At 42.1% G+C, this 288,358-nt stretch overlaps 4 protein-coding genes across 8 annotated transcripts; 2 read left to right on the plus strand and 2 right to left on the minus strand.

The window, feature by feature from the left end:
- The first annotated feature begins 44,589 nt into the window (after window positions 1-44,589).
- POR (cytochrome p450 oxidoreductase) lies at window positions 44,590-100,439 on the plus strand. Of its 3 annotated transcripts, none has more exons than XM_081346772.1 (16): window positions 44,590-44,666; window positions 64,986-65,187; window positions 71,155-71,203; window positions 77,140-77,268; window positions 80,020-80,169; window positions 82,854-82,978; window positions 85,037-85,126; window positions 86,094-86,192; window positions 89,335-89,451; window positions 90,361-90,479; window positions 91,825-92,006; window positions 93,450-93,599; window positions 94,841-95,108; window positions 97,779-97,924; window positions 98,318-98,403; window positions 99,262-100,439. In XM_081346772.1, the coding sequence occupies exons 2-16, from the start codon at window positions 64,997-64,999 to the stop codon at window positions 99,404-99,406; spliced, it is 2,046 nt and encodes a 681-aa protein (XP_081202898.1). In that variant the 5' UTR covers window positions 44,590-44,666; window positions 64,986-64,996; the 3' UTR covers window positions 99,407-100,439. The 3 variants fall into 3 exon arrangements, with proteins under 3 accessions (XP_081202898.1, XP_081202900.1, XP_081202899.1); XM_081346774.1 differs by having other exon boundaries at window positions 44,623-44,670; XM_081346773.1 differs by lacking the exon at window positions 44,590-44,666 and adding an exon at window positions 46,234-46,287.
- Window positions 100,440-101,365: 926 nt separating this feature from the next.
- TMEM120A (transmembrane protein 120A) lies at window positions 101,366-137,719 on the minus strand. The gene is made up of 12 exons (XM_081314110.1): window positions 137,598-137,719; window positions 125,145-125,263; window positions 117,248-117,367; window positions 115,981-116,040; window positions 114,364-114,459; window positions 111,011-111,100; window positions 110,454-110,519; window positions 110,189-110,250; window positions 109,567-109,659; window positions 108,543-108,607; window positions 107,203-107,271; window positions 101,366-105,162 (listed from the first exon to the last, which is right to left on the minus strand). The coding sequence occupies exons 1-12, from the start codon at window positions 137,670-137,672 to the stop codon at window positions 105,058-105,060; spliced, it is 1,020 nt and encodes a 339-aa protein (XP_081170236.1). The 5' UTR covers window positions 137,673-137,719; the 3' UTR covers window positions 101,366-105,057.
- A 2,756-nt stretch (window positions 137,720-140,475) lies between these two features.
- STYXL1 (serine/threonine/tyrosine interacting like 1) lies at window positions 140,476-167,631 on the minus strand. Of its 3 annotated transcripts, none has more exons than XM_081314933.1 (10): window positions 167,398-167,631; window positions 165,077-165,183; window positions 163,923-163,984; window positions 160,704-160,848; window positions 160,276-160,332; window positions 159,408-159,553; window positions 156,747-156,892; window positions 152,204-152,301; window positions 150,601-150,710; window positions 140,476-140,697 (listed from the first exon to the last, which is right to left on the minus strand). In XM_081314933.1, the coding sequence occupies exons 2-10, from the start codon at window positions 165,177-165,179 to the stop codon at window positions 140,566-140,568; spliced, it is 999 nt and encodes a 332-aa protein (XP_081171059.1). In that variant the 5' UTR covers window positions 165,180-165,183; window positions 167,398-167,631; the 3' UTR covers window positions 140,476-140,565. The 3 variants fall into 3 exon arrangements, with proteins under 3 accessions (XP_081171059.1, XP_081171058.1, XP_081171060.1); XM_081314932.1 differs by having other exon boundaries at window positions 165,077-165,323; XM_081314934.1 differs by lacking the exon at window positions 165,077-165,183.
- A 794-nt stretch (window positions 167,632-168,425) lies between these two features.
- MDH2 (malate dehydrogenase 2) lies at window positions 168,426-189,170 on the plus strand. The gene is made up of 9 exons (XM_081314820.1): window positions 168,426-168,631; window positions 177,315-177,483; window positions 178,570-178,653; window positions 182,093-182,202; window positions 182,884-183,009; window positions 185,186-185,263; window positions 186,296-186,395; window positions 187,273-187,424; window positions 188,846-189,170. The coding sequence occupies exons 1-9, from the start codon at window positions 168,566-168,568 to the stop codon at window positions 188,975-188,977; spliced, it is 1,017 nt and encodes a 338-aa protein (XP_081170946.1). The 5' UTR covers window positions 168,426-168,565; the 3' UTR covers window positions 188,978-189,170.
- Window positions 189,171-288,358: the final 99,188 nt, after the last annotated feature.

Consider the following 288,358-nt stretch of genomic DNA (forward strand, 5'->3'; position numbering starts at 1 on the left):
GACCCTCAAATCTGTCTGCGATGAATTCGCAGACGTATTTGATGGATCTTTAGGGAAATATAAGGGGGCCCCAATTAACTTTAACTTAGACCCGTCAGTTAAGCCCATCAGGCTTAAGGCCCGACGGGTGCCTTTCGCCCTGAAGCAAAAAATCGAGGCCGAGCTCGATAAGCTTGTAGGCCAAGGCGTTTTAGAACCGGTCGAGGGTGGCTTGTGGGAAACACCAATCGTCACACCCCTAAAACCTAATGGGGATGTGAGGATTTGTGCTGATTACAAAGCCACCCTGAACCTCGGAATGAAAAAGCATGCTTACCCGGTCCCGACGGTGAAACAGGTCCTCGCCACGATCCAGGACGGCGCCATATTTGCCAAGCTCGACTTGGCGCAGGCGTATTTGCAACTTACTGTTTCCAGGGAAGCTGCTGAAGCTCAAACTATTGTCACCCACAAGGGGGCGTTCCGAGTCCACAGACTGCAATTTGGTATTGCAGCAGCTCCAGGCATCTTCCAGGAGGTGATGGAGAGGACTTTAAAGGGCATACCTGGTGTATGCCCTTACTTTGATGATGTCCTAATAGCTGGAAGAAATGAAGAAATTTTAGCTGAACGTCTGGAACAGGTACTGGGAAGATTCAGGGAGGCTGGACTTAAATTAAAAAGGGAAAAATGCTGTATTGGAGTTAAATCCACTGAATTTTTAGGATTTAGAATAGATGAAAAAGGAATCCACCCTACAGCTGAAAAAATTAAAGCAATTAAATTGGCTCCTGAACCTAAAAATAAGGCTGAATTACAAGCCTTTTTAGGATTAGTCAATTTCTATCACACATTCTTGCCACATAAAGCTGCCATCGCGGAACCATTACACAGACTATTAGATAGAAAAACCCCATGGCAGTGGCAAGAAAAACATAGAGTCAGTTTCCAAACCTTAAAAGATATTCTATCTAGCCAGTCCACAGTTACTCATTTTATTGAGAACAAACCAATCTATTTAGCTTGTGATGCTTCGCCTTATGGTGTGGGGGCTGTCATCAGCCACATGGATTGTCAGGGTATTCAAAAGCCAATTGCATACTATTCCAGGACGCTTACCAAAGCTGAACGGAATTATGCACAAATTGATAGAGAAGCATTAGCTATTGTGGCAGGAGTAAAAATGTTCCATGATTACCTTTATGGTAGGAATTTTACCATACTCACTGACCACAAACCGTTACTGGGACTGTTTACCACTGATAAACAGACACCCCAAATAATGTCTCCCAGGATGCTGAGGTGGTCAATTTTTCTCTCAGCATATTCATTTTCGTTGCAACATAGACCTGGTAAGGAAATGGGCCATGCGGATGCCCTTAGCAGACTGCCTCTAAGTAACACCGAGGAAGACCCTGCCCCGGTAGGACAAATTATGTCGCTACAGGACATTCCTGAATGCCCCTTAACAGCTAGAGAAATAGCTGTGGCCACTAAAAAAGACCATATTCTCAATAGGATTATGACCTGGGTACTAGGGGGTTGGCCAAGTAGTAACCCTGACTCCAAGTACACTCCATATTTTAGGAGAAAAGATGAACTATCATCCCATTTGGGGTGTATATTGTGGGGTAACCGTGTTGTTATTCCTGAACTTCACAGGAATACAATTTTAACTGAACTACATGAAGGTCACCCTGGGATTGTCCGAATGAAGGCATTAGCCAGAAGTCATTTGTGGTGGCCGGGGTTAGACAAGTCTATAGAAGAATGTGTTTCAGGGTGTTATCTGTGTCAGCGATCGAGGCCTGAGCAGGCACACGCACACACGCATAAGTGGGAATTGGCCAGGAATCCTTAGTCTAGGATTCACATTGATTTTGCAGGGCCATTTCAAGGCCTAACCTTCCTAGTTGTGGTGGACAGCTTCTCTCGGTGGCTGGAGGTTGTGCCTGTTACTTCAATGTCATCTGGTAGAACAATACAGGTTTTAAGGGGCCTCTTTGCCACTCACGGGTTACCTGATGTGATTGTATCTGATAATGGGCCCCAATTCACCTCTGCTGAATTTCAGGGTTTCCTCAAGGCCAACTCGATTAGACATGCAACATCAGCACCCTTCCACCCGTCCACCAATGGCTTGGCTGAACGCAACGTGAGAACCACCAAAGACGCCTTGAAGCGAATCATCCGAGGCGACTGGCACCAAAGACTTGCAGACTTTTTGCTGACTCAACACACAACCCCTTGCACGGCTACCGGGAAAAGCCCTGCAGAAATGAGGTGGGGCAGACGGCTAACAACTAAACTGGACCGGTTACACCCTGACAGACTACCCTCTAATGCTGAACCGGACATTCCTAACAGGTCCTTCAAGATTGGAGACTTAGTTTGGGCCAGGAACTACGGACCGGGGGACAAATGGGTTCCTGGGATAGTCACTGACATAATGGGGCCGTTGTCTTACACCATTGAGGGGGAAGGGAATAGAGTAGGTAAAAGACATATTGATCAACTAAGGAAGAGGGTTCCCGAAAGTGTGTCAGTCAATGGGGGTCAAATTGAACACAGGGGTAATACTGCATCTTGGCATAATCAGAATGACCTTCCAGATAGTGGTGGAGATGTGGAAACTCAACCCAGTAAAGCTGTAGCAACCCCACAGCATTGTCAAATTGATTGGGAGCTGTTTCCTTTGGACAGGCCAGCAGTACCTGAACAACAACAACAACAACAACAGCCACAACAGCAATTACAATCAGTTAGTAGGGAATCATCATGCAGCATCCCCTCCGCCCTGTGCGTTCCCACAGAGAGGGCCTCCTCAGGGTGCCTCCGGTCAGAGAATGCCGGCTGGTGGCCCCCAGGGGGAGGGCCTTCTCTGTGGGCGCCCCGGCTCTGTGGAATCAACTGCCGGTTGAGCTCCGGATGGCACCGGATCTCCGCTCCTTCCGGCGCGGGTTAAAGACCCACTTATTCGAACAAGCTGGCCTGGCCTGATGGGGAGTTAATTTAGGGTTTTAAATATTTGTATATTTTATTGTTTTATTTTGGGCATTAATTTAATTCTATTTTAACTTTTGTATTTTTGTATTTTTATTATATGCCCTGTTCACCGCCCTGAGTCCTTCGGGAGAAGGGCGGTATAAAAATTTAATAAAACTAAACTAAAACTAAACTAATCGTCAGAGCCAGTAACCCAAAATTCAAGACCCATAACAATCAGCCAGTCAGTTAACAATGACGTAAGTGGCAAGTCCAACAGATACCCATCTAGGGTCCATAAGCCACCCAAATACTTGAGGGATTACGTCGACAAATAACATCAACTGGGGGGGAAGGGGTGTTATGTCAGTAGCTTTAGTGCAAAGAAGGTTCCTTTGAAGCGGGAAGCCTGGGTGCAATTATTGGCTAACGTTGTAACGGCGGGAAAGCCCGGGCTAGGGATTGGATACAGTTCAAACGGCTCGAGTATATAAGCCAGAGTTATTGTGACAGTTAGTCAGTTGACCTATGTGTATTAATAAACCTTATTGCTCTTAAACCTCACTGAGTCATTCGTCTGTCTGAACCTAACATCCTTAGTTCTAGGTTGCTTCTCGTTTAATTTCCATCCATTCCTTCTCCTGCCTTCAGGTGCTTTGGAGAATAGCTTGACTCCCTCTTCTTTGTGGCAACCCCTGAGATATTGGAACACTGCTATCATGTCCCCCCTCACCCTTCTCTTCATTAAACTAGATATACTCAATTACAGCAACCATTCCTTGTAAGCGTTAGCCTCCAGTCCCCTGATCATCTTTGTTGTTCTTCTCTATACTCTTTCTAGAGTCTCAACATGTTTTTTACATCGTGGTGACATAGTACTAAATTATTAATATGCCTTGTTGGTTAGCATGGTGCTAAAACAAGCCACTGTAAATCTGATGTGTGAGCCCAGCCACTGTGGCTTATGCAACAAACCATGGCTAAACACAAGCTTGATGTTATTGTGAATGCAAAGACTGCTTTTCTGAAAAGGTGAAGATGGCTTGATGAAGCTCCAAGCCATGCCTGTTTATTTCAACTCCTGCAGTAGCTATTCTCTGAGTTTTTGATGGCACAGATCCTTACCAGGAGATGCTAAGAAACTTCCTGCAGAGAAACCATACAGTAGACTCAGTGATCATCTGGTTCTCCTTTTACATATGAAGTTGCTCTCTATATGAAGTTACATATGAAGTTGCTCTCTATATGTAGATTTCACTATTCAGAATTCTCAGCAATAGTCATGTTTGTTGGAGAGTGGTGGGAATTGAAGTCCACATACATCTGGAAGTTGTCAAGTTACTAATGAGATTTGGCATCTTTGTGTAACAATAAGTCTCTCTTATGCTACCAAATCTCTTTAGTAAATGGTTAGGGTAGAATCGGGGATCGTCTGTTGAAAAAACAGATGTTTACCCACTGAATTATTCCCTCCCTCCAAAAAATAATTAGGAACAAGAGCCTAGAAATAAAATGACATATTATTTTCTTACTATTCTTACATCCCTTTCCATTCATAATGGAAAGAAAACATCTTTTGTTAGCTTTTATGTAACGTACCACACCTGTATGGCATTTCATAGCAAGGCATGATATGATCCAGCTTAGTTACATGAGCTGCTCACATTCAGAGAAAGGCTGTGCTTTGGGAGCTATGGATTAAGCAGCAGGAGTTGCTCTAAATGCAGTCTCTGCTGTGAAGATTAAATGCCGGTTCCTTCCTCATTCCTAGGTAGAATCATTCTGCATTATAGATTCCATTCATGTGTTTTTTGTTCAGAATCTGTGGCTTGCCTTTCTGATTCCTTTGTGCAGTATTATTAATGAGAATGTGAATCTGGTGAAAATCCCTCCAACTCAACGTCCAATTTTCAAACAAGAGCTACCAGATGATTCTTTGCAGTCAAAGGCAATAGGATGTACATTTCCAGTATTGTTTCTGAACTTAGAGATTTTCATTGAGCCATTTTGGCCAATATGTGACCAACATTAATTCTAGCTATTATAATGTCTTTCCCCATTCTGGACCTAAGCTTGGTAGCTTTTTCTTACAATTGCAAGGATTCTAACTGGATGGCTGTAAAACACAGGCAGTCCTCGACTTATAACCATTTGTTTAGTACTGTTTGATGTTACAACAGCACTGAAAAAAATGACTTATGACTGCTTTTTACACTTACGACTGTTGCAGCATTCCCATGATCACATGATCAACATTTGAATGCTTGCAACTGGCATGTATTTATGATGATTGCAGTATCTTGGAGTCATGGAATCACTTTTTGTGACCTTATCTCAGCTGAAGAAGTTTCTTGGATAAGAAGTGAAACATCTTCAAAGAAAAACAAGAAAGTCCAGGTGGCTCGTGAAAAACCACCTTTCGGATAACTATGACCTGGATGACCAAGAATCTCCATAGACCTTTTGTGACCTTTTGACAAGCAAAGTCAACGGGGAATTCAAATTCACTTAAGAAAGGTCATAAGGTGGAACAAACCTCGCTTAACAAATGTCTTGCTTAGCAACAGAAATTTTGGGCTGAATGGTGGTTATAAGTTGAGGACTACCTGTTACTACATTTCTGTGGCTTGTGGGTCAGGCCCATTTGGTAATTTTTGACTTCTTTTGAATGACCAGATCTAAGGAAACGAGAAGCAAATTTTAGGATTTGCATCCCTTAGGGGCTTCTGTTGTATTAGGCTCTGACGTTAACAGTAACATTCTCAATGGAAAGTCAGTCCTGAGGCCACAAGAGCTGAAAAGCAGGTAGAGTAATGATAATGGTTGGGAATTGATGTAATTTCAATCAGTAAAATATTTTTCGGCAGAACCACTGGTTACCCTGCTTTTACCTCCAGATTGTTCTGAAATTTATGACATTGTACTTAATGTAAATATAATATAAATTGTACTTAATATAACATTAGTCATAAATCTTAATCATACATCTTAAATTCCCACTAGCTGTAGCAAAACTAGGTACCTGAGAGTTCAGAAATCAAATAATTTTGGGATTATACACAGAATCCTCGATTTACAACAGTTCATTTAATGACCATTTGAAATTACAACGGCAAAGAAAAAAGTGACTTATGACTGTTTTTCACACATACGACCATTGCAGCATCCCCATAGTCATGTGGTCAAAATTGCTTGGCAACTGATTCATATTTATGGCCATTGTAATGTCCCAGGGTCATGTAATCACCCTTTGCAACCTTCTGATTCACTTAATAACCATGTTACTAATTTAACAACTGCAGTGATTCACTTAACAACTGTGGCAAGAAACTTCGTAAAATGGGGAAAACTCACTTAACAACTGTCTCACTTAACAGAAATTTTGAGCTCAGTTGTGGTCGTAAGTCAAGGACTACCTGTACCAACTCTGGCTCTGGGTAAAATGCTTCCTCAGAAAGCCTTGGCTTCTGGGGGAAGATGACTGATTGGAGACAGCTCCATGGAAAAGAGGGGGCAATTTAAAGCTTAAAATTTAAGAAGGAAATAAAAATGACAATCCCAAATAATAGTTGAAACTATTTTTTTTTATTACATTTATATCCCGCCCTTCTCCGAAGACTCAGGGCGGCTTACAAGCTTAGCAGTAGCCTTCATTCTATGTATATGCCTGCTTGTTAGGGCTTTCACACACACCCTAAGCGGCATTATTACAAAGTCAGCTTATTGCCCCCAACAATCTGGGTCCTCATTTTACCTACCTCGGAAGGATGGAAGGCTGAGTCAACCTTGAGCCTGGTGGGACTCGAACCTGCACTAATTGCAGGCAGCTGGTGTTACTTAAGGAGGCATCAGCCCACTGCTCCACCAAGGCTGTTAAACTTTGCTTTTGTAGGCTTCACAAAAGAGACTGTTTAAAGCACTGAAGATTTTTGTAACAAGAATCAATAATCATCCGAGTGGATTACAGAGGAAGAGTACAGTACTCTGTAGAGCAGGGGTGTCAAACTTACAACGTCGCGTGCCATGTCGCGACGTATCGTGACTTTTGCCCATTGCCGGAGTTGGGGTGGGAGGAGTTTCAGCATGACGCACCCGGCCTATGGGCCGGCAGTTTGACACCCCTGCTGTAGAGAGTGTTTTGTACACTAAAGAAAAAAAAAGGAATACAAAGTCAGCTTATTTGATTAGCGATAAAAGGGGATATGCTCTTTTTGGAAAAATGTGGTACACTGGATTTGCTTATATTCAAGAACTTGGTAAAATACTTTCTGATAGTTGCTTTATCTACCCTTATAGTATTTAAACTGGGTATATTTAGCTGTTTATGAAATTCTTACTCTCTGAGGTTGGTTGGTTGCTTACCGACCTTTCATTGCCTGTCTTAGTAACAACATCAATGATTGTGGAGTTTATTGGTTTATTGTTCGTGTACAATAGCTTGTTCTACCAATGTTATTGTGGGAATGGTTTTCTCCTTGGCAATCCCTTAAGTAGGGAACTGCTTTTTGTTTGATTGTCTGATGTTAATCCGGGCTTACCTTGGCTGCAGGAGAGGATGTGCGCTGATCTTTTTGTTTCCTTCTTAACTTTTTTATTGACTCTTTTAAATGGTGTGTAAATGTAGTTTATCTTGGTAAATAAAAAATGAAAGCTATGTAGCAAACGTATAGTAAGAGTAATGTAAATTTATACCCATACAGTATCTGCTGTAAAGGAAAGTTGGAAGCCATTTCTTTGTATTTCTTTTTCTTTCTGCATTTCAAAAAGAAATCAAACTGTTTTTCAATTTCTTTTACTTTGCTTTTCAAATCTATGTTAATATAATGATCATCAAAAATATAAAAAATAATTAACAACATTGTGCTCTTGCTTGAAGCTTCCAAACTGGCCAGTAACAAAACATACCTGTTCACGTCCAAAATGAAATGGAATGAAATAACCTGCTAGGCTGCTCCCCATTAGAATTCTAATGTTTGCCATTTATTTTATGGGTAATAAAGCTGCCAAATGAGGAACATTTCCCACTTGCAAAGACATTAGCTCCATCAATATGAGGTCTTGGTGCCAAATTCCCAGAAAGAAAAGTATGGTTGCAATTATGTTATGGTAAGCACCTTTAAGCCCCTTTTTGAAAAGCTTGGATTGTATTTTGCTAAACCAGTGATGTAGGAAATAAAGTCAGTCCCAAACTGTTCACACCAGGGCATTGGAAATGCTCACGGCTGCTGAAGAGGCTCCAATTCATCCTTAAGTAATTTAAAGCTAGGATTTCATTCAGTGGAAAACAAGCCACTTTCATTAGGAGCAAAGCTATGGCTGTTGACTTGGATTGTTGCACTGCTAGCAATGGAGCCAAATGCGAAGTTAAGGATACATTTTCTTCCTTTGTGGAAATGATAGAATGGATGGGTATACACATTGCTTCACATTTGGGATGGCTGTTGGTATTGTGAGAATAAATAGTTGGTATGCTCAGCTGGTAGATTTATGCAACTGTAGGAAAGTGCCAGAGGTTTACACAATCATGAGGACTGACAGCATTCCAGAAGTCAACAACATTAAGACTCTTTTGCAGCAATGATACAGCTTACCACACATTAAACCATTAAGCAAAATCTGCTGAACTAATTTTGATTCTTGTAATTGCGTCTCATCCTAATCTACAAGTGTTGTATTGACCTCACAGTATAAATATGCAAAAGTAATGCAAGGCTACCTATGTGATTGCTTTCATGCTGCACCCCACATTTTCTCACACTCCTTTGAGAATATGTGAAGAGCAAATCTTTGCAGGGAAATGAACAGGTGTTGATGAAATGAGCAGGCCTTAATGACTGCAGTCTGAAGAGGCTTGAGACCAAATGAATGTTGGAAGGAAATCTAAACAAAGCTTTGATGAGCCAGGAATACAATATTTGGTTTGATAAAGTGATTTAAATGCCTAGATTCAAGAACTACAAATTCAAAAATAACATTTCTGCATACATGCTAAATTCATATCATTGCTGCAAATTTTGGATTAAATCATAGTCCATGGCTCAAGACAAACTGGGGCTGGGGCCTCTAGAATGGCTAGGCCCTAGTCCCAACTTCCCCAATCTGAGGCAGTCTCAGTACTTTCAGATTTCAACTACAAAATTTGGAAGCAATATTGCTAATGTTTTGGGAAAATTAAGCAAAAGACTTCTTTTCTCTTTACAGATCATCCTTGACTCACAACCATTTAGTGACTGTTGGAACCAGGGCTTTTTTGTCATAGAAAGCTCAGAACGGAGTTCTGGCACCTTTTTTGGATAGAATCTTATAGGGTAGGCAAGGCGGGTTGTATGACGTGTGAGTTCTGGTACCTTTTTCTTTTACAAAAAAAAGCACTGGTTGGAACTAACAACAGCACTGCAAAAAGTGATTTATGACCGTTTTTTACACTTACAACTATACATCCCCATGTCATGTGATCAAAGTTCCAACACTTGGCAGCTGGCATGAAAGAAAATGCTTTCAGAATTCCGGTTTGCTGTCGCGGCCACCGCAGCCGCTGGAAGGCAAGCTCCGTCTTCCACGTCCAATTTCGCACTGCTGGGGGAACCTGGAAAGGGACAACAAGCAAGGAGGGGACCCCCACTTGATCACGGGAGGGCAGTAGCCCTTCTGCTTGATCCGGGGGAGCCCTCCAAACCAGCAGAAGAAAGACCGACCATAGAAATATGGCCCGTCTCTAGGCTGCAAACAGCCAAAGTCAAACTTACCACCAAGCACCTATAAAGCAGCATGGATGAGACTGGGTGAGATCTGAACCTCTCTTCAATCCTACTTTTTCTACCTGCATAAGCTGCCCAAAGTATTTTTCCCCCCCTGTGGAGAGAGGGAAGGGAATTTTTATCCCACCCTCTAAAAACAGCAGTGACTGACTATCCAGAGGAGTTTAACATGCTGAAAGAATAACCTCATTTTAACTGGATTTCTATCTTTTTAAAATTTGAGGACTAAAAGATCTTTTATTCTTATTGAAAATTTGGGTTTTTACTTACAAAAGAAGTAAAATTGGAAAAAGGATTATAAAAATTTTGCACTTAAAAATATATATTAAATGGTATGGGTGACATCTTGTGGCTAAACCTGATATTACAACTTATTATTGTCTAAAAGAGACTTGGCTTGAAGCCCAGACTATAGACAAGACTTTTGCAACCTTGGCAGATATCAGCTGTGAGAAGCTCAGCTGTGTTCTATACTCAGTGACAAAATTATTTTTATTCTCTGACTGTAAAGCTTTTAATTTAACACACCACTAAGAGAATATGGATGAAGATCAGGAAATTGAAAGCAATTTATGAAACTATTCTTACAGCTTCTGATGAAATAAGATGCTACAGAAAAGAACAAAATGTCAGCCTAGATATACAGTATGAACCCAAACTTTGATTACAACCAAAGAATCAACTACACAGAATATAATAGAAGAAGTGGAACAATCAAATACTGTGATAGAAGATTCAATTGATCAACAAACACACTTAACGGAAAACCCAGAAAAGGGACTGGCAACACTGAAAATGGAAAAGACTTTATATATAAATCAGAAGAAGCCTGGGGATCAAGAAGAAGAACAGACCAAAGGGAAGATAAACATTTCAGGACAACTACATTGAGATGGAATAATAGAGAGACAATTTGTTAGCCCTCCCAAAAAAATGGTGACTGGATGGCCTGTTTTATCTTACATAATATATACAATAACAGAGGGAGATCTATTTGATGACTTAAAAGCACGGATATAGAAGACGAGTTGGCAAAGAAAGAAAGCTAGAATAAGGCTGAAGAAAATTAGGGTTTTGACTTATTAGTGAGGATTAAAATAGAATATACTCAAATAGATAAGATGTGTACTTTGAATACCAGATTTTGTTATGAATTGAAATAAAGAAAACTTTGGTCATTTAAAACTTGGAAGTATAAATATTAAAAGTTAAATTTAAATATTTATTTGTTTATAAAGGTTGAATGTAAAAGTAATTAAGACATATATAACCTAAAAAACTATTGATAAATGTAATAAACATGTTTTTACTTAGCTGATATAAGAACTGTACTAGCTTAAATATGAGATAGTAAACATTAAGAGAAAAAGAGAGGAAGTATTCGATGTTGAAACAAGGGAAATTTTGGTTAGTAAATTTAAGACATTTGGAAATTAGTAGAAAATAAGAATGTTATTGTCAGAATCCATTTATATCACATTCATAAATGTATGTTTAAAACATTATCCCCCCCCTATGGATTCTGCCATCTCCTGAGGAAGGAGGAGCATATGTGGATTCAGCCTGTCTTAGGTTATTTCAAAGGCCAAGGGAACCTTTTGAACTGGGGGGGAACAAAAGGGATGGTTAGAGAAGAAGGCATCTGGCTTGTGTCTTCTTTTAATTCTGGAGAGGAAGAAGGCAATAACCATAAAGATTCGAAGTTCCTTTTTCCCCCCCCCCCACGAAAGGGATGACACGAAGTAGAAGGATGGGGGCCGACCAAATGGGGTTGAGGGAAGGGGGGTTGAACCGGGTACCCTTTATAAAATTTCAATTTGTAAAACAATACTAAGTCCTGTCTTGTATTTCTACAACCAAGCATGTCCTAGTAAAGATTCCTTTTGGACTAGAACTGACTCCAAGAGTTTTTGTTTTCCTAAGACGTCGATTGGGGTAGGTCCTGACAGTTATACTGTATTATTAATTAGATGATGTAAGATGATAAGAAATAGATTATATTCAAATAGATAAAATGTGTATCCTGAATATTAGACTTTGTGATGAATTGTGATAAAGTGAACTTTGGCTACTTAAAACTTGGAAATTATAAATATTAAATGTTAAATTTCAATATTAATGGGAAACTAAAAATTGGGAAAAACTAATTAGGACATTGATTGTCTATAAAGACTGAATGCTAAAATAGTCAGGATATGTATAAGCTAAAAATTACGGATGCATGTACTGTAAGAATGTTATTTTTATTTAATTGATATAAAAAGAATTGTATTAGTTTAAACATAAGACAGTAAATACTAAGGAGAGGAAATATTTAATATGGTAGTATGAGACTCGTATTAAACATACTTGTATGTCATTGAATTATCGAGTTACTCAGCCACCATGCTGCTTTTTAAATACTTAAATGTAAAATTAGAAAACTCAATAAAACATTAAAAAAAGAAAAGAAAATACTTTCAGCTGCATTTCATGGTTGGAAGAAAAACATGCTTTTTCATGTGCCAAAATGAATAGGGAGAGGTTGTTTGTTTATTTTTTTCCTGTGCAGGCATAATTGCAAGCATGAAAGAACCTGAATTGCTCACTCCTTTGATTTCAAATGGATGAAACTGTTATGAAAAGGCTGCTTATTCAAGCAGAAAGGCACGTGTGCAGGTAATACATAATTATATCAATTGGATAATCTCGCTCCAAAACCTGAAAAGGTGGTCTGGGAAAACAAGAGATATTAATATCTATTAGGAGTGCTTGTGTTCAACCATGAAGACAATCCAGCGATGTGATCAAATTCACCTTAATTGTAGGAGACTCTAACAATTGATTTCCTAATCACAGTCTTTTGATCTCAATCTTTGCTGTGCTTATGCTGGATATTATGTAATTTGAAACTTTTAAAAAGTGATAACTGGGCAGTCTGATATTTCACAGGTGGAAAAAAGTACAAATAAAGGTTTCTCTGTCCAGTCATTTCCAACTCTACGGGGTGGTGCTCATCTCCATTTCTTAACTGAGGGGGCCAGTGTTGTTCAAAGACATTTCCATGATCATGTGACCAGCATGACTATATGCCGAGGCCCACATAATGCTGTTACCTACCCACTGAAGTGGTACCTATTTATCTACTTACATTTGCATGCTTTTGAACTGCTGGGTGGGCAAGAGCTAGGACAAATAATGGGAGCTCACCCTGTTGTACGGTGCTTGGGTCTCGAACATGGGCTGTCAGCTTTCCTGCTGACAAGCTCAGTGCCTTTAACTACTGAGCCACTGTGCCCCTTTACAGGTGGAAAATAAGGACATTATTGTCTTTTTAATAGTGCCCAACACGTATACTATAAATTCAATAATCATGCTGACCTAAAATAGAAATTGTGCATTATGATATATCCATGCTAACCATTTCTTACATTTTAACTAGAGTAAAACTTAACTCTCCTTTCTGGCCATTCTTATTTATTTGGGTACTGCTACAGTGCTACTCAAGTGCAAAAGTCCTTTTTAATCAACATCGTCAAATAGGTTAGGGACAATAGCATACCATGCAAACACTATTCCTAAGATACCTAAATTGAAAGTGGCAAATTTCATCTTGTTGTTGTTGTTAGCTGCGAAGTCGTGTCCGACCCATCGCGACCCTATGGACAACGTTCCTCCAGGCCTTCCTGTCCTCTACCATCTTCTGGAGTCCATTTAAGCTCACGCCTACTGCTTCAGTGACTCCATCCAGCCACCTCATTCTCTGTCGTCCCCTTCTTCTATTGCCCTCAATCTTTCCCAGCATTAGGCTCTTCTCCAGTGAGTCCTTCCTTCTCATCAGGTGGCCAAAGTATTTGAGTTTCAATTTCAGGATCTGGCCTTCTAAAGAGCAGTCAGGATTGATCTCCTCTAGGACTGACCGGTTTGATCGCCTTGCAGTCCAAGGGACTCGCAGGAGTCTTCTCCAGCACCATAGTTCAAAGGCCTCAATTCTTTGGCGCTCAGCCTTTCTTATGGTCCAACTTTCACTGCCATACATTGCAACTGGGAAGACCATAGCCTTGACTATACGCACTTTTGTTGACAGGGTGATGTCTCTGCTTTTTAGTGTGCTGTCTAGAATTGCCATGGCTTTCCTCCCCAGGAGCAAGCGTCTTTTAATTTCTTGGCTACAGTCCCCATCTGCAGTGATCTTGGAGCCCAGGAAAATAAAATCTGTCACTACCTCCATTTCTTCCCCATCTATTTGCCAGGAATTGAGAGGGCCGGATGCCATGATCTTGGTTTTCTTAATGTTAAGTTTCAACCCAAGTTTTGCACTCTCCTTCTTCACCCGCAACAAGAGGCTCTTTAGTTCTTCTTCACTTTCTGCCATTAGAGTGGTATCATCTGCGTATCTTAGGTTGTTGATATTTCTTCCGGCAATCTTAATTCCAACTTTTGATTCATCTAACCCTGCCTTTCTCATGATGTGCTCTGCATATAAGTTAAATAGGCAGGGCGACAGTATACAGCCTTGCCGGACTCCTTTCCCAATTTTGAACCAATCAGTGGTTCCGTGTCCAGTTCTCACTGTTGCTTCTTGGCCCGCATATAGGTTTCTCAAGAGACAAATAAGATGGTCTGGTACTCCCATCTCTTTAAGAACTTGCCACAGTTTGTTATGATCCACACAATCAAAGGCTTTAGCATAGTCAATGAAGCAGAAGTAGATGTTTTTCTGGAACTCCCTAGCTTTCTCCATGATCCAGCGTATGTTGGCAATTTGATCTCTAGTTCCTCTGCCTCTTCAAAATCCGGCCTGTACTTCTGGTAGTTCTCGATTCACATACTGCTGAAGTCTAGCTTGTAGGATTTTAAGCATGACTTTACTAGCATGAGAAATGAGTGCAATGGTGCGATAGTTTGAACATTCTTTGGCACTGCCTTTCTTTGGAATTGGAATGTAAACTGATCTTTTCCAATCCTGTGGCCACTGTTGAGTTTTCCAAATTTGCTGGCAAATTGAGTGTAGCACTTTTACTGCATTGTCTTTTAAGATTTTGAATAGCTCAGCTGGAATACTGTCACCTCCACTAGCTTTGTTGTTGCTCAGCTTTTCTAAGGCCCACTTCACTTCACATTCTAGGATGTCTGGCTCGAGGTCAGTGACCACCTCATTGTGATTATCAGGGACATTAAGCTCATTCTTGTATAGTTCTTCTGTGTAATTTTGCCACCTCTTCTTAATCTCTTCTGCCTCTGTTAGGTCCCTGCCATTTTGGTCCTTTATCATGCCCATTTTTGCATTAAACGTTCCCTTCATCTCTCCAATTTTTTTGAAAAGATCTCTGGTGCTCCCTATTCTATTGTTTTCTTCTATTTCTTTGCACTGTTCATTTAAGAAGGCATTCTTATCTCTTCTAGCTATTCTCTGGAATTCTGCATTCAATTGGGCGTATCTTTCTTTTTCTCCCTTGCCTTTCGCTTCCCTCCTTTTCTCAGCTATTTGCAAAGCTTCCTCAGACAGCCATTTTGCTTTCTTGCATTTCTTTTTCTTTGGGATGGTTTTGGTTGCTACCTGTTGTACAATGTCACGAACCTCTGTCCATAGTTCTTCAGGCACTCTGTCTATCAGATCCAATTCCTTAAATCTATTTGTCACCTCTACTGTATATTCAACAGGGATATGATTTAATTCATACCTCAGTGGCCTAGTGCTTTTCCCTACTTTCTTCAGTTTAAGCCTAAACTTTGCAAGGAGAAGCTCATGGTCTGAGCCACAGTCAGCTCCTGGTCTTGTTTTTATTGACTGTATAGAGCTTCTCCATCTTTGGCTGCAGAGCATATAGTCAATCTGATTTCTGTGTTGACCGTCTGGTGATGTCCATGTGTAGAGCCGTCTCTTGGGTTGTTGGAAAAGAGTGTTTGCTATGACCATTGTATTCTCTTGACAGAATTCTATCAGCCTGTGCCCTGCTTCATTTTGCATTCCAAGGCCAAACTTGCCTGTTATTCCGGTTATCTTTTGGCTTCCTACTTTAGCATTCCAATCCCCCATGATGATAAGAACATCATTTTTTGGTGTTAGTTCTATAAGGTGCTGTAGAGCTTCATAGAACTGGTCAATTTCATCCTCTTCAGCACTGGTGGTTGGGGCATAGACTTGGACTACTGTGATATTGAATGGTTTGCCTTGGATTCGAACTGAGATCATTCTGTCATTTTGAGGATTGTATCCCAGTATTGCTTTTCCTACTCTTTTATTGACTATGAAGGCTACTCCATTTCTTCTGAGGGATTCTTGCCCGCAGTAGTATACCTGATGGTCATCTGAATTAAATTCACCCATTCCTGTCCATTTTAGTTCGCTGATACCTAAGATGTCGATGTTCAGTCTTGTCATCTCTTGTTTGACCACGTCCAGCTTTCCTTGATTCATGGATCTTACATTCCAGGTTCCTATGGAGAAAAAATCTTTACAGCATCGGACTTTCCTTTCACCACCAGACACATTCACAGCTGAGCGTCCTTTCGGCTTTGGCCCAGTCGCTTCATTCTTTCTGGCGCTACTAGTACTAGCCCTCTGCTCTTCCCCAGTAGCATATTGGACGCCTTCCGACCTGAGGGGCTCATCTTCCAGCGTCATATCGTTTTGCCTTTTGGTACTGTCCATAGGGTTTTCATGGCAAAGATACTGGAGTGGGTTGCCATTTCCTTCTCCAGTGGATCACGTTTTGTCAGAACTCTCGGCTATGACCTGTCCATCTTGGGTGGCCCTGCACGGCATAGCTCATAGCTTCATTGAATTACGCAAGCCCCTTCGCCACGACAAGGCAGTAATCCATGAAGGGGAATTTCATCTTAAATAGGTCTAAAGTAATTCATTGTTGAGTAACAACAACAACAATAATAGTAATAGTAATAATAACAATAATAACAGAGTTGGAAGGGACCTTGGAGGTCTTCTAGTTCAACCCCCTGTTCAGGCAGGAAACCCTATACCATTTCAGACAAATGGTTGTCCAGTCTCTTCTTAAAAACTTCCAGAGCTGGAGCATTCGCAACTCCTGGAGGCAGGTTGTTTCACTTAGATCTAGGTTGCTTCTCTCCTTTGTTTAGTTTCCATCCTTGGAACACTGCTATCATGTCACCCTAGTCTTTCTCTTCATTAAACTAGAGTCTAGACATACCCAATTCTAGCAACCATTCTTTATATGTTTTAGCCTCCAGTCCCCTGATTATCTTTGTTGCTGTTCTCTGTACTCTTTCTAGAGTACAGTGTCGAAAACTGGATACAGTATTCCAAGTGTGGCCTTATCAAGGCATTGTAAAGTGGTATTAACACTTCAGGTGATCTTGATTCTATCCCTCTGTTAATGCATTCTAGCACTGTGTTGGCTTTTTTGGCAGCTGCAGCATACTGCTGACTTATATTTAAGTGATTGTCCACTAGGAATCCGAGATCTCTCTCACAGTTACTACTACTGATCAAGGTACTGTACCACCTATACCATACCTATGCACTTGGTTTTTCTTGCTTAAATTTAGAACCTTACTTTTTTCACCATTAAATTTCATTTTGTTAGATAGCACCCAATGTTCAGGTCTGTCAAGATCCTGTGTCTTAAGCCTATGTTCTGGAGTGTTGGCTATTCCTGTCAGCTTGGTGTCATCTGCAAATTTGTTGAATTCCCCATCTATCCCCTCATTCAAATCATTGATGAAGATATTGAAGAGCATTGGGCCCAAAACAGAGCCCTGGGGCACATTTCCCTCCATGTAGATGCAGTTCAGCCAGCTACGAATCCATCTGAGATTTGTAGTGGAAATAGATTACCAAGACAGGGACAAATGCCCCATCTTCCTTCTGACAAAATATCCTAAGGAGTTCCTAAAATAATTATTTTCAACATCTATATCTCTGCCCTACTTAATTTTCAGCATGCATACCCCCTCCGTGAGGTAGAACTAGAAAGGAGTGGGTGGAGTCTTGGTTTATAGTAGAAATCCTGCTTGAGCTACCATAATACAGATAGTCCTTGACTTATCACCATTAATTTAGTGACCAAAGTGACAATGGCACTGAAAAAATGGGATTTACAACTGGTCCTTACACTTACAACTTTCGCAGCATCCCCACACTCATGTGATCAGAATTTGGGGCTTGGCGATATATTTAGGATAGTTGCAGCATCTTAGGGCCATGTGATTGTCATTTTCAACCTTCGCAGCTGGCTTCCAACAAGCAAAGTCAATGGGGAAAATCAGATTCATTTAACATCCACGTGATTCTCTTAACAACTGTAGTGTTTCACTTAACAACTGTGTGTGTGGGGGGGAAAGGTCGTAAAATCAAGCATAATTCCTTAACAACTGACTTGCTTAGCCATGGAAATTTTGATCCCAATAGCAATAACACTTAGACTTATATATCACTTCATAGTGGTTTATAGCCCTCTCCAAGCAGTTTACAGAGTCAGCATATTGCCCTCAATCTGGGTCCTCATTTTACCAACTGTGGAATGATGAGAGGCTGAGTCAGTGGGAATCGAACTGCCAAACTGCTGGCAGTCAGCAGTCAGCAGAATCAGCCTGCAGTATTGCATTCTAACTACTGCGCCAGCACCGCTCTTTTATGGTTGTAAGTCAAGGACTATCTGTAGTTTGGGGTTTGTTTGGTTTGTTTGTTTGTGTGTTTGCTCTGGCAAGAGATTATGCAGTTGTGGTAGCTTTCCACACTCCTTTGCAGTGGTTGAGTTTAGAAACCAGTTGCCTTCCAACTCACTGAGTCACATGAGATTATGTGCTGCCAAGGTTTGTAGACAAGTTCATTAACTGGGGCAGAGTCTAACTGGGCCAGCCAGGTTTGGCAAACACACCCACAGAGATAGCATTGTAGGAAATATATTTCTTTGAGACCTCTGAAGCAAAAAAGACTCAAAAGATGAGATTCCAGACATAGTCTGATTTAATTCAGATTCTCTTGGTGATATATTCCTAGATTGCCTGAGTTTGGAAAAAGTAAATGAGCTTTTCAAGGAAATTGTGTGAGTTGAGTGTATGTACTTACTCAACTTGCCAACTCAAGATGTTATCAGTTAAAACCAGAGCTTTTTTTAAAAAAAAAAATAGGACTTATGGGTAGTCAACTAGAAAAAGCTCTTGGATGATTGATATTAAATATGGTAACTGCAACTAAGGTAAAGGTAAAGGTTCCCCCGCACATGCGTGCTAGTCGTTTCCGACTCTAGGGGCCGGTGCTCATCTCCGTTTCAAAGCCGAAGAGCCAGCGCTTGTCCGAGGACGTCTCCGTGGTCATGTGGCCGGCATGACTAGACGCCAAAGGCGCACGGAACGCTGTTACCTTCCCACCGTAGTGGTCCCTATTTTTCTACTTGCATTTTTACGTGCTTTCGAACTGCTAGGTGGGCAGAAGCTGGGACGAGTAACAGGCGCTCACTCTGTTACGCGGCACTCGGGATTTGATCCACCAAACTGCTGACCTTCTGATCGACAAGCTCAGTGTCCTAACCCACTGAGCCACCGCGTCCCAACTGCAACTAGGGCTAGGCTATTATATGCACAAAGATGGAAAAGTACAAAAATATCCGCAATGGAAGAGTCGATTGTGAAGATGGCAGCGGATGTTGAAATCACTAAATTGATCTATCTGATTGGGAAGAAACAACAACTCTCGTACTACAAAAGACTGGAAACCCTTCATGGAATTTGCTGAAAATTGACAAAAATAAAGCGATGATCTTAGGTGTCAGTGGCAAAACGCCTGGCCAGTGGTCAGAAAAGCATTGGATGAAACCAGGGAGGCCTATAAAGCTCAAGCTGACAAACAAAGGGTGGAGCAGAAACCATATAAAGTCGGAGACCGGGTGTTCCTTTCCACAAAGTATTTACAATCATTGCAACCTTCAAAGAAAGTGGGACCGAAATTTATAGGACCTTTCCCAGTTAAATGCATCATCAATCCTGTGACAGTTGAGTTAGACCTGCCAAAGAATCTATGGAAAATCCACCCTGCAGCTTCCTCAAACCAGAATTCTCCAATATCAGGCCACTTGCACTCCAGTGCCCACGCCTATCATGGTTGAGGGAGAACTACATTTTGAAATTAAAGACATTTTAGACTCTCGAACACGCGGTACCTAGTAGCTTGGAAGAATCTCCCTGCTGCCCAGAATGAGTGGGTGTACAAGAGACATGTTAAAGCCCCTAAACTTCTACAATTTTCCATTCTAAATATCCTGATAAACCTAATTGATTTGTCTGTGTTGTTGTTCCCTTTCCTTTTTTTAAAATTTTCCAGGTGGATTTCCCATTCTTCTAGGAGGGCCGTATGTCAGGTCCCCAAATTCCTCATTGTTTCCCCTGCATAGTTATTCTACTTTTGGGGCCTGCCAGTCTACTGTGTGTGTGGGGAAGAGCATCTTTCACTTGGGATAACTTTCGTTCTCTACTTTCCCTCTCCTGCCTCTATCATCTTGAGAAAAGGATGCATCTCCTGGTTACAGAGAAACGAAAGCGGGAGAAGACCTTGAGATGGGCGCCAACTGTACCAACTGGCCAGACTTCGTGCCACCTGTGCATTGGCTGGATTTCAAATGGAAATTATGACTTTGGTGGGAGGAGGAATATTGCTAGCTTAACTATACCGTTTGTGCGGGTTTTCCCCCAGATCTCACCCTGATTTCCCTGCTGTCACTGACCCCTAATAAAAATATCCTTTTGGGACAATGCCTGTTTCAAGAGTTCTGCTTTCTTGGGTGGTTAGTTGAAGAGGGTCCTTACATTAGGATTTGCTAATTAAAAAGGGTTCTTTATGAGGAGAAGTGAAGCATGGGAGAGCAGAAAGGATAATAATTTTGTTTATAACTGTTACAAAAGAGATTGAAAACCACTTTAGCTATTTTTTTAACTGATACTGTTTCTCACTTTTTCATATCTTTTTCTTTTATTCTTTTCTTTACACTTTGGTAGTTTTTAATCTAGTGTAGAACTCTTTTTCAGTAAAAATATATGTATTAAAAACACTATCATGTTGAGGAAGGCTCAGCTTAATACAGTCACCTACATAGAAGTGATCGAAAATTAATGTTTTCAAGATGATTAAATATCCTTTTTTCATAATTTGCTCTAGAATTATCCCAAGTGTGTATGTGTGATTGATTGGAGTCTAGTTTGCTTTATTTTCTCCCCCCTGCCCTTGAAAATAGGGGCAAAATGTGCTCTTTTCCACATATTAGAAAATCTTTTCATCCCTCATGGTTCTGCAAGCAGACTCCTATTATCTCCTCCGTTTCTGATTACTTCTGATTATGGGGAGCTCTGCAAGGCAGCAGCAGCTTGGATGGCCTTTAAACCGGCTTTGGACTATTTGGCGCCTGATACCAGCTGGCAGGTGCCGCTTCTCAGCTGCGCAGAGCCCTCGGTCTCTGGGATGTTATTCTCGGCCTTCTGGCCTGCAAAATGGCCATGGATCACCCAGTGCCGGAATCAGCTGGTGGGCGCCATTAGTAACATTTTTAACGTGCTTGGCTGTGGGGAGGCTTCCTTTCCTCCTGGAAGACGACAGAGACCTGGCAGCATAATTGCTGTTACTGCTCATGGGGTTGGTGGCCCGAAGATCGGCCGCGATTGCATTTAGATTACATCTGATGTTGGCTGGAGACTGATGCAGGGTTTAAATGGCTTGATATTTCCCTGCTCTCGTGACTTCCTTTTTGATACTCCGGAACAAACCCGGGACTGGTCCGTAGTGAGAGGGCGGCCCTGGACTGGTCATCAACCTCTCCGCTGGTGTGAGAGGCTAGTTGGGGAGGTTCTACCCAGCAATGGTGTTTTCCCACCCCAGACTGGATCTCATAGCTGTGGTGAGAGGACAGTTGTGAGTTCATTGTCTGGACCGGCTCCGGTGAGAGCAGAGCCGGATTGGTGGATGAAGATGTGTTCCGGACTTAACATCTTATAATATTTTATAACAACTGACTTTCCATTTGTGAAGAATGGTTTATATAGATTTGCACTTTATGGCTCGTTTACAATATTCAAGATCAGACTTATATGCCCTCAGGGGGGTTTCTCCCTCCTGGACACGACCAGCCTCTCTGTCTACCATCTCCCTTGATGACGGGTCTGATTGCTGGGACCCCGAGAGGTGGTTGGGCTTACCTAGGGGCCTCTGGTGGAGACGCACTAAGAGGCCCATGATATGTTTTTAGCTGGTTATTTTAAAGGGCTAGGGAGAGGGAGGAATAGTAGGGAGGGGAGGGAATTACTAACCGGCATTCAGTCTGGGCCCGTTATGGGTTCCGGTGGGATGGGGTTGGGGGTGGAGGTGGCTGGCTCTGCATGTGCTGGGGTGGGGTGTCAAATCCCCATGACAATAGGGAATGGCAGCAGGTGGTTGCACGGAGGGCCACATCAACATCTGGGATTGCGCCCTCGCTATCTTTGAGCGGTGGCGTGCTCCGACCCTCCGGTTAGCACCCTTTTGCCCAGGGATGAGGGTGATCAGGTCCCTGAGCTTAGGCTGGTGTATTTTAATGCCAGATCCGTTGTTAATAAGGCTCCCCTCGTGGAGGAATCTTGAGCATGTTATCTGGACTGAGTTCGATCCTGTTTCCCCTGATGATGTGGACAGGATTATGGGGAGGCTGAGCTCCTCCACCTGTTTGTTGGACCCGTGCCCCTCCTGGCTGGTTTATGCGGCCCAGGAGGAGACACGAGGCTGGTTCCAGGCAGTAATAACTGCTTCTTTGAAGGAGGGTATCTTCCCCTCCGCCTTGAAGGAGGCGGTGGTGAGACCCCTCCTCAAGAAGCCTGCCCTGGACCCGGCTGTTTTAAATAACTATCGTCCGGTCTCCAACCTTCGCTTTTTGGCGAAGGTTGTTGAGAGTGTGGTGGTGCATCAGCTTCCTCTGTTCCTGGAGGAAACTTTGAAAGCTCCTCTATGTGTCACTATTGTTTGGGCCACTGCTGTGGCCTCGTCTACTGGCAGTTGTTGATGCACCTGTGCTAAATCGAGCTTAGCGAAAATGGCGCCCCCTTGCAAAGAGGCTAAAATATGGCTGAATATCGGAACCGGGTAGGCATGCTGGTTTAAAGCTTTGTTTAGGGTACATTTGTAGTCTGTGCAAATGCGAACCTCTCCGTTTGGTTTAAGTGGAGTGACAATAGGGGTCTCCCACTCTCCCCCTTCAACAGGCTGTAATACCCCTTGTTCTACTAATTTATCAATTTCTGAATCGATTTTATGTTTTAATGCAAAAGGAACTCTGTGCAGTTTGACTCTGATCGGTATTACATTGGGGTCTAATTTAAACGAAATAGGTGGACCAGTATACGTTCCTAATTTAGAATCGAACACATCTGCGTATTCTTCACAGACAGCTCTGAGGTCAGTACTCTGCGTTCGGTTGATGCCTGTTATCTGAATTCCTAAAGCCTCAAACCATTCAAGTCCTATAAGACTTGTTCTTTGACCCTCTACTACTACGACATCCAGGTGCCCCGAAAATGCTTTAAATTTTACTGATAGGGTGGCCTCCCCCTTAATTTTAACTTGGGCGTTCTGAAAGTCAGTTAAGATAATGCTCGAGGGCTTCAATTTAACCCAGTGATTGCTGCATTTACAGACATATTTGAATGTCTCATGCGAAATGATTGAGACTGCTGAACCGGAGTCCAATTCCATTTTGCATGGAATGCCTTGCAGTTCAATGGAGAGCTTAAGTTTAGATTTAAGGGGACAACGAACCCCTGTGCGGCAAATACTTCTCCGGCTTTTGAAAAAAACCACACTGGTTGGACCCTGGGCCCCGGTACCTCTCCTTGTCAGTTCCCCTGACTGATGCTTGGCTTGTCCGTCTCTCTGGCGAGCCCGGCATATGACCGTGATGTGTCCGGTGCTACCACAGGCCCTGCACATGGCCATACGGAATCTGCAGTTTGTGCAGAAATGGTTGCCTCCGCACCCCATACATCTAGAGAAGAGAACAGCCTTGTAAGTGTTTTCTTTTGGTTGATTTCTGCGTTCTTGTGCGCCCGGCTGTTTCTGTAGCTTGTCTATCTCCGTCTCTTCTTCCACTGCTGGTTCACTGCCAAATTTAGCGACCTCGTGGTGAACAGTTTCTTTGACCTTGAGAGGTTTGGCGGTTTGCACTATTTACACGGCTCCTCCAGCTGCTTCGTTGGCCATTATTTCGTCTTGTGCCTCCAAGAATGTTAAATTGGGTCTGGCGAATAGTCTCTGTTGGAGGGCTTTGTCTCTGAGGCCGCAAATGAGCTGATCTCTCAGGTGTTCTTGAAGATTTGAGAATTTGCAAATACCGATGTATTCTGACGCAGATTCTCCTGGACGTTGCACCCTCTGGTCAAACTTGAATCTCCACACCATTTCTGACATTTTTGGCTTAAAATGTCCATTAAGTTTTTGTTTGAGATTGGCAAATGATACTGCTTCGATTGGCATGGGGGCAAACAGGTTTTCTGCAAGGTCGAACGTTGCTGGCCCACAGACGCATAGCAGCGTTGCAGCTTTGAGCCTATCTTCAGTGATCTGATTTGCCCTTAAGTAATTCTCGACTTGAGAGAGATACGACAGCCATTCTTCGGGGTGGCGAATGTCGAACTCCCTTAATTTGGCATCTTGACTAATTCCTCTCCGTCGCTCCGGGTTAACAAGGGTACCACCAGCCTACCTAAACGACTACGAATGGGCAGGCAACAAGCTACAACAGAGGGGTGGGGCAGACACCTGTTCAGGGGAAGGGTAAGGGGTGTTATGTATTAATGTTAAATTGTTAAAGTTAGGAATTCATGTTAACCACATTGTGTGTGAGGTAAATAACCATGACAGGAATACACGCGGCAGCTTTTGACAGCTGTCAAAAGCTGCCGCCGGTGAATGCGCAGGAGCGGCAGCTGACAGCTCTCAGCTGTCAGCACGGCCGCCTACCACGTAAGCGCAGCCACCACAAGGATTCCAAGCTGTCAAACCCAGACGCAGCCGATTGGACTGGCTTTTCAGGCGGGAGAAGGACGACTGGCTGATTGGTCCAGCCAGCCACCGGCTGGCTATAAAAGAAGCCCTGCCAGGTGATTGCCGGGTACCTCAATAAAGATTCAACTTAAGCCTGCTGTCTCCGCGTGATCCTTACACTCGAGTCACTTCAAGATACGACAGCCATTCTTCGGGGTGGCGAATGTCGAACTCCCTTAATTTGGCATCTTGACTAATTCCTGTGTTTCTGATCCTGCTTCTCGAGCTCAGATGGGTGATTCTGAGCAAATGGCCACTAGCGTAGTTTTGCTAGCCAGCCGAGGAAGAGGGGGGGAAAGATGCCTCTTTCCACCAGCACGTAAAGCCAATCCCTCGCGAGTTCAGCTCTTTAAGGTGAAGCAGGATCCCACCTTCGTCGCCACTGTTGTGTTGTGGGTTCTGAAGAGCAGAAAAGACGCCAGGCAGATGAGTACAGAAGAATCATAGCTTTATTGTAACTGAACCTGTACTGGGGCTTTGGGGTAACGTTGCACAATATATATAGTCCACATGCTCTGAACAACCAATCAGATTGAACCCATTATTCCCGCCATGTGAGAACTACTAAGGTGAGAACTACCTATACAAGTTGTGCAAGTTCTGAAGCCATTGTAATTTTTAATTGTTGAACAAACGATCATAAGTTGAAGATTATTTATATTAGTTATATTTGTTGTCTTGAGTTATTTAAAAATAATAAAAATAGGATAGCAGGTAGATGTAGGAATTCACTCTCCCAAATCTAGGTTGGCATAATTAGGAAGTTCACTCCTGGGGAGTTTTATGTATAGTTGTATAAATAATTTTTTGTTCTTGGACACATCAAACATTTTCTCTTTATAGGTCCGAGTTTTTGAAAACCATTTGGCATTTTAAAAATATCTGGTTTTCTGGCAGGTCTTAATCCAATGGCAAAATAACAGCAAACAGCCATTTAGTAGGGCTGACTGCTAGTAGTGTCTAAAACAAATCACAAAGATAAAAAGATGATAGAACATGCGATGTCATGATATAACCTAAGGCCTTTTGTAATTGCATCCAGATGTCTGATGCAAGGACATTGTTGATGTGAGCAGTGCTGCAATATTGCAATGCCTGTTTCATCTTTCGTCTCGGCCTCTCCAAGCACTCATCAAGGCTCTGTGTTACGTCTGCCAGTATAGTGGAGAGGTTGGGCTGTCTGTAGCCAAAGTACAGCAGCCTGCCGACATATCCACCATTCAAGGAAATCAGCCAGGAATCACTTCCTGTCACAAATAGACTAGACTAGACTAGAATAATAACTCTATTGTCACTTTAAATGTACACTAATCAGCATACATTAAAATGAAATTTTATTGCATTCAGCTCTCAAAGGGTAACTACCTCCATTAGACACTAGATAAACATGAAAGGATTATGCATATACACACATACACACATATATGTGACACAGAGAAACAACACAGTCTAGTTCGGATATATACATATAAAGCAAAAAGAATCCTGTGAATTTACAAGACGGATGGCATAAGGAACAAAGCTGTGTGAGAATCTAGTAGTCCTGCTAGAAATACTTGGAAGCCTCCTCCGAGAGGGGAGCAACAGAAACAGACTGTGAAGTGGGTGTGTGGGGTTTCTAACAATGCTTCGAGCTCTAAGCACATAGCGCTTGTATGCAGTATCCTGACTACCAGGAAGTGAGCTTCCTATGATCTTCTTGACTGTCCTTACCACTCTCTGTATGAACCTTCTATCTGAAATTCTGCTACCACCAAACCAAACAGTGAACAAATGTGTCTCTGAAAAGGTGGCCAGGACAGGAGAAAAATGTGGTCTCCTCATCAGATGCAGGAAATGCAGACACTGGTTTGCACACTTCACTATAGGTGACATATGATGAGACCAAGTCAGTTTGTTAGTTATCTGCACCCCCAGATATTTAATAGTTGACCACCTCCACACCTGCAGCCTTGATACAAAGTGGAGTATGACTACGGTATGCTGGCTCTTTCTAAAATCAACAATGAACTCCTTCATTTTATTAGCATTCAGAACCAGGTTATTTTTATTGCACCAGTCCACCAGAGCCTTCACCTCCTCCCTATAAGCATCCATCGTCCCAGGTAAGACCCACCGCTGCCATATCATCCGCATACTTCACAATATCATTCGTAGCAGACTTTACACAGCAGTCATGGGTCACCAAAGTGAACAGTAATGGACTCAAAACACAGCCCTGTGGGAAACCCAGGAGATGGAATTGGAAACCTTTCCTCCAACCCGCAGAAACTGGGTCCTATCAATAAGGAAATCAATTATCCAGTTACATTCTCCCCTGCTCAGGATGGTCAGACAATAAAAGAGCAGTGGCGGGCAGAGTGTCGTTGAATTGAAGTCTCTGAGTTGTGGCTGAGAATAAATACCTCTGTCTTCCACACAGTGCTGTTGCCTGACATTTTCAGTTTAAAATAGCATTAGAGCCAGCCTCCTCCTGCCTTTGTCTTACCTCAGGCTTCGTTGTCCAGATAGATATGAATTTGGTATGGCAGATTGCCACAGTGAAACCAACTGATCATGGTTTTGATTTCAATATCTTATTTTGCTGGATGTATAACTGAATGGCTTGAGAAGCAGGAAGTGTCTTAGGAAAAGGAGGGGAAGGGGGGGAGAGAGGTCATTTGTGACTTTTTTTATAATATACAGGTAGTCCTTGAACTACAACAATTCGTTTAGTTACTGCTGAAGTTATAATAGCATCGAAAAAAGTGATTTATGACCATTTTTCACATGACTATTGGAGCATTCTCATGATCATGTGATCAAACTTCAGCGGCTTGGCAACTGACTCACATTTATGATGGTTGCAGTGTCCCGGGGTCATGGAATCACCTCTTGTGATCATCTAAAAAGCAAAGTCAATGGGAAGCCAGATTCACTTAACAACTGTGTTACTAACAACTGCAGTGATTCACCTAACAACTGTGGTAAGAAAGGTCGTACAATGGGGCAAAACTCAGTCAACAATTGTCTTGCAATAGAAATTCTGGTGATCATAAGTCGAGGACTGTCTGTATAGTGCTTCATAGTACCACTCAGCCATCCCCAAAATGATGTAAAGCATGCCACATTTATATTGCTTGGGTATAATAGTGGTTGGAGGACTCTAGCAGATGCTACAATTTGCTTGTAAGGGAATGGCCAAAGAGAGAAACATACAAGGGTACTTATGTGGGATAAAGCAACTCCCTTCCTAAAGTGTTCTCTTTTTAGAAAAGTCAGACATGATAATCTGATTTTCTAGGATCGTTGGGATTTTAAAAACAGCAACAAACCAAAAGTAGCTTACAACAATTATAAAACCATCTATAAAGCAAAATTAATATAATTAAAATGAAAGCTAACATTTAAAGTTTAAAGTCTTTGAAATGACAATGAGTTAAAAGTTTGACCAAAGAGTTATGCTTTACCATCATTCCAAGTCCTGGGAAAGCTGCATTAGTTCCCAGGAGGCTTTCAAGTGCAATTGAAGGACTTGATCTTCACTTATAACAAGTGTTTCTCAACACTGGCAACTTAAGATCTGCAGACGTCAATTCTCAGTCTTCCCCATCCATGCTAAGGTTGAGTATCACTCCTTCATGGCACAGGGTAGTCCTGCTCTGATCTTTTCCATAGAAGTGTCATCTGGCAGGACCAGGAGACATATCTTACCTTCTGTTGTGTTCCTGTCTTGGGCACAGTGCTTTTTTTGTATAAGAAAAAGGTGCCGGAACTCACACGTCATACAACCTGCCTTGCCTATCCTACAAGGTTCCATCCAAAAAAGGTGCCGGAACTCCGTTCTGAGCGTTCTATGAGAAAAAAAGCCCTGCTTGGGCAACAGCATAATTCCTAAAGACTGAGAGAGCCCCAACACTGTTGGCCTTCCACAAAGCCTTGGAATCCTGATTTTTCCCCCCTGAGCACTGGGCCAGGGTGCAAAAACAACTTGCCTGTAACAGTTGGAAACGGAATTGTTGTGACTGGCTTCAGCTCTATTATGTTTTAAAGGCTGGCTTCTTTTTCATGCTGTCAGGTTTTGTTTTGTTTTTAATTTTGTATCCTAGGGCAGAGGTCCCTAATCTTTTGGGCACCAGGGACTGGTTACGTGGAGAGAGTTTTTCTGCAGACCGGAGGGGGAGTGGTTTTGTTTTCCTGTGGATGAGGCTTTCCTTGTTTGTGCTGACCAGTTACTGGCATGCCGCAGCCTGGTACTGGTCTACAGACCAGGAGTTGGGGACCGCTGTCCTAGGGTCTCCTTGATGAGCGCAGCTAAGCAAATTGATTAAAATAAATAATACATCTTTCCTCCTTTCTCAGACTGCCAATTCTGGAAGAGTGAGGTTTACAAGTCTTATTAATGGGATTGATATCAGTCAGATCCAAAGGTGAAGGCAAACTTGTTTTCCAGTGCATCACAAACTTTCCCCACACATATTGGATAAGGTAAATGAGGCATATCATCTTTAGCATACATCCTCTAAAGATTACAGCTTAGTTTGCTTGCTTGAATACATTATCTGAAGGCGCTTGTTTCAAGGTCACACTAGAATGTAGAATGCAGTGACTGATTATACGTGCTTCTCCCATCAGCAAGTTAATTTTAAAAAGTCTGTATCTGAGATTTCAGACATCTGAAATTTTCTTCTGTGACTCAAACATGCATGAGCAGCACAAAAGAGTCTTTTTGATCCTCTCCTCCCATATGTGAACAGATAAGTGAGAAAAAGCCTGCTAATTATGTAACTGCATCTTTCATTTGTTGTTAAACAGGTATGGATTGATATTATCTCTATGCATGGAATGAAAACATCATGTTTTCATTCAGAATTAAGAGAATATGACTTGGTTTGCACAATATGAGAAATCAAAGTATGGTTTGTTTTGATTTTGTATAATGTATAACTCTAGCTATTATTGAGAGCCAGTTTGGTTTAGTGGTTTAAGACACCAGGCTAGAAAGCAGGAGACTGTGAGACAAAGTCCCACATTAGCCATGAAAGCCAGCTGGGTGATTTGGGGCCAGTCATTCTCTTTCAGCCCAACTCACCTCATAAAGTTGTTGTTGTAGGGAACATAGGAGGAGATAGGTGGGTCAAATGCAATTGCTGCCTTGAATTATTTATAAAAATAATGAAGGTGGGATACAAATTAAACAAACAAAATAAATGTCCGGTGAACTAATTCTCCTGGCTTAGGGTTTTGTTTAAAGAAAAGTTTTTGTGTAATCCAGCCTATTGTAGGACTAATACTTGTTGTTGTTGTTAGTTGCAAAGTCATGTCCGACCCATTGTGACCCCATGGACAACGTTCTTCCAGGCCTTCCTGTCCTCCACTATCTTCTGGAGTCCATTTAAGCTCACGCCTACTGCTTCAGTGACTCCATCCAGCCACCTCATCCTCTGTCATCCCATTCTTCTATTGCCCTCAATCTTTCCCGGCATTAGGCTCTTCTCCAGTGAGTTCTTCCTTCTCATTAGGTGGCCAAAGTATTTGAGTTTCAACTTCAGGATCTGGCCTTCTAAAGAGCAGTCAGGGTTGATCTCCTCTCGGACTGACCGGTTTGAACGCCTTGCAGTCCAAGGGACTCGCAGGAGTCTTCTCCATCACCATAGTTCAAAAGCCTCAATTCTTTGGTGCTCAGCCTTTCTTATGGTCCAACTTTCACATCCATACATTGCAACTGGGAAGACCATAGCCTTGACTATACGCACTTTTGTTGACAGGGTGATGTCTGCTTTTTAGTGTGCTGTCTAGATTTGCCATAGCTTTCCTCCTCAGGAGCAAGCATCTTTTAATTTCTTGGCTGCAGTCCCCATCTGCGGTGATCTTGGAGCCCAGGAAAATAAAATCTGTCACTACCTCCATTTCTTCCCCATCTATTTGTCAGGAATTGAGAGGGCTGGATGCCATGATCTTGGTTTTCTTAATGTTGAGTTTCAAGCCCACTTTTGCACTCTCCTTCTTCACCCGCAACAAGAGGTTCTTTAGTTCCTCTTCATTTTCTGCCATTAGAGTGGTATCATCTGCATATCTTAGGTTGTTGATATTTCTCCCGGCAATCTTAATTCCAACTTTTGATTCATCTAGCCCTGTCTTTCTCATGATGTGCTCTGCATATAAGTTAAATAGGCAGGGCAACAGTATACAGCCTTGCCGGACTCCTTTCCCAATTTTGAACCAATCAGTAGTTCCGTGTCAAATAAGACAAATAAGATGGTCTGGTACTCCCATCTCTTTAAGAACTTGCCACAATTGTTGTGATCCACACAATCAAATGCTTTAGCATAGTCAATGAAGCAGAAGTAGATGTTTTTCTGGAACTCCCTAACTTTCTCCATGATCCAGCGTATGTTGGTAATATCCTTGAAAAGGCATTTGAAAGTGTATTGATACAAATTCTGCTCCTTGCATACTTCTATGTAAGATTATGACACAAGTTAAAAAGGATAAAAATTGTGTCATGGTGCCATACTGCACGTTTTATTATTGTACCATCACTGTGGCTAGCAGTGGACACCTGTGATGGTTTCCTACTTTAACAGATTTCATACATTGCACTCTCCTAATACAGTTGGTTTATAGAGGCTTCAATATTGAATGAATACATGATTTGTATAGGACCCATGGTGGAGCAATGGTTAGAATGCAGTATTGCAGGTTAACTCTGCCTATTGCCAGGTGTTCGATTCTGACCAGCTCAGGGTTGACTCAGCCTTCTGTCCTTGGGAGGTTGGTACCAAGGTTGGTAAAATGAGGACTCAGATTGTTGGGGGCAATATGTTGTTGTTGTTGTTAGCTGCGAAGTCGTGTCTGACCCATCGCGACCCTATGGACAACATTCCTCCAGGCCTTCCTGTCCTCTACCATCTTCTGGAGTCCATTTAAGTTCACGCCTACTGCTTCAGTGACTCCATCCAGCCACCTCATTCTCTGTCGTCCCCTTCTTCTATTGCCCTCGATCTTTCCCAGCATTAGGCTCTTCTCCAGTGAGTCCTTCCTTCTCATTAGGTGGCCAAAGTATTTGAGTTTTAGCTTCAGGATCTGGCCTTCTAAAGAGCAGTCAGGATTGATCTCCTCTAGGACTGACCGGTTTGTTCGCCTTGCAGTCCAAGGGACTCGCAGGAGTCTTCTCCAGCACCATAGTTCAAAGGCCTCAATTTTTTGGCACTCAGCCTTTCTTATGGTCCAACTTTCACTGCCATACATTGCAACTGGGAAGACCATAGCCTTGACTATACGCACTTTTGTTGACAGGGTGATGTCTCTGCTTTTTAGTGTGCTGTCTAGATTTGCCATGGCTTTCCTCCCCAGGAGCAAGCGTCTTTTAATTTCTTGGCTACAGTCCCCATCTGCAGTGATCTTGGAGCCCAGGAAAATAAAATCTGTCACTACTTCCATTTCTTCCCCATCTATTTGCCAGGAATTGAGAGGGCCAGATGCCATGATCTTGGTTTTCTTAATGTTAAGTTTCAACCCAAGTTTTGCACTCTCCTTCTTCACCCGCAACAAGAGGCTCTTTAGTTCTTCTTCACTTTCTGCCATTAGAGTGGTATCATCTGCGTATCTTAGGTTGTTGATATTTCTTCCGGCAATCTTAATTCCAACTTTTGATTCATCTAGCCCTGCCTTTCTCATGATGTGCTCTGCATATAAGTTAAATAGGCAGGGCGACAGTATACAGCCTTGCCGGACTCCTTTCCCAATTTTGAACCAATCAGTGGTTCCGTGTCCAGTTCTCACTGTTGCTTCTTGACCCGCATATAGGTTTCTCAAGAGACAAATAAGATGGTCTGGTACTCCCATCTCTTTAAGAACTTGCCACAGTTTGTTATGATCCACACAATCAAAGGCTTTAGCATAGTCAATGAAGCAGAAGTAGATGTTTTTCTGGAACTCCCTAGCTTTCTCCATGATCCAGCGTATGTTGGCAATTTGATCTCTAGTTCCTCTGCCTGTTCGAAATCCTGCCTGTACTTCTGGTAGTTCTCGATCCACATACTGCTGAAGTCTAGCTTGTAGGATTTTAAGCATGACTTTACTAGCATGAGAAATGAGTGCAATGGTGCGATAGTTTGAACATTCTTTGGCACTGCCTTTCTTTGGAATTGGAATGTAAACTGATCTTTTCCAATCCTGTGGCCACTGTTGAGTTTTCCAAATTTGCTGGCAAATTGAGTGTAGCACTTTTACTGCACTGTCTTTTAAGATTTTGAATAGCTCAGCTGGAATACTGTCACCTCCACTAGCTTTGTTGTTGCTCAGCTTTTCTAAGGCCCACTTCACTTCACATTCTAGGATGTCTGGCTCGAGGTCAGTGACCACCTCATTGTGATTATCAGGGACGTTAAGCTCATTCTTGTATAGTTCTTCTGTGTAATTTTGCCACCTCTTCTTAATCTCTTCTGCCTCTGTTAGGTCCCTGCCATTTTGGTCCTTTATCATGCCCATTTTTGCATTAAACGTTCCCTTCATCTCTCCAATTTTCTTGAAAAGATCTCTGGTCCTCCCTATTCTATTGTTTTCTTCTATTTCTTTGCACTGTTCATTTAAGAAGGCATTCTTATCTCTTCTAGCTATTCTCTGGAATTCTGCATTCAATTGGGCGTATCTATGTTTTTCTCCCTTGCCTTTCGCTTCCCTCCTTTCCTCAGCTATTTGCAAAGCTTCCTCAGACAGCCATTTTGCTTTCTTGCATTTCTTTTTCTTTGGGATGGTTTTAGTTGCTACCTCTTGTACAGTGTTGCGAACCTCTGTCCATAGTTCTTCAGGCAGTCTGTCTATCAGATCTAATTCCTTAAATCTATTTGTCACCTCTACTGTATATTCAACAGGGATATGATTTAATTCATACCTGAGTGGCCTAGGGCAATATGCTGACCCTGTAAACCACTTAGAGAGGGCTATAAAGCACTGTGAAGCAGTATATTAATCTAAGTGCTATTGCTATTTGTATATCTTGGTTTATGATCTCATATGAACTCAACCACATTGCTTTGTTCAAACAATCATGGTTAAATATAACATGAACATAATGATATTGGAAAGAGGGAATTAAATAGTCCTTTTTCTGTCACTGTGAAAGAAAAGGTGAAAGACAGAGATAGCAAAAACCTGGGAAGAGGCAAAGATCGCAGATGTGCATCCAAACCGAGTGTCATGCTCACTTTTAATTGAGTGCTTAGGACTCAATAAGGTAGTGAGTGGAGCCAATACGTCAATAGTATGAATCATCTTTAATCAATAATGGTATTGACCTACAAAGCCCTACATGGCATGGGTCCGGAATACCTTGGGGAGCACCTGCGGCCGGCATCAACTTCCCTCCGCCCAGTACGCTCCCACAGAGAGGGCCTCCTCAGGGTGCCACCGGTCAAAGAATGCCGACTGGTGGCCCCCAGGGGGAGGGCGTTCTCTGTGGGCGCGCCGGATTTATGGAACCATCTTCCGGTTGAGCTCCGGATGGCACCTGACCTTCGCTCCTTCCGGCGTGATCTAAAGACGTATCTCTTCGAACAAGCTGGCCTGGCCTGATGGGATGGGTTGGGGTTTTTTATTACTTTTAATGTGTTTTAACCTATTGTAAGAGCTGTGGGCATTTGTTCAATCTCTTTTAATTTTTGTATTTTTGTCTTTTAATATGTATTGCCCTGTTCACCGCCCTGAGTCCTTCGGGAGAAGGGCGGTATATAAATAAATAAAATAAATAAAATAAATAAAATAAATAAAATAAATAAAATAAATAAAATAAATAAAATAAATAAAATAAATAAAATAAATAAAATAAATAAATAAATAAATAGTTATTTGCCAGTCATATCTTTAAGAATTTTTCCCCCTTCAATTCTATTAAAATTGGCTCAGCCAATCTCAATGTATACATGGTTGTACTTCAACAATAAAGGTTCAATCATTCAAAAATCACAATTAGATAACTTCTTTTAGAGGTCCATAGGATAACGCTTTAGGGGCAGCTTAAGTTACAGGAAGACATCAAGAAGACATTTGCTTCCCCACTGAATATCCTGGAGAGCCTTTCCCTTCGGAATCTCTGTAGGTGTCAGGCCTGTCCCGGCTTGGGCATTCAGGAAAGAAAGACTCTCGATTCCATTTGTAGCAAAAGGTATACTTTAAGCTAAGTGGTTACAGAGTAAGCAAATACAGATCTGAATGTTCCATTCGTAAACCCAATGATTTTCCCTTCTCCCAGGCCCTCCCACCATGGTCATCTTGTTAATGTCCAATGATATTCAAACTAGGTGATTTGGTAACAGTTCTGAAGTTTGGTGGCTCTTTGGTGGGAGTTTGCGTTCCGTTCCATTCTCATGCTTGTATCCTTGGATTTTTCAACCATTGTCTCTGGTTGGCACTTCTGTTTCCTGTTATCCCCCCTCCCTATATTCCCCCTTCCCTCCTTTTTTGTGGCAGAATGCCCTCAAAGTGAAGCAGGGCTGAAGCGGTGTGAGGGCAGATCTGACAGTAGGACTCTTCCCTTGCCCCCAAATTTGATGTTAAGTGTATCTCCACTAAGGAATATTAATGGCTAAGATTGTGGGGTGTTTGCTCCCCCTCCAACCATTTTTCTTGGTTGGAAAGAAAAATCAAAAGGTATTGATACTTCAGCTCATTTTTTTAAAAAACAGTATCAAATGACTTTATTAACTTAGTGTTGTTTCACTCATCCAATTAAATAATCCTCCATATTTTATAAATTCCTTCATTTCTCATCATTGGATGATATTCTGCTAGCTAGGGTAATCTGCTCCCCATCAGTATAAGTGGAATTAGTTTCTTCCATGGATAGAATGTTTCCCCTTCTCCAAAAACTAGAACCAGAGGTCCCAAAGAAATTGAATCCTGGAAAAATTGAAATAGACAAAAATATACAAAACACATAATAATGCTATGGAATTCATTACCATTTGATGTTGTGATGGCTACCACCTTGGTTGGCTTCCAAAAAGAGCTGGACCAATTCACGAAGGTCATAGGGATCAAGGGCTATTAACTTTGGTGTCAGTGTCAGCTACCTCTGAAGCCCATATGCCAGGAGACTGGTGGGCTTCCTTGTGCCCTTGGTTGGCTACTGCAACCTTTTGAGATCAACCATAATAGCCTAAAATGAAGGTCTGACCCACAGAAAATGATAAGGCTGAAGTTCCATTGCGTAGCCACAAGCTACTCAATTCCATTGGAACTAATTGAACACAACTGTGATAGTAGAGAAAGAAGTTACACTTATGGAGCAGTGAAACTGGTTTAACTACAATCCAAATCTCTCTCCTGGTAAGCTCCAAATACCAAATCTCTCTATTTTTGGAAGGGTCAATTTGAAGAAGGAATTGTTCACTTACCATTGAATACATACATAGGCTAGTATCTATAACAACTCTTCTGACCATATATCTTTTTTGCTAGCAATATTTTGAGTGTTTATGTTTTCCAGTTATAGACAGCAAGGAAGGGTGGACAAATAAGTTTATATATGTCACTTCGGTTAAAGTAGCCCAACCAATGTGGGTGTCTAATTAATTGATACAATATATAATTATAATGCAAACTCAAAACCCAGGTTGGCACAAGGGGCAAATAACTTGAGCTCTTGTCATTCATTAATATGGCAAGGTAATGAATGAGTACTGAAGGATGGTATCTTAGGAACAATCTATCTTATTATGTCTATACACATGTGAGCTCTTTAAAGATGTTAGAATTAATTAGAAATCATCCTTCCTGTTTCTCATAGAGGTTAATGAGGTGCTTCTGAGTGTGTCTTTGGGAAGCTGACAACAGTTAAAAACAGAATATTGGAACAATATTACGATAATACATATTGGTAGTCAAAACTGAAAAACTCCCACAATCGTCAGCACAACCACCCCATAAGTAATAAATATGTGACGGAATCTGCTCTGCTTTTGGTTTTGAACGGTAAAAGGGTGTGGAGGTGGGCCAAGTCTAAGGTTCAATATAACTTATCTGATTCTGTCTCAGAATGAGGCAAGAACCTTGTCATTACAATTAGCAAATTTCAGTTAACAGCTTAATATTATGTAAGATCCAGGCTATAATAGTTTGATCAACTAAGCATGTTGAGTGTGAATTTTGAACCCAACCAACTTATTATCATCCTATTATATTGTTAGGATTTAGGTTAGCAGATGGATTTGCCACATAAATTGAATTAACGAATGAATAAAGGCTAGATGGCTTGAAATCCTGTTACACTGCAGATTTGCTCCTGAAGAGTTCACATAGCAATTCCTAGCTTAAATTTATTCTCTACTTACTCTGTCTAAACCACTTTTTGAGTTATCTAAATTAATGGCTGTCACATTCTATGATAATGAATTCATACCAATCAAAAATATGGTATGGAATTCATGGTCATAAACAAATAACAAAAAATACATTAGTGATAGCATTTATTGATATTCCAAGGGACGTGGTGGCTCAGTGGGTTAGGATGCTGAGCTTGTCGATCAGAAGGTCGGCAGTTTGGTGGGTCGAATGCCGAGTGCCGCGTAACAGAGTGAGCGCCTGTTACTCGTCCCAGCTTCTGCCAACCTAGCAGTTCGAAAGTACATAAAAATGCAAGTAGAAAAATAGGGACCACTACGGTGGGAAGGCAACAGCGTTGTGTGCGCCTTTGGCGTCTAGTCATGCCAGCCACATGACCACGGAGACGTGTTCGGACAAGCGCTGGCTCTTCGGCTTTGAAACGGAGATGAGCACCGGCCCCTAGAGTTGGAAACGACTAGCACGCATGTGCGGGGGAACCTTTACCTTTATTGATATTCCACCTTTATTAGTTTGGGGGTAAATAACACAAGATGGTAAACATATCTAATGTTCCTTCCTCTTCCTATTTACCCCATAACAACCATCCTGTAAGATGCACTAGGCTGAGAGAGTGACTGGCCCAAAGTCACCCAGCTGGCTTTCATGTCTAAAGTGGGACTAGGGGTCATGGGGTAGGAATTAACTCCTAGTGACATCATGAACAAATGTTTGCTCTCTTGATTTCTTTCCAGTAATACCTCAGAGCCCTTACAAGGACAGTCCTCCAGGTTTTTTGATCCTGTCCATTCACTTTATTTGATCTCCTCCCTTTCTTCTTTTCTCTAACTTGCAACACATAGTTTTTCCTTGTCCATCATCCATTTGTATAACGGCCCCTCTGTAAGGTAAGTAACTGTCAAAGCATGACAATAATGCCACAAATGACTCTTTGTGTCACGTCTCTATATGAAGCTTTGCATAAGGTTTCCCCTTTGCTTTATTACTGGAAATCTTCCACCTTTTGTTCTGAAGTAATTCATAAAATCATTTTTTAAAAACCCTCACTTCTGAAACAGTGAAGTCAAAAAGTTAATTAAACTTTTTTTTTAAAGGCACGTTGCCATAGCTGATTGCACAAGGTACATTGCCCAAAGAAGAGGTCAGCTTAGTTTACGGCTGTGATAGTCTTTGTGAAACTCTTTGTCATCTTTGTAATTATGGAGAGCTCTTGGTACGATTCTAGAAGTTCTGCCCTCTCCTCCTTTATTTCTCCACCCCTTTGCACAACTGACATGTGGCACAAGTGAACTCAACAGGCTTAAGGAATAAATAGGAAACTCAAGGGTGAAGTTGTGATTCAACTGGATTTTCACTGAGCGATCCTTGTTTGTGGAGTGGGGACTAGTGCCTGAAAAATATATTCATCCAGTGTTGCTTTCACTGTAAATTTTGCCATCTTGCATCACTCAAGACTGCAAAAGAAAGAGCAATTAGTCGGGATTGACTGAAATAATTTTTACGGTTAAAACCTCTGAGCAGGTTAGTAGTATAACAGCTATCTCTATTCGAATCCTATAGCTTCGCTTCTCTTGCCTAAGCAGAGTAATTTGAATATAACTGTTCTAGATTTCTGGGGGTCTTTTTTTTCTTGGGGCCATGAGGATGTATTTGTATTATCACGCAAAGACTTGGCAACACAGTTCCAACGTAACATATAGAATATCCAATTAAATGGGGGCTATAAATGGAAGAGATCCACATTCTCCAGATAACTCCATGACAAAAAGCCATCTAGTGATACAAAACTAGTTCATTTTTTATAAAGATCTGAAACCATTGAATTTGCAATACACCAATTTCTACCCTGCATTTCTTATATGTTATCCACATTTGTTTCTGTAATGCTTTTATTATTTTGGTAATGCTGAACTGCTGATTTTAGCCTCTGTAAAAACTTCATTCAATGGTTTAAAACTTGAGAGTTTCAAAGACTGCTAAAGCTCAAGGCAGAATGTGGAGCATAACAAATGCTTTGCTAGCCTATGCCCCACCTAGATAATAATAATAATAATAATAATAATAATAATAATAATAATAATAATAATAATAATAATAATAATGATGATGATGATGATGATGATGTTGGAAGGGACCTTGGAGGTCATCTAGTCCAACCCCCTGCTCAGGCAGGAAACCCTATACCATTTGAGACAAATGGCTGGCCAGTCTCTTCTTAAAAACTTCCAGTGTTGGAGCATTCACCACTTCTGGAGGCAGGTTGTTCCACTGGTTAACTGTTCTAACTGTCAGGAAGTTGCTTCAGGCCTGGTGGTCCATGAAGAAGACCTCTTAAATATGGGTAGATGTGTTAGAATACTTTTTGCCCATCACCAACCCCTCCCTTCTGGAGAAGTAGAGAGAACAAAAGTGGAAAGAGGCAGAGGCTGTAACACTAGAGATAAATGTAAAGATGAATAAAGTCAACCCCCTTCAAAAAAAAGTGAAAAAAGAAAGAATCGATTGAATGATTGCAGTTTAATGAAGGGAAAGGTGAATAGTGAAATTATAGTGTTCGGAACCAGAAAGAGAAGAGCTCCAGGACTGCAATTTTCAGGAAACTTTACTGAACATTTTTAATACAAAACATAATAGAGAGCCAGCTTGGTGCAATGGTTAAGGCATTAGGCTAGAAAGCTGTGAGTTCTAGTCTTATATTAGGCACAAAGCCAGATGGGTGACTTTAGGCCAATCACTCTCAGTTCTAGGAAGTAGAGAGCAAAGCATGTCTGAAACCTTTCCAAGAAAACTGCAGGGACTTGTCCATGCAGTCACCAGGAATCAACAAAGATGCAAAGATACAAATAATAGTGTGATTTTTTTCCCCACACTGTTGGGAACATTTTTGTTGATGACTTGAGTAAAGCTTGCCCCTGAGTAATGTATGGTGTTTTGTAGTGCTGGAGTTCATATATCTCTGAATAGCATTTAATGAAAAGCAGAGAACGTTTTCTCAAAGGTATATATGGCTGGCCAATATTAGATTTAAAATCTTGGATTATACACCATTTTCAATTAAATTTCATGGATCTCATAAACTTGTATAAGCTCTTGATCAAGGAGGTTTTTTTTTGCTCCCAGGATTTAGAGCCAATAATCCTGATGATAACAGGCATGAAACACTTGTTCTCTCCTTTTTATTTCCTGTTTACAAGGTTGAGGAATTCAGTGATATTTTTAATAGTAGCAAGAGGGAAAAAAACCCTAAACATGTATGCATCATAATATTATGCCCCAGAGCACAGTAATCATTAATTATGAAATAAGGAAATCAAATATGTATAAAATGTGCTCTGCAAATACTCTCCAAGTGAGTTTTCACACCTTTTAAACAAACAAAAAAGGAATCCTTATGTAACTGGGTAGGTCCAGCATTTCTTAAAGTATCCTTACCTCTCTTATGATCTGCTTTTCTGCAACCTGGGGAAGATTCTGGAAAAGATAATCAAGCAACGAATCAGTGAACACCTAGAGGCAAACAAAGTCACCACTATAAGCCAATAAGGGTTTGTCAAAACTAGATCATGCCAGACAAATCTTATTGCATTCTTTGTCTATACCAGGGGTGTCAAACTGCCGGCCCACAGGCTGGATGTGTCACGCAGAAGCCATGCCCACCCCATTGCAGGCAATGGCAAAACCGTCCCAATACGTTGTGCGATGTCACGTGACGTCACAAGTTTGACGTGTCTGGTCTATACCATTTGTCTGAAATGGTATAGGGTTTCCTGCCTGTGCAGGCGATTGGACTAGAAGACTTCAAAGGCCCCTTCCAACTCTATTATTGTTATTGTTATTAACCTTCAAGTTTTTATTATTAAATCATCAAACTCTTAAAGCCCAAGCAGTCTTCTATGGAATAATAAATCCGTCTCATCAAGGATCAACTAAGCCTTGGGCTAGATAAGCAATAAGACATAAACCAGGAGTTATAAATCACTTTGACTAGATTAGTCCATCATTAAAATGAAAATAAATACATCACACTGCATTTTAGTACAATTGGTGGCATTAAAGCTACCGTATTTGCCTGCAAAATTCCAGCAAGGAAACACATAATGCCCTAACCATTTGTTGTCATTTAATAGTCCTCAGATTTTGGCCGCTTGTACAGGAAGTCCTTGACTTACAACAGTTCATTTAGTGACTGTTCAAAGTTTCAATGGCACTGAAAAAAGTGACTTTGACAATTTTCACGCTTAGAACCACTGCAGAATCCCCATGGTCACATGATCAAAATTCTGATGCTTGGCAACAGACTCAGATTTATGACAGTTGCATAAACTGGGGCCATGTGATCATCTTTTGCGACCTTCTGACAAGCATGTAGTGGGGTGCCCAGGGCTCTGTTCTAGGCCCATTGCTCTTCAATATCTTCATCAACGATTTGTAGGAGGGGGATAGATGGGGAACTCATCAAATTTGCAGACAACACCAAGCTGGCAGGAATAGCCAACACTCCAGAAGATAGGCTTAAGATACAGGAGGATCTGGACAGATTTGAACACTGGGCACTATCTAACTAAATGAAATTCAATGGTAAAAAAAGTAAGGTTCTACATTTAGGCAAGAAAAACCAAATGTACAGGTATAGTATAGGTGATTCCTTGCTCAATAGTAGTAACTGTGAGAGGGATCTCGGAGTCCTAGTGGACAATCACTTAAATATGAGCCAAGCAGTGTAGAGAAGAGCAACTAAGATGATTAGGGGACTGGAGGCTAAAATATATAAGGAACAGTTCCTGGAATTGGGTATGTCTAGCTTAATGAAAAGAAGGACTAGGGGTGACATGATAGCAGGGTTCCAAAATCGAAGTGGCTGCCACAAAGAAGAGTGGGGTCAGCCTATTCTCCAAAGCACCTGAAGGCAGGACAAGAAGCAATGGATGGAAACTAATCAAGGAGAGAAGCAACCTAGAACTAAGGAGAAACTTCCTGACAGTTAGAACAATTAACCAGTGGAACAACCTGCCTCCAGAAGCTGTGAATGCTCCAACACTGGAAGTTTTTTAAGAAGAGACTGGACAGCCATTTGTCTGTAATGGTATAGGTTCTTCTGCTTGAGCAGGGGGGTGGACTAGATAACCTCCAAGGTCCCTTCCAACTTTATTATTATTAAGCAAAGTCAATGGGGAAGCCAGGTTCACTTAACAGTCATTTCACTAACTTAACTGAATTGATTCACTTAACAACTGTGGCAGGAAATGTTGTAAAATGGGGCAAAATTCACTTAACTGTCTCAGTAACAAAAATTTTGGGCTCAATTGTGGTTGTAAATGAGGACTACCTGTAGGTGGTGGTTTTAGGGAAGCACTTTCACTGGAATGGCTATTAATCCCAGGTGGTCCAAATCTTTTCAATTGGACCTTTTAAAATGTAATTTTTATTAAAAAAAATTCTAGTAAAGTAAAAATCATAAAAACAAAGAAAAATAGTAAATAGTGAAAAAATAGCAAAAAAGGGAAAAAAGATAAAGGATAAGGAAACTGCTTCCAATCCTTTTAACAGCAGTTATTACATGTGCTTATATTTTACCCTCTCTAATGCCCTTTCCATAAATTATCCTTTCTAATCTTCCAATCCATCCATCATAAGTTCATTTTTGTACCCTTTTCAGCAAAAAATCAGTAAGTGGTTTCCAGTAACTGCTAAATGTAGTTGTTGATTTTTCTCTAATCACACAAATTAATTTTGCTATCTCTGCTAGTTCTGTCATTTTCATCAACCATTCCTCTACTGTTGGTATTTTAGAGTCTTCCCATTTTTAGACATATAATAATCTCCCAGCAGTAATCATATAAAAATCATCATCCAAGGTTATCCATTAATCTCAGCAAAAAAAAAAGTTCTGGTTTCAACTGAACAGTTGATCTTTAAAGTCATTCAGCCCCCCATACAGCTGTCATATTGCAGTTTTGCAACAATTAGCAAACTGTGGGGAAATCCACAGCTTTCTCATCCCAGCCTGAAGACATCTTAATTTACCATTTCCCAACCCTGCACGCCTCCATCTGTATTTTGGCGTCCTCTCACAGCTGATCAACTCTGGGGCCGCTGAAGTAGACTCTAGAGAAGTGTTTTACCTTTGTACTTGGCAAGCATTGTACTAAGGTCACAGTCCCCAGAATCTTGTGGCATCTTAAAGACTAAAAAATGTAAAGATTTTGGGACCATTTTTATTTAACGATTAAACAAATCTCAGGATTCTGTTACCAAAACACATGTTAACTAAGTTCATTAATGCAAGAACGATTGCTTTATTATTTCTTTTATCACTTCTTCTCCCAGCCCTTCTTTCAATAACAGCTGTATTAAATACTTTCTCAAGACTAAATCCATCTCATGGATTTAATTACATACTGTAATCTAGGATGCCTATATTAATATTAATATATTTAATATTAGGTTTCATAAAGGATATCCAGTCAGATTTGATTCCACGTGATTGCACACTGAACAATAAACTAACCCGAGTTCATACACCCGGTATTACAAACTAGAAAAAAAACCAGGCTTAACTTCTAAAAAGCTTACTGTGAGAATGCAGCTAAGCCTTTTCCTGATTAAGCATCTTGTTAATTATGAAGATGAACAAACATATGAAGAACGGTTGCAAGATTTGGGTTTGACTAGTCTAGAGAAAAGAAGGACTAGGGGGGACATGATAGCAGTATTCCAAAGCACCAGAGGGCAGGACAAGAAACAATGGATGGAAACCAATCAAGGAGAGAAGCAACCTGGAATTAAGGAGAAACTTCCTAACAGTGAGACCAATTAACCAGTGGAACAAGTTGCCTTCAGAAGTTGTGGGTGCTTCATCAGTGGAGGTTTTTAAGAAGAGACTGGAGAGTCACTTGTCTGAAATAGTATAGGGCAGGGGTAGGCAACCTCGTGGACATAGCTGGCTCAGGAATTCTGGGAGTTGAAGTCCACGAGTCATAAAAGAACCAAGGTTGCCTACCCGTGGTATAGGGTCTCCTGTTTGAGCGGGGGTTTGGTCTACATTAGAATCTAGACATAAGACCTTCCAGTTCTATTCTAATTCTGAGAAAACAGTCTGTTCTGGCCCACTGAACAGAGGCTTGCTTTCAGAAAGACATGTAACAACTCAACTGAATAGAACACCTAGTCTAGTTCAGGGTTTAAAGTTTCCAAAGTTGAGCAATCGTTCTCTAACCCTAACCTAACCCTTAATCTCAATCATGTGTTGGACCTTTTAATATACGCGTCTTCCATTCAGCTTGGAGCCGAGAAGGCCGTACCATTTCCTCACATGCGTGGGGAAGGAGACTGGAACGGCAGTGAAAAAAAATTTCCCTTTCCCGGGAACAGAGACAAGTGGAAGCGCCGGGATGGATCTGGCGCAGGATATATAAAACGTCAACATTTGGAGAGGGAGGAGTTTGCCCGGGGCACGTTCTTGGTCCTTCCTCCCCTTCCCCGTCGCTCAGTGGTAGAGTCCATTCTCCACCCCTTCTTTCTCTCTGGGCTTTGGAGAGGAGAGGCGCCGTTGCTCCTGTTGTTGCCGCTGCAATTGGCCATCGTTTTCTTTCCACTTGGGAGCGTTGGTGGGTGAGTTTGGGGCGATGGAGCTCAGGCTGGGGACCCCGAAATGTCGAGGGGAAGAAACTGGGGCTTGGGTCTTCTCCTGGGTTCCTCTGGCTTGCTTTAAACGGAGGGCAGTATAGAGGCCAGATTCCTGGTGCTTGCTTTAGAGGAGGAAGGGACCCGTCTGGGAGTAAGAAGCAGGGAAAAGTTGGGAGCCTGGGATCTCTACGATAACGAGAGGTTGCAAAAAAGCAAAAGTGGCCTCGTGTGGCATCCCGGGTTGTGGGCCTAGGGAATACTGAGGTTTCCTATTTGAAAAAGGTTCAGTTCAAGCAGTTCAGCCAGGCGCTTTGGTTGTCAGCCTAGGCTGGATGGATTCTTTAAAAAGTAAAATTATACCATTTTAATTGTGCTAGGTGGCTATAAAAACAGAGCATCCTACTTCATTGGTAAAGAGTGGATGGGGTCAGTATTGGTTCCTTGGCATGATAGGTAAAGAAAATGAAATCAAAGTCCTTAATCCATAATATTGGCATAAACATCTCTTTTGACACTTTAGTTTTTCTTCAGAAAGTTTTGTGTTTCAGAATGAACTCCACGTGGAGGAGACCTTTACATGTTTTGGGTGGAATTAGGGCTGTCTTTCAAGCGGAATGTACTCAGCTGAGAAACACTGAATTGTGAGATGGTGTCAGGAATTTTGGGGCCTTGTAAATCGGCTTATGTTGAACTCTGGAGCTTTTAAATGCAGCAGAATCATGCTTAGTTTTGAGAAGATGCTCTTCTGTTAACTTGCAAATGGAGACTGGCACGAAATCTTATGTTTTGTTTAGCAAGTGAAGGAATTAGACCTAGGATACTGGAGGTCGCCTTGCATATACATTGATAGTTGAATTGTCATAGGTTCTGGACTTCTGATGCCTTTTGAGGAAGCCTGAAATACGTGAGCCAAGGATGCCTTACAGTGGCAATTTTAACAGATTAACCTCTTAGAAATTAATATGTAGCGAGTGCTCTGTTTTAATTGTCAGATACCTGAAAGGGATAAATTTTTCAGAAATTAGATGAAGCCTGTTATATATTAGGGATATGCATTAAGCTGAATTCCATGGCATATTTGGAAAAATGAATATAGCTCCTGTTGGGATGTTCTTAAATGTATCTTAAAAGAGTTTTATATAAAAGTGTTTTCCAAGATTCATTTTTGTCTTCAAATCTTGATCTTTGCACATCTTTAAAATGTATAGCTGGTCTGAGTGTGGATGGACTGCTAGTTGACATTTGTAGACACATATACTGTATATCTTTTTTCCATGTTCTGATCCTCCTTGTCCTTTTAAGAATAATTTATTTTTTTATATTTACCTTCAAAGAGATTTTGGGTTTCCCTTGGGTGGGAATAGTCTTCATGTGTAATTTAGAATCTCTTTCCATTTGTTTTTCCTCCCCCCCCAATACACCTGGTCTCCAGTTTGGCAAATCTGGTTCTCTCACTCATGCAATGTTAAGAAATTTGATATATAATATTTATTTATTTTATTTAGTTATATTTATATACCGCCCTTTCCCTGATTGTCAGCCCTAGGAGATAGATCTGATCAAGAAACTGATTCCTCAGGAAGACTAGAAATAAACTTGGAGGTAAGCTATAGTAACCGAATCCTACTTCTGCTCTTGTTTCTGTAACAGCTACTGAATATTCTCTTTGAGCCCTTCTCCATGGTTTTCTTCAACTATAAACTCATTTTTCTGGATTCATGTCTCCCAATAAATAATGCTTCTTGCAAAATAGTTTTAGTCTTATTCTCTTTCTCCAAAGTATGTCTTTGGGCTTCAATATATCCCAGTCTTTGATTGTGACAGGTGGAAAATTATAATGACCTTTCATGATACTTGGCAGCAGTTTTCCTTGTTATGTAATACATGACTTTAAAAGGCTTTTAAGTGCACTACAGAACAAAAAACAGCCTCCAGTATATACTTTGGGACTGGTTCCTTGTTGTGATATTAGTATTATTTAGATGCTGTAGTGCCTCCTACTGGCTTTGGGGCATTATTGGTTGTGTTAAACTAGAAACCACTCCCTTATAATATTTTCTCTTGTCATGATGGCAAAGCTGGCCAGCTCATTTAGACCAGAGAAGGCAAAAAGGTACCGTAATTCAGAAACTTGATGGAGATTTGAAATTTATAGCAATAATTCAGAGGGGCTGGCTAGATGAACTTTAAGGCATCTTCTAACTGCTGTGGATGTCAGTGCTGTGACAATGGATGTTGTCGCTCTGACAACTGAGAATCAGCAGCCATTTTTACTTTTGCTTCTAACGTGCCTTTTCTATTCTTTTAGAGTTCAGATGTAGAAGGGGGGATGGGGTAAATGCTTGAGGGTTTAGCTAGCCATGTAGAAGTGTGGGAACTCAAAGACATGGTATGATAAGGTTTTGGTCGGCTGAGGAGTCGGTGAGAAAAGCCCGCGTCTTGCGTTAATTGGGGAATGTGATTTATGATGGCGTTTGTGGGGTGGGAATTGCAACTTGTTACTTTGTATCTGGGGGGAGGGAATCTCAGTTATGGGTTCAACTATGTAAGTGCCGATACTTTGTTTCCTAATAAAATGTTCTTTAAGGGAGAATTCTTACCTTGAAGTTCTTTTAATGGTTTCATCTATCGGAACCATGACATTAACCCAAAACTGAGACCAGGGGCAATTTCTGTTGTGTAGTGGTTATCACGTTCGCCTCACACGCAAAAGGTCCCCGGTTCGAAACCGGGCAGAAACACCATGTGAACAGTCGGTAGGTGGTAGAACTGCAATGAAATACAGGGTGAATCTTCCCTAAAAGTCGTGGGAGTTTCAACTCCACCGCAACTGGATTTATGATTCTGACAATAGGGAAGGGACCTAGGTATTTCGGTCCCAACTTCTTACTAGGCAACTTAAGTTGTACATATTTTGTGGATAAATAAACCTTTTCTCCAATATGGAAAGATCTCTGGGGAGATTACTTTTTATCAGCTTGTTTTTATATGTTTCTGAGGCTTTTTTCAGCACTGTTTTTGTTTTGTCCCAAACCTTTCCCCATTTTGACATTCATTGGTCAAGAGTCTGGGAGGTAGAGGGTCCTCGAGGATACTCAAGTATTGGGTTGAATTCTTTTCCTGTGGCAATCTTAAAAGGAGTGAAACCAGTGCTGCTATGAACGGTATTGTTGTAAGTCACCTCAGCAAAAGGGAGGAGATCAGTCCAGTTTGTTTGTTGGTAGTCCACATAACACCCAAGGTACTGCTCCACCATTGAGTTCGCTTTTTCATCGTAGACGGATGAAAAGCTGACAATCCTTGTGACAAGCCAATTATTTTCAGGAAACCCCTCCAAAACTTGTTTGTGAATTGCACTCCTCTGTCAGAGATTATCCATTTTGGTGATTATCCATGCAGCCTGTAAACATGCTTAAGGAACATTTTGGCTAGTTTCTGGGCTGACGGGAGTCCCTTGCAGGCGACAAAATGAGCCTGCTTCAAAAAAAGATCAATCACAGTCCATATTACCCGTATTTCCTCTGCTTTCGGGTAACTCAACTATAAAATCCATAGCGATCTCTTCCCATGGCTGGGAAGGGTCCGCGACTGGCTGTAATAGTTCAGGAGGCTTCCCCGGAATTCTTTTCATGGTGGCACACACTGCACAGCTTTTGACATAGTTTTCCATGTCCTTCAAACATGGCCACCAAAACTGCCGGCGAATTAAATGACCAAAAGAGACCAACATAGGTTAATCATGACAATAAAATGTCCCACATTGCTAAAATGAATAAATATTTATTTCTCTTTCTCTTTGAGATTTCTGTGTAGAATACTTATGATTTCCTTTAGTTCAGATACATAAATTCTTGACCTTACATTAAAAAATATCCCTATTTTTTGCCCAAGAGTGGTCCCTCTTAGGACTTTTCCTAAAGAGTGGATCCCACATATTTGAACTGTGACCACTCTTGAATCAAATAGACTTCTGTTGATATGGGCTGTGAGCAGTACTGTATCTTTTCTAGGCCAAATAGTACCTCCTCTCTGTTTGCAATCAAAATTGGCTTCTCTCCCAGAATTTGATGAATTTGTCCCTGGAATGAGGAGTTGAATCTCTGACATCTGGTTGACTAGGTGTCTTTTTTTAAAAAAAGAAGAAACATTGTTTGCTTTCTAAAATCGAATAACACATTATGTTCTCTCTCTTTCTCCCCTCACTACCTCCTCTTTTTGGGACAGAAGTTCATCTTATGACCCGTTGAAGCGAAATCCTGCCACAAGTGCAAAGTGGCAGGATTTCATTAGATTCCTTTTAGGAAGAGCTTGGAGAGATCCAGAGATGATAATGAGGGAGGGAGAGAGAATCCTGTTATGCTAATTCAGACCTTTTCTAGTAGGCCAAGAAGAAACCCTAAAGTAGGAAGGGGAACTCCTGCTTGTGGCAGGGATTCAAATTAAAGCATTCCAGATTGACCGTTGTCTAGCGTCTGCTTGAAATTTGAAGACTTGGCTGAGGAATTCTGGGATTTGAAGTTCAGCTATTTTAAAAGGAGTTTGTTTTTTTAAAAAAAGTTAATTTATTCAGAATTATAATGGCAGTAATAAAGGTTGAGCTCTGGATGGCTCCCGACCTTCGCTCCTTTCGCTGTGACCTGAAAACCTGGTTATTCGAGCTTGTCGGCCTGGACTGAGGGATTGCAATTTTAAATTTTAGAATTTGATTTACTTGGTTTGGGGCTAAATTTAATTAATTTTTAACTTTGTATGCCATGTTTCAATTGCCCTGTACACCGCCCCGAGTCCTTTGGGAGAAGGGCAGTATATAAATCTAATAAAATAAATAAATAAATAAAATAAAAGAATAAAAAAGTGTAGAAATAGAAAAGAAAGAAAAAAAATAAGAATATAGTAAAGAATATAAAGAAATATATAAAGTGACTTATCACCCTCACCCAAATATAAGCAATTTCAGTAACCATCCTTTCTTTTAAAATAGAACAAATGATCTCTTCTTCACATATCCTATCTCTTACCTATATACAATTCCATAAAGCCTGGTCATTTCAGTGCTGATGTCAGCAAAAGTCCATTAAGGGTTTCCAAAGATAACATACAGTATCTATTTTAACCTTGATCAAGTAAGCCAACATTATATTCTTTCTGAGGTTGAGATACACTGCTCCAGAGAATTGGTTCCATTGTCAGATTACCCTTACTGTTAGACATTCAGAATTCTCTTGTAACTTAAATCCATCTTGCACTCTTGAAGAAAAGTCAATACATTTTAATCTTTTCCTTTCTGGCATTCTTTCAGTATTTGAAGAAGAGTGCTGTCATTTCTCTCCTTGTATGGCTTTTCTCAAGGCCCACCTCTCTTCTTAAAGCTTGCTTACTAGTGCCTTGATCATTTTTGCTCTGATCTCTGTACCTGCTATGGTTTTTCTGAATTCTTCCTCAAGCATGCCCAGAATTGGACCCAGTACTTGACCAAACCAGAATTGAGTTTTTTTTAAAAAGTAAATTGATATGATATGCTGCCTCATACTTAGCAACTCTGGGTAATTGGAAATTTACCTCTCTTTTGATATGTCTTATAGTTATGTTTGTCTTCTTTTAAGTCACATCATTTTTCTGACTCATACTCTTTTTTTTTTGCAAGAACTATCAGCAAGGCAGGTATCTCCCATTGTATACATGAGTATTTTCTTGTGTTTCCTATATTAACAACTTTGCATTTGTTTTTGTTTCACTTTATTTGATTACTTTCAGCCCATTTGTCTAGTGAGTTAAGAGTACTTTGAATTTTGCCTCTCTGAGGTGTTAGCTGACCCACCAATTTTGTATCATTTACAAATTTGAGAAACATTCTCTCCCATAATTCAGTGTTTAAGAAAGTAGTGAAGAATGGAAGACTGAGGACTGATTCTTGTGACATTCCACTTAATACCTTCTTCAATCTGATGAAAATATATTGGTATGGCAGGCACCAAGTATTTTTGAGCCAATTTTTTGTCCACTTTATGTCATGCTATCCTGTCCACCATTACCGTAACTCAGACATGTCAAACACAAGGCCCGGGGGCCAGATCTGGCCCGTGAAGTGGTTTCATGTGGCCCGCGAAGCCATCCTGGAAACAGTGAGGGAACGGCCCCCACTGCCTTGGCCCTGGCCCAGAGACCCTCCTTCTGCCAGAGACCCTCAGATCTGTCCCACTTCTGCCCAGGCCCCCATAGGCACCCTTGATGCGAATGATGTAGAGCTGGCCACGCCCACCCAGTAGGCCATATGCACTCTAGCCACACCCACCCAGTAGGCCACGCCCACCCAGGCCACACCCACCCAGCCCCCTGAGGGCAACCGCAATGCTGATGCGGCCCTCAATGAAATTGAGTTTGACACCCCTGCCGTAACTAGTTTCAGAGGGAGAGACATTGCAGCTTTTTTTGTAAGTTCTTTAGCAAAACAACTTATAAAATAATAAACTTTGACCATCTCAGAGAGGGGAATGAATATTCTATCAATTCCCCATTACATTCCCTCCAAAGATCTAAAAATAGAAGATGAAATTATGGTTTAATTTGATGCCACAGCAGCCTTTATATTCATAGATTCAGAAATAGCCATGGCGGCAGCATTACACAACTGACTTAGCCAAATACAGGTAGTCTTACCTGTCTTACAATCACATTGAGCCCAACATTTCTATTGTTAAATGAGATATTTCTTTTTACGACCTTTTACGGTGGATCACTGCAGTTGATAAGTTAGTAACCCAGTTGTCAAGTGAATTTGGCTTCCCCATTGACTTTGTCAGAAGGTCGGAATAGGATCACATGACCCCAGGATGCTGCAGCCATCATAAATATGAACCAGTTGCCAAGCGTCTGAACTTTGATCATGTGACTACGGGGATGCTGCAAAGAGGTCATAACTCTGAAAAATGGTCATCACATTTTTCAGTGCTGCTGTAACTTTGAATGGTCACTTAATGAACTGTTGTAAGTCAAGGATTACCTGTAGCCAAAGATTGAAATACACAGAATCATGAGCCTCCTGGACCCTGCCTCAGTATTTATTTTCAGTCTACCAGCAAATCAGAAGAACACCTATGGGATCACCACTCTTGGGATTCACAGCAGAGATTTAATGCAGCATCTAGAAATTATAGCATCACCACACATACAACCACAAAATATAGATCTAGTACACGGGTGTCAAACTCATCACATGATGTGTCAGAATGTATCACAACTTTTTTTGCATTGCCGGAGCTGGGGTGCGCGCGCCCATGGACCGGCAGTTTGACACCCTTGATCTAGTATGTAGATGACACCATCATAATAATAAACAACTAGGGAAGACACAGGAAATGACCAACATCTTCAAAAGAATAAAATTCACAAGTAAAGAAGAAAATAACATATTACCCTTCCTGGATATCCTCATCAGCAGAGGAAAGTATATATAAACAGAGAGCAAACCCCACACTCATTCTTATTGATGATATTAGTTAATTGGATAATGAAGTAACTGACCAGCTCGGAGCACAAAGGATTCCACTTGATAGAGTCCCTCTTCTAGTGATCTGTGATCGATGACAGTGGCAGAATGTTCCTGGCAAATAAATTTGCCCATTTTTCTCTTTAGATATGGACAATATTCATTTGCATGTGCCAGTGAACTGAAAATATTAGGTAGGTATCAGGGCTTTTAGTTGGCTTAAGTTATTTTATTAAGACTGATGTAATCAGCATTGATCCCCGTGGGACAAACTTTCAGAAAAATGTCCCAGGAATTGCTGAAGCTTAGTTTAAATTAGCATGTGAGCAATTGCATTGCATATGATGCAACAAACCAGCAAAATCTTCTGCCACCTGTGTTGCTGACTTCAAATATCCCAGTCACCTTTAGAATAGCTTGCCTTTGTGTTTAACTGTAAAGCAACTCAAATGTAGGATGGTGACCTTAATTGGAGCCACCAGGCAGGGTAATGGAGAGTTTTATCTTCCCTGCCTCCGTCCCTTTTGGAGGTGAAAAAATGAAGAATGAGTGAACAGTGTATCTAATTTGGATAGTGTACCAGGTTATGTCTACACTAGACAATTCTAGACCAATAGAGAAGCTAAGCTCTATAGCTTGGGGTTGAACTATGGAGTTCTTGGCATTCCCCAAGCTTGGTTGTTCTTAGCCATTTAAATTTGAGATGTGAACTGTGTCTTTGGCAATTGATATAGTATACCATAACATTAGATTTGATTTAGTGTATCATATGAACCTAATGCACAGTTAGGTATCTTACAAAACTAGCCACCATTTTAAATAATCTGACAGTTTGGATTTCCCCGTTCAAGATAATTCCAAATTTTTGGCCTTGTCTTTCTGCCATATTAAGTCATTATTTTTCTCAGGTTTATGGTTAGTTTCTCAGGGTATCATTTTTACAAAAGTGTTGCCTTTTGGAAAAGCTTTGTTTCATGTCTGGGCTGTAATAGATATGTTTACATAAACTTATTTTCTTCCTTCTATCCCATTCTGGCCCCAAGAATGAGTTTCCAGCTGATCTAAATTGAAGCTGATTTTTGAGGGCCCTTGTCCCTCAAATTGTCAGATTACTTTTAAGAAGCTGTACTTGATTGTGGCTTTGGTGGAATAATAAAGAACCCGCTGTATTCACTCTTTTGCCCCAGATGATATTCGCTTGTGCCCTGCTTAGTCAGCAACGTGAATATATGTGAATGCGATTTGCAATGACCCTATTGAACCCTTCTCTTGGCTGTGCTTGAACCCTTGGGAGCATATGCATTGGAATTGCTTCCTAGAGGAAGTCTGGGAAGACTTCGGTGCTTTATTATTTTGCTTATTAAATACTCTAGGTCTCTGGATGGTTAGGCTCATGGAGATAATTGGCCTCTTTAGGTCATAATCTTAAACCCAGGTTTTGTTAACAAAACACGTAATTTATTAATATAATAGACCCTATTGTGACTTAACTGGATAGGTTCCATAGCTTGGATGTATCACAAGCTATCCGACACAGTTTTGGCCTACTCTGGTTCCTTGTGCAGACCAGAAAGTGAGTGGTTAAGGTCATTCAATATTTTGTTTCAAACTTTATACTAATGAGAGTTGGTTTGGGGATATTGTGTTGAACTCAAATAATTGTGGCTGGTTTGCTGTTTGATTGAGAATTCTGCCTTACCTAACTACCCTGATACTTATGTCTTTGTAGGCTGTAGGTGTACTTCTGTACGTAGCTGTTGGTAGTGTAGTTCTGTACATAGAGAAGGCACCTGGTTGGAAAAAGCCAGCACTAATGCAGAATAAAGGATTAGGGAGCAGCTATTTTATATTCCCATTTCTATAGGAAAATGAGAGTTTAAGCAAGATGAGAGCTGCCCTTTATAAAGAATGAAACCCATGGCTGCACCTTGTTCTTCATGGCTCCTTTTCTGATCTAAGAGTTCTGAAGTAATGTTTACAGGTAGTGCTTGACTTATGACTTAAAACAGTTGGTTAGTATTACAGCAGACACCCCTGCCTATATATATATTTACAACCCTGTTCCAAAGTTACAATGGCTGTCCCCCCCTCCCCAGTCTTGTGTCTGCATTTCAAGTGCTGGGGTACCAGCCCACATTTATGGCTGTTCGTAGTGTCCCGTAATCATGTATGCATGATTTATGATAGTTTTGCCAAAAACATCCTAGCAAACAGTGGGCTTGCTTAATAACTGCAAATTCACTTAATGAGCCTCATGATTTGCTTAATGACTATTGCAATAAAGGTAGTTAAAATCAGGTCAGTTACAACAGGGGTCTCCAATCCCAGGTCCGTGGCATGCCAGCAACTAGGCCACTTCAAAAAATGAAGCCCCATTTGCAGGATGCAGGCAGCACACAAAACCACGCTCCCTCCGGTCCACGGAAAAACCTTTCTGTTGGGGACCACTGAGCTACACGATGATCCATTTTGAAACTGTCACAACTTGTAGTGGGGTGGACTCTGTTATAGTTGTAAGTTGAGGACTACTTGTACTGCTTGCATTAGGTCTAAATAAGTAAATGTCAAGTTTATTTCTGAGTGACAGTAAGTGGTTTGTAAAATATGCTTAAATTGGTTGAATAAAGGTCTGGTGTCTGAGTTTTGTGCAATGTTGCCAAGCTTGGGTTAGTGGGAATTTTGGTTTTATATTTGTTTTTGTAGCTATGTATCTATGTGTTTATTTATTTGCCGTCCACTGAGCCACCATGCCTTCAGTAAAAGCAATGAAACAAAAAAAACAGTGAAAGTATAGTGATTTGTATTAAAAGATAGTGGAGAGGGAACAGGATATGCAGGGGTGGGGGTCTGCTATTAGTCTAATTGCCACTTTCAGTGTGGTTTATTAAGTAATCTCAGGTTGGCTGGCTAATTTTTGTTTCTTTGCAAACACCTCCAAAAGTGTTCTCGGTAATTAAATTAGGGGTGTGGTGCAAATGAAGATCTTAGTATAATCACATGTCCAGTAATCCTACAGTAGCATGCTGGACCTTATCTAACTATTATATCATTTTCATTTCACTAATGAAAATCATTAAAGACAAATAGGCTCTTCAGTTAATTAAAATAAACCCTCCAACACTTCCTGGTGAAGAGTTTCCCACACTTGCACTAAGAAAATAATTGCAGAGATCAGTAGTACTCATTTAAATCGGGTTCCTTTAGCTTGTGTTCTCCCTCTTTTCTTTCTTTTTTTTTTACTACTGCTTGCAAAGAAGCTAAGGAAAGTCTACAAACATGATTATCCAGGAAGACTAGAGCAAAGGTCTTCTCGATGGCAGTGTGTTAAATGTCACTTGAATTAGACTCACTGTGAGCACCCCTTCCTGTCAAGTCAGCTTGCTGGAGACCATTGCACCATCTTTTCCTCATTGCTCATCGTTTTTTAAAACCAAAAATTACTTCCCCCACCTTTTGCTATGCAAACAGGGAAAAGAGCCAGCTTTTTTAATCCAGTTGTGTAAGACACTTGGCACTGAAGGCCATTTGAAGTGGGATCTAAGATTAATCTTCAAACAAAAGTTGATGTTGTATGAGGGAGGGTTTCTTGCGAACTGTATTTAAAAACTGTGCTTCTCCAAACAACAGTATGGGAAGGATTTCCTTGTTGAAGCACCCAGTCTTGCAATGTGACTAGCACAGGATATTGTGACTTCTGGTGATGAGCTGGTTGGCAATATTGGTTCCTTCAGATGTATTGGATCATGGCACCTAGCTTGGAGAAAATAGCTGAACAAAGAAACCAGGTTCACACAATTTGCTAAAACTGTAAATCGATTTTGGCTTCCTTATTTATATCCTGTCTACCATCACATATCACAAGTACCTGGCAGTGTATAATTTGAATAAGTACAACATAACATCAATAAATTAACATGCGGTACAAAAAATAATAGCCAAGTAAATCAAACTTCAGCCCAACTGTTAAAAATTTGTGAAAAGGCATTCCACAACTACCAATTGCCCTTCTGAATAGCTCTATTTTCAAGGCTTTCCTAAAAATCACAAACTAAGACCGTCTCTGAACCTGCAGAGAGGTTGTTACAAAGGATGGAAAATGTCAGTGAGAAACATTGACTTCTTTACCAAAATCTCCACTTGGGAAAGGGATCATCCACTTACTGATAAATGATAGGTAGAAACCACTTGATACAGGTCGTCTTAAGGTACCCACTGCCATGCCATGTAGTGCTTTATAGGTCAAAATTATTTTATACTATTGTTAGCCATCTATTTATTTGTTTCTTATTTACTAAATTTATTTTCTACCCATCTTGCTTCAAGGTGACTCTAGATGGATGGCCATGTAAGTCTTTTAAATAAATAAGTAAAATCAACATTTTTGAATTTTATCCAGAACATTATTTATGTATTCTGTAGACTGATATGTCTACCTATCTTAATCAAATAACTCTTGAGTGGTTAATAAAGGCATAAAAGCAAAAACATAGATGTAAAAAGGACAGTAAAAGATTCCTGGTTAAAAACATTCCTGAATCAGTCAGTGCAAGACAAAATACTCAAACTGAGCTCTACTGACATCCTGGCCTGAAAGCCTGAGGAAAGATCCAAGTATTTTAAGGCAGAGGTCCCCAACCTTGGCCACTTTATGACTTGTGGACTTCAACTCCCAGAATTCCTTAGTCAGCTATGCTGGCTGAGGAATTCTGGGAGTTGAAGTCCACAAGTCATAAAATGGCCAAGGTTGGGGACCACTGTTTTAAGGTACAGGTAGTCCTTGACTTATGACCAGTTGCCTAGCAGCCAATCAAAATTACAACCGACCTGAAAAGGGGACTTACAGTCTGAATCCAAAGTTCTGATGGTCTCTCTACACCCCCCCCCCAAATGGTCACATTACTGTGCAACATGGCTGCATTTACAGCTGTTTGCATTATCCTGTGGTCACATGACCGCATTTTACAATGGTTTTGCCAAAGAATTGCACTTCTTTTTTTCAGCAAGATGTGCCATAGTGAACAATGGGCTCACTAGATCCCTGCAGTGATTTGCTTAATTACCACTGCAAAAAAAAGTCATAAAATTGTGTCAGTCATATGACTGACCAATCTTGTGACTATTAGGACTTATATCTGTAATGGGCAGACTCCATTAATGTTGTAACTCAAGGACTACTTGTACAAGACCAACACAGTTGAGGCCATCTGAACTTAATGGGTGGACTATTCCACAAAACAAGGTCTGCTACGGTACAAAGAAGTGAGCCTTTTAGATCTAGTAGCATGATATTATTCCACAGAAGGGAAGTGTAGCACACTCCGACTGCTAGTTCTGGTGAGGTAGGCTGAAGCCAGTGGAGACAGGTGATCTCACATGTATCCTGGCTCCCTTCTTTAGAGGTGTGCAGAAGAATGAACTCCCCATCTTGAGTGAGTAGGCAGTTTTTCTTCCTAGAGTTTTGATGTTACAGCCCCACTCTCTTCTTAATTGAAGAGTTTGCTTTATAAAAAGGGAACTGAAAGCAAGCATGTGTGTGGGTGTTTTGAGGAAGAGTGAAGCCCAAAAGACAGCAGAGAGGTGGGAAAGAGACGCTCCAACCCAAAAGCAAGCACTTTAGCAGTAGCCTTCAGACACCGAGAAGAACTCTTGGAGCTGGAACATCACTGAAAGGCAGACCTGAGAGATGGAGGGAAAGATAGACTGACCAGAGTCTGCAATTTTTAGCAGGTTTGCAAGCCAAACTAAGTCCACTACATCAGGTTGTCCCCAACCCCCAGTCCATGGACTGGTACCGGGCTGCGGCATGCCAGCAACCGGTCTGCACAAACAAGCAAAGCCCCATGTGTGGGATGCTGCCAGCACACAAAACCACACACTCTCCGGTCCATGGAAAAACCTTTCTCCATGGAACTGGTCCCTGGTGCCCAAAATGTTGGGGACCATTGCACTACATGGAGCAGCCCCAGTGCAGAACTCCACAAACCAGCTCTATGAGTGTGAGTGGATGGGGGAAGCCTATTTACAAGTCTATAAAGAGTCGCGTTGTGGTGAAATGAACACTTTATTATTAATAACAAAGGGGTTTCCCATGCAAATGGATTGAGATTGGCTAGAAGAATTGAAGACCTGGGAGAAAAGGAAAGATTTAAAGAACAAATAAATAAAACATAGTGCTAACGTAGGAGTAGAAACATAGAAATAGAGAAAAAAGCCCCATAGATTAGATTAGAAATAGAATAGTGAGCTTAAAGGAGTTTACTTTTGTACAATAGATGATTACAGCTTATGTGTCTGTTCTGTACCATATTAAGAAAAACCCTAACAAGATGATAACCAGCATCTTAAACTGTACATGGAGACCTACTAGAAAATAATGTATAGATTAGCACCTGGTACAGTGCCCCCAACTCAGATGTTATGTATGTGTAATGGTGCAGAGAGTAAGGAGGAGGATTTGATGGACATGTGTAGGGAGGAGGCAAAATGGGCTGAAGCATTTTTTAAGTCTCAAACTGCAATATAACATTTGGAGGCAGCAATAATTGAAGCTTCTGAGTAATCTTGAAAGGCAGCTCCATATAGGCTATGTACGGAAGATAACTCACCCTCCACTGACAGATGACCAATGAAGAGAGACAAGAACTTTGCAGTACCCACACAGAAGTAGCTGAGAAGTTACAAGGCAAGATGATGCCCCAGTCATCAGTAAAGACTCCATCCACATTACAGTGAATCTCAGTACTTTACCAACAAAATGTTGTGTAAACTGAACAAAACAGCTGGGTGGGACTTTACAGGATTGTTTCCTTTCCAACAGGGCTATTGGACAGCAGATGTCTCATGCAGTAAGTACACTTTGCCTCCCTTATTGTCACATGTAGGCTAAATATGGGCAACTACATTTGCTCAGTCAGATTTGCTACTAGACTTCCTCCACTGGTGTTCCATGTGTTGTTTCTGGCATTTATTTATTTTATTTATTTATTTAGTTATATTTATATACCGCCCTATTCCCTGAGGACTCAGGGCGGTTTATTTCACCTCCTGAAGGGCTTTCCTAAACATGGTGCCATCTGAGATGGAGTCCCAGTAGGCCTGGCTCGCTTCCTGCTACCAACTGCTTATTGGCTGCTGAACAGAACTGCCTGTCAGAGAGCTGGGAAGATCCCACATACCTTCTGAAAATCCATTAGGATTGAGAGAGACTGCCTGAATTGTTTCCATTGCCTTACAGAGGTTCTGGGAGGCCACCATCATAAATCAGACTAGGATATGATCTGACTGTGGCAAAGGACCAGGAAAATTTCTCCATCTCGAGATCATTCAATAACTGCTCAGACTGTTGTGATTCAGGGTCAGCCTGTGGGTTCGGCAGTTGGGTCGGATGACTCAGAGGAGGAGGAGGGGGGTGTTGAAGACCTTGCTGAGGGGGTTGAAGATCTTGCTGATGAGAGCCCTCAGCCAGGCCCCTCCCACTTGGTCACCACGGAGACCCAGCTGTGTGAGCCTGACAGCGTGGATGAAGATGACCCACAGCTGGCCCTGTTCAAGGACGCCCGATGCAGGAGGCAGTCAATTAGGAGTAAACAGAGGAAGGCAATGGGGCTTCTCGGAAGGAGGCAGAGAGAAGCCACGCCCTGAACTCTATATAAGGGGAATGTGTGGGTAGGGCTGGTTTGCTGAAGGCAACCGCTTGGATAGTTCGTGTTTCTTAAAGCTCCTGTTTCTTGGTTCGTGTCTTGTTTGTTTTTGTAGCTATAAATTTGGCAGGCGTAATTCCAGCCTCTTGCCGTTTGTAAAGGGGTTGTCCCTGCCTTTTCTGCAGGGCCGGTAGCAGGCTGGTACAGAACACAGACAAAAATGAGAGTATGAATGCCTGTGCACATTGGAACTGAGATAATCTAAGGCAAGCCATTGTCATCATAGAGGACATGTATTCCCAAGGTTTACCCAAGCCTCTGGAGGCTTGTAAATTGAAGTTCCCCAAGGAGTGTGGGTGGTCCACTACTAAAAGCGATATGTATCAGTCACTGTGGTTACATCTTACAAGTTTTGTATTTGTGAATTTGTAATTATAGTTCTGCGCCATATCCTGGCAAAGTGTATAATAAATAAGATATTAATAAAATTGTTTAGTAGTGTTTATGCATTCAGCTTAACCTGATTACTGTATAAATGCTTGTTGTACGTTTGCATAACTAACTATATGGTTTCAGTTTACACTAAGAGTTAAGCTGGGGCCAGGAGGAGAAAGGCTCCCAGGTTAAAACAAGGCTAACTCAGCATGGTTTCAAATGGGCTTGTTGGGTCTTTGATTGATGTGATTGAAAGTATTGCTTTTGTGAAAGAGCATATGGTTAATTTGATTCAGATATTAAAATCACCCTGGCAATCAAATGCCTTAGTGAAGTAGGTCAGGATTTGAACTGGTAAAGCTACTTGTGTCGTTGAACTAGATAAAACAGTATTGCGCTCTCCTCAAGACTTGATGAATACCTCCCCCCGCCCTAATATTATCTGGAGATTCCTTGAGTATAAGAAGCTAGCTATAGACATTTTTTGATAAACATCTAGCGGAAGGTTGGGTGACATTTTTGATCAAGAGCTATGCTTTTTAATATGATTGGAGTCAATCAAAAGGTTTCTTTCTTTACAAAATGGATTTGCCACCAAGAATTGCACTGCCAGTATTCTTTGCTTTACTGCCAGATTTTGTCACAATGAACTTGAGGAGTTTCAAGACAGAGAATGCTATTTGCTCATCTGTGATCTAGCCCAGTACAGTATTCTTTGTCCCAGGATGAACTGGCCCTCCAGAATTGCTGGGTCACCCTCGCCAGCTGGCCAGTAACAAGAGACCCAGGAATTGTAGTTCATCAGTTACTGGGAAATGTTTGCTGTCCCTGCTTGGTCTTCACTGGGTTTCCTCCAGTATCTCAGAAAGATCTTTTGTTTAATTTTCAAGGACCTTTGGCTGGAAATGCCAGATTCATCCTTGAATCGCCTGCTGAAAAAGCAAGTGGATTTTTTTTTTTGCCCAATCATTTTCTTTCCCTTCAAAAGCTTGATGAACAATAACTTGTTGGTTACCAATCAGGGATCAGAATTGTTTGTTTTCATTTATTGTATATTTGTTACTTATTCCTAATGTATTTTCACCATTCATCTTAGTGAAGGGTAATTGATCCTCGAGCTACCTTGCCCAAAGGTTGCATAATAAGGTATGTGCAACAGCCAGGAATTTAAAGGAAGCAATTCTTTACAGAGAGCAAAGTATGGAATTTGTTGTTATCAGATATGATCATGGTTTCCTATGAAGATTCTTATTTTATTGCAAGCTCAAGGCTGTGGAAGAGAAGGAAGGCCATAGATGTATGTCAACAGGTGGTTTACTGTCGTGGTGTATGGTTGGTACTATAGGAAGCAAAATCCAAGGATAGATTAGAGTAGGAGAGGTGTAGTAAGTATAGTAGGAGAGGCTGTGACAGATGGTTAAAAAAGCTGGGATGATTTCCCGCTTCAAGGTAGTGTTAATGATTTGGTGTTGGAAAGCAATCTGGTAGCTTAGTTCCCTGGCTTCAAAAGCCAGACTGGGTTTCTCTCTCATTTTATCCTCCTCTAAAGGAAAAATATACTGCAGCTTCTTACTATCGGAGGTGATTTGCTAGATTTAAATTCAAGGTTGTCATGGTGACCCTGGTGACTATTGTCAAGCATGTGTTGTTATGGTTACCAGTGTTGGTGTGCTTCACTGTAGGATTTGGAGATCATGCTGGAAAAATACAACACAAACCTGGGCTGTATAAACGGAGGCATAGAATCAAGATCACGAGAAGTTTTAGGACCACTTTATAAAACAATAGTGAGACCACACCCGGAACACTGCAACCAATTTTGATCACCATACTACAAAAAAGATGTTGAGACTTTGGAAAAAGTTCAGAGAAGAACAACTAAGATGATCAAAGGCCTGGAGACTAAAACATATGAAGAACGGCTGCAGGACTTGGGTTTGGCTAGTCTAAAGAAAAGAAGAAATAGGGGTGACATGATAGCAGTATTCCAGTAATTGAGGGGCTGGGACAAAGAAGAGGGGGTCAAATTATTCTCCAAAGCACCAGAGGGCAGGACAAGAAGCAATGGTTGGAAACTGATCAAAGGGAGAACAAACCTGGAATTAAGGAGAAACTTTTTAACAGTGAGGACAATTAACCAGTGGAACAGCTTGCTTTCAGAAATCATGGGCACTTGTTTGAGGTTCTCCTGCTTGAGTGGGGGCTGGAGTAGAAGACCTTCAAGGTCCCTTACAGCTTCTAATTAATTCTAATTCTAATTCTAATTCTAATAATTCTAATAATTCTAATAATTCTAATTCCAATTCCAATTCCTATTCTATTCTATTCTATTCTATTCTATTCTATTCTATTCTATTCTATTCTATTCTATTCTATTCTATTCTATTCTATTCTATTCTATTCTATTCTATTCTATTCTATTCTATATATAATGTTCTATTCCATTATTTCCTTGACTTGATCACTGTTACTGTTGACCAAGTAAACTGTGGTCAGCAAAAGAGTGAAGTCATGGAGATATTTTTTGCAGAGGAAGTTGAAATGGCTGAAGATTAAGTTGTGCTTTGGCTTAATATTTGTTTGTATTGTCTATGTGGTCTGAAAACGCCCTCCTGTGTTATAAATGTGATATTTAGCATCCCTGGAAATACATCATGTTGCATTATCAATATGGCTGTGTTCCAAGACAGAGATGGTGCTCCTCAGGTTGACCTGTCTGCTAAAATTTCTCATCTCCCATCTTTTGCATCTCGTACAACTTGAGTTCTGTCATTCATCTGTCCATTTTTCCTGGGCCTATACATGGTTGGAGTATATAATGCACCACACAAAGTCAGGTGTTGTTTTGGGCCCTTCAATCATAAATTGATGCAATAGTGGAGAATGTGCTGTACGTACATAAAGGCTGAACCATTGGTTGCTTGATTTTCTTCTTCCTATTAACCAGAATTCAAAACATCAAGAACCCAATAAATTAATGCATGGTAAGAATTAAGCTGATATGACTCAGATAACTTGCAACTTAAAATGTTTGTTCCCTGGCATGCTATCACTTTCATCATGTATTTGATGAGCTGAATTTCAGCTCTTAGGGAAACCAAAGTGACTTATGAGTACAGGTATGAAGCCTGTTCAAGCCTCAACACATCCACCTCTCAAAAAAACCCAGCTGGTTAAGTCACCCTGTTATTGTCAGAGCCTTTGACACCATTAATGGCCATTTATTCTTTCTTTTTTAAAATGTGGCTTCTCAATACAAGAAGAGTGTTGTTTCTTTTTTGCAGTTTGAATAAGATGAAATGAATATTTGGAAAAGTTAAAAATGTGGCCAGATAGACAGAGAACCAGGTTTCTTAGCTACATCTGGCTAGATCCAGGTAGCATGCAAAGGCATTAATCATGGTTTATTAATCACTGTGACTGAGTTCACACAACATGCAAAGCTATAAACCAATCACATTTTGCTTTGCTGCAATTGGTATTGGCCAATAACTAGTTAGGAGTCACATGTCTTAAAGACAAATACCTTGGTTTTCTGTGTATCTGATCACAACTCTTACGTTTTCCAAACATTCATTTCACTCATTCAAACTGCAAAAAGAAACAACATTGTTCTGGTATTCAGAAGCCACATTTTTTAAAAAAAAAGTTTTGGTATCTTCTTACATTGCATGATATAAAACTCTTACATTTATATTATGTGGTATAAGAAGATGGCAAAACCTGGCCAATTTCCTTTGATCTTGAAAGCTAAGAAGGGATGGGCCTGGACATGACAGCAGTCTCAACTCACAAATAAGATCTGGAAGAGCAATGCTTTCCAAAAAATAGGTTTATAGGTGTGTGCTTGCCAGGATCTCTCTCACCTTAAGGATACTTCAAACATTCAGTAAGAGGTTGAAAATGTCTGTATTTAACATGAAATAGTAGCTTTTTATTTGTTGGAACTTATTATTCATTGGATTTAGGTCTCACCTTTACTTCAGAGACTCAAGTGGTGTACATGTTACTTGTCCTTCCAGATTTTCTTTGCAGTAAAAACCCTGGGAGGCAGGTTTTGCTCAGAGAAAACAACAGGTCCCAAATCTCCCCTGATCATCCATAATTGCAGGTGGCCTGAATTGAACGTTGGCCTGAACTGATGCATATATATTGGTTTTCCATCTTTTGCAACACCATTGGCATGCTTAGTCCTTCCAAAAAGAACTAAGAAGAACATAAGCTTTTGTTTTAAGGAGGTGGCAAGGTGTAAAAGTATGCTATATCTCTGTATTTAATTAGTTGCATGCCTGGACTGGTCTATAAGGAAGGCAGGTGAAAAATAATTTAATAGGACTTTTCTTTCGGTAGTGCTAGAAAGAGAGAGGGATACAAGTATGCAGTATTGATCTTCCTTCTCGGGTAGAGATCATTTTGCTCCTTTTACATGAACATTATGAAACTTATGGGAGTGATCAGGCTGATGGTTCCTATCAAATTTCAAGCCAGGTCTTCTGGGTGCAAAATGAAACATATTTTTGTAGGTTTTGTGGTATCTGGCTAAGGTTGCTTTCTTCAAAAAAATTGTCTCTGTTGAGTGCTAATCTGGTTTATTCTACTTAATCTGGGATGGTCTCCTGCTACTCCTAGATTGAAGCCCTCCTTCTTTTGCCCTGGTTTTTGGCTCCAGAAGATTCCAGATTGCTGATATTCAAAGCTGTAGCAGTGTATGTGACACATTCTTTTTTATTCCCATTCAGTTTTCATCTCCATGGGGACAGCAACATCTAAAGAAGAACCCTCCTCTGTAAAGAGTCCAGAGGCTTCAGTTGCTTTCAGCATGATGGACGTCTTCCTCTTCTCCATTGTCATTGGTCTCCTGACCTACTGGTTTTTCTTCCGTAAGAAGAAAGAGGAGATCCCAGAGTTTTCAAAAATCCAGACACCAACAGGAGGAGAAACGTAAGTGGTTGGACAGTCAGGAGCACTTAAAGAGACCTGGCTTTCTGGGGTGGTGGATGCAGTATGATTCTCTCACATCAGTTTAGCTTCTAAGAATTGAGTGCTGGATTCGAGCAGCTTGAATTCATTAAGGATTTAGCCTGCACTGGAAATATGGTCTCCTTGGAGTATTTTTTTGCAATATCTTAGTGTATTATTTTATGGTGTTTGTATGCTGCAGTTACGTATTGCCCATCCCTGTCCTAGAAAAATGATCTGATTGGCTAGAATAGGGCTTTTCAACCAATGGTATGGGTACCACCTGTGGTACATTGGCATCTAGTAGGTGGTATGTGACCATCCTAGAAAAGTGGTAGCGGGGGAGGGGAATGAGCTGAACCGGTGGCAGCACCACACAAGCTTGAGCGAGAGATGGCTGGAGCTGCAGGGCTGTCAGGGCTCAGTGGAAGTGCCAGGATCAGCACCAGGCTCCAGCTGGAGCTCAGTGCTGATCCTGGCACTTCTGCTGAGCCCAGAGAAAGCGCCAATCAGCTGGAATGTCTTGTGATTTGCTTGGCAACTGATTCCTATTTATGACAGTCACAGTGTCCCAGGGTCATGTGAAGTGACCAAAACCTGCTGCAACTACCCAGCAGACAGAGGGAATAAAAACCAAACCCCCCACGCACCCCCGCTGCCAATCCTCAACAGAAATGCTCACATAATGAAAACCTCGGACATGAGGAAGTGTGCTGCCGGGCGGCAGGCAGGTGTCTTGCTCGGCTGTGGCTTGGGGGGCACTTTTTTCAGTGCCATTGTAATTTCAGACAGTCACTAAGCGAATTGTTATAAGTCGAAGACTACCTGTACTTCACTTTTTTCCTTTTTTCCTTTTTTTTGTCATCAAGTTTTTGACACCTTGCTAGGTGACTGGTGGTACTCGGATGTTGCCATATCCTAAAAGTGGTACAAAGGTTGAAAAGCCCTGGGCTAGAAAGTATATTGTCTAGGTCATCTTTCGGCCTCCCTAGGTAGGAGAAGACTGCCGTAGTTCTGTTTGAATTACCTCTTGCATATTGGTGTCATTGTGATTAGAAACAAATGCCTATGCTGATGAGGCTATTTCCATTTTATCCATTTATGCATTTCCATTTTATCCACAATGAACAAAAGTTTTAAAAATAGATGGGGAAAAATGTTGGGTATCTGATTTCCCCAAATCTGAGTCCTTCTGTAGGACATTAGATTAGTACTCCCTGCATTGTTTTAATGTGCAAGTAATTACTCCGAAGTTGGAATCAACAAGAGACTGGAACCTTTTGAGGAAAAAAGTTAATTTCATCTAATAAACATGTACCCTATTTGGTTGGATCAGCTTTCCCTACTTTGTGTGTTACTGTATTGAAAAAAACTAATTAAAAAAGCATATTCTTAATAACATAAACTTAACTATGTTAATTGTATGTGTGTGTGGGGGGGAATGGAGAGAGCGAGCTTGTTTAAAGGTACAGAGAGGACCAGAATCTTGGCAGCAGAAGCTTTGGTGTTAAAATAGTAATGTTTTTCTTGATCAGTTATAGGAGAGCTTGTTATAACTTTTTTAAAAAAAGAACATTTCTTTCTATTTCCTATCTTTTACTATAATTTTAATAAAGATCTTCTTCCACCTGAATTGGGTTAAAACAGCCAGCATGATTAGTAGCCATACTTCCAAAATATTGTGCATTGTTTGGAATCATTCCTAAATATTGTTTCCAGTTTGAGACACCACATTCTGATGATTCCAACTAGGACAGTTAAGGCCTCAAGGATTGTGTGTCAACTGGGTACAATTCCTAGGAGGAAAAAACGAGGGGACTGTGAATGTTTAGCCTTAAAAAAGTATGACTGAGGGAAGATATTATATAACAATAGAGTTGGAAGGGACCTTAGAGACCTTTAGGTCAACCTCCTCTTCCATGCACATCTGCTGAAGCCCTTCTCAGAGTTGATTGACTGGCCTCCTTATCAAGAGCCTTGGTGAAGCAGTGGGCTAATGCCTCCTTAAGTAACACCAGCTGCCTGCAATTAGTGCAGGTTCGGGTCCCACCAGGCTCAAGGTTGACTCAGCCTTCCATCCTTCCGAGGTAAGGTAAAATGAGGACCCAGATTGTTGGGGGCAATAAGCTGACTTTGTAATAATGCCGCTTGGGGGGGGCGAAAGCCCTAATAAGCAGGCATATACATAGAATGAAGGCTATTGCTAAGCACATTGATTTGTGCTTAGATTGTAAGCTGCCCTGAGTCTTCAGAGAAGGGCGGGATATAAATGGGATTAAAAAAAAAAGACCTCGATCAACACTTGACTTCATGTATAGCCTGCTCCACAGGTTGACAACTCATGCAATCTGGACATTTCTCTTGATGTCTAGTCTAAATTGACTTCCTTGTATTTGTAACTTGTTGCCTGGGGCAATAGGGAATAAATTTTGTCCCTCTTCTATGACAACCCTTCAGATACTTGAAGACTAGATTCTGTCTCCACTTGTTTCTTCTGTAGACCCTAACACCCTCAGATCCTTTAATTCAGCAGCTCCCAAACTTTTCTATACCCCACACCCCTAGAATGCTTCTGATATATTCTCGCACCCCTTACAAAAGTTCAAAATAACAGCAACAAATTATGCATATACACTATAATTTTGAAAAGCCAAGTTTTCCCACCCCCTGGAATATCCTCTCACACCCCCGGGTTGGGAACCCCTGCTTTAACTGCTCCTAATAGAGCTTAGTTTCCAGATTCTTCACCATTGTAAAATCTGTTCTCTGAACTTGCTTCAAATTGACATTGTCAAACTATGTCAAATTGAAAGCTGCCCAGAGTTGGGTACAGGATTTCAGTGGGGTCTGACCAAGGGAGGATGGGACTGGAACTATTACTTTTTATTATCTCTGTTCTGTTTTCCTGTTAATAAATCCCAAGTTAGCCTTTGGTTTTTAAGCACCTGCATGACACTGAAGCATTGCGTCACACATAGAATCACATTCTTCAAATATTTGAAGCTGTGTCTCAAGGAGGAAGGCTAGATAAACTGTTATTGTCCCCAAGCAAAAGATACAGACCAGTAGTTTTTAGGAAGCCATTTTTTCTTGCTGAATATTAGAAATAATTTCCTCATGGTCACGATGCTTTACTAATGGAATCTGTTATTAAGCTGATAGATGGGGCTCAGTGGTCTAAATGTCACGTCCAGTGTTCTGATCTAGGCATTGGGCTAAAGATACTATTATTCCCAGTCATCTCTGAGATTGTAGTGTTAAATTTACAGCCTTGAATGGGTCTTTCCACTTTTGTGAGTCTGCGAATGCTGGGACATTGTTGGTGGTGCTCTAGGGAATGAGTTGGCTTTGAGAACCTGGGAAAGTGCTTTGAGATTAAATGTCCCTGAATCCTTGCACTATTTTCTTGGCCCAGTGACTGAGAAGAAGAGCTTTGGGTCCTGAAGACCTGAGTTCCTAAGTGCCCCCAAATGAGTTGATCCTATAAATCTCCTGTATTGCCATCCAACAAATCTGGAGGGCACAAGTCTGGGAAACAATGGGAGCTTTCTTCCAACACATCTGGAGGGCATCAAGCTTCCTGTAAGCAAAAAAAAGAAGAAGACAATGCTAATGGGTGGTACAGAACTCTCATTCCTCCTTTCAATGAGTTGTGTTTCTTTCCAGAATGAGGGGCCTGTGGGAAACAAGAGGCAGTGGGAAGGCTGCTTAAGGAGACCTTGAATTCAATAGATAAGCATTTAGACTCGATTATGCTGACCTTTCTTCTTGCCCACTCCTAATGGAAACAATTTTGACAGAGTCTCTCTTATGTATCTTGTTTTTGGAACTTCCGTCTAGCCTTCCGAAGAGGTTCTGCAGCGAAGGGCACTTCTCAAAAACGACAAAAGGAAAAAGGTCGTCTATTTATTTTTGAAAGACCTCTGATGTAAAACAGTTGCTAAGGCAATGGAGGTCTCTCACTGAGAAGCTCCCCCTGCTCACTCCTGAAGGGTAAAAGTAGGGAGGGTTAGGGTCCTTGGGAATTTTCATTCTTAAAAAGTCCTTTTTCCTTCTCATTCCTTTTTGCTGCTGCCAGATGTTGACATTCTTGGGTTTGTGCCGGGCCCTCTGGGTAATTCTGAAAGCAGCCGGCATGAATCCCAGAGGATCAGGCTGCTGGTGCCGTGTCTGACTGGAGGGGTTGGTATGCAAAGTTTGCCAGGCTATAACAAAAGGAGGCCGGCCACTCACTTGAAGATCCAAGAGGGGTACTGAGAGGAAGGCTGGAGAGGCTTTGCTTCAGAGGGAGGTTTAGCTGTCTGTAGCCAGTATGAAATTGCAGGGTTGTGAAATACTGTCTCTCTCTGCTGTTTCCAATTCACTATGGGTTGCGCCTATTCGGCAGGAGAGGAGACTTTTCCTGAGAGGTAAGTTAACCTAGGAAGTTTGGAAGCCTTGGGAATTGGTGGCCTTGGGAATTGGGATCTGCTTGAGTAAGGGCAGGGTCTTTCCAGTGCAAAAACTGGTTTGGCAGCAGCTTTGATTCAGGAAAAGTGCTCTGACACGAGCATGGACGTTGCCATGAGAGGCCACTATTTGGGGCTGATGCTGGGAAGTTTCTCTTACTCTCCTCCACCCTCCGCACTAGCTTAGGTAAAACTGAGCTCTTGCTACTGGAGAAAATGAAATAAGGCAGAATTTTTTATTTGCCAGGGAAAGTTATTTTTCAACTGAAAGCAACTTTTTTAAGATACTTGCCTTGTGCAGGATACCAAAGGAAGAGATGATAGCTCAGAAATAGAGCACGTTAAGAACAGAAGAGCTGTGCTACATCAAACTGAAAACCCATTTTTGTCATCCCATGACATCTGTGAGCCCCATAAGCAAGAGATAGACACATAGTACCCTCTTGCTGTATTTCCCAAGTAATTCAGACTGAGAGGAATACTTGTTTGGTAGTAGAGTTAACACATAAGTGTAATTGACTAGACAACTCTTCTCTAGTCGTTATCTGGTTACCTCCAAAGTGAATAGCTGCATTGTGCTTAACTTGGGGTTACCGCTTGGAAAAGCGTTCACAATCTTCTGGCTAGATACTGATGTGTGTGTGTGTGTGTGTGTGTGTGTGTGTGTGTGTGTGTGTGTAGGAGAGCCTTATTAGTCTATAGTGGCAAAAACCCAGTCTTGTAGTAACTAACTACTAACCTGCTGAACATTTTATTAAACTCTTAGAAGTTTATGCCTTTTAATAAAACACGCTAGTTGGAAAAGATGGACTTTGAAAAACAGAATATTCTTTAAGGTGTTTCAGGCTACTCTTGAAGGTCTTGTTTGTTAATCCTTGACAGCTCAGTAATGTTTTTCCCAAGCTGCAAATGGGAATGAATGTCTGAAGAAGTGAGATCCCTCTTCCTATCCCTGTCACTTAGCCATTCTCCATGGCAAGCAGTGCTAGAAAAAGGATGAACTTTGGGGTATAGTTTATGTTCTGCTGATAATTGGGGTGCATGAAACAGAGAGAATCTTGCATGTGGATTGTGAAAAGGAACCTATGCTCCAGGCCGATGTTCCTCAGCCTTATGGTTGAGAATTCTGGGAGTTCAAGTCCAAATATCTTAAGGTTGCTAAGGTTGAGAAAATCCCACTCAAGTCTTCTGACTTCAGAAAATATTGGTTATGATGCAGTTGATAGAGACTATTGATCTTGGTCTGGTGGTAAAATAACACCACTGATCGTTATGCAGCTGCCAGCTCAGCCTTGCCAAACTTAGTGCCTGCTAACTATGATGGCTTATCATCATAGCCCCCAAATAATATTATTTATGCCACTGAAATGATAGGAGCGTTAATTTTGACAGAAGTTGATAAGTAGCAGATTGGAAAACCTGCTGAGCCAATGTGATAGTTTGGTACATAGCTGGAACTGTGGACGTTTCAAAACCAACCCTTTCGTTCTCTCTTTTATAGTGGGCAGTCAGCAAATGAAAACAGTTTTATTGAAAAAATGAAAAAAACGGTAAGCTTCATTTCATTATTTTAATGTTAATACTTACTGAAACAGGCTTGTTATCCGGGTTTTTCCAGCCATTTCAGCCTCTCTTCTGTATTTGAGGGCCAGCTGGCAGCAGAATGTAGATTTTTTTGGGGAAAATATTTTTCAGTATTGGATTCCCAGATGTAGTTGGAGTACAGTGTCTACTATTCTTAATCATGAGGCTGGGAATAATGAATATTAGAGAAAGCCTCCTCTGGAGAATATCTTCATGTCATGCTGGGAGAAGTCACGTTTGTGTAAAATATATATTTAGCATAAAATATTGCTAAGAAATTAATTATTTGTACATTAACTTTTTGGATTGCTTGGAATCTACAAAATCTACTTTCTTGGGTGGCATACAAATCCAGTGGTAATACTACAGCTAGTCCTCGACTTACAACAGTTTATTTGGTGACTGTTCAAAGTTCCAACGACTCTGAAAAAAGTGACTTATAACCATTTTTGTACTTAACAACCATTGCAGCATCCCCACAGTCACATGATCAAAATTCAGAGGCTTGTCAACTGACTCATAATTCTGATGGTCGCAGTGTCCCAGTGTCATCTGATCCCCTTTTGTGACTTTCTGACAAGCAAAGTCAGTGGGGAAGCCAGATTCACTTAACAACTGCAGTGATTCACTTAACAACTGTGGCAAGAAAGGTCTCAAAATTCACTTAACAGTGTTGCTTAGCAACAGAAAATTGAGCTCATTTGCCATCATAAGTCGAGGACTATCTGTACTACTAATAATAATCTATTAAAAAGAAGCTAAAGTGCTCTGGGAGTTAGAATTCAAACAGACCGGCACTTGTCATATAACAACACCTCAGACTAAACAATTGTTGATAAGAAAGACGAATAAGTTGAATAGTGGACGTGGCGGTAGCTAAAGACAGCAGAACAGAAGAGAAAGAACTGGAGGAAAATCACAAAATACAGGTAGTCCTTGACTTATGACCACAACTGAGCCCAAAATTTCTGTTAAGTGAGACATTTCTTAAGTGAGTTTGCCCCATTTTACGATCTTTCTTGCCATGGTTGTTAAATGAATCACTACAGTTGATAAGTTAATAACCCAGTTGTTAAGTGAACCTGGTTTCCCTATTGACTTACTTGTCAGAAGGTTGCAAAAGGTTTCACATGACCTTGGGACGTAGCAGTGGTCATAAATATGAACCAGTTGCCAAACATCTGAATTTTGATCATGTGATCATGGGGATGCTGCAAAGGTCGTGACTGTGAAAAACAGTCATAAGTCACATTTTTCAGTGCTGTTGTAACTTTGGTCCGGCAAATAAAAGTGGAATATCTTTGGCAAAAGAAAGCAAAGATAGTACCAGTAGTAATAGGTGCTTTTAGTGCAGTCCTAAAACATCTAGAACAGATATGTCAAACCCGCAACGTATCGGGACGGTTTTGCCATTGCCGGCAATGGGGTGGGCACGGCTTCCGGGTGACACATCCAGCCTGTGGGCTGGCAGTTTGACACCCCTGATCCAGAACAGGGGTCCCCAACCACTGGGCCACAGCCCACTACTGGCCCATGGCCTATTTGCAACTGGGCTGGCTGGTGCGAGTGCACAGGCCTACTCATGCAAGCATTGCGGGTCTCATGGCCCCACTTGCGTGAGTGTCGTGGTCCTTCAGAGCCTCACTCGCGCAAGCATCACGGGCGCTGTCGGCCCCACTTGCGCAAGCAATGGATGCTTATGCGCACGCACATACTCCTATCCTTGTCACAAAACCATCCCCTCTCCCCCCCCTGGGTTGCCAACCTGGAATGGTTGGAGAATTCTGATCTAGAATGCTGTTTGAAGTCCATCGTCATTCACAGAATCACCATTGGGTAGTTGCAAAAGGCAGCTTTGCTTGGAACAGTTTATATCTTGAAATGATACCTTTAACCTGATCAAACAAGAACATCTGCTTATGCCAGGACCTTGAGAAAGGCTCAATAGGGGGCTAAAAATGCCAGATCTAGTCTAAACATCAGATTGACTTTGAGATGGACCATAATAATAATAATAAATGCTAAACCCAGTCTAAACATGCTGGCTGCAACAAGTCATAATAATAATAATAATGTCTATCTTTCTGTTTCTTTTCTCTCTTGGATTATTTTGTAATTTAAATAAAATCCTACAAGAGAAAATACAAATAATGATAGCACTTAGACTTACATTCAGTAAAGGTAAAGGTAAAGGTTCCCCCGCACATGCGTGCTAGTCGTTTCCGACTCTAGGGGCCGGTGCTCATCTCCGTTTCAAAGCCCAAGAGCCAGCGCTTGTCCGAGGACGTCTCCATGGTCATGTGGCCGGCATGACTAGATGCCAAAGGCGCACGGAACGCTGTTGTTACCTTCCCACCATAGTGGTCCCTATTTTTCTACTTACATTTTTATGTGCTTTCGAACTGCTAGGTTGGCAGAAGCTGGGACGAGTTAACAGGCGCTCACTCTGTCACGTGGCACTCGGGATTCGACCCGCCAAACTGCCAACCTTCTGATCGACAAGTTCAGCGTCCTAACCCACTGGGCTCTTCGGCTTTAAAAAGGAGATGAGCACCGGCCCCTAGAGTTGGAAACGACTAGCATGCATGTGGGGGGGGGGGAACCTTTACCTTTACATTCAGTGGTGGGATTCAAATATGTGAACAACCGGTTCTCTGTTTGGATGCCGCTTCCGGAAGTCCATTCTGGGCTTGGGCAACAAAAAATTAGCTATCGGTTCTGCCAAAGTGGTGCGAACTGGCTGAATCCCACCACTACTTATATTTCCTAACCCTCTCTGAGCAATTTACAGAGTCAGCATCTTGCCCCCAACAATCTGGCTCCTCAGTTTACTGACCTCGAAAGAATGGAAGTCTGAGTCAACCTTGAGCCGGTGAGAATTGAACTGCCAAACTGCAAGCAGTTGGGATTCAGCAGAATTAGCCTGCTATGCTGCATTCTAACCCCTGCCCCACCAGGGCTCTTGAATAACAAATACCAAGAACAATACAAACCATACAAAATGAATGCATAAAATCACAGTAAAACTAGTAGCAAAACAATATCCAAGAATTTACTTAATTTTTAAAAACTTTCTGGTAACAAAGATCAAAAAGTAGGTATTATGCAAGTTGTGGTAGGAAAGATATTTAAAAAAATGGGGTGCTGCTAATGAAAATCCTTTTTTTCTTGCCTGCCTTGTAGAAGGATCTTGGGTTGACTGGATTCTAAGCCACTAGAAAACTCACATTTTATATTGGGCTTAGAAGCAAAATAACAGTCAGGGCAGAAGGCAAGTCATTAGCTTAATAGGATTGTCTTAGCCTCTCCCAATTAGCAGCACTTTGGTTTCACTGATTTGAAAATGTTCCCATGTTCCCATGCTAAGTGAGATATTTCTTAAGGGAGTTTTGCCCCATTTTATGACCTTTCTTGCCACGCTTGTTAAGTGACTCACTGCAGTTTGTTAAATTGGTAACACCGCTGTTAAACGAATCTGGCTCCCCCATTGACTTTGCTTGTCAGAAGGTCACCAAAGGAGATCACATGACCCCAGGACCCTGCAATTGTCATAAATATGAGTCAGTTGGGGATGCTGCAATGGTTGTAAGTATGAAAAACGGTCATAAGTCGCTTTTCTCAGTTCCGTTGTAACTTTGAACGGTCATTGAACTGAAGCATTGTAAGTCAAGGACTACCTGTATAAGCAAACCAAAATAAGCTCAGGGTGGCTTACAGCATAAGCAGGCTGGGAGAAGCTTTATGGACAAGAAGTATTCCCGGGAGAAGAAATTTGCTGAATATTCACTCTCCCACACCCTTGGCCAAGGAACGCTGTCCCAAGAAGCCTCAAGGTGATTCTGTGCCACTCCTTTTCTAATCCAGGAGTGAAGTAGATACAGAGACCTGCTCTGTAGCTATCAAACCAGCCACTGTCTAGTACAGGCGTACTACTCTTTTATGACTCATGGACTTCAACTCCCAGAATTCCTGAGTCAGTTGAAGTCCATGAGTCATAAAAGAGCCGAGGTTGCCTACCCCTGGTCTAGTAGAACAAAGATATATGCTGCTATATATATTTGTAAAACAGGAAGAGAATTAATTTCTCTTTTCTTTCAGCACTCAGCCAGGGTGGATCCTACATGTTAAATGTTAAATTTAATTGACCACTTTTTCCTCCTTTTTTTGTACACTTATTTTTTTTAGGGCTGAACGTATGTTTTTGTTTTGTTTCTTTTTTTGTTTTGTTTCGTTTTACTGATCTGTATTTCATTCTCTCTGATAAAACAATACATTTAAATTTTTTTAAAAAGAAGCGTACCCCAGGCTCTTTGCCTGATCCTTTAACGTAGGGTTAAGCAGCTTGTCTCCTGCAATCTCTTCACGTAGGTTTTGTGCAACTCCCCAGTGTGATTTTGGCCCTTTTAAACTCCGCCCTTGTTTTCCTTCTGTTTACTGACTCTGAATTTGCCTATATCAGCGGGAACAGACTTGCCCTAAAACCATGCACCCCATCCTAACCAGAGTGCCCATCTAGGATGCAATTTGCTGTGGCAAAGAAGCTGCTTAAAAAGTCCAAGAAAATCTTCGAGCTGATATTTCACATAATGTATCTCTATCCCTTTTCGGATCATCCAATAGAAAGACAAGATCTTTTCTGCTCTCAGTTTGGATTTCTGTGGATCTAGAGCAGGGGTAGTCAACCTCGGATCTTTTATGACTCTTGGACTTCAGCTATGCTGGCTCAGGAATTCTGGGAGTTGAAGTCCATGAGTCATAAAAGAGCCGAGGTTGCCTACCCCTGATCTAGAGAATAGGCCTGGAGTTGATCATAATTATTTTCATCCTCCATATGCAGGATAGATTTCTTTAGGAGTGACCAGATCAGTTTGTTTATTAGATGCCGGGACTTCCCACTTGCTCAAGGAGGAGTTTGTAAGCTGTTGGATAAGTCAGTAGTATACATTTCCTTTAATTTGTTTACAATTTAAGACCAAGAAGGCGCAAGGAACAGTTAACACAATAATTTTAGCATTCCCCAAAGAATTGCAAAAGGGTTTTTGAATACGCATTTGCTTTTTTCTGGAAAAACCACATGTAAAATGTTAGCTGCAACTTGGATTGTTCAGTCTATTCTCTATGCGTTTTGTTATTAATTAGCTTTACGAAACATTTCATACTTAAGCTTTTTGTAGAGTTGCCTGCAACTGAATATAGGTATTGCCACATACTTACACTGCAAAGTGGTTGATGGATAAGCGCATGTTGCAGATGGTTATAGTTGGGCCGATATGCACACATCCCAAATTCTAACTATGTGTTGTGCAGAGTTGCATGTTCTTCCTGTTCTGTGCTTTGATGTTTGTTCCCTAGCCAGAATGTTACATTTGCATAAGTGTAAATGGGACACCTATACAACCGTCCCAAACAGCAGAGGCAAATGTTCCCTGATGTTTAGTGTCAGAGAAATCTGCTTGAACCTTTACAATTGGAAACGTTTCCTCAGGAAACTTCGTAACAACAAATGGAATACAATTCCACTTACATAATTTAAGGGGAAAATAAAAACTCACCCATCTCATATAATACCTAGTTGTGTCCCAAGAGAGGGCAAGTGATACCATGTGCATTCTGATGTTATTATACAGATTGATCCAAATTACACATGTGATTGAAGTCATGGAGCAGGTGATTATCATGTCTTCCAGAGATGCTTAATTTTTGGCTTGCCTGAAAGGTGTGCCAAAAGTAAATATGTTTCCCTCTGATAGACTTTGGAAGAATAAATTAATTTCTGTTTTGATTTCGGACCTGGTTGGTGATAGTAGTAGAAATTATGATCTGGAATAAGTAGCTTTATTGATGCTGAGCAGTTCCAAAGTCATTGCTAAACTTACTTTCTCACATTTTGTTTTCCTTTCAGGGAAAAAACATTGTGGTATTCTATGGATCTCAAACAGGGACTGCAGAAGAATTTGCCAACCGCCTTTCAAAAGATGCTCAGCGTTACGGGATGCGGGGCATGTCTGCTGATCCAGAAGAATATGACTTGGTATGTTCTCAGCAGTCTTTCCACCCTTTTCAATCCTTGTTGGTGTCACCTGAGTTTGAGGTTACATTGTCCTACCAGCTCTGCTGAGATTGGAATTTACTAATACCAGAAGGTTGCAGTCAAGGAAGTGCTCAGATGTGCATCAGGAGGTGAAACTCTTAACGTGCATAAGTAATAATTCAGTCTTTCCCGACCTGATGCTATCCCTATGTTTTAGGACTCCAGCTTGCTGAATTCTCCAGCCAGTGTGGTTTGACAAAATAGGAATTTATATAAATTTTAGTTCCCTCCACATTACAACGCCAACTGAATTGGGGAAGATTGCATAAGAAGAGCAATAGCACTTAGACGTATATACTGCTTCATAGTGCTTTACATTCCTCTGTAAGTGGTTTACAGAGTCATCATGTTGGCCCCTACAATCTGGGTCCTCATTTTATCGACCTCTGAAGGATGGAAGGCTGAGTCAACCTTGAGTCAGTCAGGACTGAACTGCTGGCAATCAGCAGTGTTTAGCCTGCAATACTGCATTCTAATCCCTGCTCTCTACTAGCTAGAGTCTACTATTTTTTTCTTCCTGATGCCTCTCCAATTTCTCCAGCAGAAGGGAAGCAGCAATGTAGCTGCACTAGGTTGCCAGGATCTAAAGAACAATGATAGGTTTTAATTTTCCTTTTTCTTTAGGCAGCAGGGGTTGGGTATGTAACTTCATGCCTCCCAAGAGTTCTACTGTTACAGTGAGACCAAAAAATATTTAGTCAGCCACCAATTGTGCAAGTTCTCCCACTTAAAAAGATGAGAGAGGCCTGTAATTTTCATCATAGGTATACCTCAACTATGAGAGACAAAATGGGGGGAAAGAATCCAGGAAATCACATTGTAGGATTTCTAACAAATTTATTTGAAAATTATGGTGGAAAATAAATATTTGGTCAATAACAAAAGTTCATCTCAATACTTTGTTATATACCCTTTGTTGGCAAGGACAGAAGTCAAACGTTTTCTGTAAGTCTTCACAAGGTTTGCACACACTGTTGCTGGTATTTTGGCCCATTCCTCCATGCAGATCTCCTCTAGAGCAGTGATGTTTTGGGGCTGTCGCTGGGCAACACGGACTTTCAACTCCCTCCAAAGGTTTTCTATGGGGTTGAGATCTGGAGACTGGCTAGGCCACTCCAGGACCTTGAAATACTTCTTACGAAGCCACTCCTTTGTTGCCCGGGTGGTGTGTTTGGGGTCATTGTCATGCTGAAAGACCCAGCCACGTTTCATCTTCAATGCCCTTGCTGATGGAAGGTGGTTTTCACTCAAAATCTCACGATACATGGCCCCATTCATTCTTTCCTTTACACGGATCAGTCGTCCTGGTCCCTTTGCAGAAAAACAGCCCCAAAGCATGATGTTTCCACCCCCATGCTTCACAGTAGGTATGGTGTTCTTTGGATGCAACTCGGCATTCTTTCTCCTCCAAACACGAGGAGTTGAGTTTTTACCAAAAAGTTCTACTTTGGTTTCATCTGACCATATGACATTCTCCCAATCCTGTTCTGGATCATCCAAATGCTCTCTAGCAAACTTCAGATGGGCCCGGACATGTCCTGGCTTAAGCAGGGGGACACGTCTGGCACTGCAGGATTTGAGTCCCTGGCGGCATAGTGTGTTACTGATGGTAGCCTTTGTTACTTTGGTCCCAGCTCTCTGCAGGTCCCCCCGTGTGGTTCTGGGATTTTTGCTCACCGTTCTTGTGATCATTTTGACCCCACGGGGTGAGATCTTGCGTGGAGCCCCAGAACGAGGGAGATTATCAGTGGTCTTGTATGTCTTCCATTTTCTAATAATTGCTCCCACAGTTAATTTCTTCACACCAAGCTGCTTGCCTATTGCAAATTCAGTCTTCCCAGCATGGTGCAGGTCTACAATTTTGTTTCTGGTGTCCTTCGACAGCTCTTTGGTCTTGGCCATAGTGGAGTTTGGAGTGTGACTGTTTGAGGTTGTGGACTGGTGTCTTTTATACTGATAACAAGTTCAACTAGGTGCCATTCATACAGGTAACGAGTGGAGGACAGAGGAGCCTCTTAAAGAAGAAGTTACAGGTCTGTGAGAGCCAGAAATCTTGCTTGTTTGTAGGTGACCAAATACTTATTTTACCGAGGAATGTACGAATTAATTTATTAGAAATCCTACAATGTGATTTCCTGGATTCTTCCCCCCCATTTTGTCTCTCATAGTTGAGGTATACCTATGATGAAAATTACAGGCCCCTCTCATCTTTTTAAGTGGGAGAACTTGCACAATTGGTGGCTGACTAAATACTTTTTTGTCCCACTGTATCTTCAACCTGCAGGGAAAATTGCAATCAGCACATTTGGATAGCTTCAGGTTGGGGAAAACTGCATTCAGTTATAATTTAGTGTAATTATCACTTGCTCTTTTAGTAAAGCATGCCTTGTACGCTGAATGCCTTGTCATCTCTGAAAAGGCTCTGACAAACCCTCAGAATTAAGATTGTAATAATGACAACCAAAATAAAAGAATGGCTGGAATTGTGTGACATTTAGATGATTTTTGTGAGAAGAAAAGGAATCAAGTGAAGTATTATCAAGTCTTGCTCAGGACCTGAAAATCTAAGTGAATCTTGTAGAATCTCCAGTGTTTTTTCTTGTTAGCATTGTGGACATGGATTTCTCCTGGATAGGAAGGAAAGCTGGTGCTTCTGAGTTCCTTATTTTGTATACCCTCTCTCTCATATAGTCGGACCTGACTCATTTATCGGAAATTGAAAAGTCTCTGGCAATCTTCTGCATGGCCACCTACGGAGAAGGGGATCCCACCGATAATGCCCAAGATTTCTATGACTGGTTGCAAGACACAGATGCCAAACTGTCTGGTATAAAATATGCGGTGAGCTTTGATTATTATCTCTTTGCTGCTAGTCTTGTGGCAGGAGACAGTGGACATGATCCTTGAGAAACTAAAGGGTGCTGCCTAGAGGTTGAGACCATTTCATTGCAATGGGGATATGAATTCTGAATATACAAAACCCATCAGGATGCAACCCTTATGCACTTCATGAAAGCTAGGGGGTAGTCCCAGAAAATCATTATGATCAAGTGTTATGGTTATTTTTTTAAAAAATTATTTTAATTCCATTTATATCCCGCCCTTCTCCGAAGACTCAGGGCGGCTTACAAGCTTAGCAGTAGCCTTCATTCTATGTATATGCCTGCTTATTAGGGCTTTCACACACACCCCAGCGGCATTATTACAAAGTCAGCTTAATTGCCCCCAACAATCTGGGCCCTCATTTTACCTACCTCGGAAGGATGGAAGGCTGAGTCAACCTTGAGCCTGGTGGGATGCGAACCTGCACTAATTGCAGGCAGCTGGTATTACTTAAGGAGGCATTAGCCCACTGCTCCACCAAGGCTCTTTTATCTTCAATTCCTGACATGAATGCTCATTTTGCAAATTCTAATCTGAGAGGAATCAGAGTCATATTAGAGAGGGAAGTCCAAAGGGTAAAGGGCAAAGGTTATTACTTGCACAAGTGCATGCATGCAGAGTTGGAAGATATTTTAGACCTCACCTAGCTTGACTCCCTCCTTAGCAACTAGAGCAATTCTGATATCCTTGTTTGTTCAGTCCTTGTTTGAAGATCATCAGTAAGGTCTCCCTTCTTTCCCATTCTCCTCCTGTTCTGTTGAACGTTCAAAATTTCCAATTCCTTTCTACTCTTATTTTTACAGCAATTGTGTTTCCTGGGAGTTACTAGGTATAGGTAGGATGGTGTTCACAACCACACTCCCTTCTCCCAAGCACTCAGTCGGTTATGTCCGTAGCTTTCTTCCATGACCTCTGCCTATCCTCTCTAGCATAAGATGCTTGGCATACACACTGTGCCTTTTTATCTTATCTCAAATGGAGCTTTGGGACTATAAAGTCTGCCCTGCTGCCAGTTTTCTTATGTGTTCCACGGAACTTGTTTTGAGAGCTGTACAATGGAAGCACAGTTCTCCGATTTTGCCTTTGTTCTACCCAGCTATGCTGCAGTTAAACATGTCCCCAACTAGTTAGGTGGAAGGAACAATATTTTTCAAGCTGTCAAGCACAGTGGCATCCCTTAAGTTAGTCTGAATCAAGACAAGGAGAGAAGAAAGTTGTGAATGTTACATTCTAGACTTGGAGCTGATGAACACAGTTCCTGCTGTGGGCCAAGTTAGCTTCTATGCCCTCTGTTGCCACGCCTGAGAGTCGAGGAAGCAAATCAAGCCACAAATATAATTCCTCTGAGATTTGTTCTTGAATTTTGGAGCACTTTGTGGATGATTGAGCTCTAGGGATCAGACTGTCTCTTGTTACTCTCTTTTCAGTATATTCAAATGCATCATGAGCTCTTTGTTTTTTTTAGCCATCTCTGTGCATTAGAGTTGCTGCTGCATGCCAAAAGAGAGGCAGTGAGGGAGAGATTCAATGCTGACAATTTTTCCTTGGCAACTGAAAAGCTAACAAAGAGATCTTTAAAACTATCATTAATTTACCTTTTTATCTACTCCAGCTTTATTTTCCTATGGCTGCCTCCATGACAGTAGGCATTTTTCTCTCTCCTTTCCAGCCATAAATAGTGTTTTTTTAAGTCCTGTCCTTCTGTGCCTGCCATTTGAGAAGCTCTTGTCCGCCTCCATCCTTGAAAATCCAGCTCTCCCAAATTAGTTGCTTTTTCTAGCGCTTCCATCTAATGGTCATCGATAACAAATAACTATACCATATTCCTGGTCTGAACAATTAATGACCTAAGCCAGGTAATATCCAGATGTGCATGGCATGAATCACTGCTCAGTTTCCATGGCTACAGTCCTTTTTCCTTCCCTATTCTAATAAGAGAACTGAAAATAAAGTCATTAACTCTGAATTAGACCTAGCTTTCCCCCCCCCTTTGCTTTGACCATTGCTGCTGCTTTTTTATGGCTTCCCTTTCAAAATACATCTTGTGCTTCTTTGACAATAGGATACCTTAAATCTCTACATGGTAGACCTTTCTGCTTTGGATGCAACACAAAGTTTTATTCTTGCTCTCCTCCTCAGTCCTAATACACCTTCTCTCCTTTCCCCATGGACTTGGATTCTCCAGTTATATTATCATCTTTGATTTGAAAGATCATCTAATCTCTCTTCAAGGATTCTGTCATTTCACTCTGGTTGCCTGTAGTGCTAGATAAAGCCTGTTCCTTTCAGACCCTTCTCCCTTTTCTTGCTGAAGTCTTTGAGTCAACCATCTCCAACCTATAGTAGCCAAGTTTAAGGAGGGAAGGAGGGAGGGAGGGGGGGAGAGAGAGATAGAGAGATAGAGAGAGAGAGAGGGAGGGAGGGAGGGAGGGAGGGAGGGAGAGGGAGAGGGAGAGGGAGAGATAACAAAAATGTATTCCATGCCCAATGGACAAGGAGGAAGAAAACCTCAGGTTGTTTGACAGACATTTAGGACAGAACCCTCCTCCTCTAAACAAGAGGAACACTTTGATTTCCAAGGAGATATTCCTTGGACTCTTCTGATTGCCTCTGAGCTGAACCAGTCTTCTGCTGCTTTCCAGGTGTTTGGGCTTGGGAACAAAACCTACGAGCATTTCAACGCCATGGGGAAATTTGTAGACAAGAGGATGGAGGAACTCGGAGCTCAACGGATATTTGAACTTGGCCTGGGAGATGATGATGGGAAGTGAGTGGCTGCTGGAATCTCTGCTCCAAGTGGTTGATTGGCTAGGATAGAAGACAGCAGGCTGGTCTTCGGGCACGGCTAGTCCTAAGTGGAGTTGGAGGCCTGCTTTCTCTGGGACAGGGCTAAATAATGTGAGCCTTCTGAGTCACATGGAGCCCTAAAATAGCTTGGAGCTCTTCTGAAGTTATCGTTCAATTATAATTTTTAATATGACAAAAAGGGAAAAAAATGGTTCCATTTATGATATTAACATAACACTATAAACAACGGCTGTTTGCTCAACCATAATATTTTATTATACATACACATTATAATATAATATGTATCATACCTACCATACATTAAATTATGCATATATTATGCATAGTTGCTTGTATATTTTATTATATAAGTAACCCAAAGAAAGCTTGGATGTTTTCCCTGCAGAGCCCTCCTAAAATTACCACGCAGTTATAATTTTTAATATAAAGAGGGGGAAAAATGGTTGCATTTATGATTTCAACATTATTATTTCTACTATTATTGTCACTATATCTGTATGCCACCCGACTCCCAGCAGCTCTGGGAGCATGAAAAGCACAACAATAAAAACAGCAAGAAACCAAAAAGGGTAGAGCTGGTAGAATAACAAACTGGGTGAAAACAAAAGAGAACAATCTAGGTCAGGGGTGTCAAACTTGCAATGTCACATGATGTGTCGCGACGTATCGCAACTTTTTTGCCATCGTCAGCAATGGGGTGGGTGCGGTTTCGTTATGATGCATCCGGCCCACGGGCTGGCAGTTTGACCCCCCTGATCTAGGTGAAAAGGAGACTTCAGTCAGCCTCACCAAAGGCCTGAATAAAGAGCCAGGCCTGCAGACTCCTTTTTAACCCCAGTAGGGTGGGGGGCTGTTCAGATCTTGGGGAGAGCCTCATTCTAGAAGGCAGACATTACTACAGAAAAGGCATATTTCTGGGGTCTCAATAAATGCCATTGCTTAATTGAAGGAACCTATAGCACACCAACCTAAAAGGACGTGGTGGCTCAGTGGGTTAGGATGCTGAGATTGCCGATCAGATGGTTGGCAGTTTGGCGGGTCGAATCCCGCGTGCTCTGTAACAGAGTGAGCGCCTGTTACTCGTCCCAGCTTCTGCCAACCTAGCAGTTCGAAAACAGGTAAAAATGCAAGTAGAAAAATAGGGACCACTACAGTGGGAAGGTAACAGCGTTCCGTGCGCCTTTGGCGTCTAGTCATGCCGGCCACATGACCATGGAGACGTCCTCGGACAAGCGCTGGCTGTTCGGCTTTGAAATGGAGATGAGCACCGGCCCCTAGAGTTGGAAACGACTAGCACGCATGTGCGGGGGAACCTTTACCTTTACCTATAGCACACCAACCCTCCCAGATTGAATCAGCTGGTCGATACTATGGGCGATAGATGAACCCTGAAATAACCAAACTCTATGCATTTAATTAACTTCACTTCATAAGACACATTTTTAATTGCATTAAAATGAACTCAAATATAATTTTAGCCCTGCTTACCTCTTTGCACTGCATTTATTATTTCGCTGTCCAAAAGGTCAGGAACTGCCTACAAGCTGAAAAATTAGCACCTCTTCCAAACCCTTCTGCAAAGCTTGTTTGTTGTGTAAAATACCAGATCCAGCTCAACAAGTAAAGCAATGCATTTACGCAAGAGTAGTACCAGTCGAACTTCCTCCTGACTGCCGTTTTTAAAACTACAGGACTGTCTTTTGGATTAGGCCTTTGACCTCCCATATAAAATGCCAATACAACTGATGTTGCCATTTCTGCATCTGATCAGAGGGCTACATGATGATTGAATCAGCTCTTCCTTACAAAGTCAGAAGGGATGATAAGGTGAAGGATCTGGATCAGGGTTGCTCAGCCCTAGTTCCTTTAAAATGTGTGGACTTCAACTCCCAGAATTCCACAGCTAATGGAAGTTGGAATCTTAAAGTTGCTGAGGTTGAGAATCTTCAATCTGTATATGGATATTGAATATGATGCCTTTGGTTTTCCTCATCTCCCCCTTCACTGTTTCCAACAGCTTGGAAGAAGATTTCATCACTTGGCGTGAACAGTTTTGGCCAGCAGTGTGTGAACATTTTGGCGTGGAAGCCACAGGAGATGAATCCAGGTCAGTGTGGAATAGCAACTAGTAAGAGAAGAGAGCTTGGGAACCACTGATACACCTTCTGCAAAGAGTAGGTTGGGGCACAGGTGATTCTCAGCTTCACTTCCAAAGTAGTCTTCAAGTAAGCAGTTCTGAGCTCTAGCAAGAGCAGTTTTGCCTGGTGGCAGCAGAGAGAGAAGATGGTGGCCCTATCCACACCCATCATGTAACCTATGATAAACTGCTCTTGGAAAAATAAGGCAAGTAGGAGGAGGACGGAGAAACCTCCAGCCTTGTGGCTCTGCTCTGATCGTGGGGAAGTCCCTTAATGACTGCCTCCAGGTTCACCATGTGGCAATCTGAGCTCCCTCCCATTCTGGCTCCTGAAATTGAAAGCCCAGCATCTATTTATTTATTTGTACCCTGCCTTTTTTATTTTCACAAATAATTCAAGACAACGAACATATCCAACCTACCTTTCTCCTCCTATTTTCCCCACGACAACCAACAACCCTGTGAGGTGGGTTGGACTGAGACAGAGTGACTGGCCCACATTCACTCAGCTGGCTTTAATGGCTAAAGTGGGACTTGAACCCATGGTCTCGTACTTTCTAGCCTAGACCCTTAACCACTAGAGTCTAGTGGTCAGCAACCTGAAACAGTGAAAGAGCCACTCGGAACCGGATCCCTCACAAAAGGAAAAACTGGGAGCCGCAAAAAATGTGTGCGCATGTGCATACATGCGCGCATGCCCAGAACAGGGTTTGATTGAAGAGTGGAGCCAAGGCGAGATATGCACCTACCCTGCATATTTGAATTGATTGGTTGAACTTTTTTTTTTTTGAACTGCACATGGCAGAGGACTGGGAGCCGCAGGAGACGTCTGAAAGAGCCGCATGCGGCTCCGGAGCCGCGGGTTGCAGACCTGTGCGTGACTAGACCAAGCTGACTTTCTGCACAAACTTTCATTTCCTTTCTTTTTTTTCTCTAGCATTCGGCAGTACGAGCTGGTGGTTCACAAAGACATCGCCCCAGGCAAAGTTTACACGGGTGAAATGGGACGCCTCAAGAGCTATGAGAACCAGAAACCGTAAGTTACCAAAAGGGAGAGTGAAAGAGACAAACAAGGCATGAAGGTCAAAACCCTCCAAGCATTAGCTAGTGGCACTCCCCCCCCACCCATCCCCAACCAGGAAAGACACGTGGCATTTGCTTTATTGTACCTCCTCTATAGACAGAGGTCCTGCCAAACCAATGCAACAGTTTGGATCATCATAGATGTACTATGAGAATTGCTCGGAAGGAGCCTTCTTAATTTTTTCTCTTGGCCAAGCTATTTAAGCCTTGCTGCCTCTTTGCCCTCTGGAAGGCAGCCCCTTCCTTTTGGGAATCCAGACTACATTCCACACCACAGGTAGAGGCTGAATTGCTTATAAGCATTTCTCAAACTGCAACAATAAAATCTAGACTGTTTTGAAATATTTGAATTTCCCTTGCAAGGAAACCTGAAAATTCATCTTCGTTATCACAGTAATAGTGGTAACAGTAATAGTTTTTCTTCTCTTGTAGTTCCTTCTTCTCTTCCTGCTTCCTTTTAAAACTATTACTGTTTCTTCCTCCTCCCCCCTTTATTAGTGTTATTAGAACTGCTGCTGCTGCTTCTCCTCCTCCTCCATCTTCTACTTAATTATTATTATTACTTTCCCTTCTTACTCCTAAAGGGACAAAGAATGATATATGAAGTCAGCAGGGCACACAGACAATAAAAACAATACAATTCAAGAAGCAGGCTCTTCTCTTTAAAATCCCATTTAAAGAAATCCCCATGAAAAGGAATGTAGTAAGGGGGGAAGCCCTCATCCAGTTGTGAATAAGAATGTCCATTTGTGAACAGCTGTATATTAAAGAGGTATTACTAAATTGCACCCAGTCTTGGTGGACTGAGTTGTGGCAAGCTGCTGGGTGGCTGCCATACAGTCTTTGAGAACTGCTTCCTGTAACCAGGGCAGGTGAAAAATGAGACCACGAGACGCTCACAGTTTTCTGAAATTTTCCTTTAAGAAAGAACAAAGGGAGCCTCCATGGAAAAGAGCTAATCTGGAAGACAACTAATTGTGGCCTAACTGTAGGAGTCCTACGTTGCTCCTACCTTAGTTTGTGACTTCCTCATCAGATGTGCTATCAGAGCAGTGGGTGTAATGGGCGGATGGGAAACTTCAGCAATTTGTTTTTCACTCGAAAGCAAACGAGTGTTCATGAAGACACCAGAATCGCATGATATTTTCGCTGTTGGTTTCATTTTTTTAAAATTCTGAAGGATGCTTGATGCTATGTAGAGCTATGTGGAAGCAAACTTGGTATAGTTGCTCAAGCAGCTCTTGGTGATTTACAAAATAGAAAAACAAAGATGGTATCAAAAGGTGTTGCATTAATTGCTCTATACAAATCCACTAGAGAGAGTGCCTGGCATACCGGGGCGGGGGTAATAATAAATAATATGCAAGAAGATCGCACAGACTGACTACAAGCAGCGGCATGACAAAGTAGCAACAATGGCGCACTGGAAGATCTGCAAGAAATATCATTTGCCTGTAAGCAAGAACTGGTGGGATCATAAAATAGAGAAAGTCATGGAAAATGATAAAGTTAAACTGCTCTGGGACTTCAGAATTCAAACAGACAAGCACCTACAACATAACACCCCAGACTTAACAATTGTCGATAAGAAAGACAAAAAAGTCTGGATAGTGGATGTGGCAGAGCCTGGAGACAGCAGAATAGACGAGAAAGAACTGGAGAAGATAACAAAATACAAAGACCTACAAATAGAAATAGAAAGACTGTGGCAAAGGCAAGCAAGGGTAGCACCAATAGTAATAGGCGCCTTGGGTGCAATCCCAAAACAACTGGAGCACCACTTGAACACCATTGGCATTGACAGATTCTCCATTAGTCAATTGCAAAAGGCAGCCTTACTAGGAACTGCTTCCATCCTGCGACGAGATCTGTAATGCCATCAAACATCCACATCTGCCTATCCCAGGTCCTTGGTAAGGACTCGATAGGTAGACAAAAATGTCAAATCCAGTCTGAACATCTGGCTGACTGTGTGATGATCAATAACAACAAGAACAACAACAACAACGTTAGAAGGTACCTTGGAGGTCATCTAGTCTAACCCCTGGACTGTCCAGTCTCTTCTTAAAAACTTCCAGTGTTGGAGAATTCGCCGCTTCTGGAGCAGGTTGTTCCACTGGTTAATTGTTCTAACTGTCAGGAAGTTTGTCCTTAGTTCTAGGTTGCTTCTCTCCTTAATTAGTTTCCATCCGTTGCTTCTTGTCCTGCCTTCGGGCACTTTGGAGAATAGCTTGAGTCCCTCTTCTTTGTGGCAGCCCCTGAGATATTGGAACACTGCTATCATGTCCCCCCTCGTCCTTCTCTTCATTAAACTAGACATACCCAATTCCAGCAGCCGTTCCTTATATGTTTTAGCCTCCAGTCCCCTAATCATCTTTGTTCCTCTTCTCTGTACTCATTTCTAGAGTCTCAACATCTTTTTTACATCGAGGTGACCAAAATTGGATGCAGTATTCCAAGTGTGGCCTTACCAAGGCATTATAAAGTGGCATTAACACTTCACGCGATCTTGATTCTATCCCTGTTAGTGCAGCCTAGCACTGTGTTGGCTTTTTTTGGCAGCTGCAGCACACTGCTGGCTCAGGGGTGGGCAGAGGGCTTCATAGCATGGATGTCATTGCAGACCGTTGCTTTTGGGGCCCTGTCTTGTCAAGACCTCCTTCAGTATGTGTTCAGAAGATCCAATTGCAGTGCAGTAAACCATTCAAAAGGGACGCGGTGGCTCAGTGGGTTAGGATGCTGAGCGGCCAGCAGTTTGGCGGGTCAAATCCCGAGTGCTGCATAACAGAGTGAGCGTCTGTTACTCGTCCCAGCTTCTGCCAACCTAGCAGTTCGAAAGCACGTAAAAATGCAAGTAGAAAAATAGGGACCACTATGGTGGGAAGGTAACAGCGTTCCGTGCGCCTTTGGCGTCTAGTCATGCCAGCCACATGACCACGGAGACGTCCTTGGACAAGCGCTGGCTCTTCGGCTTTGAAACGGAGATCAGCACCGGCCCCTAGAGTCGGAAACGACTAGCACGCATGTGCGGGGGAACCTTTACCTTTAAACCATTCAAATCATTAACCAGATATGTCTCCTGGGGTTCCTTCTAGACCATTTGATGCCAAGAATCCCTATTTGGCCCCAGTTTCTTTGAACCGGAAGCTCAATCAAGGTGGAGAGAGGCACCTAATGCATCATGAACTGGACATCACTGGGTCTAAAATCAGGTAAACGGGAATTTTGGAGATTGTGGAATCAACAAAGCTACAGGGCACTGGAATGAAGAAACTTGCTTTAAACACAGGCTTGATGGTTGTGTTGACAAAACACATAGTTAACCAGGTCAGTTAAAGAGTTAGAGGCTGTGTTTGTACAACATGCTAAACTTGGTTATGGATAACCTAAATTACTTCTCTGTATCTGGATTAGCATATTGTATTAAGTAACATAACTGATTAATTAATAGTTCATTGTATTTCACAAACTCTGAATACAAGTAGACCTTGGTTAATGATTACCCTATTTAGCAACCATTCAAAGTTACAACAGCACTGAAAAAGTAACTTAACAACCAGTCCTTGCATTTATGACTGTTGTAGTGTCTCTGTGATCACATGATAAGCATTTGGGCATTTCTCAACTGGCAGGTATTTGTGTGCTTCACAGCCAGCTTCCAACAAACAGTTGATGGAGAAACTGGCAGTAAAATCACAAGTTGCAGTCAAGTTGCTTAATAACCATGTCACTTGGTGAAGGAGTTGCTGGCCCCAGTTGTGGTCATTAAGCGAGGACTATCTTTATGGATAAATTCAATAACCAACGGAAACACATTGTGTGAATGCAGCCTTAAGTCTGTGTCAAAGGATTTGCCTCCTTGTGCTTTAAAAGGTCTGACTTCATTATAATAGAGATGAAATGCTAATACCCCTAACTTTAAAAGTATTGGATTAATACTCTTAAAGAATTCCCAGGCTTTGTGGGGACCTTTAACAAGGATTGTGAATCCAAAGATGTACTTCGGTGACCTGGTTCAGACTAAACTATCCGACTGTGGTTCACTAAACCATAATATGCTTTTGTTTTGGCTCAGCGTGTTGTATAGACGCAGACAGCAGTGATCTTGTTTTCTTTCCCAGGTATGAAGCTGGAGACCATATTGCTGTATATCCAGCCAATGATACTTCACTGGTGAATCAACTGGGTGAAATACTTAGTGCTGATTTGGATGCAGTGATCTCTTTAAACAATTTAGATGGTGAGTATATAAAGATGCCCTCTTTGTTTATGTGCTTTTTTGTTTTGAAAACTGACGGTGCAGAACGTTTCTCCCTATCTTTTGAGCAACCATTCCCATTCTTCTTTACCGTACAAACTGTGGCTGATGGAATGTGCTGTTCCTAACAACTGTAAAGCATTAGATGCCTTCCTGTCACGTTTACCCAAAGAGGCCCTGGCGGAGATGCACATAGATAGCTAGGCGTGTACTTTGTTTTTCACAGACAGTTCTCATTTTTTGACAGTTGCTGCAGCAAAAAGTTCCATGCTGGCATCATTTCCAATCTGTGCCATAGCCACTATTTGAAGATGGAATTCATTTCTGGCAGAACTAGTTTCCACACCTGATTTCAAGGGTGTTTACATCCCGTTGCCCAATCAGGTTGCCTGATTAAGATACTCTGCCGTCTTATTCTGCCGTCTTTATGAATCTGAGGCTGCAACATTTGAAGTGGGGAGACCTGCCAAACTTGCTAAGCCTGTTGAGAATATGTATTAGCTTGATGGGGGCAGACATGCTTCACTTGCATTTTGGGGGTTACTGAATGAGTCTTCCAGCTGAATAGATTCTAGGCTCAGCAGTTGGCAGCTTTTAGCGCTGCCGCCTAAGCTCTTCACAGAGCCATTGCTATTGTGTCTTTGTTACAGTGTGGATGGCAAGGGAGGAGGTGGTAAACACTGAACTGAGGACTCCTTCTTTGTTTCTTATTTCAGCTTAGTGAACTGTTTGTTCTCTTGCATTGTGTGCCCTTATGTGATTATTTCTTCAGATTTCAAGTGTGCTGGTTGCTTTCATCACATGAGATCTTTGCAAGGTGACCTTATCTCATATGAACACTTTGGAAATGGGATGCTTTAATGAATTTTTTTTTGTCCTGCTTTTGCCCACCTGTCAGCCTGCATTGTGCACTGGGGCACATGGATCTGGTCTCCATAACTACCAAAGCAGTAGAACAACATTGGTGCAACAGAATTGTCCAGCTGACAGCAGAGTTAAGAACTGAGTAGATTACCTTCCTTGTATGAATGCCATCCAGGTGTATGAACTTCAACTCCTATAGTTCTTAGCTGGGTCAATGCTAGTTTGGAGAAGGTTAGAATATAACTTTAGGTACCTGTTAGAAAGCTGATTTTTTTTGTCTTTGCATCACTGTGGTGGAAGCTCAGTTTGTTAGTCATTGGTTATTATGACTATGAAAGCTGTGGTTGATCTTAACCTTTCGGTCTCAGTTAGAATTGTCAGGATTGTTGCTCGGGCTCTTTATGCAAGATTTGGAGGTTTATATTTGAATTTCTGAACTCTTCCTCTCTTCTCTTCTGTACAGAGGAATCCAACAAGAAGCACCCATTCCCTTGCCCAACTTCATACCGCACAGCCCTGACCTACTATTTGGATATCACTCATCCACCACGCACTAATGTTCTCTATGAGTTGGCACAATATGCCACAAATGCCAATGAACAGGAGCAACTGCGCAAGATGGCCTCCTCCTCTGCTGAAGGCAAGGTGGGTACTGATCTGCATTCACTGCTCTCCTTAATGTTACCAAAATGTCATCTGTGGTTAGTGCCATCAAATTTGGGTTGCAGCAAACCAGACCACCAGTAGATGGTGGCAAAGATAGAGGCAAAAACTCAGCATACTGCCCTCTGGTGGTCCTCTGTATTTTTGCAGCCCTGATCTGCAAAATCCTACATTGAGCCTTTGAAGGAGAACTTGTTGGAATTGGTAGACATAGGGGATTACCAATTTTCTTTGAATTAGACAAGCAAAATGTGGAGAGAGTTTCCTCCTTTAAATTTCTGGGAGTCTACCTCTGTGAAGATCTTACCTGGAAAGTTAATACAACCCAGGTGGCCAGAAAGGCCCAACAGAGACTTCACTTCCTCAGGGTCTTGCGGAAGAACAGGGTAGAACAACGGCTTATGACCCTCTTTTACCGGTCTACTATAGAGAGCATCCTCTCACATTGTATTGTGGTTTGGTATGCTGGTCTGACAGCCGCGGATAGGAAAGTATTACAGAGGGTGGTGAGCACAGCACAAGACATTGTGGACTGTCCCCTGACACCACTGGATGACATTGCCAGGGCTCGCTGCCTTGGAAGAGTGAGGAAAATGCTCAGGGATGACTCACACCCTGGACGGTATATCTTTACTCTCCTACCATCGGGTAAGAGATATAGGAGTATAGCCAGCCGTACCAACAGGCTGAAGAACAGCTTTTATCCATGGGCTGTTAGGCTTTTGAACAGGAAATTATTTTATAAACTTTATGTATGATTGACTTGCGAGGTCTGTGTGTTGTGCATTTAGCTCACATGGTGTAATAAGATGGAGGGTTTGTTGTCACTGTGAGTTGGGGGTGGAGGCACAAAGGGAGGCTTGTACTTTGACAATAAAGATTCATTCAAAATAGTACAGAAGCTGTTTTCAAGGGTGAAATGCTAAGTGAGAAGACAGACATGCTTGATCCATGTCTCACTTAGATTTTCCTAGTCTGTTCTTCTGGTAAGGCAGAAATGGAATAGGGATGGACAGTGTCTGGGTTATCAGGATTGCTGTTTTAGCCCATGGAAAATCCCATTCTGAACGACGACTCAAAACTTAAAAAGCAGGACTGGGAATCTCTACATAGTGGTGCTTACACATCAGATTTGGTAGGATAGGAAGTAACCAGTCGTCTTCTGCTAAGCCAGCCCTTGCAGTCTTTCTTCCTCAATTCACTTAGAGCACTCTTCCATTATTCCCCATCCTCCCGATACACTGGATGTAACTGTCATGCTATGCAATCTAGAGTGGATGGAAGTTACAGCCCAAAGCCCTTCCTGAGTACATCACGTAAAGAGAGACCTTAAGCCCAGGGTTGATTTGTCTAGAACTGACCTTTTTTGAAAATAAATCCACATGGATCGCCTTCTCCCCTAACATAAATGTTTGCTTGATCCAGGCTTTGTATCTCAGCTGGGTTGTTGAGTCCCGGAGGAATATCCTGGCTATCCTGCAGGACACACCTTCTCTGCGGCCACCTATTGACCACCTTTGTGAACTGCTTCCCCGTCTTCAAGCTCGCTATTACTCCATCGCTTCTACATCCAAGGTGAGCACACTGGCAAGGCATGCCAAGAGCTCTCCTGTTTGACAACCCAATGTATTTTTTTCCGTTACGTTTTTTAAAACTACAATATGTGTACTTTAGTTCTTCTACCCGCCCATACCCAGTCCTTAGGTTTTTGCCTTAGTCGAAAATGACCTTTCACTTTTCCTAGGCTAGCTGGACTGACGGTTGATATTTTGTGTGTCTTCCCCCGCCCCCTCACTTTGAGCAACAATGAATCTCCCTACTGCAGTGTTGCAGCCTGAACAGTCATTGATGAGAAGTTTTAAAGATGTCAGGAGTTGGGTTACAGCTCTTACAAATTAGAAAGAAATGATTTGTAAAAGGAGGGGGTGAAATTAATGATTTCACTAATTCCAAGGAATGATGGAAAAGGCACGAAAATGCTGATGGCACTGCCTCCTTTGTGATCTTTTTCAGCAAATCCCTAATGTGAAGATGATTTTTCTCATCCTATGTTAATTCCACCAAAGGAAGTAATGGTCTTGTTTTATTTAAGTCTGTGACAAACTGGGTTCATATGAAAGCAACAAATGGTCCTGGGTATGGGGAGCAGATGGAGAGAGAGGAAAAGATCAGGAAAATGCTCCTCAAAACCCAGAGAGTTGCCATGTGTAAGAAGGCAACTATTTGTCAAGAATTGAAACCAACCTGATGGCTCATAATAAAGCAATCAGTGTGAAAACTTGAGGACTCCATACTACCTCACTAGAGAGAGGCCATCAAGCAAAGACAGGACAGCTCCCTGGATGTGTTGTAATTCTGGATTTCCTGCATCAAGCAAAGGTTTGGACTGGATGGTCTACAAGGTTGCCTATCTCCCTTACTCGTTTTTTTTTCCTGATGTCTGAAAATCCACTGATACATTGCCTAAATACAGAGCATGGTCATATTTTATGGTCATATTTCACTAGAAACTTGTATTTGAACCTTACTATCTTTCAGTATTGAAGTTGGAATCTAGTCCTCAGTTCTGGGTTTCTCTGCCTCCTTGTATTCCAAGGAAACCCAAGTCACAGTTCTTGTCTGTATATTTTTAAGAAGAGATTGGACAACAATTTGTCTGAAATGGTATAGGTTTGTTTATGATTCAGTCTGAACCCTGGACAGAGATTAATTCTGTCACTAAGCAAAGTGTGTGATGTAAATGCAATCTAGGACTTTAGAGCTGTTGTCTCTAAAAGCTCCTGATGGCTCTTTCTTGCATTTTACCACCTCTCCAGGTACACCCAAACTCCATCCATATCTGTTCTGTTGTCGTGGAGTACACTACCAAAACAAACCGAGTAAACAAAGGGGTGGCTACTAACTGGCTGAAGAACAAGCAACCCAATGAGAATGGGCACAAATCCACCGTGCCCTTGTATGTCCGGAAATCCCAGTTCCGGCTACCCTTCAAACCTAACACTCCTGTCCTCATGATTGGGCCAGGCACAGGGATCGCTCCCTTCATCGGTTTTATCCAGGAGCGGGGCTGGCTCAAACAACAAGGTGAGTGCTCAGCTCAATTGGCCCCCTGAGCAACAGTGGGATCCCAGGTTAAATTGCTTGGAAAGCAAGACAGCGAAATCCACAGATTATTTGCCATGGTAATGAAATAAAGCATTCACTGCAGAGGCTACTAAACAGTAGTAGGCTGGTTATCTTAGTTGTTGCATTTCTTTCCCGACAACCTATATGAGTTACCTTGTCTCATTATCATCCAAACAATCACTCTGTGAAGCAACTTGGGCTGACAGAGTGACTGGTTCAGAGCCATGCTTGGTGAGCTGTATGGTTGAGTGGGGGCTTGAATTAAAGTCTCCCTGCATTGAATCAAACATCTTGACCACTTCATTACTCTGGCCTTAATTGTGTGTGCCCAATGGCTTTTGTGTCTTGCTTCAAGGCCTCCCTAAAACAGTTGTCTGATAGCTGGCTAATTGGGGTGAGAACTTGGATCCTCAGCTAGGTAAAACTTCCGTCCATTCTTGCTGGTATCACCTTGTATAATTGCTGTAAATCATCATTGTTCCCCTGCTCCTCCTCCTCCACCTCCTAATCACCACCACCACCACCACCACCACCACCACCACCATCATCTGGTTATGGCCACACACTCCAGCAGACTTTGGGCAGCTTGCAAAATCCATCTTTGATTTGTCTGTGAATGACTTTTTTGCAAACCAGTTCACGTTTATCTCTTCTGTAAACAAAAACATGTTATAAACTATTGCAGTTGCCAATGGGTCAAAATGGAGCTGCAGTTTCTTTTGGCTGATTCTCCTTTTAATAGATTAACTCAATCAGAGTCAATCCATACTTTATGGAAAAGCACTCAGTGAGGCAGAAAAATAACTTTTCAAAGGACAGAATCCTAACTGTGCAGACGATGCAACCCCAAATAATCTTTCACTCATAGCCAAATTGGAGTGAAAATCTTCTGCATTGCCCTGGCTTTGGCACGCCTACATTCAGGTGTATTGGTTTAAGCAGGAGCCTGAATAAGTGAACATCTCCATCTAAATACAGGTAGTCCTTGACTTGCAACCATTTGTTTAGCAACTCCTCAGAGGTACAGCAGCACTGAAAAAAGTCTCACGACCAGTCCTCGCACTTGCGACCATTACAGCATCCCCAGGGTTATGTGAGGAGCCCTGGTGGCCCAGTGGTTAGAATGCAGTATTGCAGGCTGATTCTGCCCACAGTCTAGAGTTCGGTCCTGATTGGATTCCATTCTTCTATTCTTCTGAGGATGGTAAAATGAGGACCCAGATTGTAGGGGGCAATATGCTGGCATTGTAGACGGCTCAGGGCAGGCAGTAAAGCACTATGGAGCGCTATAGAAGTCTAAGCGCTCACTTTGATCACATTGCTATGTGATCAACATTTGGGTGCTTGATAAACAGTGTGTATTTACATGAATGCTGTTTGCGGCCTTCCTAGGTAGCTTCTGACAACCAAAGTCAATAGGCGAAGCTGGATTTGCTTAACATGGTTCACTAAACAACTGCAGTGATTTGCTTAAAAATCATGGCAAAAAAAAGGTCATGAAATCAGATGCGATCACTTAGCAACCACCTTGCTTATCAGTGAGTTTAGTGGAAATTGTCATAGGCTGAGGACTACTGTAATGCTGTAGTACAGGGCTTTTCAACCTTTTCACCCATTGTACCACTTTTAGGATATGGCAACATCCGAGTACCACCAGTCGTTTAGCAAGGTGTCAAAAACCTGATGATCCAAAAAAAAAAAAAGGAAAAAAGTGATGAAGTACAGGTAGTCCTCGACTTGAAACAGTTCGCTTAGTGACTGTTCGAAGCTACAATGGCACTGAAACAAGTGCCCCCCAAGCCACAGCCGAGCAAGACGCCTGCCTGCCTGCCCGGCGGCGCTCTTCCTCCTGTCCGAGGTTTTCATTATTGTGAGCATTTCTGTTGAGGATTGGCAGTGGGGGTGGGGGTGGTGGGTGTTTGGTTTTTATTCACCCCCGTCTGCTGGGTGGTTGCAGCAGGTTTTGGTCACTTCACATGACCCTGGGACTCTGTGACCGTCATAAATACGAATCAGTTGCCAAGCATCTGAATGTAAATCACAAGACCCTGGAGATGCTGCAGCATTCCAGTGGATCGGTGCTTCTTCTGGGCTCAGCAGAAGCACCAGGATCAGTACTGAGCTCCAGCTGGAGCCTGGCGCTGATCCTGGCGCTTCCGCTGAGCCCTGACAGCCCTGCAGCTCCAGTCGTCTCTCGCTCAGGCTTGTGCAGTGCTACCAACGGTTCACCTCACTCCCCTCCCCCACTACCACTTTTCTAGGATAGCCGCGTACCCACCTGCCAGGTGCCAATGTACCACAGGTGGTACCCATACCACTGGTTGAAAAGCCCTGCTGTAGTAAATCTTTTCACATTTCACTTTGTGGAAGATATGAGGTTCCTAGCTCCCTCCCTCCCCACCCAGTATGCTTTTCTTCTCCATCAGAGCAATTACTGGCAAATAGCTTTCATATTTTTATCTTCAGTGATTTCTGTTTTGTGATTTCCCAAACTGCTTTGTCAGTAACAGATATATCGTCTGAACTAGGGCTCAGATTTGGAGAGGCACATTCAGGCTGCTATTTGTTGCAAGGATGCACAAGGTCACTCAGCAACTCTGAACTGAGGAATATGCCTTTGTGTTCTAGGCAAGGAGGTTGGGGAGACTGTGCTGTATTTTGGCTGCCGACACGAGAAGGAGGATTACATCTACAAAGAAGAACTTGCCAAATTTCTCAAAGAAGGAGCCCTTACTCAGCTCAATGTGGCTTTCTCGAGGGACCAGCCAGAAAAGGTAAGCCTGTTCTATCTAAACGTTCCACCATCAGTGGGCATTTGCATTCACTTGTCCCGTTGGGCTTGTTCTGTTTGAAAAATGGGCTATTTGTATATTTGGTGCTTGGATAATCATCTTCTGTTGAGGAAAAAAAAATATGCCTGTCTTTTCCGTAATTCTAGAAAACGTTGGTAAAGACATTTTCTATTTCCTAAGTCATTCCCTGCTGTCGGTCCGGTTCAGCCGATTTTTGGACTAGGCATTTTTATTTTTTCAAAAGCGCTTTTGTAGTCCTCATATCTACCTTTTTTAAAAAAAAAAGTAGATGCCAGTCTTTATGGCGAAGAAGACACAGAGGATATACGCAGCTCTTAAGGCCCCCGTTGACACCCAGTTTTTGTCTCTCTTCAGATTTATGTGCAGCACCTGCTAAAAAAGAACAAGGAGCATGTCTGGAAGTTGATCAGTGAAGGAAACGGTCACATCTACGTGTGCGGGTAAGGATGGCAAGGCTCTTCTTGTTCACAGGTTTCCTTGCAGCAGTGAGCAGTCAGAAATTGACTTGAAAACAAGTAATTAGTAATTTTGTCCCTGGGGCAGAAGAGTTAGGAAGAAAACAGCAGTGCCGTGCTGGCTGGAAATTCTGGTATTAATATCTGAGGGTACCAGGAAGGGTTGCAAAGTACGTAAATTATCGGTATGAATTTGCAGAAGAATTTGTCGAAGGTGCAAAAATGTTCAAAATAATTCAAGTTAGGGAAGTGGTTGAACTTCCCTGGCTATCGTGACTGAATGTCGGTCAGTCTCATAATATATGGCCTCCATCTGACTTCCCACAAACTTCAGTCTTTAACCTCATCAAGAGAACCTTTGATTTTGTTTCAAGAAATAGCCAGCTATATGTCTAAGAAGCTTTCTTATGCCATTCCAACCCGGCAGCTGACCTAGCAACTATCCATGGAGACTACAGGTCCTATCAAACTGGCTTAGTTGAAGGAATTCTGTTTCCATGCCCCAATCAGTAGATAAATGGTTCAATTTTGGGAGGAGGGGAATTCAGGTGGGAGCATTTCCTAGCTCTGCCTGGAAATAAACGGGACTGAAATGGGACCTTCCGAGGGCAATTAGACGTTTAGTATGCTTTTGTCACTTAGATCTACAAAATACCATAGTCCTCTCTTTGCACCTGCCCATCTTTAGATTCTCTTTTCCTCCACAGGGTTGAAAGGCAGAATTTGTCTGCAGCCAAGATGCCATTTCTCCAAGCCTGCTTTTTGAATTTTATCTACCTTGAGTTCTAGCCACTGCTCTTCACTGACTTACCCTTTACTCTCTATTTTTTTTCCTCCTTCTAGTGATGCACGGAACATGGCCCGGGATGTGCAGAATACCTTTTACGAGATTGTAGCTGAATATGGCAAGATGAACCAGCAGGCGGCTGTGGACTATGTCAAGAAATTGATGACCAAGGGCCGATACTCTTTGGATGTTTGGAGTTAGGGGGCACTTACTGCAGAAAGGAGGGGTGTCTCAGGTGGCTGGTGGAAGAGCGGGGCAAGGACTCATCATTCTGCCTCCAGGGAAGCATCTGTGCATACCTTGACTTTCTCCAGCTCCTACCCCTTCCCTGTTAAGACAGGATGAATTTAGTGGGCTTTGGTTTTCTATGGTAAGATCTAATTGCATTGAGCTAGACTCTCAGAGCAGTGGAGAAATACCAGCATGTCTGTCTGTCTGTCTTTCTTTCTTTGGTAGCTGCTACAGGACATATCTGAGGGTGGGTTTCCTGCCCGTTCTTTGCCCAACAAAAGGAACACCCTTCTTGTCTCACAGGTATCACTGCTTGGGTGGAAATGGTGCTTAGATGACCTTGGCCCTTCAACAGTCTCATTTAGCCTGATCAACAGGCTGGGGTCTTTCTTGGGTTGCACTGAAGAATACATTTTGGCAACGATTTTCATTTTGGTCAGCAGCTGGTTGTTGGGATTCATGTGGGATGGGTGCCAGGGAAATGTCTGAAGAGGAGGCAGAAGGCATCGTTTGGAAGGCAAGGGGTAGCAGCAGTGGTTTACAAGAAGCATCAGTAAAATGAAACTCATCTTCCTGTGTGTTAGCAGGCATGTGTGGAGGGTGATGGTGGATCTAGATGCTATGCCTCAGCATGGAGCAGAGAAGAACCTGCTTAGGATATGTCACTTTGTTCTTTCCCTCTTGGGGGAAACTTTATTTTACATGAGTGTGAGCGCTCTCCAAACCACCCCTTCTATTTCTCCCTTGCTTTGTTCCTAACTGGATGAGATCCTGGACTGAGGCTGTTCCCAGCTCTGATGCCTGCAGTCCCATGCTGCTCTTCTGAACACAAATTTGCCTCCCGTCACTTGACTCCCTGATGAAGCAGTGGTACCGTGCCTAATAATGTGTTTGGAAACTGGCCAAGCAGTCTGTCTACCGATTGTACATAACTTTAGGAAGACTTGTTCTTGAAATAAAAAAAAAACCCGATTGTTTTGTTCTGCCTCTTCTGCCTCTGTGTGGACTTTTGCAGGGAAGGGAGACTGGAGGTTTTGCCAGCTACAAAGCCATAGCTGTAACTGTTAAAACAGAAGGTGAGGGAGCTTTGTTTCATAAGAACCAAGCTTATTTATGTATACTTTGATTATAATTTAACTCTATAGGGCCATGCATGACAAAATGTGTACCTTTTTCCCCAGTAGTATATTTAGTTTTGCAATTTGCTTACTATCGACAGTCAAAACTTGGATGGGAAGTGGGAGGAAAGGAAAGGAAGTGAAAAGTTCCATTATTGTAGTAGAGTTTGGCTGGGACTTTTTAATGGGTATATTTCACCAGAATGCAAATATCTGCTGGTTAGAAGGTAGTGCTTCTAGCCTGAATCACAACAATCTGGTATTTGGAGAAATGATCACCCTCCACTGGGTGATTATGTTTTACTCATTCTGTGGGTTGTCTGTCTTTGCCATGCTGCCTTCCTGTTAAAAAAGACGTCTAAAGTCATAACAGATTCTATAGATGCCCTGTACTTCATAGTGCTATTTCAGGACTCAACATGCTAGGTCTAAACCTCTGTGCCCTGTCACATTTAAACATGCAAATATATTTTCTCTTCAGTACTCTTTTGCCTTTCTTGCTATTTTAAGGTATTTATAAACTAACCAGTCTCAGATGATTCAGCAACTAAGAAGCTATACCATCGCCAACAACCTAACCATAAATAAGTTACTTCAAAGGAGTATCACTCACAAACATGAACCACAAAGAGAAGCAAAGGTGGGCACCCTCAGTTGGGACTGAAAGTACAACGAAATCAAGTTTTAACTCATGAATCGAAAGGATTAAGTATTCTACAAGGTGCAGGTCTTAAAACTTTCAGGAGCTCTCTTGACGGCTGGAGCTAGATAATTCCAACAAAATGACATTAGATGCAGCCTAGTATTTTTTTTAAAAAAAGTTTATTTATATCCTGCCTTTACTATTTGTTTACAAATAAGGTGGCAAACATAATCCAGCACACCTTCCTCCTCCTATTTCCCCCATAACAACCAGCCTTTGAAGCGAGTTGGGCTGAGGGAGTGACATGCCCAAGGTCACCCAGCCAGCTTTCATGCCTACATTGGGACTCCAGAATTCGTGGACTCCAGCTTTCTAGCCTGATGCCTTAACCATTAGACCAAACCAGCTCTCTAGGGCAGGGGTAGGCAACCTCGGCTCTTTTATGACTCATGGACTTCAACTCCCAGAATTCCTGAGTCAGCTGACTCAGGAATTCTGGGAGTTGAAGTCCATGAGTCATAAAAGAGCCAAGGTTGCCTACCCCTGCTCTAGGGCTTTAAACAGGGCTCCTTACAATCACTTGTAGTCTCCCCCACCCACCCAATATCATGTGTCATTATCTGGAAATGTGATGTTGATCAGTGACTAAAATGCTTAAAAGAATGTGGAAAGGGAGTTCTGTATTTATCTTCCCTGTAGTATTCTTAAAACATCAAAACAAATTTCTCCATTGCATGCAGCTAGCATCCTCCCATTCATGCTGTATCATTCATTGCAGTGCAACTTCTACGTAGGCTTTACCTACCTACCTACCTGTCTCTGCATGATATAGGCTAAAGTGCCAGTCATCTTTAGCCTAAATGCCCAATGATCTTGTTCAGTGATGACAGCTGTAACCCAGCACATCTGGAAATCAACCTATGAGAAAGACTGCAATAGCAGTCTTCCCTGTGCCTTCTCTGTCATGGCACTCACCTTATGGAACAGTTTCACCCCAGAAGTATGGCTGGCCCCAATTCTGGTGGCCATCAGAAAGCAGTGAAGACCCTGGCTTTTCTCTCAGCAATAGGGCTAGGATGTTGATGGTATGGTTGAGGGATGCAAGTATAATCAGGGCCTCAATGTTGCTTCAAATGTTTTAATTATATTGTGGTTTTGATTCCTGTCTGCTGCCCATAGTTCCTTCTGGTAGATGGACAGCCATATAAGCTTAATAAGACTACCTCAAGGACAATCTGTGTGTATTAGCTTATTTTGTCTTGTACCACATTTCTCTACACATTAGACAAGAGAGGGACCAACCAGCAAACCAGGGGATATGGGATTTGCAACATCTGTTTTTAAGGGACAGGAGAAAATCAAAACATTGCCTAAAAATATCCAAATAAAACTGCTGATAGAAATTCCAGTGCTTTGAACAATATTTGCACTGTTAGGTTGGTGATACACAGCTCTTCCCAAGAATCTCAGGAAAGGTCATAACTCCTATATACCACTGCAGCCCTAAAAAAAAAAGACTTAGCTATTTCTTTTTGCTGTGTTAGTTCCAAACTAGACTGGTATAAACTGGCTTTGCAAATTCTTCTGAATGACCAGTCTTGAGTGAGGTTAATATGCCTTCTTGGATAATGACCTACCACTATTTAGGGTAGCTGGGGAAAATGCTGCCCCCCCAACTATGATAGGACTACAATTCCCAAGATCCCAAACCTTTGGGAAAATGCTCTCCCACACATTTCCAGAATATCAAACTGGGGAAGACCATTTTGGAACATGTAGAAGAATGACTACCTGTATGATGAATGAGTCCCCCTATCCCTTAAAATGTGCTTTACCGCTATGAGGAAGCGTCTGGTAACAGAATTTCTCCATATGCTACAGAAAGCAAGGGTTATAAAGATTCCATTATGCAAGTTTCAAATACAAAATTGTTGGGGTTAAAAAAATAAGATATTTGTACCACCACTTGAATACTGCCTACTGCAACAAATACACCTGCAACAGCAATGTCCTTGATCATGAAAGATATGGCATCCATTTTCACAAAGAGTAAGACTTTCCTTAGTCCTCCTTCTTCTAAAATTGGGGTAGGAACTGTCTTGGGCTCTAGTGGCTGTTGACCTTCCCCTCTCAGGCGTGCAGGCAGCACTAACCAAGGCTAAGTAAGGGATGATGGGAATTTTAATCCAAAACACACAGACAGCTCTGCACTGCTTAGCCCAGGGATAGGCAACCTTGGCTCTTTTATGACTCGTGGACTTCAACTCCCATAGCTGGCTCAGGAATTCTGGGAGTTGAAGTCCACGAGTCATAAAAGAGCCAAGGTTGCCCACCCCTGGCTTAGCCTGAGCCTTAGCCAGCTAAGCATCTTAGGCAGAGGAAAGCTTTTCCGTCTCCCTCTTCGGCAAGAGAAAAAATTGGGAGAGAAAAAATTCCAAAACGCCAGTGAAGAAAAACTGCTACCAATCAGGGCAGGCGTGCTTTGGATTCACACCATTTTCAGATGTGTTTTCAGTGCAATGGGTTTCACCGAGGCTATAAAGTTCCCTTGAAAATGGTGTGAATCTTCTTAATCACATTTGCCGAGGTCCAAAATTGGCCTGCTTGTGAGATCTGGTTGCTCATTCCAGGAGCAGTGATTCAGCAGCATTCCTAAAACATGGGATTGGAGTCTGAGACACATGATGGTGTACGGTGCCCTCCTAATAGGACCCTGAGCTTTATGAAGTGTCTTATGCGCTGTATTTAAGAATCAGCAGGTACATTCTTGGGATTTCAGATTTTTATATCCTTAACTTGGTACTATTTCCCTTGCCTAGAAGTGCCAGGGACCCAGGCTTCTCTACGTGCTTTTATTTTCCAGCTCCACCCCCCCCCCTTAATGTGACAAGAATACATATTTAAAGACAACAATGCATGTTTGGATGTAGGCCAGCTTTTCCCAGTTTTAGAACCACTATACACTTAAGGCAGACAAATGACGATATGGACTGAGATTGGAGGAAGCCCGGTGCCAACGATGCTGCTGCTTGCTCGGCCAACTATGATCAAATAAAGGTTATTTTTCAGCTTCTCTGGCAGGATGCCTCCTAGGTGCTTGTGAATCCATGTTCCAAAGAGCACGGGGGGGGTGGTGGTGGCAGAAGCGCTGGGTCTTTGGCCCCTCAAGGGCTGAGAAGGCAACTCCAGGAGGAGAATTGCGAGGAGGCGGCTGAAAGTAATCACATCAGGTTTGTCATAAAATATACACAGAGGAGGGAAATCAGGCTCTGTATTGAAGGTGTAGCTGAGAAACTGTCCCCTCCGCTCATAGTAAGGAAGAAATCTTAAGATAGGGGAACATTTCTGGAGATGGGGAGGGAAGAAATCAACCCAGCAGAAATAGTGAGAACACTCTTTGCCCATATAATCTGCTTCCAATAATACAGTTAATGTCCTCAGTAATAAACATTAGATGGCCTAGGTTGAACCTGCTCCCTTCCTTTTCCTGTGACTCAAGTTTGGGCAGACAGCCCCCTGCTTCGGAGGAAGGGTACAGAAACCATACAGGTGTCAGCTGGGAGTTGTAATCTGAGAGTCACTTGAGTTCCTCATACAGTACTTTACCCTAATCCTTGAATCTGACACCTGATTAAGTCCAGAGTTCCTTTTGGCAGCAGGAAGGCCTCAAGGCCCCATGCTAGTGGTAGAAGCACTACTCAAGACGTGGTTTCATTGACATCTGTATGCAAGAGAATCACAGGGAGGCAGAAGGAGGAGGAGGAGGAGAACACCCAGCGTGCTCTGGATCCTTCGGTCAGCAGAGTAGTAGCGCTCCCTCCAACAGTGATAACGAGGAAGGGGGAGAGGCACTTGAAGACTCATTCCTTCTTGGTCTTATTCTGGAATTTCTGGTGAACAACTCGTAATGTGGTGAAGAAGTTGCCAGTAAAGAGGGTGAGGAAGGGAAAGGCGCACATCAGGACCTGCCAGTGCAATTAAAACAGTCAGTGATTAATGCTTTAAGAGGAAAAGAGAGAGAGAGAGAGAGAGAGAGAGAGAGAGACTTGGCAGTTCTCAAAAGGACTGGACTGCTAAAGAGAGAGATCAATTTAGCAAAACTGTCAGGAATTCTAGAGTAGAACAGGAAGAGCAGCACAAAGTATCAGAAAGGTATTTTACTATGAGTTTTAGTTCAAAGTGTTAAAGCAGCTATGTCTTTTGAGGCTTGTATATTTATAAGGCTGTCCTTAGCTGTCTTTATGTGTAGATGTACAGCCACTTTAATCAGAATTTAATCAGAACAGAATAGAGATGGAAGGGACCTTGGAGGTCCTCAAGTCCAACCCCCTGCTCAAGCAGGAAACCCTATACCATTTCACTTTGATGATGTTTTTAGAGAAAGTGTTGTTTTTATCCACACAATTGATTGGGAACAGCCTTGGAAGCAGCTGAACAAAAGGAGATAGCTGCTTTTAATGCTTCAAAGATGGGAGCTTTGCCCATACCAATATTCTTTGTGAAATGTCTCTTTTGAATGCTTTGCACGAGCCCAATCTGGCTTTTTACAAGTTTCCACTTTCAAATCCCTTCACTTGTTAAGGGCGAGTCACAAATGAAAGCCAACTGAATAGCCATGCTTTGGAAAGAACTGTGAATCCGAATGCAGATGGTCCTTGTTTTATAGTGTCTAAATCTGCTGGGGATGTAAGTAATAATTGGAGGATCACAAGTTCCTCATCCCAGCATATAGCATCATCTGAAGGCAGGCAGTAGCCCAATGACATTTGCTTACATGTTGTTTTTGTACCTTCCTTTACTTATTCACACCCCAAAGAGGCAGAACAACGGATTCACTAGCACTTCTTTTTTAGCAGACAGACTGAATGGACAACACTGGATCCTCTTTACAGGACACCTTGCTGGCACTGTTTCATGTTACATGGCATTGCCTGTTCTTGAAATCCAGTATGTGTTTATTTGCTTTGTTAATCTTGCGAAAGTTCCTCCTCCTGCCTTGCCCTACATTTCAGTCTTGATTTTCGATTAAGATCAATTCGCACATGTCAATAAAGATTCTCCATTATCCAGCAGAGTTGTCTGGAAGCTGAATCATGACAACCGGATTTCTTTTCTTTTTGGTTTGAAATGTCTCACTGCTTGTCCCAAGTGGCTTCTTCAGAGCAAAACCGAAGAAGATTCAGACTGAAGAAGCAAAATATTTCAAATCAAAAAGAAAAGAACTCCAGGTGCCATGACTCAACTTCCAGATCAGTTCATACATGTTGGCAGAGCCAACATTTCATCCCTACAGAACAACCCAACTAACCTTAAATAAGAAACAGCTTTACAATCAAGCCCTTGGAACATACACACACTTCCACTCTGTGCAGATACAGGGATTTCCCAACCATGCTGCCCTTTGCGCAATATTTTAATTTATTTATGTGATTTATCACCTCTTTAGTCTGGAAGGATTCTATGAATGAAAAAGCTCATGCTCTACCATTGAGCCACGATGTTCATCATTTGCAGAAGGAGTTCCCAAACTCTACATGACTTAAAACAACATTCATTTTGAGGAAACCTACTTTCATTTTCCCAAATCAGAAACATAAGAAAGGGGTTTTCTTGCCTGAAATCAATATCTTTTAAAATGCTATAAGCGTGCAAAATACTAGCAGGCTGTAAGCTGACTGGCACACTCTCCTAGCCAGCCATGCTGAAATAACAATCAATCCCTCTGAATATTCTGACAATCTTCCATCCCCTGCCTGTAAGCCTGTTAAAGATTGTTATTCACACTATGAGATAAGCGGATATAATGGGCAAAGGGGTTTGGGAGGATTACTGAGAGGGTTTCATATACTTTACCATGAGTATCACACTGGCAGAATTTAGAACACATTTGGATATTTCTGAAAGTAATGACAAAGCTTGCAATTGATGCAACCGGGCCATGATTTTGAAAGTGTGGGAAAAGAACAGAGCATTTCCTCTTCCTGTGCCTGCAAATTCACTCTTACCTGCCATTCTTTGCATTCTGGATGGCTGGCTAGTTGGAAGAGTGTGACAGCATTGAACAGTTGCCAAAACTAGAGAGAGAAGATAATTGTTTTATTTGCAATATCTCAGATTTTCACCCTCAAATGTATCACTGTGAGATCACTTGCATCACTGTGAAACCAGTGGTTTTTGGCAGTAGAATTTTTAGGATTTTTAGTCAAAACACACTCTTTCAAAACTACCTGAGAATTCTCTGCTCAGATGAGCATCCCTGCCGTCCCCTGTCCCCTCCCCCCTGGAATTTCAACATAAAAGCACAGGCTTTTTTAGCAGTTTAATTATCACAATAAAGCCTGAGAGTTTACTTGGGACAAAATGCATCTCAAAGCCAGACTATTCACATGAGTTAATCAGTAGGTGCATCTAGGAGAAAAAAGACACACGGAACACTAGTCATACATCAAATTATTGTTTCAATTACTCTTCACCTCAATCTTTTTTTTTTGACACCACCACCCCTCCAGCCCTGTACCAAGCACAGTGAAAAAATCAGGCAGTTTCCCCCTCTAAAAGCTGGCAATGAGATGGGGGAAAATACGGTGTCTCTTTAAGGAGTGCAATAGGTTTAAAACACAAAAACATAACAAGGAATCAGATGAATTTTCTCAAACCACAAAGTATGGCAGAATCCCCTGTACCTGCCAGTTTCGATGGCGACTTGGCAACACTGCCCTGCCCACGCTGGTCATAAGAATATTACCATCCCTTGTAACAAACTCTCACTTTGTAAATAGGTTTGGAGGGGAAGGAAGCTTGTTCCTTTAAGCATCTCTTCACGTAACATTATTATTATGAAGTAAAAGTTCAATTCTCTAATTTACTTTATATATTTATAAAATGAAACAAAATATATGATTATGAAATAAATGTTTCATTGTCTCTCATTTAGTCAGTTGTTTATAAACAGAGCGTACATCTACCCTGAAAAAGAGCTAATAAGAGGAAAGACAAAATATACAAGAACTCTACATTAGTCTAGTCTAGTCTAGTGGTGAAGGCACCAGTCTAGAACCTGAGAGACTGTCTAGTCCCGCCTTACACATGAGTGATTTGTGGCCAACCATTCACCCTCAGCCCAACCCACCTCACAGGGCTGTTGTTGTGAGGAAAACAGGAGGCAGGAGGAGTATTAAGTATGTTTGCCACATTGAGTTATTTCTAAAAAAATAATAAAAGGCAGAATATAAATAGCTAATTAAACAAGGTACACTGAAGAAACTATTCCCCTGTCAGATCAAATAAACCTGGTTTTGTCTTGCCTAGAGTAACGATAATCCCCAAAGAAGTGAAACACACTTACTTGGCCGAAGAAGAGGAACGGAAGCAGGAAAGTGAGGCCTCTCCACATCCAGGACTGGAAACCTTCTGCAAGGAAAAATGCACAGCCAAAGAATCAGGCCACGGTCCAGCAGTCCCAATGGCCTCTTCAGACTGACTGGAGCTGGCGATCTTTGGAAGACTTGACAGTTAACACAGACCTCTTACCTCTGCTAGGCTAGCATTGCCAGAAAAGGAAATAGAGAAGCTTAGAGACAGGCAAAACATTGTTAAGAGCCTGCCTCCACAAGAATAAAAGGCTCAACTCTTTGAGAAGAGAAGGGTAAAAGCTGGTTTGAAAAGCAGACCTACTTCCCAGTCAGATTCAGAATTTTGTTTTTTTTAAAAAAATATGTAACATGGCTATTAGCAATTCTCTGTTTTTTTAAAAAACTATACCTAGATGAGGACTCTAAAAACGTTAATATCTCTAAGCCAGAATGAAACATGATTAAAAAAAGTCCCTTCATATCAAGCTCATCAGGTGAATTCAGAGACACTCCTAAGTAATTTTCTTGGCTACGGCATGAAATAGCCATGACCTTATTTTGGGGTGTTTTTTTCTATTTGCTAATATAGGTTACAGCCCTGGGTGGGATTCCCTTGAGATCTCCCATCCAAATATGAACCAGACCTGATCTAAATTGATGACACAAGCCTAAGATCTACTTCCAGTATCCAAGGGTAGGGAAAAACTGCAATTTGGAGGGATTATGGATCACACAAGCATCCTTGCAGGATGAGAACTGACGAAGCAAGCCTAGAGACAGAAGCTTTTGCTGTCCGTATGGCATTGGCCTGTTGTGGTTTCCCATCCCTAGTATTTCACAATGATCCCACCTTTATGGCCACTAAGAGCCCCCTCTTCCTCCTTTCAAAAGCCAGTGACCAGAAGAGCATCTTCTGTAGGGATGACTTGAGAACCATTAGTGAAGGAAGATCCCCATCCCTCACACAGGAGAGTTTGCCTCAGCAAAGGAAAAAGAGAAAGCAGAAATGCTACCTACCCACAGTGAGATCCATGGTGTGTCGTTCACCCAGAGCTCTTAGCCGGTACAAGCAACCACTCTGGTAATAATACTGAAGAAACTGGACAAAGCCTATCAAAATTTCAGCAAGGGAGATCAAAATTCAGGGCAGCAGCATATACACTAAGATACTGAAATTATCCATCCCTCATTGTTACTCTAAAGCGTCCCTTAAAAGCAAAGCTCTAGTTTTAAACCTTTTCGTCCATTACCTTTGGTGGTAGCGTGGTTTTTCCTTTCTTAAAAATAAAAACATCTAGTGTTCACGGTACTGGGGGGCGGGGGGGAAAGCTCAAATACATTTGAGCTGCTTCAGCTACAGCAATTTGCCCTTTGCCTCACTGCCATCTCCTATGCCACTACCCTTTCATCTCAATTCCATCCCATGAGGAAACCCTTACATAGAATTGTTTGACTGCCCCTTATTCTTATTCAAACAGAAGCCTTCGCTAGAAAACGGCATTCTGTGTTCCATGTTGCAGAATTCTGGCAATGCAGCTATGAAAATAAAGGCTGGAATTTATCGTTTTACTGACAACCTGACACTTGTGGGTCTTCAACCGCTTCCCTCCTCCCTCTTCTTTAATGAAGTCCCACTTACTCTGATACATGGAGAATGTGAGGAACTGATTTCTGAACTTCTGGTACATCAGGCCATCTGGCCTGCAAAGATAAGAGGGAATGCAGAAACATACATGTAATCAGAATTCACTGACATGTGATGGACACTGGCTATTCTCCTAAAAGGCTCCAGAAAGGAATTAAGTAAACTCTCGAGCTATTAGTTAAAACCACTGAAATCACAAGCATTATGCTCATATTTTTTTCTCCTTGAAATTACCAAGACAACTGAGATGAAGACTCACCAAGTCAGCATGACCCCTGAGAGGAAGGTGGAAATGTAGTGATGAAGCACCCACCAGCCTTTAATCCTGGAAGAGCAAGCGTTAAACCAGTTTCATTAATATTTTTCTTTTAAACACGGCAGCCCAATATACCGAGACAATGTCGGGAGCTCCATTTGGAAGGTGCCAGGGCAGTAGCAGCTGGAATATCTTGCGCTGAATGCCAAACACCGTGTCAATGACCATACGTTTAAGGAAAACATCTGAATTGCCTCTTGAGGAGACATGCTCCCCATTCTACTCTTAAGATTGCAAAGAACTTCCAGGAATGATTTTTTCCACAGAAATGCTGAAAAAGCTCTGCTGTCAGAACAGGAAGCGCCGTGCTAGATGGACCTGCCCCCTGACTGCGTACGTAAGCCAGGGTTTTTAAGGGGATGCTTCCAAATTCAATTCCCAGAATTTTAAAGCAGGACTAGGAAAGATTTTACAGAAAAGATACAGGGAGTACTGGCTAAATATATATGTGACCTCCTTAGCTTAAGGAAGGAGAAACGCTGAACAGAAGCACTACTTACTTAGAACCATTGTTGATCAAGATGCTCTCTCGAATTGTCAGTGTGCAGTAATACCAGACCAGGAGAAAATTGAAGACAGCATCAGTTACCCTTGTCATAAAAAGTGAGAAAGTGATGGGTCAATTGTAGTAATATAATTGCCTGGTGAAGTGAGTGGCTGCTTGCCGGTTTCTATCTCTGGGCTAGAGAACACAGAACGTAGAATGGGATCAGAAGGGACCTTGGAGGTCTTTTAGTCCAGGGCTTTTCAACCAGTGGTACGGGTACCACCTGTGGTACATTGGCACCTGGCAGGTGGTACGCGGCCATCCTAGAAAAGTGGTAGCGGGGGAGGGGAGTGAGCTGAACCAGTGGCAGCACCGCACAAGCCTGAGCGAGAGACGGCTGGAGCTGCAGGGCTGTCAGGGCTCAACGGAAGAGCCAGGACCAGCGCTTCTTCGGGGCTGTCAGGACTCAGCGGAAGCGCCAGGATCAGCGCCAGGCTCCAGCTCAGCACTGATCCCGGTGCTTTTGAGCCCAGAGGAAGCGCCGATCAGCTGGAATGTTGCAGCATCTCCAGGGTCTTGCGATTTACATTCAGATGCTTGGCAACTGATTCCTATTTATGACGGTCACAGAGTCCCAGGGTCTTGTGAAGTGACCAAAACCTGCTGCAACCACCCAGCAGATGGGGGTGAATAAAAACCAAACACCCACCCCCCACCCCTGCTGCCAATCCTCGACAGATGCTCACAACAATGAAAACCTCGGAAAGGAGGAAGAGCACCGCCGGGTGGGCAGGCAGGTGTCTTGCTGGGCACTTTTTTCAGTGCCATTGTAGCTTCGAACAGTCACTAAGTGAACTGTTTCAAGTCGAGGACTACCTGTACTTCATCACTTTTTTCCTTTTTTGGGGGGGTCATCATTTTTGACAGCTTTCTAGGTGACTGGTGGTACTTGGATGTTGCCATATCCTAAAAGTGGTACAATGGGTGAAAAGGTTGAAAAGCCCTGTTTTAGTCCAAACCCTTGGCCCTGCCAAGAGCTCCTATAATGTTCCAGAAAAATGGCTGTCCAATCTCTTCTTAACAACCTCCCGTACTGAAACACCCACAACTTCTGGAGACAACCTGTTTCACTGATTAATTGTTCTCACTGACAGGAATTTTTTCCCCTTAATTCTAGGTTGGACCTCTCTTTAAAGATCAGCCAAGATCAGCTAAATGCAGGTAGTCCTCGACTTACTATCAAAATCTGGGCGCTTGGCAACCAGCATGTATTTACAAAGGTTGCAGCATCCCAGGGCTCTTTCGCGACCTTCGCAGGAGGCTTCCAACAAGCAAAATTAATGAGGGAAGCTACGTGATTCACTTAACAACCATGACAAAAATAAGGTCGTAAATTCAGGCACGACTCAGTTAACCACTTTGCTTAGCCACAGAAATCCTGCTTCCCAACTATGGTTGTAAGTCAAGGACTACCTGTGTTTTGTATGGACAAGGATCAGCGAGGCCTGGATTCTAATCCATGCTCACCCAGAGAAACTCACCGGGGGAACTTTGGGCCAAGCAATCCAACCTGACACATAATGGCGTTGTGGGATGCGCACGTGCCTAAGTTGTAAAGTTACAAAGGGTGGGGTACATAGAACAACCATTTATAGCAGTGCTTTTCAACCTTTTCACCTATTGTACCACTTTTAGGATATGGCAACATCCAAGTACCACCAGTCACCTAGAAAGCTGTCAAAAACTTGACCAAAAAAAAGGGAAAAAAGTGATGAAGTACAGGTAGTTCTCGATTTAAAACAGTTTGCTTAGTGACTATTTGAAACTACAATGGCACTGAAAAAAGTGCCCCCCAAGCCACAGCCGAGCAAGACACCTGCCTGCCTGCCCGGTGGTGTTCTTCCTCCTGTCTGAGGTTTTCATTATTGTGAGCATTTCTGTTGAGGATTGGCAGTGGTGGTGGTGGTGGTGGGTGTTTGGTTTTTATTCCCCCCATCTGCTGGGTGGTTACAGCAGGTTTTGGTCACTTCACATGACCCTGGGACACTGTGACCATCATAAATATGAATCAGTTGCCAAGCATCTGAATGTAAATCACAAAACCCTGGAGATGCTGCAACATTCCAGCTGATCAGCGCTTCTTCTAGGCTCAGCAGAAGCGCTGGGATCAGTGCCGAGCTCCAGCTGGAGCCTGGCACTGATCCTGGCACTTCCACTGAGCCCTGACAGCCCCCCCCAAAGTGCTGATCCTGGCGCGTTTGCTGAGCCCTGACAGCTCTGCAGCTCCAGCCATCTCTCGCTCAGGCTTGTGTGGTGCCACCAGCAGTTCAGCTCATTCCCCTCCCCTGCTATCACTTTTCTAGGATGGTCACGTACCACCTGCCAGGTGCCAATGTACCACAGGTGGTACCCGTACCACTGGTTGAAAAGCCCTGATTTATAGTGTACACAGGATTACCAAGTGCCTTTTGCGGCAACACTATGAAGGGTTAACATTTTATTCCCTATGATTATTACTTCTTTATTAAAGAAACTTATATAGCTGTCCAAAGTAACTATGGGCAGTGAAGAAAATTAAAACATAGAACACTAAAAACAAAACGACCATTTGAAACAATAACCAATGTAAACATAAAATGCACAATCATCAATTAACCATCTCATGCCAGCTCCATCAGCAACATTTCTTCCATTGCCTAAGGGAAAAACAACTTCACTACTTTGCTAAACTGTTAGTCATTTTAGTTATGGTATTTCATCAATGGTGTAACAATCCCAATTTTAAGAGGTCCCTCACCACACACATAAAAAAGAAAGCGTGAGAAAAACTCCTCTCCCTCCATTACTGTATTCATGGTGAATCTAAGTTATCTTTCACATCCCAGAATAAGGGACAGTTACTATATGCTTCCTTCCCTCCAAGGAAATGGCACCAGTCTGTTCACCTCTGCTCCAGTGATGGGAAGATTCTGCCATTTAAATAATCCTCCCTTTTTAATAACAGTGGAAGTTTTGTGGGCTTTCCAAAATCTTTCTCATCTGCACAGAAGACAGCCACGCAGAGCTGGGTGTAAGCCCAGGTGGCAAAGAACGGGAGGGAGGTGTCACTGCTTCTACCTCTTATCACTATCAACAACTAAAGTTGGCAGCTTACAATTTTTAGCATGTTTACATTTACTGGATGTCCAGTAAAATTAATCTCACTGTACTGAAGGGCTGCTGCCTTCAACACCTGATTGCCTTTCCAAGAAAGCAAGCCATCTCTGCCATGCCACTTCCCAAAGTCCTCTGTGGATTGGAGGTAGCAACTTCAGCTGGCTGAAAGGCAGGGGAGAGGTTGTGCCTCTTTCAGGACTGTGCACTCACCTGGAGTTAAGGAGGAAGCGGCAGGTGAAGGAGATGATAAGCAAAATGATGGTGAGGTAAAGCTTGAACTTCTCGTACTCATCCTTATATGCAAACCTACATGGGGCGGCAGAGGGGGAGGGGGAATAAACCAGTTCCAAGAGCCATTTGTAATCCTGGCTCCAAACCAGCTATCTTCCCAGTACCTTGTGACTGTAACTCCCCAAATCCCCAATCCTAAGAGATGGAGTTCCAGCATAATCTGAAGGATGTTAGATGGAGAAGAACTTTTCAAGCTCTTTATCTACAGGGTGTCTTCAACGTATGTCTGCAACTGAATCCAGAATTACAGACACATGTCACTGCGGTTGTAAGTCGAGGCACTCATGTGACTGGAAGTAATTTTCTGGCCTTGTTTTGCAGTGGCTAAGTGAGTGCTGCAGTCAAGCACATGCCATGGTTGTCAAGCAAACCCATCCATTTAAATGGGTGGGTTTTTGCTGGAAACCAGCAAAAACATCATGAATCGCAGTTGTGTGATAGCAGAAGGGCTGGAGACTGCTTTATGGGCCGCAGAGAACCTATTCCATGGCTATCATAACTTTGAACAGTTGTGAAACAATTGGTCATTGAGTGAGGACTACCCTGTATGGCAATGAACTATATGTCTCTGACTATAATAAATACTGATTTGATTTGAAAGCTCTCTGGAGCTTGGGACTCTGATGTCTTAAGGAACACTTTATTCTCATAAGAGCCTGCCTAGCAATGAGCATCCAAACAGTAAAAAGAGTTGATGGAATGAAATACCCTCCCTGCAGGCATTAATTAAATCAATTAAATTTTACTTAGGGGAGTATAGTTCTTTTTTAAAGAATACACCTGTGTTTCACCATGCATCGTTTTGTGCTTGTTTATGATTAATATGATTCTATACAGGATCTTGGGTTACGACCATTAGGTTCAGTAACTATTCAAAGTTACAGTGGTGTTGAACAAATGTTATTTACAATGGGTCCTCATAATTCTGACTGTTGCAGCATCCTCATAGTTGAACGACTGTCTTACAGCGTTCCCTGTACTGGGAGAGCTGGCAGGAAGTCAGTGTCACATGAAGGCCTTGCTTAATGACCTTCATGGCCCTCACTTATTGACAGCAAGAAGGGGATGCTGATCATCACTAAGCAATAGGGTCATGTGATATTCTTCTTTGCAACTGCATCACTTAGTGATAGTAGTCCCAGTCCCAACTGCTGACATAAGCCAAGTCAAAAACAATATACATATATAACATACAACACCCAGCATCTTGGCTTATTTGATTGGTTTTGTGCCTTAGCATTTCTGGCTCCATGGACTGGTAGCAGCGCTGGCAGCGGCTAGCGGGAGGAGGGGATGGTTTAGCATGTGCAGCCTAATCCTGTGCATGCACAAATAAAGCTTTATGCGCTCGCCCACTGCTTAAATGGCCCAGTTCCCAATCAGCCACAGACCAGTACCAGTCTGTGGCCCGGGTGTTGGGGACCCCTGGCTTAGCACACTGAGAAACTTCATTTGCATATTCTGAAATTTAAAAGGGGGCTCCTAATCTGTAAAACATCTCAACAAGGAGATAAACTATAATTAATTAGCACCTACTTGGCTTGTTTGCTCAGCAGAGTGACGTTCACATTTCCCAGCACCAGATTCAGGTACAACCTGGAACACAACAGAAAGACGGAAAAAGTACACCTCCATAACAACAACCTGAGTCATACTAGTTTCACATTCTGGGCATACTCAGCATCTCAAATTAATCTGCAAGGAGTCATAATAAGATATATTGATCAGCAGCCTGTTTCTTTTTGGCAGCAGCTGTGAAAACAGGGTATAACATGTGATTTTGCTATAATTAACTATAATTAGCATGCAACTGACATCTGTTCTCAAAGTTACCAAGAGCTAGTGGCAGCAAACTAACTAGAAACACCTTTGGCTATAGAATTCATACTGGAATTCTGTCAAGATGAAATATCTGCCTATGTTTCCACAGCCACTGGCTATAAGTAGCTAGATGCAACATCTTCCTTATATTTTATTTATTAAATTTATTCGCTGCTCATCTCACTATGATGTGGCTCTGTGAGACTTACTGTTAGATACGATTATAGTATAAAAAATAAAACCAGTCAATAAATACATTAAAATTAAACAAATAGCTTAGATACGGGGTTGGTAGGAGGTATACAATAGAGTGAAAGTGGAATCTTCCACAGATAGTCCATGACTTAGTGAACTGCCCCCACCCTCTTGGCTTTTCTAAAGGCCTTAAAACATGGTCTGACAGATGACCTGGAACCCAGATATGGGTATGTTATCCTGGAGGTGGAATCATTAACTAAATACAGGTAGTCCTCAACTTACAACCACAATTGAGCCGAACATTTATGTTGCTAAGTGAGAAAATTGTTAAGTGAGTTTTGCCCCATTTTATGACTTTTCTTGCCACATTTGTTAAGTGAATCACTGCAGTTGTTAAGTTAGTAACACAGTTGTTAAGTGAATCTGTCATCCCTATTGACTTTGCTGATCAGAAGGTCGACATTGCAACCATCATAAATGTGAGTCAGTTGTCAAGCATCGGAATGTAAATCCCGTGACCACGGGGATGCTGCAATGGTCATTAAGTGTGAAAAATGGTCATGAAGTCACTTTTTTTCAGTGCCGCTGTAACTTTAAATGGCCACTAAGCAAACTTTTGTAAGTCAAGGACTATCTATGTCTTATCTTATTGTAAGCTGTTTAGAGTCACGTATGAAACCTAGGTGGCTCTATAAATCACATAAATAACCAAGCAAACTATTAAGAGCAGAATCACTCTTATTTCCCTGTTAAATTTGGGGAATTCTGAGTTCAATTGCCTTACCCATTCTTCTTTGGCAAGTATGCTTCCATTTCAAAAAAGACATCCTGTCTCTCTTTGATCATGTTTTGCAGTTCTTCCAGAGCATCCTCATCCTGATCCTTGTCAGGAAGAGACTTGTACCTGTATAGGACCAGGAAAAAGAAGCCACATTTCAAAGAAGAGAGCAAGTATTGAAGCCCCACTTCCAAATCCAGCATCCTAAGCTTTCAGATCCTGTTTCATAGCCTCCGAGCCTCAGCCTTGAGATTCTGCCCCCAGAATTTCACACAGGGATTTTTCTTCCAGCTGCATGTGGAGGAGATGAAAACAGGTGAGGATCATGGTTGGAGTCCCAAAGGTGCTTTTTTCAAAAGGCAACTGAACTCGGTTTTTCCTTAAGGTTACAGATACTTTCAGAAGAAAGCCAGAAAGTATCTCCAACCATGATGTCTATGGAGATTCTCAGTCTTCCCGGTCATGGTTGTCCCAAAGGGGCTTTTTCAAAAGGCAATTGCTAGCCTCCTGCTCCCATTTTAAGTGAACCACTGGGGTATGTCACAAAGGAACCTGCCTTATCCAAGCAGTAATGAAAAGCCTTTCCCAATACACATTTCTGAGCATCGGTACACTAATCTCAAAACTAATATTTGGCAATAGAAGGGTGTTATGAACGTACATTCAGGATATAAAATCTGCTTCTTCCTCTTGAAAGGCAAGAAATACATGCAGAAGGAGAGCTATCGGAGTCTACAATGAACATTTCCTCTGAAAGTCTTTTGTAACATCAAATTGCCAAACAAATTAGATAAAAAAGCTTCTAACACTCAAACTGACAACCTAATTATTACAATTCATGCAAGATTTATTTGCAAACCAGCATGGTTTTAGTAAATAAGCAAATATAATGTTGCAGAAACAAATATCTAAAGAGCACTATAGCTTACTTCAATTATCATAAATTTAATTTTAATAATAGTGAACTCTGCTGCCTCAACAATCAGTCATTTTATCTGTCTTTTTCCTGGTTCCCATAAGATTAACTCTTCTACCTCAAAGGCAAAGGCTCAACCTTTTATAATCTTGCTCCATTTAAAATCTTTCTGCCAGCTGATGTGTGCATTTATTCAGAAGAAACACCCCAAATTTCTGGCTTAAACACAGACTGACAGCACTGCACAACATATTGTAAACCAGGAGTCTCCAAACTTGGCAACTTTAAGACTTGTGGACTTCAACTCCCAGAATTCCCCAGACAGCTAATTGAAGTCCACAAGTCTTAAAGTTGCTAAGTTTGGAGTCCCCTGATGTAAACCATACAATATTCAATGGTCACAAGCTTATTTAAATTAGCTCTGAAAGAAAACCAAACTTAGCTCGGTTTCCCCATAACTGTCAGTAAAAGGAATGTGTTTAGACATGCCTAAAAAAAGGTAAAGGTAAAGGTTCCCCTGCACATGAGTGCTAGTCGTTTCCGACTCTAGGGGCCGGTGCTCATTCAGTTTTCAGTTTCAGTTTTATTAAATTTTTATACCGCCCTTCTCCCGAGGGACTCAGGGCGGTGAACAGGGCATATGATAAAAATACAAAACTACAAAAGTTAAAATAGAATTAAATTAATGCCCAAGATAAAACAATAAAATATACAAATATTTAAAACCCAAATTAACTCCCCATCAGGCCAGGCCAGCTTGTTCAAACAGGTGGGTCTTTAACCCGCGCCGGAAGGAGCGGAGATCCGGTGCCATCCGGAGCTCCACCGGCAGTTGATTCCACAAAGCCGGGGCGCCCACAGAGAAGGCCCTCCCCCTGGGGGCCACCAGCCGGCATTCTCTGACTGGAGGCACCCTGAGGAGGCCCTCTCTGTGGGAACGCACAGGGCGGAGGGGAGTTGACGCCGGCAGCAGGTGGTCCCCGAGGTATTCCGGACCCATGCCATGTAGGGACTTAAAAACCATCACTAAGACCTTGAACCTCACCCGGAAGACAACTGGTAACCAATGTAGCTCGCGGAGCAAAGGTGTAACATGGGAGTACCGGGAAACTCCCAAGACAACTCTCGCGGCCGCATTCTGTACCAGTTGGAGCCTCCAAGTGGTCTTCAAGGGAAGCCCCATGTAGAGAGCATTACAGTAGTCAAGGCGAGAGGTCACGAGCGCATGAGTGACCGTACACAGGGCATCCCGGTCCAGATAGGGCCGCAACTGGCGCACCAGGCGAACCTGGGCGAAAGCCCCCCTAGTCACAGCTGCTACATGATCTTCCAAGGTAAGTCGTGAATCTAGGAGGACTCCCAAGTTGCGAGCCCTATCCACGGGGGGTAACAGCTCACCCCCCATAGAAAGGGATGGAACATTTTGAATGTCCCGGGATGCCGGAATGTACAGCCACTCAGTCTTGTCCGGGTTGAGTTGAAGTCTGTTCCTCCCCATCCAGACCCGAACCGCCTCCAGGCAACGGGACATCACAGCGAGGGCATCACTGGGGTGGTTTGGGGTAGAAATAAAAAGTTGGGTATCATCAGCATATTGATGATACCCAACTCCAAAACCACGAATGATCTCACCCAGCGGTTTCATGTAGATGTTGAACAGGAGAGGCGAGACAACCGACCCCTGAGGAACTCCACAAACGAGAGACCTAGGGGCCGATCTCTGCCCCCCTGCCAACACCGACTGCGAACGTCCCAGGAGATAGGAGGAGAACCACCGAAGAACTGTGCCTCCCACTCCCAATCCCCTGAGACGCCGCAGCAGGATACCATGGTCGATGGTATCGAAAGCCGCTGAGAGGTCTAATAGGACTAGGACAGAGGAACATCCCCTATCCCGAGCCCTCCAGAGATCATTCACCAGAGCGACCAATGCCGTCTCCGTGCTGTACCCGGGCCTGAAACCCGATTGGTACGGATCCAGATAATCCGCTTCATCCAGGACCAGAGGGAGCTGATGCGCCACCACACTCTCAACAACCTTCGCAAGAAAGCGAAGGTTGGAGACTGGACGAAAGTTGTTCAACACAGCTGGGTCCAAGGCAGGCTTCTTGAGGAGGGGTCTCACCACCGCCTCCTTCAAGACGGTGGGGAAATTACCCTCACTCAAAGAAGCAGATATCACCGCCTGGAACCAGCCTCGTGTCCTCTCCCTAGCTGCATAAACCAGCCAGGAAGGGCACGGGTCCAATAAACATGTGGTGGAGCTCAGCCTCCCCATAATCCTGTCCACTTCATCAGGGGTCACAGAATCAAACTCCTCCCAGATAACATTGACAAGACCGCCCGTGTCCTGATCGTCAGACTCTGCCCAGCTGGAGTCCAAACCGGTCCGAATCCGAGCGATTTTATCCGACAGATGCTGACCAAACTCCTCGGCACGACCCTGTAAGGGATCCCCCCTCACCTCCTGATTAAGAAGTGAGCGAGTCACCCTAAACAGGGCGGCCGGGCGATTATCTGCGGACGCGATGAGGGTGGAGAAGTAATTACACCTCGCCACCCTCATCGCAGCGAGATAAGACCTAATATAGGTTCTTAACCGCAATCGGTCGGATTCGGATCGGCTGGACCTCCAGCAGCTCTCTAGGCCCCGTTTCCGACGCTTCATCTCCCGGAGCTCCGCGGAGAACCATGGAGCTCGTTGGGATCTGCGCCGGGTCAGGGGCCGCAAGGGTACAACTCGGTCCAGTGCCTCAGTGGCTGCCCTTTCCCAGGCTTCCACTAAGGCATCCGCCGAGTTGTGAGCGACGGAGGCAGGTGGGGATCCCAGCGCTGCCTGGAACCCATCGGGGTCCATTAAGCGCCTGGGGCGGTACCATCTAATTGGTTCCGTATCCCCACGGCGGGGGGTGGTAAAACGGAAGACCAGCCGCAGGAGGTGATGATCCGTCCATGACAGGGGCATGATAAATGGAGAGCCCCCACCAAGATCATCCAACCATCGTCCAGATAAAAAAACTAGGTCCAGGGTGTGGCCTCCCTCATGAGTTGGTTCAGAAATTACCTGCGTCAGGTCCATGGCCGTCATGGAAGCCATGAACTCCCGAGCCAACTCAGATGACCCTCCCAGGGATGGTAGATTGAAGTCACCCAAAACTAAAAGTTTGGGGAACTCAATCACCAAACCGGAGAGGACATCGAGTAGCTCAGGCAGGGCTGCCGCTGTGTGACTAGGCGAAACGTACACCAGCAGCAAGCCCAACTGCGCCCCCGAACCAAACCTCAAAAAGAGAGACTCACACCCGACTATCTGAGGGACGGTGGTCTCCCGCGGACATAAGGTCTCCCTGATAACTACCGCCACTCCCCCGCCCCTACCTTGAGCCCGGGGCCGGTGTAACGCTCGGAAACCTGGTGGGCAAAGATCAACCAAAGGGACCCCACCCTCTGGGCCCAACCAGGTTTCGGTAATACAAGCCAGGTCCGCATGCTCACCCTCCACCAGATCCCGCACAAGGGGAGCCTTATTAACCACGGACCTGGCATTCAGGTACACCAGCCGGAGCTCAGGAGGCTGCGCATCCTCGCTCCCGGCACCTCGGGGAAGAAACAGAGGGTCGGAGCGCCTCACCGCTTGTAAACAGCGGGGACGGCCCTCCCGGTAACGATACGGCCCTCTGTCCATACGCCTGCTGCCATACCCCAGTGTCGTGGGAATCGGTAATCCCACGACCCGCTCCTGGGCCCCAGATGTAACCACACCCCGCTCCCCCCGAACGCAGTCAGACCCAGGCCTGGCCTGCACCATGGTTGTATGGCCACCCCCCATAGTCAAACAACCATTACCCCCCGCCCCTCTCCCTAACCCCCTAAAAAATTTAACTAAAAAAGTAACCAGGGGCCTCCTATTAAATTTGGATCGAGAGCCCCTGACCTTACCCGGCCATCTCTCAGGGTCCCAATAATTGGGCCCTTCATTGAGACTGGGAGAGGCAAAAAAGGCGGGACGCACCCAGGAGAGGGGGGCACCCCTGAGGGCGAGCAAGTCCGTGCTGGAGTATCTATACATAAGTCCAACAAGTCCAGATAAGGCAGTCCCATAATGGAAAAGTCCAGTAGGAGGTTCTAAAGGAAGGAAGTGAAACATTCGGGCCATCGACCAACCTACTGCCACCCGGTTGGATGCTCCCTGGGGCAGACCCCAACCCGTCCTCCCACGACAGGTCGAGAGTCTGAACCAGGGGGATGGTCCAGAATGTACACCCTGGGTGGGGCATAACCCATAGAGCTCCCACCTCTATGGGAGTGCCGATGTGAAAACAGGCCGCTCTCCCACTGCGGCTTGCACCCAGGTCCATCCCAGTCCAAAGGGGAAAAGGGAGGCAGATGGAGAGTTAATAATTGGCAGTCCACCGGAGCTGCTACGGCCATCGCAGACCAGATGGAAAAGCACCGACCACCGCCATATCGCTGCCGATGGAACGGGCCAGCAAGCCCCGAAAACGCCGTCGTCGCCATCACCGTCGAAGGCCGGAACAAGGCAAACGAAGCAGCAGCACCGCCGCCGTCGCCGCGGTCGTCCTCTCCACTGCCCAAGGCAGCCCGAGGACGCCGTCACCGTCGCCACCTCCGCCGCCGGCAGCGGCGCGAAAAACAGTACCAGGGACATCCCTGCCACCAAGCTGACCAGCGGTCGTCCCCTCCGCCGTCGAAACGGCCCGAAGACGCCGCAGCCGCCGAAAGCGGCCCGAGGCAGGTCCAACAGAGAGATCCCCGCCGCCGCCGCCGCTGACATCGCCGCCAACACAGAAGCGCCAAAATAGAGGCGCCGATCAGCTGGAGCTCCGAGGCCACCGCCGATCAGCTGGAACTCCGAGGCCGCCGCTGACATCGCCGCCAACACGGAAGCGCCAAAATGGAGGCGCCGATCAGCTGGAACTCCGAGGCCGCCGCCGATCAGCTGGAACCTCAGAGACGCCGCCGAAAACCGCCGAGAGCCGGCCAGAAGCAACAGCGCTGCTGCCCAAAACAGCAGAGAACGCCGTCACCACCAGCTACAACCCGTCAGGAACAGCCCGAGGCAGCCCGGAGACGTCAAGGCGAAGCAGCCCAGAGACGCCGAGGCTGTAGAAACCGGCAGGCCGAGACCAAACACAGCAAACACAGCGGCAGCACGAACGAAGCAGATGGAAACAGCGGGCGAAGCAGCAGACGGAGCAGATGGAAACAGCCACTCACAGACGGGAGAAAACGAACAGCAAGCTACCTCTTTCTTTGCCTCTAAAATTAATAGTCCAAATCCCCTACCCAGGGGCTCAAAAGGACCCCTGGGGGGCTCCCAAGGGACGCCCAACAACTGGAGCTCGCGGAGCTCAGCCCAACACGTCCGCCATCTTGAAAAGTTGACTTCCGTTCATCTCCGTTTCAAAGCCGAAGAGCCAGCGCTTGTCCGAGGACGTCTCCGTGGTCATGTGGCCGGCATGACTAGACACCAAAGGCGCACGGAGCGCTGTTACCTTCCCACCGTAGTGGTCCCTATTTTTCTACTTGCATTTTTACGTGCTTTCGAACTGCTAGGTTGGCAGAAGCTGGGACGAGTAACAGACGCTCACTCTGCTACGCGGCACTCGGGATTCGACCCGCCAAACTGCCGACCTTCTGATCAACAGGCTCAGCGTCCTAACCCACTGAGCCACCTGTTTAGACATGCCTAAAGATTCATTAAATAGCATTTATCTAAACAAAGTTTAAAATCATATTATCAGTAAACATCAGCATGTAATAAGTGGGTTAATCATGCCCAATTCTTACTAAATTCAAGCAAAGAAGTAAAATGAAAGATTTCTCAATCAAGCTGGGGTGTTTTTTTTCCACAGTGGGAGATACGCTACAGTACTAGCACATGGAACAGACGAGAAGAAGCTTGAAAAATTTAACCCAGAAGCCAGCAATATAGTATCCCCAACCACTGCATTAAATTGTTGTTTAAAATTGAAATAGTCAAACTCTTAAGCTTTCAATGTTCTCACATGAACTCTTATATAACGCGAGGCAAAAATGCTAAAATCCCACCTTTTGTTGTTGTTGTTCAATCGCTAAGTTGTGTCCGACTCTTTGCAACCCCATCGACCATAGCATGCCAGGCCTCCCTGTCCTCCGCTATTTCCCAGAGTTTGCCCAAATTCATGTGTATTGTGTCAATTACCGCTATCTAACCATCTCATCCTCCACCGTCCCCTTCTCCTTTGCCTTCCATCCTTTTCAACATCGGGGTCTTTTCCAATGAGTCCTCTCTTCTCATTTGGTGGCCAAAGTATTTCAGGTTCGGGTTCAGTAGCTAAAATCTCATCTAATATTACTTAATTTTCAGCATCCCACCTGTCACTTGAATAGGTCGACAGCTCCTGCCTTAATTTCCATTCCTACCACCTTCTCCTAACATTTATTTATTTATTTATTTATTTATTTATTTATTTATTTATTTATTTATTTATTTATTTATTTATTTAATTTAATTTAATTTAATTTAATTTAATTTAATTTAATTTAATTTAATTTGTATACCGCCCTTCTCCCGAAGGACTCAGGGCGGTGAACAGGGCCATAAATACCAAAATAACCAAAATACAAAATTAAAAACAAATTATGCTGAGATAGAAAGTACCCAGATAGAAGCAAAGTGTGCAAGACTTTTCAATAGAATGATTTTTCACTTTTAAGATGGACTAACAGAGGAAGAGAAGAATATAAGCTATTAAACACTTTTCAAGTTTAGTTGCTCTGTGGTCTTCTTTAAATAAGGGAAGAAAGAAAGGGAGTAGATGAAGGAGCTGATGCACTTGAAGAAGAGAGAGTCAACTCAATCTCATGGTTCACAATTCAAATTTTGGCATTTAGATATAATACCCAAGTTATCTGCTTGCTCAGGAGTTAATACATATGACTTGTCCAAAAGCAAACAATATGGAATAATGACTATAAACATACTTCTTAAGAGCCAGAGAGAGCTCCTTCAGTTGCTTTTTCTGTCGTGAAATGGAGCTGGAGATGTTGCCTTGGAGCTTTGTCAGCTCTTCCAGCTTCTGTTTGTATTGCTTTTGAGTTTCCTAATAAAAACAAGAACAGAGTATCACAGCTTAGGACAGAAACTTGACATTTTCCTACAATGCAGGTTAGTACATGCCTGGTAAATAAAAAGCTGGAGAGCTTCATCATTAGTAACAGACATGGGTGGGAAGGTAGCTAGTACATTCACTTATTTCAAGCAGTTCCCAGAGTTCTTTCAAAAATCACCTCAAACAATGATTGGTTGGGCAAGCCATAGTCATGAAGTTATCCAAAATGTTAAGTTATACACCAGCTTTTCCAAACTTGGGCACTTGCCAGATATGTGCACTTCGACTTCCAAAGTTCTCAAGTATAGAGTTCTGGGTTCTTGTTCACACATTTAGCAGGCCTCCAAACTGGGAAAGCTGTCATAAACCCATCTATTTATAAAGACAATGAATGAGTTAAGACATATTAAACAATAATTTATTATATAAACCACAATACCTGGAGCCACATATTGTTTTAAGACAATCGCATCCTTCTAAAACCACAGAAAGTTTAGAAAGTTTCATTGTCCACTGGTATATTACAACTTGGACTTCGAAGTTCTAGTAATGACATTTTAAACTTTGAATGGCTTGAGAGTGTGGTACTTGAAGAACCTCTTCCAATATACACCTACCTGATCCTAAAAGTCTATAATGTAGAAGAGGCCTCCTTCCTATCCCACAGCTGGAAGAGATGTGCTATTTTGTGATGCAGAAGAAAGCCTTCACTATTATGGCATCCTGGCCTTAGAATACCCTTTCCTGGATCCTGGCTAGCACTGATGTTATCCATTTGAGGCAGACAAAGACCTGACTTTTTACTCTCAAATTTGGACCTTAATAACCATCAGGTCACCATGCCTTTAAAGCAGGGCTTTTCAACCTTTTCACAGATTGTACCACTTTTAGCACATGACAATATTTGAGTACCACCAGTGCTTATAGCAAGGTGTCAAAAACTTGATGACAGAAAAAAGGGGGGGATTTGGGGTTTTACTGATTAGATTCATTTGTTGTTATAGAAATGGCTAGTAAAATGGAAAAGTAAAAAGTTGAGGTTCAATGTTAATGCTTCCTTCTACTGCAACAAAGGAAGTCTGTTCTTTTTCCCTTCTCCCCTTCACTTCGCTTTTCCCTCCCCACTGTATCCTACTATTTGCTTTTGTATTTTTGTATTTTATTCTATAATCTAATAAAATGTTACAAACTGTAGAAAAAAGTAAAAAAGTAGCGGTTTTAATTTCTTTAGTGGCTGTTCCTTTGCTGAATCACTTTCCCTTTGCACTGACAAATGGATGATGAATTTATCCATGTTTATTAATATGCACCACTACCAGCTAGCTCAGGGGTCTTCAAACCTGGCACTTTTAAGACTTGTAGACTTCAACTCCCAGAATTCCTCAGCCATCATGGTTAGTTGAGGAATTCTGGGAGTTGAAGTCCACAGGTCTTAAAGTTGCTAAGTTTGTAGACCCCTGAGTTCCCGAAGGCGAGCTCTGTCTTCCACATCTGATTTCACATTGCTGGGGGACCCTGGAAAGGGTCAAAAGTTGCCCTGTAGGGGTGACCAGCAAGGAGGCGATCCCTGCTTGATCACGGGAGGGTGGTAGTCCTTCTGCTCGATCCAGCACAGCCCTCCAAACTGGCGGACGAAAGACCAGCCATAAAAATATGGCTCGTCACCCGGCTGCAGACAGCTGAAGTCAAACTTACCACCAGGCACCTACAAAGCAGCGTGGATGAGACTGGGTGAGATCTGAATCTCTCTTCAATCCTATTTTTTCCACCCGTATAAGCTGCCCAAAGTATTTTCCCCCCTGTGACGAAAGGGAAGGGAAATTCTATCCCACCCTCTAATAACAGCGGCGACTGACTATCCAGGGGCGTTTAAAACATTGAAACAATAACCTGATTTTAACTGGATTTTTATCATTCCAAAACTTGAGGACTAAAAGACTTCCTATTTTTATTGAAGATTTGGGTTTTTACTTACAAAAAAAGAAGTAAAATTGAAAAAAGACCATAAAAATCTTGGTTTTAAAAAAAATCCTAAATGATATGGGCAACATCTTGTGGCTAAACCTAATATTACAACTTGTGTCTGAGATTGGCTTAAAGCCCAGACTATAGATAAGACTTTTGTAACCTTGGTAATCAGCTGTGAGAAGCCCAGTTGTGTTCTATACTCAGTGATAAAATTATTTTCATTCTCTGACTGTAAAGCTTTTAATTCTCACCACTAGGAAAACATTGATGAAGATCAGGAACAGATTTTATTTATGTTGAAAGCAATTCATGAAACTATTCTTAAAGCCACTAATGAAATAAGAGGCTACAGAAAAGAACAAGACGTAAGCCTAGATATGCAAACCCAAGCTTTGATTACAACCAAAGAATTAACTACACAGAATATAATAGAAGAAATGGAGCAATCAAATACTATGATAGAAGATTCAACTGATCAACAAACACAGTTAATGGAAAACTCAGAAAAGGGATTGACAACTCTGAAAATGGAAAAGACTTTCTATATAAACCAGAAGAAACCTGAGGATCAAGAAGAAGAACAGACCGAAGGGAAGATAAACATTTCAGGACAACTACGCCGAGAGACAAAAATAGACAATTTGTTAGTCCCTTCAAAAAATGGTGACTGGATGGCCTTTCTTATTTCAAACAATACATATAATAACAGAGGGAGATCTATCTGATGATTTAAAAACACGGATATGGAAGGCGAGTTGGCAAAGAAAGAAAGCTAGAATAAGGCTGAAGAAAATCGGGGCTTTGATTTATTAATAAGGATTAAAATAGAATATACTTGATTTGACAAGATACATACTTTGAACACTAGATTTTGTTATGAACTGAGATAAAGAAAACTGGTTATTTTAAAATCTGGAAGTATAAATATTAAAAATTAAATGTGAATATTGATTTGTTTATAAAGGTTGAATGTAAAGCTAATATATATATATATATATATATATATATATATATATATATATATATATATATATATATATATATATATATATATATATATATATATATATATATATATATATATATGTTAGGCTGAAACAGGAAATAAGATTTGTCCCATGTGTATATACATATACATAAGGTAAAGGTAAAGGTTCCCCCGCACATGCGTGCTAGTCGTTTCTGACTCTAGGGGCCGGTGCTCATCTCCGTTTCAAAGCCGAAGAGCCAGCGCTTGTCCGAGGACGTCTCCGTGGTCATGTGGCCGGCATGACTAGACGCCAAAGGCGCACGGAACGCTGTTACCTTCCCACCGTAGTGGTCCCTATTTTTCTACTTGCATTTTTACGTGCTTTCGAACTGCTAGGTTGGCAGAAGCTGGGACGAGTAACAGGCGCTCACTCTGTTACACGGCACTCGGGATTCGACCCACCAAACTGCCGACCTTCTGATCGACAAGCTCAGCGTCCTAACCCACTGAGCCACCGCATCCCTTCTTACATATACATATATATATAAAAGCTAAAATATATTGATAAATGTAATAAACATGTTTTTTACTTAGCTGATATAATAAAAACTGTATTAGCTTAAATATGAGATCAGACATTAAGAGAAAAAGAGAGGAAGTATTTGATGCTGAAACAAGAGAAAATTTGGTTACTAAATTTAAGATGTTTGGAAATTAATAGAAAATAAGAATGAATCGTATTATTAATTAGTTGATGTAAGATGATGAGAAATAGAATATATTCAAATAGATGTGTATTCTAATATTAGACTTTGTGATGTATTGTGATAATGGGAACTTTAGTTACTTAAAACGTGGAAACTATAATATTAAATGTTAAGTTAAATATTAACGGAAAATTAAAAATTGGGAAAACTAATTAGGACACAGATTGTCTATAAAGGTATAAGCAGGGCTTTTTTTCCCATAGAATGCTCAGAATGGTGTTCCGGCACCTTTTTTTGCACACACACACACACAAAAGCTTTTGCACAAGCTGTGCTACTCCCTCCCTCCCTCAGTTTAAACAAACAGGTTCCAGCAGTTGCAAAAAGTGATAACCTTAAATTAAGCCTGTTTGTTGTTATGTGTTGTTAGTTGCGAAGTCGTGTCCGACCCATCGCGACCCTATGGACAATGTTCCTCCAGGCTTTCCTGTCCTCTACCATCTTCTGGAGTCCATTTAAGCTCACGCCTACTGCTTCAGTGACTCCATCCAGCCACCTCATTCTCTGTCGTCCCCTTCTTCTATTGCCCTCAATCTTTCCCAGCATTAGGCTCTTCTCCAGTGAGTCCTTCCTCCTCATTAGGTGGCCAAAGTATTTGAGTTTTAGCTTCAGGATCTGGCCTTCTAAAGAGCAGTCAGGGTTGATCTCCTCTAGGACTGACCGGTTTGATCGCCTTGCAGTCCAAGGGACTCGCAGGAGTCTTCTCCAGCACCAGAGTTCAAAGGCCTCAATTCTTTTGCGCTCAGCCTTTCTTATGGTCCAACTTTCACTGCCATACATTGCAACTGGGAAGACCATAGCCTTGACTATACGCACTTTTGTTGACAGGGTGATGTCTCTGCTTTTTAGTGTGCTGTCTAGATTTGCCATGGCTTTCCTCCCGAGGAGCAAGCGTCTTTTAATTTCTTGACTACAGTCCCCATCTGCAGTGATCTTGGAGCCCAGGAAAACCACTGTTTTAAGCCTGTTTTAAGCCTGTTTACCTACAAAGAAAACTTGCTAAAAGCCATAGACAGACTCAAGATAAGGGGGTAAAACTAATTACATTTGTTTAAAGAGATTAAACCTATGAAGCCAACACTTTGGACTCATTTCTAGCCTTTGTGAAACAGAGTAAAATATTCCAATAACCAAACCACACAAACCAAACCGCTGAACTACAAAACGCTGTAAAAACTGTATAAAAATCCTTATGGTAATCCATTCAAGCTGCCAGTTGACCAGGAACCCACTAGCTTCTGAAATAAATCCACCTCCTTTCCAACATGCTCATCTGCCGGCTTTTCATTTCATCAGCGTTGATTGCATTCTCCTGGCTGGAGAAAATGAACCAGGGGACCTTATCTTCTAGCAACAGCTGCTTCTTCCCTGTCTCTTTTAACTCCCTCCCTGACTGCTGAGCTCTCCTTCCACAGCTTCTTCTCCATTCTCTTCTCTTTCCTTGTCTTTTTTCCCCCTTTCCCACCAAAGCCACCGCCTTTTATATCCTCTCTTCCCCCTCTTTTTCTTCAGTTCACCTCCAGCTCTATGCTGTTTCCAAAAGCACCAATCAGCTGGAGCCCTGGCTGTGTTCCTGGGGCTTCTGCCGAGCCCTGACAGTCCTGCAACTCCAGCTGCCTCTCCCTCAGGCTTGGGTCGCTTCAGCTCATTCCCCTCCCCTGCTACACTTCTCTAGGACGGTCGTGTACCACCTGCCACGTGCCAAAGTACCACAGGTGGTATGTGTACCACTGGTTGAAAAACCCTGCTTTAAAAAACCTCTTTGCTGTGTTTTAATAATCTAGCTTTGTTATATATTGGTTTTCTAATCTAATCATAATTCACCAAAAGGTTATTTGAATGGCAAACAAACTGAAAATATTTAAAAATAAATAAGTTACAAAATGTTAAGCCAGACCGATTTATAAACTACAGTGGGTAAATTCACACAATGTACAGGTAGTCCTCAAATTACGATCACAATTGAGTCCAAAATTTCTGTTGCTAAGCAAGACAGTTAAGTGAGTTTTGCCCCATTTAACGAACTTTCTTGCCAGTGAATAAATGCAGTTATTAAGTCAGTAACATACTTGTTAGGTGAATCTCGCTTCCCCATTGACTTCGCTTGTCAGAAGGTCACAAAAGGTGATCACATGATCTCGGAACACTGTAAACCGTCATAAATAGGAGTCAGTTGCCAGGCAGCTAAATTTTGATCACATTACTATGGGGATGCTGCAATAGTCATAAGTGTGAAAAACATTCATAAGTCTCTTTTTTCATGGCTGTTGTAACTTTGAACAGTCACTAAATGAACTATTGTAAGTCAAGGACTACCTATACTAAACAAACAACCCCATAATGGCTTTACAAGGTGCTTGAATCCAGGAGGTATCAAATAGCTTATGAGCCAAAAATGGTTGACCAGAAGCTTCTAATGTTTCTCTGCTTGTGGAAAAGTAGGGAAAGAGAGAAGACGGAATTCAGGAACTGCACTTTTCTGATAGTACACTGATGATGTAATATCACTAAGCAAGACTGTACTTTGGTCTCAATGTAGAGATGTCTGCGCTTGCTTGGCAGAGCTGCAAGTACAGCCCTGTTGCTCAATCTATTGTACTTCACAAGGCTAAGGAACAACTTTTCAACCAGGATAAAATACAAGTCAGAATGTGAACTCCCTCATTATTCAAGTTTCAGTGCCACCTGAAAAGGTATGTCACAACTATTACAGAGTAACACAGGACAATTATTTGTGCTTTGCATGCAAATGTAGAAGATATTTAGACACAAAGGTCAGTAGATGTTCTGAAGTCTAGGTGCAGCGATACAATGTCAGATATTCCCTTACATCCAACTGTTGTCCTTTAGTTCCTAAGTATCCATCGAATTGCAGTCTGGTACATTAAAACTGGTTGAAAAGGACAGGGACCCAAAAGTCCAGAGAATTCCCTCCATTCTTGTTATTCCGCTCTGTTATTCTGTTATTCCCATCCTTGGGAATAAGAATATTCTTTTTGATAAGCTGCATTATCAACAGGAAGAAAAAACCACCCATCCATTCAGACATCATTGCAAAATTCCTCCCTGTATCTTTACTATTTCCATGTGCACAGACCTCTTTTTCTTTAATTAAGGTGTTCTTGAATTACGGTAAGACTCCTTCAAGTCAAGCTTGACTTCAAACTCTTGGCAATAATACAGAAGTGGTTTGTCACTGCTTTTTCTAGGATTTTTTTTCTACTTTCCAGTCTAGTCCACAGTCTTGGTGGTCTCTCATCCAAGTGCTAATCAACTCTGAACCTGCCTAATATTTTTAAGAGCAGCCAAGGTCAGCTAAAGGCTGATACCTGTTTTGACATCTGGACTAGGATCAGGGAGATCCTATTTCAAGCCCACCCTTAATCCATTGTAATTCACTGGGTAATTGGGATCAATCATTTTTTCCCCAGCCCAACCAATTTCATAGGGTTAAAATTCATGTACAAACTGCTTTGGGCTCCTGATGAAAGCTGGGATGTATATGGAGTAAATAAATCAATCTACCCAGAAGCTAGGTTTGTACAACCAGATCTATTAAATGTCCACCAAAGCATTATCTACCAAGCCTGGTTTGTGTTTTTCTGTATGCCATTCTTGATCAGTTTCATTCCTGATCAGTGTCCTTCTGTGTACAGCACTTTGTTTAGTGACCGTTCAAAGTTACAATGGCAATGGAAAATGTGACTTATGACCATTTTTCATAGTTACGACCTTTGCAGCATCCCTGTGGTCATGTGATCAAAATTTTCATACATGGTGGACCTGTAAAAAGACACAAGGGTTTTGGCAAATGATACAGACATGGCTAGAGGAAATAATAGGAGGGAGAATAGATTATAGGCCAGAATTTTTCCTGCTTGGTATAACAAAAGAGAAATATAGTAAAGAAGAGATATACTTAATGATACATATTATTACAGCAGCGAGAATGACGTTCGCCCAGAAATGGAAGGATAGCGAAGTACCTGATGAGAGTGAGGTGATAAACAAAATATGGGCATGCGCAGAAATGGATGTTAATTTTGGAATTAAAAATAAAGAACAGTCAGAATATTATAAAATTTGGAATAAATTTCACCTATGGTGGGAACAGAAAGGAAGGTCTTAATAGAAGTATACAAGATTATGAACTTAAGTAATATTAGAATAAGGTGGATGATAAGATTGAAGAAAATTATTGGCATAAATGTATGAATATGTTTAATGTGTACAACTGTATATAAATGATATGCATATAAAATGTATATAACACACAAAAAATGATGTAAGACAAGAAGGTATGTTAGACCGATAACACCATGTCCAAAGTTTTTAAATATTTTAAATAATAAAATTTGTCATTAAAAAAAAACAATTTAGATGCTTAGCAACTGTTTCATTTTTATGACAGCTGCGGTGTCCCAGGGTCACACCTTTTGCAATCATCTGACAAGCAAAGTCAATGGCGAAGCCAGATTCACTTAACCAGGTTACTAACTGATCAACTGCAGTGATTCACTTAACAACTGTGGGAAGAAAAATCATAAAATAGGGCAAAACTCACTTAACAAATATCTCACAACCACAGAAATTTTGGGGCATAATTGTGGTTGTAAGTCGAGGATTACCTGTATTGCACAAACTCGGACTCCTTGGTAATAGCAATATTTTATTTATCAATCAAATTCATACGACCACCCATCTCATGAAAAGTGACTCTGGTGTATAGCAATCAGATAAACACATAAATACAACAATCATATAAAAATATAAGAATCAGTATTAAAATTTAAATATTATAAAAGCAAAATATACAAAGGCAATGGAAATATCCATCTCAATAGTGGAGCCATCTAGACCTATCTACAGATCGCTGGGACCTCCAGGCCTGGTGACATAATCAGGTCTTGATGGACTTCAATAGGGACAGAACTAATCTGATTTCAGCCAGAAGAATATTCCATAAGGCAGGTGCCACAGCAGAGAAGATCTGCTGCCTGGGTTCCACCAAATGCATGTTCCTAACAGATGGTAGGGACGCGGTGGCTCAGTGGGTTAGGACACTGAGCTTGTTGATCAGAAGGTTGGCAGTTTGGCGGGTCGAATCCTGAGTGCTGCGTAATAGAGTGAGCGCCTGTTACTCGTCCCAGCTTCTGCCAACCTAGCAGTTCGAAAGCACGTAAAAATGCAAGTAGAAAAATAGGGACCGCTACGGTGGGAAGGTAACAGCGTTCCGTGTGCCTTTGGCGTCTAGTCATGCCGGCCACATGACCACGGAGACGTCCTCGGACAAGTGCTGGCTATTCGGCTTTGAAACGGAGATGAGCACCGGCCCCTAGAGTTGGAAACGACTAGCACGCATGTGCAGGGGAACCTTTACCTTTTAACAGATGGTACCTGAATGTGCCAGGTCTAATGGGGTGGGCTGATGTAATTGGGGAGAGCCGGTCCCTCATATAACCCAGTCCCATATCATGAAAGGCGTGAAAGGTTAAAATCAGCACCTTGAATTGGACCTAGAAACAAACTGGTAGCCAATGCAACTTGCACGGCAAAAGTGCAGCAGCACACGCTGTTCTAGGAGCACACGTAACTGTCTGGGTTGCGGCATTCTGTACCAGCTGAAGCTTCCAGATACTCTTCAAGGGCAGCCCCAAAGTGCATTACAATAGTCTAAACCGAAGGTAACTAGGGCATAAGCAGGGCTTGCCTATCTGGGAAGAGGGGCAACTGAAACACATGATGCTGTGCAAAGGCCCCCATAGGCATGACAGCCATCTGCTCATTAAGCAGGGGTTGTGAGTCTAGGAGGAGCCCTGGATTACACACTGGGTATGTCTGGGGCAGTGCATCCCCATCCAGCACCAAAGATGGCATAATACTGGAATCAGTGGGCCCCAAAATCAGAATCACTCAGTCTTGTGAGGGTTCATCTGAAGCCTGTTATTCCCCATCCAGATCCCCACAGTTGACAGGTATAAATAGTATTGTATAATAGTATAAAAAATTCATGATATTGCTTAATTTGTTAGAGGCAGAGATACATACTTGGGTATCATCAGCATGCTACAGGTAATCCTCTATAAACATTTTATTTAGTGACTGTTCAAAGTTGCAACAGCGCTGAAAAAAGTGACATGGTTTTTTTAGACTTATGACCATTGCAGCATCCCCACGGTCATGTGATCAAAATTCAGATGCTTGGCAATTGACTCATATTTATGACAGTTGTAGCGCCTTGGGGGCCATGTGATCAGCTTCTGCAACTTCTGACAAGCAAAGCCAATAGGGATGACAGATTCACTTAACAACTGTGTTACTAACTTAACTGCAGTGATTCACTTAACAGCTCTGGCAAGAAAGGTTGTAAAATGGGGCAAAACTCACTTAAGAAATGTCTCACTTAGCAACAGAAATCTGGGGCTCAGTTGTGGCTGTTAAGTCGAAGACTACCTGTAATACAACCGCAACCCATTGCAATAAATGTGTTCCCCCAATGCCCTCGTGTAGATGTTAAAGAGGAGAAAGGACCAAATCGTGAGGCACCTCAAACAGTAAGGCAGGACTCTCCCTCCCCAATCATCACCAACTGGAATTGAGACTGAAGAAAGGAGGTGAACTGGCACAACACTGTGCCACCCCCACCCCCCAATACTCTGAGCTGATTGATAAAGACACTATAGTCAATTGTTGTATTTTAGACAGTCGTACAATATATAAACTGAATAAAATACAGCTGATGTTCTAGCTACCTTTACTCCAGAATAAACTCCAGGTGCATAAAACATCTAGAATAGATGCTGCTCTCAATCAGGCTAGAGTCACTTTATTTAACATCTTTCCCCAAATTCTTTACCTTTCTCCTCAGTAACTCCAGTTATCAATAGATCAACAATTCAGGCTTCTCAGAAACCAACTGGAGAATCAAGGGAGACCGCTTTCCCATATTCGTGCCACACCTTTCATACCCCATAATCAAAACAAGCCTACTTCATCCACACCTGCACAGTATTAGGATTTTTCCATAGCACCTGGAGCTCATGCACAAACACTTTCACTTTTCTCCTCACTAATAATACAGTATATTGAAAAAAGAAGGACTGGAAGTCAATCTGGTTGAAAAAACAGAAGATCCAGTTAATCTGGATACCTAAAAATTCAGCATCCTATTTTCAAGGGGACAGCTAGATACCTCCAGGAAACTTAAAAGCTAAATTCCTCAAAAGGAGATTTTAACTATCAAGATCTGCTTAAGATCACCACGTATTTAACCAAGTTTTTCAAACTGTTTTGCAGAACCGTAAGCACCACAAGGATTTGATGGGGTTCTGTGAGAGAGTAAGGGGGAAAAAAAGTTGTCTTGAACATAACTTTGTTTCTTGATCAGGATTTCAGATAGCTAATCACATTCCACAACCTGAAAAGTTTGAAACTAAACCATAGTTTGTTGAATAAACACAACTGACTGAGTCTGCATACACACAATGCCATAAATCAGCAACCTGCAATGATTTAGTATAATGTTCCGTGAATCTGGCCAAGCTTGTAAGCCGCCCTGAGTCTTCGGAGAAGGGCGGGATATAAATGGAATTAAAAATAAAAATAAAATAAAAATATATATCTTCTAAATAGTAGAAAAGACTGCCAAGAAAAATGGTCATTTTTTTCAACAGAACTGTCAAATAGGCTAGATTACAAATTGGCAGATAAACTGTAGTAAGGTGTTTTTTTTTAAAAAAACCACCTATCTAGCAGGTAGTTTAGATTATTTTAGATATCCTTTGACTTGGTAATTTACAGTAGAGCAAAAGCCATCTAATAATCGCTATTATGCAACTGGTACCAGAGGTACAGTGCCCTTGATACTGATAATGTATAACCCTTTGGACTAGTAGTAACTAATGATCGCCATGTCTTCTGTATACAGTATCTACTGCTGGATAGAAGGCTGCTCCAGCCAAACGTGGCTATTTTGCAGAAGGCAGACTTATCATTTCCACTTAAGAAATAAAGCCAGATCATTTGGTCTGCAAATGCCCCCTTCAGATACCGAAAGAGATATGCAGCACGCTCAGAAAACCTTCCACCTTCACATCTGCTGAAAGCACAAGGGGAAGGCATTCTTCATATGCTCAGCAATGCTTTCCATGCACGCACGAGAAGATATAAAAACACTGTTCTGCTTTAACACGGAGGTTGTTGGGCTTCTACCTGCCGGCTAAAGAAACCCGAGTTTGTGCCCGCACGGCTCATGCCCCCCCCGCCCCCGCCTTTCGGGCCCAGGCAATCTGCACATGCTTGAAATACTCTTTTCTTCACCCAAGCGAGAAGGAGAAAACGGCTCGCTGGCCCAATCCGAGAGGTTTTGGGTTTGTTTTTTTTGTTTTGTTTTAAGGCGCTTTCCAACTCCGGGCTGGGAATGGAGCAGCAGCCCCATTTCTCCAGGTGATGCCCGGTTGAGGAACGCCGCCTGCCACCCCGCGAAGAGGCGGCCGCGGGGCTGAGCCCGGCTTCCCCGCTCGCCAACAGCCCCTTCCTCCCGGCTCCGGTGGTCTCCGCTCGACAACGCCTCTCCCCGTGACGAGGCGTTTCCCGCCCCCCACCCCGCTCCGAAGAGCACCTGCACGAGCTGGAAGCCGTCCTGCAGCTCCTCCCAGTCCCGGAGGCAATCGGCGAGCGAAGACCGGCGGTCCATGGCGACGGTGTGAGCGACCGACGGCAACCCTTCCGACGCGCCCTCCCGCACAGCGGGGGCGGAGTGGAGAAAGAGGCGGGAGCGACGTTTCGGAAGGACGCTTCAGCCAATCCGCCAAGGCTGTTCGGGGACCCGCCCGCTGAGGGCCCGACCAATGGGCGCCGATTCGAAGCCAGCGGGCGGGCAGGGAAGGACGACCGCGGGCAGGAGGACGAGAGGTCGGGGGGAGAGAGCAGTGGCTGTGCTGTTCTCTCCCCCCCTCCCCCCGAGAACACAGGATAATCATAGAGCAGGAAGGGACCTTGAAGGTCTTCTAGAATTTAGTTCAGGGGTCTTCAAACTTGGCCCTTTTATGACTTGTGGACTTCGACTCCCAGAATTCCTCAGCCAGTCTGCCTGGCTGAGGAATTCTGGGAGTTGAAGTCCACAAGTCATAAAAAGGCCAAGTTTGAAGACCCCTGATCTAGTTCAACCCCTATACTATTTCAGATCAATGGTTGTCCAGTCTCTTCTTGAAAGCCGCCGGGGATGGAGCACCCACAATTTAGGAAGGCAAGCTATTCCAATGGTTCTTTGCTCTTGCCGTTAGGAAATTTCTCCTTAGTTCTTAGGTTCCTTCTCTCCTTGGTTACTTTCCAACCATTGTTTCTTGTCTTGCCTTTTGGTGCTTTGGAAAATAATTTGGCCCCCTCGTCTTTGTAGGAACCCCTCAAATATTGGAACACTGCTATCATGTCTCTCCCCGCCCCCTCAATCCTTCTTTTCATTAGACTAGAGCAGGGGTAGGCAACCTTGGCTCTTCTATGACTCATGGACTTCAACTCCCAGAATTCCTGAGACAGCTATGCTGACACAGGAATTCTGGGAGTTGAAGTCCATGAGTCATAAAAGAGCCCCTGGACTAGAGACATACCCAATTCCTGTAGGCGGTCTTCGTATGTTTTGGCCTCCAGCCCCCTAATCATTTTTGTTGCTTCTGAGATGGTGGGTCAAACAGTAGGATGTCAGTTATGGGTGAAGTCGGACCAACTTGGTGGCCTAACTATGCTGCTAAGCCAAGGTTTGTTTAGCTGTGATCTGTCACATAAGCACATATCGGTTGGGTCCATACAAAAGATAGACTTACTAGAACTAACTCAACTACAGGAGAGTTCATGGACTGTCTACTTGAGGTTTGCTCTTTCCAGATGCTTTTTTGACCTCCCAGCCTGGCTCTCAGTCCTGTGATTTTATCCTGATCTCTCATTCAATAGTAACCTGATCTGACCCTTTCCAGATCAGGTGAGTGGCAAACCAAGTGTTCAAAGTCACAGAAGTGTTTTACGTTACTGGGCGAAACTATGGAAAGAACTCTTTGCAAACAACTTCCTCTTATGCTTTAAAGTCATGACCATTTTTAAATGATCCATGCCAATTTGCTTCTTGCCACAGCCGTTTTTGGTGCAACATTTGTTATTGCTTCTCTTTAATTCCCTTTGGATGTAAACAACCAGTTTCCATCATAACAGGGTGAGAGTCATTGGAGCAGGTGGTATAATTGTGAGAGGCGTTTTGAGTTTTGTGTAATTTGCTGCCTAGTTACATGTGTGTGTGTGTGTGTGTGAAGATTCTAATGGCCGCAAACAAGCTTGAGAGCCACATGCCATCAGCAGACTAAGTATTGCTTAGGAAATTGTCAGCCTAGCCAAGTTCTTCCAACCTTCATAATAAAAACTGTCATGCGGCACATGATTATGTCCTTGATGTGGTATTAGAACCATGTGGATCATTTCCCCTGCTGCCAGCTGACTGGCAAGCTTCACAGGCATCACGCTATTGGTTGATAGTTCCATACACACATTTTGCTTTTTCTGAACTCTAATGCTGATTGTTGTTGAGCAGAGACCATGACGTTGCTACTTGGATTAGTTCTTTGGTGCTAAAAGTTAGAAGCTAAGGAAGCCTTTCTACTAACGTCCCAATGCATAGATAGGAGTATCAAGATGTTACCAGTGTGTAAGGCAAAGGAAAATATAACTTGCTTGCTTGGAGGTTGGGTCACATGGATTATCAGAGATTATTCGAGTAGTTTCCTTATGCAGGATTCCCCTTCAGTTCTAATATACCTGTGTGAGATTTCTGGTTTCTCTCCTGAGGCAATCATATTCTACAGGAATACTCTATTAAGGCTCCTAATGGAACCCAAATAATCCTAGTAGAGCTCAGTGAATATTTAACTGGAACTGGAATGGTACTGTGTAGAACCTTTATAAAGTTGGAGTAACCATCAACTCCTTGTATTACTCCCTCTTTTGCCTATGGTGTAATAGCTGAGAAACCAAACTTCAAAAAGATGGCTGGAGCTTTTACTCCTTGTTCCCTCTGGTAAGGCATAATGCACATTGCCTGTTTCCTAATTCTATGTGCTGATGGTGTGCTTGCAACTTTTATTTATTTATTTATTAAATTTTTATGCCACCCATCTCCCCTGAAAGGTGACTTTGGGCAGCTTACAAATAGAAAAATAGAAACAAATAGAAAAATAATTAAAATATAACATTAAAACTTCCTAGATTCAGAAACCAGGACTAAGAGATGGAATGGGGATGAGGACTTCTCATCAACCACCTTCAGCTGTGAGCGCCTCCCTGGGGGGGGGGAGGGGGAGGCTCCAGGCCAAGTTTTAATATCCTTCTGGAAGGCCAAAAGGGTGGGAGCAGTTCTCATCTCCGGTGATAGTGTTCCATAGGGATGGGCCATAACTTTCCTTGATCTGCAGCTGGAAACAGATTTTTAGTGGGAGTGTCGTGTTTGGGGAACAGCATTTTGGATGTCTGAAAGTTTATTCTATAAAATATGTTTCTGACCTTGACAAGCAAGCTCATGAAAAATAAAAACATAATGAAGCTGCCGATCAGTAATTTGGTTCTGAAATGTCAGTGATGGCAGTTAAATAGATCCGTTCTTCCCAATCTGATAGTTGTTTCACAAATGCACGATTGGGCCGCATGTTATTTTTACATTTCTGGACGTAATTCCAAGCGTTCTGTGAAGAAAGGTATAAAAGGCAAAGATCAGAAACGGAAAATATTTGAGGAAAGCCCCAAACATCTTGGGGAAATAGAAAACTTGCATTGTAATATGTGTTCATAGAGTCACAGTCATCTAAACCCATAATCAGGGGAAGGTTCTCTGTAACTTTATGATGGAATATATGCTTCATCTGCCAAAACCCTAGGTTCAGTTCTTGATACATCAGTTGAAACTTCACCACTTTTTATAGTTTATAATATTTTGTAAAAACGACTTCCGGTTTGCCGCCGTGGCCACCACAGATGTTTGGAAGGTGAGCTCCATCTTCCACGTCCAATTTCCCTTCACTGGGGGACCCTGGAAAGGGTCAAAAGTCACCCTGTAGGGGCAACAGGTAAGGAGGGGACCCCCGCTTGATTGCAGGAGGGCGGCAGCCCTTCCGCTTGATCCAGGGCAGCCCTCCAAACTAGTGGAGGAAAGACCGGCCATAGCAATATGGCCCATCATTAGGATGCAGACAGCCGAAGTCAAACTCACTATCAAGCACTTCAAAAGCAGCGCGGATAAAACTGGGTGAGATCTGATCTTGTCTTTACCCTACCTTCTCTTCCTGTAAAAGCTGCTCAAAATATCTATCCCCCTGTGAGGAGAGAGGGAAGGGAATTTCTATCCCACCCTCTAAGAATAGGTGTCTGACTACCCAGGGGAATTAAAGCATTAAAAGAACAATTTTAATCTAATTGGATTTATATGTTCCTGAAACATAGGGACCAAAATTTTTCCTATTTTTACTGGAGACTCTTTTTTTATCTACAAAAAAGAAATAAAATTGGAAAAAGGATTAGAAAAATTTAGGACTTAAAAAACCTTAAATGGCATTGGTGACATCTTGTGGCAAAGTTTGGTATTACAATTTGTTATTTCCTAAAAGAGCCGTGGCTTGAAGCCCAGACCTTAGATAAGACTTTTCTGACCTTGACACCACCTGTGAGAGACTTAGCTGTAAGAGAACAGCTGGGTAGCATAACTAGCCTACTTGAACTATGAATGTAAACCTTTACTGACTTTCAGAGTTATATGTGGGAAATTGCTTTTCTATCTCTTTACTTGAGGAATATATGAGATGTTGAAATACCTTGGACTATAAAATCTTGCTTTAGAAACAACTTTTACTAGAAAGACTATTTATAAACACGTGAAAGAGATGGATGACGATCAGGAAAAGATTCTTTCCATGTTGAAAGCAATACGTGAAACCATTCTTTCAGCTTGTGATAAAATAAGACCTAACATAAAGGATCAAGATGCCAGCTTAGATACACAAATCCAAACTTTGACTACAACCAAAGAACCAACAATGCAGAAGATAACAGAAGAAGTGGAACAATCAAATATTAAGACAGAGGACTCAAATGATCAACAAACACACCTGATGGAAAATCCAGAAAAGGAAGTGACAACACTGAAAATGGAAATGGCCTTCTATACAAATCAGAAGAAATTTGAGAAAGAAGAACAGATTGAATGGAAGATGAATATATCAGAGCAAGCATGGGGAACTGGAATAACAGGGAGACAATTTAACGAATACAAATGGGCTAGTCCTTCCAGAAAACTGGCAACTAAATGATCTCCTTTATTTCAAATAACATATATAATAGAGGGAGATTAATTTGACGATCTAAAAGCACTGATATGGAAGCCTAGTTGGCAAAGGATGAAAGCCAGAATAAGGTTGAAGAAAATTGGGGTTTTAACTTATTAGAGGGGATTTCATATTATTATTTTTTTATTGAAAAGTTTTAACATACAGTTTATCTTTAACAATCCCCCCCTCCCCCTCCCCTCTCCCTCCCTCCCTACCCCTCCCCCCCCCGACTTCCCAGAGCTAAATACAAGGTATAGAAAAGAAAAACAATCATAAACAAGCATATGCTAACAACCATAAACTCTAAAATCCATCACTCTCTAGCTTATACAGGATAATACAAATCTTAATAATATTAAATATATATAGAAAAGGAAAAAGAAAGGGAAAAAAAAGGAAATAAAGAAAGAGAGCGAAGGAAGACTTATTCAAATGCTACATGAAACTTCTTAACCCTATATTTGTTCTGGATGTACTCAACCCATTTTCGCCATTCCATAATATAACGTTCTTGCGAGTGATCTTTCAGATAAGCCGAGATCTTTGCCATCTCTGCCAGGTCGGAAACCTTTAAAGTCCATTCTTCTATAGTCGGCAGTTCCTCTTTCTTCCAATACTGACCTATTAAAAGTCTTGCTGCCGTGATTAAATTCAGCATCAACTTAGTGTCCACAACCGTAGCATCCGTAATTATTCCCAGCAAGAAGAGTTGCGGACAGAACTTTATCCTTTGCTTGAAAATCTTCTGCATATTCCACCAAATTTTTATCCAAAAGGCCTTAACCTTTTTACAAGTCCACCATACATGAAAATATGTTGCATCTTCATCACCACACCTCCAACATTTTGGTTGATAGTTCGGATACATACTTGCAAGCTTTTTAGGATCTAAATGCCATCTATAAAACATTTTATAAAAGTTCTCTCTTAGATTTTGAGCTTGTGTAAATTTTACATTCCTCACCCAAATCTTTTCCCACGTGTCTATTGTAATAACTTCTTGAATATTTTGGGCCCATTTTATCATACAGTCCTTAACAAGCTCTGTTTCTGAATCAATCTCTATCAATGCAAGATATATCCGTTTAATATGTGCTGGACCCTGATTTCTGATTTGCTTTATCAGATTTTCATCAGTCATTGTAAAACCATTTTTCTGATCTTCTTTCCACCTGGCCCGTAGCTGAGTATATTGAAACCAATTCTGAACAATCTTCTCATCTCGCAAGACACTATATGGTTTCAAACACCAGATATTTCTTTCCAAGTTTAGAATCTCCTTGTACGTAGTCACATCATGTTTGAAACCAGCATGTATATTTTCTATTGCGTGTTTTGGAATTGCCCACAATGGTATCTTGCAGTCTAGTTTATGTCTGTACTTCTTCCAAACTCTCAGCAATGCCTGTCTTAAAATATGCACTCTAAACACATTATCTACCTTCTTATCATACAACAAATATGCATGCCAACCAAACAACAAGTCATGGCCCTCAAGATTTAATAATCTCTCTTGTGTCAAATTGATCCAATCACTTATACCTACTAACGCAGCAGCTTCATAATATAATTTAAAATTAGGCATTTTAAGACCACCTCTTTCACGAGTATCCTGCATAATCTTAAGTTTGACTCGTGGTCTTTTCCCTGCCCAAACAAATTTATTGATACCTCTCTGCCATTCCTCCAAATTAGAATCTTTCTTAAGAATCGGTATCATTTGAAATAGAAACAAGAATTTAGGCAGGACATTCATTTTCACTGCTGCAATTCTTCCCAGTAAAGACAATTGCAATTTTTCCCAACTCTCCATTTCTTTTTGGATTTTTCCCCATAATTTTTCATAATTATTTTTATATAATTTTGTATTAGAGGGCGACAAAAGCACCCCCAAATATTTGACCCTTTTGACAATCTCAAATCCAGTTAACCCTTCTAGAAGGGCCTTTTGCGATACTGTCATGTTTTTGGCCAAAATTTTAGTTTTTTGTACATTAACTTTAAATCCGGAAACCTTCCCATATTGCATTATTATCTCCATCAGGTCCACAACAGAGCTCTCAGGCTGGGTCACTGTAACAACCAGATCATCTGCAAACGCTCTCAATCTATAATCCTGATCTCTAATCCGTATACCCTTAATTCTTTCCGAATTTCGTATTTTTACCAATAATATCTCCAATGTTAACACAAATAACAAAGGCGATAGCGGGCACCCTTGCCTTGTACCCTTCTCAATACTACAAGCTTCAGTCAAGCTATTGTTAACTATTATTCGGGCAGTTTGTTTTTGATATAATGCCCTAATTGGTTGCAAAAATTTATCCCCAAAATTCATTTTATCTAAAACTTTCATCAAAAATTGCCAATTCAATTGATCAAAGGCTTTTTCAGCATCTAAAAAAATTAGCGCCGCAGGGATCTGGTTGTTCCTTTCCAAAAATTCCAACACATCAACTATATGCCTCACGTTATTTTTCATTTGCCTACCACTAATAAACCCAGTTTGATCCCCATGAATCACCCGTTGCAGAACCCTCATCAATCTATTAGCCAACACCTTAGCAAATATCTTATAGTCTGTATTTAGTAGTGATATCGGTCTATAGTTTTTTACTTGAGTAGCATCTTGGTCTTCCTTCGGAATCAAAGAGATAAAAGCAGTTCTCCAAGATGGAGGCACCTTTCCCCCTCTCTGGATTGTCTGGAACAATTCCTTTAACGGTTTAACCATCTCTAATTGTAAATTTTTGTAGTAGGCCGCAGTCAGACCATCTGTACCTGGCGCTTTGTCAACCTTCAACTCCTTAATTGCTGTAAATATTTCTTCTTCTGTAATCAATTGATTAATCTCTTTTTGTACTTGCGTGAGAACCGGGATGCTAGCATTCTCCAAATACTCATCAATATCTTTTTCATTAATCTTCTCCTTAGCATATAATTTAGAATAAAAATCCACAAAGGCTTCCTTAATAAAGTCCTGTTGAAACACTACCTTCCCCTTATGTTCAATTTTGTCTATGTTAGAAGCCCTCTGCTTTTTCCTTAGTCTATAAGCTAGCCATCTACCTGGCTTATTAGCATTGCAAAAAGTATTATGCCTGGCAAACCTCAAGTTGGTTGCCACTTGATCAGCCATTAATTTATCAAATTGCCCTCTTAATAGCTTGATAGCCTCCTTAGTCTTCACATCCACTGGATTCAAAGTCAAGGCCTTCTCTTTTTCCTTAATTTCATTCTCCAATTCTTTCCTTCTAGCTTCCAAAGTACGTCTGCATTTATTATTCATATATATCAGCACCCCTCTCATATATGCCTTGCTAGCATCCCAAACCATGTCCATAGACGTATCCTTATTCATATTAATTTCAAAAAAATCCTTCATCCGTTGTTTACATTCTTCCACATTTTTCTGGTTTCTAAACAAGTTCTCATTTACGCGCCACGAGCGCCTATCTCTATTGTCCTTATTGATCTCTAACCATACTGGACTATGGTCAGAAATAGCTCTTGCACAGATCTTTACCTTCTTAATCCTAGAAAAAAAATCATTAGTCAGCAAAATGAAGTCAATCCTAGAAAAAGATTGATGTCTATCAGAAAAAAAGGTATAATCCTTTTCATGCGGGTGTGTGTCACGCCAAATGTCTCGCAGTTCCAAATCATCCTTCATTTCAAAAAAAGACTTAGGCAGTCTGGCATGGCACGGAATACGATTAAAAAAACCAGCTTTATCCATCTGTACGTCCAAAACGCCATTCCAATCCCCCATAAAAATAAACGATTTGTAATCCAACTGGGTAAGCTTTGTATGAAGTGAGCTAAAAAAATCAGCCTGTTGTTGTTGTTGATTAGGAGCATACAATCCAACTAAAAGCGTTTTTTTACCTTCTAACAACAAATCTATCATTACGTATCTTCCATACTTATCTGCTTCAATTAAGTCCGCTGTTATAGCACTTTTAACATAAACAACCACTCCGTTTTTCTTGTTCATTGCAGAGGCAACAAATTGCGTACCCAATCTTGAATTCAGTAAAAACTTTTGGTCCATAGCCCTAATATGCGTTTCTTGCAAACATATAACATCAGTCTTAAATTGTTTTAAATATTGAAAGACTTTCTTCCTCTTCTGAGGCGAATTTAGTCCATTAACATTCCAAGTTAAGAATTTAGTCGCCATTCTTGTCCCACCGAAGCTTCTGGAGCACCCCTCCAATGGCCCTATCTTCTTTGGGCCGCGCTCCTCCCACTGCCTCGCTGTAAGTACGCTTTGAAAGTTCCATAAACTTCTGGTGGTCTTGTTCTTTTATTTGTTTTGCTCTTTTTAAAGCAGCACGCGTCACCCTTAGCTCTCCAGCATCAGCCAACAAAGTTGTAGTTTGATCCCTTCCAGCACCATCCTCCTCTGTCAGACCATCTTCAGCCTCATGAGGTTTTTCTTCACCAGATCCCTTTGCCGCTTCCAAAAGTGATAGTGGGGTTGCTTTTAAGACATTATTGTAGAAATCACGCGCCTCTGCCACAGTAGCCAGACGGTATCTTTTACCTTCATACATCGCCACCAGCCCAACTGGAATCTCCCATCTGAACCTTATATCACGTTGCTTAAGTTCCTGCACGAGAAATGCAAAGTCCTTTCTTCTCCTTAAAATCTTTGGAGGAATTTCCTTTAAGACCAAAACTTCTTGGTCAGCAACCACCACTTTAGTATCGTAGGCAGCTTGGATAACTTCATCTCTGATTTCTCTCTTTGTAAAGTAAACCACGACATCTCTAGGTAACTTCCTCTGTCTGGCAATCCATGAGTTAACACGAAAAGCTTTATCCATACATCCCTTTATTTCAGATGCTGGCTGACCCAATACTGCTTCCAGGGCTTCAGAAATCAGCTGCTTTAAATCTTCTTTAATATTTCCTTTTAAGCCTCTGATTCTAACAGCATACTGCATCTGATGAAACTGAACAAGGCTTAACTCTCTGTCCATTTTGTCTCTTAAGTCTTCATTCTCCAATACCTTTATTTCTAGTACAGCATTTTTTTGAGTCAAATCTTCCACCTTTTCTTCCAAACTTTGCACACATTCAGCCACACTTTCCACTGTAGACAAAATGTCTACCCTCATCGCACTAAATTTCTCTTCCATCCTCTCTTCTATTCTCTCCTCCATTTTTGCCAGTTTATCACCCAATGTTACTAAAATTACCTGGGCATGTTTTTCAAGGGCATCTTCTAAATCCTTCGATGTCAATGCAGCAGGAGGAAGCAAGGCTTGCAACGGTGTCTGTTGCACCGGAGAAGTTCCAGCACTCCGAAGGGTTTTTGAGGGAGGTTTAGCCGCCATCTTTTACTTTCACTTGTGACGCAGTTTCACTTTAAGTTTAAAAAGTCCATTAAGCTCGAGAGTAAAAATAAAGATCCTCTTCTCCTTTTTCTCTTGTACCGCTCTGCCTGCTCCTTTTATTCCAGGGTCTTTCCTTCTGGCAGGGGTGGTCGTAAACGCCTGGCTCTGCTCCAAGAAATCCGGAGCAGAGACGCTGACCAGCTGGGAGCAACCCAGGCTACGGGGGAGTTCGATCCTTCAGCCGCCCAAGTTTTGAACTCAGGCAGCCCCGGAGAACTCGACCCCTACCTGGGGCCTCACCCCCTCCTCTTCTCCCGAGGAGGGGGCTTCAAATTCACCCGAACAGCTGATCGGCGCTGTTTCGGGTGAAATCTACACAGCTGAGCCGCGGGCAGCCCGAAAAGGCTGTCTCCGGCGCTCCGCCGCCACCGGAAGTCCCGGGATTTCATATTATTAATTAGAGGGTTAAAGAGAGGTGTTGAGATCGAGGGAAATTTTGTTATTAGATTTAAAATACTTGGAAATCAGTTGAAAATATTTAATATTTAATATTTTTAATATTTTTATTAAATGTTTAATATTTAAAAATTAGACCTAAAAGGGAAAAGAAAATCATTATGAATATGTTTGATTTATTGATTAACCCAGGTAATATAATGTTTTTGATTTATTAAAAGGGATATTGTATTATTAAGTAGATTTAATATGGTGGGAAATAGATAACTTTTAGGAAATACAACATTACATTCAAATAGATAAAATGTGTATTGTGGATATTATATTTTGTTATGAATTGAGATAAAGGAAATCTTGGTTACCCAAACCCTGAAAATCATAAATTTCAAAGGTTAAATAGGAATATTCATGAGAAACTAAAAATTGGGTAAAAATTAATAATAGGCTATGGATTGTTTATGAAGATTGAATGTAATTAAGATATGTATAAGCTAAAATTTATTGATAAATGTAATGATGTTTTTATTGAGTTGATATAATTAGAACTGTACTAACTTGAATACGAGACAGTAAATGTTAGGGAAAAAGAAGAAATAGCTGATGTTGTAACCTGAGATTTGCACTAAAGATTTTGTTGTCGAACTATTGATTAACCCAGTCACCACATTACTTTTTAAATACCTAAAGGTCCTAATTAACAACAATTTGTTTTACAGACTGCTTAAACCTTTTTTTTCTACTCTTTTTATTAACTGCGAGACATTTGGCGTGATACATGCAAGAATTATTTCTGATCATGGTTTAGTTTGGTTGGAGATTATTAAGGTTAATAGAGATAGGCGCTTTTGGCGCGTAACTGAGAATTTGTTTAAATTAGAGAAAGGTTGGAGAATGTAAATAGTAGGTGAAAGGTTTTCCTTTTTTTTTTCTTTTTTTCTTTTTTTCTTTTTGAAATTAATATGAATAAGGACTGGGATTAAGAAAATCTATTCTGAGTAAAGCTCTTTTTCTGTTTTCCTCTTTTTCTTTTTTACTTTATTTGTAATATTAATATTGTTTGTATTCATTTTACATGAGCTAGAGGGAGATAGAATTAATAGTTTATTGCTGATAACATAGGGGTGCTTATGTTTGTTTTTTGATTTTATACCCTGTATTTAGCTCTGGGAAGTCCGGGGGGGGGGAGGAGGGAATGGGGGAGAGGGATAGGGAGGGTTGGGTGGGGGTGGGGGAGGGGGGGATTAAAGTCAAAATGTATTGTAAAACTTTTTAAATAAAAAAAAAAGATTTTGTTGTCGAACTATTGATTAACCCAGTCACCACATTACTTTTTAAATACCTAAATGTGAAATTGGAAAATTAATAAAATAGTACTATATAATATTTTGTAAAAAGTATAATATTTTGTAAAAGTAAAAAGTTGAGGTTTGAAGTTGATACTCTATTGCACCAAAGGAAGTCGGAAGTCAATGCCTTTTTTTCTTTTCTTTTCTCCCTTACCTCACAACTCTACTCCCCTTTTCCCTCCCCATCTTTTCCGCTATTTGCTTTTGTATTTGCATTATAAACTAATAAAACTTTCTAAATAGCAAGAAACTTCACCACTTTTTATGTATATACAGTACACAATAAAAGGTACAGGGCTTCAGCCATACACACCATGTTGTGTTTGTTGACTGCCTCTAAAGACTCCTTTGGAGCTATAAGTAGGTAACACAACCACACTTTAACTTGCCATATTTTTCATTCTCAGTTTCTAGCTAAGAGTCAGGTAGCAAATGATGGGAAGATCTGCTTGCTTGACCCTTTGGGGAGCCACTGGCAATCACAGTACACCAGTATTAGTCAAAATGGACCAAAAAGACACTCAGTATGAGACACTAATAATGTGAGGCACTTTAAAGTAAACATGGTTCATGTTCTAATTTGAGCATAAAGCAGTGGTGGGATTCAAATATGTGAACAACCGGTTCTCTGTGTGGATGGTGCTTCCGGAAGTCCATTCTGGGCCTGGGCAACAAAAAATTAGCTATCGGTTCTGAAGTGATGCGAACCAGCTGAATCCCACCACTGGCATAAAGGCCACTATATCATCTTTGGTTTTGCATTGTTTTTAGAACTGACTAAATTGGTTACCATCAAACTCAGTTTGACAGTAGAAAATTTACAATGTAGGTTTCTGTTCCAAGATCTTACAGTTGAAAACTGACACACACACACACACACACACAAACAACAACGATAGAGAATGGAAGAGAAATTTGGACAAAAAGATATCTGAGAATAGCATGCAACCTTATGAATGCTCAGCATAATGGCAAAACATGTTAGGGGTGGGAAGAGCTAACATTAGTGTATGATAGCCTCTCCCTACTTGTGTCCTCCAGGTGTTTAGGAGGTCACAATCCTAGTGTATCTAGTGAGTACCTAATAGGAAAGGTTGTCACAAGTTATCAACTATACTCACCTTCAAGTAAAACTTGCAAGAATGGATAAGGTAAGCCATCACTGCTGTGCTACACCTGCTTATTCCAAAAGTGGAGAAGACCAAGACTGCTCCTTTATGGATGTGAGCATCTAAACAAATAATTTTGCATTTTTTCATTAAGAGTTTGAAGGCAATAAATTCTACAGAAGAACAGTTAATTTTTCTTTTTACAGTTTTAATCTTGATGCAAATTTATGCGGGAAAATTATGAGAGACGGTTGGGCCAAATGTGAATTCTTCAAGTTTAAGCTCATTCATTTAAGTCCAGTAGGAGGTCCCACTGATGTCAATGAGTTATTTTCTGTGTCAAGGTATATAACAGCTATGGGAAGGCATGAAATTATGGCCCCAGGGGACTTTAGGACCTACTTGCCAATGTGCAGATTACATATTCCAATTGGAAATGAAGTCTATTATCTAGGGAACTAAAAGATTTGAACTGACATCATGAGTTCTCTAAACAAAAGGAATTTTAAAAAACACTATTGTATAAAAATAGTTGGAAAACCAGTTTGGTGTACTGTAGTGGTTAAAACACCAGGCTAGAAACCACGAAACTGAGTTCTAATCCTGCCTTTGGCATTGAGTCAGCTCAGTGACCTTGGGCTAGTCTCTCCCAGGCCAAGGAAGGAGGCAGTGGCAAACAACTTCTGGAAAACTTTACCAAGAAACAGTAGCACACAATACAATGATGATTTCTATATATGTTCTCTAAATGGACATATCTGGATATTTATGTCTGGATATTTCAATAAAAATGCATAAATTACACTGCAAATCAATAAGCAAAAGGATCAAATTTACACTGATCTGCACGTATCTATTCAGAAGCCATCTTGCCTCAGCAAGTGATCCATATTCATATTTTCCTCTGTTCTCCTTAGAGATGGTAAGTCAAGTGGCTGCTCTTTTCCTGACGCTGGAAAAAGATGCAGCTGCTTTAAGGAGTTGCAGACAGGTGCTAATTATGTGCTGTAGCATCTTTTTGCTTTTTTGTTCACATTACCCCTCAGCCTGCTCTATTTCACAATTTTAGATGAACCCTAAATTTATTTATTTATTATTGGGACCTATATGCCGCCCTATCTCCCGAAGGACTCAGGGCGGCTAACAACAATGTTCAGCGGGCACCAGAAATCTGGGGTTTCTCTATTATAGGGTTGTGATTGTGACATGATCAACAGCAGTCTGAACCAGCTAAACCACAAATTCTTTTTTACTGTTCTGACTTCATGACAATTTGGAATTTAGGATCAGGAATTTTGGACTATATTGATCATCATTAACCCATGCCATTCCACGATCTTTTCTTTTAGTCCAAATCAGTATTTCTCAACCTCAGCAATTTTGAGTAGACTTCAGTTCCCAGAATTCCCTAGTCAGTATGGCTGGCTGGGGAATTGGTAGTTGAAGTCCACTTATGAACTTCCCTCAAGAAATTCAATCTGAAGGCTTTTAACAGGGATGAGATGAGGTGAAATGATGAAGATTGAATATACAGAATAAATGAGTAAAAAAGAGTTTGTGGCTATATACTTGCCCTCTGGACTAGGGGAGGAGAATACCACTACAGTCTACTTACCAATAAAGTGACAAATGTTGCTGAACTGAGAAAATAAATCTGCCTCCAGAGAATCAGGAATAGGAATATGAAGGAGATTTTCTCTGTCTTCAAGGAAGCTGGGGAAAAGATATGATCTGCTTAGAACATGCAAAATTGAATCAGTCCAGAATCATCGCCACATTATAATTGTTTAGCACTAGAGTAATTCAAATTTGTTTAGGTATAATACTCATAGGATGGTCTTCATTCAATCATTCTCAAACTGGCCTAATTCATGGAGTTGTTTGAAAAGATAATGTGATGATGGTGGTGGAAACTATATATACTGTAAGCTATTAAGGATGTGTAATTTTAAAAAATACAACAGAGTTTGAAAAATGGGCAAGGAATCATAAGTAATCCAAGTCTATATTTTGTAGATCTATTCTCATTGTGCAGGGGATACAAATTGTCTAGAGTCTTTAAAAGGGATGTATGCCTTCTTAAGACTTAAGTATGGAATCAAAGGATGCTTCAAGCTGAGGGGATTTCCAATCGCCTACCCACTTCTATCAGATATTGAGGTAGACAATCTTTGGGTGATAAGAAATCCATATTTTTAAGGTGACTGAAGGCCACTAAGCTGATTTTCTCTCTTCCAGGTATGTTTTGGGTGGAAATAGAGGAAGGTATTTTTAAAAACAATATTAAGCCTACTCTAGGTCTTTCATTCCCTTGCCTTGTCATGGTGAAGGGGCTTGCATAATTCAATGAAGCTATGAGCTATGCCGTGTAGGCCCACCCAAGACGGACAGGTCATAGCAGAGAGTTCTGACAAAACGTGATCCACTGGAGAAGGAAATGGCAACCCACTCTAGTATCTTTGCCATGGACAGTACCAAAAGGAAAAAAGATATGACGCTGGAAAATGAGCCCCTCAGGTCAGAAGGCGTCCAATATGCTACTGGGGAAGAGCAGAGGGCTAGTCCTAGTAGCGCCAGAAAGAATGAAGCGACTGGGCCAAAGCCGAAAGGACGCTCAGCTGTGGATGTGTCTGGTGGTGAAAGGAAAGTCCGATGCTGTAAAGATTTTTTCTCCATAGGAACCTGGAACGTAAGATCCATGAATCAAGGCAAGCTGGACGTGGTGAAACAAGAGATGACAAGAATGAACATCGACATCTTAGGAATCAGTGAACTAAAATGGACAGGAATGGGTGAATTTAATTCAGATGACCATCAGGTATACTACTGTGGGCAAGAATCCCTTAGAAGAAATGGAGTAGACTTCATAGTGAATAAAAGAGTAGGAAAAGCAATACTGGGATAGGTAAAGGTAAAGGTTACCCCGCACATGTGTGCTAGTCGTTTCCAACTCTAGGGGCCGGTGCTCATCTCCATTTCAAAGCCAAAGAGCCAGCGCTTGTCCGAGGACAGCGCTTGTCCGTGGTCATCTGGCCGGCATGACTAGATGCCAAAGGCACACGGAACGCTGTTACCTTCCCACCGTAGTGGTCCCTATTTTTCTACTTGCATTTTTACGTGCTTTCGAACTGTTAGGTTGGCAGAAGTTGGGACGAGTAACAGGCGCTCACTCTGTTACGCGGCACTCGCCAAACTGCCGACCTTCTAATCGGCTCAGTGTCCTAAGCCGCTGAGCCACCGCATCCCTTTTAATAGTGGGATACAACTCCCAAAATGACAGAATGATCTCAGTTCGAATCCAAGGCAAACCATTCAATATCACAGTAGTCCAAGTCTATGCCCCAACCACCAGTGCTGAAGAGGATGAAATTGACCATTTCTATGAAGCCCTATAGCACCTTATAGAACTAACAACAAAAAATGATGTCCTTATCATCATGGGGGATTGGAATGCTAAAGTAGGAAGCCAAAAGATAACCGGAATAACAGGCAAGTTTGGCCCTGGAGTACAAAATGAAGCAGGACACAGGCTGACAGAATTTTGTCAAGAGAATTCGATGGTCACAGCAAACACTCTTTTCCAACAACCCAAGAGACGGCTCTACACATGGACATCACCAGATAGTCAACACAGAAATCAGATTGACTATGTGCTCTGCAGCCAAAGATGGAGAAGCTCTATACAGTCAGTAAAAACAAGACCAGGAGCTGACTGTGGCTCAGACCATGAGCTTCTTGTTGCAAAATTTAGGCTTAAACTGAAGAAAGTAGGGAAAAGTACTACGCCACTCAGGTATGAACTAAATCATATCCCTGATGAATATACAGTAGAGGTGACAAATAGATTTAAGGAATTAGATCTGATAGAGTGCCTGAGGAATTATGGAGGGAGGTTCGCAACATTGTACAAAAGGTGGCAACTAAAACCATCCCAAAGAAAAAGAAATGCAAGAAAGCAAAATGGCTGTGTGAGGAAGCTTTACAAATAGCTGAGGAAAGGAGGGAAGTGAAAGGCAAGGGAGAAAAAGAAAGATACACCCAAATGAATGCAGAATTCCAGAGAATAGCTAGAAGAGATAAGAATGCCTTCTTAAATGAACAGTGCAAAGAAATAGAAGAAAACAATAGAATAGGGAGGATCAGAGATCTCTTCCAAGAAAATTGGAGAGATGAAGGGAACGTTTCATGTAAAAATGGTCATGATAAAGGACCAAAATGGCAGGGACCTAACAGAGGCAGAAGAGATCAAAAAGAGGTGGCAAAATTACACAGAAGAACTATACAAGAATGAAGTTAACGTTCCTGATAACCACGATGAGGTGGTCACCGACCTCGAGCCAGACATCCTAGAATGTGTAGTAGGCCTTAGAAAAACTGAGCAACAACAAAGCTATTGGAGGTAACAGTATTCCAGGTGAGCTATTCAAAATCTTACAAGACGATGCAATAAAAGTGCTACACTCAATTTGCCAGCAAATTTGGAAAACTCTGCAGTGGCCGCAGGATTGGAAAAGATCAGTTTATATTCCAATTCCAAAGAAAGGCAGTGCCAATGAATGTTCAGACTATCGCAGCATTGCACTCATTTCACATGCTAGTAAAGTTATGCTTAAAATCCTACAAGCTAGACTCCAGCAGTACGTGGATCGAGAACTACCAGAAGTACAGGCAGGATTTCGAAGAGGCAGAGGAACTAGAGATCAAATTGCCAACATACGCTGGATCATGGAGAAAGCTAGAGTTCCAGAAAAACATCTACTTCTGCTTCATTGACTATGCGAAAGCCTTTGATTGTGTGGATAACAACAAACTGTGGGAAGTTTTTAAAGAGATGGGTGTACCAGATCATCTTATTTGTCTCTTGAGAAACCTATATGTAGGCCAAGAAGCAACAGTGAGAACTGGACACGGAACCACTGAATGGTTCAAAATTGGGAAAGGAGTCCGGCAAGGCTGTATACTGTCGCCCTGCCTATTTAACTTATAAATGCAGAGTACATCATGAGAAAGGCAGGGCTAGATGTATCAAAAGTTGGAATTAAGATTGCTGGAAGAAATATCAACAACCTAAGATATGCAGATGATACCACTCTAATGGCAGAAAGTGAAGAGGAACTAAAGAGTCTCTTGTTGCAGGTGAAGAAGGAGAGTGCAAAAGTTGGGATGAAACTTAACATTAAGAAAACCAGGATCATGGCATCCAGCCCTCTATTTCTGGCAAATAAATGGGAAAGAAATGGAGATAGTGACAGATTTTATTTTCCTGGGCTCCAAGATCACTGCAGATAGGGACTGCAGCCAAGAAATTAAAAAAGTCTTGCTCCTGGGGAGGAAAGCAATGGCAAATCTAGACAGCAGACTAAAAAACAGAGACATCACCCTGCCAACAAAAGTGCGTATAGTCAAGGCTATGGTCTCTTTGGCTTTGAAACGGAGATGAGCATTGCCCCCTAGAGTTGGAAACGACTAGCACACATGTGCGGGGGAACCTTTACCTTTACCTATGGTCTTCCCAGTTGCAATGTATGGCTATGAAAGTTGGACCATAAAAAAGGCTGAGCGCCAAAGAACTGAGGCCTTTGAACTATGGTGCTGGAGAAGACTCTTCTGAGTCCCTTGGACTGCAAGGCAATCAAACCTGTCAGTCCTAGAGGAGATCAACCCTGACTGCTCTTTAGAAGGCCAGATCCTGAACTCAAATACTTTGGCTTCCTAATGAGAAGGAAGGACTCTCTGGAGAAGAGCCTAATGCTGGGAAAGGTTGAGGGCAATAGAAGAAGGGGATGACAGAGAATGAGGTGGCTGGATGGAGTCACTGAAGCAGTAGGCGTGAGCTTAAATGGACTCCAGAAGATGGTAGAGGACAGGAAGGCCTGGAGGAACATTGTCCATGGGGTCGCGATGGATCGGACATGACTTCGTAACTAACAACAACAACAAGGTCTTTCATTTATAGATTCCGCATGTCTGCCACTGCACATTGATAAGAAATTGCACCTTAAAAAAAAACAAACAAGTGGCATGACTGGAAATGGCCTTACAAAATCCAGGACTAAAATAATGCACAGGAAGGTAACTATTGTTATTTCTCTTAAAAGACTGGAAAAGTGGGGAGTGAACTGTCTCTAGTATACTATTACTGTGGGCTGCATACTCACAATGTGCCAGCTTCCTCACAGACATTAATGTGAGCCTTGATTTTCAGATCCTTCTGAATCTGGCTGTCACAGGCTTGCACATAGTTTCCCATGTACAGCTTAGCCGGCAAGATTTCTACTGGATAGGGCTTAAAGGCTTCCAATTCCTGTGGGGGAGGGGATAGATTACCCAATGAAAATATAGTACTTACGGTATTCAAAGTCACTGTTGAATCAAATTCAGGCTCAGGGAGCTGCAATCAATATGGCCATTTTTAAGATCCTCTTGACTGCAAGGGGTGTGTGTGTCACTGAATGATTAAACTTCACATCTCAAATCCAATGAAGTTTAGAACCTTACAGGCTGTGGACCAATGAAAATGAGTCTCCTTGAACTCAGTGATGCCTACTTCTCATAGACAAATGGAAAGCAGGCAGTGTGAGTTTAGCTAGAAGAGAACTCTCAAGTATATAAAGATTTAACATTCACAAGAGAATATTACAGGGATAGTTCTTAAATAAAATGCAAGGTTCCTTTAAAATATCCAACAGGAATAAACTGATGTCATAAACTTTCTAAAGAGGGACTCGGTTGTCTGCATCAAATGCCTACTGGATCTGGATCTGTATACTAATCTCCCATCTATACCTACTTTTCTTGACATTAACATCTTTTGCATGTTTGTAATGTACACATTTGGTATATTTATTTATTTTTTATTTTAATTCCATTTATATCCCACCCTTCTCCGAAGACTCAGGGCGGCTTACAAGCTTAGCAGTAGCCTTCATTCTATGTATATGCCTGCTTATTAGGGCTTTCACACACACACACACACATATGCCTTTCCCTAATAGTTACATCCTGATATACATTTGGATTGTAAGATGCATCATAAAGTTCTGAAAATATGGCTACCTATACAATAGCTCTTTCTAATCTCCACACAGGGTTGTATCTCCTGGGCCACTCGCAGTCAGTGTTGACGGGAGGGCAGAGATCCACCCCGAGGCCTCTTGTTTGTGGAGTTCCTCAGGGGTCGGTTCTCTCGCCCCTCCTGTTCAACATCTATATGAAGCTGCTGGGTGAGATCATTCGTGGTTTCGGGGTGGGGTATCATCAGTACGCTGATGATACCCAACTTTTTTTCTCCACCCCAAACCAAGCCAGTGATGCCCTCGCCGTGATGTCCCGTTGCCTGAAGGCGGTCCAGATCTGGATGGGGAGAAACAGGCTTCGTCTCAATCCTGCCAAGACTGAGTGGCTGTGCATATCGGCATCTCGGGTTAACCAGACTATTCCACCTTTAACGATGGGGGGGTAAGGTGTTACCCCCCGTTGATAGGGCTCGCAACCTGGGCGTCCTCCTGGATTCACGGCTCAATTTTGAAGACCATATAGGAGCCGTGACCAGGGGGGCTTTTGCCCAGGTTCGCCTGGTGCGCCAGTTGCGACCCTACCTGGACCGAGATGCCCTACGCACAGTCACTCATGCACTCATGACCTCCCGTTTAGACTACTGCAACACTCTCTACATGGGGCTGCCCTTGACGACCACTCAGAGGCTTCAGCTGGTGCAGAATGCGGCCGCGTGAGTTGTGATGGGGGTTTCCCGACACTCCCATGTAACACCTCTACTCCGCGAGCTGCATTGGCTTCCAGTTGCCCTCCGGGTGAGATTCAAGGTGCTGGTGATGACCTATAAAGCCCTAAATGGCTGGGGTCCGGGATATCTGAGGGAACACCTGCTGCCAGCATCAAGTTCCTTCCGTCCAGTGCGCTCCCACAGGGAGGGTCTTCTCAGGGTGCCACCGGTAAAAGATTGCCGGCGGATAACACCCAGGGGGAGGGCCTTCTCAGTGGGTGCGCCTGCCCTCTGGAACCAGGTGCCCGCGAAGCTTAGGACTGCCCCCGACCTTCGTTCATTTCGCCGGGACCTGAAGACCTGGCTTTTCGAGCTTTCCGGCCCAGGCTGAGAATTTTAATTGGGGTTTTTATTTTTTAGGGATTTGATTTAATCTTTTAAAATTGTTTTTAACTTTTGTATTGATCTTTGTTTTAAATATCCTGTAAACCGCCCTGAGTCCTTCGGGAAAGGGCGGTATATAAATCCAATAAAATAAATAAATAATTAAAGTGGATTATTTAGCATGATTACTTATAAGTTTGAACATTTCCATAATAATATGTTTGGCAAAAAATAATACTCCAGGTGAAATTTTGTGAGTCAGCTGACTACTTGAAGAGCTGGGAAAGAATTTTCCCAAATTGCTAAAAATACCACAAGACCAAGATCAAGCTAATTCCAAATCAAGTTGGTGTGACTCTGGAAGTCACTAGGCTGGAGAACAATTCTAGAAGGGATAGAAAGGAAGAGCAACTAAGAAACAAGTGATTTCCAAGATTCTCAAAATAAGCAAAGAGAAGAAACAGACAAAGAACCATCAGGGACTACTGACATTTGCTTCTTCTGAGGCTTTCAACAACTAATTGGAACATCAAAGAAGAGAGGGGAAAGTTTCCCACCACAAATACGGCTATATATATGGGCATGCATAGGTACCTGAGGTTTCCCACTGCCAATTTATTAATAAAACAATACTCCTCTGACTTGAAGAAAAAAGGAAAATCTTGAAGTTTAAGAAGAAAACCTGCTCTTTCCTCTATGATGTTTGTCGTACTTGAGGCATCCAAAATATCTTTTGGGTCTGGAGATAATGGTAGGAAGCTGTAAAGAGTTCGTAGCCGCCTCTTAAGATCATGACTGGAAAGCGGGTAAGGCGCTGCATAATTCTTGCACAGCGAGCTGCAGAGCCTTTTTTAGCATCTAGAAGCAGAACATTTAGTGTTGATTCAAAATATTTATTAATCTGTGGCATGGGCTCCAATAAGTCCATCCCATTTATTATTAGATTTCTGTATTACACACACACACATATATATTCCCCTATTCATTACAATATGATCCAAGTTCTACCTCTTAGATTTCTGTATTACACATACACACACACACACACTCCCCTATTCATTACAATGTGATCCAAGTTCTGCCTCTTAAAAGCAATGCCTCTTTCTATATGTCACTCCACTGTTTTTTCCCTAGTATTTATTTAAATGACATAAAAATAGCAATAGCACTTAGACTTATATACTGCTTCATTGTGGTTTATGGCTCTCTCTAAGTGGTTTACAGAATCAGCGTATTGCCCTCAACAATCTGGAGCTTCATTTTACTGACCTTAGAAGATGGAAAGCTGAGATCCTTGAGCCAGTCAGGATCAAACTGCTGGCAGTTGGCTGAATTAGCCTGCAGTACTGCATTCTATAAGGCCACACATCTCACATCAATGGTTCTATTCACCATGTTATTAATATCTAACAATACGAATTTAGCCAGGCATTTTTTGTTCTGGGCTGCAAAATCCCCTTCCCCATCACGCAAAGGCTGGAAAGGCACATGTCAAGGAGTAGTGGATTTATCTACCCCCCCCCTACATCCCATTTACACGAACAAGTGATTTGCCTCTATAATGATAACAAAAAACGTACTATATTCAGAAGATGGTTTCTTTCTTAATTCCTTTATGTCAATTCCTGTGTCAAATGCTAGATGGAGAGAAGAAGAAACAAAAAGATTCAACACAGGGTTTTGAAACTGTTATTGCAAGATACAGAAGCATTTCCCCATTTTAGAAGTTCCTATGCACAACATTTGCTGCAGTAGGCTGGCTCAGTTCAGCAGCTTCAGATGGAGTAAGGCAACTGCTTGATGTAATTAAGCCTTTGATGTTCTGGTCTCAGACTGCCAGGAGCCCAACAGTCACGGTACCTGGGAATTCTAGATACTAATTCCAGTACATCTGATCATCACCAAGTTTAGTGAGAATGAGAAATTTTGGAGCGTCACTCTAGAATGAGCCAAGCCTTAGCAAACTATCCTGCCTTCTTAGTTTTGAAAAAAAAAAAAGGAATGATACGTGTTAGTTCTGTATCCACTTCAAGTAGATCATAATCCATGTCAAAAGCTGCATCCACAGACTCCGTTTTGCCATCATATACTACACAGTATCGGACACATTCCAGATGGATGGATGGAGGCACCAAATATTTGCCCAATGGATTCTTTAAAACAAACAGACAAAGGTAAATTAAGTAGCACCAAATACAGATACTAAAGAATGGAGTGTGGTATTTCTGTGGTGGATCCTAAGGAAGTTAACCTAACCCTAACAAAAATATCTAAGATATGGTCCCATTCTTATAAAGTAAAACTGATTTCAAAATCTTCAGCTGTGAAATAGCCCTTTTGTTATAAATGGTGACATTGGAATGTCCAACTGTGTGTTGGAGAAGATGAGATCAATTTTAGGGTAGAGATAATGGCTCCCAAAGAATCTTGCCATGGGTCATGCTTGCTAGGGCTAATATGAATTGGTTAAAAATATTTGAAAAAAATGTGCAACCTTTTTTAGGATGTACAGGTAGTCCTTGAGTTACGAGTGTAATGGAGTCTGCCCATTCCACTCGTAAATCAAAAACTCGTAGAGTGAATCTCGTTAGAGGTATGAGATCACTCCCTTGTTAAAACGCACACAGCTCGTTAAGCTAACATGAGGTATCTCAGGGTAGAGAAGGCCATGGAGGGCCTAGTCCTGGAACAGGCTTCCAAGGCCTCCCCGACCCACTAAGATACTGCATGCTTCCACCTCCCTTCCTGCCACGTGGACTCACCTGGAAAAGATCCGTCTCCTCTCTGCCGCGGTTCTAGCTGCTGCCCGGAGGCCTTTTCCATCCAGAACCCCAATTCAGCCTCCAGAGACACACAGAAGCGTCCCCCAGCTTCGGTTCTGTTCTCTGTTGCAGACAGCAGAGGCCTAAAGTGCCATGAGATCACGCGAGATCAGTAGCATGAGATCTCACCCCACTGATCTCATGTGATCTTAAATTACTTTAGGCCTCCATTCTCTGCGAACGCACCAAAGGCTTGCAGCAGCCAAGAAAGCGAAAGATCTTGATATTCGCAGAGTGAGTACTGAAGGCCTGGTGCCTAGGTGCCTAGGGGTGGGGAGGGAGGCAATAACCAGGGTGAATGTTGCAGAGCCACTGAGGTAAGAGTGAACGACTGCTGTGGTGCTGCAATATTTGTAACTTCGGGACTTGCTTGTAAACACTAGGGGGCACTCATCAGGTAACTCTGAACAAGCGTTAAGTGAACGGTCGTAACTCGGGGATTACCTGTATATCCATTGTCTCATTTTGAATATTACCCTATATCACAAGAAAGATAGTCCTCGTGATTTTTTATTTACCCCCACCCCCAGGTTTTGAGCCCTGGTGGCGCAGTGGTTAGAATGCAGTATTGCAGGCTAACTCTGCCCACAGTCTGGAGTTTGATCCTGACAGGCCTCAAGGTTAACTCAGCCTTCCATCCTTCAGGGGTTATAAAATGGGGAACCAGATTGTTGGGGGGCAATAACCTGACATTGTAAATCACTCAGACAGTGCTATAAAAGCACTATGGAGCAGTATATAAATCTAAGTGCTACTGCTATTACTATTTTGAAGATAATGGATATTACTAATGTTTAAGACTCTTATTACAGTGTTTGGTTTTTTTGTCTCAATATGCCAAGAAACTATACCATTTGTCACATATGGCTATTGGTGTGGGCAGAAGTTATAGCTACCTCAAAACTATAGCTACCCCAAATGTTCAATGCTACTTTATGAAAACTGCTATGGAACAACAGTTTCCCCAAGAAGCATTGACTGCTATATTCAAAACAAACAAATTTCTAGTCTAGCATGAATCTGCCTTGCCAATTAAGAACAGTTTTAGAACCATTCTGAATCCTGACCCTAATCCTTCCTTCAAAAACAAGCCATCAAAATCAAATTATATTATCTAAATTATATACTTTTACTTTCAAAATTCAAAAGAAGGGTTTTCAACTGAAAAAACTTTAGAATGGTTTCAGATTACTAATGGAACAGTACTGGTAATGTTGAGAAGTACATTCAAGAATGAAACAGGGCTTTTAAAGGTTGTATTTGTTTTGATTTCAAAACACTTTTCACATCACTAGTCCAAATGTTGGAACGCAAATTACACAGGGATCTGGTTTCTTCCTTCTTGCCTTCTAAGCACCAAGCCAAGTCTACTCTATTTTCTTGCACATTTATGTCAATAAATTAAAGAATGATATTGTTTCAGTTATGTTTACTCTTTTATTGTTGTGTTATGCAATGTATATTTACAAAGAAACAAGCCCCATTTTGTCATATAGGGTTTGTTGTTGTTAGTTGCGAAGTCGTGTCCGACCCATCGCGACCCTATGGACAATGTTCCTCCAGGCCTTCCTGTCCTCTACCATCTTCTGGAGTCCATCTAAGCTCACGCCTACTGTTTCAGTGACTCCATCCAACCACCTCATTCTCTGTCGTCCCCTTCTTCTATTGCCCTCAATCTTTCCCAGCATTAGGCTCTTCTCCAGTGAGTCCTTCCTTCTCATTAGGTGGCCAAAGTATTTGAGTTTTAGCTTCAGGATCTGGCCTTCTAAAGAGCAGTCAGGGTTGATCTCCTCTAGGACTGACCGGTTTGATCGCCTTGCAGTCCAAGGGACTCGCAGGAGTCTTCTCCAGCACCATAGCTCAAAGGCTTCAATTCTTTGGCGCTCAGCCTTTCTTATGGTCCAGCTTTCACTGCCATACATTGCAACTGGGAAGACCATAGCCTTGACTATACGCACTTTTGTTGACAGGGTGATGTCTCTGCTTTTTAGTGTGCTGTCTAGATTTGCCATGGCTTTCCTCCCCAGGAGCAAGCGTCTTTTAATTTCTTGGCTACAGTCCCCATCTGCAGTGATCTTGGAGCCCAGGAAAACAAAATCTGTCACTACCTCCATTTCTTCCCCATCTATTTGCCAGGAATTGAGAGGGCCAGAGGCCATGATCTTGGTTTTCTTAATGTTAAGTTTCAACCCAAGGTCATATAGGGTTACATCAGGATAAATGTGCATAGGCTGGCATAAAGTTAGAGTATGACCATAAAAGCAACAGCTAATTTCTTTCCATACATATGGGCAAAGAAAATTAATAATTTCTAGCCATTAGAAAAATCTCTGCATGGTTGCTATCCTTCATTTTGGGCATATGAGGAGATCAAAAATGAAAGACCTCTCCAGAAATAAACTCACTGTTTTGACTCGTATTGCTGTCATCAAGTGGCTTTCATTATATTCCCTCTTGGTACGAGCATCTGAAAGTAAAACAAGAAAAAAGAATATATATTTATACGAAATCTGCAAGTGTAAATCTATACTGAAATCTATATGAATAGAGTAGAGTAGAGTAGAGTAGAATAGAATAGAATAGAACAGAACAGGATAGGATAAAACTCGAGTAGAATAGCATAACAGTTGGAAAGGATCTTGTAGGTCATCTAGTCCAACCCCCTGCCCAAGCAGGAGTCTCTACATCATTTCTGACAGATGGCAGTCCAGTCTCTTCTTGAAAGCCTCCAGTGATGAAGCAACAACAAGAGGGACAGTGAAAAGTAGTGGCTAAAGTGCTGAACCAGGAATGGCCCAGGAAACCAGCAGGGTGACCTTGGAATGGTTATTATATTTATGCTAATGTGCTGCAGATGTTCTAAAGAGATAGGGTTAGCATCATCACTCTAACTCTACCAACTCGCCATTTTTTAAATCTTCCCATTCCTACTCCAGACATTTGTGGGGGCTGGAGAAATCTTCAAGAGAGAGACTCAAGTTCTAATCCATTCCAGGGAAGTTCATTGGGTGACTTTGAACAAACCATTCTCTCTCTCAGCTTATCTTATTTCCCAGGATTGGTTTGCTGAAGAAAATTAGGAGGACAGAACATATATATGCTCCTGAATGAAAGTCAAGATATACAGGTAATAAATAAATAAAATAAATATGGTCTCAGTGGGTAAGAACCTCAAGTGCAGCTGATCAACTTTAATCCCAAAGCTAGGGCAGTGACTTCAAGGATTTGCTAAAGGATCAAGTGATGATAGCTTTGTACACAACTAGCTCATAGTTCTAGCAACATTCAAACAGTAATATACACTTATACAGGATTTATATGAGTTTTAAAAGTTGAAAACATAGCAATGGCATCTGCAACAAGCCATGTTGATACTGTACGTATGTGTATCATTTTATCAAGCTAAAGATGGAACTTTAAACAGCAAAATTGGCATCATAACATCATGATGTATCATTTCCCCCTTTTCACATGAATGTCAATGACTAGCAATGCCAATGACTATGTCCAACTGCACAGTGTACTAGTGTAACTATCTTTGATATTAACTTTTACTTACCCAGTAAACAGAGATAGTTTGGCTCTGCTAATCTAGAGATCTTTGTAGACTGATTCAACAAATTATACAGTTCTGTTGGTTCACACAAGGTCACTCCTGCCATCCCACTGGAAAAAAATGCCAAAAATCCAATCGCATTCTCTAAAGATTAATTCATGTAAAAGGCTAATGCACAGCCATGTGGCTTCTCCATTAAAAAAAAGTTCTTTTCTAAACTGAAATCCAAGGTATCTGGATGCTTTTCACTCTAAAAGCAGATGAAAAATGGCATCGTTATACAGAGACTCAATATAGGAAATCTTGTTAACACAATCTTAAAATATCTTGCAAAAATTAGTGAAAAACCAGTTGGTTAGGCTTATAGAAGAAAACACCTGATATAAAAGGAAAAGAGATTGTAATATCTTTTATTGATTCACTATTTGCTGAAAGTTTTTTGCCTTGTGCTTCAGATGGAATGGCTCCCAGTAGGATTAAATAAAGAGACAGGTATAACATAAAAGAAAAATAGGTGGGATAAATAAAGGAAAATGAGAATATTCAGGCATTATTTCTTAATATTAGAAGGGTTTTAGACTTTAGGATGACAATTGAAGGAGAGGAAATGCTCAATGAAACTGGCTTCACTGATAGAATGAAGGTGGCACTGCTTTCATTTTTTCTTATTTTGCTAATAAATAGAAGCTTCCTCATTCAGGGCTGAATTAGCCTATGTACTCAGTGATATCGTTTGCCTCATGTCAATTTCATGAACAGCAAAACTATATGGCAAGAGTGATACAGACCATCAAAATTAACAGGAAAATCATTAACTCTCTCTGTGTGTGTGTGTGTGTGTGTGGGGGGGTGTCCCCCAAGTATAGCTGCTACTAGTCTGGATGAATAGGTTGAAGTGGAATAGTGATTGCTTCCTTACAGAGGTCTCAATGGCAGAGCTTTTGCTTTTTAAGCCAAAATTCCAGATTCAACCCTCTATATTTCTACTAAGAAAGGCACACATTTGAGAAATTGTGGTGTATCATTGTGGACAATACAAAGAAAGATAAGACATTGATCTTCCATGGAAGAATTCTTTTGAGGAAAGGCAAGATGTGAACATAATTGTAATTATTTATGCTTCTGAAACACAGCCTTGCTTTTGGGGGTTATCTTTTATATCTCTATGTTCTCTATTGCATAGCTGATGAAATTAAATCACATCATTCATATTCATACATATGAATATAGGGACGTGGTGGCTCAGTGGGTTAGGACGCTGAGCTTGTTGATCAGATCGGCAGTTTGGCGGGTCGAAACACGGGTGCCGCATAACAGAGTGAGCACCTGTTACTCGTCCCAGCTTCTGCCAACCTAGCAGTTCTAAAGCACGTAAAAATGCAAGTAGAAAAATAGGGACCACTACGGTGGAAAGGTAACAGCGTTCCGTGCGCCTTTGGCATCTAGTCATGCCGGCCACATGACTACGGAGACGTCCTCGGACAAGCGATGGCTCTTCGGCTTTGAAACGGAGATGAGCACCGGCCCCTAGAGTTGGAAACGACTAGCACGCATGTGTGGGGGAACCTTTACACACACACACACATATGTTAAATGTTTGTTAAGCATTCAGAATACACTTGCTTAGTCCCAGACACGGGACAAATCTTATTTCCTGTTTCAGCCTAGCCCAAGGCCATCTACAGGCAGTAGCCATAGCAGTGGCAGCTCATATTTGTGTAAATTTTTTGGCTTGCTAACAAAGAATAAAGGGAGACCGATATGATCATTTCAAACTTATTTGTTCTCATCATTCAGCCATACCCTTCTGAGATTCGACTGATGGCTGACTGATAAGAACAAATAAGTTTGAAATGATCATATCGGTCTCCCTTTATTCTTTGTTAGCAAGCCAAAAAATTTATATATATATATATATAAATATATAGGATTTATCGTCTTTTGAATACCTTGCTAGTTAAACTTCTTTCCTGTTTCAGCCTATCCCAAGGCTATCCGCAGGCTATAGTCACAACTTACGACAGTTCATTATTTGTGTAAATTTGTATAATTTACATATATATATATGTATAATAAAATTAAAAAATATGTAAAATACTGATCAACTCAGTTCAGAACCCAGGAAGTATTATTAAAAGAGAAATCCACTAACTATGTGCAGTTTGTGACATCTATTGTCATGGCAATTATGATTCCTGTTGCTATGTGTCTGTCCACTGTTACCAGAGTAACCATAGAATCTACTACTCATAATACTGAGTTTAATCTTGTTACAATTACTATAGTTGCATCCACTCTACCATAGATTTTTGGCAGGTCCTTACCGTCCACGGTGATATCGGCAATTTCAAGGGAGAAAAGCATCACTGCGCCTATGGTTATCTTCTTCGAGTTCGCACCACCACATCTTGCGATAGACCCACCGGGCCTATGAAGCTCCCGCTCACGTGCAGGGACGCTTTATTTTGGTAACTATGAGATGACGTCACTCACGCTTTCGTACTCGCGCTCCCTCTTGCGATACACGACCCCGAGAGGCTGATGGGGTGGAAATCGTTTTTTTTTTTGCGAACCCGTTAAAATATCGCGAGAGTTCCAGTCAGGTTATAAAAAATTGAATGAATTCTCGCGAGAGTTGAGAAGTTTCTTCTTTTTCATCTTGAAAGCTGGGGTGCGAAGTGTAGTGTGTTAAAGCTCCTTTCGCTTAACTTCACTTTGTCTGAGGCGCTTGGTTTCCCAGGGCAGAAGTGGCTGTTCATTCACAGGGGCCTAGGTAAACTGAAATAAATTGACAGCCGGTGACGGGCAAAGGAAATGAGCTAGATGGGCTCCCGAGAATTTGAGGAAGAAAAGCATAGCGAGAACTGGGTAGAGGTGGCAATAATGAGCCCGGTAGGCTCATTCAATTCTGTCAGCGTTATTACATTGCAAAGGCAAACGCTAGCTTTGTGAGAAAGCAACTTTGTTCCTATTTTTAAAACGTCCTTTGAATTCTCATTTTGATAGATTGTGAGCCTGAGCAAACTTTTCTGCCGATGTGCCAAACCTCTAAATCAGAATTACTAACGCAAACAGCCCCAGCCCCATTCTCACTCTAAAATAAACGAGAGTTCGTTTTCTTTGTTCCATTTATTATTTATTAAATTTACACCGTCGCCCATTTCACCCAAATGACTCTGGGCGGCTTCCATAATTAAAGGTAGCAAGGATTAAACAGAAAAATAAAAGCCGTTAAAAAAAACCGGATTTCCCCCCCCCCCTTTGGTTGGATTAAAAAAAAACAACCGGTGACAAGGAATTTCGCGATGTGACAGATCTCGCGAGACAGAATGAGATTTAAAACAAGGCCGTCGAGAGCGCCAGCCGCCGAATTGTCGCGGGAGTTCGGGAGAGGGGGGGAAGTCTCGCGGTGCCCTCGCTGCCTGGAGGTCGTCGAGGATAAGGAGAAAAGCCCGCCGAGTCTTCCTTTCTTTTCTGCCGACGTCTCCCGCCATGTTCTCCCGTCTCACACAGTCTGCGTGCGCTGGGCTTCGTAGAGGATTCGGCACCACCTCGCAGGTAGCTGGAGCCTGGGGATTCGGAGCAGATGGAGGGCTTGGAATCATTCTTTCAGCTGAGTCTGGAGGGCAGCCCTCCGGCCGGCCTCGTTAAAAGAAATATGCGGATCTAGACGTGCCCTACAGGGCAGCCCCAGCAATCTACTCCCTCGCTGGCATTCTCGATTTAGGCCTTAGGATTGATTGGTCTCGACTCGGATCTTTTTCTATTTAGAAGAGTCGACAGTAAGGACTTCAGCTCCCAGAATTCCCCAGCCAGCCTATAGTTCCCCACTTATAGGCTGGCTGGGCATTGAAAAATCCATGCACCTCAAAGTTGCTAAGTTTGGGGGGAAAAAACGGATCTAAAGTGACCTCTACCAATACAGCGACAAAGGTTGATAAGGGAAAAATACATTTGGCCACGATGGAATTTTCAGCAAGAGGTGGAGGCTGTGCTACAGAACCAAGACGTTTACCTGGAATAGGAGAGCCCTCATTAAATTTTACATCTTTTTTTTTTACAGCTTTTTTTTTCCCCCAAGAGGCAACTGGGTTTTCTCGTGGGTTTTTTTTTTTAAGACGTTTCGCTTCTCATCCAAGAAGCTTCTTCAGCTCTTAATAATAATAATAATAATAATAATAATAATAATAATAATAATAATAATAATAATAATAATAATAATAATAATAATAATAATAATAATATATAAAGTTGGAAGGGACCTTGGAGGTCATCTAGTCCAACCCCCTGCTCAGGCAGGAAACCCTATACCATTTCAGGCAAATGGCTGTCCAGTCTCTTCTTAAAAACCTCCAGTGTTGGAGCACTCACCACCTCTGGAGGCAGGTTGTTCCACCGGTTAATTGTTCTAACTGTCAGGAAGTTTCTCCTTAGTTCTAGGTTGCTTCTCTCCTTGACTAGTTTCCATCCGTTGCTTCTTGTCCTGCTTTCAGGTGCTTTGGAGAATAGCTTGACTCCCTCTTCTTTGTGGTAGCCCCTGAGATATTGGAACACTGCTATCATGTCACCCCTCACCCTTCTCTTCATTAAACTACACATACCCAATTCCAGCAACCGTTCCCTATATGTTTTGACTAGATGTTGGTCAGAACTGAAGAAGCTTCTTGGATGAGAAGCAAAATGTCTTCAAAAGAAACAGAAGAAAGTCCCAGTTGCCTCCTGAGGAAAAAAGAAGCACCTTTGGAATAACCATACCTGGATGACTGAGAACTTCCATAGACATCTTGTTTCTGCCTAAGTAAGAGGATTTCTGGTATTGGAGCTAAAGTCTTGATAAAGTAGTTCTGGCCAATTGTTCATGTGGATTTTAATTTATGGTTCATCTGTGTGAGTAGCCAGTCAGAAAATGTGAAAGGGGGTCTTGATATTTAGTAATGGGAATAAGAAAATTATTTTGTGAAATTGAGCTTTATCAAAACCCCACAAATCCACCAATAGAACGGTCTTTCACTTTAGAAGGGAGGATTGATCTTATTTTTACTTGCTTGTATTAAAATGTCTAGGTCTTAGGGAAAGAGCTTTTTATATCTGTTACTGGACATGATGAATTTCAGTTCATAGTTTAATTCATAATTTGGTTTATGCAAATGTTGGAAATATATATTTTTCCTCTGAATTTGTTCCATAAATCAGTGCCCTATTTTCTAGGTGTTGCTTGATTTGAGTTTATAGGTGCTAGAATTATAGCTAAATAACATCTACATGGCTGTACATTTCCTGTCTTTTATCAAGATTATTTTGCCTGATATCTCCTAATGCTGAAGTTAAAGAAATTAACTTGCTTTGCAGCTTTCCAGCTCAGTGATGCATCCTGCTTTTGGCATGCAGTTATTGTTGAATATATTCATTGCATTTTCTTTCTGCTTGTTTAATAGATGTGATATACTGTATAAGGACCAAGGCAGCAAGGAACATACTGTACAGATACTATGTCTGGTACATAGATAACTGGCCATTTTAAAACTTCAGATGTAACTTCATGAATTAGTATAAAGTCTGTGAGAAAACCTGGATAAAATATTTGAATAAGGATTTAGCTTATATTTCAATTGTGGGGGAAAATGCCCAGAAAGGATCACAAATAAGTTGCTTTGGTTTGTTTAAGTCTAACACTTGATTTGGTTAGGTCAATGAATGCCTTTTATTTTCTTCATGTCCCTGAACCACCACCCCCCAACTTAAAATCTTTGTGAGATTTAATTTACCTATTTAGGGATTTGGAACTATGTAGCACTTTGTGGGGAGGTGAATAAAACTTAATATGTACTGAAACTTAAAAGCCAGATATGACGTCACTGCAGGCAGAAGAACACAGAGTTATCTTAGAAATGTTCCCTCTACCTTTAGTTCATTGCATTAGCCAATTGCAACACAAGGTTGTGTTCACATTTGCAATTGTAACAGAAATGCATTATCAGCAGTGTACCATTAAAAACTCAAATGTCAGTTTCCTGTCTCAATGTATTTCTCATGATTTCTGATACATTCTTGCAATTGTGCAGCTGACAACCTAATTGTCTTTACTAGCCTAATACAGAATTGTATCATTATAGTCTTATCACATCTGGAGGACAATAGATTAGGATATGGCATTTTAACAGAATAACAGAGTTGGAAGGGACCTTGGAGGTTTTCTAGTCTAACCCCTGCTCAGGCAGGAAGCATTAAGAAGAGACTGGACAGCCATTTGCCTGAAATGGTATAGGGTTTCCTGCCTGAGCAGGGGGTTGGACTAGATGACCTCCAAGGTCCCTTCCAACTTTATATTATTATTATTATTATTATTATTATTTATTATTAATATTATTATTATTATTATTATTATTATACTATTTCAGACAAATGGTTGTCCAATCTCTTCTTAAAAACTTCCAGTGTTGGAGCATCCGCAACTTCTGGAAGCAAGTTGTTCCACTGATTAATTGTTCTGTCAGGAAATTTCTCCTTGGTTCTAAGTTGCTACTCTCCTTGATTTTAAATGAAGAATTTATTGCTCAATTCCAACAAGTATTTAGACTTTTCCAAAAAATTGCTGATCTCTTGTTTGTGCTTCGATTTATACAAGTTGAATGTTACCACATGTTGCTTCAGAAAACAATATTTCTACATTTAGGAAATCATAAAAAGGTAAAGGTAAAGGTTCCCCCGCACATGCGTGCTAGTCGTTTCCGACTCTAGGGGCCGGTGCTCATCTCCGTTTCAAAGCCGAAGAGCCAGCGCTTGTCCGAGGACGTCTCCGTGGTCATGTGGCCAGCATGACGAGACACCAAAGGCGCACGGAACACTGTTACCTTCCCACTGGAGTGGTTCCTATTTTTCTACTTGCCTTTTTACGTGCTTTCGAACTGCTAGGTTGGCAGAAGCTGGGACGAGGAACAGGCGCTCACTCTGTTACGCGGCACTCGGGATTCGACCCGCCAAACTGCCGACCTTCTGATCGACAAGCTCAGCGTCCTAGCCCACTGAGCCACCGCGTCCCTTTTAGGAAATCATAGTGTTAAGCATTTCATAATACCTAGTTCAATACAGATAAGATGAATATGTACATAAAGTATTTTTTTTAAGGTGAAGACTCTGATATTGAATATTTAGTAAGGTATTGATACGCCATAGCATACATTATTACACTGTGTACCTTCCCATTTTCTCAGTTTTCAATTTTTTTTTAAAATTTATCCCCCAAATAACTTGAGTACTTGAGGTGGGAGCTGAGGCAACAAGCAGCCTTCAGTCAGGCCAGCTGCTTCTTAGTGCATACAGGAAGGCAGAATTAAGGTTATGAGCAGATTCTGACTAGTGGACTCTCAGATGCTTCTAAAAATAATAATAAACCTTTATTGTCAAAGTACAACATGTGTACATTGAGATTAGCTGAGCCTCCCCCCCCCCCCGTGATCTCTCCCCCCAACACATAGTGACAACAAACCCTCCATCCTACCACACCATGTGAACCAACTACACCACACACCGGCCTCCCAAGTCAATTCTGCATAAGATTATGTCCCATTTAAAAGCCTAACAGCCCATGGATAAAAGCTATTTTTCAGCCTGTTGGTACGGCTGGCTATATTTATTTATTTATTTATTTATTTATTTATTAGTTTTTATAAACCGCCCTTCTCCCGAGGGACTCGGGGCGGTGTACAGAGGAAGGAAGGTATACAGATCGAACAATAAAAATAATAAGAAACACTAATGAACACAAACTGGGACCCCAATTAACGCTATCATGCCAGGCCAGCCTGCTGAAACAGGAAAGTTTTTAAGTCGCGACGGAAGGTACGGAGGTCAGGGGCCATCCGGATTTCTGTTGGTAAGGTGTTCCAGAGGGCTGGCGCACCCACTGAGAATGCCCTCCCCCTGGGGGCCACCAGCCGACATTCCTTGAGCGGTGGCACCCTGAGGAGGCCCTCTCTGTGGGAGCGCACAGGACGGTGGGGTGCTGACATCGGCAGAAGGTGCTCCCGAAGGTAGTCCGGACCCATGCCATGTAGGGCTTTGTAAGTCATCGTTAGCACCTTGAACTTCACACGGAAGGCAGCCGGAAGCCAGTGCAGCGCACGGAGGAGAGGTGTGATATGGGAGTATCGGGAGGCTCCCAAGAGTGTCCGTGCCGCCGCACTTTGCACCAGTTGAAGCTTCCGAGTGGATCTCAAGGGCAGCCCCATGTAGAGAGCGTTACAATAGTCTAGGCGAGATGTCACAAGGGCATGGGTGACTGTACGTAAGGAATCCAGGTCCAGATAAGGCCGTAGTTGGCGAATTAGTCGAACCCGGGAGAAGGCCCCCTTGGTCACAGCTCCAATGTGGTCTTCCAGGGAGAGCTGCGAGTCTAGGAGGACACCCAGGTTGCGGGCCCTATCAACAGGGGGAAGTAACTTGTCCCCAATGTTAAGCAGTGGGACGTTCTGAATCTCCTGGTTTCCCGGTACGTACAGCCATTCAGTCTTGTCCGGGTTCAGTTGAAGCCTGTTTCTCCCCATCCATTCCCGGACCGCTTTCAGGCAGCGGGACATCACGTCTAGGGCATCACTGATATTGTTTGGAGTTGAGATAAAAAGCTGGGTGTCATCAGCATACTGATGGTACCCTACTCCAAAACTGCGAATGATCTCACCCAGCGGTTTCATGTAGATGTTGAACAGGAGAGGCGAGAGGACCGACCCCTGAGGGACTCCGCAAGCGAGAGGCCTCGGGGTCGACCTCTGTCCCCCTGTCAGCACCGACTGCGAGCGACCCTGGAGAAAGGAGGAGAACCAACGCAGAACCGTGCCTCCCACTCCCAGTCCCCTGAGGCGTCGCAGCAAGATACCATGGTCGATGGTATCGAAAGCCGCCGAGAGGTCTAATAAGACTAGGACAGAGGAATGGCCCCTGTCCCGGGCTCTCCAGAGATCATTCATCAGAGCGACCAATGCCGTCTCCGTGCTGTAGCCCGGCCTGAAACCCGATTGGTACGGGTCTAGATAAACCGCTTCATCCAGGATCTGAGGAAGTTGGTGCGCCACCACGCTCTCAACAACCTTCGCAAGGAAGCGAAGATTGGAGACTGGACGAAAGTTATTCAAAGAGGATGGGTCCAAGGTGGGCTTCTTGAGGAGAGGTCTCACCACCGCCTCCTTCAAGGCGGTGGGGAAGTGACCCTCACTCAGAGAAGCAGAGATGACCGCTAGGAACCAGCCTCGTGTCGCCTCTCGAGCTGCATAGGCCAGCCAGGAAGGGCACGGGTCCAGTAAGCATGTGGAGGAGCTTAACCTTCTCATAATCCTGTCCACTTCCTTAGGAGTTACAGGATCAAATTCTTCCCAGATGACGTCGACAAGACTGTCCATGTCTTGTTCTTCCATCTCAGCCCAGTTGGAGTCCAGACCAGTTCGAATCCGAGCGATTTTATCCAGCAGATATTGACCAAATTCCTCGGCTCGACCCTGCAAGGGTTCCTCCCTCACCTCTTGGTTTAATAGGGAGCGAGTCACCCTGAACAAGGCAGCTGGGCGATTATCTGCGGACGTGATGAGGGTGGAAAAGTAGTTGGATTTTGCCACCCTTATCGCAGCGAGATAAGACCTGGTGAGGATTCTTAGTCGCAATCGGTCGGATTCGGATCGACTGGACCTCCAACGGCTCTCTAGGCCCCGTCTCCGACGCTTCATCTCCCGGAGCTCCTCGGTGAACCATGGGGCTCGCTGGGATCTGCGCCGGGTCAGAGGCCGCAAGGGTACAACTCGGTCCAGAGCCTCCGTGGCTGCCTTTTCCCAGGCTTCCACTAAGGCTTCCGCCGAGCTGTGAGCAGGGGGTGCATGCGAGTCCCTAAGCGCTGCCTGGAACTTATCAGGGTCCATTAGGCGCCTAGGGCGGTACCATCTGACTGGCACCGTGCACCCACGGTGGGGGGTGGCAAGGGGGAAGTCTAGCCGCAGGAGGTGGTGATCGGTCCATGACAGGGGCGTAACAGTTGTGGCACCCCCACCGACATCATCACGCCACCGTCCAGACAAGAACACCAAGTCTGGGTTGTGGCCTCTCTCATGAGTCGGCCCAGAAATTATTTGCAACAGGTCCATGGCCGTCATGGAAGCCATGAACTCCCGAGCCAGTTCGGACGATCCTCCCAGGGACGGTAGATTAAAGTCGCCCAAGACCATGAGTCTTGGGAATTCAACCACCAACTCTGAGAGGACATCGAGTAGCTCGGGTAGGGCCGCCGCTGCACGATTAGGTGGTAGGTACGCCAGCAGCAGACCCAGCTGCGCCCCTGGGCCGAATCTCAGTAGGAGAGACTCACACCCGACCATCTGAGGGACGGTGGTCTCTCGCGGGCTAAGGGATTCCCTGATGATAACTGCCACTCCCCCGCCCCTCCCATGAGCCCGGGGCTGGTGCAGTACCTGGAAACCTGGCGGGCAGAGGTCAACCAGAGGAACACCCCCCTCTGGGCCCAGCCAGGTTTCCGTGATGCAGGCCAGGTCCGCATGCTCACTCTCCAATAGGTCACGAATGAGGTGAGCTTTGTTGGCTGCGGACCTTGCATTCAGGTAGACCAGCCTCAGCATGGGAGGGTGCGCACCTTTGCTCCCGGGTCCTCCGGGGGAGAACAGAGGGTCGGAGCGTCTCACCGCCTTTACAGAGCGGAGATGACACTCCCGGTGACGATACGGCCCTCTGTCTGTGCACCTTCTGCCATTCCCCACCATCCTAGGGATGGGACGTTCGTCAGTACGCCACTGGGTGTTATCGGCGACTGGCCCTCGTTGTACGCCGTCGCGAACGGCCGTGGGCCTGGCATGCGTTATGGTGGCTGGAAGGTGTGCCTGTATTCCTGTATCTCCTACTGGATGGTAAAGAGATACTGTCCAGGGTGAGTCATCCCTGAGAATTTTCCTCACTCTTCCAAGGCAATGAGCCCTGGCGATGTCATCCAGTGGTGTCAGGGAACAGCCCACAATGTCTTGTGCTGTGCTCACTACCCTCTGTAATACTTTCCTATCCGCGGCTGTCAGACCAGCATACCAAACCACAATATCATACGAGAGGACGCTCTCTATAGTAGACCGGTAAAAGAGGGTCATTAGCTGTTGTTCTACCCTGTTCTTCCGCAAGACCCTAAGAAAGTGAAGCCTCTGTTGGGCCTTTCTAGCCACCTGGGTTGTGTTAACTTTCCAGGTCAGATCTTCACAGAGGTAGACTCCCAGAAATTTAAAGGAGGAAACTCTCTACACAGTCCTCCCCGATGTAAAGTGGGGCAGGTTCCTCCTTTTTTCTCCGGAAGTCTTAACACCATCTCTTTCGTCTTGCCGATGTTTAGGTGCAAGTTGTTGTTACTACACCATATGGATAGTTTTTGTACCTCCGCCCTATATGCTGTCTCATCCCCACCTGTAATAAGACCCACCAGAGTTGTATCATCTGCGAACTTGATTATCGCAGTGGATGGGTCAGATGATACACAGTCATAAGTGTATAAAGAGTACAGGTAGGGGCTAAGCACACAGCCCTGTGGCGCGCCGGTGCAAAGCTTCAGGGGGGTGGACAAAGCAGACCTGACCCTCACTGTTTGTAACCGATCCCTAAGAAAGTCTTGAATCCAATCGCAGATGGCGGGGGAGAATTTCAAGTCAGTCAGCTTCTCGATGAGAATGCTTGGCAAAATGGTGTTGAAAGCCTACACATGCACTGTTAATCATCTGGCCAGATTGGAGCTAGCTCTGTCCTGTCTCTGCTTTCTCCAACAATCAGCTGGTCATACCTAGCCTGTTAGCATTCTCATCCACAGCCCCAACCATGCCTCTCCTTGTTGGTGAAGGCAGACAGATGGGACTTTGGAGAGCAAATTCTGGCTAGTTAAAGTGGGGAGGCTGTAGCAGATCCATGAGGTAGATATCTACCCACCGCAGTGGAAGAACCACTGCATTATATTATGTTCTGTTGAGTTACCAATTCTGTGCTTAGAATGCAGTCAAAGGTTTTTACTATTGCCACAGTTCACTTTGTCTTCTGAGATTTGATATCTAACCAGTCAAAATGTTAAAACACTTTACCATCTTCCAAAGCTCAGCATACAATGACCTGAACTGCAGTACAAGGGATAATGATATAAAAAAATGAGAAGCTTCTTACAAACAACTCTGGTATGCACACTTTAATCTCCTCCGTGTTTCTTTTTTTTTCTTGCCCTATTCAGAGTCATGCTAGAGTGGCTGTACTTGGTGCTTCTGGTGGAATTGGTCAGCCTCTCTCCCTCTTGCTGAAGAACAGCCCCTTAGTCAGTCAGCTCAATCTCTATGATATCGCACACACGCCTGGTGTTGCAGCTGACCTCAGCCACATCGAAACAAGAGCTGACGTGAAAGGTAAGAGAGATTTGCTCACTTCGGATATCTTGCTTTATTTTTATAATTTCTTTGTGCACCACTAATTCATAGAACCTATTAAGTGGGTACTGTTGCTACAGTAAAAGTTACAATTGATAGATTTCAATCCTACAACTAGTTTATAACAGTAGTCGGAATCTCAATCATGGATTGACTAGTTTTGTCAGTTTGCTTGATTTTAAAAGCTTCCAAAAGGCAATCAGGTCATATAGGCTTTTAAAACAATATATCCTTCTTGGCCACTCACGGGCAGCGAGGTAAAGAGATTGATCCTGGCATGCAACCTCTGGCGGGAAAAAGGTTCCTCACCTGTTAATCTAAAATGAGCTTCCTCTGTATCCTACAATTCAGGCTAAGAGGAAATCTGCTCTTTCATGAAAACTGCAGTTTAGATTACTTTTATTGGAACTTAAGTCCTATTAGATTTGGTTTTGAACAAGCATGGATGGATCAGAATCCAGGTTTCTAAAGTAGTTGGCGATCAGGAATATTCTCTTATCTTTAATTGTGTGAAAACTAAGACCAGGCTGTATAAAAATAGTAAATGACCTTACTTGGATCTAAAGATAAATTTATGGTTTATATTAAAAGAATGAGGTGCTTCATGCATTTGAAGCATTTTCATGGCCTCAAGAAATTGAAATCTTATATTTTCTTTTATCTATGATTTCTGTTTATCATAGAATCTGTTTTACTGGTACAGTCTGAGCTGTTCTGTCCAGTGTGGGAATTTACCGGTATATGTCTTGGATGTGAATCAGTTTAGGTGTTATGCTTATTTTATATGTATACTCCTTATATGTTTTACTGATTTATCTAACCTGTTCCATGAAAATCCTAATCTGGCTATATTTGTGTTCTGTGAGCAACAGGTTATTGTAATACCATTGAAACTGATTAGGGAAATCAGTTTTAAAATGTCTAGATTCTTAGGTAGTGATAGAAAATCCAGTGTCCCAGGTACAAGTCTTTCTAAAGAAAACAATTTTTCACTATGTTAATGTTTTCAGTGAATTCCCAGCCAACAGAATGTTGTAACTATGGTTGCTTGTTTCATTGCTTTAGGTTTCCTAGGACCGGAGCAGTTGCCAGAATGCCTAAAGGGCAGTGAAGTTGTAGTAATTCCAGCTGGAGTCCCTAGAAAGCCTGGTAAGCTGTAGTCTGAGAGATTGCAAAGAGATCCAGATCACATGGAGTCATTGCAAAGAGCATCACAATGGATGTTAAGATTTGTCCATACTCTGCAAAATAGGAAAAAAAGAATAGCTTGTATCTATTTATGATGCAGTGTTCCTTGTATGCTGTTGCTGGGCTGTTGTGTATCTGTTATACAGTGGGGTGGGGTGGGGGAATTATTTGATCCCCTGCTGATTTTGTACATTTGCCCACTGACAAGGAAATGATCAGTCTATAATTTTAATGTTAAGTTCATTTTAACAGTGAGAGACAGAATAACAACAAAAAAAATCCAGAAAAATACATTTCAAAAAAGTTATAAATTGATTTGAATTTTAATCAGTGAAATAAGTATTTGACCCCTTCACAAAACATGACTTAGTACTTAGTGGCAAAACTCTTGTTGGCAATCACAGAGGTCAGACATTTCTTGTAGTTGGCCACCAGGTTTGCACACATCTCAGGAGGAATTTTGTCCCACTCCTCTTTGCAGATCCTATCCAAGTCATTAGGGTTTCGAGGCTGATGTTTGGCAACTCAAACCTGCAGCTCCCTCCACAAATTTCCTATGGGATTAAAGCCTGGATACTGGCTAGGCCACTCCAGGACCTTAACATGCTTCTTCTTGAGCCACTCCTTTATTGCCTTGGCCTTGTGTTTTGGGTCATTGTCATGCTGGAATACCCATCCACGACCCATTTTCAGTCCTCTGGCTGAGGGAAGAGATTCTCACCCAAGATTTGACGGTACATGGCCCCGTCCATTGTCCCTTTGATGCAGTGAAGTTGTCCTGTCCCCTTAGCAGAAAAACACCTCCAAAGCATCATGTGTCCACCTCCATGTTTGACAGTGGGGATGGTGTTCTTGGGGTCATAGGCTGCATTCCTCCTCCTCCAAACAGGGCGAGTTGAGTTGATTCTAAAGAGCTCGATTTTGGTCTCATCTGACCACAATACTTTCACCCAGTTCTCCTCTGAATCATTCAGATGTTCATTGGCGAACTTCAGACGGGCCTGTACATGTGCTTTCTTGAGCAGTGGGACCTTGTGGGCGCTGCAGGATTTCAGTCCTTCATGGCTTAGTTTGTTACCAATTGTTTTCTTGGTGACTATGGTCCCAGCTGCCTTGAGATCATTGACAAGATCCTCCCGTGTAGTTGTGGGTTGACAGCTACATGATCACTGAAACTCCATGAGGTAAGATCTTGCATGGAACCCCAGACCAAGGGAAATTGGCAGTAATTTTGTGTTTCTTCCATTTGCAAATAATCGCACCAACTGTTGTCACCTTCTCAACAAGCTGCTTGGCGATGGTCTTGTAGCCCATTCCAGCCTTGTGTAGGTCTACAATCTTGTCCCCGACATCCTTAGACAGCTCTTTGGTCTTGGCCGTGGTGGAGAGTTTGGAATCTGATTGATTGATTGCTTCTGTGGACAGGTGTCTTTTATACAGGTAACAAGCTGAGATTAGGAGCACTCCCTTCCTGGGAGCCAGAAATCTTGCTGATTGATAGGGGATCAAATACTTATTTCACTCATTAAAACACAAATCAATTTATAACTTTTTTAAAATGCATTTTCCTGGATTTTTGTTGTTGTTATTCTGTCTCTCACTGTTAAAATGAACCTACCATTAAAATTATAGACTAATCATTTCCTTGTCAGTGGGAAAATTTGCAAAATCAGCAGGGGATCAAATAATTCAGGGGTGTCAAACTCAATTTCATTGAGGGCCACAATAGCATTGCGGTTGCCCTCAGGGGGCCGGGTGGGTATGGCCAGGGTGGGCATGGCCTACTGGGTGGGCGTGGCTAGAGTGCGTATGACCTACTGGGTGGGCGTGGCCAGCTCTACATCATTGGCATCAAGGGTGCCTATGGGGGCCTGGGCTGGAGTGGGACAGATCTGGGGGTCTCTGGCAGAAGAAGGGTCTCTAGGCCAGGGCCAAGGCAGCGGGGGCCGTTCCCTCACTTTTTCCAGGATGGCTTCGTGGGCCACATGAAACCACTTCGCGGGCCGGATCCGGCCCCCGGGCCTTGTGTTTGACATGTCTGAAATAATTTATTTGCTCACTGTAAAAGTATTCAGTGAAATTAGAGTAAATCCTAATGTGCGCTGTCCTATAAATTAAAGTTTGCAGTATTTTGTCAATTCCTTCCTTGTTCTTCAAAACGCTGTTTAACCCATTTGAAAGATTTCCCGTCTTCTATCTTGTATCAGACTTCCCTTTATTTTGTTCCTTTATCCACCATTGCTGGCACTAAATTATTTCTTGTGAATTATTAGTACTTCCCATTTCTGCAGTACAGCTCTATAAGGATTATAAGTAGGCTAGAGTCATTTTAGGAGGCATTAGCCTTACTTTTCTTGGAATATTTGCCCATTAGTGATCAAAGCTCTGTTGCTGTGTTTTTACTGGGTCCACGTGACTCTTGAGAGCACCTGTTCACATTTTTTTGCAATGTGAACAGGTTGATCCTTCTTGAAATTTTTGATCTCAACTTCAGGTCTCCTAAAATACATTTAACAATTTGCTGCTGCCAAGTAGGGCTCACAGAGGAGCCGTGGGGCTGATTAGCACTCTGAAAGCCCTCTCCTGCCTCTTAATTAATTAAAAAAATATTTTAACATTGTATTTTTAAATCATTCTTGTCTTTTAAAATTTTATATGCTATTCTTACATTTTAATATTTATTTGTACACCACCCAGAGTTCCTCTTTGAGGGAGATGGGCAGTTTCAAAATTGATAAATACTAAAAAAATTCTAATGAGATTACCAGTCCTTCGAAATCTGGGATAAAGTCAGCTAAAGTCTGAGACTTCTTTTCTACTCATGAAGGAGATTTCTAACCTTCCACTTGGCCTTAGAACTGACACTCATCTGAGTTTGGAGATGAGTAGAATGATGGCTTATTCTGCTGTATAAGAGTATAAACTCTGGCTGCCTCCAAAGGGATATTTTGTTAGAAATCTTTTATTAGTCCTGTAAAGCAGGGGTCCCCAGCCCCCGGGCCGTGGACCAGTATTGGGCCACGGCATGTCAGCAACCGGTCTGCACAAACAAGCAAAGCCCCATCTGCGAGATGCAGGTAGCACACAAAACCACGCACTCTCCGGTCCATGGAAAGACCTCTTTCCACGGAACCGGTCCCCAGTGCCCAGAAGGTTGGGGACCTCTGCTGTAAAGTGTTTCTTGCCCATGCAATTCAGATGGCTGTTGGATACCAGAATATCTTGAAGGATATTCTTGAAAGAAAAGAAACAACATTTGGGTGGGGGGAGCAATTCTTGCTGTACACTGCAGGATATAGGGAGTGGGGGCACTGATAGTAAATTATGTTGACCTATCTGTCAAGTATGATCTGGATGGCGTGCATAACACTGTTAACAAATTCTTTATGCTAATATACAGGGATGACTCGTGATGACCTGTTCAATACAAATGCTACCATCGTTGCTAACTTGGCAGGTGCTTGTGCCCAGCACTGCCCTAAAGCCCTTATCTGTATTATTGCAAATCCGGTAAGCGCTTTCCAGCCATGTTCTTTGAGAAATATAATGCAATATGTTGTGGTTGGCTGCAATGGCTTCATATAAGTCACATAAGGAAAATCAGCCACATTGCTGCCATTTTAAGCACATCTCTGTTTTTACTATATCTGTTGGAAACCAAATGGCCTACTGAGCATTAAATAGATTCCTCATGTTTCCAAGACAGCTTTTTACATAGATTTTCATCACCCCCATGTTCATTCAGATTCAGAATAGAATCACAGACTACTAAATTCCCTGCCACAGAAGAGATAACAGCTAATTATTGAAGTGGCTGTTGAGAGGTAACAGAAACTAATGTTAGAACTGTTTATGTAGAACTGTTACTTAGGATATTTGCAAGGAATTCCATATGCCTGTACTGTGCTACTGAAACAGTTGGTGGGGATCTATTCCTTTATATTATTCTTGTGGCTTCTACTTTAAAGGGAAAAGTGTTGGAATTGAATAAAGATGGATCTGATTTTACATATTGTTTTATGTACTCAATATCTTACCTTCAAGATAATATTAAACATATAAACTTGGAAATCTGTTTTAAAACATTTTGGGTGAGAACTGCTTCAAGGGAAACTTAAAATATTAGAAAATTAAGATATATTCTTTTGTTTTTTATTTAAAATTGAGGCAATAAACTACTTTCATTTTCAGGTCAATTCCACCATCCCAATTACTTCTGAGATTTTTAAAAAACATGGTGTATATAATCCTAACAGAATTTTTGGTGTCACAACTCTGGACATTGTGAGAGCAAATACTTTTGTAGCTGAATTGAAGGTATGTTAGTAGAGTCAGGTTGCATTTTTGCAGCAAAGCATTTTCTGTTGAAATGGATTCTTCTTTCTATCCTCCTGTCAACTTCAACAAAATTTATTTTTCTAAGCATGACTATTACAGCATTCTGTAGCTAAAATAAAATTGAAAAATGGAAACTGAGCTTTTTTTCCTTTAGAGCTAATTTATCCCAGTTTATAATAGGGCACAAATTTTCTAATTGACTTGCTATGATGAGGTAAGGAGATGGGTCTTCACTGATACTATAATGCAGGGGTGTCAAATTGCCAGCCTGTGGGCCGGACGCGTCATGAAGAAACCGCGCCCACCCCATTGCTGGCAATTGTGAAAAAGCTCTGATATGTCGTGTGACATCACGTGATGTCATGAGTTTGACATGTCTGCTGTAATGGAATAGCTTGCAGCTGGCTGCTTACATAAAGATTTAGGAGACTATTAACAATTTGGGAACCAATTATTACATTTTGATGTGATCTTCCAGATCTGCTCTAGAGGAATCAGGAATTATCCAGAGCAGCCTAGGCATATATCAATTGTGAGACTATAGTAAATTTCCTCTCATTACTAAGTTTCTTTGTATATTTTCCCATTGATTGGTAGACCAAACAGGCATGGTCAAGGAATGTGATCAACCACCCTGTGAGGTGTGTTAGGCTGAGAGAGAGCAACTGGCCCCAAATCACCTGCTTGTCTTTCATGCTGAATGTAGGAGTAGAACTCAGAATCTTCTGGTTTCTAGCCTGGTGCCTTAACCATTAGACCAAACTTGCATGTGAGCTAAGGCAAAGAATAAACCACTTTTTATTCCTTGATCTTGAGGGGTTATTGATTATGCACAAAAGTTTGTCCCTGTAGCTTCAATAAGGGATTAAATCTTACCATGCTGATAAAACACAAATGCTAGCAGATTCAGCAAGTCAAGGACATAACTTGTTTATACCTTAGTATTCCACCCTGTGAATGGGTGATAAATACCTTGCCAGTTTGGCATTGGTAGGTCAGTGTTCAAGATCCCACCTCGTAATGGAATGATATAGGTCAGGAATCTTTTCAGGTAGTGGATGCCATCTAAAATTATTGCTGATCTCTGATACAAGCTTAATCTTTCAGTTTCTACAGCACTGATGTTATTCCCTGACTAACAAATTGTGAAGGAGGCTGTTCCTCTGGGATCTTTCTTGAAAACTAAAAAGTCTTAGTGAGCAGTAGAAAACTTGTCCTCTCAAAAGCCAAGCTGCGAAGAACTGGTACCTGGTCAACTGTAAACCACATCTGTTCGTTTGTGCAGAACACTATGTTGTCTTCTCACCTTGGCATTAGGTTTGCTAGGATCATAAATAGGCTTCCCATGACATGGTTCTGATTTACTCCTTTTGGTTTGGCTGCATGACAATCATTTCCAGAATTAGTCTGCATTATTAGTCTGCTGTCAGGATGTAAAGAGGAAACGGCCAAAGAACCTTTGTTCTCTAACCACATTTGGACCAACCACATTGGTAACTTGTTGCAGAGATGCCCAGCTATGAAACAGGAGTTCATAGCTCATGGCTAGAATACCTCTAAAATATCTTAAGCAGTTTGCAAATGTGTACTTCTTTCTTTGCATATCATTGCAGCCTGTCCATGTTTTCCAGTAATTCAGAGCAGAGGTGCAAGAAGCATCATCTTGATCTTCAGGAGCCCCACCAGTATTCTATTTGTGTTCCTAAAGCTCCTCAGAGTCAATGGGACCAAAAACGTTAGCTATTTTTGCTGAGTTTGGGAATATTGAAGTTTACAATGAAAAAAAGGGTTAACGTTTCAATTTTACCATTAAACCTCCTGGCTTAAGTGAAGTGCATCTCTCGGCATGACGTGCAAAGCCCTGGTATGGCCCTCGAGGTAACAAGCTGTATGTTTTTAAATTGAGAAAAAATCCAGGTCAGAACACAGTTGCAACTGAGAATCTAAACAGTTATAAGTGTTTGAGCTCTAGTTTCTCTGACAATAAAGTAAAAGGAAGATTTATAAACTATATCTCGTTCTCACATATTTCATTTTCCAAATTTTTCTGTTTTGTGAGGAGTGGGAGGTTTTACTGTTGAATTAAGCACATAATTCACCCATCTTGTTGCAAAACTGAGTTCTAAATATATGCTGAAAGTTGCCATTTTCACAGGGCTTGGATCCAGCTCGTGTCAATGTTCCTGTGATCGGTGGCCATGCAGGGAAAACCATCATCCCACTAATCTCACAGGTGTGTGATAAAATTTCATTTCTCTGAGTAGTTTTGGCTAAAATTCAAAATTCATATCACTATATAGAACGGTATGACCCATGAAAAGAATTTGGAAAGAAACCGATCTCTGCTTTCAACCACTTGTCAAATGCAGCTCTGTGTTCAAACCTATGAAAGTAGCCTAATTTTAAGGTTTGAAGTATAATTATATTTTCAACTCTGGGCCAGCCAACTGAAGCTGTCAAGGTTCTATCCCAGTGCCTGGAAACCGACCAGGTCTGGACAGGGAGGAACCATTTCTGGCTCAATCTTACCAAAATTGAGTGGCTGTGATTGATTGGACCGCCCAGGTCTGAGCTATTCCAGCTTTGAGCTTGAATGGATTTGTACTTCACCATTCAAGGAGGATGCACAATTTGGGGTCCTTCTGGAGTCATAGCTCCTGCTGAATGAGCAGATGGCATCTGTGGCTCAGATGATGTGTCAGTTATAGCCTTTCCTAGATCGGATACCTCTTCAGTCACTTGCCTCGATTACCTCAGGGCTAGACTATTTCTTTGTGCCGTACATGGGGTTGCTCTTGAAGAACTACTGGAAGGTTCATCTGGTCCAGAATCTAACAGTACAGGCAGTCATGAGTATGCCTTCTTATTTTATGGAATACTTCTCTTTTTTGGAAAAAAACTAAATATTGAATCCCTTCCCCCAGGTCTCTGCATCAATGATCAGCTTCCAAGTTGTTTTCATTTAGAATGAATCTGTCAGCTGCTTTCTTCTGGAAAGTTGAGGGAGAATAGTTGAGAAATGGTGGAGTAGAAGATTTGGGCTCCGCGTTCCTTTTCCTGACAGAATCCACTGCTCTTGGAACACACATATGAATGTTGTCTTGAAGGCTGGGTCTAATGCAGCTAATGCAGATCTGATTCTTAATTGATATGTCACTAAGGGATGGAGAAAGAAGCTTCAATTCTGTTGTTGAAAGTTCCAAACCCAATAATATAAGAGTGTGATAGAGATGAGATTAAATCCTGTGTTGCTTCCCTGTTGCAGTGCACACCAAAAGTGGATTTTCCTGAAAATCAGTTGGTGACCCTCGTTGAAAGGATTCAGGAAGCTGGAACTGAAGTTGTCAAAGCAAAAGCAGGCGCAGGTTAGTTTGTGGAATATTTTTCCTCTATCTGGATTGTTTGTGGTAGAGGTGAGTTGTGGTTGTGGTTTTACCCTGGCTGCATTTTTCCCATGCCCATGTTTTAGAGAACTACTTGAGTTTTCAACACAATGGATTGTTTTTTGCTTGTTTATTTGTTGTTGAATTTTTTTTTGTAGAGGGGGATTGGCCAACAAAATTGTGTTTGTCATCTTGGCTGAGAGATAACTTTTTGGCTCCATCCTTTCCTAAACAGTTCTCTAAGATGGATCAGCCTCATTGTCGTCATAATATACAGTGAATTCAGAAAGTATTCAGACCCCCGTCACTTTTGTCAATTTTGTTGTGCTGCAGCCTGATTCTGTAGTTGTTGAAATTTATTTTTTTCTCATTAATCTACACTCAGTACCCCATAATGACAAAGTGAAAATAGAATTTTAGAAATGTCTGTAAATTGATTAAAAAGAAAAAACTGAAATATCACATTAGCATAAGTATTCATACCCTTTACTCAGTACTTCATTGAAGCATCTTTGGCAGCAATTAGAGCCTTAAGTCTTTTGGGATATGCCATGACAAGCTTTGTACACCTGGATTGGGGGAATTTTCTGCTATTCTGCCTTGCAAATCATCTCAAGCTCATTAAGCTGGATGGTGACTGTCGGTGGACAGCCATTTTCAGGTCCCTGCAGAGAAGTTCAGTAGGGTTCAAGTCAGGGCTGGACCACTCTTGAATGGTCTACCTTGGCTCTTAGGCAAACTAATGAGAGTATTATACCATCTAAATGTATTTCACTACTAGATTTATATTGGGAAAAGCTATGGGAAACTCCACAGAAGCGTTTCTTTATCTTTGAATTGTCCACTTTTATTCCAACAGGATCAGCTACATTGTCTATGGCCTATGCTGGTGCCCGGTTTGTCTTCTCAGTCCTAGATGCTGTGAATGGCAAAGAAGGGGTCATTGAATGCGCCTTCGTTCGATCAGAAGAAACAGAATGTTCATACTTTTCAACACCTCTGCTCCTTGGGGTACATAATCTGGGCAGCTCTTAATTTAATTTGCTTTATGTATGATTGTCTTCTAGTGATGTAATTGTTAACCACTTTATGTTTTAGGGGAAAAAAAACTCCCAGTGGTACATAATTAATGAAAGCAGTTTTAGCTGCAAATCAGCACTCAAATAAGTAGCAAAAAAGCAAGACAAGTACATATAGTAATATTAATCAAAAAATAGATTATGCCAGAATGTTTAAATAGGTAACATTAAATAACACGGGAAACATGCCTGTTCCTATTCTGCAGAAATAGATTTTCATAGTATGGGCTGCTGCAGAGCTGTCCTTGCCTGATAATTGTTATTTGCATTTGTTTTAAAAGACACCCCAAAAGTGTTTATTTAATTTCTACCCTGCTTTCCTGCTCCGAAGTGTACTCAGAATAGTTAGCAAAAATACCTTAAAATTGATACTAAAACAAATGAACACTTAAAAGCCTGTCAAAAAAGAGAAATGCAGAGAGTTGGGACTGTCAGTAGTTCCAAAATAGCAAGTTTGATAACCTGAGATCAGTGTAGGAGGAAGCCTTCCTGTGTGACAGGAAGTTGAGCTTCTGACCATGTTAGATCTTGTACAAATTTGAACAGGAGAGATGATGCCTTAGATCTGTGGATTTCAACTAGTATGTATACTATTGGTGGGACGTAGGGATTATCTAATGGGTAAAACAGTCATTAGAATACCAGTCTGTAAATTTACTATGAGTAGTACATGTATTAATGGTGTCTGTAATATGCTTGAAAAAAGTGAACTCTTTGTTTCTGCTGAAGTAGACTCGGGTTATTTAACTGTGACTGATTGGATTTAAGATAACAAGCCCTAAGTTAAGACTAAAGTCCTGGAACAATGGCCAGTAACAAATGATCTTGGTAATGCTTGAAATGATGACCTTTAAAAGTAGGTCCTTTGATGTGCAGAGGTAGTTTTCTGTCAGTCAGGCCCTTGGCTAATCAAGCTTCCAAAGTCCGTGTTAGCACTATTATATTGAAACCAGCACTCTAATTGGTAACCTATGTAGGGTAAGTACATGATGAATTGGAGCTATATTAGCTCTGAGGCAGTTATCCAGTGGGCAAATGTACACAGTGGACAATTAGCCACTTGATAGTGTAAGAATCTAGTAAAATAGTAGTACTAGTGGGACAGCTCAGGCTAGAGAATTACTTAACAGCAGTTCATTTCTAGGCTACTAATGTGCATCATGAACACTAATTTTTATCAAGAGCTTTCTCTTAAATATGGCTCAGCTTATTTGACCCCTTTTGAAACTTGGAAATAGCCCATCTGTGTCTATCTTATGATTTAAAGGAGCTAATGATTTTCCAGTGAAAAATTGTGCTTGTTAATGTCTTACTACAGTGTGCTAATTTTCTATCTTTCTTCCCCTGCTTCAGAAAAATGGCATTGAGAAAAACTTAGGTATTGGCAAGATCACTCCTTTTGAAGAGAAGATGGTAGCTGGGGCTATTGCAGAGCTGAAAGCTTCTATCAAGAAAGGTGAAGATTTTGCCAAGAGCATGAAGTGAAGCATCAATGACGAAAGAGAACTGCTGTCCCCTTAATTTATTTAAGGTGCATCATGTCACTTTAAAGGCTGGAGGCAAAAGTAATAATTTTTGCCTGAAGGCCTGTAATTGACTTGCCCTCTAATTTGTCAATTGGAATTCTGTTCTTCAATTAAAAAAAAATCTTATTTTTTTCCAGGGTATTCCCTGAGTATTTTATGTTTTGGTTATAATTTTTGTGTATGTCTCTGAATTATGGCTAACTTGAAGTGCCTGGCAGAAATTGGAGGGAAGGGACTCAGACAGATGACCATTCAGATAAAATTAGCTAACGCATGTGTTGTTTGTAGGCTGTTGCCTAGATAATTCCAGGTTATAGGAAAATGCGCATGTGGCTGTAAGGAAACATGTCACAAAGTTGAGAATGAATAGTTGAGGACCCAGTGCATCTCATTACTCTCAGCTTATTGTAATCAATCTGTACTGGAATCCTAAGATTCAGATCTTGGAAAAATTTATGATTACAATCCTGAATTTCCTACCGAAATGTTCCTATTGAACCACAATTGAAGTAACATTTGATAAAATTATTTACTCTGGTGCAGGAGTTAGGAAAGATTAATTTTCCCCCCAGGATTGGATCTCCTTGCAGTCTGTCCCTGGGCCATTAGGATTAATTCAAGGGAACCCCATTTAGAAATGACATCAATGCAGGTCCTGTGACGGTCCCACAGATTCCTTGGCTTTGTTTACATTCTACTGAGAATCCTTTCTCTCTTGCCTCTCGGTAATGTATTACAGTTTGAGGGAATGGTAAAAGTTGAGAGAGAAAGAAAATAGTGACTCTACCAGCTAATGTAAATGATTACGTTGCACACGTACCAGAAAAGGGGGATTCTGCTTAATATGACATAGCTACCATTGCCACAAATACTCATATCTCAACATACTGATACTTATAACTTTATATTTTAGTGTTTATAGAAATAGTAAAGGTAAAGGTTCCCCCCGCACATGCGTGCTAGTCGTTTCCGACTCTAGGGGCCGGTGCTCATCTCCGTTTCAAAGCCGAAGAGCCAGCGCTTGTCCGAGGACGTCTCCGTGGTCATGTGGCCGGCATGACTAGACGCCAAAGGCGCATGGAACGCTGTTACCTTCCCACCGTAGTGGTCCCTATTTTTCTACTTGCATTTTTACGTGCTTTCGAACTGCTAGGTTGGCAGAAGCTGGGACGAGTAACAGGTGCTCACTCTGTTATGCGGCACTCGGGATTCGACCCGCCAAACTGCCAACCTTCTGATCGACAAGCTCAGCGTCCTAACCCACTGAGCCACCGCATCCCTTTTAGAAATAATACATATTGCTTAAACCAGGCCTTCAAGTGCCCTTATGCAGGTATTGTTGCAACAAGATGTAGATATTTTTCACAGCTTCAACTAAGATCTCTGCAACCTTAAACCACTCAATTACACTACTTAATAACTTGTTGGGTGACCTACCTCAGCCTTCACCTGTATTTTGTAAGGGATGATATTTTTCTCTCCTGCAGTTGAGTTCAGGCTGCTTTTCTCAGCTGCCCCTTTGATTTAGTAGATCAAAACATTGATGTTGCAGTTCTGGGGAACTTTTGCCCTGAAAAATAAATCATATGGTACTATCAAAGGCTACACTGATAATGCACATTCACTTTTTTCCCTTCAAATTCCAAAAGATAAGTATTAAAAATATTAAAGCAATATACCGTAGTTATTATTACAGTTGAACAGAGTTTGTAATACTTAAGCTCAGTATATATAAAATTAGAGATGGCTAAAGACAATTTCCAAGGTTCAGACCGTGAGCCAGAGGGCTGAATATTAACTTGTATACACACTGATACTTTGGTTTCCACTTAAATAATATAGATATGTAGGCTTTGTTTAAGAAGTACATATAAATTGTTATTTAAATTCCCCAGTGACGGGGAAAAGGAATAATTTGCAATCTTCTGTCACTATTGAACTAAGTGTGCTGTATCAACACAATCATGAACAACAACTCTAGAATACATTTGCATCCATAAGGATTTGATCATTTTTGTTTAAAAACTAAAGTAAGTTGGCTGAATTCTGTGCCCAGTGACAGGTTTTCTAAACTGAAAAGTGTTCCTTGCGGTGGCTGTTAACCATAAGTGCATCTTGAACCTAGATGATCACCTCCCTGTACACCTATTCAGCTCAACATCTAACAACCAAATTAAATTAAATAATTGCTGTCTAGCAAAGTAAAATTATTACATCTAATATTAAATATCCATAACTATATTTCCTCCAGGAAATAGGCAGTTACATGTGAAAAGGTTTTGCTTTAGCTTAGTAAATTTATTTAGTAAATAGTAAACTGATTTAATAAAGTCTGATTCCAAGCTAGGGACTTAGTTGCATCTGTGAAGTCAGTATAATGGTGTAACATTTTATCTTGTGTAGCATCTTCCCAACAACCACCATGTTGATGGTGAAGGGCACAACTTGCCCTGTTTTCCTTCCATTCTGCTCTCCATATTTAATAATAATAATAATAATAATAATAATAATAATAATAATAATAATAATAATAATAATAATAAGAAGAAGAAGAAGAAGAAGAAGTAGTTGGAAGGGACCTTGGAGGTCATCTAGTCCAACCCCCTGCTCAGGCAGGAAACCCTATACCATTTCAGATAAATGGCTGTCCAGTCTCTTCTTAAAAACTTCCAGTGTTGGAGCATTCACCACTTCTGGAGGCAGGTTGTTCCAATGGTTAGTTGTTCTAACTGTCAGGAAGTTTCTCCTTAGTTCTAGGTTGCTTCTCTCCTTGTCTACTTTCCATCCGTTCCTTCTTGCCCTGCTTTAAGGTGCTTTGGAGAATAGCTTGGCTCCCTCTTCTTTGTGGCAGCCCCTGAGATATTGGAACACTGCTATCATGTCCGCCCTTGTCCTTCTCTTCGTTAAACTACACATACCCAATTCCAGCAACCGCTCCCTATATGTTTTAGCCTCCAGTCCCCCAATCATCTTTGTTGCTCTTCTCTGTACCCTTTCTAGAGTCTCGACATCTTTTTTACATCGTGATGACCAAAACTGGACGCAGTATTACAGGTGTGGCCTTACCAAGGCATTGTAAAGTGGTATTAGTACTTCACGTGATCTTGATTCTATCCCTGTTAATGCAGCCTAGCACTGTGTTGGATTTTTTGGCAGCTGCAGCACACTGCTTGGCTTATATTGAAGTGATTGTCCACTAGGACTCCGAGATCTCTCTCACAGTTACTACTATTGAGCAAGGTACCACCTATACTATACCTGTGCATTTGATTTTTCCTGCCTAAATGTAGAACCTTACTTTTTTCACAATTGAATTTCATTTTGTTAGATAGTGCCCAGTGTTCGAGTCTGTCCAGATCCTCCTGTATCTTAAGCCTATCTTCTGGAGTGTTGGCTATTCCTGCCAGCTTGGTGTCATCTGCAAATTTGATGAATTCCCCATCTATCCCCTCATCCAAATCGTTGATGAAGATGCTGAAGAGCACTGGGCCCAAAACAGAGCCCTGGGGCACCCCACTACACACTTCCTTCCATGTAGATGCAGTTCCATTGAGGACCACACGCTGAGTACGGCCTATCAGCCAGCTACGAATCCATCTGGTGGTGATGCTGTCTAACCCACATTTTTCTATCTTATCAAGTAGTAGGTTGTGATCTACTTTATCAAATGTCTTAGTGAAGTCCAGGTAAATTATATCTACAGCATTCCTCTGCTCCACTAATTTTGTCACTTGGTCAAAGAATGCAATAAGATTTGTCTGGCATGATCTGTTTTTGACAAACCCATGTCGGCTTTTAGTGATGACTTTGTTTGCATCAAGGTATTCACTGATTTGTTGTTTATCTTTTTCAGAATCTTCCCAGGTATTGAGGTCAGGCTGATAGGTCTGTAGTTTCCAGGATCTATTTTTCCCCTTTTTTGAAGATGGGAACTACTGTACATCAGCTCTCTTTGATAGCAATATAGAGCAAAACATTTTCAACCAAGTCCCAAAGCAGCTTTTTTCAAAAGGCAACTGGACTTTCTTGGTATTTTCATTGAAAATGTTTCTCTTCTCATCAAGAAGGTTCTTCAGTTCTTGGATGAGAAGCGAAAGATGATGCCTTAGATCTGTGAAAAGTCCAATTGTCTTTCTTTTAAAAAGAAAAGTATTTTTAGGTCAACCATAACCTAGATTGCAGGTATCAGACTTGATCATGTCACATGATGTATCACAACTTTTTTGCTTTGTGGAGATGGGGTGGGCGTGGCCTGTGTGTGACGCATTTGGCCTTCAGGCTGCCAGATTGACATCCCTGACCTAATTGATTGAGAATCTTCACAGACATTTTGAACCAAAGTACCACAAATGAGCTAACTTACAGAATCTATCCAATATCTGGGGCCCATTTCCATCCTATGGAAATGAAAATTGGCAAATTTAATAAAACATTTTATGGCAAAAACATGATCATAAAACAGTTTATGACACAATACAAAATGCTACAAAACATTTCCTGTGCTGATGTTTGTGCTGTAATAGATCAACATGGGCTATTTTCAAGGCAGATACATCTCTGAATGTATCCCAACATTTCAGTGAAGACAGTACATTAGAAATTCTGTCATTGTTGAAGGCACTTAGGAATCTGGTAGGGAAACATCTCTGAAACGATGACCCAAGGGATCAGGGTTATCTAATAAATAATAATAACAGAATTTTGAAATCTTAGAAGCCTTTCCCCTTCCTTCTTTCTTATATCAGAGGGAGTCTCAACCGGATCACTAAGTTTCTTTCTCATACTGTCTTGTTTTTGCAGACTGAGCTCACCCTTTGCTAGCAGTCTGCCTCTGCCATCTCTGTACTTCTCTACAACATGGGAACTCTAGCTGCCTTTATACACAGTAATTGATGGAGAACTCCCTCAGTGCCCTTACACTTCCTCAAAGTGATTTAAGTTAGTGACGATCATTGCATTTTGGGACAGTGAAGTCAACTAATTACGTTCTTGTTGAAATATTTTTTCTCAATCTATTATCTATCAGTGTCACTGGATGACAAAGTCCCTGCACTATAAACAGAGGGGGAGTTCCATCCTTGTGCTGTGACATTATTAAACTCATCATTCTTTTGTCTTCTCTAACACAAGAAGCTCAAACCATTAAGTCTAAATGCATCTCAAATTCATTGATAATTTTGATCAGCCTTCTCTGTACCTTTTTAGCAGTAGAATATTCAACCTTGGCAGTTTTAAGATCTATGGACATTATCTCCCAGAATTCTCCAACCAACATGCTGGCTGGGGAATTCTGGGAGTTGAAGTCCACAAATCTTAAAGTTTTTAAGTTTGAAAAAATGCTACTTTATTTATTATTTAGATTTATATTATTTATTTATATTATTTATTATTTATTATTTTATATTATTTATTACTTTTAGAGCAACCAAAGCAATGCAGAATTGAGAATGCAGCTGCACGAGCAATTTGTATCTTTTATAAAAGGAATTGCCTTAATTTCCATACTGCGTTCAATTACGAATGTCAGAATTGAGCATTCCAGAAGTGCAATTAGAATATTTTTAATGTTATATGCAATTCTAATGATCATCCAGTTCCAGCTACACTTGACAGAACAATGTAATTATCTGCATTAAAGTTTTGAATCAGTTCCCGTAGAGTCCAAGAGATGGTGCCAGAGAATTACCTTATTTTATTTTTCTGCTTTCCATGAAGGCCCTGACACACCCAAGAATATTCTGTAAACCTTCTACTTTTCAATTATTTAAAGAAGGGGGCATTTAAAAATTCATTTTTTGTTGACTTCATTTCATATATTTCAATGAGGCACTTAACTGCATTTCTTAAAATAGTTAAGAGCAAACTAAGATGACGTTACCTTTGTGCTTCATTAGAGTTTTACAGCTATAACATCTGATTTTCATTTGCACATTGCAGCCTGGAACAAGGGATGAATGAAAAAAGGAGACAAAGATGTGAGAATGCTCTACCCTGTGCCAGTGAATAAATTTATTTATTTATACTACCTTATTTTTTTAAATAAATAATTCAAGGCAGCAAACATACTTAATACTCCTTCCTCCTCCTATTTTCCCCAAAGAACAATCCTGTGAGGAGGGTTTTGGCTGAGGAGTGACTGCCCCAAAATCACCCAGCTGGCTTTTATGCTTAAAATGGAACTAGAACTCACAGTTTCCTGGTATCTAGTCTGATATACAATTTCTAGCCAAATTCTCATTCTTGCAGATTTGCACAGTATGGTCCAAATAAGCCTATCATAACTGGGCTTATGGTAGTCCTACTCTTTATCTGAATCAAGGCGTCTCTTTCAAAGCTCAGGATATTATTAACCCGTCAGAATTGTTTGTAATCTGTATCTGATCCAGTTAATCTTGGCTCTAAATAAGGAACCTTGCCTGCTGCTGAGTAAGGAATGCTTATAAGATGCCTGCTAATGTTTCTTGGTGGTGAAGTTCTTGATCTTAGAGTGGGTAGAAAAATCAGTTTATTGTGGAGATGCAAATCTTAGCTTGATCTCTTGTTTTTCAGCAGGACCATACCCTGATAGAATATACCAAATTGGAGATGAGATGACTATGCAGTTTTCTCAAGGAGGCTGCCTTCTCTGTTTGCCAGCTCCCTTGCCCCTTCTGACTATTTTATTATTTATGTAGATGTTTTTAATTAAAATGAATGGGAAACTGGCAGGCTGCAATATACAGCACTGGCTTCTAACATTTTGTTCATTAATAATATAGCCCCTGGGGACTGCATAACTCTTGGAATATAAATTGGTGAAGTACTGTAGACCAGGATTTTGTTAGTAATATACTACTATAGCCTGAAAAGAAAAGAAACCCTATACGTGAAAGAGGTGGTCTTAAAATGCCCAACTTTAAATTATATTATGAGGCTGCGGCTTTATCGTCAATTAGTAATTGGTTTAATTTAACAGAAGGAAGATTATTGAATATTGAGGGATGTGATTTATTGTATGGTTGGCATGCATACTTATTGTATGATAAAAAGGTGGATAATATCTTTAAGACACATATATTAAGGCATGCCCTGTTGCGAGTTTGGAAAAAATACCGATACAAGTTAAATTATAAAATAACAATTTGGGCAATACCTAAGCATGCAATAGAAAATATAAGTCCAGGATTTAAACATGATGTGACTACATATAAAGATATTCTCAGACTGGAAAGGAATGTATGGCAATTAAAGCCATTTAACATTTTAAAAGAAGGGAAAATAATACAAACTTCATTTCAGTATGGCCAGATACAAGCTAGATGGAAAGAAGATCAGAAAATTGGCATTTCAACAATAGATGAAAATCTGGTAAAACAAATCAGAGATCAAAGTCAAGCACATATAAGAAGGATATATAATGCATTGATAGAAATAGATTCAGAAACGGAATGTTAAAGATTGTATGATAAAATGGGCCCAGAATATTCAAGAGCCAATAACGATGGATGTTTGGGAAAAAATTTGGGTCAGAAACGTAAAATTTACTCAGGCACAAAATTTAAGAGAGAATTTTTATAAAATGTTTTATAGATGGCACTTAGATCCTAAAAAATTAGCACGTATGTATCCAAATTATCAGCCTAAATGTTGGAGGTGTGGTTGTGAGGATGCAACGTATTACCATATGTGGTGGACTTGTAAAAAAGTTAAAGCTTTTTGGATTAAAATTTGGTGGAATATGCAGAAGATATTTAAGAAAAAGATAAGGTTTTTGCCACAGTTATTTCTGTTGGGTATTATTACAGATTGTACTGTTATAGAAACTAAATTGATGTTGAATTTAATAATGGCAGCAAGACTTTTGGTTTCGCAATATTGGAAGAAGGAGGAACTGCCTACTATAGAAGAGTGGACTTTAAAAGTTTCAAACTTGGCAGAAGGCAAAAATTTCAGCATATTTGAAAGAACAATCGCAACAGATATATTTCAGAATGGAGAAAATGGATCGATTATATTCAGAATAAATATGAGACTAAAATTTTTTATTTAGCATATGAATGAATATTAGAATTGTAAGATGTATTATTACTTACTTATGTTTAAGGGGAGTTAAAGTGCAATAGGATTTAAAGTGTATTTATAGTTGGTTAGCATATTTTAGCTTAAGTTTGTTTGAAGCAATACCCTGTATTCAGCTCTGGGAAGTCGGGGGGGGGGGGAGGGGGGGAGGGAGGGGATGTGGGGGGGAGGGGGAGGGAAGGAGTATATGCTTAAAATGTACTGTAAAAATTTTCAATAAAAAAAAGAAACCCAACAGTAATGAACTGTAAAGGTTCAGAGCACTCTGAAGGCTAAAGAAAATGGTGGTGATAATCTCTGTTCCACTGCCACTTTTGCTGACTAGAAACAAACAATTTGTAGAAACCACCATGGTTGCCATTTTGTGATCCTCGGGATGGCTGCTATTTTTTGAAAAATACTATGACTTCTTACATTTACAGAGGAGAATATTTGTAGCTCAAGGTTGAAATGAGGGACCCTTGGTGCTCTCTGAGCTTGGTTGTTTTCTTGCAGACATTTCATTACCAAACTAGATAACATCATCAAAGTACCAAGGACCCCTCACTTCCTACATTCTATTTCTAATCCTTGTTCTGCTTCAAGGCAAAATGACTGTGTGGGAAGCCAGCCCACCCCCAGAGAAGGAAATATTAAAAAAGCAGAATATATTTCTCCAAAGGAATAATGGAGAAGATCTTTTAAAAGGCAGGTACTTCGCCTTCCCCTCAGCCAGAAAACTCAGCAGAAACCAGCTTTTAGAAATGCAGATGTAATAATCCATTCAGTAAGGTTGGAGCCAGGAAGCTGATGAGATTAGAAAGATGAAGACCCCTAAAATCTACCCAAACTCTAAAAGACATGACTTTTGGGGACATAGTAGGATTAACCCACTGATTGTTCTGTACCAGCCTACTACCGGCCCTGCAGAAAAGGCAGGGACAACCCCTTTACAAAATGGCAAGAGGCTGGAACTAAGTCTGCCAAATTTATTGAGATAAAACAGAGCAAACAGAGCAAACAGAAACACAAACCATGAAACAGGAGCTATTCAAACGGTTGCCTTCAGCAAACCAGCCCTCCCACACATTCCCCTTTTAAACAGTTCAAGGCGTGGCTTCTCTCTGCCTCCTTCCGAGGTGCCCCATTGCCTTCCTCTGTTTACTCCTAATTGACTGCCTCCTGCGTCGGGCGTCCTTGAACAGGGCCAGCTGTGAGTCATCTTCATCCACGCTGTCAGGCTCACACAGCTGGGTCTGCGTCGTAACCAGATGGGAGGGGCCTGGCTGAGGGCTCTGCGGAGTCTCAGGGCTATCCTCTGGAGGCTCTCCAACACCCCCCTTCTCCTCCTCTGAATCGTCCGACCCAACTGCCAAACCCACAGGCTGACCCTGAATCACAACACTGATACCAAAAGCGCACACTCAGACTCAGGCCAAAGTACATGACACAGAAAATACAAAGCCTCAAACAGGAACAGGAAACAACCTCAAGAGCCCCAGAAGGTATAACAACCCACAACTCCCAGCAGCATGTGGTCAGCTGCTCCAAAGCCACACTTCAGTCTAGCTTTGCTCTTCAATAAACTCCAACCTTCTTTCTAAAGCAGTATCCATTTTATTCCCCACTTGGACTGGACCCTGATTAAGATTTTTCTTTCAACAACTGAGTGCAAACAACTCACAAAAACACAGTTGCTGTGATTGGATTATATGCTATTTATTTATTAACCAACCAACTGTATTACGGCATAACATCATAGCCTGGTTCCCCTCAAAGCTGGGTTCCCACAATAAACTAAACCACAAACTATTTGACCCAGTTTTCAATTAAGTATCTTGGGTAGATCTAGTTTGAAAAGTATCATTTGTGGCTTATTGTTAGTTGTGAAACACACAAATATATAACTTTGGATCTTTTCAGTAACTGTGACAGGGATCTGGGTGTCCTAGTGGACAACCAGTATGAGCCAGCAGTGTTCTGCAGATGCCAAAAAATCCAACACCAATTGTGTTTTTTTAGACATACTACCTCTTGTCAATTTAATCTAATTTAAACCCAACAAAGATTTTTTTTAAAAAAATAATCTAGCAGACTGCCCAGACTTAGCAGATGACAATTAACACATATTGCCTGTCCTATGAAGCTTGGATGGCACTCTTGTATTTCTAAGGCCAAGTGTGGCTAGGGTAGGGTGATAGAAAGTCATCCATCGAACTCTGCCTTTCTCTAAGCTCATCAGATGAAGCACAGCGGGAGAGAAGTTGGTAGGATGAGCTTAACCACATATCCTTTTTCTTGGAGAGGCAGGAAATGGATTGTCAGCCTTTCCTCATTATGTACAGAGAGTCAAAAGATGCTCAGCTCCCATTGATCACAGCCACCTTGGCTGACAAGGGTAAATCTCTGACTCAGGGAAAAAATCTGAAAACTGTGAAACAAATGGGGAGAATATGATCAGATGAACTTTCTGCATGTCGTTATTCAGAAAGAAGCAAGGAGATAAGCTAGAACTCAAGGTGAAAGCAGGTCTTTTATGCTGTCAGGACTGTTATTAATATAAACAGATGAGGAGGGCATACTGGTCAAGAGTTCAGAATCCACAACAGTTCGAGGATCAAGCGGGAAAAGGTTGTTCTATCTAGTATGTAAGGATTCTAAGAAACTCTGCTGCTTCCATTCTGCACCTGCTGAGAAAACTTGGTAACAATCAAATTCTTCTTTAATGTTGACTCCCTTCTACAATATTGATTTCTTCTCCATTTTTTTTCCTATCACAAGAACGAATGAGGTGAGACGGGCGGCCAACAAATCTAGCAAATAAGCAAAATAAACAAATTTTGTCTTCTTGAGCCTACTATCACATTTGGATCCTACTATGCAGGTACTCCTCGACTTGAAACAGTTCACTTAGGGACTGTTCAGTGTTACAACAGCACTGAAAAAGTGACTTATTGTTTTTCACAGTTACAACCCTTGCAGCATCCCATGGTCTCGTGATCAAAATTCAGAGCCTTGGCAGCCGACTCATATTTATGATGGATGCAGTGTTCAAGGGTCATGTGATCACCTTTTGCAACTTTCTGATAAGCAAAGTCAATGGGGAAGCCAGGTTCACTTAACAACCGCGTTACTAACTTAATAAATGCAGTGATTCACTTAACAACTGTGGCAAGAAAGATCATAAAATGGGGCAAAACCTAACTGTCTCACTTAGCAGCAGAAATCTTGGACTCAAGATTGTGGTTGTAAGTTGAGGACTACCTGTATTGAAAACTTGTGATATCTAAGGTGCATCGTAACCAGAAGAAGAGATAAGAATATGGTTTCTAGGCCTCCAGGATCCCTTCAACTCACCTCGATATAATGGGAAAAATGGAGAATTCCTGGCACTTGAGATACTGTTACCATAAATAAAAAGAGAATAGCAGTATCATATCCCAAATTATAATAACAGCATATAAATATAGTTTTTTTATAGACCTTGATCTTTTATAGACCTAGTTTTTATAGACCTCCTAGACTTGAATGTGATTTTCAAGCTCTCTTAATAGTGTACATGCAGACAGGAGATTGATTAGTTTGTCAGCTAACATTGTACGTTATAGACACTTTTAATTAAGCTTTAGGCTATAATTAATATCTTACATTCAAGTTTCTAATTTCTTTTAAAACGTGGCCCTCACTCACTACTCATATATTATCAGCCTGAGCATGGTTGCGCCTTAAAGTAAGCAAAGAGTGAGATGAAGACTCTACCAAAATCTTCTGATGAATTATAGGCAGAAGAGATGGATGTTTCTGCAGTCACCAAGAAGATCCGGGGGATTGGGAATATTAATTTCCCAGACCTATGGTTGTCACAGCAGTGGTCAAGGAAGAATTTAAGAGTTGGTTCATATGAAAAGGGAAAAATGGGAGAGGATAAATGAATGAAGCTCACCATGTGTGGTGTGCTTCCTGCAGGCCAATTCGCCATGGCCAACTCACTGTGGGAAAAGAGTCACACTAATACCAAAGAAAGTGTGGAATAGAATCATTAAAGAAAGGATGCCAAGGGAGGGACAAAATGAAATGTGAATGACAAAAATTAAAATAATTTTTAAATTATTTTAAATAATTACATTGAATTGTTGAGCTGTCCTGAGGCAAGTTGGCCACAGCGAGTTATCCCCTTCCGGGCTTGGGAATTGTGGCATTGAAGTCTACACATTTTAAAATTGTTTAAATTCAGAACCCCCTCTGGATCACCAGAGATGGGCTTCCAAAAATACAATCTGCCTCTTTTAGCACTAGAAGTTTGTTCTTGGCACGAGATGGGCTGCAATGCTGCTTTGGCTCATTTTAAAACATGTTTTATTGTTGCTATAATTCTCAAGGTTGGAAAATATTGTACTAGATGAATGTATATTCTTAACTAAGTAATTACTATCTAGCAATAATTGCAGATTTTTGCAATGTTATTTTGACAGGTCCACTTCAAATACCTAGTTTAGATTTCAAAATCATGTTCTTAATTTAGGGTGCTATCTTTTCTGCAGGGCAACTCATTGCTAGCATCTGCCTATCTTGCCTGCACAAATGGCAAGTGGATTTGCACATCAAAAACCCAATGTAACACTGAAGTAGGAAGAAGATGCAAAACATAGCACAGCTTGCTCTTGTCATATGGCTGAAAGTAGTCTGGGTTATAACACAAGCAGCAAGTGGTTAATTGTGGGTTCTCAACAAATGGAAGAGAATGTGGCTAAGGGTAGTGACATTTAGTCTTTAATTTAATATGCCAGTTTTAAGACTGCTTGACATGTCAGTGACAACTTGCAATGAAGTAAAAGTTAGCATATATCAAAGGAAAGAAGAGATGGCTGACTAAAGACCAACCAATCAAGTGGGAGCAATATAGACATTCAGGGAGATCTCATTCCAGGCATGTGGTCTGTGACAGAGGTCTTTCCAATCAGGCACAGCTGATTGTGATGGAGGGGAAGGTGGGAATTGTTATTCTAGCATTCTGCAGCCTAGTGCTGTTAAATTGTTATGAAACAATTGTTATTTAAAATCATAGGGCTGGAAAGGACCTTAGTGGTCTTTTAGTCCAACCTCCTCAATTTCCATGGATCTTTATTTTCTCTCTTTCGTTCCTTTTCAAATAAACTTATTAAAAAGAACAAAGATAGATAGTTCAGTTTTGATTTGTAAGTTGCCCCAAGTCTGCTTGAAATGGCAGCTGTGCTAAATTTAATGAAATAAATAAAATTAAAAGGTATTGTAAGGTGAGGTTTCCATAAATATTAAAAGAGAATGGCTCTAGTGGCAGAAGAAAGTTTTTCTTTGATCTTCTCGTTTCAAGTTTTTTGAATCTCTGAAAAAGACTGGGGACACCCTTTTTTCTTTCTTTGTTATAGGCAACCTCCTCGAGTCCAAATTCACAGGGACTACAGTTCCCAGAAATCCAAGCTGGCCTAGATCGCTGCTAAGTCTTCCTTGCTACAGCACAGTCAATTGTCTTTCAATTTAAATGGTAACCACCCTTTCCACGTTTGCATTTCTACATATGAAGTAGCATCAGAAAACCTTAAATTGCAATTTTAGGCCTGTTCTCTATGTGGGAGTGGAACATTTCCCTTCTTTTGGCAATGCATTGGTTAATAGCTGCAGACACATGAGGCTTCCTTGCTGAATTTGTCTCATGTTTAAACAAAGACACAGGCTGGCAGCACGTACCTCTTCCCAGGCCATCTTCCCAGCTCGCAGCACTTTACATTTAAATGTATTAAGTGTCACTTCATTGTACCCCAGCCTGGCTTTTCATTCTGTCAAAAACTCTTTGGTTGTTTGCTATAGAAGCTCAGCTGACAGCTCTGTAGCACTAGAGGACAATTCAGCCTCTTTTATACAGGTAAACAAAGGAAAAGTGGCCTTTAAAAATACAAAGGGAAGAAGCCATAAAATAAGCAGGTAGGATGGGAACTGTGTTGGCTGTCCTTCATGGAGCAACACCCCGGAGATTCAAAAGCTGCCAAGAAGCAGAGGATGATTTTTCTCAATGCAAATAAACTTTTCCATTGTATTTTCTTTGGCACACAGAATACAGGTAGTCCTCGACTTAACCACCCACAACTGAGCCCCAAATTTATGTTGCTAAATGAAACATTAGTTAAGTGAGTTTTGCCCCATTTTACAACCTTTCTTGACACTCTTGTTAGGTGAATCATTGCAATTGTTAAGTTAGCACATGACTGTTAACTCAATCTGGCTTCCACATTGACTTTGCTTTGTCAGAAGGTCCCAAAAGCTGATCACATGACTCCTGGACACTGCAACCATCATAAATATGAACCAGTTGCCAAGCCTCTGAATTTTGATTGCATGACCATAGTGATGCTGCAATGGTTGTAAGAGTGAAAAACGGTCAGAAGACAATTTTTCCAGTGCCTTTGTAACTTTGAACGGTCACTAAATGAACTGTTGTAAGTTAAGGAATACCTGTAACTCCTGGGTGGCGGTGGCTCACTGGGTTAGGACGCTGAGCCTGTCGATCAGAAGGTCGGCAGTTTGGCGGGTCGAATCCCGAGTGCCGCGTAACAGAGTGAGCGCCTGTTACTCGTCCCAGCTTCTGCCAACCTAGCAGTTCGAAAGCACATAAAAATGCAAATAGAAAAATAGGGACCACTCCGGTGGGAAGGTAACAGCGTTCCGTGCACCTTTGGCGTCTAGTCATGCCGGCCACATGACCACGGAGACATCCTCGGGCAAGCACTGGCTCTTCGGCTTTGAAACGGAGATGAGCACCGGCCCCTAGAGTCGGAAACGACTAGCACGCACGTGCGGGGGAACCTGTACCTTTACCTTACCTTTACCTGGTTTTTAAGGACAATGAAGGAATGAGGTTGAGTAGCTGATCTCATGCTCTGCACACTGAAATCTTAAAATGCTGCCAGTAAATGACACCAGTACTGGGTTAAGGTAACCAAGAATCTAATTTGGTTGTTTTCCATATTCCAGATGGAACTTAATATCTTTTTTTAAGTTCCATATGGGCCAAATGGTTTAGTCCTGTTATAATCAGAATAAATAAGTATGTAGAAGAAAAAAAGTCTCTGTGGGCTTATTTTAAAAAAATCCAGGGTGGGGTGGGGGAGCCATGCTCACATAAATGGAATTCAGCAATGTGTCCCAGTTATGAAATCTGAAGGGTTTAAAATGCAAGGAATATTATGCATACTTTCTGAAATTCTGCACTACCATCCTCTGGGGCCTGTAGGTGTAATGGCACTTTCCAAGCTGGACAGAAAGAAAGACAAAGTCGAAGAAACCCTTTTAGGAAAAGCAGAATATAGCTGTATATTATTACATTTAATGAAATTATAAGGTGTGACTGTGAGAACATTGCATTGTTGTGTCCTGTATTAAAGTCAAAATAGCCGGTCAGCATGGCATAATGGTTAAGGCAGCAGACTAGAAACCAGGAGACTGTGAATTCTAGTCCTGTCTTGGGCACAAAACAAGCTGAACCTTGGACCAATCACTTTCTCTCAGCCCTAGGAAGGAGGTACTGTAATGGCAAAACCTTGCTAAGAAAACTGCAGGCATTTGTCCAGAGTCCAGACAGTCTCAGAGAATCAGGCATTATTGAACAGAAGCAAATTAAATTATAATCACAATCACAATCACAATCACCACCACCATCAATTCAAAATAATTAATAGTGGTATAAAATGGCCAGAAATACTCTTCAGTTTCACTTACTGTGTCTACTTTGATTCATTAGGAAATTTGGCTTAGACAGAGCTGCATCCCAAAAGACAACTGATGATCTATGCTAATGATTCAAGTTTGAAACCTCAGCTGGCTTCACACAACACACTAAACCAAAATGTGGCATGTCGGTTTGCTATGGTTTATGAAAAAAGTGATTACCGTATATTTCAGCATGTTGTGTGAACTTAACCAATATTGGATTAATCAGATTATTAGGGGATCCAATCTGGGTCAGTCACCAGGACCAGGGGCTTAGTCTTCAAAGCTTTCAGACTCATGCCTGTTGCCTGTGGCTTTTTAGATGTTGATTGGTGGTGTTAATGGCTGGATAGTAGGTCATTGGCTGTTGTTTCCTTGTGCTGCCAAGCCCTCACTTTCTAAGTACTTGATAAACTGGGGTTTTTTAAACACTCCTCTTGACAGACAAGGAGCCCGTTTCCCAGGCTCCAGTCACTTCCCTGGTTGGTTTTGTGCCTGCATGTTCAACAACCTTTGTAGCTGCAGTCAACCTCTTACTATCTCCAATCAACATCTAAAAAGCCACACACAATAGACACCATATAAATACCATAAACAGAATAGCCCAAAACACTCTGCTAGAAAGATGTTCCCTGAGGATGGGCTCCAGCACAAGTCTGAAAGCTGAGAAGATTAAACCTCTGGTCCCAGGGACCAATCAACATTGGATCCTCCAACATTATCCTGGGACACGTATATTTGCCTTCATTAGTCACATTATTAGACCCCATGGTTTAGTATGCTACGTGAACCGAGCCACCTTATGCTGCTTATTTGCTTTTCCCATTTTTCTATTTTACAGAATTGTCAGCTCAAAAATACTTTATTAATAGAACAGACCTGATAGGCATTGTGTCTTTTGTTAACAAATAGCTCTCAGGACTTGATTGTTTAATCTCTATCCATAACAGTCTTTTTGTTGTTGTTGTTGTTAGCTACGAAGTCATGTCCGACCCATCGCGGCCCCATGGACAACGTTCCACCAGGCCTTCCTGTCCTCTACCATCTTCTGGAGTCCATTTAAGCTCACGCCTACTGCTTCAGTGACTCCATCCAGCCACCTCATTCTCTGTCATACCCTTCTTCTCTTGCCCTTAATCTTTCCCAGCATTAGGCTCTTCTCCAGTGAGTCCTTCCTTCTCATTAGGTGGCCAAAGTATTTGAGTTTCAACTTCAGGATCTGGCCTTCTAAAGAGCAGTCACGGTTGATCTCCTCTAGGACTGACCAGTTTTATCGCCTTGCAGTCCAAGGGACTCGCAGGAGTCTTCTCCAGCACCATAGTTCAAAGGCCTCAATTCTTTGGCGCTCAGCCTTTCTTATGGTCCAAATTTCACAGCCGTACATTGCAGCTGGGAAGACCATAGCCTTGACTATATGCACTTTTGTTGACAGGGTGATGTCTCTGCTTTATAGTGTGCTGTCTAGATTTGCCATTGCTTTCCTCCCGAGGAGCAAGCGTCTTTTAATTTCTTGGCTACAGTCCCCGTCTGCAGTGATCTTGGAGCCCAGGAAAATAAAATCTGTCACTACCTCCATTTCTTCCCCATCTATTTGCCAGGAATTGAGAAGGCCGGTTGCCATGATCTTGGTTTTCTTAATGTTAAGTTTCAACCCAACTTTTGCACTCTCCTTCTTCACCTGCAACAAGAGGCTCTTTAGTTCTTCTTCACTTTCTGCCATTAGAGTGGTATCATCTGCATATCTTAGGTTGTTAATATTTCTCCCGGCAATCTTAATTCCTACTTTTGATTCATCTAGCCCTGCCTTTCTCATGATGTGCTCTGCATATAAGTTAAATAGGCAGGGCGACAGTACACAGCCTTGCCGGATTCCTTTCCCAATTTTGAACCAATCAGTGGTTCTGTGTCCAGTTCTCACTGTTGCTTTTTGACCCGCATATAGGTTTCTCAAGAGACAAATAAGATGGTCTGGTACTCCCATCTCTTTAAGAATTTGCCACAATTTGTTGTGATCCACACAATCAAAGGCTTTAGCATAGTCAATGAAGCAGAAGTAAATGTTTTTCTGGAACTCCCTAGCTTTCTCCATGATCCAGTGTATGTTGGCAATTTGATCTCTAGTTCCTCTGCCTCTTCGAAATCCTGCCTGTACTTCTGGTAGTTCTCGATCCACATACTGCTGGAGTCTAGGTTGTAGAATTTTAAGCATAACTTTACTAGCATGTGAAATGAGTGCAATGGTGCGATAGTTTGAACATTCTTTGGCACTGCCTTTCTTTGGAATTGGAATGTAAACTGATCTTTTCCAATCCTGTGGCCATTGTTGAGTTTTCCAAATTTGCTGGCAAATTGAGTGTAGCACTTTTACTGCATCATCTTTTAAGATTTTGAATAGCTCAGCTGGAATACTGTCACCTCCACTAGCTTTGTTGTTGCTCAGCTTTTCTAAGGCCCACTTCACTACACATTCTAGGATGTCTGGCTCGAGGTCAGTGACCACTTCATCGTGGTTATCAGGGACGTTAAAGTCATTCTTGTATAGTTCTTCTGTGTAATTTTGCCACCTCTTCTTAATCTCTTCTGCCTCTGTTAGGTCCCTGCCATTTTGGTCCTTTATCATGCCCATTTTTGCATTAAACGTTCCCTTCATCTCTCCAATTTTCTTGAAGAGATCTCTGGTCCTCCCTATTCTATTGTTTTCTTCTATTTCTTTGCACTGTTCATTTAAGAAGGCATTCTTATCTCTTCTAGCTATTCTCTGGAATTCTGCATTCAATTGGTCATATCTTTCTTTTTCTCCCTTGCCTTTCGCTTCCCTCCATTCCTCAGCTGTTTGCAAAGCTTCCTCAGACAGCCATTTTGCTTTCTTGGATATCTTTTTCTTTGGGATGGTTTTGGTTGCTACCTCTTGTACAATGTTGCGAACCTCTGTTCATAGTTCTTCAGGCACTCTGTCTATCAGATCTAATTCCTTAAATCTATTTGTCACCTCTACTGTATATTCAACAGGGATATGATTTAATTCATACCTGAGTAGCCTAATGCTTTTCCCTACTTTCTTCAGTTTAAGCCTAAATTTTGCAACGAGAAGCTCACGGTCTGAGCCACAGTCAGCTCCTGGTCTTGTTTTTACTGACTGTATAGAGCTTCTCCATCTTTGGCTACAGAGCACATAGTCAATCTGATTTCTGTGTTGACCGTCTGGTGATGTCCATGTGTAGACCTGTCTCTTGGGTTGTTGGAAAAGTGTGTTTGTTATGACCATCGTATTCTCTTCACAAAATTCTATCAGCCTGTACCCTGCTTCATTTTGTACTCCAAGACCAAACTTGCCTGTTATTCCACTTATCTTTTGGCTTCCTACTTTAGCATTCCAATCTCCCATGATGATAAGGACATCATTTTCTGGTGTTAGTTCTATAAGGTGCTGTAGGGCTTCATAGAACCGGTCAATTTCATCCTATTCAGCACCGGTGGTTGGGGCATAGACTTGGAGTACTGTGATATTGAATGGTTTGCCTTGGATTCGAACTGAGATCATTCTGTCATTTTGGGGATTGTATCCCAGTATTGCTTTTCCTACTCTTTTATTCGCTATGAAGGCTACTCCATTTCTTCTGAGGGATTCTTGCCCGCAGTAGTATACCTTATGGTCATCTGAATTAAATTCACCCATTCCTATCCATTTTAGTTCGCTGATTCCTAAGATGTCAATGTTCATTCTTGTCATCTCTTGTTTGACCACATCCAGCTTGCCTTGATTCATGGATCTTACATTCCAAGCATCGGACTTTCCTTTCACCACCAGATACATCCACAGCTGAGCGTCCTTTTGGCTTTGGCCCAGTCGCTTCATTCTTTCTGGCGCTACTAGTACTAGCCCTCTGCTCTGGGGTGGGTTGCCATTTCCTTCTCCAGTGGATCACGTTTTGTCAGAACTCTCTGCTATGACCTGTCCGTCTTGGGTGGCCCTGCATGGCATAGCTCATAGCTTCATTGAATTACGCAAGCCCCTTCACCACAACAAGGCAGTAATCCATGAAGAGGTTTAGTGAAAGAAATTGGGTAGTTTGTCTACATCTACTCCTCTTGGACACATTTCTTTGTTTTTGCCTTAAATCTCTCAACTTTCACTATCTTGGATATCCTACACTCTGGTCTTCTAGGAAAAGAGGGTGAAAAAGGTGAAGAATTTGGAAACCCAGTCAACATCCTTGCCTCCGGTTCCTCCACAACTGGCATATTATTATCTCTCTCTAGTAGAACTCTTTACTTTTTAGTTAAGAACTGTAGGCAACAGATAATTTGGAGAATGTCTATAGCCTGCTGTCTTTCAACCTTGGCAACTTGAAGACATGTGAACTTCAACTCCAAGAATTTCCCAACAAGGGAATTCCAAGAGTTGATGTCCACACATCTTCAAGTTGCCAAGGTTGAGAAACAGTGGACTAACTTGTGCTTTGGATTGTTGATGGTTGTCTTTTTTCTAAAATAAAATATTTCTAAAATGTAATCTTTCCAACTCTAAAGTAGGCTTCTTTGAAAGGGTGCTTTGGGCCAAAAGGCAACTCAGAAAATAACTCAACATATAGATAATATGCAATTTGTGACCTAGTAGGTAACTTGGTTTGCTTTTGAACTGAATCTTATTCTGTGCTATGTTGCATCGTGGCTCTGCATATTTTACCACATTTTAAGCCTGGTATTCGCCAGCCTTTCATTGGTGTTACTTTTTTCTCATTTCCCCAGCTGTGCCACGTCTTTAATATCAGATAGTAATCTTGATGGCAATTTCTATATTACATTTAATTTTTGTACAGAGCTGGCTGATTTTAAACATATTACTATTAAATTAATACTATTATCAATGTCATTATGCTCTCTCTTTTTTTGGCAAAGCATCTCCTTTTCTCTCTCCAACAGGCCCTTGCTGAGGCTTAGAATAGAAGCATTTATCTCAATTTGACCTGCTATATAGCTTTTGGGTTACTGATGTCACACAATTCAATTACAAGATGGATGGAAATGAGCCAGGAGGAAGGCACATTGGTGCTAAGTGATTAGGTATGCTGTGTGGGGGGGTATGACCAGACCTGCAAAAACATCTTCTCCCACGTGCTTGAGAAAAGGCAGCCTATGGAAAATTGGACTCTCTCTCAATTTCCAGATAATAAAGTCCATCACTTTCCTAGGTGTCCTGCTGCTTTCCCCAAAACAAATTTAGCCTTCAACAATCCCAAAGTTGCTACCCCTGATATCATTGCAGCAATACTGTTTGGCCCATGACTGTGAGATCTGGGCATCAGTGAAAGACATTCCCCTGCTATATCTTTGCAGAATGTGGACTCTTGCACAGAGTTGAGCACAGCATCACTGCTTTCCAATATTTGCCAGTAGGGATGGGATCCTTTCCCCTCTAGGGTAGAAGGAAAGAAAACCAAAAGGAGATTCTAGTTCCAGAGAAAGGTGACAATTCTTAGGAGTTCTTCTATTATCCAGTCTACCTTCCCAAGATCCTCCATCCACTTTTCTTAGAGGGCTGGAAACCTTTTTTGGTAGTTGCACATTGAATAAATCAGGGAAGGGCCATGGAACAGAGTGGCTGACTTATTGTTGTAACCCCACTGTCACCAAATCCTAGTTTGCAGGGACGAACAGTTGTTTAGTTGGAGTACCATAACTGCAGACTCCTCTATTTCTAAGGATAAGTCTGAATGCAGGACAGCATTTCTTCTCTATATTCTCCTAACTCTAGAGCAGAGGTTCCCAACCTGTGGGCTGTGGCCCAGTACCGGTCTGTGGCCTGTTGGCCACCGGTCTGTGGGAATGGCTGGCGAGTGCACACATGTGTGCGTGCATTCCCCCCCACTCACCCTAGCACCACCATGAGGGGGCTAGCTTACACGCAAGCACTAATGATCCCATTTGCCCATGTGTGTGGGTGCTAGCAGCCCTGTTTGCCTATGCATGAGGACGCTAGTGCCGCCGCCAGCGTCATGCAGGCTCTAGCAGTCTGTTTGCACATGATCCATTTGCGCATGCACGGGGGCACTAGCAGCACTGTGGTGTGCATGGCTTCATTTGTGCATGCATGCAGGTGCTAGCGCCGTTGCAGTGCACACGGCCATTTGCATATGCATGTGTGTGGGTGCAAATTTGCCTGCTCCCCCCTTTCCCTCCAGGCCACCAAACTGGAAAGGTTGGGGTCCTCTGCTCTAGAGTCAACCTAGAGGTTTTTTCTACTGCTTGTCAGTCATGGAGCTGAATACTACACAATGTTCCCTTTCAGTACTCAGAACATGAGTTTCAGCTATGGTCTGACTCATGCTGGGCAGCTACTACTGGACAGTATTGGAATCAGTCTGCATCTCTGCTTTGAATACTAACAAGTACTAGGATGGCCTTGGGACTGGCAATATCTCCAAAATATGGGACTGAATAATACCTCAAAGAGGACAAAAATGTGTTTTTTCTTATCTACCTTTCCTATCCCCTAAAGGGTTTAAGTTATACACCAAGGAAAATTTCTTGATGATAGAAACAGTTTGGGAATTTAGCCAGAGGAAGCAACATCTGAATATTTTCAAACAGAGACCAAAGAGCCTGAATGTTTTAGCATTGGACTTCTCAGATGGACCAGGAAGCTGATTTACAGGACTATAGCAACAGCAGAGAATTCATGCATGTGGGTGTCAAAATCAGCAAGATGATGTACACTGCATTACAACTGAAACCCTTCCCCTTTTTATTTGTGTGCACAGACATTTTGACTCCCTAGCAACATACATCCAGAACTTTTCACTATTTGCTGGACCCCCAAGAAGCATTTCTCCTGGGTCAAATTGCTGAAATCTTGCCAAAACCTTCAAGAGGTTCACATAATTTTCCTGAACTTGCCAGATTTTAACCAACATGTGAAAGATCTTCTAAGATTTGGGGGCAAATGTTTGGCAACTGGACAGTCTGGAGGCACCTAGGCCTTCACACAAAGTGATCCAGTAGTGCTGTGATCTAGACAATGTTCCCAATTTCTGGTCTGAAATTGGGAACTACTAAGTCTCCTTAATAACTCTATGTTTCCTTGAAAGTATAATGCTTTTCCTTGACCCTAAGACTTTTCATTGCTGATCCTTAGATTCTCAATTGCAATCCATCCTTATCTCTTAGACAAATGTTATGTGCTCAGCAAAATCTGATTAGCAGCCACCAACAGATGCTAGAAGAACAAGTGACAGTTCCTTTAGAGCTGTATGAAGGATGGCTTAATAATAGATGAATGGACAGATTGCTTGTCAAAGGAATGATAGGGATATACCTTGTCAAATAAAGAGATGAGTAAAGTCTGTGGAAGTTTAAGCTGCTCTTTGTCTCCTTTGCTTGTTCAGTCCTTGCTTTTACCTTGGAATCTTTCATGTGAATGTTAAATAGGCCACATAAAATTTTGGGAGCCTATCTTAAATTGTTTACAATATATCATAGAGGAGAAAATAGGCTGATGAGAGAAAAGCAATAAGGAATTATGAAGGTGAGTGAAACAGCCACCTTAAGAGATGCTGGTAGAACGGTTCTAAATTTCTTCTGTTATGCTTCATTGTTCTTAAATCAAGATGAATCATTTACATTTTGTTCTTCTTGCTGTATTATATTGCATTGTAGGGTTTCACAATTGTAGAAAGACATGTTACAAAACACTGGGCTTTGCTAAGATGAGATCCTTTGTGCTTGCCTTGAAATTCTTGATTACCAGATTTATGCTACTTGAAAAGCTCTCTTTGATATCATACCATGGGGAGATGGCATGACTCAGACAATGGAACATATGCATTTCATTCAAGTAAAATACAAGTTCCAAGTTCAGTCACCAGGAAGCAAAACTGAGAAATAAGCCTTTCTACTTAAGTAGGATTACCGGATTTAGCTTGCAAAAAATTCAGGTGATTACGAGAGGGTAGTAAAAATCTGTTGGGTATTAGTTTGCTGTCATCTAATGGTCGTCCAGGAATTTGCAGCCCAGGTATGATAATCCTGGCTCAAGATCTTGAACAGCTGACAGCAGAAAATATTTGTAGCTCAGGGTTGAATTGTTGGAGAGTTCCTACCAACTGAACTATGGAAGTCAATTCTATTCAACAGCCCTCCCAACCTGATGTCCTCTGCACAAGCCCTGTGCAGAAGTCAGGATTCAGATGTTGATTTGGTGGGTGAATGAGTACATGGAGCCCTTCTCCAGAACATCACAAAGCTACAGCATCTTGTTCTGGCCTTGTGTGTCAACTGCACACTTTCACAAAAAGATGTGTTTGATTTAAGGTGTTCCTAGAAATGGCATCCTTATAATATTAGGTTTAATAAGCATGTGTTAATACATTCCTTAGTTACTTAGAAGTTTCACATACAGGTTTTCATCTTATTTGCTCCAAAGCCTTACTTACCCTTATTAGCACCTTCTCCAAATCCTTGTGAAGGCACGTGAGCAGGACACAAGATTCTGTGTGGCCACACCAAAGATTTGTACAAGTCACTTTTAAATTGTACTGATAGGTTTAGAGTTAAAAAGAAAAGACAAATATTTTTGATAAGCCACCTTTCATTTTAGATATTAGCTTCCTTGAATGCTGTCTCTGTATAACTAAAAACATTGCATAAATGAGTAAATATGAATATGAATGCTGCTTTTTCAACATGACCTATACAGCTCAATCCATGCCCACCATGTTGTCCACCTTTATTTTATTCTGAATTTCTAGCCAGCTTCTTCTAAACTGGATCAGAATTGAAGCTTTCTATTTTGTAGGTGTTTTTTGAATGCATGTGAATTTGCAATTGATGTATGAATCTGCCAAAGAATGCACTCAGCAGCCCTTCTCCATTTTATTGTTGGCTCTGTTCCTCATTTGTTCTTAGTAAGCAAACATTAAGATTAAAAATCTTGTTGAAGAAGAATAATGAAAAACAGTGGCTAGTAAAATATTCTGGGGGATGGAAGCATCAGAAAACAGCAGGGAAGAAGGATGGGTAGGATTAAGGGAATGCCTATTCCTTGTATTTTTGCTCCCATCATTTTCAATCCTTTCAATCTTTTCAGTCACTTAGTCCATTTGATCCTACAGTGAATGTCAATATTTCCTTGACTTGATTGAACATAAAAAGCTAATTAAGTTGAGAGTCAACCAAGAAATAAAAAGAAATTCAGGGGAGAGGCCAGTTTAGATCAATACCAGCTGAAGAGATGTCTGGGGAGCTAGAAAAATGGGGTTTGGGGCTCACGTGACATTTTGGGGTCAATCAGTCCTTAGAGTTCCTCATCCTTACTCTGAAGTAATGTTTCTCAACCTGGAACCATCGTTATATCTTGGACTACAGAGCTCATCAGTCCAGGGCACAGCTGTTATATAGCTGTCTGTCTATCTGTTCTCTGTTGTCTCTGTTCTGAAGGAGAAAACTAACCAAAGAATTAGCTTGACCTAACAAACATCAATATGGGACGCGGTGGCTCAGTGGATTGGGACGCTGAGCTTGTCTATCAGAAGGTTGGCAGTTTGGCGGGTCTAATCCCGAGTGCCGTGTAATGGAGTGAGCACCTGTTACTGGTCCCAGCTTCTGCCAACCTAGCAGTTCAAAAGCATGTAAAAATGCAAGTAGTAAAATAGGGACCACTACGGTGGGAAGGTAACAGCGTTCCATGCGCCTTTGGCATCTAGTCATGCCGGCCACATGACCACGGAGACATCCTTGGACAAACGCTGGCTCTTTGGCTTTGAAACGGAGATGAGCACCGGCCCCTAGAGTCGGAAACGACTAGCACGCATGTGCGGGGGAACCTTTACCTTTACTTAACAAACACCAGCTGTGACTTCCGGTGGCTCCGTGGCGACGGAGACAGCCTTCCCGGGCTGCCCGCGGCTCAGCTGAGTGTTTTTTTCACCCGAAACAGCGCTGATCAGCTGTTCGGGCGAAATTGAAGCCCCCTCCTCGGGAGAAGAGGAGGGGGTGAGGCCCCAGGTAGGGGTAGAGTTCTCCGGGGCCGCCTGAGCTTGGAGCTTGGGCGGCTGAAGGATTGAACTCCCCCGAAGCCTGGGTTGCTCCCAGCTGGCCGGCGTCTCTGCTCCGGATTTCTTGGAGCAGAGCCAGGCGTCTGCGACCACCCCTGCCTGAAGGAAGGACTATGGATTAAAAGGAGCAGGCAGAGCGGTACAAGAGGGAAAGTTGAAGAGGATTATTTTATTTTACTCTCGAGCTTGATGGACTTTTTAAACTAAGTGAAAGTGCGTCACAATTGAAAGTAAAAGATGGCGGCTAAACCTCCCCCTAAAACTCTTCGGAGTGGTGGATCTTCTCCGGTGCAACAATCATCATTACAGGCGTTGCATCCTCCTGATGTATTGACACCGAAGGACTTACGAGATGCTTTGGATAAACTTTTGGAATCAATTAATCAATCAATGGGTGATAAATTTGCACAGATGGAGGAGAAATTGGAGAAACTGGAGGAGAGAATAGAAGAGAGGATGGAACAGAAGCTCAGCGTGATGAAGGTAGACATTTTGTCTTCAGTGCATAAAGTGGCGGAATGTGTGGATGATTTGGATGAAAAAGTGGATGATTTGACTCAAAAGAATGCTATACTAGAAGCAAAAGTACGGGAGAATGAAGATTTAAGAGATAAAATGGAAAGGGAATTAAGTCTTGCTCAATATTACCAGATGCAGTTTGCTGTTAGAATCAGAGGCTTAAAAGAGAATATTAAGGAAGATTTAAAGCAGCTGATTTCTGAGGCTCTCGAAGTGGTATTGAATCAGCCAGCATCTGAAATAAGAGGAGCTATGGATAAAGTGTTCCGTGTGAATTCATGGATTGCTAGACAGAGAAAGCTGCCTAGAGATGTGGTGGTCTACTTTGCAAAAAGAGAAATTAGAGATGAAGTTATACAAGCTGCCTATGATGCTAAAGTTGTGATTGCTGATCAAGAAGTCTTGGTTTTAAAAGAAATTCCTCCAAAGATTTTAAGGAAAAGGAAAGACTTCACATTTCTTGTGCAAGAGCTTAAGCAACGAGATATAAGGTTCAGATGGGAGATTCCAGATGGGCTGATGGTGATGTATGAAGGCAAAAGGTACCGGCTGATTACTGTGAAGCAAGCGCGTGATTTCTATAATAACGTTTTAAAAGCAACCTCATTAACACTTTTGGAAGCTGCAAAGGGATCTGGAGAGGGAGAACATCAAGAGGTTGAAGTAGAGGAAAACGGTGCTGGAGGAGATCAAGCTATAGCTTCTTTGGATGATCCTAGAGAGCAAAGGGTAACGCGTGCTGCTTTAAAACGAGCAAAGAAAATAAAAGAACAAGACCAGCAAAAGTCTTCGGAATCTTCACAACGTACTCATAGCCAAGCAGTGGGAGGAGCACGGCCTAAAGAAGATAGTCCTATCAAAGCAGTGCTTCAAGAGCTTTGGGAGGATATGCATGGCAACTAAATTTTTGACTTGGAATGTTAATGGACTAAATTCACCACAGAAGAGAAAGAAAGTTTTTCAATATTTAAAACAATTCAAGATAGATGTTATATGTTTGCAAGAAACGCATATTAGGGCTACGGACCAAAAGCTTTTATTGAACTCAAGACTGGGTACGCACTTTGTTGCCTCTGCAATGAATAAGAAAAATGGAGTGGTTGTTTATATTAAAAGTGCCATAACAGCGGACTTAATTGAAGCAGACAAGCATGGAAGATATGTACTGATAGACTTGTTGCTAGAAGGCAAAAAGACGCTTTTAGTTGGACTGTACGCCCCTAATCAACAACAACAGGCTGACTTTTTTAGTTTACTTCATACAAAGCTTACCCAGTTGGATTATAAATCTTTTATTTTTATGGGGGACTGGAATGGTGTTTTGGATGTACAGATGGATAAGGCTGGAGCTTTTAAGCGCATTCCAAGTCATGCTAGACTGCCTAAATCTTTTTTTGAAATGAAGGATGACTTGGAACTGCGAGATATTTGGCGTGAGAGACACTTGCAGGAAAAGGATTATACTTTTTATTCTGATAGACATCAATCTTTTTCGAGGATTGATTTTATTTTGGTGACTAATGACTTTTTTTTGAGGACTAAAAAGGTGAAGATTTGTGCAAGAACTATCTCTGATCATAGTCCAGTTTGGTTAGAGATTGATAAGGAGAAAAGAGACAGGCGCTCGTGGCGCGTAAATGAGAATTTGTTTAGAAATCAGAGAAATGTGGAAGAATGTAAACAGCGGAAGAAGGATTTTTTTGAAACTAATATGAACAAAGGTACCTCTATGGATATGGTGTGGGATGCTAGCAAGGCCTACATGAGAGGGGTGTTGATATATATGAATAATAAACATAGACGTGCAGTGGAAACTAGAAGGAAAGAACTGGAGAATGAAATAAAGGAAAAAGAAAAGGCTTTGATTTTGAACTCAAAGGATGTGAAAATTAAGGAGGCTATTAAATTGTTAAGAGGACAATTTGATAAATTAATGGCTGACCAAGTGGCAACCAATTTGCGGTTTGCCAGGCATAATACTTTTTGCAACGCTAATAAACCAGGAAGATGGTTAGCTTATAGATTGAGGAAAAAACAAAGGGCTTCTAATATAGATAAGATTGAGCATAAAGGAAGGGTTGTGTTTCAACAGGACCTTATTAAGGACGCTTTTGTGGATTTTTATTCTAAATTATATGCTAAGGAGAAAATTAATGAAAAAGACATTGATATATATTTGGAAAATGCTAGCATTCCGGTTCTTACGCAAGAACAAAAAGAAGGGATTAATCAATTGATTACAGAAGAGGAAATTGTTACAGCAATTAAGGAATTGAAGGTGGATAAGGCACCAGGTACGGATGGTTTGACTGCGGCCTATTACAAAAATCTACAAATAGAGATGATAAAACCGTTAAAGGAACTGTTCCAGACAATCCAGAGGGGGGGAAAGGTGCCACCGTCTTGGAGAACAGCTTTTATTTCCTTGATTCCGAAGGAAGACCAAGATGCTACTCAAGTTAAAAATTATAGACTGATATCGCTTTTAAATACAGATTACAAGATATTTGCTAAGGTTTTGGCTAATAGATTGATGAGGGTTCTGCAACAGGTGATTCATGGGGACCAAACGGGGTTTAATGAAAAATAATGTGAGGCATATAGTTGATGTGTTAGAGTTTTTGGAAAGGAACAACCAGATCTCTGCGGCGCTAATTTTCTTAGATGCTGAAAAAGCTTTTGATCAATTGAATTGGCAATTTTTGTTAAAAGTTTTAGACAAAATGGATTTTGGGGAAAATTTTTTGCAACCAATTAGGGCATTATATCAAAAACAAACTGCCCGAATTATAGTTAATAATAGCTTGACAGAAGCATGTAATATTGAGAAGGGCACAAGGCAAGGCTGTCCGTTATCGCCCTTGTTATTTGTGTTAACATTAGAGATATTATTGGTTAAAATACGGAATTCGGAAAAAATTAAGGGGATACAAATTAGAGATCAGGATTATAGATTGAGAGCATTCGCAGATGATCTGGTTGTTACAGTGACCCAGCCAGAGAACTCTGTTGTGGACCTGATGGAGATAATAACACAATATGGGAAGGTTTCTGGATTTAAAGTTAATACACAGAAAACCAAAATTTTGGTCAGAAATATGACAGTTTCGCAAAAGGCTCTTTTAGAAGGACTAACTGGATTTGAGATTGTTAAAAGGGTTAAATATTTGGGGGTGTTTTTGTCGCCCTCTAATACAAAGTTATATAAAAATAATTATGAAAAACTATGGGGGAAAATTCAAAAAGAATTGGAGAATTGGGAAAAATTGCAATTGTCTTTGTTGGGACGGATTGCAGCAGTGAAAATGAATGTCCTGCCTAAATTTTTATTTCTATTTCAAATGATACCGATTCTTAAGAAAGATTCTAATTTGGAGGAATGGCAGCGAGGTATCAATAAATTTGTGTGGGCAGGGAAAAAGCCACGAGTTAAACTTAAGATTATGCAGGATACTCGTGAGAGAGGTGGGCTTAAAATGCCCAATCTTAAACTATATTATGAAGCTGCTGCATTAGTAGGAATAAGTGATTGGATTAATTTGACACAGAAGAGATTATTAAATCTTGAGGGCCATGATTTGTTGTTTGGCTGGCATGCATATTTGTTGTATGACAAGAAGGTAGACAATGTGTTTAGAGTGCATATTTTAAGACAGGCATTGCTGAGAGTTTGGAAGAAGTACAGACATAAGCTAGATTGCAAGATACCATTGTGGGCAATTCCAAAACATGCAATAGAAAATATACATGCTGGTTTCAAACATGATGTGACTACGTACAAGGAGATCCTAAGTTTGGAAAGAAATGTATGGTGTTTGAAATCATATAGTCTCTTGCGAGAAGAGAAGGTTGTTCAAAACTGGTTCCAATATACTCAGTTACGGGCCAGGTGGAAAGAAGATCAGAAAAATGGTTTTACAATGACTGATGAAAATTTGATAAAGCAAATTAGAAATCAGGGACCGGCACATATTAAACGGATATATCTTGCATTGATAGAAATTGACTCAGAAACAGAACTTGTTAAAGACTGTATGATAAAATGGGCCCAGAATATTCAAGAAGTTATTACAATGGACACGTGGGAAAAGATCTGGGTGAGGAACGTAAAATTTACACAAGCTCAAAATTTAAGAGAAAACTTTTACAAAATGTTTTATAGATGGCATTTAGATCCCAAAAAGCTCGCAAGTATGTATCCGAATTATCAGCCTAAATGTTGGAGGTGCGGTGATGAAGATGCAACATATTTTCATATATGGTGGACATGTAAAAAGGTTAAGGCCTTTTGGATAAAAGTTTGGTGGAACATGCAGAAGATTTTTAAACAGAGGATAAAGTTTTGTCCGCAACTTTTTTTGTTGGGAATAATTACAGATGCTACAGTTGTGGACACTAAGTTGATGTTGAATTTAATTACGGCAGCAAGACTCTTGATAGGTCAGTATTGGAAGAAAGAGGAATTGCCGTCTATAGAAGAGTGGACTTTAAAGGTTTCCGACCTGGCAGAGATGGCGAAGATTTCGGCCTATTTGAAAGATCACTCGCAAGAACGCTATATTATGGAATGGAGAAAATGGATTGAGTTTATCCAGAATAAGTATAGGGTTAAGAAATTTTATGTAGCATTTGAATAAGTCTTCTTTCTTTTTTCTTCTTTTTTTTTTCTTTTAGTTTTTTTTATATATATATTTAATATTACTAAGGTTTGTTTTATCCTATATAAGCTAGAGAGTGATGGATTTTAGAGCTTATAGTTGTTAGTATATGATTGTTTATGATTGGTTTTCTTTTATATATACCTTGTATTTAGCTCTGGGAAGTCGGGGGGGGGGGAGGGGGGGAGGGGGGAGAGGTAGGGGGGGAGGGTGAAGGGAGGGGGAGGGGGGTTTTTAAAGAAAAATTGTATGTTAAAACTTTTCAATAAAAAAAAACAAACACCAGCTGTCACAGAAAGCACTTACCTGATATCAGAAAGCACAAAGTTAAGAACTCCTTGTGATATATAGAAGTGAAACTTCAAGGAACATTGGAACAGGGAAATAGGTCCCTTGGAAACTGCCAAATCCTTACTGAATAAACAGAATTGAGGCTAATAATAAAAAGGGGAATTCAGGTTACTAGGGAGAGGGATTTAGTTGCTAAGAGGTGTTGATCACTATATTAACTTTTCTCTTGCTCCCTTATATTCTCCCCTATATTCTCGCCTTGCTTGTTTGATTATAAGTCCTCAAGTTATCTAGTGACCACATAGATTTTCTCCATGACAATCTATCCTTAACTTGTTCTTTCGAGTCTCCCAATAGTGCAATCATCCCCACTGAGTTCATCCACCTTCTGCAGATTGTCTTTCGCCTTTCCCAACATCAGAGCCTCTTCCAGAGTGCTGGATCTTCACGTAATACACGGGTGTCAAACTCACTGTGTCACGTGATGTGTCGCGACGTATCATGACTTTTTTTTTTGCATTGCTGGAACTGGGATGGGCATGATCTCCGCATGATGCAACCGGCCCACAGGCCGGCAATTTGACACCCCTGATGTAATATGTCCAAAGTAGGATCATTTGAGCCTGGAAGGAGTATTGGTATGTTTGTCTCCTTGAATTATTTATAAAAAATAATAAAAGTGAGATAAAATAAAATAAAAAATTTCAGGTGAGCATCTTCACATTTAGAGAAACTTGCTTCATGAATCCAGGAGATACAATAACATATAACTTGATTAAATGAAAGAATGAATAAATGTTGTCAAGTCTCCCTGTGCACCTTTTTGATCTGAATGAGTTTTCCAGGTTGCTCCAAAACAAGTACGACTAGAAATGCTTATTCTAAGGAAGGCTCCACATTTAAAGATGTCTCCTCTCTCTCCCTTGTTCTTCAGTTTCCTCCATGCTGATCATCTCTCCACAACATGCCTCTCAGGGGAATGGACTGTGGAGGAAGCAGGAATCCACGTCAGAGTGAACTATGTAATTAAAGCCTGCCATAGTAATGGAATACCAGAGCAAGTTGTGGAAGCACAATTAGAGCTATAATTCACTGAGTCAAGTAATTTGCTGCTGGTGAAGAACTTCCTTCATTTATTGGGAGAGGGATGGCAGAAGAGAGACTGCAAGGAAGCATAAGTGGAAAGAATGCTCTGTTTATTTCAGTTTGACATGTTATCCTTGATTTAGAACCACAACTGAGACTGGAATTTTTGATTGGTTTAGGTTAAAGTAAAAGTTTCCCCTGTCCAGTCATTTCCAACTCTAGGGAGTAGTGCTTATCTCTGTTTCTTAGCTGAGAGAACCAGCATTGTCTGAAGATATTTCTGTGGTCATGTGGCCAAGGCGTGTGATACCTATTCATCTACTCACATTTACATGCTTTTGAACTGCTAGGTGGGCAGGATCTGGGGCAAATAATAGAACTCATTCCGTTGTGAGGCACTCAAGTCTCAAACCCAGGCTGTCAGCTTTCCAGCTGACAATCTCAGCATCTTTAACCGCTGAGCCACCACACACATCCTTTGTTTGGTTTGTTTATTTACATATATTTACAAACTGTTCATCTCCCTCATGGAGTGACTTTAGGTTGTTGTTGAGTGAAGTGGTCATTAAGTGAGACATCATATGCCTGCTTAGCTCAATGATCATAATCCCGGAACTCTGTTATGAACCAGCCTCCGGCCTCCTCTCTGGACACAAGTTTGCAGGAGGATGAGGATGTTTTGGGTCCAAATGCCCCATGCTGCAAACACTCCATGCTAAAATCCTGCTTGGATTTCAGAGTGGACCTTTTTCAGCTAGCCCTGAAAAAGCAGAGGGATTCCTTTCAGGAGGCAACAGATGTCTGCAATCTTCCCTGATGGCTTCCCCATTGACTTTTTGGGGAAGCTGGTAGGCTAGATTGCAAATGGCAGTCACATGATTGTGGAATGCTTGGCAACTCATTAACATTGTGAAGGGTTGCCTAATGCCCAGATTCACTTGACCATGGGAGTGCTCCAACAGCTGTAATTCAGGCATGGTTGTAAATCCCTTTGTTCAGTGCTATTGTAATTTTGAATGGTCTCTGAACAAATGGTCATTAAACAAGGATTATCTGTATGCATATGGACATTATTGCTCTACTGAAAGATTACTGAACGGAAGGATTTTAAATCACGCAGGTAATGTTTTCTTCCTCCCTCCCTCCTTTCCTCTCTTCCTCTCTTCTTCCCTCCCTCCCTCCTCTGGTGTGATTTCATGTCACTCCTTCTGGCTTATTTTTCTAACCAGCCACAGGATTTTTAACTAGAGCTAACCATAAATGGCTTTTTGAACTCTCCATCCAGTTCAGAAGGGTCTGCAGAGTGTGGTCAAATGCAGTCAGGACAACAGCCAGGATAATGTGATGAAAGCTCTGCCTGGATTTTGTGTTCACTGCTTTGATTCCATCATGATGTTTTTAAACCACTCCTGTGTGAATCCTGATTCAATCTGTGGAGTGAAGAATTGGAGGGACAATTTCGCTGAATGTTTTCAGGTAAAGTTAAAATCTTTCAGCTGAGCTTGATGCTGGAGGAAGAAAATAATCCAATGATATTATAGGATCCTTTATAAGTGGTAGTAGAAACTGGTTCTGAAAAAGCCAATATGACAATTTTACATGTATTTTTCTGTTGGAGTTTGTATTTGAAACATTTATTTGCATTTGTTTTAGCAAAAGTATATACAATTACAGCAATCCATATCAGTTCAATATATACCCTCTAATATTAACAGCACTATTTGTCCTTTTGGGTCTCCCTTGCAGCCATTGACAACAATGCAACTTGTTTTGTTACATGTTTATCATACTCAGACAACAGAAAATAGATTTTTTCTTCTAAACTAGACTGATTCGATTGGATTAACAAGGGTAAACTGAATCTAGCTCTAGACTCCTGATAAAAGTTTGCAATGTAATAAGTAATAGTCAAATCTTTTATCTGTAAGTTACTACAAATGCATAAGTGTAGTTGGTGAGAGCCAGTTTGGTCTACTGATTAAGGCACCAGGCTAGAAAGTGGGACACTGTGAATTCAGGTCCTGCCTTAGCTATGATAACGAGCTGGTGATTTTGGTCCAGTCACTCTCAGCCCAATGAATAAATCGATCCTTTATAGCTTCTATCCAATAGGCAGTTTTTGAACGTGAAGCTCTTTAAAGGCTTCTCTCAGGGAATGGGATGTAAGAGACTGTAAATAGTATGACATTCCTTGTCCTTTAAAAATTGATGCCACTTAAACTTATGTACCTGCTCTCTATCTTGTCTAAAATCTTTTAAAAATAAGTAGTTCCTCAAAAGTGTATGATAATTTATGTCACTCAGAAATTCACGATCTAGTGAGAGTTATGAGTACGGTAATTTTAGACACAAATTCATCTATCTTTTATTGAAAATATGTTCATGGAAACATTGTTTTGCCAAATAGGTATTGGATATAAGACTACTCTTCTATAATATTGCTTTCTTCACCTTTATTATTGATAGAAGGCCAACTTCTAATCACAATATTGCTGCTGGTATACATGGGGCAAGGCTAAGATTGAGCTTGTGAATTTATTCTGATTTCTCTTCAGATTGCATTAATTTGTCTGCTGGAGTTTAATAAAAGCATGGATAGTCAGTTGTCCTGCAGTGAGTTAGTCGCAGTGAGTTGGCCACAGAGAATTGACCATGGTGAGTTGGAAATAGTTGTTGTTCCATTTCGGTCAGGAAGGCTGCAGACACTGGAGGGATGATTGTACAATGACAAACCAGATCTTCACATATACTCCTTGACACATGCTGCAATGAACCATGCAAGAATACCACATCCCAACTTGAGAATTTCTCCAAAATTCCTTTCTCCTTTGAAGGAGTTCCTAAAAATGGAGCTTTTTCATCCACTGTTCTTAACATTCCCAATCCAGAGATTCTATGCAGGTTTTCCATCCTTAATTGCTGAGTTAATTTTATGAGGTAACAAACCACAGAAGTGATAGGAGACTCTCAAATGAAGACTCTTGGATTTCTGGTGAATTCTATTTCTGAGGCCAGGCAATTGCCCAATAAAAGTCTTATTGGGAAGCATCCAGGGAATCATTTTGAGGAGGACAAGATGGAACAAGTGAAAACACTATCCTAGAGTTTTGGAAATGGGAAAAGAAAGGAAGGCTACAGGAGGGGATTCAAGAGCTTCTACACCAGTTTGCCTTTTGATTAAGCATGATTGTCGACCAACTGTACTCATCATGGCTGCCATTTTGTGTGAGTGCCCGCAACACACTCTCAAAATTCTAGGGGTGTCTGTCAGTCCCCCTTCCAAGTTTGGTTACTTCCAATTGAGTAAACCAAGTTTCTTTTCAGCCTTTAAAGACATGTGCATTTTGTATCTTCATTGCCCCACTATATGCCAAAGTCTGCCAAATAGTGCCCTGTTTATAAACCTCTTTTTTTCTCTTTCTTCCTCCTTGATTACTGTAAAGCAGGCATTTTAAAAAGTTAAGTGAGGATTCTCACCTCCCTGAACCCTTTAAGGAAAAGGGAAGTGATTTTGTTAAAGGAAAATGGGTCTCTGTTAGCATTGCAGCCTTCGAACTGCAGTTCCTTTGATGTGTCTGTCGCAACCACGGATGGTGCTCTGTAGCAACTGCCTCCCCAGGGCTCCGAAGAGATGCTGAGATGAAGAGGCCTTAGCAATCCATCTGCCCTTAATCAGATGAAAGAGTCTGTATGGCAAGAGGAGAAAGGAGGGAGGGAAGCCTAGCTTTCTGTGTGGCTAAATGAAAACTGATCAGCATCAAAGAGGCAAAATGGGTATGAGAAAAAAAAAACAGTCTATATATCTCTAGTACAGAAAGCAATTCAATCATGGCTCAACGGAACCCAGATTTGGGCCTAACAAGGCTTCATTCTGAAACCTCTTCACCAAATTCTTTACTTGAAACTGATTTATTTCACATATGTTTTAAAGATGTTGGGCGATTCTTATCTTGTTTTTCTGCCACTTTTAATCATGCCGTTTCTAAATTGTAGAAAAACAAAAGAGAGGCGATGTAAGAACAGATGGAGACAGGAAGCAGAGTCATTTATGCCACTATAACTAAAGCATTGAAATATATTGTAATCTAACAAACAAGAAAGTTTCTGTTGGAGCAGCTGAATCTTCATTGCTCTGCAAAAAGGAACTGATGATGGCATTGGGTGGGAAATGACTCCCTACTCTGGATGCACAATAGGGAAGATCATCTCTAATAGTTGATGGGTAATTTTGCAAGCCAGGTGATGTTCAGTTGTGCATTTCTCCAGTTGTAATGTTCATTCTGCTACATATTCCCAATCTGCATTGTTTTTTTAAAATCTGCATGAAACAACACATACATTTTTTCACAAATTTCTTCGAACATTCCCATTTTGGCATGTATTTTACTCTAATCAGCACATTGTTACTCTGTGTCTTTTGAGGTGTGTACAGGTAATCCTCAACTTATGACCACAACTGAGCCCAAAATTTATGTTCCTGAGACATTTGTTAAGTGAGTTTTGCCACATTTTATAACTTTTCTTGCCACAGTTGTTAAGTGAATCACTGCAGTTGTCAAGTTAGTAACATGGTTGTTAAGCGAATCTGGTTTCCCTATTGATTTTGCTTGTCAGAAGGTCACAAAAGGGGATCACATGGCCCTAGGATACTGCAATCGTCATAAATATGAACCAATTGCCAAGTATCTGTATTTGGATCACGTGGCCAGGGGGTTGCTGTAATGGTTGCAAGTGTGAAAAATGTCATAAGTCACTTTTTCCAGTGCCATTGTAACTTTGAACAGTCACTAAATGAACTACTGTAAGTCGAGAGTTACTTGTATGAGTGTGTGTGTTCTCCTAAAGAGAACAAGTGTTTATCTGTACTTTCCCCACTGGCTGAATATGTTTGCATTTTTGTAAGTTGCAAACTGCATTTCAAAATGCAGCTTTTCTGTATAAATCTGTTTTGATTGATGCGTAGTTCCAGGAACTGCAAACTGGATATTTTTGCATTAAAAAAAAGACTAATGAATTCTAACCTCTGACAGATGAACACCAGTGTTCACTGATGTGAACAGTGTTCACCCCAAACTTTGGAGGAAATCATACCAGAGAATTATTGTTGATTTAAAAAGTGAATCGGAATTCTTTGAAGTGAGAAATGAATAGTTTCCTGGGAATGAATCAGTAGCTAATGATAATAATATAGCAGGCAGTGGATTTCAATCTGATGGCCAAAGTTGTTCACTAATGGGAACTTTTGAACTAATTTCAAAGATATTCCTCATGAAGAGGAAACTTAAATCCAGTAATAGAAAAGTTTGCAATTTATCCACCAGAAGAAAATTGGCCTTGGGGGTTTTCAAAGGTTTTCAAAAAATGCTTTACTAGGTTACTGAAATGGCTGTATAGTTCAGTCTAAAGTCTAATATTTCCTAATTGCACCATAGCTCTAGTTTCTGAAACTACAACATTACTTTCTACTGAACTGTCTAAATTCCCATGGAAATTTTATCCTAAAAAGCCCTACATGTGTACAGGTAGTCCTCAACTTACAACAGTTCATTTAGTGACTTTTTGAAGTTACAACGGCACTGAAAAAAGTGACTTGTGATCATTTTTCACACTTTATGACCATTGCAGCATCCTCCGGGTCACTTGATTTAAATTTGGATGCTTGACAACATTTATGATGGTTGCAGTGTCCTGGAGTCATGTGATCACCTTTTGCAACCTCCTGACAAAAAAAGTCAATGGGGAAACCAGATTCAATTTATTTTTATTTTTTTATTTTAATCCCATTTATATCCCGCCCTTCTCCGAAGACTCAGGGCGGCTTACAATTTAAGCACAAACCAATGTGCTTAGCAATTAACAACTGTGTTACTAATTTAACAGCTGCAGTGATTCATTTAACAAATGTGGCAAGAAAAATCATAAAATGGGGCAAAACTCATTTAACAAATTTCTCATTTAGCAACATAAATGTTGGGCTCAGATGTGTTTGTAAGTTGAGAACTACCTGTATTCATTCACAATTCACTCTCACACACCCCTTCCTGTTGTTAAGATGATTGTTCTCCTTGATTACATTTACCCCATATTTTCCTATATTACTCAAATTGCTTTCCATTCTTGTAACTCAAAAGAAACGGTTATATTGAACTGGAGGATTGAACCTATAGCATCTGAAAAAGATGTTTCTATTTTCAACCACCATGACATTGCCTGAGCAGATTGTCTTGTCTTCTTCAAGCAAATGATATAGAAAAGAGCAATCCAATTGATCAGGATCTTGAATTTCTCCTGCCCCAGGAAAATAGGACGGTCCTGATGTATTTCCCCCCTCCCCCTCCCTTTCCCCCCCTCCCCCTCCCTCTCTCCCCCCCTAAAAGTGTGACACAACAAACAATCAGAGAAATTTGAATCAAATGCACATATTCTAAAAGGAAATCCTGGCAAACCTGTAGCATGATCAAAATTTGGGCACTTGGCAACTGGCATGTATTTACAAAAATCTCAGTGTCCTAGGGCAGGGGTTCCCCAACCCTCAGTCCGGGGACCAGTACCGGGGTGTGGCATGCCAGCAACCAGTCCACCCAAACAAGAAAAGCCCCATCTGCAGAATGCAGGCAGTACACAAAACCACGCCCTCTCCAGTACATGTAAAAACCTCTCTCCACATAACCGGTCCCTGGTGCGCAAAAGGTTGGGGACCTCTGTCCTAGGGTCACATGATCGCCATTTGCGACCTTCCCAAATGGCTTCCGATAAGCAAAATCAATGGGGAGGGGAGCTGGATTCACTTAACAGCCGCATGATTCGCCTCACAATTGCAATGATTGGCTTAAAATTATGCAAAAGGTCATAAAACTGAATGCAACTCACTTAAAAGTTTTGCTTAGCAACAGAAATTCTGGTCCCAACTGTGGTTGTAAGTCAAGGACTACCTATAGTTCCACTTTTCTAAGATATTTGGAAGCTGAAGTTAGAAAGTACTGCATTTCTGTAGCAGTGCTGACAGTTTGGAACAGCCTTCCAATACAGATCAGGCTAGTTCCCTTCTTCAAAATAGTTAAAAACCCAAATATTTTAGGTAGTGCTTTTTTTGTAAAAGAAAAAGGTGCCGGAACTCACACATGTCATACAACCCACCTTGCCTACCCTACAAGGTTCCATCCAAAAAAGGTGCCGGAACTCCGTTCTGAGCGTTCTATGAGAAAAAAAGCCCTGATTTTAGGACATTTTAGGACATTTTCCTAAAATATTATACAATGCCATCCTTTTATACTTTTTCCCTATTTAAATTCATATTTATTATTATAGCTTGTTTATGTTGTCTTGGATAGCCCTTTTGGGAATGTTTAATAAGTTGCGAATGTCTTAACTTGTTTTATATTCTGTAGAAGTTGCTTGGAGTGATTAGATTGTGATGGGATAGAAATGTGATAAAAATACATTAATAAATAGAATAAAGCTTGTAGCTTTGCTGATACAGACAATTGTTAATTGCTGGTGACCACACCTCAGTAATGGAAGGTCCAGAATGGCTAATAGAAATCATTGGGATCTCCTAGGATCTGGCTCTTCTCAGACTTGTTTAATCACCAGAGGATTTTAGAATTTAAATATCTGTGGCACGAATTGGGCACAGTCATAGCTATGAATGGGGTAATCTATGCAAAGCAGGATAAATGAGAGGGTCTAAATTAACAAGAAGACTAATAGGTATTTGGGTGCGTAACAATAGTTATTTCCAAATTTGCATGTTTACATATCTATCTAACAAAATGAAATTCAATGGTGAAAAAAGTAAGGTTCTACATTTAGGCAAGAAAAACCAAATGCACAGGTATAGTATAGGGCAGGGGTGTCAAATTGCTGGTCATGCGGAAGCCGTGCCCACCCCATTGCTGGCAATGGCAAAATCGTCCCGATACATTGAGCGATGTCACGTCATGTTGCAAGTTTGACATGTCTGGTATAGGTGGTACCTTGCTCAATAGTAGTAACTGTGAGAGGGATCTCTGAGTTCTAGTGGACAGTCACTTAAATATGAGCCAGCACTGTGCTGCAGCTGCCAAAAAAGCCAACATAGTTCTAGGCTGCATTAACAGAGGGATAGAATCAAGATCATGTGAAATGTTAATATCACTTTACAATGCCTTGGTAAGGCCGCACCTGGAATACTGCATCCAGTTTTGGTCACTACGATGTAAAAAAGATGCTGAGACTCTAGAAAGAGTAGAGAGAAGATGATTAGGGGACTGGAGGCTAAAACATATTAGGAACGGTTGCTGGAATTGGGTATGTCTAGTTTAATGTAGAGAAGGATGAGGGGTGACATGATAGCAGTGTTCCAATATCTCAGGGGCTGCCACAAAGAAGAGGGAGTCAAGCTATTCTCCAAAGCACCTGAAGGCAGGACAAGAAGCAATGGATGGAAACTAGTCAAGGAGAGAAGCAACCTAGAACTAAGGAGAAATTTCCTGACAGTTAAACAATTAATCAGTGGAACAACCTGCCTCCAGAAGCTCCAACACTGGAAGTTTTTAAGAAGAGACTGGACATCCATTTCTCTGAAATGGTATAGGGTTTCCTGCCTGAGCAGGGGGTTGGGCTAGAAGACCTCCAAGGTCCCTTCTAGCATTAGCATTAGCATCTAATACATGTTTACACATCTTGAGTCCCTTTTCTCATCAGAGTGATAGTTTCACTCTTAATTGACTGGGTGCATATAAGAATCCAAGAATTGTTGGGATTGCCATTTACATTACCAAGATCTTTAAAAAAGAGAGTAGACTTTGAAAAGTCCCTTAGCTTTTTTTTCTCTAGATCCATTGAGGCAGGGACTTGTGGAAGCAATCAAAATTATCACATACTACCAGTTATCTTTTAGCAGCCACCAAGAATGGTGGATTGATACAGAGATGCATGGTAAGCATCTCCTAGTTGCTTAATTATGTATTGTGGGCATCACTTAGAATGCCTTCAGCAACTTGGTACCCTCCAAATATGTAGGACCTAATCATAATCATAATCATAATAGTAAAGTTGGAAGGGACCTTGGAGGTCATCTAGCCCAACCCCCTGCTCAGGCAGGAAACCCTATACCATTTCAGATCCCCCACCAAGAAGATGGAGAAAAGTTCTTGGCTTTAAGACTGATTTGGTTCCAGAAATAAGGCTGCCAGGAAGGAGTGAATATCAAGGGTGGATAATTCTGAAAGGCAAAATCTGATTGGAGCTGAACTTGACTCTTGGTGGCTATTTGATCATACAGTTTTCTTGATAATTTAGAAATAGTTTATGGTGGCCTTCTTCAGGAAGCTTTGTCTTCTCAGTCTAGCCTAAATTCTTGTATTTCCTGATGAACTTCCATTGAAATGCTAATCAAGTTCATTCCTACTTAGCCCTTCAGGATCCATCTCTGCTGGATGATATATCTAGTCGAGTGTATGTTGTCTACTGCTTAAATTAAAAGTGGTCATGGATGCAAGGTCCAATCCAGTCAAAAAGTGAAATGTTTTCAAAGATGAAACCAAGAAAGTCAAGTTGCCTTTTGGAAAAAGCACCTTTGGGACTATCAGTATAAAGGCTGTAGTTTATTTCTCTTTAGTATTGAAGGAGGATTTTAGTTTGTTCCAGGAAAATAGTGATTTCTTTTTTTAGTTCTTGTTCTCCACATTGCAAGATTGGAGGAAAAGAAGAAAATAATTGCCATTTGATTTCAAAGTGCTCGCATAGTTTTGGGTAGTAGCAACAGAAGTTACATAGGTTATGCCATTCTCAGGAGCATGTAAATAATATTCTCTTAGCTAGATTTAACTTAAACAGGAATCTGAGAATCTCCTTGCATTTCACTCTTTCAGTTGTATTGATCCCTTTGTTCTATCCTATCCTGACCTGGTTTGGAGGCATTGATCTTTTTTGCACTGTTTGCTTTTGAGTCTATTAATGCTCTTCCGTTTGGTCACTCAATGCATTATTTCATTGTGCCCTTTAGCACAGGCATACAATAAGCCTTATGGATACCGAAATGTTTGCTTTCTACTCAGTGTTCAAATTCATTCCTTGTGATTCTTCCTAACACTCATGTTTCTGTCCTTAGAGATAGGACAGAAGAAACCCACCACCTTATAAGATGCTGCAATCTACACAATCAATGCTGTCTCAGTCCTCTAGGAGTCTGCTTTCTCCCCATTAAAACATCAACAAAACAAGTCCCATTTATCCATGAAAGATGTATCCAAATAGAAGTTGTGTCCTTGGGAATTGCAGAATTGAGAACAAAGAGCAACCAGCATGGAAATTAATGTGATAAAAAACAAGACCAATTACACCAATTAGTGTAGAAACGTCTTTCTAGGTGGAAATTAGTTTCAGCCAAGGACATTGCTTTAATATGCTCTCTGTGAGAATGTTAAAGAATTTGAATTTTTTTGCTGGTAATAATTTCAGTTTACAAGCTTATAAAGTTACTGGCTGACTTTTTAAAAATTATTCCTGGTGACTGCCTGGATAGTTTTCTTGGCAAGGTTTTTTGGAACTGATTTGCCATTGCTTCCTTTCTTGGGCTGAGGGACAATGAATGGTTGAAGGTCACTAACTGGCTTTGTAATCAAGGTGGGACTAGAACTCACAAGACCCCTAGTTTCAGGCCTGGTGTCTTAACATTACATCAAACTAGCTCTATTATTTGCTTAACCAGATCAGTAAAGTAATAACAAATCCATTTATAAACCATACAAAAGCATGGTTATATTAATCTTGATTAGTTTTTTTAAATGGCTTAGTGGGTTGTGGAATCCTTGTTGCTTTCTTGAGTTTGATTATTTGCTTTCAGATATTTCATTATCCAACTACCAACAGGTAACATCATTACTGCTGGTGTGTGTGGGGTTTGTTCCCTGTTTATATACTATAGCTTGCCCTGCCAGTTTTGGTAGGGATGTGGTTTCCTCCTTGGCAATTCCTTGATTAGGATATTGTTTTCTGCTTGATTATTTGTCTGGTATTAATTCATGCTTATCAGGGTGATAAGAGATTAGAGCAAGGGTCCCCAACTCCTGGGTCATAGCTCATTGAGAAGCAGGCTGTGCAAGCAGCAGATGAGCATGGAAAGCATTATTTGTGCATGCACGGGATTAGGTTGCACACATGCAACCATCCCCTCCCCCCAATGCTGCTGCTGCTAGTCCTTGGACCCAAAAAGGTTGGAAACCACTGGATTAGAGGTTTTTGCAGGAGAATAACTCATGCAATTGATAAACTTTTTAAAAAAAGGCTAAAATAGGAAGAGTCCAAAGAAAAAGTAAGTATCGATAAGTAGGCGAGACTGTACAGGTATTGTTGGGCCCCATAGCCTACCCACCTTAACCAAAAGAGCCAGTGCTAGAGACTGACTAGCATTCCATTTCAGTCATGGCTACCAGAAGTAGTGGTTCCCTCCAGGGCAAAAGGACAGTTGAAACATATTCAGCCATCTATAGATGTCACCTGTATAATCTTGCTTTTCTAAGGATGGGAGGCTTGTCATTAGCTGATGCGTTTAACTTATTACGGAGCAGCCTGCTTCCCCACTTCTGCACACTCACATGCTGAGGACAAGCTCTGTTTCCATTTCGAGCCTCTTGCTTCAGATCACCAAGATTAAAAAGCATGAAGCAGAGGTTGGTTTCAAGCAGTGCTGACCTTCTGTTCTTGCTCCCAATTGCTTTGGAGAGTGGGTGTTTTAATGGGCTGATGTCTTGGAGATAGATGCTCCTGGAAAAATAATGGATGGCTCTATCAGTTTCCGAGAGACTTCACTTCTTTATTCGACAGGTCTGGAATTATAAAAGATACCAGCTGGATGCTTCAGCAGGAGATGGAAGGTTTGGTTTAAAAAAAAACTTGGAGGGGTAATTAAACACCTCTATTTCTCTAAGGCTATTGATCACCATATTTAAGGAAATGTTGAGAAAGGGATTTTGCACAAGGTAAATTTCCTTGTTGCTGGGGGTAAACTAGAACAAACATAGGTTGATCTTGGGGCTACAGGATTAGAGGAAAGAGGCAACTTCAAGAATGAACTATAAAGAGGTGCTTTGGTGAGAAAGGCAGGGCCCCTCTCTGGGAGAATAAGCAAGAGTGCCGCCCAACACAGCAAGCCTGGCGTAGCATATTTTGATATAAGCAAATTTGCTTAATCTAATCTGTATTGTTCTAGATCACTGTTTCTCAACCTTGGCAACTTTATGTTTATGGAGATTCTCAGTCATACAGGTCATGGTTGGTGCTTTTTCAAAAGGCAACTGGACTTTCTTTGTTTTTCCTTGAAGATGTTTTGCTTCTCATCCAGGAACTAAAGAAGCTTCTTGGATGAGAAGCAAAATATCTTCAAGGAAAAACAAGAGACTCCAGTTGCCTTTTGAAAAAGCACCTTCGGGACTTGGCAACTTTAAGCTGTATGGACTTCAACTCCCAGAATTCCCCAGCCAGCAATGCTTAAATCTGCCAAGGTTAGAAACACTGCTCTAAAAGCTGCAAAATGGACAAGGTGTATGTAAGAGAGGTTTGTGTGCTGTATATAACCAGCAGGTTGCTTAACTCTGGGCTAAACTTTCTTAATTATACCATTACAAGAATAAAGAAATATATTTCAGGTTCTTCTGAGCAAAGCAGGAGAGAAAGCTACCTGCTGATTCTCTGCATGTTCTTATCTTCTAATCAGGTTATTGCTATTGGGGCCAGAAGATTAACACATTGCACCAGTGTAGCAGAAGCAATTTGTTTTTTTTCTAAATGGCTTAGTAGGCTCTTATGGGTCTCTCTGAAACCCAGAGTCGTGGTGGTGTAAATTTTGGAGAGGAGGTGTTTATTATGGAGTGGGCATATACTGTACACATAGTTCAATATCAGCAATGCATGAGAGCTTAGGATCTGGATGATTACAATCCTGTGTAGAAATAAGCTGTACTTATCATCATCATCCTTAGCTATAGCTTTGAACTGTGTGGACTATATCAGTTTAGAAGGGTGCCCAACACAAGTTTTTTTTTAAGACTTGAAAACAGATCAAATAATGAGGTAAGGAGCGATGGGAAGGAAGAAAAACTCAAACATCAAACAGGAGATACAGGAAGCATATCTAGAATCAGACATAAAGATTTCAAATGCCTATATACAAATGTTCAAAGTTTGGGGAACAAACAGGATGAACTTGAAATATTAATACATAAGGGTAGATCTGAGGTTCAGTCTTAGACCCAGTACTCTTCAATAACTTCATAAATGACTTAGATGAGGAAATAGAACGGGAACTCATCAAATTTGCAGATGATACTAAGCTGGCAGGAATAGCCAACACTCCAGATGATAGGCTCAAGATCCAGATGGATCTGGACAGACTTGAACACCAGGCCCTATCAAACAAAATGAAATTCAACATTTGGCAAGAAAAACCAAAAGTACACATACAGATTAGGTGAAACCTGGTTTAATAGCAGTAACTGTGAGAGAGATCTTGAAGTCCTAGGGGACAATCAATTAAATATGAGCCAGCAGTGTGTGGCGACAGCCAAAAAAGCCAATGCAATCCTAAATTGCATTAACAGAGGAATTGAATCAAGATCATGTGAGGTACTAGTACTGCCCTATGAAGCCTTAGTAAGACCACCCCTAGAATACTGCATCCAGTTTTGGTCACCACACTATAAAAAAGATGTTAAGACTCTAGAAAGAGTGCAGAGAAGAGCAACAAAGATGATTAGGGGCCTGGAGGTAAAATGTATGAAGAAGAGTTGCAAGAACTGCACTGGGGAAGTACTTGAGGATTGGAAAACGGCTGATATGGTTCCTATCTTCAAGAAAGGGAAAAAACCAGACCCAGGAAACTACAGACCAACATCAATACCTGGGATGATCCTGGAAAAGATAATCAAAAAACAGATCTGTGAACAACTAGTAGTAAACAAAGTTATAACTGGTAGCCAGCACGCGTTTGCTAAAAACAGATCATGCCAAACCAATCTTATTTCATTCTTTGATAAAGTGACCAAATTAGTAGACCAGTGAAACACTGTGGACATAGTATACTTAGATTTCAATAAGGCATTCAACAACGTAGACCACAATCTACTGCTTGGTAGGCTAGAAAAAGGTGGAATAGACAACATCAGCACCAGAAGGATTTGTAGCTGGTTGACAAACTGTACTCAACAAGTAGTCCTCAATGGTACTACATCCACGTGGAAAGAAGTAAGCAGTGGGGTACCACAAGGCTCTGTCTTTGGCCCAATATTCTTCAATATCTTAATCAATGACTTAGATGAGGAAATACAAGGGGAACTCATCAAATTTGCAGATGACACTAAACTGGCAGGAATAGCCAACACCCCAGAAGACAAGCTCAGGATTCAAAAAGATCTTTACAAACTGGAACAATGGGCCCTATCCAACAAGATGAGTTTTAACGTGGAGAAAAGCAAAGTTTTACATTTAGGTAGGAAAAATCAAAGGTACAAGTATAGATTGGGCAAGACTTGGCTTAAAAACAGTAACTGTGAGAGGGACCTTGGAGTCCTAGTGGATGATCACTTCACTATGAGCCAGCAGTGTGCAGCAGCAGCCAAAAAAGCTAATACAATCCTGGGTTGCATAAACAGAGGCATAGAATCAAGATCATGCGAAGTATTAATACCACTTTATAAAACCCTAGTGAGACCACACCTTGAATACCGCAACCAATTTTGGTCACCATACTACAAAAAAGATGTTGAGACCTTGGAAAAAATTCAGAGAAGAGCAACTAAGTTGATCCAAGGCCTGGAGACTAAAACATATGAAGAATGGCTGCAGGACTTGGGTTTGACTAGTCTAAAGAAAAGAAGAAATAGGGGTGACATTATAGCGGTATTCCAGTATTTGAGAGGCTGCCACAAAGAAAAAGGGGTCAAATTATTCTCCAAAGCACCAGAGGGCAGGACAAGAAACAATGGTTGGAAAGTGATCAAAGAGAGAAGCAACCTGGAATTAAGGAGAAACTTCCTAAGAGTGAGGACAATTAACCAGTGGAACAGCTTGCCCCCAGAAATTGTGGGTGCTCCATCACTGGAGGTTTTTAAGATGAGACTGGACAGTCACTTGTCTGAGATGGTAGATGTTATTATGGAAGGGGTGTTATGTACGGGGATGAATGAACACAAGCAGCGGCTCACTGACACCATCAGGTGGCGCTGTACTGTGAGTGGATTGGCTGTCTAGTGCTCGGCGGGAAAACCAGATAAAGGGATTGGCCGCAAGCATACCTGGCCAGGTATATAAGGGGCACAGGTAACCCTATTGTTCTGTTCAGTACTTCCACTAATAAAGAGCTGCCATGCTGAACCCTTTGTCCGTCATATTGCCATGCGGTCGAGAACCCACTACACAATAGTAGAGGTTCTCCTGCTTGAGCAGCGGGCTGGACTAGAAGACCTCCAAGGTACCTTCCAGGTCTATTCTATTCTAACTGAGCATGGCTAATCTAGTGAAGAGAATGACCAGGGGAGACATGATAGCAGTGTTCCAATATTTGAGAGGCTGTCACAGAGAGGAGGGGGCCAACCTATTTTCCAAAGCATCTGAAGACCAGACAAGGAACAATGGGTAGAAACTGATCAAGGAGACATTCAACCTTGATTTTCTGACAGTGAGAACAATCAACCAATGCAACAGCTTGGCTTCAGAAGTTGTGGGTGCTTCATCACTGGAGGCTTTTAAGAAGAGATTGGACAGCCTCTTGTCAGAAATGGTATAGGGTTAGGATTAGGGTTAGTGCATCCTCACAATCCTGTGACCAAAATTTTGGCATTTGGCAACTGACATGTATTTATGACAGATGCAGCATCTTGGGATAGCTTTCTGTGATCTTCCCAGCTGGCCTCCAACAAGCAAAGTCAATGGAGAAAGCTGGATTCACTTAACAATGACATGATTTCACTTAACAACAACATTGATTTACTTAAACAGGCAAAAAGTCATAAAATTGAGTCTGTCTCACTTAACAACCACCCTGCTTAGCAATGGAAATTCTGCTGTCAATTGTGGTAGTAAACCGAGGATTACCTGTATGTGAATGGATTTGAAATCCCACACAACTGGATGACACCAGAATTAAAAATATTGTGACCTGTGTTCAAAAGTCAAACCAATCTTAGAGTAATATTTGCTTAAATCTAAATACATCTTTAAAAATGTCTTAGACTCAGGTGTTTGAGATACAAGTAGTCCTCAACTTATTACCACAATTGAGCCCAAAATTTCAGTTGCTAAGTGAGCCAGATGTTAAGCGAGTTTTGCCTCATTTCACAACTTTTCTTGCCACAGTTGTTAAGCGAATCACTGCAGTTGTTAACTTAGTAGCACTGTTGTTAAGTGAATCTAGCTTCCCCATTGACTTTGTGTAATGTATTGGGCCTAGTTTACTTGAACTGTACCACGTGGGTTTTGAATGCTGTGAGATTGCTTAAAGAGGGAGTTGGGTAACGGTCGCTGGCTACTCAGACAAGCCATTTCCAGGACCACCATTGGTTGGCTCTAGGGCGGCAATAAGTTCCTTTAAATCTATTGGCTGCCGCCTAGTGGCCAGAGTATAAATAGCTGCGTAGAAGCCTTGGTTAACAGTTCAGTTCCTGCATTCAATAAAGCATGTTCCTGCCTGAACTCTCTCACCTCTTCTCCTGCTTGCTGCAAAGAACCCAGTACACAACACTTTGTTTATTAGAAGGTTGCATTACAGTGACTCCAGGACACTGCAACTGTCATAAATATGTCAGTTGCCAAGCGTCTGAATTTTGTTCCTGTAACCATAGAGATGATACAACAGTCATAATTGCTGTTTAACTTTGAACACTCACTAAACAAACAGTTGAAGGTCAAGGACTCTCTATACTTTCCAAGATCTGTGTGTGCTTCATATTCTAGAATTTGTATTTATGAGAAGGACATGGTGGAAAATTTGCTCCATGGGGTCCTTGGTGCTCTCTGAGCTTGGTGGTTCTCTTGCAGACATTTCATTACTACCAAGCTCAGAGAGTACCAAGGACCCACAGTTTAACCCTGAGCTACAAATATTCTCTTCTATCAGAATTTGCTCCACTAGTTCTTGACTACAGTAGCTTCTTTGTAAGCAGAGAAAATATGGATGCTTGGGACAGGTTCAAGCAGGTTAATGAATGACAAACAATAGATAAAAACAGTATCAAAGCTAACAGCTTTGTGCAAAGTTCCCTTATATTTGCAGGATTAGGAATAGCATTTCCCCCCTCTGGGTACACAAGATAGTTTTTTAAAATAATGAATTATGTACTTTGCCGTAAACCAGGGTTGTCAAACTCGCAACATCACATATCGTGATGTATCGCAACTTTTTTTCCATTGTTGGCAATGGGATGGGTGTGGTTTCGCTATGATGCATCCAGCCTGTGGTCCGGCAGTTTGACACTCCTGCCCTATACTTTCTACCTATACTGTATATAAATAGGACCTTGGCCAAGCTCTTCCTGACTGAGTGTGAGCCCACATGCCCTCTGCTGGCTAACTATGATAAATACTTTTTTTTAAAATCCCATTTACGGTATATCCCGCCCTTCTCCAAAGACTCAGGGCGGCTTACAATCTAAGAAGCACAAATCAATGTGCTTAGCAATAGCCTTCATTCTATGTATATGCCTGCTTATTAGGGCTTTCGCCCCCCCCCCACCCCCAAGCAGCATTTTTACAAAGTCAGCTTATTGCCCCCAACAATATGGGTCCTCATTTTACCTACCTCGGAAGGATGGAAGGCTGAGTCAACCTTGAGCCTGGTGGGACACGAACCTGCACTAATTGCAAGCAGCTGGTGTTACTTAAGGAGGCATTAGCCCACTGCTCCACCAAGGCTCTTTTTCTTCGATTTTATGTTATTTCACATCATTCTTATGCATGGCAGTTGACAGAAGATGATTCCTTGCTCCAAAAAGCTTGCAATCTAAAATATATCTTCAAGGGGCCAGAAAAAAAAGGAAAAGAAAAGGTGGTGGTGGTGGTGGTGGTGGTGAAAAGTAGGTGAGATTGCTCTTATGTTGCTTCTAGACTCTCTGTGTCAACCTTCCCAGGTAAACTGAATAGGAAAGACGACCAGACGAGCTAATTCTACTTTATTGTAAGGCTACGTTAACAGAATCTTACAAGTCTGATAGCGCAGATCTCTTGCTGTTTCTTTTAAGCATTTGATCCATTTGAGTGGGTCCTTCCCAAGTTTCTTTCTCTGACTGCTAAGTAGCTGAGGGTTCCTCCCCTCATTTGATTCTTCCCCTCATCTCTCAAGGTCATTCCCAGGTTAAGTGTCTCTGTGTGAGACACTCAATCTGGATTTTCAAAGCTGCCCATGGCCTTGAATTCTCTTCTCCTTTCTGCCTCATCCTTAACTCGACCCTCTTCTATGTTCTTTATCAATTACAGCTTGGTCTCTATCAGCTACCCAAAGGTCTTCCCCTTTGCTCTTCATGGACATAAGCTGAAATTGCAAGATCCAATCCATATGGGCTAAAATTGTTTCCAAGGTCACCTGCTAGCTCTCTTTTCTTCAGCTACAATGACTGTTATTTTTCTTAATTTATTTTTAAATGATTGGAGTGGAAATAAATGTCAGTGTATTATATATGTAAACAGTTAATATACATCATTTAACAGGTTGTTTCAACTAGGGAAAACATTCTGACAGAAGAACACGCGGGAACTTTGACAGCTGTCAAAGTTCCCCGCACAGCGCAGGCGCAACCACTGACAGCTCGCGGCTGTCAAAACACCGGACCATGCGGAAGCCTGAGCTGTCAAGAGAAGACGACGCGGATTGGTCCGGATTGACGCGGCGCCAAAATGAACGCTCCTGATTGGCCCTCGCTGACAGCTGCCGGCTATAAAAGCCGGGCAAGTTATTCTATGTTTGCCTTGCTCTAAATAAACCCTTTTAGTAACTAGCCTGTCGTCCCGAGTGGTCCTTCGGCTACTTCACTGGCGACGAAGGTGGGATCGCTCCGGAGCTGAAGTCACAGCCAAGGAAGAGAGTTCCTGAGCTGAAGTCACGGCCGAGGACGAGAGTTCCCGGCAAGAGCTGTCACTGGAAGTTTTAACTTCCATAGGAGCGACCCAGGACCAGACGACATGGCAAACTTCGGGCGTGTGAGGGAATTCGATACCCGCCATCCCGAGAGATGGCAATCACACCTAGGCCAGGTCGAGGGATTCCTCCTCGTCAGTAAAATCACGGACGACAGAGCAAAGGCCGCCGCTCTACTATACATCAGCGGACCTCCAGTGTATGATGCTGCCGTGGGCCTGTTCAGCCCGGTGCCCATCACAGAGGTCTCCTACGCGGACCTGGTGGACCAGCTGAACAAGTACTATATGCCGGCTCGCTCAGAACTGTACTGGCGGGTCCAATTCGCCCAGAAGAAACAGCGGCCAGACGAGCCCGCCAACGAGTTCATCGCTGGGGTCAGACACGCCGCGCGGAACTGCTGTTTCCCCGACCTGGAGGACCGCATCAGAGACCAGGTGGTGATCGGGTTGAGGGACGAGAGGCTGCAGAAGAAGCTGACATCCAAACCCGACATGAGCCTGGCAGAGCTGACCAGAGAAATCATGGCCTACGAGCACAACCACAAGAAGAAGCCGACTACTACGACCCCAGAGAGCCCAGCGACCGTCTTCCAAGAAAGCGCCACCCTCAGCGACAGCGAAGAGTCGGTGGATTTCACCAACGGAGAAGCCCTGCAGCGCAGAATGGAACGCAGGCAACCAAGGAGAGGCGACACTTCGGATCGTCGAAGGTCCAGGAACCCCCCTCCGCCACCGCCGCGTTACGAGCAACGGGCCGCCTGCGCCAGCTGCGGGGGCAACCATGCCCGAGGAAGCTGCCGGTTTAGAAACGCTAAGTGCCACAATTGCGGGAAGACCGGCCACATCAAACCGGTGTGCCGCAGCAAGGGCCGTGACAACATCAATGATTTGGAGGCAAACTCCCCAGGTAGGCCAGCTACCCAGGCCAGCAGAGAAAAACCGCCAGGGCCCCTGGTAGAAACAATTGATAGGGTAAACAGCCTGAGCTCAAAGGTTAAGATCAGGGTAAGAATTCAGGGGGTGCCCTGCCTCATGGAAGTGGATTCAGGGTCAGCAGTCTCCTTAATTTCGTTAAAAACGTATCAGGAGATCTGTCAACAAGGCAAGGAAAAAATTCCTCTGAGGCAAACCCAGGTCCACCTAGCAGACTTCCAGAAAACCCCCATTCCTCTGGAAGGGAGGGCTAAGGTTGTCGTGCAGTACAAAGGGTTCAAGGGTCCCTTAGAAGTCCTAGTTACGTCAGGAAACTGCACCAACTTGATAGGGTTAAACTGGTTCGGCCCGCTAGGAATCGCCATAACGGGGGTAAATACAATTCAATCACCCAGCTTAGAAGCCGTTTGCAACAAGTATGCAGACGTCTTCGATGGCACGTTAGGGAAATACACCGGTCCCCCCATCTCCTTACAGTTAAACCCAGCAATCCAACCAATAAAGATAAGAGCTAGGAGAGTACCCTTTGCCCTTAAAGAAAAAATAGAAAACGCCTCATAGGTCTCGGGGTGCTCGAACCAACGGAAGGGGGAAGCTGGGAGACCCCTATAGTCACCCCTATTAAACCTAACGGGGAAGTGAGATTATGTGCGGACTATAAAGCGACCCTGAACCTAGCCCTCAGCCCCCACGCTTACCCGGTGCCAGCGGTAAGGGACGTATTTGCTTCCATCCGCTCTGGCGCCATTTTCGCCAAACTTGATCTCACGCAGGCGTATTTGCAACTGCCTGTCACTAATGACACCGCGGAAGCCCAGACAATTGTCACCCACCGCGGTGCCTTTAAAGTGAAAAGGCTCCAATTCGGCATATCGGCTGCCCCGGGTATTTTTCAGGGTATCATGGAGAAAACCCTGAAAGGAATACCCGGGGTCTGCCCCTATTTCGACGATGTTCTTATCGCCGGAGAAAACAAAGCAAACTTAGCTGACAGGCTGTCAGCTGTGCTAAGCCGGCTCAGAGAAGCCGGCCTCAAACTCAAACGGGAAAAGTGCTCTATTGGAGTCACATCCACAGAATTCCTAGGGTACAAAATAGACGGCCAAGGCATCCACCCCACCACAGAAAAACTAAGGGCTATTCAAACAGCACCTAGCCCAAGGAATAAACAAGAGCTCCAAGCTTTTTTAGGATTATTAAACTTTTACCATGCCTTCCTTCCCCATAAAGCCACTATCGCTGAGCCTCTGCATAGGCTCCTGGACAAGGGAACTGTTTGGTCCTGGACCAAAATACATGAGAATAGTTTCCAATCATTAAAAAAGATTATTTGTCACAGCTCAACGATCACCCTTTTCAGAGAAGACACCCCAATATGCATCGCTTGCGATGCCTCTCCCTATGGAATCGGGGCAGTGTTAAGTCATTTATTCAAGGATGGTACACAAAGACCCATAGCCTTTTATTCACGCACTCTGTCTAAAGCAGAAAGGAATTACGCTCAAATAGACAGAGAAGCCCTAGCAATAGTCGCAGGGGTGAAAAAATTTCATGACTACCTTTATGGGAGGCCCTTTACTATATTTACAGATCACAAACCCCTTCTGGGCATATTCACGTGGAATAAAACTACACCACAGATTCTCTCTCCGAGAATACTACGGTGGTCCACATTCTTATCGGCCTATTCCTATCAGTTAATACATAAACCGGGGAAGGAATTAGGACACGCAGACTGCCTCAGCAGACTGCCCATTCAAAGCAAGGACTCAGATCCAGCCCCAGCTGGACTGATTCTAGCAATCTCTCAACTTCCAGATTGTCCCCTGTCTGCAAACATTATAGCCAACAATTCAGCTAAAGACAAAATACTTAGCAGAATCCTCAAATGGGCCACAACAGGGTGGCCAGCACAAAACCCACACCCCCAATTCCAGCCATATCTTAGCAGGAAAAATGAAATATCCACTCATAGGGGATGCCTGCTGTGGGGAAATCGGGTCATAATACCAGAGAAGAACATAAACCAAACATTACACATTTTACATGAAGGACATCCAGGCATTGTCAAGATGAAAGCGATGGCTAGAAGTTATGTCTGGTGGCCGGGCATTGATAAAGAGATAGAAAGATATGTGGGAGGGTGCTATACCTGTCAAGCGACCCGAAACGAGCCACCCCAAGCACCAATTCACAAATGGGAAACTACGAGGAACCCATGGTCACGTATACATTTAGATTTCGCAGGACCTATCCAGGGGCAAAGTTTCCTAATTGTAGTGGACAGCTATTCTAAATGGCTAGAAGTCACTCCCCTTAGAAAAACAACGTCAGGAGCCACTATACAAGCCTTAAGGAAAATATTCGCCACACATGGCCTTCCAGACACCATAGTTTCAGACAATGGACCTCAATTCACCTCTCGTGAATTTCAGATGTTCGCTATGAAGAATTGTATTAGGCTGGTCACGTCTGCGCCGTTCCACCCATCGTCGAACGGGATGGCTGAAATTATGGTGCGGTCCACAAAAGAAGCTTTGAAAAAATTCGCAAAGGGGAACTGGCAGCGGCGTCTCAGCCAGTTCCTCATGTCACAACATGCAACTCCATCCACAACAACGGGCAAATCACCGGCGGAACTGAGATGGGGGAGGAGGCTAATAACACGGCTCGACAGACTGCATCCTGACACATACCCGGAAGAAAAAGAGCACCCCTACCCAAACCGCACACTCAAACCAGGGCAATTGATATGGGCACGGTCATATACGGATAAAAACAAGTGGGTCCAGGGGACAGTACTAAAACAAACGGGACCCATTTCATACCTAATAGCCACCCAAACTCACGGCAACGTACGCCGCCATATCGACCAACTCAGACCCAGACAACCACCACACAACTCAGAACACCAACCAGTGGAACTCGAGCTACAACCCCCCCAGAAATACTACCTATACCAAACCAAGAAGAAGAACAGCAAGAAAACGAACTACCAGAACCAGACAATCCCCCACTTCCTCGCCGTTCCAACAGGAACCGAAGAGCCCCCGCCTACCTAAAGGACTACCAATGGGCAGGTTCCGGCAACCAAGGGGGAGGGAACGCTCCAGGGGAGGGGTAAGGGGTGTATTATATATGTAAACAGTTAATATACATCATTTAACAGGTTGTTTCAACTAGGGAAAACATTCTGACAGAAGAACACGCGGGAACTTTGACAGCTGTCAAAGTTCCCCGCACAGCGCAGGCGCAACCACTGACAGCTCGCGGCTGTCAAAACACCGGACCATGCGGAAGCCTGAGCTGTCAAGAGAAGACGACGCGGATTGGTCCGGATTGACGCGGCGCCAAAATGAACGCTCCTGATTGGCCCTCGCTGACAGCTGCCGGCTATAAAAGCCGGGCAAGTTATTCTATGTTTGCCTTGCTCTAAATAAACCCTTTTAGTAACTAGCCTGTCGTCCCGAGTGGTCCTTCGGCTACTTCAGTCAGTGCATTTCCATTGTCGCTGTATCCTGAAAAAAGTTAAGCAGAGCTGGATTTAGGAGAGTCATCCATTACAAGGTGGTCAGCAAATAAATTCAGGAAATAAATAATAAATAAATTTAGCCAGCACTAGAATGGGAGACCACTAGAATTACCAGGCCTGCAGAATACCTTGAGAAATTGAAAACAAATTCCCAGAAGAGGGAAATGGTAAGTTACTTTTGTACTGTTGTCTAGAAAACTGCATTAGAATATTCACAAGGTCACCAAAAGTTTTGTGTGACTTCAAAAAGAATTTAAACTTATCATCCTATAGGGGGTGGCAGACCTAGTTGACAATGAAAGCTAAGCAGAGTTTGATCATGTCAATAAGTGATGGGGACAAGGAAAGCCCAGTAGATTGGGATGTTGAAAATGTATTGTGTAAGAAGTGTGAGGGAGTGAATTATTGGCAAGAAAACTGCACAGATGTGTCCATGTGGTCACCAGAAGTCCAGAGTGTCATGGAATAATCTTAGCTATTATAGCAATTGGACAAGGAGCAGGGAACTCCAAATTTAAATCCTCTTAATCAGACTGATTGGGGAATTCTGAGAGTTGAAGTTAAAGTTGCCAAGGTTGAAAAAAATATAATCTAGTCATTAAAGATCACTGGATAACATTGGCTATCTTTATCTTTCAGCCATTTCTAACCCACAAGGTAGTTGTTCAGCGACAACTTGAACCCCTATAGAAAAGATAGGATAGGAGCCAAACAAACCAATACATAACATTCTTCTTGTTGTTGTTCTCATTGCCATTCCCTTTTGTCTTTAGAACATATCTTCTTTGCTAGATTATAGACTGAACTTCCTTAAAGCAAGCACCTATCTTTGTCCTGCCCATTAGCATGGATGCTGCTTTATAATACCACGAATATGAACAAGAAAGAACTTGAGCAAGAGCAAGAGAGAAAAAGCCGTGTCCATTATACTTGCAGACTGAGGGGATGATTAATAGACTCAAACCATGTTAGAAATTGAGGGAAGAACAGCATTTGGTATGGAAGAATTCCAATAATATTTTAGGAGGGACTTCTAGGAAGGGAAAGGCAAAAATATCAATAGGAGGGAAGCTTGGAAGGAACCGAAGTTTGTATTTTAAGTGTGTGTGTTTATGCCAGCTGACCTACTTTGTAATGCATTTCCATTTTAGCGTCCTCAGTTTCCTGCTGTTTTTATACAGCTGAGTTTCTGATTTTTGCACATACCACCTGGGATGACAGCGAGGTCTCACTCTCTATGCATATATTTAAATTAAGGGATTTAAAGAGATTGCTTTCCAAGCTGGTTGCATTTCTGCTTATAACTTACAGCAGAAAAGCAGTAATTCTTCACCCTGGGAGCCCACAGAATGGATGCATCCTAGGTTACTAATTGGGGCTGGTTAGGGTTGCTTCAGCATCTGCAATATTTATTACAAGTTCTGTTTTAGTTTAGTTTATTATATTTGTATACCGCCCTTCTCCCGAAGGACTCAGGGCGGTGAACAGGGCACATATAAAATACAAAGTACAAAAGTTAAAAGAGAATTAAATACAAAGCCTGAGCTAAAACAATAAATAATAGTATAAAAAACCGCAATAAAAACCCCAACACATCCCCCATCAGGCCAGGCCGGCTTGTTCAAATAAATAGGTCTTCAGATCGCGTAGGAAGGAGCGAAGGTCAGGCGCCCGTCCGTTTTTAAAACCCCAGATTGATCTTTCCCAGTTGGGTGGACTTTGATGCAGCAGATAAAGTTCTGGTCGTTAAGCAATACTTGCTGGGATAGACAAAGTCACAATTCCACACATCTGGAGGGCACTGGGTTGGAGAAGTCTGCCCTAAAGGAAGCAGACATGGTGATATTTATTTGTTTGTTTGTTTCCTTGCTACCTATTGTGTTATATATGTAAAAAGCCATTAATAGATATGCATATATGTTAACAGTCGATAATACTGCAGCGTCAAGAGTATAAACGAAAAGCCTCCTGACAGAAAACACGCGGGAACTTTGACAGCTGTCAAAGTTCCCCGCACAGCGCAGGCGCCACCATTGACAGCTCGCGGCTGTCAAACTCCGGACTGTGAGGAAGCCTGAGCTGTCAAAGCGTCCACCGCACAGCGCAGGCGCAACCGCTGACAGCTCGCGGCTGTCAAAACACCCGACCACGCGGAAGCCGGAGCTGTCAGATGAAGACGACACTGATTGGTCCCTGTCTGACACGGCGCCAAAATAAACACTTCTGATTGGTCCTCGCGACCAGCTGCCGGCTATAAAAGCCGGACAAGTTATTCTATGTTGCCTTGCTCTTAATAAACCTGTTGTTACTAGCCTGTCGTCCCGAGTGGTCCTTCGGCTACTTCACTGGCGACGAAGGTGGGATCGCTCCGGAGCTGAAGTCACGGCCGAGGAAGGAAGTTCCCGGCAAGAGCTGTCACGGAAGTTTTAACTTCCATCGGAGCAACCCAGGACCGGACGACATGGCAAACTTCGGCCGTGTGAGGGAGTTTGATACCCGCCATCCCGAGAGATGGCAATCACACCTCGGCCAAGTCGAGGGATTCCTCCTCGTCAGTAAAATCACTGACGACCGAGCAAAGGCCGCGGCTCTGCTGTACATCAGCGGGCCCCCGGTGTACGATGCAGCCGTCGGGTTGTTCAGCCCAGTGCCCATCACTGAAGTCTCCTACGCGGACTTGGTGGACCAGCTGAACAAATACTACATGCCGGCTCGATCAGAACTGTACTGGCGGGTGCAATTCGCACAAAAGAAACAACGGCAGGACGAGCCCGCCAACGAGTTCATCGCCGGGGTCAGACACGCCGCAAGGAACTGCTGCTTCCCCGACCTGGAAGACCGCATCAGAGACCAGGTGGTGATCGGTCTGAGGGACGAGAAGCTACAGAAGAAACTGACGTCCAAACCCGACATGAACCTGGCTGAGCTGACCAGGGAGATCATGGCATACGAACACAGCCACAAGAAGAAGCCGACTAACACGACCCCAGAGACCCCCGCGACCGTCTACCAGGAAAGCGCAGCCTTCAGCGACAGCGGAGAGTCGGTAGATTTCACCGATGGAGAAGCCCTACAGCGCAGAATGGAGCACCGGCAGCCGAGAAGGAGCAAAACGTCGGACCGCCGGGGGTCCAGGAACCCTCCACCGCCACCACCGCGTTACGAGCAACGAGCCGCCTGTGCCAGCTGCGGGGGCAACCATGCCCGAGGAAGCTGCCGTTTTAGGAACGCGAAATGCCACAATTGCGGGAAGACTGGCCACATCAAGCCGGTGTGCCGCAGCAAGGGCCGGGACAACATCAATGAGGTGGAGGCAAACCCCCCAGGTAGGCCGGCTGCCCAGGCCAGCAGAGAACCCCACCCAGGCCCCCTGGTAGAGACAATTGACAGGGTAAACAGCATAAGCTCCAAGGTTAAGATCTGGGTCAGAATTCAGGGGGTGCCCTGCCATATGGAAGTAGATTCAGGGTCAGCAGTCTCCTTAATTTCGCTGACAACCTATCGGGAGATCTGTCAGAAAGGCCGAGGGCAAATTCCCCTGAAACAAACTCAGGTACACCTAGCTGACTTCCAGAAAACCCCCATTCCGTTGGAAGGGAAAGCTAAGGTCGTAGTGCAGTACAAGGGGTTCAAGGGTCCCCTGGAGGTTTTAGTTACACCAGGGAACCGTACCAACTTGATAGGACTAAACTGGTTCAGCCCACTAGGCATCGCCTTAACGGGGGTTAACACCATTCAAACACCCAGCCTAGAAGCCGTTTGCGATAAGTACGCCGACGTTTTCGATGGCACTTTAGGGAAATATACGGGTCCCCCCATCTCCTTACAGCTAAACCCTGCAATCCAACCAATTAGGATAAGAGCCAGGAGGGTACCTTTTGCCCTTAAAGAAAAAATCGAAAACGAACTTGATCGCCTCGTAGGACTAGGGGTGCTTGAGCCAACAGAAGGGGGAACCTGGGAGACCCCTATTGTCACCCCAATCAAACCTAATGGTGAAGTGAGAGTGTGCGCTGATTATAAGGCGACAGTCAACCTAGCCCTCAGCCCCCATGCCTACCCGGTGCCAGCAGTAAGGGACGTATTTGCTTCCATCCGCTCTGGCGCCCTTTTCGCCAAGCTCGATCTCACACAGGCGTATTTGCAACTGCCTGTCACTGAGGACACTGCGGAGGCCCAGACTATTGTCACCCACCGCGGTGCCTTTAAAGTTAAGAGGCTCCAATTTGGCATATCGGCGGCCCCGGGTATATTTCAGGGTATCATGGAGAAGACCCTGAAAGGAATACCCGGGGTCTGCCCCTATTTCGACGATGTTCTCATCGCCGGAGAAAACGAAGCAAACTTAGCTGACAGGCTGTCAGCTGTGCTGAGCCGGCTCAGAGAAGCCGGCCTCAAACTTAAGCGGGAAAAGTGCTCTATTGGAGTCACATCCACTGAATTCCTAGGGTACAAAATAGATAGCCAGGGCATTCACCCCACCTCAGAAAAACTTCAGGCTATTCAGACCGCACCCAGCCCTAGGAATAAACAAGAACTTCAATCCTTTTTAGGACTGTTAAACTTTTACCACGCCTTCATTCCCCATAAAGCCACTATTGCAGAGCCTCTGCATAGACTCCTAGACAAGGGTACAACTTGGTCCTGGACCAAAGAACATGAGAATAGCTTCCAATCGTTAAAAAAGATTATCTGTCACAGTTCAACTATCACCCTTTTCAGAGAAGACACCCCAATATGCATCGCTTGCGATGCCTCTCCCTATGGAATCGGGGCTGTCTTAAGTCACATATTTAAGGACGGTACACACAGGCCCATAGCCTTCTATTCACGCACTCTGACCAAAGCCGAAAGAAACTATGCACAAATTGACAGGGAAGCCCTAGCAATAGTAGCAGGGGTCAAAAAATTTCATGATTACCTGTATGGGAGACCATTTACTATATTTACGGATCACAAACCCCTCCTAGGCATATTCACTTGGAACAAAACTACTCCACAAATTCTCTCTCCGAGAATTTTAAGATGGTCAACATTCTTAGCAGCCTATTCCTATCAACTAATACATAAACCAGGTAAAGAATTGGGACATGCTGACTGCCTCAGCAGACTGCCCATACAAACCAGGGACTCAGACCCAGCCCCAGCCAGCCAGATTTTAGCAATCTCCCAACTTCCTGAATGCCCCCTGACTGCAAACATTATAGCTAATAATTCAGCCAAAGATAAAATACTTGCCAGAATCCTCAAATGGGCCACAACAGGATGGCCAGCTCAAAATCCACAACCTCAATTCCAACCTTACTATAACAGGAAAAATGAGATCTCAACACATAGAGGTTGCCTGCTATGGGGAAATAGGGTCATCATACCAGAGAAAAACATTGACCAAACATTACAAATTTTACACGAAGGACACCCAGGAATTGTAAAAATGAAGGCGATGGCTAGAAGTTATGTGTGGTGGCCAGGCATAGATAAACAAATAGAAAAGTATGTGGGTGGGTGTTATACCTGTCAAGAGACCAGGAATGACCCACCCCAGGCACCGGTCCATAAATGGGAGACTACAAGGAACCCTTGGTCACGTATACATATAGATTTTGCAGGACCCATCCAGGGCCAAAGTTTCTTAATTGTAGTAGACAGCCACTCTAAATGGCTGGAAGTCACACCCCTTAGAAAAACAACGTCCCAAGCCACTATTCAAGCTTTACGGAAAATATTCGCTACACACGGCCTACCTGACACCATAGTTTCTGACAACGGACCTCAATTCACCTCTCGTGAATTTCAGATCTTCGCTATGAAGAATTGTATTAGGCTGGTCACGTCGGCGCCGTTCCACCCGTCGTCGAACGGAATGGCTGAAATTATGGTACGATCCACAAAAGAAGCGTTAAGAAAATTCGTTAATGGAAACTGGCAGAGGCGCCTCAGCCAGTTCCTCTTAGCACAACACACAACACCATGCTCTACGACCGGCAAATCACCGGCGGAATTAAGATGGGGGAGGAGGCTAATAACACGTCTGGACAGACTGCACCCCGATACATATCCAGAACAAAAACAGCACCCCCACCCCGCCCGCACACTCAACCCAGGTCAATTGATTTGGGCACGATCATACACAGATAAAAACAAGTGGGTCCAAGGGACAGTAATAAAACAAACAGGGCCCATCTCATACCTTATAGCTACGCAAGCACAGGGCAACATACGCCGCCATATTGATCAGCTCAGACCCAGACAACCACCACACATTTCGGAGCAACCAACCAGTGCCGACATACAACCCCCACCGGAAATGCCGCCTATCCCAAACCAGGAAGAAGAACACCAAGACGAAGGACCAGAACCAGACCACCCTCCACCCCTTCGCCGCTCAACCAGAAATCGAAGACCACCCACCTACCTAAAAGACTATCAGTGGGCAGGTTCAAACATTCAAGAGGAAAGAAACGAACCAGGGGAGGGGTAAGGGGTGTGTTATATATGTAAAAAGCCATTAATAGATATGCATATATGTTAACAGTCGATAATACTGCAGCGTCAAGAGTATAAACGAAAAGCCTCCTGACAGAAAACACGCGGGAACTTTGACAGCTGTCAAAGTTCCCCGCACAGCGCAGGCGCCACCATTGACAGCTCGCGGCTGTCAAACTCCGGACTGTGAGGAAGCCTGAGCTGTCAAAGCGTCCACCGCACAGCGCAGGCGCAACCGCTGACAGCTCGCGGCTGTCAAAACACCCGACCACGCGGAAGCCGGAGCTGTCAGATGAAGACGACGCTGATTGGTCCCTGTCTGACACGGCGCCAAAATAAACACTTCTGATTGGTCCTCGCGACCAGCTGCCGGCTATAAAAGCCGGACAAGTTATTCTATGTTGCCTTGCTCTTAATAAACCTGTTGTTACTAGCCTGTCGTCCCGAGTGGTCCTTCGGCTACTTCACCTATCTTGCCACAAGGTGACTCATTCAAGAGTTGTCTCCTCTTACTCTAGCTAGCTTGAACTGGAGAGTCTTTGGTGCTCTCTGACCTCTCTGACCTTGCTAGCAGACATTTAATTACCCAGCTAGGAATGTCATCAATACAAAAGAGTGTGGGATTTGCTGTTTATATACAGTAGCCTGCCCTGCAAGTGTTGGTATGGGTATAGTCTTCTTCTTGGTAGCTCCTTATTAGGACATTGTTTTCTGCTGGATTGTTTGTCTGGTGTTAATCCAAGTTTATCTAGGCTAGGCATTGGCTGCTGGAGGGGATATGTCCTGAATTTTTTTGCTTCCTTCTTAAGTTTTATATTGCCATTTTTGAATGGTTGGTAAATATGGTTTATTTCTATGTGTCTATATGTATATTGATGATTGATTTATTTGAATGTGAAATTTCGAATTCTCTAGTATTTTTTAGATTTAGCTTTAGTCTAGGGATGCTCACGGTTTTCCAGTTGAAACTAGGGCTGTCTATGTGTTGTGAAATTAAGGAGTTTTCATTGTGTCTTCTGACTGATAATTAGTCTTCATGGATATGTTCCTGTAGTCCCCTGCCTGTCTGTCCTACATAGCTGGAGTGCTTAAACTCTGTGTGGTAGGTCATTTGTGTTTTTCTTCTTCTTCTTGGGCTACTGGATCTTTTGGTTTACTTAAAATGTTTTGGAGGACTTTAATTGGTTTGTGTGCTACAGTGATGCTGTAATTATACTAGTTTCTTGGTTGTTTCTGAGATGTTTTTGATATAAGGTAATGTTATCTTTTCAAAGCTTGTTGTTTGTGCTGTAGTGAATTCAGGTTGTAAGCACATTTTGATAAAGTTTGTGTGGGTATCCATTTTGTTGGCAGATATTCTACAGGCAGTCTATTTCCTTTTTCTGGTGTTCTGGGATGCTGAAGTACATGTGTATCCTCTGAATATTGTTCTTATACAGCTCCTATTGTGGGAGGTTGGGTTGTTACTTTGATAATAGAGCAGGGGTCCCCAACCGTTTGGGCACCAGGGATCAGTTTCATGGAGAGAGGTTTTTCCATGGACCGGAGGGTGTGTGTGGTTTGTGTGTTGCCTGCATCCCACAGATGGGGCTTTGTTTGTTTGTGTGGACTGGTTGCTGGCATGCCATGGCTCAGTACTGGTCCACAGACTGGGGATTGGGGACCCCTGTAATAGAGCATTTGGTTAGTGTGGGTTGTTTTTTTGATAGACTTATGTTGCCATCATCTTCCCACACATCAATGGATGCTCCAAAATACACAAGTTGAAGTCCATGTGTCTTAAAATTGCTAAATTTGGGAGACAGTGGTATAGATCTTCTCTCTTTCTCTTGTTCTCTCTTCTTGCTTAAAACTTCCATAATGTCTTCAAAATTGGGTTTGTCCCAGGATGACCTACAGTACATAAGAGTCATCAGATAAAAGGCAGGTAAAAGGGAGGAATCTATTTTCAGAGAAAAAGTTTATTTTATTAAATTTATATCTTGAAGATCCTGAAATCCTGCCCTTGATTCACAATTGTTTTATAAATGCTCATCATATTCCTCCTTATATTTTTCCTCCCTATTTTCAAACAATTGGCAAAAATATAATTCTCTTCTCCCAGAATACTCTCCTGAACATTTATTGAAGTGGATTAATAAATGAATGTTTTTACAGGTGAAACAGGACTTGTTTTTGCTTCAACAGGCCAACTTGGTTACTCCTGTACTATTCTCTATGGCTCCAAGTTTTGAACATGGAAGAAAAGAGCATTTTATATTTGAACCAAAGCTGGTTTCTGCTATATTCTGGTTTTAATATTGTGTTGGTGTTATTTATGTGCCTTTAATAACATGGAAATGTATGAGTTGCATTTCATTTCTCTGTGGGTAAGCATCTCAGAATTTTAACCTCCCTAGAAATTAGCACTCTATAAGTTTTAAAACAATCATCTTTGCCCAGAAATGTCTCACATATTGACAAAAAACAATTGTGTTTTAAGCTGTGAATGTCTAAAAGTCATTGGCATATGGGAAATCTACGTACGGTCACTCATGCACTCGTTACCTCCCGTATAGATTACTGCAATACTCTCTACATGTGGCTGCCCTTGAAGACCACCCGGAGGCTCCAGCTGGTGCAGAATGCGGCCGCGCGGGTTTTGATGGGAGCAACCCGATACTCCCATATTACACCCCTCCTGCGTGAGCTGCATTGGTTACCGGTTGCCCTCTGGATGAGATTTAAGGTGCTGGTTCTTACCTTTAAAGCCCTACATGGCTTAGGCCCGGGATATTTGCAGGACCGTCTGCTGCCAGGAACGACTTCCCATCACCCCATGCGCTCACACAGGGAGGGCCTTCTCAGGGTGCTGTCGGCTAGACAATGTCGGCTGGCGACCCCCAGGGGGAGGGCCTTCTCTGTGGGAGCGCCGGCCCTATGGAATCAACTTCCCCTTGAGCTCCGGATGGCCCCCGACCTCTGATCCTTTCGTCGCGGCCTTAAAACCTGGACTGACAATAGGGATTTTTAAAAATGTTTTTAATATTTTATCATTGGACTTTAATTTAATTTTTTTTTAACATTTGTATTATTGTCTTTTATTGTTGTTAGCCGCCCTGAGTCCTTCGGGAGATAGGGCGGCATATTTATTTATTTTATTTTATTTATTTTATTACATTTATATACCGCCCTTTCCCGGAGGACTCAGGGCGGTTTACAGGGAATTAAAAACCAAAAATACAAAAGTTAAAACCAGTTTAAAAAAGATTAAATTTGTCCCTGTACAAATAAAACCCCAATTAAAATAAATTAATCCTCAGCCTGGGCCAGAGAGCTCGAAGAGCCAGGTCTTCAGGCCCCGGCGGAATGAACGGAGGTCGGGGGCAGTCCTCAGCTCCACTGGCAGCTGGTTCCAGAGGGCAGGCGCCCCCACTGAGAAGGCCATATCCCTGGGTGTTACCCGCCGGCAATCTCTTACCGGTGGGACCCTGAGAAGGCTCTCCCTGTGGGAGCGCACTGGACAAAGGGAACTTGATGCTGGCAGCAGGTGTTCCCTCAAATACCCCGGACCCAAGCCATGTAGGGCTTTATAGGTAATGACCAGCACCTTGAATTTCACCCGGAGGGCAACCGGAAGCCAATGCAGCTCGCGGAGTAGAGGTATTACATGGGAGTATCGGGAGACCCCCATTACAACTTGCGCGGCCGCATTCTGCACCAGTTGAAGCCTCCGAGTGGTCCTCAAGGGCAGCCCCATGTAGAGAGCGTTGCAGTAGTCCAAACGGGAGGTCACGAGCGCATGAGTAACTGTGCGTAGGGCATCTCGGTCCAGATAGGGACGCAACTGGTGCACCAGGCGAACCTGGGCAAAAGCCCCCCTGGTCACGGCTCCTATATGGTCTTCAAAATTGAGTCGTGAATCCAGGAGGACGCCCAAGTTGCGAGCCCTATCAACGGGGGGTAACACCTCACCCCCCATCGTTAGAGATGGAATAGTTTGGTTGACCCGATATGCTGATATGCACAGCCACTCAGTCTTGGCGGGATTGAGACGAAGCCTGTTTCTCCCCATCCAGACCTGGACCGCCTCCAGGCACCGGGACATCACGGCGAGGGCATCGCTGGGTTGGTTCGGGGTGGAAAGAAAAAGTTGGGTATCATCAGCGTACTGATGATACCCCACCCCGAAACCACGAATGATCTCACCCAGCGGCTTCATATAGATGTTGAACAGGAGGGGCGAGAGAACCGACCCCTGAGGAACTCCACAAATGAGAGGCCTCGGGGCGGATCTCTGCCCTCCCGTCAACACCGACTGCGAGCAGCCCAGGAGATAGGAGGAGAACCACCGTAAAACGGTGCCTCCCACTCCCAACCCCCTGAGACGCCGCAGCAGGATACCATGGTCGATGGTATCGAAAGCCGCTGAGAGATCTAATAGGACCAGGACAGAGGAGCAACCCCTGTCCCTAGCCCTCCAGAGATCATTCACCAGCGCGACCAATGCCGTCTCCGTGCTGTGTCCGGGTCTGAAACCCGATTGGTACGGGTCCAGATAATCAGTTTCCTCCAGGAACAGAGGAAGCTGATGCGCCACCACACTCTCAACAACGTTCGCCAAAAAGCGAAGGTTGGAGACTGGACGATAGTTATTTAAAACAGCCGGGTCCAAGGCAGGCTTCTTGAGGAGGGGTCTCACCACTGCCTCCTTCAAGGCGGCAGGGAAGACACCCTCCTTCAAAGAAGCAGTTATTACTGCATGGAACCAGCCTCGTGTCCCCTCCCGGGCCGCATAAGCTAGCCAGGAGGGGCACGGATCCAACAAACAGGTGGTGGTGCTCAGCCTCCCCATGATCCTGTCCACATCATCAGGGCATATAAGTCCCAAAAATAAATAAATAAATAAATTGTTCCTAATTCAATCCTATTCAATCCTAGATTGTATTAACAGAGGGATAGAAACAAGATCATGATAAGTGTTAGTACTTCTATTGGTTGCAACAATATAAAAAAGATGTTGAGATTCTGGAAAGAGTGAAGAGTAACTAAGATGATTAGGCGACTGAAGGCTAAAACAATGAAGAACAATTGCAGGAATTGGATATGTCTACTCTAGTGAATGCAGGGACGCGGTGGCTCAGTGGGTTAGGACGCTGAGCTTGTCGATCAGAAGGTCAGCAGTTTGGCGTGTCAAATCCCAAGTGCCGCGTAACAGAGTGAGCGCCTGTTACTCATCCCAGCTTCTGCCAACCTAGCAGTTCGAAAGCACATAAAAATTCAAGTAGAAAAATAGGGACCACTATGGTGGGAAGGTAACAGCATTCCGTGCACCTTTGGCATCTAGTCATGCTGGCCACATGACCACGGAGATGTCCTCGGACAAGTGCTGGCTCTTCGGCTTTGAAACGGAGATGAGCACTGGCCCCTAGAGTTGGAAACGACTAGCACGCATGTGCGGGGGAACTAGAAAGCCATTAGTTGGAGCAAGCTAGAGGAAGGAAAAGAGTGAAAGAAAGATCAGGAGAGAGAGAGAGAGAGAGAGAGAGAAGCAGTGAGAAGGAAAGAGAAGGATGGAGGGAGAGAGGGGGAGACAAAGAGAAAGAAAGGGAGCAACAGAAAGAAGGTTGGATAGAGGAAGGGAGGGAGAGAGAGAGGGAGGGAGAGAAAAAAAGGAGAAAGGGAGAGAAAGAATGAGAGGGAGGGAGAGAAGGAAAGGGAGGGAGGAAAGGAAAATATTTCTAAAATCTTTTTCTAATATTTGTGGGTGTTTGTAACTCTCTCTGGATCAAATTCTTTGCAGCATTAAATGACAGTGCAGGTCCATATGGAGAAAGATACGGAGTAACTGTCTTATGTGAAGGATATCCATTAATCACACTACAGGTATCTTCTAAACTGCAAAAAGATCACTGCAGCTATGAACATCTCTTGAATGCACTATCAGTATTAAAAAGTGGAAGTCGAGCACATCACGGGTGAGCATTATCAGTGGTTGAGAGAAAAATATATATTTTTGTTATCTCAAAGGCTTTTGTGAAGTATATAAATGAAAGATAATTAAAGTTTTACTTCTCATTGATTTGATGAAAGAGGTACCAGGAGCTTGTCTTTCCAGTGATGATGATGATGATGATGATGATGATGATGATGATGATGATAATAATAATAATAATAATAATAATAATAATAATAATAATAATAATAATAATAATAATAATAATAATAATGTTGGAAGGGACCTTGGAGGTCATTTAGTCCAATCCCCTGCTTAGGCAGGAAACCTTATACGATTTTAGACAAATGGCTATCCAGTCTTTTCTTAAAAACTATAAAAGCCGGGCAAGTTATTCTATGTTTGCCTTGCTCTAAATAAACCCTTTTAGTAACTAGCCTGTCGTCCCGAGTGGTCCTTCGGCTACTTCACTGGCGACGAAGGTGGGATTGCTCCGGAGCTGAAGTCACAGCCAAGGAAGAGAGTTCCTGAGCTGAAGTCACGGCCGAGGACGAGAGTTCCCGGCAAGAGCTGTCACTGGAAGTTTTAACTTCCATAGGAGCGACCCAGGACCAGACGACATGGCAAACTTCGGGCGTGTGAGGGAATTCGATACCCGCCATCCCGAGAGATGGCAATCACACCTAGGCCAGGTCGAGGGATTCCTCCTCGTCAGTAAAATCACGGACGACAGAGCAAAGGCCGCCGCTCTACTATACATCAGCGGACCTCCAGTGTATGATGCTGCCGTGGGCCTGTTCAGCCCGGTGCCCATCACAGAGGTCTCCTACGCGGACCTGGTGGACCAGCTGAACAAGTACTATATGCCGGCTCGCTCAGAACTGTACTGGCGGGTCCAATTCGCCCAGAAGAAACAGCGGCCAGACGAGCCCGCCAACGAGTTCATCGCTGGGGTCAGACACGCCGCGCGGAACTGCTGTTTCCCCGACCTGGAGGACCGCATCAGAGACCAGGTGGTGATCGGGTTGAGGGACGAGAGGCTGCAGAAGAAGCTGACATCCAAACCCGACATGAGCCTGGCAGAGCTGACCAGAGAAATCATGGCCTACGAGCACAACCACAAGAAGAAGCCGACTACTACGACCCCAGAGAGCCCAGCGACCGTCTTCCAAGAAAGCGCCACCCTCAGCGACAGCGAAGAGTCGGTGGATTTCACCAACGGAGAAGCCCTGCAGCGCAGAATGGAACGCAGGCAACCAAGGAGAGGCGACACTTCGGATCGTCGAAGGTCCAGGAACCCCCCTCCGCCACCGCCGCGTTACGAGCAACGGGCCGCCTGCGCCAGCTGCGGGGGCAACCATGCCCGAGGAAGCTGCCGGTTTAGAAACGCTAAGTGCCACAATTGCGGGAAGACCGGCCACATCAAACCGGTGTGCCGCAGCAAGGGCCGTGACAACATCAATGATTTGGAGGCAAACTCCCCAGGTAGGCCAGCTACCCAGGCCAGCAGAGAAAAACCGCCAGGGCCCCTGGTAGAAACAATTGATAGGGTAAACAGCCTGAGCTCAAAGGTTAAGATCAGGGTAAGAATTCAGGGGGTGCCCTGCCTCATGGAAGTGGATTCAGGGTCAGCAGTCTCCTTAATTTCGTTAAAAACGTATCAGGAGATCTGTCAACAAGGCAAGGAAAAAATTCCTCTGAGGCAAACCCAGGTCCACCTAGCAGACTTCCAGAAAACCCCCATTCCTCTGGAAGGGAGGGCTAAGGTTGTCGTGCAGTACAAAGGGTTCAAGGGTCCCTTAGAAGTCCTAGTTACGTCAGGAAACTGCACCAACTTGATAGGGTTAAACTGGTTCGGCCCGCTAGGAATCGCCATAACGGGGGTAAATACAATTCAATCACCCAGCTTAGAAGCCGTTTGCAACAAGTATGCAGACGTCTTCGATGGCACGTTAGGGAAATACACCGGTCCCCCCATCTCCTTACAGTTAAACCCAGCAATCCAACCAATAAAGATAAGAGCTAGGAGAGTACCCTTTGCCCTTAAAGAAAAAATAGAAAACGCCTCATAGGTCTCGGGGTGCTCGAACCAACGGAAGGGGGAAGCTGGGAGACCCCTATAGTCACCCCTATTAAACCTAACGGGGAAGTGAGATTATGTGCGGACTATAAAGCGACCCTGAACCTAGCCCTCAGCCCCCACGCTTACCCGGTGCCAGCGGTAAGGGACGTATTTGCTTCCATCCGCTCTGGCGCCATTTTCGCCAAACTTGATCTCACGCAGGCGTATTTGCAACTGCCTGTCACTAATGACACCGCGGAAGCCCAGACAATTGTCACCCACCGCGGTGCCTTTAAAGTGAAAAGGCTCCAATTCGGCATATCGGCTGCCCCGGGTATTTTTCAGGGTATCATGGAGAAAACCCTGAAAGGAATACCCGGGGTCTGCCCCTATTTCGACGATGTTCTTATCGCCGGAGAAAACAAAGCAAACTTAGCTGACAGGCTGTCAGCTGTGCTAAGCCGGCTCAGAGAAGCCGGCCTCAAACTCAAACGGGAAAAGTGCTCTATTGGAGTCACATCCACAGAATTCCTAGGGTACAAAATAGACGGCCAAGGCATCCACCCCACCACAGAAAAACTAAGGGCTATTCAAACAGCACCTAGCCCAAGGAATAAACAAGAGCTCCAAGCTTTTTTAGGATTATTAAACTTTTACCATGCCTTCCTTCCCCATAAAGCCACTATCGCTGAGCCTCTGCATAGGCTCCTGGACAAGGGAACTGTTTGGTCCTGGACCAAAATACATGAGAATAGTTTCCAATCATTAAAAAAGATTATTTGTCACAGCTCAACGATCACCCTTTTCAGAGAAGACACCCCAATATGCATCGCTTGCGATGCCTCTCCCTATGGAATCGGGGCAGTGTTAAGTCATTTATTCAAGGATGGTACACAAAGACCCATAGCCTTTTATTCACGCACTCTGTCTAAAGCAGAAAGGAATTACGCTCAAATAGACAGAGAAGCCCTAGCAATAGTCGCAGGGGTGAAAAAATTTCATGACTACCTTTATGGGAGGCCCTTTACTATATTTACAGATCACAAACCCCTTCTGGGCATATTCACGTGGAATAAAACTACACCACAGATTCTCTCTCCGAGAATACTACGGTGGTCCACATTCTTATCGGCCTATTCCTATCAGTTAATACATAAACCGGGGAAGGAATTAGGACACGCAGACTGCCTCAGCAGACTGCCCATTCAAAGCAAGGACTCAGATCCAGCCCCAGCTGGACTGATTCTAGCAATCTCTCAACTTCCAGATTGTCCCCTGTCTGCAAACATTATAGCCAACAATTCAGCTAAAGACAAAATACTTAGCAGAATCCTCAAATGGGCCACAACAGGGTGGCCAGCACAAAACCCACACCCCCAATTCCAGCCATATCTTAGCAGGAAAAATGAAATATCCACTCATAGGGGATGCCTGCTGTGGGGAAATCGGGTCATAATACCAGAGAAGAACATAAACCAAACATTACACATTTTACATGAAGGACATCCAGGCATTGTCAAGATGAAAGCGATGGCTAGAAGTTATGTCTGGTGGCCGGGCATTGATAAAGAGATAGAAAGATATGTGGGAGGGTGCTATACCTGTCAAGCGACCCGAAACGAGCCACCCCAAGCACCAATTCACAAATGGGAAACTACGAGGAACCCATGGTCACGTATACATTTAGATTTCGCAGGACCTATCCAGGGGCAAAGTTTCCTAATTGTAGTGGACAGCTATTCTAAATGGCTAGAAGTCACTCCCCTTAGAAAAACAACGTCAGGAGCCACTATACAAGCCTTAAGGAAAATATTCGCCACACATGGCCTTCCAGACACCATAGTTTCAGACAATGGACCTCAATTCACCTCTCGTGAATTTCAGATGTTCGCTATGAAGAATTGTATTAGGCTGGTCACGTCTGCGCCATTCCACCCATCGTCGAACGGGATGGCTGAAATTATGGTGCGGTCCACAAAAGAAGCTTTGAAAAAATTCGCAAAGGGGAACTGGCAGCGGCGTCTCAGCCAGTTCCTCATGTCACAACATGCAACTCCATCCACAACAACGGGCAAATCACCGGCGGAACTGAGATGGGGGAGGAGGCTAATAACACGGCTCGACAGACTGCATCCTGACACATACCCGGAAGAAAAAGAGCACCCCTACCCAAACCGCACACTCAAACCAGGGCAATTGATATGGGCACGGTCATATACGGATAAAAACAAGTGGGTCCAGGGGACAGTACTAAAACAAACGGGACCCATTTCATACCTAATAGCCACCCAAACTCACGGCAACGTACGCCGCCATATCGACCAACTCAGACCTCTTGAATGCACTATCAGTATTAAAAAGTGGAAGTCGAGCACATCACGGGTGAGCATTATCAGTGGTTGAGAGAAAAATATATATTTTTGTTATCTCAAAGGCTTTTGTGAAGTATATAAATGAAAGATAATTAAAGTTTTACTTCTCATTGATTTGATGAAAGAGGTACCAGGAGCTTGTCTTTCCAGTGATGATGATGATGATGATGATGATGATGATGATGATGATGATAATAATAATAATAATAATAATAATAATAATAATAATAATAATAATAATAATAATAATAATAATAATGTTGGAAGGGACCTTGGAGGTCATTTAGTCCAATCCCCTGCTTAGGCAGGAAACCTTATACGATTTTAGACAAATGGCTATCCAGTCTTTTCTTAAAAACTTCCAGTGTTGGAGCATTCACCACTTCTGGAGGCAGGTTGTTCCACTGGTTAATTGTTTAACTGTCAGGATATTTCTCCCTACTTCTAGGTTGCTTCTCTCTTTGGTTAATTTCCATCCGTTGCTTCTTGTCTTGCCTTCAGGTGCTTTGGAGAATAGCCTGACTCCCTCTTCTTTGTGGCACCCCTGAGATATTGGAACACTGCTATCATGTTACTCCTCATCCTTTTCTTCATTAGACTAGACATTCCCAATTCCAGCAACCGTTCCTTACATGTTTTAGCCTCCAGTCCCCTAATCATCTTTGTTGCTCTTCTCTGTTCTCTTTCTAGAGTCTCAACATCTTTTTTACATCATGGTGACCAAAACTGGATGCAGTATTCCAGGTGTGGCCTTACCAAGGCATTGTAAAGTGGTATTGATACTTCACATGATCTTGATTCTATTCCTCTGTTAATGCAGCCTAGCACTGTGTTGGCTTTTTTGGCAGCTGCAGGCACACTGCTGGTTCGTATTTTAAACAGGACTTTTAAACAGGATGTTTGTGGGTGAGGGGTCCCCAAAGTCAAAATGAAGGCTAACAGTGTGTAATTACAGCCCTTTTTTACATGCTTCACCATCTTAACTTCAGGGACCCCCTTCCAAGACACCCTTCTTTTTAAACTAGACCATGCCATTTGGTAGAGTGAGTAGGTCATATTTGTCTTGTGGGAATCATTTTTAGGGAGAGATGCCAGGGGTGCACACTCTTATTCTAGAGAATGAGAAGGGGTCCCAAACACATTGGCCTGAGCCAATAATTTATATGCAGCCCAGCTCATTGTTGAAGTGGCTCTCAGCAGCTTACAAAATGATAAAAAGATAATATAAAAATAATTAAATCTAAGGAGGATGAAATAGAAACTAAAAACCAAGACAATGGGTTACCACCAGCATAAAGCACCCCCAGTGCGGCTCAGGCCAGCTGACAGAGTCAGGTTTTAAGGCCCTTCTGGAAAACCAAGAGGGTGGGGGGTGTATCTCACCTCGGGCTGCGGAATATTCCAAAAGGTGGGGGCCATAGCAGAAGAGGTTCTTCTTCTGGACCCTGCAGGCTGACGTTCCTTGGCAGACGGGTTCCATAGCAAGCCTCTTTTGCTGGAGTGAGTGGGACGGGCCAATTCCATTGGGGCAAGATGGCTCCTCAGATACCCTTTTTATAATAATATTAAATTATTATAGGTTATGTATAGAACCTATAATAATTTAATAACATTATATAGTCATATTATGAAGTGATTAATAAATGTTAACATCTGTAAGTTGGCTTGGCTGAATTCAGAATCTCACATAATATTAAAAAGGTAAAGGTTCCCCCGCACATGCGTGCTAGTCGTTTCCAACTCTAGGGGCCGGTGCTCATCTCCGTTTCAAAGCCGAAGAACCAGCACTTGTCCGAGGACGTCTCCGTGGTCATGTGGCCAGCATGACTAGACGCCAAAGGCGCACGGAACGCTGTTACCTTCCCACCAGAGTGGTCCCTATTTTTCTACTTGCATTTTTACGTGCTTTCGAACTGCTAGGTTGGCAGAAGCTGGGACAAGTAACAAGCGCTCACTCTGTTATGCGGCACTCGGGATTCGACCTGCCAAACTGCCGACCTTCTGATCGACAAGCTCAGCGTCTTAACCCACTGAGCCACCGCGTCCCATAATATTATTGCACCACTAATGAAAGAGAAACTCATTGTCAGCGTTAAAACTTTAATTAAAAATGAATTTTGTATTTCCTTACAGGCTGATTAGAATCCCAAGGGCCATCATCCAGATGACATCTACTAAAAATCCTACTTTTGAATTTTTTTTTTAAAAACCGTAAATCTGAGATTTACTTAGATATGAGTTCCAAATAGGGCTCATTGGGTTTTTTTCCCCAGACAGACTCCTGCCTATGTTTTCCCCTTAACCTTTCTTCAGTTCACCAGCTTATTTTAGGTTTTAAAAAAGGCATTTTCCTCATAAATAATCATAATAATTTATAATTCAATAATTGTGAGTCAGAAACCCTCAAAGTTCTATCCAGGGATCTATTAGGAAAGTCAAATCTGCTCTTTGCTGTGAACTGTATTGGTTGGAGGTGACAGTACATATTCTGAGTTCGATTAAAACAGCCTCCAGTAAATGGAGCCATCATACTGTATTCAGTTTTCCTTATCACCAAAATACCAACCAAGTCCTCTAATAGTTCTGAGATAAAAAATTGGGGCCTTTTAAATATTTGAAAAGGTCTAAAAAATTCTTTTTTTCTTTCCACAATTCTTATAAGGATGCTGTCGTATATATATTGTATGCATGGATGTATGTATTTTTACAATTTCTAATCTACCATTTGTGGAATCCTCACGGCACTTGTGATAAAACGGTAGCTTATTGCTTTATCAGCTAAAAATATGGAAAATTTTTAGCAGTATAAAAAAATGGAAAGAAGGACATTTAACTAAAACAGAATACCAGCAAATAGCCAGAATCTGCAAGGAAAAAGTTTGGAAAGCTAAGGCTCAGAATGAACGAAGATTTGCAACAAAAGCAAAAAATAATTTTAAAAGTTTCTTTCAACATGTAAGAAACAAGAAAAAAGTCAAGGAAATGATGAAGTCGACTAATGGGAGAAGATGGCAAGGAAGTGACAGGTAGCATGGAGAAAGAAGACCGCTTAATTCATTCTTTGCATCTCTCTTTGGAGCAATCTTGAGCTTCTTACTGTTTCTTTCAGGGCTAAGCTGCTCTTGTATTTCTACTTCAATATTATCTCTGTACTTCTCTACAATGAGATTTTAGGTTCTGCCAGTTATTGCTTGATTGAAACTAGTTTTCTAAGTATGGCTATTAATTTCTTGCTAGCTTTAGCCCCCAAGAAACTGTTGGTGTTTTCTGAAGGGAGATTTCAGATGGGTTTGGAGGAGTTTGAAATCCTTGGCTAGGGCAGGGGTCCCCAACCTCCAGTCCGTGGACCGGTACTGGGCTATGGCATGCCAGCAACCGGTCCGCACAGACAAGCAAAGCCCCATCCATGGGATGCAGGCAGCACTCAAAACCATGCACTTTCTGGTCCATGGAAAAGCTTTTCTCCACGGAACCAGTCCCTGGTGCCCAAATGGTTGGAGACCTCTGGGCTAGGGGACTAAAAGAATGCCTCAGGTTGTGCAGAGGCTTCGTGCACCATTTGATTCCTTAAGAAGCCTGGCCTACTTTTGCAGCAGGTCCTCAAACCAAGGAAAGTTGTGCATCCTCATTTTACAACACAGCAGTGTTTCTCAACTTCCTTTACTTCCAGATGGGTGGATTCACCTCCAGAGTTCCTCAATCAGCAAAGCCAATGCTGAAAATTAGAACATGGAACACAGAATAATAGAGTTGGTAGGGTACCTTGCAGGTCTTCTAGTCTAACCCCCTTTTTGAGCAGGATATCCTATACCATTTCAGATAAATGATTGTCCAGACTCTTTTTGAAAACCTCCACTGATAGAGCACTAGGAACTACTGAAGGCAAGTTGTTCCATTGGTTGATTGCTCTCACCATTAGGAAATTTCTCCTTAGTTCTAGATTACTTCTCTCCTTGGTTAGTTTCCATCCATTGTTTCTTGTCTTGTGTTTTGGCGCTTTGGAAAATAGTTTGACCCCCTCATCTTTGTAGGAGCCCATCAAATATTGAAACCCTGCTATCAACTCTGTCTCCCCTAGTCCTTCTTTTCATTAGACTAGACATACCCAATTCCTCTAACCGTTTTTTGTATGTTTTAGCTTCCAACCTCCTAATTATTCTTGTTGCTCTTCTCTGCACACGTTGTAGGATTCTGGTAGTTGAGGTCCACACATTTCCTTCACATGTCTAGGCTAAGAAACATTGATTTAGAGTAATAGGCAGTGTGAGATACCCAAATTAACCATCAAGATTTATGGCAGAGCAGAAACCTGATCCCAGTCTTCTCAGATGGTGCCAGAAATGAAAGTCATTTAGTCATTCTATACGTCCTTCTTCGAGGATAATTTCACCCAAGTTTCTTTTCCACTGCATTACTTTAAGTGATGTCTCACCTGAAGGTTAATCACTAAATGGCAGGCAAGACTCTAGCAAACTTGGCTTTTCTCCCTCCACTAAAGGAAATGAAAATTAATTATGGGCTATTAAGACTTGGCTTCAGCTTGTTTTTGCTAGAATGTGCTGGCGGATTGACTTCAAAACAACACAACGGGAGAGGAAGGTTCAAGAGCAAAAGGAACTGGTGAGAAAGAGAAGGAAACTGCATGAATCATTAAGATGTGGGAAAGAAAGGTTATTTATTCAGTATATTAACTATATCTCTGATTTATAGTATATGCAGAGTGGGATGCCCATCCTACAAATATTTAGGATTAGATGATGCACATGGTCTTTGCTATGTACAATCACTGTGTTGCCAGTATGGCAATTGGACTCATGGGTTTTGATAACACAATTCCTCAAAAGAAAAAAAAAGCCTCCAAACTTGGTCTTTTATTCTTCTTGACTAGAAATGTGGGCTGATAGTGTGAAATGTCACAGCTAAGCTTTTCCTTACAGTGCTTACTTAATATCTGAAGGTTAAACCTTCTGCTTCCAAGCTCAGCTCTTCTCATTCTCTCTCATTTTCATGATGAGCTGTAGCAGTTCCTGCCCATACAAACCTGACAATATTAATCAGGGCCAAATCATGAGAAAACTGAATGTTTGGTGGGGATGGTGTATAATGTACATTACAGATCAGGAGTGGGCAGCTGTGGCCCCTTTATGACCTGTGGACTTCAACTGAGCATTGCTGGTTCAGGAATTCTGGGAGCTGAAGTCCACAGGCTGTAAAGAGGCCATAGTGGCCCACCCCTGCTATAGATTATCATATGAGTGTGGTGACCATCTGCAGACTAGATAACCTTTAAGCAAATGACAGCTAACTCCACAGAAGAACTAGGGGCATGGGCAAATGATTTAGAAGAGATCCCCTCTAGTTTCTTTGGCTGTAAAAGTGAGTGTGTGTGTGTGGGGGGGAAATGTACTTCAAGATTTGCAACATTATTGTCAGCCTTGTGAGGTAGTCCACTCAGGAAGTATGACCAGATAGACAAATTCTACTTTATTATAAGGTTAAATAAACAGAATCTTGCATGTCTGAGTACATTTCTCCCCCCTGTCCTTACAGCCCAAGAATCTATGGAGAGTCCCTTCTGAGATATTTCTCATGCCCACATTCCTTTTGTGGGCTGTGATGATGATGATGATGATGATGATGATGATGATGATATCTATTCAGTTGTGTTAGACTCTTGATGATTCTATTGGCCAGGTCTCTCCACATCTCTTCCTTGGCTGTGGTTTTCCCCCTGTATCCCAAGATAATTCGTACATACCATTACATCACCATCTTGATACAATTGCAATAGCAATAGCACTTAGACTTATATACCACTTCACAGTGCTTTGCAACCCTCTCTAAGCACTTTACAGAATCAGCATATTGCCCCCAACAATCTGGGTCCTCATTTTACCAACCTCGGAAAGATGGAAGGCTGGGTCAACTCCTGCCAGTGGAATGCAAAATTAGCCTGCAATACTGCATTTTAACCACTGCGCCACCACAACTCCCTTTTTCGTCTTCCTCCTTGACCACCTGTCCAAATCATTCCTGTTTGCCATGCAAGATGGTGGTGGGCAAATTAAGCTTTAATTTAGGAATGAAAGACAAACGGAGGAAAGATTAGCAGAGGAAAAGGAAGAGGCATGGATAGCAGAGACAGTTCAGATCTCTGTGTTATCCAGTTCAGATTATATTAGCTGGACAATGACACCTACCACACCCTTTATTTCCCTACCCCTCTGTTCTTTGCCAACAGATTTCCTTATGTCTTCAAATTATGCACTTGAGGGCCAGGTTGTTCTTGTAACTTGTCTTGGAAGGATGGGCATCCCTAGGTAGGTATAAAAAAGTATCAAAATGGCCAGTCGCAATCATGTGATTGAAATCCTGCCCCCCTTTAAAGATATGCTACATAAGGGGCTTCAATGGTGCATGCACCCAGGCATCATTTTGACTTTTTTGACCCTGACTCTCCTATGGACATTCCTGCTGGGGAATTCTTAAAAATGTGGAAAAGGAAGGAAGAATAAAGAGTGTTTTGTGCTTCTGAAGACCTGTTTTCCAAGCACGACTCCTCTTTTTAAAGCTAGGGAATTCTACAAGCAGAATATTCTGAGCGAAGTAGAGGTCCCTGCTCCTGAAATTAAATTGATGGAAATCTCCAGTGTGGTTCCATGTGGTGGGATGGATAGATGCAATGCCCTTTTTCAAAACTGCAATGCTCCAAAATTTCTCTTTCCTCCTGCTTGCTTGTGTCTCTGAATGAGAAATATGGCCAAGATATCACAATGAAAGTTGTTGCTGAACCATGCTACATTATTTGCTAGGCCAAAATCTGTGGCAGATCTTCCTGATTTTTTTTTTTTGAGATGAGACACTTCAGAAACAAAAAAAGGACCAGCAAAACCTCTTCTCTGCTCTCTATTTTAATTGCCATACTTACATGGTTTAGTACCATACAAAGAAATAATTGCTGCCCTCCGTCCATGCATGTTCCAAATTGCAATGCACGCGGCCCACTTTCCCTACGAATTACATTTATGGCTTGCACTGTCGAAGCTATTAAGAAGCAGACCTAGAATAAAGGCAAAGTCATTGCTCAGAGCAGAAGCCCCATGAATATTTCATTGGCAAGATAAAAAGAGCAGCTAGAAATGGGTGGGGTGAGCTTAGGCACTGTTATCTGGCACTGTTGGAAGAGAATTTGTTCTTCCTTGTTCTTCCTTGTTCTTGAACTTGTTCTCCTTCACCCCCACTCCCCTCACCCTCCTCTCCCTAGGGTTAGGTTGAGCTCCGGATGGCGCCCGATCTTCGCTCCTTCCGTCGCGATCTAAAGACATTCTTATTTGAACAAGCCGGCCTGGCCTGATGGGGGATGGGTGGGTTTTTTATTGTTATTTTAATATTTGTATTTACTGTTTTTAGTGGGCATATATTTAATCCTTTTTTAACTTTTGTAACTCTGTATTTTTTATGCTTGCCCTGTTCACCGCCCTGAGTCCTTCGGGAGAAGGGCGGTATATAAATAAAATTATTATTATTATTATTATTCCTATCACTCATTTTCCTTCTTCTTAGAGCAGGGTTACCAAACCTCCTTCTCCTTCTCCTGCTCCCCTCACCCTCCTCTCCCTAGGGTTAGGGTTAAGTCTACTTGGAGTCATGACCAAAAACTAATGCTGAGGGTAAATTCTTAGAGGTTTTCTAAGGAGACATTGGCAGCTTTTCATTTGTAGTTGTCTGTGGAACACATGGGAAAATCCCATTTCCAATTAAAATGAATTTAGGTTTAAGGTTAGGGTTAGGGACAGGTCTGCATGGAGTCATGGCCAAAAACTAATGCTAGGGAGAGGTTCTTAGTTGTTTTCTAAGGAATGCAATGTTGACAGCTTCTTTTTCAGACAACAGTAAAAGATTGGCAGTGGGATGTTCCCATTTATAGTACTGTGGTTCACAAACAACTACGAAGGAAAAGCTGTCAATGTCGCATAACTTATAAAACTTCTAATTGTCTATCCCTAGCATTAGACTTGGTCATGATTCCTAACTGTAACCCTAACCCTAACCCTAACCTGATTCATTTTCATTGTCAATGGGTTTTTCTCATGTATTTATTGTGGTCCACAAATAAGTTTGAACGAAAAGCTGCCAATGTCTCTTTCCTTAGAAAACATTTCAGAATCTATCCCTAGCATTAGTTTTTGGCCATGAGTCCAAGTAGACCTAACCCTAACCATAACCCTAGATTCAAGTAATTGACAATGGCATTTTCCCATGTATTTTACTATGGGCCAACAAACAACTTTGAATGAAGTTGTCAATGTCTCTTTCCTTAGAACACCTCTAAAAATCAATCCCTAGGCATAGTGTTTAGCCATGACTCTAAGTAGATCTAACCCTAACCCTAACCCTAGAGTCATTTTAATTGGCAAGCAATTTTCTTAGATTCCCATTGCCAAGTAATGCATTGCCAAGATAATTAATATTATTTGGCTTTGGTTAGGGCAATCTCTAATCAGGCAAGTAATTATTCTTCTGATCTACTTGTGGAGGACCATTATTCAACATAAGTAGGTTGGAGTCTAGAAACATCAAAGTCAAATAAATGAAAAGAATGGACAAACTTTTTCACCTTAATGTTTGTTTTGGCTTTGGTGTGACATGCAAGATTCACAGTCAACCTGATCAATCAACTTTGATTTAATTCAACTCAAATTTAATATAAAAATGCAATTAACACAACATCCCATATATTTAGTATCTTCCTTTTTTTGTTAGATTAAAATTTTGAGATTTACATTTACTTTGGAAGAATGAGTTGTGGTGGTGCAAAGTTTAGAATGCAGCATTACAGACTCACTCTGCCCACTGCCAGGAGTTCAATCTTGATTAGCTCAAGTTTGACTTAGCCTTCCATCTATCCAAGGTCGGTAAAATGAGGACCCAGATTTTTGGGGCAACATGCTGACTCTGTAAACTGGTTAGAGAATGCATTAAAGCACTGTGAAGTGGTACATAAATCTAAGTGCTATTGCTAAGTGCTATATGCCATCACAGATCCTAGGATGCATGTTTATTTGATCATATTTACATTATTATAGAATACCCACTTTCCAAATTACTCAAGGCAGTACAAAATGTGAAGGAAAAGAGCGATGTAAAGCAGCTCCAGATCTATAAGTATCTCAGGAGAACAGGTGTTCCAAAAAAAGGGGTACCAAGGGGGGGAAGGCTAGGCTCTATGGAAACTTACTTTGCTCTTCTTCCATGCATACTTACTGGAACCACCCATTGAGAAGGAGTGAGATCAACGCAGAACAGCACCTGCAAGTGCCAATCGTGTCCAGAAGGATATCATGGGCAGTTCTATTGAAAGCTGCTGAGAAATCTAAGAGGAACTGGTTGAAAATATTCCCTCTACTCAGGTCCTGACACAGCTAATTCATTAAGGTGCTAATGTCATTTTAATCCTATGCCCAGGCCTGCAAGTTAATATTCATAAAACAGCAACTGTTTTATGTACAGTAGGATCTTCTGTAGCTGGGTTCCCCACCTCATGCCTTTTCCAGAATCTTCCCTGTAAAAGAAAGATAAAATTCAGTGTGCAACCATATGCATATGTTGGGCCCATGATCTCCTGGGATAAGTCTATGCCTGGTGGAGAGTCCTTAAACTCCTGAGCTCATCCAGAATCTATTCTCAAGGGACAAAGGTTGAAACCCCCCATAATTAAGGCTAGGTAGCAGTAACAATATCAATAACAATTCCAACTTGTCTCTTAGGCTCCATTTAATATACAGTACAGGCATTCATAATAAGACATCTGTGGGTCAGTGCTTCTGGTGGCTTCATGAATGTCACATGGTATCTGTTGTGTACTGGGTTCATTGTGCAGGAATGAAGACAAGACGAGTGAGTTCAGCAAAGGTCATGGTTTATTGCTTGCAGGATCTGAACTAGAGAACTGGGCTGCAGATGCAGCAATTTATACCCTGGCCCCTGTTGTTGTTGTTAGCTGCAAAGTCGTGTCCGACCCATCGTGACCCTATGGACAACGTTCCTCCAGGCCTTCCTGTTTGAAGCAACCTATTGCCGCCCTAGGGGCAACCAATAGCAGCTCTGGAGATGGGTTGTCTGAGGAGCTGGGAGCCGTTAGCTAGCTTCCCTGCTCAAACAGCCTTCCAGCAATTACCACGTGGTGTTTCCTTAACAAAGCAAGCCCAATCACCTGGTCATTAAGCAAATCTGTCTTCCCCCATTGACTTTGCTTGTCGGAAGTCATCTAAGAAAGTTACAAATGGTGGTCATATGAGCCTGGAATGCTGACATGCTGGTTGCCAAGTGCTCAATTTTGATCACATGACTGTGGGGATGCTGCAATGGGCTTAATTAAGTCATTTTTTCAGTGCCATTGCAATTTTGAACGGTCAGTAAATGTTGTAAGTCACTGCCTACTTGTAAACTATATTATAGTTCCCCATGATGTCTTGATTCATACATCGTGCAAATCCCAAGTTACCCAACTCCATTTTGGTCTACTGTGCTTTGTTATGTAAACTTCAGCCAACCAGCCAGATGGGGCTTCAAGATCTGAACTGCTAAAATCCGAATAGCTATTAAATAGTAGAAAAGAGATAGGCTAGGTTGAAACCTGCTAAATTGTAGCTTTAATCATAGTTTGTTCAAATCATAGCAGTATGGTTCAGACATCAAATTGAGCTATAAATTATGGTTTATAAATTACAGCAGATCAAACTAATGGTAATGTGGGTTTTGGCTATCTAAATCTGGTGATCCTGGCTATACCACTCCCTAAACTCGCTTGTGGAGTTCCTCAGGGGTCGGTCCTCTTGCCTCTCCTGTTCAATATCTATATGAAGCCGCTGGGTGAGATCATTCGTGGTTTTGGAGTTGGGTATCATCAGTATGCTGATGATACCCAGCTTTTCATTTCGACCCCAAACCACCCCAGTGATGCCCTCGACGTGATGTTCCGTTGCCTGGAGGCGGTTCGGGTCTGGATGGGGAGGAACAGGCTTCGACTCAACCCTGACAAGACTGAGTGGCTGTGCGTACCGGCATCTTGGGATATTCAGAATATTCCATCTCTTTCTATGGGGGGTGAGTTATTACCCCCTGTAGATAGGGCTCGCAACTTGGGAGTCCTCCTAGATTCACAGCTTTCTTTAGAAGACCATATAGCAAATGTGACTAGGGGGGCCTTCGCCCAGGTTCGCCTGGTGCGCCAGTTGCGGCCCTATCTAGACCGGGAGGCCTTGCGCACGGTCACTCATGCGCTTGTGACCTCTCGTTTGGACTACTGCAATGCTCTCTACATGGGGCTGCCCTTGAGGACCACTCGGAGGCTCCAACTGGTACAGAATGCAGCCGTGAGAGTTGTGTTGGGAGTTTCCCGATACTCCCATGTTACACCCTTGCTCCACGAGCTGCATTGGCTCCCAGTTGTCTTCCGTGTGAGATTCAAGGTGCTGGTAATGACCTACAAAGCCCTTCATGGCATGGGTCCGGAATACCTCAGGGAGCACCTGCGGCCGGCATCAACCTCCCTCCGCCCAGTGCGTTCCCACAGAGAGGGCCTCCTCAGGGTGCCACCGGTCAAAGAATGTTGACTGGTGGCCCCCAGGGGGAGGGCGTTCTCTGTGGGCGCGCCGGATTTATGGAACCATCTTCCGGTTGAGCTCCGGATGGCACCCGACCTTCGCTCCTTCCGGCACGATCTAAAGACCTACCTGTTTGAACAAGCCGGCCTGGCCTGATGGGTGATGGGTTTGGGTTTTATTGCTTTTTATGTATTTTAACTTATTGTTATAGTTTTTGGGCATCTTGTTTAATCTCTTTTAATTTTTGTATTCTTGTCTTTTAACATGTATTGCCCTGTTCACCGCCCTGAGTCCTTCGGGAGAAGGGCGGTATACAAATAAAATTATTATTATTATTATTATTATTATTAAACTGAAACCAAGCAAAGCTCATTACAGTTTATCAGGACTCTATAGCAGAATCCAGGCAGAAGGGCTCCAATGCCACCTGGAGATTCAATTTTGGGCTTTCTGCATACAAAGCAATGACTTTCTTCCTTGGATCAAAAGCAATAAAAGCTGCCTCCCAATTTCAGCTTTATATTGACATCTTTGTGACCTACTTTCTGCCACTTCTACCCATCATTTGTTTGACTAGAGAGCTCCAACTGCCCAATTCTCCATTCCTGCATCTTGATATACTCTTTTTTTATAGAAATAGGGCCTCCTTAAATAGAGCTCTCTCCTTCTGCAAGTCTGCTGAAAAAGAGTTTCCTTCCTGATTTATGTAGGGTGTTTGGAGGTTTTATGATTGCCATTTACTGGTTTATTTGGGGATTTTAATTCATCTGCTGTGATTTACCACACTGCTCAGCAGCAATGCACCAAGATTCTGCTGCTGCAACGTTCAAGTTCTATTAATGCAAAGAAAATCCTATGCCTTTTCCCCAGCAGCTTTCTCATATTAAAGGATAGGAGTCTCTTTTTTTCATTTCAAAGTAAAAATGAGACCATTCCCCCCCCCCCCCGGAAGAGGTAGAGGGAATGGAGATGGTGAGAAAAATGCTCAGAAAATTCTCACTAACAGAGATGAAATGATAGAAAGTGTCAAAGCCACAGGAACCTTGGGGGGAAGTGATCATGCAATATTGGAATTCAACATTATGGAAGCACAAGAAATAGAATACAGCCAAACTAGAGTCTTGGACTTTAAAAGAGCTAATTTCAATAAACTTAGAGAGACCTTGGGAAGAATTCCATGGATGAGAATCCTAAAGGGGAAAACAACTCAAGAAATTTGGGAAATGTTGAAAAGTGAGATAATAAAGGCCCAGTCTAGCACAATACCAACAAAGAAGAAAAATAACAGCTTTCAAAAGAAACCAGCATGGCTGCATAAAGAACTCTCTGATAAACTGAAAGATAAAAAGGACAAGTATAAGAAGTGGAAAGAGGGGCACATAACTAAGGCAGAATATCAGCAAACAGCCCGTGCCTGCAAAGATGAAGTGAGAGAAGCTAAGGCTCAAAATGAACTAAGACTTGTGACCAAAGTCAAAAATAACAAAAAAAGCTTCTTTCAACATATAAGAAAAAAGAAAAAAGTTAAGGAAATGATTGGTCCATTAGTGGGGGAAAGTGGCAAGAAGGTGACAAGCAACAGGGAGAAAGCAGAACTATTTAACTCGTTTTTTTCATCTGTCTTTACACAAAGGGAAAAAACAGTCCAACCTACCAAAACCAGTGCCATAAAAAACAGAATAGAAACGCAAGTTAAGATAGGCAAGAAAATGGTAAATGAGCACCTGTCCAGCCTAGACGAGTTCAAATCATCAGGACCAGATGGATTACACCCCAAGGTTCTCAAGGAACTGGCAGACGTGATCTCAGAACCACTGAGCTATATTTTTCATACATCCTGGAGCACTGGGGAACTACCAGAGGACTGGAAGAGAGCTGATGTAGTTCCCATCTTCAAATAAGGGAAAAAAATAGATCCAGGAAACTACAGACCTATCAACCTGACCTCAATACCTGGGAAGATTCTGGAAAAGATAATCAAACAACAAATCAGTGAACACCTTGATGCGAACAAAGTTATCACTAAAAGCCAACATGGGTTTTTCAAAAACAGATCATGCCAGACAAATCTTATTGCATTCTTTGACCAAGTGACAAAACTAGTGGACCAGAGGAATGCTGTAGATATAATTTACTTGGACTTCAGTAAGGCATTTGATAAAGTAGATCACAACCTACTACTTGATAAGATAAGTGACAAAACTAGTGGACCAGAGGAATGCTGTAGATATAATTTACTTGGACTTCAGTAAGGCATTTGATAAAGTAGATCACAACCTACTACTTGATAAGATAGAAAAATGTGGGTTAGATAGCATCACCACCAGATGGATTCGTAGCTGGCAGACAGGTCGTACTCAGTGTGTGGTCCTCAATGGAACTGCATCTACATGGAAGTAAGTGTGTAGTGGGGTGCCCCAGGGCTCTGTTCTGGGTCCAGTGCTCTTCAGCATCTTCATCAACGATTTGGATGAGGGGATAGATGGGGAACTCATCAAATTTGCAGACGACACCAAGCTGGCAGGAATAGCCAATACTCCAGAAAATAGGCTTAAGATACAGGAGGATCTGGACAGACTCGAACACTGGGCACTATCTAACAAAATGAAATTCAATTGTGAAAAAAGTAAGGTTCTACATTTAGGCAGGAAAAATCAAATGCACAGGTATAGTATAGGTGGTACCTTTCTCAATAGTAGCAACTGTGAGAGAGATGTCGGAATTCTAGTGGACAATCACTTAAATATGAGCCAGCAGTGTGCTGCAGCTGCCAAAAAAGCCAACACAGTGCTAGGCTGCATTAACAGAGGGATAGAATCAAGATCATGTGAAGTATTAATACCACTTTACAATGCCTTGGAAAGGCCATACCTGGAATACTGCATCCAGTTTTGGTCACCACGATGTAAAAAAGATGTTGAGACTCTAGAAAGGGTACAGAGAAGAACAACAAAGATGATTGGGGGACTGGAGGCTAAAACATATAGGGAACGGTTGCTGGAATTGGGTATGTGTAGTTTAACGAAGAGAAGGGTGAGAGGCGACATGATAGTAGTGTTCCAATATCTCAGGGGCTGCCACAAAGAAGAGGGAGTCAAGGTATTCTCCAAAGCACTTGAAAGCAGGACAAGAAGCAACGGATGGAAACTAGTCAAGGAGAGAAGCAACCTAGAACTAAGGAGAAATTTCCTGACAGTTAGAACAATTAACCAGTGGAACAACCTGCCTCCAGAAGTGGTGAATGCTCCAACACTGGAAGTTTTTAAGAAGAGACTGGACAGCCACTTGTCTGAAATGGTATAGGGTTTCCTGCCTGAGCAGGGGGTTGGACTAGATGACCTCCAAGGTCCCTTCCAACTTTATATTATTATTATTATTATTATTATTATTATTATTATTATTATTATTATTATTATTATTATTATTATTATTATTATTATTATTATTATTATTATATAATTCTACACTCTGAGATACCTGTGAGCAGGGAAGGGTGCCTTTTTGTAAAAGGCAAGATTAATTATGTGAATAATAGCACACTCTGGGAATTGTGTGCTAAGCAGCAGTTTATAAATTCACCAAATAAGTATGAATAAGACACCTGTCCCCAATTCACTTTCCAAAGTTCAGTCTTAACCATATGACCATGTGCTCAAGGGGTAGAAAGGCACAAGAATTGAAGTAGTAAATAATCAACCCTGCTACACCAGAAGGTTGTAATTTTATAGGCATTTACCTGGGCGTAAGTCATATTGACTTAAAACAGTGTTACTGGCTGGCTGGAGAAATCTGGGAGTTGAAATCCACATATTATAAAGTTGACAAGTTTGAAAAAAACACTATTATACAGGAGTACTGTAACTCATATTGAACTTGGCAAAATGTAATGTCTAGAACAGTGCATGTTTTGTTTGCTATTTCAGTTTTCATTTAACTTCTTGCTTGTTTAAATTTCTATTGCTCCCTTTTGCAATAGAATTTCCTTTTCTCTCTTAGATTGTCCACACGTGCATATTCCTTATTTGATGTCCTGCGTGCATGAAAGCACATCAAAAGGCACCTAGCTCTGTTCCCACATTCTTAAGTGAGCAGTGGGAGATTTAATATACTGTAGGGATACTATAAAAAGGACCACTTGAGCAAGGCATTTAATCTCCGGAGGATTAGATTTTGTTCCAGATAGACTAGGATGAACTCTATCAGGGTAGAAACTCCAAATCTCAGTCAGTTGCTCTGCTTTGCCTACTGTCCTGCTACTGGATTCAAATACTGATTCTCACACAGTTGCTATCGTAATTCAGTTTACTCAAGGTCAAAGAGATAACAACAGTCAGAACACGCAAATCAAAACAGAGTCACTGATACATGCATAAAAATAGCATAAAAATAGTCCCAGTCAGTCCAAAATTCCAAGAGTTGGGTCAGGGGTCAACCAGTCCAAAGGTCAGAATTTCAGATGCAGAATCCACATGATTTGTCATACAAGAGACAGAGATCAGACAGTTGTTTCCAGCAAAGGAACATGGATCAGGATTGCCTTTGCAGCCAGCTGTCATTAACCAAGAGATTTACTTCCTTCTTGGAAACAAATCTCTCTGTTCTACTCTCCTCTTTACTTACTGGGTGCAGGGGCTGGGAGGTCTTATGTCATCCTTATCTGATTCTCCAGCTGTCCAGGTATTGCCTGTTTTTGATCAGCCTCATGTGGTTCTTGGCTTTGTGTTTCCTGAGGCTGACATTACATAGGTTCTGCTCTTCTTCACATTTAGGGTCAGCATCTGAGTCCTGATTCATAACATCTGCCTGATCCTTCAAGAAAAAGAGCTAGTGAGAAAGAGACTTAAAAGGAAAACATCTCCAATGAAGGCCTGGCCACACAAAATGTATCTCCCAAGCACCGCTTGATTTCTATAGTCAAATCACACCTACTACTGTCTGCCTGGCCAATGGGGTAGGAGATAATATTGACAGTAAGTCTTGCCAATATTTTCCTGGTGCACAGCTTCATGGTATACTAGATCTTATCTGGACAAAGTGGCTAGGAGTTCTCAATTGCCAAAATGGAGATTATTAAACTTTCTGCTGCCAAAACCCACCAACAAAATTTTACTGGCCCATTGTCTGATTGAGTTAATACTGTCCTGTAGACAGAAATGTTTCTTTTAAAAAAATATGTGATCCATTCAATGACCTCCAGATAATTGAAGGTGAAGTAATGTAATATGTTGAATTTGGAACAAAGACCCCAGCAGTTGAAGACATTAATAGATTCCAGATATCTTACTTCTTCCTTATAATAACTTCCTGTTCCACCTGACATTTACAAATTTAATAAAATAAATAGGAAGGCAACATGCTGTAGAAGACTAGCCTCTCCCATTTCAATAGATATGTTTGTGGCACACAAATATCTCACTTAAACAGGGTACCCAGAGGATGTAGTCAAAAAAGTAAAGAAGATCTATGCTTGAAGATCTATTTGTTTGTGTATGTGACATGCACGGTGCTTATAATAAAACGATATACTGGTAGTTTCAAATGCACCATTGTGGCCACCATCTTTTGACCATATCCTGTGGACTCCTTTATTTAAAAGACCTAATTTGAAGAAGGAGGTCACTAATTTACCTTCCACTTTATGGGTATTATGACTAGGCAAACCTTGATGGCATCTATTTTGTAACTGTATCTATCATATTTTCCAAATTCCAGACGTGCCCTGAACCAAAAGATTTCTTGCTCCTGAAGTAAGATAAAAGTTGTTTAACCATTACTTGCTTACATTTGGCTGGCTATAAAACCAAAACTGTCTATTGGCTTATTACTCTCCAGAGGCTTTCCTTAAAGGATATAATTGGTGTCTATTATAAATAGGCAGAAAGTGAAGAAGAACTAAAGCAGTTCTTCTCTAATGGCAGAAAGTGAAGAAGAACTAAAGAGCCTCTTGTTGTGGGTGAAGAAGGAGAGTGCAAAAGTTGGGTTGAAACTTAACATTAAGAAAACCAAGATCATGGCATCTGGCCCTCTCAATTCCTGGCAAATAGATGGGGAAGAAATGGAGGTAGTGACAGATTTTATTTTTCTAGGCTCCAAGATCACCACAGATGGGGACTGCAGCCAAGAAATTAAAAGATGCTTGCTCCTGGGGAGGAAAGCCATGGCAAATCTAGACAGCATACTAAAAAGCAGAGACATCACCCTGTCAACAAAAGTGCGTATAGTCAAGGCTATGGTCTTCCCAGTTGCAATGTATGGCAGTGAAAGTTGGACCATAAGAAAGGCTGAGTGCCAAAGAATTGAGGCCTTTGAACTATGGTGCTGGAGAAGACTCTTCCGAGTCCCTTGGACTGCAAGGCGATCAAAACGGTCAGTCCTAGAGGAGATCAACCGGGACTGCTCTTTAGAAGGCCAGATCCTGAAGATGAAACTCAAATACTTTGGCCACCAAATGAGAAGGAAGGACTCACTGGAGAAGAGCCTAATGCTGGGAAAGATTGAGGGCAAGAGAAGAAGGGGACGACAGAGAATGAGGTGGTGGGATGGAGTCACTGAAGCAGTAGGCATGAGCTTAAATGGACTCCAGAAGATGGTAGAGGACAGGAAGACCTAGAGGAACGTTGTCCATGGGGTCGCGATGGGTTGGACATGACTTCGCAACAAATAAATAGGATGCTGGCCTAGATTGAATTTTGCTCTGATTCAACACAGTTCTTATGATATGAAATCTCTTTGCTCATCTCATCTCCTTACTGATGTCTTCACATTTGGTTTAAAAATATTGGGCAGTTCCTTATTAGCCTCATGCTTGTTTACAGGCATCAATGGCATAATCAGAATCTGCAGTAAAACAGGAAGTTTCAGTGTCTTGATACTGGAAGCATTCATTCAACCAGTTAAGCATATAAAACACTGATCAAAGTGAATTCAACATTCAACTCCTGTACTGTAATTGCCATTGTTCATTGTCTGAAGGCTGACCTTATATAGTCAAAACAGAATCATCCATCAGTGAATGACATGAAAATTATAACTTGCTCAGGAGAAATCCAGTTTTTTTGTTAAGTGCAAATGAATAAATATAATAAATAAGAGAGAATAAAAAAATAAAAAAAACAGTTCTTGGGAAATTTCATGTGCTCAGGAAATAGCTATTATTATTTTTATGTATTTATAAAATTTATTGAATGAAATTTATTTCATTCTTATTCTGATTTTTGCATTCTTCTTTTAATATTCTGTAAGCTGCCTAGTGTCTGGTTGGTTTCAGGCGGTCAGATAAATATCTTAAATAAATAATTTAATAGATAAAATGGAATATTTTATAGAGAGTGGGGGAAAATGATGGAAAGCAATTCTGAGAAGAGAGCCCAGATACTTGTCTGATTCCTTAAATTAGGTCTAATATATCAGGGCTGCAAAATCCAGACAACCACTAGATGTGTCAGCAAAGGCATACAGAACAGTTTGATTCTTTCCTCCTCTCTGGTGGCCATCCAGAATTTTGCATATGGTTCCATATCCTGTTAGAAGCACTTCACGTACACATTTTAGTGTCGCTCTCACATTGACTATTATGTGTTATTTATATTAGAACTACTGAAAAAGACAGAAGCCAGTTCGTTTTGCTTTCAAAAATGTATTGTTCCGTTTGCTGCTTTAAAAATCATCTCCCTCCCCCCTTTTCTCTCTCTCAATGCATATATGCAAATCGGTGGAGAGAGAGAGAGAGAGAGAGAGAGAGAGAGAGAGAGAGAGAGAGAGAGAGAGAGAGAGAGAGAGAGAGAGTGTCAAGCGCATCATAAAACTGGATTGCCGTAGAGAGCTTTTATCTTCAGCTTCTTGCCTGGCTGTTTCCTTCTCTTCTCGTCTTTAGGGGGCTCTGTGGAAGGTGAAAGCTGGGAGTCAGGTGACGGTCTTGCACCACGCCACCGCTAACTCTATGGTCCTGAGCTGTCCAGCACTTCAGGAGCCGTTCACTGGGGGATGCTCCGAAAGAGAACGGCAGGGCGATTGTCGAAAAGCAAAGGTTGGCCGGCGAAGAGGCCGGAGCCGGAGCCGGAGCTGGGGCAAGAATCCGAGGAAAGGCAGAAGACAGAGAAGACTGAGATCCCGGGGAATCCAAAAGCGAGAAGAAGCTGGCAGAAGAGAGGCGAGGCCAAACCCAGCTGCAGTGACTGGCACGGACACAAGATCACAAGGGCGCAGAATTCCCCAGCAAGGTATGGTAAGACCGGAGGGGGTGGTGGCGGAGGGGGACATCCTTGTTTGTCTGGGACGAGGGGGAGGAAGGTGGGGACTGTGGGGAGAAAGCTGGATCGAGGGTCACAGCAGACCGCGAAGCCCTGCAATTGCCTAAGGGAGAAGCGGCAGTGGTGGAGGAGGAGGTGCAGGAAAGCTTAGCAAGAGGCTTTTTGGCTGCAGTCCCATCTGTTGTATCTGTTGGATTGGGCTTGGTATTCTCTCTTTGCAAAGATCAGTGGAAAGAATAGGAGTCTCGTAAGGGGGCGTGGGGGGAGGGGGACAGCAGAAGGTGGGTAGCGATTATGCCTCTTGGGAGAAGGAGGCAGATGAGAGATTCAGCATCCCTCAGATTGTCTGGGTGTTATTTGTTTTGTTTTGTAAAGGAAGAAAACAATAACCCAAAGGGCTTCATGGAAGCTCTTGAGACTTGGCTTGATTTCAAAGAATGCACTTCTTCTCCAGTTCTCTGGTGGAGAAATTAAAAGCAAGCCATTGGTCCCTGAGATGATGGGGATGTTGACTTACAGAAATTTGACCGCTCTCTTTTGGATGGGGAAGGGAGATGGGAAAGATAGCTAGGACTTCCTTTTGTATGTTTGTGTGTGTGTGTGTGTGTTTGTGAAAGAGAGAGAGAGAGAGAGAGAGAGAGAGAGAGAGAGAGAGAGAGAGAGAGAGAGTCAGACAGACAGAGAGAGAGAGACAGAGAGAGAAAGAGAGAGAAAGAGAGACAGAGAAAGAGACAGAGAGAGACAGAGAAGGAGATAGCACACAGTTATATGCTTTGGAAATTAATGTTCAGCAAGAGGGGAACACACACACTCCCAACCTCCCTGGAATTTTACATCTTTCCATGTCATTTTCCTAAAGGTCCAGTGCTCTTATTTGGTCACCACAGTCCAGGAGCAAAAGAAATGAAAGGTTTGGGGTTTTTTGTTTTTTGAGGGGGAAGAGAAGAGGAAACAAACATTTTCCTAGGAGAAGATGACCTGGAGGTTTCCTAAGGGTTTTTTCTCCACTGCCCAAAGCCTGACTTATAGGGTGGATCACATTTCTGCAAAGGCAACAGACGAAAGATAAGAACCTTAGTCCATTTTAGGGCATTAAGTAGCTTTTTGGAATAATTCACCAAGGATAATTTGGAAACATTCCCAGGGGATTTGAAGTTGCAATTTGGTAAGGGATGTTGTGTAGAGATTAAGTATATTCCTGCTTTCTGCTCTAAATGTTGTGAAAAGTGCCTAAGGGGAAATCCTCTTTATTTGCAAAGAGGGAACATTTTGGCGCATGGAAAGTTGCACAGTAAAATGGAAGTTTACTGTAGGGGTTGCAAGAAAAGGCATAACAGGAACATCTAAGACCAGGCAAAAGTGAAAAGAAGGCATGAATTGTGTAAACAGTCCAGCCAATCAATGTGTAAGACTTTATATAAGTATGTGAACAGGAATGAAAAAGAACCATCTGCTGATATACAGAAATAGAGAGTAGCCTGTAAATGACATAAGCTAAGGATTACCTATGGGAGCACCTACTGCCAGCGTCAACACTCCTCCGTCCTGTGCGCTCCCACAGAGAAGGCCTCCTCAGGGTGCCACCGGTCAAAGAATGCCGGTTGGTGGCCCCCAGGGGGAGAGCATTCTCAGTGGGTGCGCCAACCCTCTGGAACTGCTTGCCTGCCGAAATCCGGATGGCCCCCGACCTTCGCACCTTCCGGCGCGACTTAAAAACCTACCTATTCCAGCAAGCCGGCCTGGCCTGATAGATTTTGGGGTTTCATTTGTTTTTACCATTGTTTTACTGTATACTTACCTTGCTCTGTACACCGCCCCGAGTCCTTTGGGAGAAGGGCGGTATATAAAAACAAACAAATAAATAAATAAGTTAAGGAGATCCTTTGGGTTCATCAGCAGAAAATCTAAGGTTGAATCTGCGGAGCAGACTAGATTAAAATGGTATAGGTAGTACTTCATCGTATAGTGGGAATTCAGCTATTGATTTCACATGTTGTCAGTCTGGCCATAAAGTTAAATCAGGACATGAGTAAACATGTTATTTGAATGTAGACATTGCATGTGAAATTTTACCTGCTTAGGATTTAACACGACTCAACATGTTATATACTTAACCTGGTAAACAGCCTCCTCAGTTTGGGTTCTCTCAACGTATTAAACCATAATCCAATGGACTGGGTTCACATAACTCATTGAACCACTGAGGCAAACAAATCAAATTCCGCCTTGCATGGTATGCATATTTAGCCACTAGATTTTTAAATGACCTGGTTAAGTGTCTTATGCAAACCAAAATTCTTAAATGATGAGGACAGCAAATTAAAGAGGGACATACTGTAGATATCATATCCTCTGAGAGTTCTCTGGCTCACCTCATTGCTTGGATAGCTGAAAATACCAAGCTGCCTCAGAAGACAGACTATTTGCCCATCTCCAGGATGGTACTACTCTACCTTTCCTCAACCAGTTGCCCTCTGATTATTAAGACTACAGTTTGCATCATTCTTAGCTAAGATAACAACTGGTAGAATGGCTGGTTTGTGGGCATTATTATTTTAACTATTTGGAGAACTCCAGATAAGGTAGGTTTTTAAAAATTGGAAGCAAGGAAGGAGGTCTGCATTCAAGTTCCTTCCACTCTTGCAGTGATTGGGTTTGTCTCTCATAGCCCATGGTGGTTCTAGGAATAAAAACTGGGAAATCCCCAGATGTGCTACCTTCAGCTTCCAGGGGAAAAGTGTGATATAATGGGAAGAATCATTGGCTTGCAAGACCTCCTTCTTTAGTTGTACTGAGCATGCATAAAGTATAGGATGTGCCACTGAGCTATGGGCACTTTTCCCAGCTGGGCAATTGTTTCATGTCCTGACAAATTGCATCCATTAATCCTGATAGCAATTATCAGGTGGAGGCAGAGAGACATTACCTTTTTTAAAAAGGTACTGGCAAAGACAGGATTTGAATCAGAAACTTCCTGGCTCATTTTGTATAACTGCATTGCCACTTTTTGATGATGTATAGATTATGTCCAAGATCACTGCAGATGGGGACTGTAGCCAAGAAATTAAAAGACGCTTGCTCCTGGGGAGGAAAGCCATGGCAAATCTAGACAGCACACTAAAAAGCAGAGACATCACCCTGTCAACAAAAGTGCGTATAGTCAAGGCTATGGTCTTCCCAGTTGCAATGTATGGCAGTGAAAGTTGGACCATAAGAAAGGCTGAGCGCCAAAGAATTGAGTCCTTTGAACTATGGTGCTGGAGAAGACTCCTGCGAGTCCCTTGGACTGCAAGGCGATCAAACCGGTCAGTCCTAGAGGAGATCAATCCTGACTGCTCTTTAGAAGGCCAGATCCTGAAATTGAAACTCAAATACTTTGGCCACCTGATGAGAAGGAAGGACTCACTGGAGAAGAGCCTAATGCTGGGAAAGATTGAGGGCAATAGAAGAAGGGGACGACAGAGAATGAGGTGGCTGGATGGAGTCACTGAAGCAGTAGGCGTGAGCTTAAATGGACTCCAGAAGATGGTAGAGGACAGGAAGGCCTGGAGGAATGTTGTCCATAGGGTCGCGATGGGTCGGACACGACTTCGCAGCTAACAACAACAACAACAGATTATGTCGGAAAAGGAGTATTGTATATTCCTCCAGCCACACTGGGTCTTGCAGTCCTCTGTAATTCAGGCTACAACAATAATAGTCACAACTGGGTAGTGATTTAGCCATTTCTGCAAGGAATTGTTCATTACGGCCATTGTGACAGCTGCTTCTAATTTTTGTAACACTTTAACATGCAGAAAAATCCTTGTAAGGCAGGGTTGTCAAATTGCTGGCCCGCGGGCCAGATGCATCATGCCGAAACCACATCCACCCCACTTCCAGCAATGGAAAAAAAAGTTGCAATACTTTGCGGCACGTCACATGGCATTGCAAGTTTGACACCCCTGTTGTAAGGGAAGCCAGAGGCACACCCATTTTACAGATGAGGAAGTGAGGAGGACAGACTCTCATTGCACAGAAATGTTTTAACTTGATGGCTGCTGAATGTGTCTACTTTGTACAATATATTGTATTGTATTGTATTCTGCAGAAAAAGTACAATACATTGCACCATAAACTAACCAAAGGGTGTGAGTTCGCAGAGCACATTAAGCCATAAAAGCTAACAAAACATAGCTTATTGTACATATACTGATACTTGGTCTCTACTTTACTTGGTTTATTTATTTATTTATTTATTTATTTATTTATTTATTTATTTATTTATTTATTTATTTATTTATTTATTTATTTTTGGGACTTATATGCCGCCCTATCTCTCGAAGGACTCAGGGCGGTTAACAACAATAAAAACAACAATACAAAAGTTAAAAGAAATTAAATAAACAAAGTTATTATGGTTAAGCATGTTGTCTGAATGTAATTATCAAGAAGGAAATCTTATGTACAGTATTAGCCTCTTGAAGCAGCTGAGTGTTATATCTTTGTTTCCCTTGCAGGATAGCACTCGGCTCCCTCACCTGTTCCTATTATGTTATATTCTATTTTTGGCTGCAAACGGTTTGATGATAGAGTTCTTGGCTCTGTTTTCAGTTCACAGTGAGGATGTGTTGAACTGTTATTGATGATCCGTATGACAGTGATTAAAATCATGGTTGTATTTCATGCTCTCCCAATAGTCTTAAACTGATCTGCATGGGTTTTGCCCATTTGTCTTCAAGTAGGTTGAGGGAGTAGGTCAATGAGTTTTGTGGAGCCTGAAGGAATAATTTGAAATTGGGTGTCTCTTGGTCCATTGGACCATTATAAATTTAACCCATAGATATAGCCTTCTCCTTGCTGTCAGCTTCTAGATGCATTGGTCTAAAACTCATTATAACAATCAGCTTGGGCTGGCATCAGTTAGAAGGAAGCTCTCATTTACAGTATCTTCCCACCAAGATAGTGTTTTCTTAACAAGTTCTAGATTTCCTGTACTGTTTCTTAGAACTCACAATTTGTGAAACTTCAGCCTCAGTCCCTCATGCCTTCTTTGCTTTTGCTCCCCCATCCTTTTAAAAATCTAATTAAACAAATTACCGAATGCCACTGCTGAGAAGGTTAATGACTGTCCATTTCCTTGTCACCGGAGGCAACTGAGGCAAAACATGCATTTCACGTCTGGGGACAGCATTCTTTTGGATCGCTTGTCTGGCACCCACATTTTCTTTTCAGTGACAGACAAGCCCTTTAAAAAAACAACAACTCTTGGACCTTTAAGAGCCACATCCTTTTGAAAGATTAATGGGGAGGTTTAAAGATCTAATGTATAATTCAATGCATGCATCCACACACTTAACTTGGTCACTGAATTGACCCGTTTTCTGAGTTTCAATAATACATAGACTCGTAAACTTCACCAAACAGACTGAAATCAAACATTATTCGCCTTCACCAAAGAAGACAAGATTTAAATGAACCAAGTTTATCCTATTGCAGAACTGCAGGCATTAGGTCTTTAGCTGAACTGATTAACTATGGGCAAACACAGTTTTGATTTACAAAGACTTTGTTGCTGATGACATTTGCACTATTTTTAGTTCTGAGATGGCTTTAGTTCTTATTATGTTTCAAAGCACTCGCCAGAATTTAATTATTCTTGTGCTAGTTTTAGGGTTGTTTCAGATGTTAATTTAGTATTTAAGTATACAAAACTAATCTGTTTTGTTTTACCTTGCCTAAAGAACTTGTTTTAAGAGATAGCTGATAAATAGACAGCAACAACAAGAATGATAATAATATATTCCTAGCTACATGGGGAAGAGCAAAGCTAAAATCAAAAGTATATTGCTTGCAGGAATTGGGATTTTCAAAAAAACAAAACAACTTCTCCTCCTCCAACCCCAACATCCAGAATTTGCTCTATTCTTGCTGATTGAAGAATGAGAGTTAGGCTGTTGGAGAGTTTGGAAGTGAGGGTATGGATGTCAAATCTACCAGATGGTGGGCAGGACATTGCAATGGAAGGCATGTCGCTTTTATACATGCTTTGCACATACAAAAAGATAGAGTTTTGAGCATGATGCCATAATTTTTGCAGGATTACACACACACACACACACACACACACACACACACACACACAAATACACACATATGCTACAGATGGTCCTGGGTGAATCACCATTAACCAGAGTGGATCCTTAGGTGACATATTTTGGTCTCTCCTCCTCCTCCTCCTCCTCCTCCTCCTCCTCCTCCTCCTTCTTCTTCTTCTTCTCCCTCTCCCCTTCCCCCTCCCCTCCCCTCCTCCTCCTCTGATAGCAAAATATTGATTGTTGAATACATTGTTGTTTACTTTTATGGATAAAGAAATCCTTGCATTTTTGTGACTTTGGGGTACAAGACATCATGGTGTGAACAAAGGTTCCATTTGCCGATCAATCATGAACACTCGAATATTTTGGATGGCAAGAGATCAGCAGTAAGAGCAAGAGCAATGATGTGACAGCCAATCTGGTAAAGTGCACTAGAAATGGGGAGACCACAAGTTCTAATCTAGATCCATCTTAGACAAGAAGTCAGCTGGGTCATTTTGGGCCAATTACTCCCTCTCAGCCCTAGAAAGAAGAAGTCAATGGCCAACCACTTCTGAAAATTTTGCAGGGATTAGTTGTTTTTAATCAAACCATTTTA

Source organism: Vipera berus (assembly GCF_964194415.1).
Source record: "Vipera berus genome assembly, chromosome: 1".
Classification (NCBI taxonomy): Eukaryota; Metazoa; Chordata; class Lepidosauria; order Squamata; family Viperidae; genus Vipera; species Vipera berus.

What these genes read in the sequence shown, in the direction of transcription:
- POR (XM_081346772.1), top strand. Translation starts at nt 64,997, where the DNA reads ATGGGGACAGCAACATCTAAAGAAGAACCCTCCTCTGTAAAGAGTCCA. An exon ending in TTGAAAAAATGAAAAAAACG is followed by an intron (nt 71,204 to 77,139) that starts GTAAGCTTCATT and finishes TTTTCCTTTCAG; the next exon opens with GGAAAAAACATTGTGGTATT. An exon ending in GCCACAGGAGATGAATCCAG is followed by an intron (nt 85,127 to 86,093) that starts GTCAGTGTGGAA and finishes TTTTTTCTCTAG; the next exon opens with CATTCGGCAGTACGAGCTGG.
- TMEM120A (XM_081314110.1), bottom strand. Translation starts at nt 137,672, where the DNA reads ATGGACCGCCGGTCTTCGCTCGCCGATTGCCTCCGGGACTGGGAGGAG. An exon ending in ACGGCTTCCAGCTCGTGCAG is followed by an intron (nt 125,264 to 137,597) that starts GTGCTCTTCGGA and finishes TGTTTTTATTAG; the next exon opens with GAAACTCAAAAGCAATACAA. An exon ending in CACATTCTCCATGTATCAGA is followed by an intron (nt 109,660 to 110,188) that starts GTAAGTGGGACT and finishes AAATTTTGATAG; the next exon opens with GCTTTGTCCAGTTTCTTCAG.
- MDH2 (XM_081314820.1), top strand. Translation starts at nt 168,566, where the DNA reads ATGTTCTCCCGTCTCACACAGTCTGCGTGCGCTGGGCTTCGTAGAGGA. An exon ending in CTTTTGTAGCTGAATTGAAG is followed by an intron (nt 183,010 to 185,185) that starts GTATGTTAGTAG and finishes CCATTTTCACAG; the next exon opens with GGCTTGGATCCAGCTCGTGT. An exon ending in CAAAGCAAAAGCAGGCGCAG is followed by an intron (nt 186,396 to 187,272) that starts GTTAGTTTGTGG and finishes TTATTCCAACAG; the next exon opens with GATCAGCTACATTGTCTATG.
- STYXL1 (XM_081314933.1), bottom strand. Translation starts at nt 165,179, where the DNA reads ATGGCAGGAGTGACCTTGTGTGAACCAACAGAACTGTATAATTTGTTG. An exon ending in AAACTATCTCTGTTTACTGG is followed by an intron (nt 163,985 to 165,076) that starts GTAAGTAAAAGT and finishes TTTTACTTTCAG; the next exon opens with ATGCTCGTACCAAGAGGGAA. An exon ending in CAACATTTGTCACTTTATTG is followed by an intron (nt 150,711 to 152,203) that starts GTAAGTAGACTG and finishes TTATTTGTTTAG; the next exon opens with ATGCTCACATCCATAAAGGA.